Source organism: Oncorhynchus mykiss, chromosome 2 (genome assembly GCF_013265735.2).
Source record: "Oncorhynchus mykiss isolate Arlee chromosome 2, USDA_OmykA_1.1, whole genome shotgun sequence".
NCBI lineage: Eukaryota > Metazoa > Chordata > Actinopteri > Salmoniformes > Salmonidae > Oncorhynchus > Oncorhynchus mykiss.
The window spans coordinates 31160167-31397847 of record NC_048566.1 but is presented as its reverse complement, the minus strand read 5'-3'; the positions used below and the strand labels follow the sequence as shown (position 1 = coordinate 31397847).

General features: G+C 42.7%; 15 protein-coding genes across 32 annotated transcripts; 9 read left to right on the top strand and 6 right to left on the bottom strand.

Moving 5' to 3' along the window:
* The first annotated feature begins 9298 nt into the window (after positions 1-9298).
* On the top strand, positions 9299-31519 carry LOC110486958 (BMP-binding endothelial regulator protein). The gene is made up of 15 exons (XM_021558832.2): positions 9299-10610; positions 11918-12003; positions 18339-18438; positions 20756-20838; positions 23331-23421; positions 23520-23602; positions 24252-24351; positions 24531-24640; positions 24751-24885; positions 25102-25206; positions 28635-28680; positions 28929-29291; positions 29393-29729; positions 29994-30124; positions 30283-31519. The coding sequence occupies exons 1-15, from the start codon at positions 10496-10498 to the stop codon at positions 30462-30464; spliced, it is 2067 nt and encodes a 688-aa protein (XP_021414507.1). The 5' UTR covers positions 9299-10495; the 3' UTR covers positions 30465-31519.
* A 6-nt stretch (positions 31520-31525) lies between these two features.
* eaf1 (ELL associated factor 1) lies at positions 31526-37440 on the bottom strand. Of its 2 annotated transcripts, none has more exons than XM_036945728.1 (6): positions 37176-37440; positions 36483-36583; positions 36210-36346; positions 35917-36095; positions 35575-35820; positions 31526-35454 (listed from the first exon to the last, which is right to left on the bottom strand). In XM_036945728.1, exons 1-6 carry the CDS (start codon positions 37276-37278, stop codon positions 35405-35407), a joined length of 816 nt encoding a protein of 271 aa, XP_036801623.1. In that variant the 5' UTR covers positions 37279-37440; the 3' UTR covers positions 31526-35404. The 2 variants fall into 2 exon arrangements, with proteins under 2 accessions (XP_036801623.1, XP_021414532.1); XM_021558857.2 differs by having other exon boundaries at positions 36489-36583.
* Positions 37441-37628: 188 nt separating this feature from the next.
* LOC110486970 (tRNA N(3)-methylcytidine methyltransferase METTL6) lies at positions 37629-40014 on the top strand. The gene is made up of 5 exons (XM_021558844.2): positions 37629-38194; positions 38266-38400; positions 38491-38661; positions 38755-38896; positions 39696-40014. The coding sequence occupies exons 1-5, from the start codon at positions 37892-37894 to the stop codon at positions 39848-39850; spliced, it is 906 nt and encodes a 301-aa protein (XP_021414519.2). The 5' UTR covers positions 37629-37891; the 3' UTR covers positions 39851-40014.
* Positions 40015-45215: 5201 nt separating this feature from the next.
* Positions 45216-80243, top strand: LOC110486940 (SH3 domain-binding protein 5). The gene is made up of 9 exons (XM_021558814.2): positions 45216-46244; positions 46816-46878; positions 49956-50084; positions 72222-72386; positions 72605-72735; positions 73723-73765; positions 74035-74254; positions 77372-77656; positions 78086-80243. Exons 1-9 carry the CDS (start codon positions 46167-46169, stop codon positions 78301-78303), a joined length of 1332 nt encoding a protein of 443 aa, XP_021414489.2. The 5' UTR covers positions 45216-46166; the 3' UTR covers positions 78304-80243.
* Positions 80244-81934: 1691 nt separating this feature from the next.
* LOC110486933 (calpain-7) lies at positions 81935-97846 on the bottom strand. The gene is made up of 19 exons (XM_021558804.2): positions 97451-97846; positions 97006-97114; positions 95771-95928; positions 95336-95403; positions 93566-93793; positions 93201-93287; positions 92899-93025; positions 92424-92603; positions 92101-92247; positions 91774-91880; positions 91302-91422; positions 89942-90186; positions 88552-88687; positions 88366-88441; positions 88123-88268; positions 85481-85543; positions 85248-85378; positions 84505-84597; positions 81935-82396 (listed from the first exon to the last, which is right to left on the bottom strand). Exons 1-19 carry the CDS (start codon positions 97550-97552, stop codon positions 82252-82254), a joined length of 2469 nt encoding a protein of 822 aa, XP_021414479.2. The 5' UTR covers positions 97553-97846; the 3' UTR covers positions 81935-82251.
* Positions 97847-97871: 25 nt separating this feature from the next.
* pkdc (protein kinase-like domain containing) lies at positions 97872-99715 on the top strand. 2 transcript variants are annotated; one of them, XM_021558825.2, is made up of 2 exons: positions 97872-98016; positions 98316-99715. In XM_021558825.2, the coding sequence occupies exon 2, from the start codon at positions 98324-98326 to the stop codon at positions 99281-99283; it is 960 nt and encodes a 319-aa protein (XP_021414500.2). In that variant the 5' UTR covers positions 97872-98016; positions 98316-98323; the 3' UTR covers positions 99284-99715. The 2 variants fall into 2 exon arrangements, with proteins under 2 accessions (XP_021414500.2, XP_036801622.1); XM_036945727.1 differs by having other exon boundaries at positions 98001-98079.
* Positions 99716-103270: 3555 nt separating this feature from the next.
* LOC110534710 (ribosome biogenesis protein BMS1 homolog) lies at positions 103271-135794 on the bottom strand. Its single transcript, XM_036945726.1, is given in 23 exon segments — positions 103271-105466; positions 106215-106376; positions 107850-108025; positions 110320-110467; positions 112371-112493; positions 115340-115398; positions 115799-115979; positions 121896-122084; positions 125266-125528; positions 125851-125932; positions 126280-126434; positions 126680-126781; positions 127300-127937; positions 128285-128430; positions 128740-128811; positions 128813-128937; positions 129254-129375; positions 129750-129892; positions 131072-131260; positions 131585-131664; positions 132985-133175; positions 133521-133712; positions 135281-135794. Coding segments are annotated over 22 exon segments (3756 nt in total). The 5' UTR covers positions 133703-133712; positions 135281-135794; the 3' UTR covers positions 103271-105238.
* A 923-nt stretch (positions 135795-136717) lies between these two features.
* On the bottom strand, positions 136718-141331 carry mxtx2 (mix-type homeobox gene 2). 5 transcript variants are annotated; one of them, XM_036945724.1, is made up of 4 exons: positions 138750-138884; positions 138277-138315; positions 137934-138109; positions 136718-137853 (listed from the first exon to the last, which is right to left on the bottom strand). In XM_036945724.1, exons 3-4 carry the CDS (start codon positions 138087-138089, stop codon positions 137143-137145), a joined length of 867 nt encoding a protein of 288 aa, XP_036801619.1. In that variant the 5' UTR covers positions 138090-138109; positions 138277-138315; positions 138750-138884; the 3' UTR covers positions 136718-137142. The 5 variants fall into 5 exon arrangements, with proteins under 5 accessions (XP_036801619.1, XP_036801620.1, XP_021414467.2 ...); XM_036945725.1 differs by having other exon boundaries at positions 138197-138301; positions 138750-138868; XM_021558792.2 differs by having other exon boundaries at positions 138197-138315; positions 138750-138770.
* A 7643-nt stretch (positions 141332-148974) lies between these two features.
* Positions 148975-166495, top strand: herpud2 (HERPUD family member 2). 3 transcript variants are annotated; one of them, XM_021558762.2, is made up of 9 exons: positions 148975-149089; positions 149855-150240; positions 159021-159098; positions 159516-159632; positions 160312-160469; positions 160628-160753; positions 160893-161213; positions 165497-165608; positions 165833-166495. In XM_021558762.2, exons 2-9 carry the CDS (start codon positions 150094-150096, stop codon positions 166010-166012), a joined length of 1239 nt encoding a protein of 412 aa, XP_021414437.2. In that variant the 5' UTR covers positions 148975-149089; positions 149855-150093; the 3' UTR covers positions 166013-166495. The 3 variants fall into 3 exon arrangements, with proteins under 3 accessions (XP_021414437.2, XP_021414441.2, XP_036801604.1); XM_021558766.2 differs by lacking the exon at positions 159516-159632; XM_036945709.1 differs by lacking the exon at positions 148975-149089 and having other exon boundaries at positions 150103-150240; positions 158989-159098.
* Positions 166496-175768: 9273 nt separating this feature from the next.
* LOC110486889 lies at positions 175769-188863 on the bottom strand. 2 transcript variants are annotated; one of them, XM_021558742.2, is made up of 10 exons: positions 188342-188863; positions 187764-188129; positions 181551-181913; positions 181280-181297; positions 181028-181091; positions 180892-180935; positions 180516-180666; positions 178768-178881; positions 176791-176867; positions 175769-176248 (listed from the first exon to the last, which is right to left on the bottom strand). In XM_021558742.2, the coding sequence occupies exons 1-10, from the start codon at positions 188717-188719 to the stop codon at positions 176225-176227; spliced, it is 1599 nt and encodes a 532-aa protein (XP_021414417.2). In that variant the 5' UTR covers positions 188720-188863; the 3' UTR covers positions 175769-176224. The 2 variants fall into 2 exon arrangements, with proteins under 2 accessions (XP_021414417.2, XP_021414425.2); XM_021558750.2 differs by lacking the exons at positions 180516-180666; positions 180892-180935.
* A 6592-nt stretch (positions 188864-195455) lies between these two features.
* On the bottom strand, positions 195456-198513 carry sri (sorcin). Of its 3 annotated transcripts, XM_036933421.1 has the most exons (9): positions 198424-198513; positions 198156-198205; positions 197233-197343; positions 197028-197097; positions 196842-196885; positions 196370-196517; positions 196164-196277; positions 196011-196069; positions 195456-195880 (listed from the first exon to the last, which is right to left on the bottom strand). In XM_036933421.1, the coding sequence occupies exons 1-9, from the start codon at positions 198485-198487 to the stop codon at positions 195854-195856; spliced, it is 687 nt and encodes a 228-aa protein (XP_036789316.1). In that variant the 5' UTR covers positions 198488-198513; the 3' UTR covers positions 195456-195853.
* Positions 198514-198606: 93 nt separating this feature from the next.
* On the top strand, positions 198607-200931 carry LOC110486868. 6 transcript variants are annotated; one of them, XM_036945646.1, is made up of 6 exons: positions 198607-198721; positions 199005-199383; positions 199497-199550; positions 200031-200363; positions 200462-200543; positions 200650-200931. In XM_036945646.1, the coding sequence occupies exons 2-6, from the start codon at positions 199206-199208 to the stop codon at positions 200717-200719; spliced, it is 717 nt and encodes a 238-aa protein (XP_036801541.1). In that variant the 5' UTR covers positions 198607-198721; positions 199005-199205; the 3' UTR covers positions 200720-200931. The 6 variants fall into 6 exon arrangements, 5 of the variants coding, with proteins under 5 accessions (XP_036801541.1, XP_036801546.1, XP_036801532.1 ...); XM_036945651.1 differs by having other exon boundaries at positions 198628-198721; positions 198916-199383; positions 200031-200357; XM_036945637.1 differs by having other exon boundaries at positions 198628-198721; positions 198916-199383.
* Positions 200932-201672: 741 nt separating this feature from the next.
* LOC110486852 (U11/U12 small nuclear ribonucleoprotein 48 kDa protein) lies at positions 201673-205385 on the top strand. The gene is given in 10 exon segments (XM_021558683.2): positions 201673-201816; positions 202958-202975; positions 202978-203020; positions 203154-203234; positions 203891-204076; positions 204190-204311; positions 204427-204467; positions 204469-204522; positions 204647-204826; positions 204996-205385. Coding segments are annotated over 10 exon segments (942 nt in total). The 3' UTR covers positions 205069-205385.
* A 990-nt stretch (positions 205386-206375) lies between these two features.
* On the top strand, positions 206376-217839 carry LOC110486838 (collagen alpha-2(IX) chain). Of its 2 annotated transcripts, none has more exons than XM_021558664.2 (26): positions 206376-206660; positions 209129-209213; positions 209533-209598; positions 209703-209836; positions 209944-210081; positions 210305-210358; positions 210458-210511; positions 210723-210776; positions 211069-211122; positions 211856-211909; positions 212193-212246; positions 212526-212579; positions 212666-212719; positions 212861-212905; positions 213239-213292; positions 213393-213446; positions 213637-213690; positions 214142-214213; positions 214313-214348; positions 214606-214650; positions 214773-214805; positions 215118-215264; positions 215424-215600; positions 215694-215784; positions 215940-216017; positions 216224-217839. In XM_021558664.2, exons 1-26 carry the CDS (start codon positions 206640-206642, stop codon positions 216433-216435), a joined length of 1974 nt encoding a protein of 657 aa, XP_021414339.2. In that variant the 5' UTR covers positions 206376-206639; the 3' UTR covers positions 216436-217839. The 2 variants fall into 2 exon arrangements, with proteins under 2 accessions (XP_021414339.2, XP_021414347.2); XM_021558672.2 differs by lacking the exon at positions 206376-206660 and adding an exon at positions 208886-209021.
* A 4478-nt stretch (positions 217840-222317) lies between these two features.
* On the top strand, positions 222318-224881 carry LOC110486829 (CD83 antigen). The gene is made up of 5 exons (XM_021558653.2): positions 222318-222480; positions 222571-222707; positions 222857-223094; positions 223259-223359; positions 223496-224881. The coding sequence occupies exons 1-5, from the start codon at positions 222453-222455 to the stop codon at positions 223646-223648; spliced, it is 657 nt and encodes a 218-aa protein (XP_021414328.1). The 5' UTR covers positions 222318-222452; the 3' UTR covers positions 223649-224881.
* Positions 224882-237681: the final 12800 nt, after the last annotated feature.

Genomic DNA, 237681 nt, shown 5'->3' with positions numbered 1-237681 from the left:
GGAGATGACCTTGACTCTCTGATGCTTTAACCCCAGCTTTTTTACGGTGGAAATGTTTATCAAGTCCCGTTAAAGTGGCCCTGTGAACCCAAAAGGGTTCTGGTTGTCTGGATGGAAAATGTCTGACAGCTCTTTTACTGCTATGTGATCGCCCATGTATTTTTGTCTGGGGAGTAGCAGCAGGCTCTGAACTGGTGATGTGGTTTAGACTTGGGGCTGTCACAATGGGACTGATTGTAGAAGGAAACCTGACTGTCATTCAATGCTTGATTCTGACGAAGGGGGTGGGGTTTGTAAGGCATCCCTGTATATGTTTTACTTTGGCTAGTTCTCTCTCTCCTTTCTCTCTCTCTCTCTCTTTCTCTCTCTTTCTCTCACGTACACACAATTCTCTCCCTTTCTAACACACTCCCATACTTTCCCATTCTTTCAAGCATGAGCACACACATGCACTTTGTAACTCTTATCAACACACACACACACACAGATCTGATGTGCCAGTCCCCCTGGTGTCTCTACTTGTTCCCGTGCCTGTTCAGCTGCTGAGGAGTGAAGTGTAGACAGAGTGGATTCTCTCTCTCTCTGATACCCGAGTCTCCCAATCAGAGTAGTGACAGACTGACAGTGTCCAGCCTGGATTAGCCCTGTCGCTACCGCACAGTACAGGATTAACCACAGAGACCCACACACACACACACACACTCCATCTATAGAGACATAGACAAACTTTTATGAATGTACTCAAACACACACACACACACACACACTCCATCTATTGAGACATAGACAAACTTTTATTAATGTACTCAAACACACACACACACACACACACACACACACAATATTTACATACACACACATACAATGCATATCAACCTAAACTCTAGCCTATATTCAGCTGTGCCTGCATACATTTGTGTTTATATATGAATGAGAGAGTTCAGCTTTTCCTCTGGGCAGGTTACTATAGCCATCCTTTTTTATGTGTGATTGGAAAAGATCTGAGGGTGTTGGTTGGGTGTGTGTGTGTGCGTGTGTGCATGTGTGTGTGTGTGTGTGTGTGTGTGTGCATGTGCGCGCGTGCCTGCCTGGCCCGGTTCTCCTCTGTGTTACCCAAATGGAAACCCAACAGCAGCCAGCTCTCAGTCAGGACAATAAGACACTTCTCCCTGTTTAACTGGCCCACGTTTACTGGTCTCTACTGGCACGGTGCTGCTGCTTCACACAGGCTTTTCTGTTGAGTCTTTCAACCAGTTCTTTCTTTTTTTGGTGGTTGATTTTGGTTTATTTGGTTATTTTTACACTGGCTTGCCTGTGGGGATCATTTAGGAAGGCTAGACAAAAGAGCCAGGCTGGAGGCGGGAAAAACAGGTCAGTTTATAAGGCCCCTCAACTAACACACACAGCCTTGATACACACTCAGCCTTGATACACTGTGCCCTAGCAACAATGACGCTCTACACACTGAATCGTGTAGGTCACACACTGCACCTGACCGTGCACAGCACCCTGGCCTACACACTGGAACTCACCTCCCACACGATACACACTGAACCTTTCAGACGGAGCCATGCACACAACAAGCCAACACACACACACTTCAGCCAGGACTTTGTAAGCCCTAGACGATTACCCAGCTGATTGGAGTCCCTCTCCGGAGTCTCTAAACACAGTACTCACCACAGCCCCTCTTACACACACAGCCCTCTCCTTTCTCATGGAGATAAGGATGTCTCATTGTTTGCGAGACAACGGTCCGCTATTATCTTATCAAAGAGCCAATCCAATGTGGAGGAGGGTGGAGAAAGGGGAGGGGGGTTTCTTTGTGATGCGACAGGTGCTGTTGTAATTCAATTTGTCAACGGGAGGGTTTGGAAGCTGTCTGAACTTAATTGTACCGAGGGTCACAGTCCTCTCTGCTGTACTGGACATAACAGCATTGTGTAACAGTATGCTAACCACAGCATCGGCACAATGCAAATCTAGGATAACCTTGACTCATATGTACATATTGCTAACTTTAGCGGACGGGCAACTCTGACCTTTGCTTGAGCACAGTGCAAATCAAATCCAATTTTATTGGTCACATACACATAAACTCAGCAAAAAACGAAACGTCCCTTTTTCAGGACCCTGTCTTTCAAAGATAATTCATAAAAATCCAATTAACTTCACAGATCTTCATTGTAAAGGGTTTAAACACTGTTTCCCATGGTTGTTCAATGAACCATAAACAATTCATGAACATGCACCTGTGGAACGGTCGTTAAGACACTAACAGCTTTCAGACGGTAGGCAATTAAGGTCACAGTTATGAAAACTTAGGATACTAAAGAGGCCTTTCTACTGACTCTGAAAAACACCAAAAGAAAGATGCCCAGGGTCCCTGCTCATCTGCATGAACGTGCCTTAGGCATGCTGCAAGGAGGCATGAGGACTGCAGATGTGGCCAGGGCAATAAATTGCAATGTCCGTACTGTGAGACGCCTAAGACAGTGCTACAGGGAGACAGGACGGACAGCTGATCGTCCTCGCAGTGGCAGACCACGTTTAACAACACCTGCACAGGATCGGTACATCCGAACATCACAGCTTTGGGACAGGTACAGGAGGGCAACAACAACTGCCCGAGTTACACCAGGAACGCACAATCCCTCCATCAGTGCTCAGACTTTCCGCAATAGGCTGAGAGAGGCTGGACTGAGGGCTTGTAGGCCAGTTGTAAGGCAGGTCCTCACCAGACGTCACCGGCAACAACGTCGCCTATGGGCACAAACCCACCGTCGCTGGACCAGACAGGACTGGCAAAAAGTGCTCTTTACTGACGAGTTGCAGTTTTGTCTCACCATGAGTGACGGTCGGATTCGCGTTTATCGTCGAAGGAATGAGCATTACATCGAGGCCTGTACTCTGGAGTGGGATCGATTTGGAGGTGGAGGGTCTGTCATGGTCTGGGCTTGTTGTCATTGCAGGCAATCTCAACGCTGTGCGTTACAGGGAAGACATCCTCCCCCCTGATGTGGGACCCTTCCTGCAGGCTCATCCTAACATGACCCTCCAGCATCACAATGCCACCAGCCATACTGCTCGTTCAGTGCGTGATTTCCTGCAAGACAGGAATGTCAATGTTCTGCCATGGCTAGCAAAGAGCCCGGATCTCAATCCCTTTGACCATGTCTGGGACCTGTTGGATCGGAGGGCTAGGGCCATTCCCCCAAGAAATGTCCGGGAACTTGCAGGTGCCTTGGTGGAAGAGTGGGGTAACATCTCACAGCAAGAACTGGCATATCTGGTGCAGTCCATGAGGAAGAGATGCACTGCAGTACTTAATGCAGCTGGTGGCCACACCAGATACTGACTGTTACTTTTGATTTTGACCCCCCCCCCCCCCCCCCCCCCCCCCCTTCGTTCAGGGTCACATTATTCAATTTCTGTTAGTCACATGTCTGTGGAAATTGTTCAGTTTGTGTCTCAGTTGTTGAATCTTCTGTTCATACAAATATTTACACATGTTAAGTTAGCTGAAAATTAAAGCAGTTGACAGGGAGAGGACGTTTCTTTTTTGGGTTTCTTTAGCAGATGATATTGCGGGTAGAGCGAAATGCTTGTGTACCTAGCTCCAACAGTGTAGTAGTGTCTAACAATTCAATCTTAACCTATATTATGAACAGTGTTATCCATAGCGAATTTGGCTCAGATTCCCCTCAGCCTATTGGTCACCACTAAATGACAGAACATCTCAAAACCACACATCAGAGATGAAGAGAAGGGACTGTCTATCCTACATCACAGATCAGGAATCCCAAGTTGATGACGTGTGGGAGTTCTGTTCATGTGAGTGTGTACCTGGTAATAACGTGTTAATCACTCCGATCTCTCTGTCTGGCCCGTTTCAGAGAAAGAGTCCAAGGACAAGAAAGTGTCTGCTGAGGGGCCAGTCAAGGAGGCAGTGGAAGAGACTGCAGAAGAGCCTGTGAAAGAAGTGAAGAAAGAAAAGAAGGAGTCCTCTAAGGAAAAGAAGGAGTCGACCAAGGAGCCCAAGGACCCTGGGAAAGAGTCCAAAAAGGAGTCTTCAAAAGAGTCCAAGGAAAAGGAGTCCTCCAAGGAAAAGGAGTCCTCCAAGGAAAAGGAGTCCTCCAAGGAAAAGAAGGAATCCTCCAAGGAATCTAGAAAGGAGTCAAATAAGGAGACCAGCAAAGAGTCATTGAAGGAGCCTGGAAAGGAGAAAGTTTAGAGAAAGTCATCTGTGAAGGTCAAGGGGAAAAAGAAAGAGCCAGATGCTGCTGCTGGAGAGGACTGATAATGTCATGCAATAAAAACATTCAGTCACACACACACACACACACGCACGTTACGCACACACACACACACACAGTCCCTCATATACACTCATATTCATTGACAAACACACTTCTATCAGGGCTGATGCTGGTCTATAGTCAGGACTTCTGGTGTCTGTGTTAGATGAAGGTGTGGTGCAGAAGATGAGGCCCTGTCAGAAACTCCAGTAGAACAGTCTAGGAGTTGGACGTGCGACATCAAAGCCCTTCCCCTCCCTTCCTTCCAGTGGCAGCGTCTCGCAGTGGAACCCACAGCCCTGTGCGTCGGTAAGCCCTAACCACCCCGCCTACACGCGGGCACTCTGACATCTACCCCGCCCTCTCGCCCCCTCGTGTGGCACCATGCCTTGCCAGAGCCACCCCCGCCTCAGGCTAAGAATAACCCCCGCTTTCCGTCCCCTCGGGTAAAACGAGGCCACTTTCGCCCCCCATCAGCAGCTTTCAACGCACAGAAGCAGGAAAACCATCAAACTGAGACAAAAGGGGAGGGATTTCAAGCAGCCCTCGTGATCGTTTGCAGGAACATACTCAATCACGCACACCACAAACACAAGAATACAAACATGCACAACTATACATGTAAAAACACTAGCTAGCACCTGCACGTATTCTGCAACACACAGCCCTGCAAGTTTAGCCGTGTTTCCAGCCTCTGAGACCACCTTCTGTTAGAGGACCGCTGTGCCAGCCTGACCAATGGCAATCCAAACAGCTCTTTATGTTGTCTGTACCTGTACGTCCTGTATGTGTGTGTTGTCTGTACGTCCTGAATGTGTGTGTTGTCTGTACGTTCTGTATGTGTGTGTTGTCTGTACGTCCTGTATGTGTGTGTTGTCTGTACGTTGTCTGTACCTGTACGTCCTGTATGTGTGTGTTGTCTGTATGTCCTGTATGTGTGTGTTGTCTGTACCTGTACGTCCTGTATGTGTGTGTTGTCTGTACGTTGTCTGTACCTGTACGTCCTGTATGTGTGTGTTGTCTGTACGTTGTCTGTACCTGTACGTCCTGTATGTGTGTGTTGTCTGTACGTTGTCTGTACCTGTACGTCCTGTATGTGTGTGTTGTCTGTACGTTGTCTGTACCTGTATGTCCTATATGTGTGTGTTGTCTGTACGTTGTCTGTACCTGTATGTGTGTGTTGTCTGTACGTTGTCTGTACCTGTATGTGTGTGTTGTCTGTACGTTGTCTGTACCTGTATGTCCTGTATGTGTGTGTTGTCTGTATGTTGTCTGTACCTGTATGTCCTGTATGTGTGTGTTGTCTGTACGTTGTCTGTACCTGTACGTCCTGTATGTGTGTGTTGTCTGTATGTTGTCTGTACCTGTATGTCCTGTATGTGTGTGTTGTCTGTACGTTGTCTGTACCTGTACGTCCTGTATGTGTGTGTTGTCTGTACGTTGTCTGTATCTGTACGTCCTGTATGTGTGTGTTGTCTGTGCGTTGTCTGTACCTGTACGTACTGTATGTGTGTGTTGTCTGTACGTTGTCTGTACCTGTACGTCCTGTATGTGTGTGTTGTCTGTACGTTGTCTGTACCTGTACGTCCTGTATGTGTGTGTTGTCTGTACGTTGTCTGTACCTGTACGTCCTGTATGTGTGTGTTGTCTGTGCGTTGTCTGTACATTGTCTGTACGTTGTCTGGAGGAATTTAGACGTGTACCGTTTCCTAACTCAGCTTAATGAACATATTACAGCAAAGTTTTGTACCATAATCAGCTAGTTTGATGCACCAGGCACCTGTTCTCTGCCTGTTTTTATAGACAAAGCAGGGTGATTCAAGTTAGTGCTATGAAACCATTGTTTAAATGTACTGTATCTCCTTAATCTCCCTCCGTATGTATGTCTTTCTCTATCCCTTTAGGTCTGTCTCTTTTCACTCCTTGCTTACTGAGTATGAGGGACAGTGTATATGTTAGAGTATATAGGAATAGTCACTGTTAAAATGACTTTGTCCTTGGCCAGTGGCTTTAGGTTTGTTTTTTCCCTTACTGTTGTGTAAACGGTCTGTGCAAATTTTCCTGAGCTCGGCACAAGGTCAATTTAAGATTGAGTAACTGTGAGACTCACTGTTTAATTTGGCACGGGTGGTTTGTAGATGTTGCGTTAAAGTCACGTTGTGGAAGAAGATGGGAATGGACTCTGGCGGACTCTCCTCTCAGGTCTGTGTTATGTTATGTCTGTTTGACATCCGTGGGTTCTCTTTTTTTGTATTATTCTCCTCAATAACTTGTGTCTTTGACTAAGCACTTTGTGGCACTCTGTGTTTCACAACATGAATGTTGTACAGGACAGGTTCAAGTGCAGAAAAATGATTGACATAGGACCAAACATTGTTACAAGCCCCACTGTGAAAAATGAACAGTGCCACACAGGTTTGAGAAAATGTCATAAAAAGCCCTTTGCATTAGCCTTTTACAAACAAATGGGTTGGTGTCATTTTATTGGAGAAGCTGCTTTGTGAGAGGCGTAGGAGAGAATGTATATCTGATGTATGTGCATGCTCTTGTCCAGAACAGTACGTAACGCAAATGTGTATCTGAGAGGAGATGAACTGCTATCCCTACTTCCCTGTGAAAAGCTTGTAAAAAGATGGAAAGTATTGAGTGTGATAGGTCCCAGCCCCAGACTAAATCTACAGCTCTCACAATGCTCTTTGATAAATGCCTCTCTTTTTCCTCTCCCCTGTCTTAAAGAGACAAACTCGCTTTCTCTATGGATGTTTTTGTGCATGATAGTGTTTTCTGTGTCTGCAGTTCTATTCGAGTGTTCTGGTGTGTTTGTAGATGATGTGTGTCATTGTGTGTGTGTTTCTGTGAGCGAGTGTGTCATCTCTGATCGGGGCCCAAATGAAGTTGCCTGTGAGTCGCCCGCTCGCACAGCTGAAGCTTGCGGGTACCCGGCCTCTCACCCTGCAGGGGTCAGAGTTCAGGCTCGTTTTAAGTTTGGATTGGAGCGAAGGTATCCCTGGATCCACCGTGGTGCTGCTGGATGATCCAGGCTGGCGTGGGTCGGAGCCGGACGGAGGTCACGCTCCAGTCTTGACACGACAGCTGAGTCTAACCCCTTCCCCTCTGGACCCAGACCCACCGTCTGCCCGCAGTCTTAACCCTGGGCAGCTGACTCCCAGGGCTCTCTTAACGTCTGTGCAATGTCTACACAACATCTGCCCCATGTCAATGAGATGTAGTAGTAGACACAATGCTCAAAAATGTTCTTCATACTGATTCCATACATATTGATTGACTCAAGCAGGGACAGTGACATAAAAGCACAACACTATAATATCTGATATAATAATATTTAGCAGGTGCTTTTATCCAAATCGACTTGGTCATATTCACACAACAGCACAACACTATAACAAGGATGGACAACTCTTCCCCCTTTCTGTAGGCTCGCGGACCAATTTCACCCAAAAATAAATATTACTATGATATTTAAAAAATAATAATAATAGAGTACACAAGGTGCATCTTCGAAATTTGGTTGTGCATCAGCAGCCACTCAATTAGCCCTTGTCAGCGAAACATGAGTGGTAAACTAGTCTTGTGGCCAGCTATCTAAACATGTAGTAAGCATGGTTGATCATCAGTTATCATATTAAAAACTGCAAACATTTGCCTCCAGCTATGGCAAAATGTGTAGAATTGCATGAAATTAGCTGAAAAACTGCATTTTTTTCTCTGTCCCATGGCAAAATTAATAGAATTGCATGAAATGGGTTATAAAATTGCAAAATCTTATTTGTTCCCCATGTCAAAATGTGTAGAATTGCATGAAACTTGTTTTAAATCTGCAACATTTTCTCTACACCCCATGGCAGAATTGCAGGAAATGTACTTTAATAAAAAAATAAATATATTCACTGTCAGGGGGGAGGCGCTTAAATGTTTTGTTTGCAAGGTGGTGGTATGGATGTGGGTACGCAGACCCACGAGCTACTGTTGCCCCTCTAATGAGTTCCGTTTTTTGTGTTTCCCCGCCACCATCAAAGTTGCCCATCCTTCCATGCTCTATAATATAATAATACATACCATTTAGCAGACGCTTTTATCCAAAGCGGCTTACAGTCATGCGTGAATACAATTTACTTATGAGTCGTCCCGTGATTCAAACCCACTACCCTAGCATTACAAGCACCATGCGCTACCAACTGCGCTACAAAGAACCATACAACGGAATCTGAATTACGACAGCGCAATAGGGCTCTTTCGTTTTAGAGTGGAAGAGGGTCATTTAATGTCACAGTTAAATAAATAACTGTTCAAACTCGGCATCTGTAATAATCTTGCGGCGAATTTGGGAATAGACACCTCTACTTCAAAAGGGTGCTCTTTGGCGCCATCAAGCGTTGAATATTAACACAATGTTCATCTGTACTGCTGAATGCACACACGCCGTCGACACAAAGAAAGTGACACACACTCCCTTTCTAACACAAACACATTCACTAAGTTTACTCGTCACTCGTGGCATGTTTACAATGCGAAGTAACAAGAGCAATACAATTAGATAAAATAAAACATTGTTCCTTGACAGTTAAATGCTGTAAATACAGGGTTTGGTCATAATTGGTTCTTTGAAGAAATGCTTTTCCTTCCCATTTGAGGTTCTTCAGAAGTACAATTTTAAGAGTGACAAACTGTTTTAAAAGTTGTAGATTTCTAAATCTGTCTCAAACAACAGTAACAGACACTTCATGTCATGCAAGCTGGTTAATGTAGCCTAAACTAGATAGGTGCCCTTATTATAGGCTATTGAAATGTCATAGATTATATATTCTGAATTGACATCGTGCCTTTGAAGTGGGGTCAAGCAAAGAAAATGCCTAATTTATGAAATAAATGTTGCATTGAGGATATGACTGGAAAATGTAAAATATATGATACTGAACAGACAGACATTGTGGTGCGCCCCATCAATGCGGGTGGAGGGGGAGAGATCAACAATTGTGGGATGACGCTTGGTCCCCCAGCAGCTCGAGGGGCGCAGAAAACCTACCTTGATACAAAGTGGCCTGAATTAGGGATTTTTTTGTTGTTTCATCCTGTTTTGCAGCGTGACAGTGTTGAGAGAGCGCAGCAGAGATTATCAGTAAAGACAGGTGGTACGCATGTTGTGTTCCAGGCTTGTTTGTAGTGAAACGAGATCCAGCCTCGAGATCCGATAGCAGTAGGTGGGTCTCTCCCGGCGCGGTATTATACGGAGTGTTTCATTACCACAGCGGCAGCCAGCCGGGAGCAGCGGGCAAGATTGTACGTCAAATCACTCGGATTATTAAAACCCCCGGCAACTATTTAAATATTGAGGGGCCGTTCTCGTTTTGTTTGGAGGAGGTTCCTGCACACTGCGGGGATGTTTAACTGGAGTAGTAGGGTTTCTATTACGCTGGCATCGCCGTGCGCCTCAGTAGGAGCAGTTTACTGTAACTTTGGGCTGGAGGTGGTTCGCTTCTCGCGGAGCTCCGAGTGAAAGACCAGTGCCGGCTCGTGTAGCCTAACCTAAAACCCGCTACTAATCCTGAGACAGTTGGACAGCATCTCGGCGCAAAACGGACCTAAAATTCCGAACGCAACCGGTTTCTTTTAGCGCTTGACAATATCTGTATATTTTTGGTATTGCCAAACATGAGGATTTTTGAAGACATTTAATTACGAGTATATCTTTAAGCTAAAAAATAAATATATATATATATCTTTAAGCTATTTGTGGAATTTATTTCCCAATAGTTTTATTTGTCATTTTTACTATACGCATCTGTTTTATTTTAATCTCTTATGAAATTTGTTTTTCACTTTTTTGGAAACATTGTCTTATCCTTGCACTTGTTTTGGGAACACAAGAGCGCTCCTGGACGCGACATGAGGACTGTCGCCTGGCTGTCCGCACGGCATTGTCATTGTAATTTTCTTGTGTCATGTCGATTGTCGGATGCCGGAGGACACGCGATGTCGTTTAGCATTTTGACAAACTGAAGGTTATGGGCTGGAACAAAACTAACTGAGGGGGGCAATTATGCTGGAGTCCCATATATTCTAGTGTTTTCAGTCGGACACCAACCCATGGGCATATAAATATATATATATATATATTCTAGCATATCATTTTCTTTTTTTCGTTTTCCTTCTTTTTTTTTTACTGGACCAATTTTAGGATGATGTTGTATTGCTGCTCGAGCGCCTTGGTACTTACTAATAAGTTCACCTGCAGCTTTTTATTCGTGTTTTTACTGTTCCAAATGCCACAGTCCTCCTCGCCTTTAATTACAGGTAAGATACATTGACTTGGCCTATTTAGCTTCAAAACATGTCCAGCAATTGTCAAAAACAAGAATATAGCCCAAAAGCTAGTCTATAGGCCTACATGTAGGCTATTCACTTTTCCCGTTATTTGCCACGGGGCACAGACGTCAGCTCAATGTCTAGTTTTGATTTACATTTGGTTGAACATAAATCAACAACAAATGCCACCATGCCATTGGATAGATCTTAAAAGTTGGGTGAAAAAAAATATGTTCTGTCGGGTAACTGGTACCCCCGGGCTCGTTTGAAACCTCATGACAGGCGCATTGGATCACCAGTATAATTTCCCCATCTACTGTTGTTTTGGAAACTCGAGTTGGGTCGTGCTGTCGAGGTCAGTATCCAAGTCACCTGGCGCGTTATCATTGTGCAAACATGATCATTTCTTTCAGGGGAAGACAAACCTGCGTATCGGTATCAGCTGAGTAGGCTACCATTATAGTATAATCCCACCGGATCAAATTCCCATGGAGTGTCGCTACCTGGTATTCGAAATATGCGGTATATCATCTGTCTATTGTTTTCCCTGCAGGGCCGGGAGTTGAACACACCGTTTTCGTGGGAGAGGAAAGTTGTCTGATTGTCTAAAGACAAATGCGCCCTGTCACTGTGCTCGGCTGCAAGAGGTGGATGAAGAGTAAACAACATTTATAGGGCTATTCATTCATCTCTGCTTTATAAAATAAGAAAAGTCTCATTGGATTGAGGCTAAAGTGTTGGGTTTCTCCACAATCACTTAAAGCTGTGCTGGTTTAATTACACGCGAAGGTTGTAGGGTACGCTACGGTCGGGGTAATTGCCCTGCTCCTGTAATTCTCACAGAAACCACTTTGTCACCAAATCCCCCCCCCCCCCCCCCCCCCCAAACAAAAACAACTTTTCCTGACTGCCACTGCTCTGCTCAACTAAAAATGTTATGTCTCATCTAAATTTAAATCACTCTGACAAAAATATTCTGATAAACTGATCTAATATTTCGTCATTTAGAAAAAGTTATAGGCTATAGCCTATATCAACAAAATACATTTGAAATATAACCTTATCGATAAAACTCAAGACTATTAGGCCTGCTCATTTTAACGTCTACGCAATATATCTCACAGTTATGGCATAGCCGGTGCAATTCCTGGTAGGCCTTAAGAAAAAGCACAATTGGAATATGTCGAGTCTGTCCATGACGTAATTTATCTGAGGCGTGTTGTTTCGCTGTTTTATCACGTCAATGAAGATGAAAAGGCGCGAATTTATTGCCTCTCTCCTCGCGCCCTTCACAGGTACAGAAGCCATCTGCGAGAACGAAGGAGAGGTGCTCCACATACCCAACATAACGGACAACCCGTGCATCACCTGCGTCTGTCTGGTGAGAACACATCCCAATTCTTGCTAAATGACTTTCATATGGTGTTAGGGAAGATAATTGCTAGTTGACATTGAGATTCCCTATTTGTTGTTGGCACGTACAGTGGGGAGAACATGTATTTGATACACTGCCGATTTTGAAGGTTTTCCTACTTACAAAGCATGTAGAGGTCTGTCATTTTTAATCTAAAACAAAAATCCAGAAAATCACATTGTATGATTTTTAAGTAATTCATTAGCATTTTATTGCATTACATAAGTATTTGATCACCTACCAACCAGTAACAATTCCGGCTCTCACAGACCTGTTAGTTTTTCTTTAAGAAACCCTCCTGTTCTCCACTCATTACCTGTTTGAACTCGTTACCTGTATAAAAGACACCTGTCCACACACTCAATCAAACAGACTCCAACCTCTCCACAATGGCCAAGACCAGAGGAGCTGTGTAAGGACATCAGGGATAAAATTGTAGTCCTGCACAAGGCTGGGATGGGCTACAGGACAATAGGCAAGCAGCTTGGTGAGAAGGCAACAACTGTTGGCGCAATTATTAGAAAATGGAAGAAGTTCAAGATGACGGTCAATCACCCTCGGTCTGGGGCTCCATGCAAGATCTCACCTCGTGGGGCCTCAATGATCATGAGGAAGGTGAGGGATCAGCCCAGAACTACACGGCAGGACCTGGTCAATGACCTGAAGAGAGCTGGGACCACAGTCTCAAAGAAAACCATTAGTAACACACTACGCCGTCATGGATTAAAATCCTGCAGCGCAAGCAAGGTCCCCCTGCTCAAGCCAGCGCATGCCCAGGCCCGTCTGAAGTTTGCCAATGACCATCTGGATGATCCAGAGGAGGAATGGGAGAAGGTCATGTGGTCTGATGAGACAAAAATAGAGATTTTTGGTCTAAACTCCACTCGCCGTGTTTGGAGGAAGAAGAATGATGAGTACAACCCCAAGAACACCATCCCAACCGTGAAGCATGGAGGTGGAAACATTATTCTTTGGGGATGCTTTTCTGAAAAGGGGACAGGATGACTGCACCGTATTGAGGGGAGGATGGATGGGGCCATGTATCGCGAGATTTTGGCCGACAACCTCCGTCCCTCAGTAAGAGCATTGAAGATGGGTCGTGGCTGGGTCTTCCAGCATGACAACGACCCGAAACACACAGCAATGGCAACTAAGGGGTGGCTCCGTAAGAAGCATCTCAAGGTCCTGGAGTGTCCTAGCCTGTCTCCAGACCTGAACCCAATAGATAATCTTTGGGGGGGGAGCTGAAAGTCCGTATTGCCCAGCGACAGCCCAGAAACCTGAAGGATCTAGAGAAGGTCTGTATGGAGGAGTGGGCCAAAATCCCTGCTGCAGTGTGTGCAAACCTGGTCAAGAACTACAGGAAACGTATGATCTCTGCAATTGCAAACAAAGATTTCTGTACCAAATATTAAGTTCTGCTTTTCTGATGTATCAAATACTTATGTCATGCAATAAAATGCAAATTAATTACTTAAAAATCATACAATGTGATTTTCTGGATTTTTGTTTTAGATTCCATCTCTCACAGTTGTAGTGTACCTATGATAAAATGACAGACCTCTACATGCTTTGTAAGTAGGAAAACCTGCAAAATCAGCAGTGTATCAAATACTTGTTCTCCCCACTGTAGGTTCCATAGAGGAGGAACAAAACACAATTGTTGTGTGTAATTATTGCCTCTGCGCTTGACTGAATATTCTTAATATTCATATTGTGGCCTAAATATGTATAGTCTATAGCGAGTTGTAGGTCTAACTGGGCAAATAGGCCTGTACTGTAATTATCACAAAGAATTATGAATACTGTTGCTACCGTTTCAATAAGAGCAGAAGGCTAGCTATGTCATTATTTCCCTTCTAAGCCCACACTGGCTTTTAAACAAAATGGCATTGTTTGTTTAAAGACACCCTTGTCTTCCTGCTGTCTTTGCCCGACTGCCTGTTAAATCCAGGCTACAAATGTAAAAGGTGTCTTTCCTGGAACATTTGCTCTTTGACCTTGTTTTAGGGGTTGAGAATGCAAGTGAGAGGCTTTTCTGTCACCAGAAGCCAGGTTCAATAATGCTCTCCCTCGCCTGTCTTTTTAGTCCATATTTAAAAGTGTCATGTGGTGAGGAAGCATCTACAAATGTTTTGTTTGACTTGCAGGGTATTTGCCCTATGTGAAACAGAGAAACAGTGTGCGTGTGCAAGGTTATATATTTCTGTGTGCACTGTGCACACTACTGTGGCCGTCCTCGGCTGTCTCCAGCGGCTCTGATAGTCTCTTTGATATGTCTCCCTCTGCTAACCACCTCCTTATCAGGCTTCCATCACTAGGAGCCCTGCTGAATGCTATCAGTCATCAGAGGGCCACAGCTAGCCTTTCATCTTGGCCCGTCCGTCATGTCACTGGCCCCACAGTGCCTCGCAGGGAAGGGGGGCCAGCGATGCTGTCTTTTAGGGGGGGTTAGCAGATTTTAAAGGGTGGGGGGGAGCTGTCAGGGCTCTAGTGTCACTCACAGGCTCCCAGTTGCGGCGGAGTACCTGTTAATGGCCCTTCACTGGCGGAAACTGAGGCACACAGAGAAGCCATTCTTTTCGCCAGCCGTCTCACAAGACGCAGGAATCTGCCTCCCGCTCGCTAAACATAATATACAGACAGCCAGGAGGCAGCTCTCATTAATCTACTATCTACTACTCTCCCTCTCTTTTTGCCCCCTCTCCTCTTTCTCGGTAGCAATGATTGATGAGCTCAGTAGGCTGACCAGTGATCTGCAAACATTTGGGAAGCCAAAGGTCCTTTCCTGTTCCAACCGCTCCACAAACATGGAGATCAATACTCACCGTGTACCTTTACAATCTTTACCTCTGCCACTGGCGTTGTCAGCAAACCACTAAACCAGCCAGCATGTCTGTCCAGGTACAGAGATGTAATAACATTGGATTTATGTGTGGAATTGGCATGTGAACGTCATTTTATGAAAAGGAGCAATAACTTGTACACCATTCTGTCTAAAGGGACAACCAAACTCCAAAAAGGAAAAGCATAAATGCTAGGATGAAATGAGAAACTTGATATCTCTACACTCTTAGAAGAAAATATGCTATCTAGAACCTTAATGGGTTCTTCAGCTGTCCCCATAGGATAACTTTTGAAGAAACCTTTTTGGTTCCAGGTAGAATCCTTTTGTGTTCCATGTAGAACTCTTTTTTACAGAGGATTCTACATGGAACCCAAAAGTGTTTTTACCTGGAACCAGAAAGGGTTCTCCTATGGGGACAGCAGAAGAACCATTTTGGAACCCTTTTTTCTAAGAGTGTAGTCTAGAAGACTTAAAGAAGGCAAAATCCTCCTTTATTTTCGGCTCTCTTTCTCCATCCCCCTCTTCCCCCCTTTCTGTCAGTGCACTGTGAGGCTAGTGGTACAGTTCTCCCAGTGGTCTATAGAGCAAAGATGGTGTTAGAGAACCTTCAGGGCAGCATTGCTACTGGACCTCCCAGGATACTTCTAATGGAGGGGTAGAAACAAATATATATATGGCCTCCCGAGTGGCGCAGCGGTCTAAGGCACTGTATCTCAGTGCTAGAGGTGTCACTACAGACCCTGGTTCGATCCCGGGCTGTATCGTAAACAGCTGTGATTGGGAGTCCCTTCGGGAGGCACACAATTGGCCCAACGTTGTCCGGGTTAGGGGAGGGTTTGGCCGGGGTAGGCCGTCATTGTAAAATAAGAATTTGATCTTAACTGACTTGCCTAGTTAAATAAAATAAATAACAAATATACAGTACCAGTCAAAAGTTTGGACACACCTGTTAATTGAAATGCATTCCAGGTGACCTCCTCATGAAGCTGGATGAGAGAATGTCAACAGTGCGCAAAGCTGTCATCAAGGCAAAAGGTGGCTACTTTGAAGAATCTAAAATATATTTTGATTTGTTTAACACTTTTTTTGGTCACTACATGATTCCATTTGTGTTATTTCATAGTTTTTACGTCGTCACTATTATTCTACAATGTAGAAAATTGTAAAAAAAAAAATAAAGAAAAACCCTAGGTGTGTCCAAACTTTTGACTGGTACTGTATATATGTTTTATTGTCACACACCAGATAGGTGCAGTGAAATGTGTTGTTTTACAGGGACAGCCATAGTAGTACGGCACAGGAGGTTGGTGGTACCTTAATTGGGGAGGATGGGCTCATGTTAATGTCTGGAGCGGAATCAGTGGAATGGTATACAAATACATCAAACACATGGTATCTGTCCTCCCCTCAGCAGCCTCCACTGTAGGACAGAGCCCCTGGATTAAGTTAGGGTTAAGTGCCTTGCTCAAGGGCACATCGACAGATTTTCACCTTATCGGATCATGTATTCCAACCGCTAGGCTACCTGCCAGGACATGAAGAAGGATAGGACAACAACCATCTTAATTCAGAGAAAAGTCATGGAGCTAGTCTACCTACACATCGGAGCCAAAAGTTACATTCAGTTCATTCAGCACCATTCACTTTCTACTACTGGTGCAGGAATAGGCCTACTTCTTGGATAGGCTTGTGACTTCTCAGTGAAATGTATATATTGTTGCCCTTATCTTTTTTCATCCAGTTTTAAGCCACAACTGCTGCTCCTGTGGGGTAGCGACATGTTTGCTTTGGAGGGAGGTGAAGGGTCACGAGGGCAAGGAGTCCAGGTTTAAATAGGCCTTTGATTTGAGTGCTCCTCTGAAGAGCCTTTTAGTGATCTCTCCATCCTCCCATGAAAGACTGGCGGCACGGCGGCTGGCGGGTCTGTCAGCTTGTTTTGGCATGCCCTCTGGGGTCAGGCTGAGAGATAGATGGAGGAGAGAGAGTGATAGTGGAAAAGATTGGGAGAGAGATTAGGAGGGAGGGAGGGAGAGAGAAATTATTCATAGACCATGGTTTGACTGAACACATTTTGATTCTCTGAATTTGGCAAATGGAGATGGTGAAACTGACTGTGCTGTTGCCATCTAGTGGTCATCTTTCCACAGCACATGACCATCACGTCAGGGATCAATGCATCTTACATACTCTACATATATTTTTAGATGGTCACATTAACCTATCAACATGTTATTACCCTTCAAATATTTCTCTAGTTATTACACCAGAGACTAGCAGTAGTCCAATAACAATCCCCAGACCACCCGTTGGCCTATTAGAAGCCACGACATACCACCAGTAGACCAGTAAGAAGCCTCAGAAAGTGCACGGTATGTTGAGTGTTAATGAGGCGTGGTGACCTGATTTGACCCCTGACCTTTGCTGAGAGAGGTCAAACCTCTTCACACCACTTAGTGTTAATGGCTGCCGAGTGGAATGGCTCCAAAGCCCAACTAAGAAAGCACAGGTGTGGAGAGACATAAAGATTCAAGGACAAATACGGGACCTCTATGACACTACTGTAGATAACTGTGGTCGTCAGAAGACTAGACTCACAACTTATCACCACTCTTTCTATTTCTCTCGCTCACTCTGTCATCCTCTCTCTGTCTACCTCTCTGTCTCTCTATTGCTCTTTCTATCGCTCTCTCTCTCTCTCTCTCTCTCTCTCTCTCTCTCCACCTGTCAGACTTTCCAGTCATCATGTCTGATGGTATCTGTCTGCCCTTCTCTCATTCCCTCTATCTCTTTTTCTCTCACTTTCAATAAATCCCTTTATCTATCTGGCATCATATATCTCACTCTCAGACATATTTGTCTCAAACTAGCTGTTGAAAGTGCTCTGAAAATCTCTACGATTTAGGCCAGTGGTTTGGGGAGCGCTTTACAGAGACTATGTATGGATTCCATGTGCCTTCGCCTCTCGCCGCCCTTCTCTCGCCTTCACTGATGACATCACCCAAACCAGCCTGGTTAGGGAACCAGTGAAGGCTCTCCGTACATAAAACCGCCCAGTTATATTTTAGTTATGTGGGCCACAGTCCGGCTTTGATGTTGACTCATTATACAGTCCAGTTAGGTTGCACTGAGTAAATGGGCACTATATAAAGAGAGTGTATAAAGCTAGTGGCAAAGTGATAATGTTAAGCTAGTATATGAAGTGAGGTTGTATATAAATTGAGAAGAGAGAAAGAGAATGTCTGCGTAAAGTACATGTGTAACCCGAGTTCATTTTAGCCTGTAGAAAGGGAGTGTCGACAAAGAATGTGCCGGAGACTTTATAATGTGAATACACTGATGGCAGTCAAAAAGCATCTTCTCTTTCTCTCCGTCCATCCCTCCGTCTCCCTCTTCCCCTCTCTCTCCCCCTCTCTTTCTCTCTCCTCCCCCCTCTCTCTTTTGCTCTGTCTCTCAGGAGGGGAAGGCAGACTGTAAACAGGAGAGGTGTCCCCTGGTGTCTGAGGACTGTGCTCTGGTGGTCAAACAGACGGGAGCCTGCTGTGAGAGATGCAAAGGTGAGCAGCACACACACTCTACTACTCTCATCACCATGAAAACATGAGGTCAAAGGTTAGGGGATGCATGTAATGTTCTGTAGTCTCAGCGAGACCAATAAACTTGGAATTTTGTCGCGTGGGGGGAGTTGGGTCTATCTTTGGATCTCTTTAGTGTTGATGTATAGACCTTGCTGCAGCATTGCAGTGATGTTGTTTGACGGTCATTGATGCTACCTGTAGGAGTGAGGGTGACGCGACAGCTTGAGTCCCACAGTAGAAGACAGTCAGTCCAGCTGCACTGGTCAACCTACTTATTTAACCACTACTGCCTCCTTGTGGGGGAATGAATAATAGTTTTTCTTCTAACAGCACAATAGTTACTGTGCGTGTGTATGTGTACTGTATCAGACCAATTGAAGATTCTGCTTGAGGGTAAATTGCTACATACACAAACACATATAGCTATTATTTCCCAGCTTCTACTCACATACACCCACAAACATGTGACAGGCCTACAGCGGTTCGTATTTGTCTTAAGAACTATTCTTTCTCACACTGTTTGCCAGCATCTCTCTCTTTCTCTCTCTCTCTCACACACACACACACACACACACACACACACACACACACACACACACACACACATACACATACACATACACACACACACACACACACACACACACACACACACACACACACACACACACACACACACACACAGCTGCAGTGGTGGACTTCTCCTCTCTGGGACGGGTTAGGACCCGTTGGTGTTTGGGTTCAGCGTTCGGTTTACAGGGCACAGAAATAACCCTTGTTTACGAGCCACTGCGCCGCTCTGCCTCCCAGACTAGGCCCGCACGCATTCGCCTCCCGGCCGGAACACACAGGGGTCGGGTAGTGTTGGGGTCACCATGGATACGGTCCACAGCATTGACCACCTCATGGTCAGGAACGCGGTCCTTTGTTTGCTGTCAAGATTATACGAGACTAGAGTTAATTCAAATGAGAAGAGGTGGAGCTCGCTTAAGTCGACCATGGAAAGCCCCATGTTGTCATGGTGAACGGTATTAGTGCCTATTGTTCCTCCATTGTGGTTGACTTTGGGTTTTATTCATGACCATGTCTACATTTAGAACAGGAACTTGCTCGTGTCAGCACGAAAACCTCCCACTGTTCAAGTACTTAATGCAGTGGTTTTATCATAGGAATGGTTTTGCTGTGTTTCCATAACCAGACAACCCTATATCTGTTGAAATTGAAGATCGTATTAATTTAGTCCCTTATTGACTGTGGGTGGTGTATCTGGAGCGTTGTGATTGCTCATAGTGGATCTCAGGCCCATTTCACATGGTGTTTTTATCATGCCCTTGGAATGGACCTGGACACTTCACAACAACATGTTCTGTTATCTTGATACATCTATATTATGGATTGGGTTTGTCAGAGAGTTTGTGCATGCCTGCCTGCCTGCCTGTCTGTCTGTCTGTCTGTCTGGCTGGCTGTCTCGAGTGTCTGAATTGCACATACACTATCTTTCAAAAGTTTAGAGTCACTTAGAAATGTCCTTGTTTTTGAAAGAAAAGCAATTTTTTGGGCCATTAAAATAACATAAAATTGATCAGAATTACAGTGTAGACATTGTTAGTGTTGTAAATGGCTATTGTAGCTTGAAACGGCTGATTTTTAATGGAATATCTACATAGGCCCATTATCAGCAACCATCACTCCTGTGTTCCAGTGGCACGTTGTGTTAGCTAATCCAAGTTTATAATTTTAAAAGGCTAGTTGATCATTAGAAAACCCTTTCGCAATTATGTTAGCACAGCTGAAAACTGTTGTTCTGATTAAAGAAGCAATAAAAATGTGCTTTTCTTCCAAAAACAAGGACATTTCTAAGTGACCCCAAACTTTTGAATGGTAGTGTATGTATGTGGCAGTGTCGAGACTACTAAACTTTACCATCGCTATGCCAAATCAAGACAATCAAAGAAAGGCCTTCCCTAGCCATAGGGGACACTATAGCCAGCTGGCTCTGACGGTGGTGGCACACAGACTCCCTCCAGGCATCGCTTACAATGGATTTGTAACTCTGTGTTCAATCTGTCTCAACACGTATGGTCTGGAGAGGCAAACAGCTCTATGTTCACACATGTAGTCCATTTAGTGCTCCCTGTAGACTTTTAGTTTCCACAAACTAGTAAACATTCACATCCAGGTTTGGAGTGCCAACTCTCTCTCTCGCTCTCCCTCTCTCTCTATGTCTCTCTCTCTACCCCACCCTCTCTCTCTATCCTCCCCTGTCTCTCTCTCATTCCCTCTCTCTCTCCTCTAGGTTGTCAGCTGGATGGAGAGTCCTATAATAGTTCTGTCTCCTGGACCAGCTCCATCAAGCCCTGCATCTCTCGCCGCTGTCAGGTGAGTGTCACACAGAGAAACGAAAGAGAGAAAGGGAGGGTAACAGAGAGAGAGAGAGAGATGATGATGAGAAAAGTAAGGAGAGGGAATGTAAAGTAAATGAAGTAGAGAAGGAGAGAGGGAGTACTAAGAGAGTAGCAGACAGAGAGAGGGAGTACTAAGAGAGAGACAGACAGAGAGAGGGAGTACTAAGAGAGAGACAGACAGAGAGAGGGAGTACTAAGAGAGAAGCAGACAGAGAGAGGGAGTACTAAGAGAGAGACAGACAGAGAGAGGGAGTACTAAGAGAGAGACAGACAGAGAGAGGGAGTACTAAGAGAGAGGCAGACAGAGAGAGGGAATGATAGTGGGGAGTGAGTGGAAAAGAGGCAAACCGACAGAGTGAGTGAAAGAGAGACGGGTGGAGAGGGAGATTAATGAGGAAAGAGAGAAAGATAAATGAGGATCTAGGGAAAGATAGACATACTTTTAGAGTGGGAGGCTGAATGACGCAGACAGAGACTCAGAGTTGGGGAGGGAACGAAAGATGTGAGGGAGAGAAAGAATGAGACAGTGGACAGATAGCCAAGGGGTTGGAGGAAGAAGAGACATAACGAGAAAGAAAAGCAGATGAAGTTGGAGGGATGAGAGAGAGAGATAGAAAGATGAAGAGGGAGGATATATGTCTCAATGTCTTTGAGAGAGGAGCAAGGTGAACTTGGCAGTACAGTCCACCCTTCTGGTTCCAAGCCTCCCCAACCCAGTGTCTACCTCACAAGACTAACCCCACACGTCTCCTCAAAACACATGTATACCCAACCTCACTTACTGTATACACACCACACACTCACATACATGGTCCCACAATACTACTTAAAATACAAAACACATGCACAGATCTGAACACTATAAGTCAATGGCAGTGGACACAGCTGTGTGAGGGAGTGTCAGCTCCAGCATTGGGGAGGTCCAGTCAAACTAGACTGTGTTAGTCTGCGTGTTGAAGGGTGGCGTGTGAAAAAAGCAGAGCTCTACACACCACTCATTTACTCCATCCCCAAGATACCCACGCGGTGGGAATGGGGTGGGGGGGGTCTGACCAATATCCAGACCTCACACACAAACAACGTGTTGTGGTCCCTAGTTCTAGTTTTAACACTCCTAGTTCTAACACTACTAGTTCTAACACTCCTAGTTCTAACACTCCTAGTTCTAACACTCCTAGTTCTAACACTCCTAGTTCTAACACTCCGAGTTCTAATACTCCTAGTTCTAATACTCCTAGTTTTAACACTCCTAGTTTTAACACTCCTAGTTCTAACACTTCTAGTTCTAACACTCCTAATTCTAACACTCCTAGTTTTAACACTCCTAGTTTTAACACTCCTAGTTCTAACACTACTAGTTCTAACACTTCTAGTTCTAACACTTCTAGTTTTAACACTTCTAGTTTTAACACTCCTAGTTCTAACACTCCTAGTTTTAACACTCCTAGTTTTAACACTTCTAGTTCTAACACTCCTAGTTTTAACACTCCTAGTTCTAACACTTCTAGTTTTAACACTCCTAGTTCTAACACTCCTAGTTTTAACACTCCTAGTTCTAACACTTCTAGTTCTAACACTCCTAGTTTTAACACTCCTAGTTCTAACACTTTTAGTTCTAACACTTTTAGTTCTAACACTTCTAGTTCTAACACTCCTAGTTTTAACACTCCTACTTTTAACACTCCTACTTTTAACACTCCCTAGTTCTAACAGTCCTAGTTTTAACACTTCTAGTTCTAACACTCCTAGTTTTAATACTCCTACTTTTAACACTCCTACTTTTAACACTCCTAGTTCTAACACTCCTACTTTTAACACTCATAGTTCTAACACTCATAGTTCTAACACTCATAGTTCTAACACTCCTAGTTCTAACACTCATAGTTCTAACACTCATAGTTCTAACACTCATAGTTCTAACACTCCTAGTTCTAACACTAATAGTTCTATCACTCCTAGTTCTAACACTCCTAGTTTTAACACTCCTAGTTCTAACACTCCTAGTTCTACCACTCCTAGTTCTAACACTCCTAGTTCTAACACTAATAGTTATATCACTCCTAGTTCTAACACTAGGGACCACATATTTTTTTCAGGTACATTTTCGGTGAGTGATCAGGGGTGTCCCAGTATGTAGAATAGATGCATGCATGTGTGAGATGCAGAATGGAATGTTCCTATCTAATGGTATGTCCCTATCCAATGGTATGTCCCTATCTAATGGTACGTCCCTATCTAATATTCTGCTCACGTAGTACATGCCTTACATAACTGAAACGGGATTCAAATCTCTAAGCAACCGAGAGACGAGTTTGTCTAATACAGGAATGAGAGGAATGCAGAAGAATATTCACTGATGTACGTAGCCTAGGACTGGACAGGGATGCTGCTGAGAATAAGTCCTAGGAAATTTGTTTGAACAATGATAAATAAATCACTGTTTTAATTGCTTCCTGGTTTTGACAGGAAGGGGTCGTAACTGAAGCGGAAGTGCAATGTGTCGTCCACTGCAGGAACCCCAAGATTCACCCCAAGAAGTGCTGTCCAACGTGCCCGAGTGAGTGATTGTGTGTGTGCGTGTGTGCGTGTGTGTGTGTGTGTGAGAAAAGGAATACATGGATAATAAAGCTAACCTGTGTGTCTCTTCTGTTCCAGGCTGTATCTTGGAGGGCCGTCTGTACAAAGAGAGGGAAGAGTTTCACCCTGAGGGAAAACCCTGTATTAAATGCACCTGCACTGTGAGTATACACTGTATAGACATGCATGTCTCCAGTCCCCACAGTACAGTGACTGGCCCTCTGTGGTCCAAATGAGTTTGTCTTGGCTCTCAGGGGACTCACAGTGGTAACACCCCCCTTCCCCTCCTCCTCCTCCCCTTAGTAAACAAGCAGGGGAGGTGAGTGAGTAAACACATTAATGTGAGTTGAGTCTGTCAACACATTAATGCCTCAGTGTACACTGTGTCCTGTACCAGCCGTTAATGAGGGCACACTGCTACAAGGCCAGGGGGAACTGTGACAACCATCTGGCATCTAGAGTAGTTGTGTTTGTGAGCTGTTAAAGGTGGCAATCCGGGTTTTACAGGTGCAGACAAAGGTGCAAATGGTATTGTGAATGGAAACGGTCAATAAGTGGAGATAAGTTGAGTAATGCATAAGAGAATATGAATGCAGAATTGTTCCAACGTCTATGTATATAGCTTCCTTATTCTTATTTTATTGTGGTATTTTGTTTAACTTTGGTTTATTTAGTAAATATTATCTGAACTCTATTTTCTTAAAACTGCATTCTTGGTTAATGGCTTGTAAAGTAAGCATTACACCTGTTGTATTCGGCACGTGTGAGAAATAACATTTGGATTTGATATGATATGCTGTGTTCTTTCAGGGAGGGCGGACCCTATGCGTCAGGGATGTGTGTCCTGTCCTCTCATGCCCCGCCCACCTGAGCCACACTCAGCCCGGACAGTGCTGTCCCAAGTGCCTCGGTAACACCCCACTCTCATCAAATACCTCATAGGACTCTCTGATAGAAGTCTGGAGAACATATTCATATTTCATGAATTATTATTATTAAAACATCACACATCATTAAAACATCATAACAGTCAAAATAATTATCATCAAGCTGATCTCTTTTTTCTTTCTTACTCTCTCCCTCCGTCAGGTCAGAGGAAAGTGTTTGACCTGTCGATGGGGAGTTGTCTGTTCCACAGTGAGGTCTATGAGAACGGCACCTCCTTCAAGCACGACAACTGCACCACCTGTACCTGCAAGGCAAGAACTGACAAGGGAACCAGACCCCAGAACTCTATTCAACTTATATCACCAAGTTACCGTCAATAACTGACCCCTTCTCCTTCCCTCGTATCCCTCCACCTTCCCAGAATTCCACTGTGGTGTGCAGGAAGCGCTGCTCTCGGCCGGGCAGTTGCCATGGTGACCAGTGCTGTGGGGAGTGTCTATCCTTCGTGGAGGTAGCGGAAGTGAAGTACTGCCGGGTCAGGAACAAGATCTACCGGGTGAGACAGTCTGGGACAACAAGTCCTAATGATGCATCCTTGATATCAACTGGGAGAATAGAACCTTACCATTTCCTCAACATTCAACACTGATACCTATCCACCGCAGTTGTCCTTATTATTATATGCATATTTATACAGACATTAATACTGGTTTGATAAGCTGATTGAAGTTGTGGTTGATTGGTTCCCTCTCTGCTTCTTCCTCTGCTCTAGGAGGGAGACATGTGGTCGTCTGTGAACTGCACCCTGTGTGCCTGTGTCAAGGGGGCCATCGAGTGCCAGCCAAAGCAGTGTGTGCCAATCACCAGCTGCCCCTCGGTGAGTGACAGGCTCAAGGCCCAATCACAAACTGTCTTGTGTTGCGCCTTTTCATTCCCGTAATCTTTCAATGAAGTGATGTGAATGACAACATCGATTAGAATAGACTTTAAAAAAGATGCTCACTCACTTTACCTTTCACCTTAAAGCTGGAATCCGTACTTGGTGAAACTGCCACATCCGTTTGTGATGTTACAACAACAAAGAAGTTACCTCAAACCCAGTTTTGTTCTTCATTGGACCCGTGATAGAACAGCAGAGTCCTGCAAATCATTTTTTACCACGATGCTGAATGCTCCTCTATTCCGTTTCATCAACAAAATAAAAACTAGAACAAATGCTCTGGGGCGGACAGTGGCGCTGTTTCACCGTATGCAGATTTCAGCTTTAAGCAATTTCCCATCTGCAACTTAAATGCACTTATGTTATGAACACTGCCTATATCTATAGGACATAGCCCTGGGGTCCCTCTGTTCTCCCTGAATCAGCAACATGAGACAGTCCCTTTCACACCTCACCACATCCCCATCCATCTGGTCCCCCTCCCGCTGAGACAGACAGAGGCTGTCTACTGTCCAGAGTTACTGTCTGTGACTAACCGCCACATGTTGGTGTCACAGCAGGCAGCTGGCTAGAAGCTGATTTAGCGGTGGAGGTGTAAGGAGGAGTCAAAAACGATTCACCTGGGCCAGAACAGTGTGAGTGGGCCAAGGCACAACCCTGCTATCTTACCACAGTAACCATACCTTCAGCTGTCCAGTTTTTTGGGGCTGAGTAACAGTCCCAGTTCACACGGAGGTCACCTGTCTTGGGGTGATGTAGTAGATTCTTTGCATTCCAGCGACCAAATGATCAGTTACTTATTCATGCTGCCAGTGACCAGCGTTCACAGGGTTACAATGGTTACCTAGCGTCACCTGTTATGGTCACATAGCGGTTGCTTGTTGCGCGGTAATGTAGTGGTCATCTGTTCTCAGATGCGTTCATATAGTCGACATTAAAGGCCCGTTGTCATTCTTTTTTAAGCTAGCATCCCACCACCATCACATATACACCGCGCCTGTCTGGTTATGGAGCAGATCATGGTCACATAGGTGTATAATGAACTGTCATACGGTCATTAGTCAGACAGTACAATTACAGTCACATATGGCTGCCTTAGTCATGGATTCCTAGTTGTCACACAGCGTTCACCTGTTATACAGTCATGTAGTATATCCCCTAACGGCCATCTGTGTTTGTGTCTTGGTCACTGAGTCATGGTCATCTGTCGTAATAGTCACATAACAGCCAACTGAGACACGGTCACATAGCGGTCAATTGCAATATAGATACGGTCACATAGCGGTCACCTGTCATACAGTATCACAACATCCACTCATCATACCTTCCTGGTGGTCATGTAGCATTCACCTGTCACGCGGTCACAGTGCGGTCACCCATGTGTCTGCCCCTCCGTCCCATAGGAGACACACAGTCTCCAGTCAGGTCTTTGTCTGGGTGATGTTTGAGTGACAGTAAAGAAGAGCTTCCCTATATTTAGACCCTGAAAGCCAATCTCTCCATCTCTCAAAGAGCTTCAAAGAGGGAGAGCCCTTTGTGCACTGTGATGGGGGTCAGGTGGTGTGTGTGTGTGTGTGTGTGTGTGTGTGTGTGTGTGTGTGTGTGTGTGTGTGTGTGTGTGTGTGTGTGTGTGTGTGTGTGTGTGTGTGTGTGTGTGTGTGTGTGTGTGTGTGTGTGTGTGTGTGTGTGTGTGTGTGTGTGTGTGTGTGTGTGTGTGTGTGTGTGTGTGAGAGGGAGTGTGCCTAGAGCACACACAAAACTATACATACCTTGGCCTAAACATCAGCACCACAGGTAACTTCCACCACAAAGCTGTTAATGATCTGAGAGACAAGGCAAGAAGGGCATTCTATGCCATTAAACAGAACATAAATTCCACAAACCAATTAGGATCTGGCTAAAAATACTTGAATCAGTTATAGAACCCATTGCCCTTTATAGTTGTGAGGTCTGGGGTCCGCTCACCAACCAAGAATTAACAAAATGGGACAAATACCAAATTGAGACTCTGCATGCAGAATTCTGCAAAAATATCCTCTGTGTACAACGAAAAACACCAAATAATGCATACAGAGCAGAATTAGGCCGATACTCGCTAGTTATCAAAATCCAGAAAAGAGCCGTTAAATTCTACAACCACCTAAAGAAAGAGATTCCCAAACCTTCCATAACAAAGCCATCACCTACAGAGAGATGAACCTGGAGAAGAGTCCCCTAAGCAAGCTGGTCCTGGGGCTCTGTTCACAAACACAAACAGACCCCACAGTACCCCAGGTCAGCAACACAATTAGACCCAACCAAATCATGAGAAAACAAAAAGGTAATTACTTGACACATTGGAAAGAATTAACAAAAAAACAGAGCAAACTAGAATGCTATTTGGCCCTAAACAGAGAGTACACAGTGGCAGAATACCTGACCACTGTGACTGACCCAAACTTAAGGAAAGCTTTGACCATGTACAGACTCAGTGAGCATAGCCTTGCTATTGAGAAAGGCCACCGCAGGCAGACATGGCTCTCAAGAGAAGACAGGCTATGTGCACACCTCCCACAAAATGAGGTGGAAACTAAGCTGCACTTCCTAACCTCCTGCCAAATGTATGACCATATTAGAGACACATATTTCCCTCAGATTACACAGAATTAGAAAACAAACCCGATTTTGATAAACTCCCATATCTACTGGGTGAAATACCACAGTGTGCCATCACAGCAGCAAGATTTGTGACCTGTTGCTACAAGAAAAGGGCAACCAGTGAAGAACAAACACCATTGTAAATACATTTATTTAGTTTCCCTTTTGTACTTTAACTATTTCCACATCGTTACAACACTGTATGTAGACATAATATGACATTTGTAATGTCTTTAATATTTTGGAACTTCTGTGTGTGTAACGTTTACTGTTCATTTGTATTGTTTATTTCACTTCTGTATATTATCTACTTCACTTGCTTTGGCAATGTTAACACACGTTTCCCATGCCAATAAAGCCCCTTGAATTGAAAGGAATTGAAATTGAGAGAGAGAGTAAGGGGTGAGGGCCCTGGGGCAAAGGTAAGTGGGGTTGAGAGGGATTGAGTTCTCAAATGTGCACCTCTGAAAGAAGTTGAAACGTACCCCCCCCCCCCCCCCCCCCCCCCCCCCCCCACCACCACACACCAGGCAGAGAGTAACAGTTGTCTGTATCAATGTCTGTCCGTCCACGTTTGACTGGTTGTATCTGTCTGTGTCTGTGTGTGTGGGTATTAATGTGTAATGTGTCCAACTGTCCAGTTGACTGTCTGTCTCTTGCACTCTGACTGGCTGCCTGCTGATCTCTCTCTATGTCTGTGTATCTAACGGTCTGTCTGTCTCTTCTAGAATAAGATCCTGAACAGGACAGGCTGCTGCCCGGTTTGCACTGAAAGTGAGTAAGTTACTCCCCTCTTCCTCAGCTGGGTCCTCACACACCTTTGTGGGTTGCATTTTCCAGTTTTGTGGCGGTTGTTTCGTTCTTGGTCTTCTCTCAAATAGACATTTAGTCATGTTGTATTAAGCACAGATTTCTCATGCAAAATACAGGGGGGACAAATTGATCAAATTGATGCCCATAATTAAACACACTCCCTCTTTCTCCTCCTTCCCTGCCTCTCTCTCTCCTATCACTCCTTCCAGAGCCAGGTGTGTGCACCGTATTCGGCGACCCTCACTACAACACCTTTGACGGGCGCACGTTTAACTTCCAAGGAACCTGCCAGTATGTTCTGACTCGAGACTGTGGCGGCGCCCTCTCTGGTGGGGGTGGAAACAGCGCCGGCTCTGACTCTGGCTTCACGGTTGTGGTGAGGAACGATGCGAGGCGAACCCGCTCCTACTCCTGGACCCAGTCAGTGGAGCTGAGGATAGGAGGGCTGAGTCTCAGCCTGCACCAGCACCTGACGGTGAGGAGGAACGGCACGCGCATCGCCCTGCCCTACCATGGCCCTGGGGTCCACATCGACCTGGATGGATACCTGCTCAAACTCACCACCATCGCAGGTTAGACTGGCTTCATGTTAACTTAATTGGAACCTAAAGAACACTGCTAAAGTGCATTTTAGCTCCTTTTTGAAGCATAACTCTGTCTCTTTCTCCCTTAGGTCTGGAGATCACGTGGGACGGGGACAGCTTCGTGGAGGTGGTGGCTGCTCCTCACCTGCGCGGTCGTCTCTGTGGCCTCTGTGGGAACTACAATGGACACAAGCGGGATGACACCATGGGCAGCGACGGCCTCTTCAAGTTCGTGGTCGATGAGTTTGCAGAGTCGTGGCGCGTGGAAGGGAACGAGGTTTGTGCCCAGCCCCTCAGGAGGCCCACCTCGTACCTCTGTCCCGGGAGTGTAAAGGTCAAGTTCCGCGCTCACAGGGAGTGTCAGAAGCTCAAGTCCTGGGAGTTCCAGAAGTGTCACCGGGTGGTGGACTTTGCCTCCTTCTATAGGTCAGTGGTTCTTGGGGTGTCTCCGGAACTTTGGGGAGCTTCATTTGTAATGAGATTTGTCCTAGAATCTACAACATTTCCAACGCTCTTGTGATATTTTCTTCATATATCAAATGTGATATTTGATTGTCTCCGATGTGCATAGAATGTCCAATGTTGTTTTGGATATGGAACCCACTTAGTATGGAGATACATTTAATCCAGTCCATTCAATTTAATTCAACATTATTTGTCTTATCTCTTTCTCCCTCTGTCTCTCTTAAGGTCCTGTGTAACAGACATGTGTGAGTGTCCGGTGCATAAGAACTGTTACTGTGAGTCCTTCATCGCCTACAGCCGGGCCTGTGAGAGGGAGGGAGCCCCCGTCTACTGGAAGCCAGAGGCTGCCTGCATGGGTGAGTGACAGCACACACAGCCTATCACTAAACTTCATGGAACAGGGGACTCCCCCCCCCCTACATTTAATTTGCTCAACAGAATTGATCAATGTATCTCTGAAATCCATTCATGTTAGGCGATTTGCAGTTCTGTCTAACCAACCCAATCTTCTCAGCGACCCAGTGTAAACACGGAGCGGTGTACGACACCTGTGGCCCGGGCTGCACCAAGACCTGTGACAACTGGAATGAGATCGGGCCCTGCCACAAGCCCTGCGTTGCCGGCTGCCACTGCCCAGCCAACCTGGTGCTGTTCCAGGGCCGCTGCATCAAGCCCATAGCCTGCCCTGGCCGGTGACCCTGGTGCCCCAGGGGAAGGGGGCTGAGAGAGGGCCAAACAACCAACACTGCCTAGCACTCAGGGTCCATACCTGGGGGAGTGAGGAGTGGGGGGGGACATGGGGGTGGGTGTGGGGGGATGAATAGATGTGCAGACAGGCAACGATGGACTGAAGGGGTTCTCAGAAGACAGGTAGGTCAGGTAGAGGCCTTGTCCACTCTGAGGGAGATAGATACCGGCCATCACAGACTGGGGTTTGGAACTCCGCTGTCGGTTGATCTTACTCGTCCAGCACTACCTTGTGTTTCCACAGGATGGCGCCCATGTTGTCATTGAAATGGGATAGGAATCTGGAGGGAAACATCACCCTTGTAGTTAAAAGAGGAAGAGACCCTTTGGGAAAGCCTTTGTGGCTATGCTTCTTTAGTTACTGGACCCTCAAGGAACATTCATCCAGACTGCCATGGACCTTCAGGAAAAGGGTGGGGCTGGCTCTGTGTTGAGCCAATATGGCCTCAGTGTTTCACTCTGTTGCAGCACACAGACATTCAAAACCAGGAAACCAACCAATGCATCTTGAACAAGCATGTTCACCCTGCCAGCATAAGGGATAAACTGTACAATGAACATATTGAACCCCCAGGTCTCACTTGCATAGGATTATTTTATACTGTAAACTAACAAGATTTGTATAAAAACAGATAGCTTTTTGTATTATTATTATTGTTATGTTTGTTGTTGATATTGTTAATTTATATATCGATCAATTGATATGTTGTAACAAGAGCCAGAATCACAAATCTAATTTCGTTATAAATGATTTAAAGGGAAAAAAAAGCTATTTATGTATTTGTTGTTTAGTTTGTGTAATTGTGTCTTGTGTGAAGAGAAATGCCCATATGTGACTCGGTTGTTGCACCATCGCAGGGAAGAAACGTACTGTATTTTTAAATGCTCAGTGTACAGGTTGCTGTGTGTTGATTCTCAAACTGAAGGTGTTCCTCGAGACGTACATTTCACTTGACCTTGTAAGTTATTATTTAAGACCAGCAATATATAATTTCCATGAAACTAATCTCTGACTGTTTTCTTCCTTTATTTTGGTTGACTGATGTGAGGTCAACACATAAAAAGTTAATTCAATTTAAATACATGTGCACACTTTAATACACCTCAAAGCACAAAACCTAGAGAAAAACGCAATAAGTCAACCACCTCGATAAATGTGGCAAGAGAGGTTGTACTGGGACAGTAACAGTATGGGTCAGAAATAACACTGGAGGCCAGAGAGACACAAATTGGAAATAGCATCCAACTACATGGATCCAAACTGCTCTGAAAACAAAACGTTATATTAAATTTGTATACACATCACTTGCTTGATTTCCCAGACACAAAACAGCACCAGTTAAATACCATGTAAGCACCTTATGAACACACATCCCACTGGGCATAAACCGGTTGAATCAACGTTGGTTCAACGTAAATTTGTCAATGTTTTGTGACATGGAATCTATGTGGAAAATATATTGGATTTAAAAAAAGTTATCAATGTCAATTTATTTTGAGGGTGGAATTTCAACCACGGGATTATGTCATCGTTGTAACCAATTTTCAACATAGACAAACCTTGTATAAAATATGTTGAATTTGTACCTTTGAAACAACATTAGATCTTCAACGACATATCCACTATCAGAAAAATAACAATAGGTTCAGCAGCACCTTCTGTTGGAGAGTTGATCTATATTCAGCTATTAATTTGGTTTCCCATCCAGGGTTTTAACCAAGCCCAGCCCTGCTTAGCTTTGATATTTGTCACTGACCAGACTAGGACTAAGTGAATGAATAGGACTACATCAAAGTTTATGTAAATTGCATTTAAAGTTTGACTAGATTTAGTACTATTCTTTAACTTAGATTTTTGGTAGAGATGGAGACGCAAATCCAACATTTCAATTATAAAATTTGTAGACAAACTGGATATTGAATAGTATTTAGTTGTCAATGCAACCAAATATCAACATTTGAAGGAGATTTATCTTCTGATTGGATAGTTCCATCTGTGCCACTGACTTAGTCTGGCTTTAATTCCAGTTTGTCTACAAATGAATTATTGATATGTTGGATTCATGTCTCCATCTCAACCAACAATCTAAGTTAAAGAATAGGACTAAATCACATCTGACTTTAAATGCACTTAAACTTTGATTTGATTTAGTCACATTCTTTCATTTTGATTCTTGGTTGAGATGGCGACAATAATTCAACATATAAATTGTTAATTTGTAGACAAATTGGAATTAAAGCTATACTAAATCAGGGCAAAAAAGATACAACCAAATATCAACATTTGAAGGAGGTGTGTTGACAACCAAACACAATTCAATATCACTTTTGCAATACAGTAAATAGCATATTAACTTGACGACAAGTTAACAAATGATATGTTGGATTCACGTCTCCAATTTAACCAAAAATAAAAGTTAAAAAATAGGATGAAACCATCCAAGCATTAGATATCCTTTAAAATGTTGATATTTGGCTGACTTTTGGAATACAGTAAATAGCCTAAAGTTAAGGCTATTTTACAAACTAATGTAACAGTATTTATTCCATCTTAAAATTAGTAACACACATCCATGGTCACATTTTCAGGTTAGCCTACAGTAACTATAAATGTCTTCTGTAATAATTGAAAGCGTGCATGTTCAAACACCGCAGGTCTGTGGAGATCTTTACAATACCTATAATAATCTGCGCAGAATCTCGAACCTTATTGATCACTTTGTACAGCTGCAATCCAGGTCATTTGGTCGTGCTATTAAATTGTTGTATAAATACAAATTATCTGACGTTTTATTCCCATTTGAACCTTGCGGTTTAAAATGGTTGAAAGCGCAGTGATAACATTTAGATTATAACTACACTAGAAATCACCGTTTTTCAAATTGGAATTTGATTGTGCATTTGGATGGTTGAATGCATAGTGATAACACACCGGAAATTCAACAAACTTCTGGCTAACTTTTTGAGTGGGTGAATAAAGGTTGAAATTTCATTGATCAACGTCTCAACCAAATATTACCTACATTTCCACGTTTAAATTACGTGGAGTGCCCACTGGGATACAGCCACAACGTCACATCTCTATGGGGGATACATCAAGATATTTTGGATTAGGGATTGTTTTGTTACAGGGCACATGATATAGAGTATCAAATGATATTCTCTGTCACAACAGTTGCTAAATTAAAATATGTGATCCAACGTGACTGCTATCACTCCAAATCAGTTGAATCTTTGGAACTGATGAAAAAAACAAGTGGTCATTTTATATCAGCGTTTACATGTTATGAATAACTCAACATCTAGTGAAAATAGACGCATTTCTAAGTAAAAATAGAAGTTCGGTGTCTGTATTCTAAAAACTACTTGTTTTGCTTCTTTGGCTTCAATGTCTACACTGGTCTGAAACTAGGCCAGTGATATACGGTTGGGAATTTGGGACAGTGCTATACGGTTGGGAATTTGGGACAGTGATATATGGTTGGGCCAGTAACCAGGTTTCCATCCAACCTTTTCACGCGAGTAAAGTACATGTCGGATAAAACAATGCCACGACAGGACTGGTGGAAAAAACACATTTTTATCGGTAAACTTTCCAAATTTCGACAAAACACAGTAGACAGTGTGTCTGTAGAATTACTAATGCGAGAAATGGCAGTGGAAACGCCTTCATGTGCAAATATTGATATAAATATCATATCGAAATCAATTTGGAGTCATGTGATGATATTGTGTGGTCCTCCCACTACGACAAGCATGCAGTTTATTAGGCGATATGAAATAAATTATGATAAACTTTACATGGTGGTGAAAGTGCACGGTGATGAGCCTTTCCAATAAATATCGAGGGTCTTATTCTGGTGACATGATGATCGATGCTAGGCTGCCGCTTGACAAATAAAAGATAATCACGCTTTATCCATAATAATCTCATCATGTAGACTAGCCTACCTGCGAGCTGTTGGCTAGAGCGCACGTGCAGACCAGAGATTCGCAATATAACGCAACATTAGTAGTTTAAAATGCGATGGAAACCCATTAAACTTGTATTTATGTGCACTACGTCATCACACACATACTGTTATCCGCAACAAATCGATTTGATGGAAACATATCTGGTGGGAATATGCACATATTGTTTTAATGCAGATTTTAGAATGTTCGCATGAAAATCTGTCACCAATTGGATGGTAATCTAGCTATTGAGTGAGACAGAATAAGAAAGTCAAATAATAGATGTGGAAATAGTAGAATATTAACTATAAAGGGTATGATGAAATGTTCACCAGAACAGGTCAATATTCCAGCTAAACACTTTAGTAAGTGGTCAATTGAAACTGATTTTACAAGAAAAATATGAGTATGTCCTTTAGTATCCTCTATAGCTTAAGATTGATGTGAGCTGCATCCTGGCCTCTTAAAAGACTGATTTTGAAAGTGTCATGATACTGATAAAAACATGGAATGGGTGAAATGCTTTCAGTGCCTTCTTTTGATTTCCAGATAAATAGGGAAGATGGGGGTGATATAGTCCAAATAAGCCCCTCCCCTTGTGATGAAACAAGAAAACAACAAAGACTTGTGATACAAGTTGATACAACTAGGAGCTCTAACTACAGAAAAAATATATATATGCATTCTAATATATATTCTTTAGCATGTTTTCATATGTAAAAGGATTTAAAAATACAAAACAAAATATACAGCTAATCAAAAAATACACTATTAAATCTTAAGGTTGGCCAGTTTCTCAAGAGATATAAAAAAAAAACAATAAAACTAGACTTTACAGTTGGGTCGGTTGCCACAGCAGCAAAACAACGGAACCAGGCAAAGAGAAGAAAGAGGAGAGCAAGATGGTGTGATAATGAGAGGTAGATGGGGGCAGTTCAGTCGTCGTCACTGTCGCTGCCTGACTCACTCAACTGGAGGTCGTTCCCTGTGGAAACACCAACACACACATTGCTACCACCACCTACAGACTTCAATTGAGAGATAAATTATTAGTAGTCCCCCCAACGTAGAGTGCTACACTGGCCCTACCAGCCCTGGTACTCACTGAGCGTGTTCATCAGCTGGTTGCTGCCCTGTTGCCTGTCTGCTCCTCCGTTGGCCATGGGATTACGGTTGGGGGAGGGCTGGATGTGGGGGAGAGGGAGTGGGATAGGTTGGGGGTGAGGGGCGTCATGCTCCCCATCACTGCTGGAGCTGTCGTCCCCACTACCAGAGCCACTGGCAGAGTCAGATGAGCTGCTGCCGCTACTGCTGCTCATTTGTTCAATAACCTCCACCTCCGCTCGCAGCTCTGTGCCAGGACAGGAGGGGGTGACAGAGGCAAACTCAATAGAGAAACAAGAATGATCACTTGGTAAAAGTGGTGGCAACACATGAAGAGGCTCACCTCTCTTGATGTCATCTAGTTGGGGCTCAGGGGAGGGGTTGTCCTTGGAAGGGGAGGGGGAGGTCTTGGCGCCTGCACCAGGCTTAGTGGGGGCACGGAACTGCGCTGGAGGCTGGGTGGCAGTGGCACGCACCGACTGCTGCTCAATCCTGGCCTGGATCTTACTGCTGCCCTCCGCTCTGAAAAACAAAGTCAACAGCTGCACATCTACTGTCACAAATGATCTGCAAAACACATTTATCCTAAAGGTTCATTGTTACTATGCATTTTTGAGACAGTGTTTTGATTAACACCTGGTTTTCTTGACCTGGATACTGCTGCTCAACTTCTCCAGCATGTACTCCCCAGTGTCATGATTGATGATAAGAACACAGTCTTTCTGATATGGCCGCTTATTCCCTTTGAATACTGTCATGGGTGGTGTAGAGCCCTACGCACAACACAATAACAAGTATCATGATCAAGTACACTGTTTGCTTTAATCTTTCTGCAGTGAAATTATCAGAAAAAACTTTTGTCATTGTACAGCACAGGCAAAAGACCACAGTTGACTAAAAAACACCCACTCTTACTGGAATGTGAGGTAATGTGATGGTGACTTCCTCTCCTTTACCGACTTGCAACTCTCCTTCGCAGCTTGTGTCAATTGAAGCTGGTTTGAAATCATCTACAAGTGTGAAAGAGTGGGAAATATAATTATAAGGTCAGAAATACTAGTTACCTGTCCAAAATTGTAATCAGTAACATAACTTAAAAATTTCCCAAACGTAATAACGTAATCTGATTACTTTCCCCTTAAGAGGCATTAGAAGAAGTAAAAATAATACAAAAGGGCCCATCAAATAAATTTGGTGTGTCATCATAGTGGTCTCTGATTTGTGGTCAGACTAGTTCAGGTGGAACAACCTTAAACTTGCGCCTTTCTTCAGTACTGAATTGAATGTCAGTGAGAAAACAGAATGTATTTTTTTGCAAACATCCTTCCTGAATTTAAAAGTAATCACCTAGCCAATTTACGCTACCTACGTTTTCAAAAGTATTTGTAATCTGATTACAATATTTTTGCTGGTAACGTACCGTACCGGAGTACCGTTCGTTTTTTGTACTCAAGCTAGCTAACAGTAACAAGCTACATTGTTAGGTAACGTTAGCTAGCTGACCAACTTGTCAAAAGGCGTGACTAAAGTTGGGTATAGTAAAATAAACTTCACATATTTACACATTTATATTTAATCACTAAAAATAGTCTGGCTACTAACATCTGATGGTGTGAAATGACGATTTTGGCCTCTTCTCAAAGCTCTCTCCGAGCTTCAAAACATGTTCTTCTTTGTCCAAGAGCGGATTTGTACTCCCATTCATGACTCTGCTGGAAGTTTAATATTCACATTTATGTAAATTATGCTGCGTTAAAAAATGTAATGATGATTAGATACTTTAGCTAGCTGTGCAGCTAGCTAAGATTTTTCGCGAAACAATCCATACGTCACATGACCACTCCTTTTCCTGTTTTGTTCCAGTGCTGAAATGTCACCGATAGGATCTGAACACCATAATTGGGTTGACCCCAAAATAAACACCCACAAATCAGCATATCTAGTACATTAGAATTAGTAACAATGTATTATTATCTATTAGCATAATAATACGAATTTCCCTCATACGAATAAGTACAACGTTTTTACTGACTGATATAAACAGGCCGGAATCATCGTAACCAAACACTGTTCCCACACGGACGAAGAAGACTACATGCCACACGAGAAATCTTAGAACATTTCTGGAACATTTGCGTTCATAAACAATGTATGTGGAAATATTCCCTGCATTTTCATTAAGTCTATCACTATAATGTGTTAGTACCATCCATTAACATTAGCTGGATAATTTAATGTGGATTGGTGAAATAATATATTTGAGGGTGTCAAGGAAGTGCTGCTATAAGCTACTATCGTAAACTACAGTAGTGCAAGTTATGGCACTATCAAAGCAAGACGACACCTCCAATGTTGTACTTCCTGGAGAGGAACCCAAAGACGTGTTGCCATGTCTTATCCCACCTGTCCAAAGAAAAACATGCACTGGCAGGAATTTGAATGAGAAAGAGATGGAGAAACTGACAGGTGACCAGACTTTGGTGTCTGACTTCAAGCAGATGAAGTTGGAAAAGGAGGCACAGAAAAACTGGGACTTGTTTTACAAAAGGAACACAACAAACTTTTTCAAGGATAGGCATTGGACCACCAGAGAGTTTGAAGAACTAAAAGTGTGCCTTGAGGTAAGAAGATGGCGTAGGAAGTTGTTAGGTTCCCTACTAGGGGTGCATCCCAATACATTTTTTTCTCTCAGTTTGAAGTCCAGAAGCTGGTCCTGCTTGAAGCTGGCTGTGGGGTTGGGAACTTCATCTTCCCACTACTGGAGGAAGACCTCAACATCTTTGTCTATGCCTGTGACTTCTCACCACGAGCTGTGGAGTTTGTGAAGGTAAGAAGATGTACCACTGATGATCCAGAGCCAGTGGGACTTTTAACAAAACAACATTGATATCCAGTGTCATTTTCATTTTGTCCTCAGGAACACTCCCTGTACTGCACTGAGCACTGCAGTGTGTTCCAGTGTGACCTGACAAAGGATGACCTGAGGGGTAATGTCCCAGTGGGCAGTGTGGATGTAGCCACGCTCATATTTGTCCTCTCAGCTATCCACCCAAACAAGATGCAGCAGGCTCTGGACAACATTTACAGGGTGAGACAGGGCTGAGGAAAAGGATGAAACTGCAGTAAACACTTTAAACACCCTCAAAATAACTTGTGACTGAATTGACGTTCTCCGTGTCAGGTCCTGAAGCCAGGGGGCATCATACTGTTCAGGGACTATGGCCTGTATGACCACGCCATGATGAGGTTTAAGGCGGGAAACAAACTGGGAGAGAACTTCTACGTCAGACAGGATGGCACCAGGTCTTATTTCTTTTCCAAAGGTCAGTCCATTCCTCTTTCTCTTTCCTCTCCTACATTTTCCCTCATAGTAGTTATTTTAGTTTTTTTTTGTCTTTCTTTATTGTCTTTTCGAATTACGCACAAGCAGTCTCTTCTATGGGACTCATTCTCTGTTTATACATTTTTAATCTTGATTATTGTCTAATCTTGATTATTGCCCAGTGCTGCAAGGAAAGACCTAGTTAAACAGCAGCTGGCCCAGAACAGAGAGGCACATCTTGCTCTTCATTTTAATCAGAGGGATGATATAAATCCTATACATGCCAGTCTCTCTTGGCTAAGAGTTGAGGAGAGACTGACTGCATCACTTCTTCTTTTTATAAGAAATATGAATGTATTGAAAATTCCAAATGATTTGCATAGTCAACTTACACACAGCTCTGACACACACATTTACCCCACCAGACATGCGACCAGGGTTCTTTTCACAGTCCCCAAATACAGAACAAATTCAAGAAAGCGTACAGTATTATATAGAGCCATTATTGCATGGAACTCCGTTTCTTCTCATATTACTCAAATAAACAGCAAATCTGGTTTCAAAAAACAGATAATGCAACCTTTCCCCTATTTGACTGAGTTTGTGTGTATGTATTGATATGTAGGCTATGTGTGCCTTTATTCTTATTTTAATGTAGTTCTGCCCTTGAGCTGTTGTTGTCTATTAATGTTCTGTATTATGTTGTGTTTTGTGTGGACCCCAGGAAGAGTAGCTGCTGCTTTTGCAACAGCTAATGGGGATCCTAATAAAATACCAAATCTGAACTGTCTGTGTTTCAGAGCTCCTAGCAGACCTGTTCAGAGGGGCGGGGTTCGAGAGTGTAACCAATGAGTACGTGCTACGAGAAACGGTCAATAAGAAGGAGGGGCTTTGTGTGCCCAGGGTGTTCCTTCAAAGCAAGTTCCGAAGGCCAGACCAATTACAGGGCTCCTGAAGTCCCTTTCCTCAAAACCTTCAAAGAAACCTTCAAAGGCACAAATGGACTGAGACCTTCATATATAAATGGATCATTGGACAAAAGCCTACACTGCCGTATTGCTGATTAAGTGCCGTTTGTTTGAATATGCTTTTTTATTAATAAAACTGGTGGAAAAAGTACCCAATTGTCGTACTTGAGTAAAAGTAAAGATGCCTTAATAGAAAATGACTCCGGTAAAAGTCACCCACTAAATTACTACTTGAGTAAAAGTAAAGATGCCTTAATAGAAAATGACTCCGGTAAAAGTCACCCACTAAATTACTACTTGAGTAAAAGTAAAGATGCCTTAATAGAAAATGACTCCGGTAAAAGTCACCCACTAAATTACTACTTGAGTAAAAGTAAAGATGCCTTAATAGAAAATGACTCCGGTAAAAGTCACCCACTAAATTACTACTTGAGTAAAAGTAAAGATGCCTTAATAGAAAATGACTCCGGTAAAAGTCACCCACTAAATTACTACTTGAGTAAAAGTAAAGATGCCTTAATAGAAAATGACTCCGGTAAAAGTCACCCACTAAATTACTACTTGAGTAAAAGTAAAGATGCCTTAATAGAAAATGACTCCGGTAAAAGTCACCCACTAAATTACTACTTGAGTAAAAGTCAAAAATGGTGTGGTTTTAAATAGTAAATCAAAAGTAAATGTAATTGCTATTCATCATTTCAAATACCTTATATTAAGCAAACCAGAAAGCACAATTGATGTTTTATTTACTGATAGCCAGGGGCACACTCCAATACAGACATCATTTACAAACAAAGCATTTGTGTTTAGTGAGTCTGCCAGATCAGAGGCAGTAGAGATGACTGTGTGTTCTCTTGATAAGTATGTCAATTTGACCATTTTCCTGCTTTTCATGCTAAGCATTTGAAATGTAACGAGTACTTTTGTGTTTCAGGGAAAATGTATAGGAGTAAAAAGTACATATTTTCTTAAGGAATGTAAAAGTTGTAAAACAAAATTGAAGTTGGAAAGTACAAATACCCCAAAAAACGACTTAAGTAGTACTTCAAAGTATTTGTACTTAGTTACTTTACACCAGTGATACAACTATATGTGTATATGATGGAGAATTTCTTAGAGAGAATGGTTTGGTTGTGTAGTTTCAGAGTTGTTAAAGTTCCAATACTATTCTTTGCTGCCAACTTTTCCAATCATGTAATACATTTTTTTTTACCACAAGGGGGCAACAAAACCTGTAAAAAAAAGATGTAACATCAAATTCTCCTTGGTTAGTCGAAATACATATTGTCTCATTTTCTATCCTGCTCAATTTGTTTTATATTTCCAGGTGATCATGTTTACCTAGCATTCATACACAATGTGCATAGTTGGCAAACCCATGTTGACTTCTAAAAATGTAAAAGTGATGTTTTAATGTAGATATCTTGCACCTAACAATCTCTGGTGGACAGATGCATGCAACATATCTGACACAATTATGCAAGATTTGAGTTCTTGGTGTCTGAGAATATGCACCTAATGATTCTGAGTGGGCAGGATTTGTTTTAGTGCAACAGTAACAGATCCTGAGATGTTTAAGTTACCACTACGAGAATACCTCTGCTTTTATGTCTTTAGGCACTGAACAACGAGCATCTGGATTAGATTTTGAGACCACCTCTTTTTTTTCTGTCCCCCCTCCAAATCCACCCTTCTGTGACACCACAAAGTGACCCCTGACCCTGTAGTAGGATGAGTCAGCAGCAAGCAACTGAATTTTTAATCACATGTAACCTTTTCAAAAACCTCTACAGGTGCTTATCCTGTCTGGGCGTGTGTGTGTGTGTATGTGCAGGTGCACGTGCAGGTTTTTTGTGTGTATTTTTTCATGTGGAACTGACCGCACCACGCGTTTGCCCTTTCCAGCAGTAGACTGGGTCAGTGTGGGTTTGTGTCATGTCACCTTTGGGAGATGAGACAAGGGAACACCTTTCACTCCTCTCACATCATCAGGAACGTGAGGGAAGCTGGATCCGCAGTACATGAGGAGTCTGACATTCAGTGAAATGCCACAACCCCACCAGACACTGTCTGCTGACACTTGGGGCTCAAAGGCTAGCTCCCTTCTGGCTTTTTATAGCCTGTTCTGGGTTTACTGATTCAGTAGATGATGGCGAAGCACTGCCGTTTTAAAAGGGTTCTTTATATCACCAGGTAGGTTCACGTGGGTTTGGGCATCCTTTCGGCAACCCAGAACCAAAGTGTTTACAATGACGGCCTAACCCGGCTAAACCTGGGCCAATTGTGCGCCACACTATGGGGCTCCCAATCACAGCCGGATGTGATTCAGCCTGGAATCAAACCAGGGACTGTAGTGACAACCTTTAGCACTGAGGTGCAGTGCCATAGACCGCTGCGCCACTCGGGAGCCCATGTTAATATCTGTCCACAAGAGATTAGTCTGAGAAAGGCTTTGCACAGTTTCACTGACATTCATCTCTGACAGAGATCTATCATTTGTTTAGAAATGGGGTTGATTTATAGATCAGATAATCAGTGCAGTGCTCAGGTCAGACCGACCCTACCCACTGGGTGCAGAACTCAATTCAACGTCTATTCCAGGTTCAATGAAATGACGTGGAAACAACATGGGTTCAACCAGTGTGTTCCCAAGTGGATAGTGAATAAGCACAGTACCCGCCATTTCCATATCCTGTCCATAGGAAGTCTATAGCAACACAATGAGTCGTTGAGGGAGTACACAGGTGCTCCCAGTCCTATTCAAGGTCCCCATCATCACTCATTACTAATCACCTGTCACCATTATAACATTCGTGACACAGGTACACACCCTGATCCGTCCTGTACACACACACATAAACAAGTGGCGCCCGTCTTTCTATTGCGTGACGAGGGGTCTTACTGATGGTCTTGGGGAATCATTATTGAGACATTGACAACAATGTTCTCTTAATGTAATCCAGTCCACATTCACTCTCTACTCTCTATAACACTTAGCATTTTTTTCTCTAAACATTTACAGCACTCTGTTCCTTATCAGCCCTTGGGATCCTTTGTATATGAAGATGCTATAGGCACCTGGAATGTTTTGTGAAGGGGAGCCCCCATGAGTGTGATGATATTGCATAAGAGGAATGTGATAGGAGGGATTGTAGCGTATGATTACATATTTCTCGCCCCCTCTCTTTTTCACTCTCTTCTTATTCAATTGGGCAGAATGTTCAGTGTGTCTCAGAGATCAAATATAGTACATATCTATCAGCGTTGTCCGTTCTACACAATCCATCTCTCTCCTCAATGTTGTGAACGTTCCGCCCTACTAAACAGGACCATGCCAAGATCCGCCTCTCTTATTTTGCTGTGTCTTTTCCTTTATAGAGAGGGCACTTCCTGTAGAAAAGACTCTCGCACAGGCACAGGCTCCGGCTGAGGTCAGCTCTGCTCCACAAGAGCTCATAGCCTTCTAGTACTCTATATCTGGAGGGGTTTGACATATCCTGTTATTCAGACTAATTCCATTGGGTGGACAACATGCTGACTGCTGTAGATGACCTTGTGCTTTTGATAGTAGTTACAGTGATGTAATGTGGGAAGCTATAGGCTTGGGAGATAAGGTTAGTACACCGTTTCCTGTATAATTACCTAGGAAGGGATCTTAATGATATTGACTTATTTTGATTTCAGTAAAATAAAGAAATACATGTGTTCACAGTCCTAGATGTGACTTTTTGGGGCTTATGGTTTTAAAAAAGTATTGGAGAAACACTGTTGTCTATGTAGTTATGAATGCCTATTGAAATACTAATCTTGATTTCACATTGGTTCTTGATATACTGCATACTCCCACTCCCCGCCTGATCACTGCCATCCTACTGGGCTGTATACAATATATGTGATCCTCCTAAATGAGGCATGTTATTCTCTGTCGGTGAATGGGTAGCGGATGTATTCCAAGACGGTTTTCCAAACGGGACACGACCCAATCAGATTGGAGTGCTGTGGGAAAAGTCATTGAGGTTTTCCTGACTGGTTGATCTGCTTCCTCCCGTCGCCGTGTCTCGTTGTTAACACTGTCAGTGAACTGGAGTTCTGACAGGCCCGCTCTAGCTGGTCTGTCCGCTGGTTTTAAGGTGAGCAGCCAGACAGTCTGAGTTACATAACTGTCAAAACAATCACCCCCCTCAATCTGCCTGTCTGCTTGCCAGCCATCCTCTGCTTCTCTCTTTTCCCCTCTGATGGGAATGAAAACAAGGGTGTCTGGATGTGGGTATGAGAGAGGGAGAGAAAAAGAGAGCGATAGAAGGAGTAAGTAGGCACCTGTGTTTGTGTTGACTGTACCTGTGTGAATACAGGTCCAAGAGGTGTGTGTTTGTGTTGACTGTACCTGTGTTAATACAGGTCCAAGAGGTGTGTGTTTGTGTTGACTGTACCTGTGTGAATACAGGTCCAAGAGGTGTGTGTTTGTGTTGACACTACCTGTGTGAATACAGGTCCAAGTGGTGTGTGTTTGTATGTGTGGGAGAAAAAGAGGGTGTAATACCTGGATGTAGTCCCACACTGCAGAGATGCTATCCTCCTGTCCTAGCTATGGGAACAGCCCTAAAGGCAGCACCATGTCTGAGTACCCTGTACTTACGTACTGTAGGTCACCTTACTATCCACGGCTGTCTAATCACGCACTGCAGCACCGATAAGGACCTCTTATATGCTGAGGTTAACAAACAAAATGGTCTGTTGAGCAGAACTGTGTCAGGATAAGGGTCCTTCACTGATGATGTGAATGGGTGCTATTTGCCTATCTAATCATATTTACTATATCTGGGTCACATGGTGTCTGAATCAGGATGGGACAAACACAGCTAACAAGAAGTGAACCTGATTAGATTGTATGGGCTCAATAGCTTTGATAGGTCTGTCTTGTCATCATAGTGCACTGCAGTAAAATATCTGGAAATCAAACATTCTAATGGTAGTTGAATGACAACCAAGCCTTATGTTCTAATGTCAAGCAATAGCACTGATATGTGTCATTCAAAGCCTCTGTCGCTTCACAAACTCTTTATAACATTACCACCTACACATTACATTTACATATCGGGCATTCCATTACCTTAGATTGAGAGAAAGTGAGATTTAAAAAGATTTAGATAAAAAAATGTCCATGAAAAAAGGGGACAGTTCCACTCAGATGTAAAAAATCCCAAATGATTCCTGTCTAACATGATTGGTGTGGGTTTTTACACAACAGCATCTCAACTTCTGAAACACAGATCGTGTTGCTTTAAATAATGCATTTTAATATGATTTTAGAACATAAATGTGCCTTATTATGGGTATAATTTCAACTTGAAGGAATTGTTATAAAACGCTAAATCAATATAACATAAGGTTTTGATTATATAGGCCATTTCCCATATTGATATGACTTGGGGTGAGTATTTATCTACAACGGACGTGCATGATACCATATGAATATAATTCTAGATCTATGAATGCTACATCATCAGATTGTTCTTGAACTCTTATTTCTTTGAATCCAGACCTAACAGACCAACATAGCATGTTTAATCTATAAGACATCCCCCCCATTCATTTACTGTATCATGCATTGCTTATGGTGTTACGCTGCTCAGCACTGGGCTACTTATGTTATGAGTACACAGTATATGGTATCTGAGAATTGGAAAAGGTGAATCTAGAATAGAGAGTATGTGGTATTTTGGAGATGACTAATACAAAGAGGGTATCTGGTCGGGTATGGCTAACTGGCATTTGTGGAATGCAGGGGAACTGAATATCTGAGGGTATTCATTAAATACCAATACCATTCATTATTATCTGAAATCTGGAACATTTTATTGTGGGAATAAATATATTATTATTGGCATTTATAAAAAAGGTATTGAGCTTCCCAAATGGTATATTCAGCTTGTTATAACTGTTTTACCACATAGTAAGTAGTCTGATGGTACATACATCTATAAATGCATCGGTTTGGACAGCAGAAGGGGCGTAACGTTACGCTGTAGATACTCGTACACAAGTCATTTCATCATCACTTGCTCAGTGTATTGGACGCAGACAGAGCGCTGCTCAGTCAATTGACATACATGACGATTATCACTCTTTTGTCTTTCAATTACCTGTATATCGCCTTGATTATACATATTTCAAAAATCGTTTTTATCATTGCCAACGTTGCAGTGTGATTGAAAGTGTTCTGGAAATTCCTGTGTCGCTGTTAGAGCGTTTCTTGGAAATTGGCTTTGTTCGCTCCGACAGCACACAGCTTTATCATCCAGAATGGACCATTTGGAGAAGGAAAATAGGTCTGACGAAGATTCGGAATACGAAGAAGAGGAGGTGGACCCTAGAATTCAGGTACGTTATAATAACAATTGCTCTTTGTTTCAATTGAGGCTAACCAATCAATTCATTTAACTGCATTTGATACGTTCACTATCCAATGGACATTTTAAGAGTATGTATTATCACTGGCAGAAAGTCTGCCTGATTTGCGGTCAAATTGTTTAAAAAAAATGTTATTTATTGATTTATCAAGAGTGTCTGTCTACCTTGAACAAAATGTCTGTATTGCACCTGACTTAGTTGCGATGTAGGCCTACTGGTTATGTTTATGATGGGCTATGTTTTAGCCAACCTGACACTCAAATAGCATGTTCATCTGAATATACTTTCTGCTGTGTATTAGGCTATTCATTGGTTGAAAAATAACACTGTTTAACCTTAAAAGCTATGTGCATTTAATATATCCATAAATCAAGATAGTAGCTGATTCTTGTGTTTGTTCAAACCATCACTCCGGCCAACTTCTATTGTTCAGTCTAGTATTTCATAGACGTGTAACACATTACAGATGTTGCAGACCTCCCAGATACTGTTCCTTTCTCTTGGTGTTGCTCAATATTGTCCTTTGCTCTCTTTCTTACAGGGAGAACTGGAGAAACTCAACCAGTCTACAGACGACATCAATAGATGTGAGACACAACTGGAGGTAAAACAGTACACACACACGCACACACACACACACACACACACACACACACACACACACACACACACACACACACACACACACACACACACACACACACACACACACTTTCAAGTTTGACATACATTTTCCCTCCAAAGTGCACCACATGGCTGACACTGATTGACAATTACAAGGTGACCCACTATCAAATAATTCCTTTCAACCATTAGACATTGACCTCTGCATATGAAAGATGATCTGTTCAGGTCATTGAGGTGGTTTATGTTGCAGAATGTTGATCTTTGCATGCTGTTGAATGTCAGTAAAGTAGTAGCACACGACGCTGTCAGTCATATACCGTTTTGGAACTGTATTAAGGTAAAAGTGTCTTTAGGAAATCCGTTTGGGTCAAAGGCATTCAGTCTATAAAATACCTGTAATTTCTAATGTTACTGGATCCTCACTGACTTGATCAGCATAAATAACTTAAAGTACAATCTTTCCATTGATCTTGAGGTTCAATGAGTGCTTGTGGAATATTTACTCGTTTTTTGAGTTCCGATTATACCCCCTCTGTGTTGTTGTTGAGTCAGAGGATCATGGTCGAATCTGTTTATTTGTAGACCCAGTTTGATGTGGTCTCTCAGTGCACAGCTGTCTGCCGTTGGATTCAACGGTGCGCCAATCGGGGAAGCGTGTCTATTTGACATGGACGTGAGTCCTTACCGGTGGCTCCACCAATCTGTAAACAAAATGAATGTCTCAAAGTGTTGATGGAGTGAGGCGGATCGCCAGCAGCAGAGCCCAGTGGATGTAGGCCTGTCATCATGCCCTGGTAATGGACCATTGGCTGTAGGGTTTGTATTGATAACGTCAAGGAGCACGTGTGACTGCTTTTGTGACAAGGGGAAAAGCAGAACAATGGCTGTATTTCCGTAACATCTGTGAGCATTTTGTTTATTGCATTCAGAGACCTTTCATTAATATCAATATCAACATCCAAGTTGAATAAGCTGTAGCTGGGTGAAGGGCAATACAGTTACCCACATGGATTGGATTGAATTTGAGTATTTTTAGGTTTACCACTGTGTGTTTTAGATGGTGTTCAGTGTATGAGGAGGCTGTGACAGAGGAGATGAAATGCGTCACAAAAGCAACGCTCTGCTCGACCCTGATGTGTGAGGGACGGAGAGGCTGCACTGTACTGTAACCTCTGAGGTGTGAGGGACAGAGAGACTGCACTGTACTGTAACCTCTGAGGTGTGAGGGACAGAGAGACTGTACTGTAACCTCTGCTGTATCAGCTAGAGGAGAACAAGAGGGAGATGGTGGAAACGAGAACAGAAAAAAAAGGGGATAGAGTAGAGGGAGAGAGTGGGGGAGGAAATGCATTACGAGGAGAGATGGAGCAAGGGAGGACCCCATCCTCTGAATTTTCTCTATTGAGAAATAGATGGTTTACATGGCCTGTTCACACACGTTGTACATTTTTCATACCCAACAACTCCCCCTTGTTGTTCTGAGACTGAAATAATGCATGGTGCCTCCCCGGCAGTGGCCTCTTGCTATGCAGGAGGTTGGGTGGCTGTTTTTCTCTCCAGGATGGCAGGTATCTGATAACCGCGGCAGAATTCCAGTCTGACAGAGTACAGTAAACAAACATGTTGGGCCAGCTGAACAGCAAGTACCAAGGTGTAGCAAATGGCAAACAGTGGTGGTGGAGCCATCACTGTATTTGGTTCCTTGATCTGCATACACACTGAATGGGAAGGAGCTAGGGTTCAGGAGCTAGGGTTCAGGAGCTAGGGTTCAAGAGCTAGGGTTCAGGGGCTAGGGTTCAGGAGCTAGGGTTCAGGAGCTAGGGTTCAAGAGCTAGGGTTCAGGGGCTAGGGTTCAGGGGCTAGGGTTCAGGGGCTAGGGTTCAGGGGCTAGGGTTCAGGGGCTAGGGTTCAGGAGCTAGGGTTCAGGAGCTAGGGTTCAGGAGCTAGGGTTCAGGAGCTAGGGTTCAGGAGCTAGTGTTCAAGAGCTAGGGTTCAGGGGCTAGGGTTCAGGGGCTAGGATTCAGGGGCTAGGGTTCAGGGGCTAGGGTTCAGGGGCTAGGGTTCAGGGCCTAGGGTTCAGGGCCTAGGGTTCAGGGGCTAGGGGTTGTTTTCGGACATGGTATTTGTCCTCAGATGCCAGCTTGTTGCAAGATGAGTGATGATGTCACAGGAAGTGTGTCCCTGCCCTGTTCTCACAATTGGCCTTCTATCCCTCAGATTTCAAATGGTAATAGGAAGGATATCTTAGTCCAGAACACTGGTGCAGATTCATATAAAGTCTCTTTACATATTTAACCTTTCAAAGAATTGAAAAAAGTCCAATAAACTTATTGCATAAGTGCAATATATTTTTTCCACACTGACATCTCCAGGAATCTGTTTTCATGCTTGTTTTTGTTTTCTGTCCACCATGATGTCTCCTTCTGGACGTCACACTGCTTTATCTAAAACGGTTTCAAGGCGAATTCATGTTTTGGACTAGATTAGATTAGGTTTTGATATGATTGAATGGAGGCCTGTTATTGGCTTTATCAGCCTGCTTTGCTGGGGGCTTTTACATCTGACCACCATGACGGATGAATAAACATTAACAGTAGCTGATGGTGTGTCGCATAAAAGGCTATTTCCTATGATCATTTCCATATAGCCATTTATTTGTTAATTGCCTGTTTGCTTCTGTCTGAAGGTTACATCGACATAGCTGCCCCTGTTAACTTGATAACAGACTAATGCAATTTTAGGACACTGGCCTTTTCAATTCTTATCATCGAAAGAGGGGGAGCCCCGACCCGTACATCAAAATGTATTTAATTACCTTAAGAGTCTGACTGAATACTCTGGTTTTGTGAAATCCTGTTGCGTCTAACTTAATATTTGCTGTGAATTGTTAACTGTGGTTGGTTAAATGGTTAAGAACAATGACGTAAGGATGTCATCACCTTAACATCGAGATGAGTGTTGAGTCTTCTATGACCTTTGTGAACATTCATAGCAAACAAAGTGCTGGAAGTTCACTAGAGTCCTAGTTAACCCTTTCTCCCTGTTTCTCTCCAGGATGCCAGGCAGAAGTTCCGCACAGTGCTGGTTGAGGCCACGGTGAAGCTGGATGAGCTGGTCAAGAAGATTGGGAAGGCGGTGGAGGAGTCCAAACCCTACTGGGAGGCCCGGAGAGTGGCCAGACAGGTGAGACACCACTGGGTGGACAGGGGGACTACGGGCTGGGGGTCTCTGCTCATATTGATCTAAGAAACAGTCCAACATCTTTTATTTATTGGAAACGCTTTATTTGCCTAGTTCACATTCTATTTGCCTAGTTCACATTCTATTTGCCTAGTTCACATTCTATTTGCCTAGTTCACATTCTATTTGCCTAGTTCACATTCTATTTGCCTAGTTCACATTCTATTTGCCTAGTTCACATTCTATTTGCCTAGTTCACATTCTATTTGCCTAGTTCACATTCTATTTGCCTAGTTTAATTGAGATTCATTACAACCAGCACCATTGAATACTCTTTGATACCAGGTTGACTACCACATAATTTCTAAATACTGGGGAGGGGGGAAGTGGCTCTGTGTGAAGCTGTGATCTTGGTTCCCTTTTCTGCAAAGCCGTAGTTATTGTTAGAGGAGAGCTGCTTCCACCTGCTCATCTAGATAAGAGCCCTGCAGCTGTAAACAGTCAGAGAGGAATTGCTGGGACCAAACCAGACGTGAAAAGGTTTTTAAAGACCAACCGTTCTTCACTTCTTCTTTTATTTTGTTCCCTGTGGTGTTCTTGGCTCTGCTTTGTTCCTCTCATTCAGGCAACCTCTATATGGCTTCTTAATGAGAATGCAGCTTTGTGAGGTTGTGATTTACAGTGGGGCAAAAAAGTATTTAGTCAGCCACCAATTGTGCAAGTTCTCCCACTTAAAAAGATGAGAGAGGCCTGTCATTTTCATCATAGGTACACTTCAACTATGACAGACAAAATGAGAAAAAAAATGATTTTTTTTAATGAATTTATTTGCAAATGATAGTGGAAAATAAGTATTTGGTCACCTACAAACAAGCAAGATTTCTGGCTCTCACAGACCTGTAACTTCTTTAAGAGGCTACTCTGTCCTCCACTCGTTACCTGTATTAATGGCACCTGTTTGAACTTGTTATCAGTATAAAAGACACCTGTCCACAACCTCAAACAGTCCCACTCCAAACTCCACTATGGCCAAGACCAAAGAGCTGTCAAAGGACACCAGAAACAAAATTGTAGACCTGCACCAGGCTGGAAAGACTGAATCTGCAATAGGTAAGCAGCTTGGTTTGAAGAAATCAACTGTGGGAGCAATTATTGGGAAATGGAAGACATACAAGACCACTGATAATCTCCCTCGATCTGGGGCTCCACACAAGATCTCACCCCGTGGGGTCAAAATGATCACAAGAACGGTGAGCAAAAATCCCAGAACCACATGGGGGGACCTAGTGAATGACCTGCAGAGAGCTGGGACCAAAGTAACAAAGCCTACCATCAGTAACACACTACGCCGCCAGGGACTCAAATCCTGCAGTGCCAGACGTACTGGCTTAAGCAGGGGGACACATGTCCAGGCCCGTCTGAAGTTTGCTAGAGGGCATTTGGAGGATCCAGAAGAAGATTGGGAGAATGTCATATGGTCAGATGAAACCAAAATATAACTTTTTGGTAAAAACTCAACTCGTCGTATTTGGAGGACAAAGAATGCTGAGTTGCATCCAAAGAACACTATACCTACTGTGAAGCATGGGGGTGGAAACATCATGCTTTGGGGCTGTTTTTCTGCAAAGGGACCAGGACGACTGATCCGTGTCAAGGAAAGAATGAATGGGGCCATGTATTGTGAGATTTTGAGTGAAAACCTCCTTACATCAGCAAGGGCATTGAAGATGAAACGTGGCTGGGTCTTTCAGCATGACAATGATCCCAAACACACCGCCCGGGCAACGAAGGAGTGGCTTTGTAAGAAGCATTTCAAGGTCCTGGAGTTTTGCCCAGCAACAGCCCCAAAACATCACTGCTCTAGAGGAGATCTGCATGGAGGAATGGGCCAAAATACCAGCAACAGTGTGTGAAAACCTTGTGAAGACTTACAGAAAACATTTGACCTCTGTCATTGCCAACAAAGGGTATATGACAAAGTATTGAGATAAACTTTTGTTATTGACCAAATACTTATTTTCCACCATCATTTACAAATAAATTAATTAAAAATCCTACAATGTGATATTCTGGATTTCTTTTCTCATTTTGTCTGTCATAGTTGAAGTGTATCTATGATGACAATTACAGGCCTCTCTCATCATTCTAAGTGGGAGAACTTGCACAATTGGTGGCTGACTAAATACTTTTTTGCCCCACTGTATGTTAATGCCCCTGACAACACAAATGAAGTTCCCTTATGGAAAAAGGAAGTTATTCTAAGTTTGAGGATATTGGATTGTATGAGTTCCTCTGTCTACGTTTCGCACATCTACTCAGCGGCGCAACTTTCACTGGGGACGGGGGGACATAACACCATTTTTATCTAATCTTTCCAAGATAATGTCACGGGCACTATCTGACATGTGGAGACATTTCACTGCAGCTAATGTAGAAGGAAAAGCTGCAAATATTTGCATATTTGCATTTGCAAATATTGCGGCAAATCATATGTGAAGAATGCAAAAAAGATACAGAATCATCTGGCCATGTGCATAAAGTTTCATCAGCACTCACAACAAGCAACCTCTGACAAAAGTTCCTCTACTTCTATTTGAGGTGAAAATTATGAATCAGACACCTTATCGATAGCAACAGCTCATAGTCCTCCTCAAATTAGAAGTTTTTTTGACTCAAAAACCGGAGACCAAGAGCGCTGAGTTGGCACAATCCGCCCCCTGGCTGGATGCCCATTCTTGCGTGGCACTTGCGGAGAGCTGGCTCCGAGCGCACCGGGCTGTGCATGCGCACCGGAGACACCGTGCGCTTTCCCGCATAACAAGGTGCCTGCCCGGTCACTCGCTCACCACGGTAAGCACGGGGAGTTGGCTCAGGTCTATAACCCGACTACCAATCTCCCCGTGTGCAAAATTTTTGGGGGGGCTGCCTCTTGTGCCTGCTTCGATGGTTTGCCTCCTCATATCGCCACCGCTCCTCCTTCGCTGCCTTTACTTCCTCCTTTGGACGGCGATACTCCCCAGCCTGCCTCCAGGATCCCTTACCGTCCAGGATCTCCTCCTATGTCCAGGAGTCCCTTTCTCCATGCTGCTTGGTCCTTTGTTGGTGGGACGTTCTGTCACGGCCGTCGTTAAAGGAAGACCAAAGCGCAGCGTTGTGAGCGTACATTTATTTTTATTTAAGATAAATGTCGCCAACAACACAACAAATAACAAAAACGACCGTGACGCTTAACAGGGATATAGTGCCCCTAACAAAGTCAACTTCCCACAAACACAAAAGGGAAAAAGGCTGCCTAAGTATGATTCCCAATCAGAGACAACGATAGACAGCTGTCCCTGATTGAGAACCATACCCGGCCAAAACAAAGAAATACAAAAACATAGAAAATAGAACATAGAATGCCCACCCAAATCACACCCTGACCAAACCAAAATAGAGACATGAAAGCTTTCTAATGTCAGGGCTTGACATTATGTCTACTTATGATAATGTTAAAGGTTTATGTTTCTGTCTCCATATGATATGGTAAATATATCCAATGCAAAAAAACATTACATTTAAATGGTATTAATAGTAATTTGCATATATTACCGTAAATTCCCATATATTACCGTAAATTCCCATATATTCCCGTTAATTCCCACGGAAAGTTTCCACCCCTGAATATTCCCCAAAATGTGCAACTATTATTTGAAGGTTGGTTATCGTCCCAGAATGTCACAATGGATGGCAGAAATGTCAAGTTATGCATCACTAGATTTGATTTATTACAAGATTAAGGGTATACTGTGCAACTTTCATAAGGTTTGGGTGCCTTATATGGGATACTTTATGACAAAATGGGTCTGTATTGAAAACCCAAGATATTTTTTTAGTCGAGCAGTTGCAAATAGACTATGTTTTTCATTGGCACACGAGACACCGGTCTGATTTACGCCGGTCTTAGTGGACTAATCCATTGAGGAGGCCGCTGGGATGGCACGGTCCAAGAATATGGGGATTGTGGCTCAGATGCACAAGGCACGTCACTTTCCAGAATGCTCTCTCTCCAGCCATTTCATGGTTATTCATTGTTTCAGAACTTCATTGTGTGCATTGTTTGCTGTGTCTGTCAATTCCCCATTACATATATCGCCAGTAGTAGTCTACATTTACCGTTAATTCATATAATTTCTAATCTGCAATGTTTGTTTGCGGTAATTTCTGTTAATGCATTGAATATATTTTAATTACAGTCATTTATTGTTCTGATTTTCGGAGTGGATGTGTGAACTCACAAACTATGCTACACTTGTGAGAAACAAGTTTTTATTTCATTCCATTTACGAGTTTTGTCAATGTATTAATCGTCTTTTGTTTGAAACGCTCCTGTCAACTAAGGATGCACACCTGGTTACGCATATTGATAGAAGTAGGACTAATCTACCTGGCCTGCACACAAATATAGGCTCATAACTGTTCCTATAATGAGCTGTGGAGCTTCTCCCAGTAATTATTCTTCACCTCAAACAGCAAGTAAACAAAGTCTATTTTTAGAATCAATTGAGAATGACAAAAGTTCCTCAATGTATTTGAACAATATTTCCAGCTCTTTCCCTTTCGATAAACACTTGACATGAAAGTGAAAAATGTAAAGCTCTGATCCAGTGGAAATGTCATAAAATACTTGATTACTTCATATCCCTTGCACAAAGGGCCTACAGCTGTGTCTGTCCTGAGCTCACTGATGCAGGAAACTCTAAGGGCCCAGAATATTTTATACAATGTTTCAAGTTTGCTAGCATGAGTTCTGGGTGACCCAGTTGATAGTTGATACAATGTTTCAAGTTTGTTGCAGACAGGGCATGAGTAGCCAATGTGATTTATAGGATATTTATTTTTATCAGGATATTTTCTACCTGCAGGCTGCAATGTTTTTATGTGTTGGCTTTATGTATGCTATTTTTACATAGTTGGCAATGGCAATAAAAGTAACTTTTAGATTTTTATCATTTTCATTTAGATTTAGATAGAATGTAGATTAACCACAGACAATGATTATGAGATTCAAAGACTTATAAATGAAATTAAACTGTTCCATGAAAATGTGCATTTGAAAATCATGACTAGCACGCAGATTGGTAGAAAGGGTAAGATAAATTGGCCCTCCAAATGGAAAAGGTTGCCGAGTGCTGGTGTAGCCTATTACCGGCAACTTCAGGAGCTTCTGCGAAGCGGGCGCAGCAAGGAAAATAAATTGTTTCGTTTTTTCTGGCTAGGCAATCAAGTCTGCTTAAAGCATCAAACAAGTTCAGTACATATACAAGTACAAGTCAGAAGTGTACATACACGTAGTTGGAGTCATTAAAACTCGCTTTTCAACCACTCCACAAATTTCTTGTTAACAAACTATAGTTTTGGCATGTCAGTTAGGACATCTACTTTGTGGATGACACAAGTAATTTTTCCAACAATTGTTTACAGAAAGATTATTTCACTTATAATTCACTGTATCACAATTCCAGTGGGTCAGAAATGTACATACACTAAATTGACTGTGCCTTTAAACAGCTTGGAAAATTCCAGAAAATGATGTCATGGTTTAGAAGCATCTGTTAGGCTAATTGACATCATTTGAGTCAATTGGAGGTGTACCTGTGGATGTATTTCAAGGCCTATCTTCAAACTCAGTGCCTCTTTGCTTGACCATCATGGGGAAATCTAATGAAATCAGCCAAGACCTTAGAAAAAAAATTGTAGACCTCCACAAGTCTGGTTCATCCTTGGGAGCAATTTCCAAATGCCTGAAGGTACCATTTTCATCTGTACAAACAATAGTGCGCAAGTATAAACACCATGGGACCACGCAGCCGTCACACCGCTCAGGAAGGAGACGCGTTGTGTTGCCTAGAGATGAATGTACTTTGGTGCGAAAAGTGCAAATAAATCTCAGAACAACAGCAAAGGACCTTGTGAAGATGCTGGAGGAAACAGGTACAAAAGTATCTGTATCCACAATAAAACAAGTCCTATATCAACATAACCTGAAAGGCCACTCAGCAAGGACATACCCACTGCTCCAAAACTGCCATAAAAAAAGCCAGACTACGGTTTGCAACTGCACATGGGGACAAAGGTCGTACTTTTTGGAGAAATGCGAAATGCCCTCTGGTCTGATGAAACAAAAATAGAACTGTGACCATCGTTATGTTAGGAGGAAAAGGGGGAGGCTTGCAAGCCGAAGAACACCATCCCAACTGTGAAGCACGGGGGTGGCAGCATCATCAGGGTTGTATTGCTGCAGGAGGGACTGGTGCACTTCACAGAATAGATGGCATCATGTGGAAGGAAACGTATGTGTATATATTGAAGCAACATCTCAAGACATCAGCTTGGTCGCAAATGGGTCTTCCAAATGGACAATGGCCCCAAGCATACTTCCAAAGTTGTGACAATATAGCTTAAGGACAACTAAGTCAAAGTATTGGAGTGGCTATCACAATGCCCTGACCTCAATCCCATAGAGAATTTGTGGACAGAACTGAAAAAGCGTGTGCGAGCAAGAAGGCCTACAAACCTGACTCCGTTACACCAGCTCTGTCAGGAGCAATGGGCCAAATTTCACCCAACTTATTGTGGGAAGCTTGTGAAAGGCTTCTCGAAACTTTTTACCTAAATTACACAATTTAAAGGCAATTCTACCAAATACTAATTGAGTGTATGTTAACTTCTGACCCACTGGGAATGTGATGAAATAAATAAAAGCTGAAATAAATCATTCTCTCTACTAATATTCTGACATTTCACATTCTTAAAATAAAGTGGTGATCCTAACTGACCTAAGACAGGGAATTTTTACTAGGATTACATGTCAGGAATTGTGAAAACTGAGTTTAAATGTATTTGGCTAAGGTGTATGTAAACTTAAGACTTCAACTGTAGTTGATTTTATTAAAACACATAGGGTGTGTGTATATATAGAAAAATGCACGTTTTTAAAATTTAATCCAATCAATTGGTCGAAAGAAAAGACAAATCTTCGTTGACCAAGATTTTTTGTTGGTGACAGCCCTAGTAGAAATGCATAAAACTAGCTTCAGATGCCCAGGTTGTCCCCCTCACTTCTAAAACCAAAGTTGCGCCCCTGCATCTACTGGCCCAGTTATTTTACTGAAAGCAATGGTATGAAGCCATGATGCGTTCAGGGGTTCAATAAGAGTTTGGCACATACTTGAGGGGTTGAGACTTAACTCTGTGGCTCTTATTTCCAGACTGGGTTGGCAGGTATCTTAATTATGAACAACTGCATGGCTCACTTGTCTGTCATACTATGCTGAGCTCTGCAACAAGAAGTCAGTGGGACCTGACTGCATAGGGCGATTCTAGGGCACTGGTCTCACATACAAACACACACACACACACACACACACACACATATCACACACACACATCACAGGTCTCATCAATCTATGGAGTGGTTGGGAGCGGGTGAGGTTGAAATTGGTCAGTGGTGTGGTAAATGGCTGCCTCTCTAACATGGTTGAGTTAATCAACCTCACAGTGGTGACTGGAGCAGAGCCCTTCTTAACACAACAGTACTGAATCAATTATGCAACATAAACACTCTTCCCCTCTTTCCCTATCTTCCGATTCCTCTATACTCTATCTTCCTTTGTCTTCCTCCTCTTCTATTGAAATGTATCTCGCAATATCCGATTAATTAGGGCCGATTTCAAGTTTTCATAACAATCGGAAATCAGGATTTTTGGACAAAGATTTGGCTGTTTCTTTTTACACCTTTATTTAACTAGGCAAGTCAGTTAAGAACACATTCTTACTTTCAATGACGGCCTAGGAACAGTGGGTTAACTGCCTCGTTCAGGGGCAGAACGACAGATTTTTACCTTGTCAGCTCGGGGCATTCAATCTTGCAACCTTACAGTTATTAACTAGTCCAACGCACTAACCACCTGATTACATTGCACTCAACGAGGAGACTGCCTGTTACGCGAATGCGGTAAGCCAAGGTAAGTTGCTAGCTAGCATTGAACTTATCTTATAAAAAACAAACAATCAATCAATCATAATCACTAGTTAACTACACATGGTTGATGATATTACTAGTTTATCTAGCGTGTCCTGCGTTGCATATAATCGATACGGTGCGTATCGTTGCTCCAATGTGTACCTAACCATAAACATCAATGCCGTTCTTAAAATCAATACACAGAAGTATATCTTTTTAAACCTGCATATTTAGCTAAAAGAAATCCAGGTTAGCAGGCAATATTAACCAGGTGAAATTGTGTCACTTCTCTTGCGTTCATTGCACGCAGAGTCAGTGTATATGCAACAGTTTGGGCCGCCTAATTTGCCAGAATTTTACGTAATTATGACATAACATTGAAGGTTGTGCAATGTAACAGGAATATTTAGACTTAAGGATGCCACCCGTTAGATAAAATATGGAACGGTTCCGTATTTCACTGAAAAAATAAACGTCTTATTTTTGAGATGATAGTTTCCGGATTCGACCATATTAATGACCTAAGGCTCGTAATTCTGTGTGTTATCATGTTATAACTAAGTCTATGATTTGATAGAGCAGTCTGACTGAGCGGTGGTAGGCACCAGCAGGCTCGTAAGCATTCATTCAAACAGCACTTTTGTGCGTTTGCCAGCAGCTGTTTATGACTTCAAGCCTATCAACTCCCGAGATTAGGCTGGTGTAACCGATGTGAAATGGCTAGCTAGTTAACGGGGTGCGCGCTAATAGCGTTTCAAACGTCACTCGCTCTGAGACTTGGAGTGGTTGTTCCCGTTGTTCAGCCTGGGTAACGCTGCTTCGAGGGTGGCTGTTGTCGTTGTGTTTCTGGTTCGAGCCCAGGTAGGAGCGAGGAGAGGGACGGAAGCTATACTGTTACACTGGCAATACTAAAGTGCCTATAAGAACATCCAATAGTCAAAGGTTAATGAAATACAAATGGTATAGAGAGAAATAGTCCTATAATTCCTATAATAACTACAACCGAAAACTTCTTACCTAGGAATATTGAAGACTCATGTTAAAAGGAACCACCAGCTTTCATATGTTCTCATGTTCTGAGCAAGGAACTTAAACATTAGCGTTCTTACATGGCAAATATTGCACTTTTACTTTCTTCTCCAACACTTTGTTTTTGCATTATTTAAACCAAATTGAACATGTTTCATTATTTATTTGAGGCTAAATAGATTTTATTGATGTATTATATTAAGTTAAAATAAGTGTTCATTCAGTATTGTATTGTAATTGTCATTATTACAAATAAAATAAAAAAATTGGCCGATTAATCGGTATCGGCTTTTATTGGTCCTCCAATAATCGGTATTGGTGTTGAAAAATCATAATCGGTCGACCTCTAGTCACAAGTTAATGGTTGACTGCGCTTGTAAGTGGATCAGAGACAGCTTGACTCGGCCAGAAAGCTTGGGTACCCTGCACTTTCTTTGACAGCTCCCATTTTTAAAGTGCCGAATCAGAGTGCCTCGATTGCTGCAGTCACTGGTAGTGTAAAATGATGAAAAGTGCTTTTCTTATACCTCATGAAATATGTATCGTTTCCTTCTCGTTAACCTCAGCTTTTAAGAGTGTGAATTGACAAAAAGTAGACCAGTCAAAATTTAGAATTGGTATTGGAATTTGGTTTACTTTCTGATCTAACTGGAACTGAAACGGAATTGACCCCAACCCTGGTTAGCATTAAACATTGAAGTCCTATTGCCCTTCCCCCTCGGCTGCCCCATTTTGTCTGGAGAGTAGGTGCAGCTAGTGGGAAGAAAGGTGGAACAATAGAGAGGAGGAGAATGGTGATGGTGATGTGTTGTGGCTGGTGCAAGGTTTGGGCACAGTTTACCTCCCCCCTCTATCTCGCCCCCCTCCCTCTCTCTCTCTCCTGCACGGCCCGTTACCGACAGTGATTATTACCACACAGTGCACAGTTGAGATCGTCTCAGCCCCTGGCTGCCTCAGTTATCTAACCGCAGTGTGTCTAGAGTTGGGAAGAACAAAGGTGAGACGGATAATGAGAGAGAGGAGGGGAGATGCCTGAGGTCCAGAACAGAGGAGACCGACTGTGGATATGTCTGTGAGATTAGTTATGAACTGACCTCCGTGATGGCCGTAGATTGAACAGATGTGGGACTTAGTGGTTTATGGCTGGGGGAGGAAAGCAATGAAAATCCTTCAGGCCTGGAGGAGATCATCCAGTAGATTGGTTAGATTTGAAACAGCTGGAATAGATTCAGACTGGGGGAGAGAGCTGTCTCTAGCTGATGTATGGGATTGTTCTCTGGCTCTGAATCAAGGGCAGATGGATCACAGCTACAAAGGAGACTCTATAGGTCCCTGCACATCTTTGTCAGAGGCTGGGGGCTCTAATACATCAACCTGCCACCGTAGTGTCTGGGATAAAGAAAAAGGACTGGGAGAGAGTTTGTAGGAATTGATATGGTCTTGAGTGTTTGTCATACTGTAATCATTGCATTTTATTACAATCCCAACATGCATTCTTGCAGTGCAAGAAGAATGTTGTCATATCTTGCCCTGGAAAGATACTGGCTCTGGTAGAATAGAGAACCTTGTCCCAGACAGTCTCCTTCACCACCACAGTAACTCAGTTCCATGTATTACAGAACAGCCAGTATATCCCTGAGGGTATGGAGATTGGGTTAAGACGGTTAGTGTCATTTTGTAATCCTGAAAAGTCAAGACCATCTGTGGCCTGTCTCTTTCTCTGTCTTTTTCTCTCCTGTGGAGAGAGGTTTTGGCAGGCTTATAGCACAGAGGGGATGAGGGTCATGGGTAGAGGTCGACCGATTATGATTTTTCAACGCTGATACCGATACAGATTTTTGGAGGACCATAAAAAGCCAATACCGATTAATCGGCCGATTTTTATATACACTGCTCAAAAAAATAAAGGGAACACTAAAATAACACATCCTAGATCTGAATGAATGAAATATTCGTATGAAATAGTTTTTTCTTTACATAGTTGAATGTGCTGACAACAAAATCACACAAAAATTATCAATGGAAATTAAATTTATCAACCCATGGAGGTCTGGATTTGGAGTCACACTCAAAATTAAAGTGGAAAACCACACTACAGGCTGATCCAACTTTGATGTAATGTCCTTAAAACAAGTCAAAATGAGGCTCAGTAGTGTGTGTGGCCTCCATGTGCCTGTATGACCTCCCTACAATGCCTGGGCATGCTCCTGATGAGGTGGCGGATGGTCTCCTGAGGGATCTCCTCACAGACCTGGACTAAAGAATCCGCCTGGACAGTCTGTGGTGCAACGTGGCTTTGGTGGATGGAGCGAGACATGATGTCCCAGATGTGCTCAATTGGATTCAGGTCTGGGGAACGGGCGGACCAGTCCATAGCATCAATGCCTTCCTCTTGCAGGAACTGCTGACACACTCCAGCCACATGAGGTCTAGCATTGTCTTGCATTAGGAGGAACCCAGGGCCAACCGCACCAGCATATGGTCTCACAAGGGGTCTGATGATCTCCTCTCAGTACCTAATGGCAGTCAGGCTACCTTTGGCGAGCACATGGAGGGCTGTGCGGCCCCCCAAAGAAATGCCACCCCACACCATGACTGACCCACCGCCAAACCAGTCATGCTGGAGGATGTTGCAGGCAGCAGAACGTTCTCCACGTGCTCAGTGTGAACCTGCTTTCATCTGTGAAGAGCACAGGGCGCCAGTGGCGAATTTGCCAATCTTGGTGTTCTCTGGCAAATGCCAAACGTCCTGCACGGTGTTGGGCTGTAAGCACAACCCCCACCTGTGGACGTCGGGCCCTCATACCACCCTCATGGAGTCTGTTTCTGACCGTTTGAGCAGACACATGCACATTTGTGGCCTGCTGGAGGTCATTTTGCAGGGCTCTGGCAGTGCTCCTCCTTGCACAAAGGCGGAGGTAGCAGTCCTGCTGCTGGGTTGTTGCCCTCCTACGGCCTCCTCCACGTCTCCTGATGTACTGGCCTGTCTCCTGGTAGCGCCTCCATGCTCTGGACACTACGCTGACAGACACAGCAAACCTTCTTGCCACAGCTCGCATTAATGTGCCATCCTGGAAGAGCTGCACTACCTGAGCCACTTGTGTGGGTTGTAGACTCCGTCTCATGCTACCACTAGAGTGAAAGCACCGCCAGCATTCAAAAGTGACCAAAACATCAGCCAGGAAGCATAGGAACTGAGAAGTGGTCTGTGGTCACCACCTGCAGAACCACTCCTTTATTGGGGGTGTCTTGCTAATTGCCTATAATTCCCACCTGTTGTCTATTCCATTTGCACAACAGCATGTGAAATTTATTGTCAATCAGTGTTGCTTCCTAAGTGGACAGTTTGATTTCACAGAAGTGTGATTGACTTGGAGTTACATTGTGTTGTTTAAGTGTTCCCTTTATTTTTTTGAGCAGTGTATCTATTTGTAATAATCACAATTACAACAATACTGAATGAACACTTTTGTTTTAACTTAATATAATACATAAATACAAATCAATTTAGTATCAAATCAATAATGAAACATGTTCAATTTGGTTTAAATAACGCAAAAACACAGTGTGGGAGAAAGAAGTAAAATATGTGCCATGTAAAAAAGCTAACGTTTCAGTTCCTTGCTCAGAACATGAGAACATATGAAAGCTGGTGATTCCTTTTAACATGAGTCTTCAATATTCCCAGGTAAGACGTTTTAGGTTGTAGTTATTAAAGGAATTAAAGGATTATTTCTCTCTATACCATTTGTATTTCATGTACCTTTGACTATTGGATGTTCTTATAGGCACTATAGTATTGCCAGTCTAATCTCGGGAGTTGATAGGCTTGAAGTCATAAACAGTGCGGTGCTTCAAGCATTGGGAAGAGCTGCTGGCAAACGCAGGAAAGTGCTGTTTGAATGAATGCTTAAAAGCCTGCTGCTGCCTACCACTGCTCAGTCAGACTGCTCTATCAAATATCAAATCATTGACTTAATTATAATATAATAAACACACAGGAATATGAGCCTTAGGTCATTAATATGGTCAAATCTGGAAACTATAATTTCTAAAACAAAACGTTTATTCTTTCAGTGAAATACAGAACCGTTCCATATTTTATTGAACGGGTCTCATCCATAAGTCTAAATATTGCTGTTACATTGCACAACCTTCAATGTTGTCATAATTACGGAAAATTCTGGAAAATTCATTACGGTCTTTGTTAGGAAGAAATGGTCTTCACACAGTTCGCAACGAGCCAGGCGGCCCAAACTGCTGCATATACCCTGACTCTGTTGCACAGAACGTAAGAGAAGTGACACAATTTCCCTAGTTAATATTGCCTGCTAACATTAATTTATTTTAAGTAAATATGCAAGTTTAAAAAAATATACTTGTGTATTAATTTTAAGAAAGGCATTGATGTTTATGGTTAGGTACATTTGTGCAACAACAGTGCTTTTTTCGTGAATGTGCTTGTTAAATCAATCATCACCCGTTTGGTGAAGAAGGCTGTGATTCGATGATAAATTAACAGGCACCTCATTGATTATTTGCAACGCAGGACAAACTAGTTAAACTAGTAATATCATCAACCATGCGTAGTTAACTAGTGATTATGTTAATTAAGATTGATTGTTTTTTATAAGATACGTTTATTGCTAGCTAGCAACTTACCTTGGCTCCTTGCTGCACTCGCGTAACAGGTGGTCAGCCTGCCACGCAGTCTCCTCATGGAATGCAATGTAATCGGCCATAATCGGTGTCCAAAAATGCAGATTACCGATTGTTATGAAAACTTGAAATCGGCCCTAATTAATCGGCCATGCCGAGGCCATGCCATCGCTACTCTGGACGGTTAGAATATGTGGACAACTACAAATACCTAGGTGTCTGGCTAGACTGTAAACTCTCCTTCCAGACTCACATTAAGCATCTCCAATCCAAAATTAAATCTAGAATCGGCTTCCTATTTCGCAACGAAGCATTCTTCACTCATGCTGCTAAACATACCTTTGTAAAATGTTGCATCCTACCGATCCTCGACTTAGGCGATGTCATCTATAAAATAGCCTCCAACACTCTACTCAACAAATTGGATGCAGTCTATCACAGTGCCATCCGTTTTGTCACCAAAGCCCCATATTCTACCCACCACTGCGACCTGTATGCTCTCGTTTGCTGGCTCTCGCTTCATACTTGTCACCAAACCCATTGGCTCCAGGTCATCTACAAGTCTGTGCTAGGTAAAGCCCCGCCTTATCTCAGCTCACTGGTCACCATAGCAGCACCCACCCGTAGCACGCGCTCCAGCAGGTATATCTCACTGGTCACCCCCAAAGCCAACACCCCCTTTGGCCGCCTTTCCTTCCAGTTCTCTGCTGCCAATGACTGGAACAAACTGCAAAAATCACTGAAGCTGGAGACTCATATCTCCCTCACTAGCTTTAAGCACCAGCTGTCAGAGCAGCTCACAGATCACTGCACCTGTACATAGCCCATCTGTAAACAGCCCATCCAACTACCTCATCCCCATACTGTATTTATTTATTTATCTTGCTCCTTTGCACCCCAGTATCTCTACTTGCACATTCATCTTCTGCACATCTACCATTCCAGTGTTTAATTTTTATATTGTAATTACTTCGCCACCATGGCCTATTTATTGCCTTAACTCCCTTATCTTACCTCATTTGCACTCACTGTATATAGGCGTTTCTTTGTTCCACTGTATTATTGACTGTATGTTTGTTTATTCCATGTGTAACTCTGTGTTGTTGTATGTGTCGAACTGCTGTGCTTTATCTTGGCCAGGTTGCAGTTGTAAATGAGAACTTGTTCTCAACTAGCCTACCTGGTTAAATAAAGGTGAAATAAAATAAAAAATAATCGTTCGACCTCTAGACATGGGGGCTAGAATGGGATGGAGGGAAGGATGGCGAGGGGGAGCAGAGACAAGGTTGTGGCCATGTGCTGGAGCCATGCTCTGTCCTCCTGGGAAGTGTGCGGCCAGCCTGTCCTGTAGTGTCCAGCCTGTGGTGCATGTTGATGCTGGTCAGCCCTGGTTACATCACTGCTTCAGTAAGCAGGACTGGAGTTGCTTTAATGATGGCATCTCAGCTTGACAATGACTCAATACAGCTGCGTGTGTGTGTGTGCGTGTGTGTGTGTCTCTCTCAGAAGGGGCAGGCTGGAACCTGAAATTGGAACATCGTATGAGTGTGCTGAGGAACCCAAGAGGCAGCTGTTCATTACACGTGGTGCACAGACGTGGACTGGAACACTGAAGTTAAGCAATGGTTAGGCAACCACTTGGAACAAGTGGCTTGCATCTCCATGTCTGTGTCTGAACACTGTTGCTCCTTCACTTTGCCTCAGAGGTAACATTCAGACTGGCCTGATCGATGTACAGCTTCTAGGTTGTTGTAGCATCAGACCGTGAAGCATGATGAAGACGAGCTCTCCCTGAGTCATGTGCAGTATAACGACTTCTCCAGGATTAACTCTGTGGGTCTCTGACATATCTAGGCCAGTCACAATTTGTTTGTGTCTCACAGCAAAATGAACCGTCTCAATTGGGACACAATTAAGGCCAAGGCCAGCGAAGCGTGACTGACTGCAGAGATGCATGTTTACTATCTGACTGTAAATCATTGACCTCCAATTGAAAAGGCCCTTTTCACTCAATTTCACTCCCTTTACACCAAGATGAATTGCCCTGCTTAATAACTGGGGAGATCGATTAAATCAGTTACTTCCCGTGGAACATAGCCGTGGCTGTGTTCTCTTTGACGGCTGATACTTTTCCAGTGTTGATAGTCTGCGGAGAAATGTTTAGCTGAAACTCTCTGGTCTTTGAAGTCTTGGCACGTCTTGTCAAACGTATGCCATGAAGATTATAGGAGTGCTTTATATTTCAAAGCTTCTCTTACATGCATGCAGCCATGGAGGCAAGCGTGAATATGTAGCAACGAGATGTTTATCTGAACATGTGCCGGTTAACCAAATGAATACTCTGTTAGGGCGCCGAAGAGCGCCAGCTCTGAATGATTTAAAGGCTGTGTAGAGCGGGATCCAATTTTCTTATGCACAAAGAGAAAGTGTGGTCTTATTATGAAGTTCTACTTTACTTACAGTTGAGTGTGCACGCGTTGGTGCTTGTTTAATTTAAAATACGAGTAGGGCTGTAATGGGAAATGATTTGATGAATTATTTTAGGGTATTTGAGTTACTGTGTGGTATGGATATGGATTGATATGTAATAACATGATTGTATGTGGAGGATGAGGGCTGCAGTAGATTGTATGTGGAGGATGAGGGCTGCAGTAGATTGAATGTGGAGGATGAGGGCTGCAGTAGATTGTATGTGGAGGATGAGGGCTACAGTAGATTGTATGTGGAGGATGAGGGCTGCAGTAGATTGAATGTGGAGGATGAGGGCTGCAGTAGATTGTATGTGGAGGATGAGGGCTGCAGTAGATTGTATGTGGAGGATGAGGGCTGCAGTAGATTGTATGTGGAGGATGAGGGCTGCAGTAGATTGTATCTGTGGGGAGATGCAGACCAAAGCATTCCCTTGGGGAAGGGAAAAGGAGTTTGCCATGAATGTCTAAGTACCATATTTAATGAAGCCGTTTGGCACCTGTTACTCTATCATTATCTGATGTAACTATGTACTGATGATCTTACCTTTGACCTGTATCAAATGTCTGCCAAGTGTTGAATGTTGTGTAAAGTCCAGACAGGATTCGAGCACACACTGATAATGGATCTGTGACACTGTGTGATTCTGTAGCATCCGATGTTGAGACTTCCTACAAGCCCCCTGGTGTTTACAGAGCATTGGGTGCTGTGTGATTCATATAGTTAGACATTTTCTCTGCTCCTATTCCGGAGGCGTCTCCCTGATGCAACTTGTAATAAACCGGATTGATTTGTAATTGATTTGATCAATGTCCGCTCTCCTTTTTGATCACCTGGAAATCCCTGTTACAAGGACCTATGAAGTATCTGTGTGATGGAGAGAAGTAGTAGACCTTATGATCTATTTATATAGACAGAAACCGCAGCGGAAATGCAGAGCTGATGTGGTATTACCATCCTTATAGAGGCCAAATATACACCGGTGGAAAGTTTGAAACCACAGTCCTTTACAGTCCTTGGAGAGGACAGTGAATAACAACACAACAATTCAATGGAATGTGCTGAATAAATAGACTAATGCCTCCTCTCCCCATCCTCCCTAATAAACCATCTATCTCTCCCTCTTCCCTCCAGTTATCAGTTTCCTGAGAGGCCCAGCTTTGAAAGGTGTCTTGAGAAATTATGCTCTAGTCTTGATGTTGGCTGGACAGTTCTTTTTTTAAAACATTTTTTTTACACCATCACTGTGCAGCTGAACATGAAGGGTAAAGATGGGATGAGTAAACTGAAAAGAATAGAATGATGGATAACGGTGGCAGCAGGACTGAACTGGTGATGGGGGAGAGGAGTAGGCAGAGGAGAGATGGATTAAGGAGAAGGGCTGGGTTGCCAATCATTTATAGTGGAGCAGGTGTACAGCAGTAGGCCTGCTGTGAGAAGTCTCTCTGTTGGAATTCTGTTCATCTGCAGTATACAGTAGGAACAGAACACTATTAAATACTAATACATGTACTTATATATTTATTGTCATGCCGTGTGTGTAGGTGGCAGGGAAGTCAGGCGCAGGAGAATCAAACTTGGTATAATGGAGTAGTTTAATAGCGTAAAAATAAACGTGGGTACAAGAACCTGTCGCGCACCAATCCATAAACCAAGAGCATAACAAAAACAATCTCTGACAAGGACATGAGGGGAAACAGAGGGTTAAATACACAACAAGACAAAACCAATGGAAAATGAAACGTGGATCAATGATGGCTGGAAGACCGGTGACGTCGACCACCGAGCACCGTCCGAACAAGGAGAGGCATCGACTTTATACAGTGCATTCAGAAAGTATTCAGATCCCTTGACTTTTTCCACATTTTGTTACGTTAAAGCCTTATTCTAATATGGATTAAACCCCCCCCCCCCATCCATCTATACACAATACCCCAAAATGACAAAGCAAAAACAGATTTTTTGAACATTTTGCAAATGTATTAAAAATAAAAAACTGATATTACATTTACATAAGTATTCAGACCCTTTACTCAGTACTTTGTTGAAGCACCTTTGGGGATATATTTGGGGAGTTTCTCCCATTCTTCTCTGCAGATCTTCTCCAGCTCTGTCAGGTTGGATGGGGAGCGTTGCTGCACAGCCCTTTTCAGGTCTCTCCAGATATGTTCTATCAGGTTCATGTCCGGGCTGTGGCTGGGCCACTCAAGGACATTTGTTCTGAAACCACTCCTGTGCTGTCTTGGCTGTGTGCTTAGGGTCATTGTCCTGTTGGAAGGTGAACCTTCGCCCCAGTCTGAGGTCCTGAGCACTCTGGAGCAGGTTTTCATCAAGGATCACTCTGTACTTTGCTCCATTCGTCTTTCCCTCGATCCTGACTGGTCTTCCAGTCCCTGTCGCTGAAAAACATCCCCACAGCATAATGCTGCCACTACCATGCTTCACCGTAGGGATGGTGCCAGGTTTCCTCCAGATGTGACGCTTGGCATTCAGTCCAAAGAGTTGGTTTCATCAGACCAGAGAATCTTGTTTCTCATGGTCTGAGAGTCTTTAGGTGCCTTTTAGCAAACTCCAAGCGGGCTGTCATGTGCCTTTTACTGAGGAGTGGCTTCCGTCTGGCCACTGTACCATAAAGGCCTGATTGGTAGAGTGCTGCAGAGATGGTTGTCCTTCTGGAAGGTTCTCCAATCTCCACAGAGGAACTCTAGAGCTCTGTCAGAGTGACCATCAAGTTCTTGGTCACCTCCCTGACCAAGGCCCTTCTCCTCCGAATGCTCAGTTTGGCCGTGCGGCCACTCTAAGAGTTCCATTTAAGAATGATGGCGGCCACTGTGTTCTTGGGGACCTTCAATGCTACAGACATGTTTTGGTACCCTTCCCCAGATCAGTGCCTCGACACAATCCTGTCTCGGAGCTCTACGGACAATTTGTTCTGACATGCAATTTGGTTTTTGCTCTGACATGCACTGTCAACTGTGGGACCTTATATAGATAGGTGTGTGCCTTTCCAAATCATGTCCAATCAATGGAATTTACCACAGGTGGACTCCAATCAAGTTGTAGAAATATCTTAAGGATGATCAATGGAAACAGGATGCACCTGAGCTCAATTTTAAAGCTCTCACAGCAAAGGGACTGAATACTTATGCAAATAAGGTATTTCTGTTTTTATTTTAAATACATTTGAAAACATCCCTAAAAACCTTTTTTTTTGCTTTAACATGGGTTATTGTGTATAGATTGATGAGGGAAAAATGTATTTAATCCATTTTAGAATAAGGCAGTAACGTAACATTTTTGGGAAAAAGGGAAGGGGTCTGAATACTTTACGAATGCACTGTTAGTGTGCCACTAAATAGCCTCTGTATCTGCCAGTCTGCAGACTAGTCCTGTTGCCTTCCTTATGAATAGCCTGCTATCTCGGAGGGATTCCTGCTGAAGTCAATTAAAGACAGCGATAGATGCACAAAGAACATTGTGCTGTACAGTATTATGCTTCACTGCAGTATTACTTCTATGAACTGAGTCAGCCGTTGGACGTTATCGTCTGGTGAAAAGTCCTTTCTCCAGAGGTGATTCCTTCTGCATCAGACTGGATGCACACAGGGTGTTCCTGGGAGTGGGGCATGTTTTCTCAGCATGGAGTCTGCTTGTTGGGGTTAGTGGGGAAACAATGATGCAGAGTGATTTTAAAGGAGATCACTGAATGTGCTTACGGAGCGAGGGAGAAAGAGGAAGAGAGTTGTCTGAATGAGAGCATGCGTCGGTTGTAAGTCTTGTGAACAACATGCCAAATCATTTTGTGAAAGAGAGGCCCCGGTTTAATTCCCAGGCATTCAAACTCATGACTCGTCCATACAGTGAAGTGATAGACATAGGTTAGCATGTGGTTGGACCCAACACTCTATGTGCATGACCTGCCCATCCATGTCATGAGAAGGTCTGTGAATGGGTTGTGTGATCACCACAAGGCAGAGGTTGTTTAGTTGGTGCTGAGTTGGCATTTGGAAGGCTAATCAAATTACCATAGAAGGTAATGAGATGTTGTTGTCTAAAAAAATGGAATATCTTGGCTTGCAGATCTTTGTGTAGTAGGGTCTTGAGGTATACCACATACTGCTCCATAGGTCATGATCACTTCATTAAAGTTTGTTTTCTTTGGGGTGACTCAATGTGTTCCTCACTTAAATTAGGTCAGAGGAATCTCTAGTCACATGAGATCCTGTTTGAATTTTTCTCTGCTGTGACTTATTCATAAGTTGCTTGCAGCCAAGGAGTCAGTGTATATCCACCTTCACTTCCTCCCAAACTAGTCAGACTACTTTAACTGAACAATAGTTCAGTTGGTATTTTGTTTTTGGCAGATCAGTAATGTTTTATCCACCTTACTGTAAAACGTTGGAATGATATTTAACCTCTACAGGAAATGCACACTCGTGCACACACACACACGTTCACACACACACACACACACACACGTGCACACACACTCGTGCACACACACTCGTGCACACACACTCGTGCACACACACTCGTGCACACACAGATACAGTAAATCACCTTCCCTAGACACGCTATTGGTGGGTTTGGGGCAAAGTCTTGAGTTTATGCTTTACTAGTACCCACAGAGCAGAGAGGGGCTTAGGGTATTAGCGCTAGCTACAGGGGGTTTCTGTCAATTGCTATGACTGACAGATTAGAGAGGAAAAGTGGATAAATAAGAAAAGGATTAGCTTTGCAGCTATGGCAACACAAACAAGAAGTCTAAGCTTCCGATTTGTACTGTCCCTTATCGTAACAGAGGCCGGATGAGGGAACTGTTTTGGAGTCTATCTGTTACTAAGTGACCCGTTTGGGCTAAAATATGCACAGAGAGTAAAGGGGTAATACTTGTATGTTCTCTCTGGCAGCAGTCTACGATGTTTTGGTTGACCTCAGAACAGAACATTCAGAATGGGATGTTCAGAGGGATGTTTTAAAACAAAGGTGGATGTTACTGAGAGAACCAATAGATACCAATAGGAAAACAAGAGGTTCAGCCTTGTTACCCACCCACTCACAGACGGACCCACACACACAGACAGACCCACACACACAGACAGACCCACACACTCACAGACGGACCCACACACACAGACAGACCCACACACTCACAGACAGACCCACACACACAGACAGACCCACACACACAGACAGACCCACACACTCACAGACAGACCCACACACACAGACAGACCCACACACACACAGACAGACCCACACACACAGACAGACCCACACACACACAGACACAACCATACGTCATGACCTTTCTGTGTTTTCGCCGAAATTAGTCATTTTGATGTTAGGAACATCTTATCCACAAGACAGTTTGGCGAGTTTCCATAGTCAGTCACAAGGACCTTTGGTGGCCTTGTTTGTTATTACGCCTAGTTGCTATTTTCCATGCTGACTCAACAGCTGATTTGGTTTATTCCTGTCAATGTTTGAGCTGAAGGTTTTGTGTGTCTCTTGTTTTTAAAAACAGCATTTTATGAGGAGAAGTGCTTACATTGTAGTTATATAGAGACACTGGATATAGTCATTTCTTGACTGAAGAGCCCATCGTTAATTTCCTGCAAGAGGAAAGAGTTCTCTTGAGGTGTACAGATCAAGGATTTGGCCTATTATGGGCATTGGCCAGCTGCCAGTAGGGGCAGGGGTTCAACCCCTATGGCCAGACATGGCCCACATAATATTTTATGGTGACAGAGAACTTGGCTGGCGGCAGAGTGTCATGGCCTCTTCAGGTGCCCGTCTGGCAGGCTGTCACTCTACTCGTTGCCCAGGCTCTGCTAGAGACCCAGTCATGAAGTATGTCTGGTAGGGTCTCATCCCATCTGTTGTGCAGATGATTCTGGAGGAGACCCAGTGAAGGTCTGGTTCTGTGGCTGATCTCAGTGCATATCTGACATGTTGTCTCTCTACCCATTGCCCAGGCTCAGCTGGAGGCCCAGAGAGCCACCCAGGACTTCCAGAGGGCCACGGAGGTTCTGCGTGCGGCCAAGGAGACCATCGCCCTGGCAGAGCAGAGGCTCCTGGAGGAGGACACCAGGCAGTTTGACTCAGCCTGGCAGGAGATGCTCAACCATGCCACCCAGAGGGTGAGTACCGTACTGCATGGAGGGGGAGGAGGTAATGGGGTGCTGCGAATTGCATTAGTGCAACATGACTGTCTGTCAAACCTACATTTGACACCTGAATGTTACTATTCAAAGGTTAAAGGCATAATGTGGATGGAAATTGATGCTTCGCAAGTTAGGAAGTCACGTTGTCACATTTCTGTGTAGCTGCCAGACTGAGTTCTGATTGGCTGTTGCAGGTGATGGAGGCGGAGCATACAAAGACGCGGAGTGAGCTGGTGCACAAGGAGACGGCAGCCAAGTACACGGCAGCCATGGGCCGCATGAAACAGCTGGAGAAGAAACTCAAACGCACCATCAACAAGTCCAAGTGAGTCCCATATGACTGCGTTGCGACCCAAACTCCACCGCACCACAGTTAAAAGACCGAGAAGTCAAAGTGAACCTGATACGACCACTGCGTCAATTACCGAATGGTCTGCGACTCACACATTCACACACCCATGTTTATTTGTCAACAGTGACCTTTTCCAAGACATTGATCTTTAACGACGTAGATGTTTCAGTAGCTTGAAAAAGGTCAATGAACAAAACAAATGAATATAAATGTGCAAAAGGTAAATGTGCGCGCAACAGTGGAGGCTGTTGAGGGGAGGACGGCTCGAAATAATGTCTGGAGAGAAACTAATGGAATGGCACCATGCTTTTAATGTATTTTATACCATTCCACTGATTCTGATCCAGACATTAACACGAGCCTGTCCTCCCCAATTAAGGTGCCACCAACCTCCTGTGGGTTGAGGGAGTCGTTTCCGACCTTTGATGATGAACTAGTGGCTGTTTTTATTCCGAGCACCACAAAGAGAGACAATGCGGCGGTGTGCTGGTTAGTACATGCTGTCAGGCTTTTACAAAACTCTATAGACTGGAGGCCTGTTTTGGGGAGGGAGTGTAAGGTGTAGAGTAGGGGGGCTCTAATGTTTCCCCGCCTTAACTTGAGAGACTGAGGCTGTTGTGAATCCATACAGCCTTAAAAAGCTCCCTCGTCTCCTTTCCGTCATGACCACAGATCATGTACTTGATATGTGTAATCAGTATGGTTGAAACCTAGCCGGTCCTCTTACCTATTAAGTGTCATGGAGATGAGATGAGAAAATAGTCCGTTTTAGAGTGTTGGGACTGAGCCTGTCAGTGTTGCCTCAGCTCTGTCTAATCCTTTCTCCACAGTCAGCTCATCTAATGTGATAGCTCTATATCGCACCCCGTTGCCTTGGTGATATGCACAGAGCTATTCCGAGTTGTTGTCATTGCCTCTAATCTTTCTCCTTCCCTCTTTTTCCCCTCCTTCCTCCCACAGACCTTACTTTGAGTTGAAGGCAAAGTACTACCTACAGCTTGAGGTATGTGTGCACTACACTGTAATTTGCCTGCCTTTATCAGCCTTTTTAAAGGTACAGTATTTTAGATTGAAGAAGTCTTACTGTCTTATTATTGTGGACTCTGCTCTGTGGTTAGATCTTTACTAATGTGACTTAGGTCAATAAACTTTGACCTTGAACATATTGCCATGTCATCTCAGGTCTGAACCATTTATGGCAATGATGGTTTCATCTTCTGCCTTTGCGTGTGTGTGTGTGTGTGTGTACTTTCCCTTTCTGTCCGTCTGTAGCACCTAAAGAAGAATGTGGATGAGTTGCAGGCCAAGCTGAGCCAGGCCAAAGAAGGGTACAAGACAGCTCTGAGAAACCTCGAGATGATCTCAGACGAGATCCACGAACGCCGACGCAACTCAGCCATGGGCCCCCGGGGGCGGGGCGTGGGCGCCGATGGCGACAGTGTCGCCGTGGATGACATTGCCAGCTTCAAGATGGAGTCGGATGGCATCTCCAGTGAGTACACTTACAGTGATGTTACATGATGTTCTGGTCATTTCATTTCTGCGCTTGAAAACTGCAGAAACTGTTCTTGGATCAGCTGTCCTACATAGTGAGGCTAAACAGCCAGCCGCGCCTACTTTTCACTAGTAGTTGGGTACGGCACATAAACACCCTGTTGACTCTCCTTCTGACTTGTTCTTCAAAACCTTCGTAGGAATTCCTAGAAAACGCTGTTATTGGCATTGTGCAGGGAGGTCTTGATGTTTTCTAAGAAAAGTCATGAAGATGGTGTCCGGCTCCTAAGAGGGTTGCCTGTTTTCTTGGAATGTTTTCCTAGAATTTTTTCCTAGACTTGGAACCTTAAAGGCGCAGACTGTTTGGAGTTGACTTTATTGCCCTGCGCTGGTGTCTAAATACTGTACAATACATTCTAAATGTGTTCTTTCAAAGAAGTCTGTTCATTCAATTTTCTTTAATAAGAAATTCCAGATTTTTTAAATGCCTGTATTTACTTTGCAGAAGATCCCATGATATGACAACTTAACAACGGTCATTGGACACACAGTGCTTAATTTGCTTCATCCCGAATCAGTTAAGTGCTGAAGATACACACTGTGATGAGATTGAGGCTCAACTGTAGTCAGATGAAAAAGAGTAGATGTTCAGAGCAGTGCGTGTCACTCACTGATCCACTTTCTAATGTCCTGCATTATGGGCTGCGGGATGATGTTTCCATGGCAACCTCAGAGCCCTACTGCTGTCTGACCCACTCCGCCGCTATTTGCTAAGGTTATTGCTGTTGCGCGTTAACCCACATAAACAGCAATATGCTACAGTTGATGATTTGTCTTTTAGTAGACTTATTTTTTTATTTCACCTTTATTTAACCAGGTAGGCTAGTTGAGAACAAGTTCTCATTTGCAACTGCGACCTGGCCAAGATAAAGCAAAGCAGTGTGACACAGACAACAACACAGAGTTACACATGGAGTAAACAATAAACAAGCCAATAACACAATAAACAAATCAATGACACAGTAGAAAAAAAAGTCTATATACAGTGCCTTGCGAAAGTATTCGGCCCCCTTGAACTTTGCGACCTTTTGCCACATTTCAGGCTTCAAACATAAAGATATAAAACTGTATTTTTTTGTGAAGAATCAACAACAAGTGGGACACAATCATGAAGTGGAACGACATTTATTGGATATTTCAAATGTTTTTAACAAATCAAAAACTGAAAAATTGGGCGTGCAAAATTATTCAGCCCCTTTACTTTCAGTGCAGCAAACTCACTCCAGAAGTTCAGTGAGGATCTCTGAATGATCCAGTGTTGACCTAAATGACTAATGAGGATAAATACAATCCACCTGTGTGTAATCAAGTCTCCGTATAAATGCACCTGCACTGTGATAGTCTCAGAGGTCCGTTAAAAGCGCAGAGAGCATCACGAAGAACAAGGAACACACCAGGCAGGTCCGAGATACTGTTGTGAAGAAGTTTAAAGCCGGATTTGGATACAAAAAGATTTCCCAAGCTTTAAACATCCCAAGGAGCACTGTGCAAGCGATAATATTGAAATGGAAGGAGTATCAGACCACTGCAAATCTACCAAGAGCTGGCCGTCCCTCTAAACTTTCAGCTCATACAAGGAGAAGACTGATCAGAGATGCAGCCAAGAGGCCCATGATCACTCTGGATGAACTGCAGAGATCTACAGCTGAGGTGGGAGACTCTGTCCATAGGACAACAATCAGTCGTATATTGCACAAATCTGGCCTTTATGGAAGAGTGGCAAGAAGAAAGCCATTTCTTAAAGATATCCAAAAAAAGTGTTGTTTAAAGTTTGCCACAAGCCACCTGGGAGACACACCAAACATGTGAAAGAAGGTGCTCTGGTCAGATGAAACCAAAATTGAACTTTTTGGCAACAATGCCAAACGTTATGTTTGGCGTAAAAGCAACACAGCTGAACACACCATCCCCACTGTCAAACATGGTGGTGGCAGCATCATGGTTTGGGCCTGCTTTTCTTCAGCAGGGACAGGGAAGATGGTTAAAATTGATGGGAAGATGGATGGAGCCAAATACAGGACCATTCTGGAAGAACAAGACAATGATCCAAAACATAAAGCAAAATCTACAATGGAATGGTTCAAAAATAAACATATCCAGGTGTTAGAATGGCCAAGTCAAAGTCCAGACCTGAATCCAATCGAGAATCTGTGGAAAGAACTGAAAACTGCTGTTCACAAATGCTCTCCATCCAACCTCACTGAGCTCGAGCTGTTTTGCAAGGAGGAATGGGAAAAAATGTCAGTCTCTCGATGTGAAAAACTGATAGAGACATACCCCAAGCGACAAACAGCTGTAATCGCAGCAAAAGGTGGCGCTACAAAGTATTAACTTAAGGGGGCTGAATAATTTTGCACGCCCAATTTTTCAGTTTTTGATTTGTTAAAAAAGTTTGAAATATCCAATAAATGTCGTTCCACTTCATGATTGTGTCCCACTTGTTGTTGATTCTTCACAAAAAAATACAGTTTTATATCTTTATGTTTGAAGCCTGAAATGTGGCAAAAGGTCGCAAAGTTCAAGGGGGCCGAATACTTTCGCAAGGCACTGTACATTGTGTGCAAAAGGCATGAGGAGGTAAGGCAATAAATAGGCCATCGCAGCGAATAGTTACAATTTAGCAGATTAACACTAGAGTGATAAATGAGCAGTGTGTCTGTACTACCTACATATAAAGTGTCTGTTTCAAACTGTCCGATGGCAGTAAACATAGTTCAAGGTCATTAAAACATTCCTTCATTCGCCATCCATGTTGGAATTTGAGGACTTTGACCCCAACACAGAAAATGGATCTCATATTAGTCTTGAAGTACTGTGTATTTACACTCTCTCTTTCAGTGTAAAGTATGGCTGCAGTATTTCAAGAAGTCTCTCTCCCCCTTCTGCCCACCGTCTGTCTCCCTCGTTTGCTTTTTCTTCCTACTCCCTTTCTCTATACTCACTGTGTGTATTTGTTTATTTAGTGGATGCCACATTGATGCTCTGCATGTGCACTCCTCAGTTGTACAGTAAAGGCTTGTTACATCTCAACCACTCTTCCCCTCGGTCTCTGCAGTGACGTCCAAGTCGTTTGAGGATGAGACCTGCAGCAGTGCCATGTCAGAGGAGGACTCAGAGACCCGCTCCACCTGCAGCCTGGTCTCCTCCTCCCACTCCCCAAACAGCCCCCAGGACCTGCCCTCGCCCTGCCCCTCCTCTTCCCCTGCTCCCTCCTCACGCCCCTGCAGTCTGGACCTTCCCAGCCCAGTCTCGCTGTCTGACTTTGGCCTTATCTCGCCGGTCCTGGGACCACGCAGCGAGTGTAGCGGGGCGTCATCACCTGAGTGTGACCTGGAGAGAGGTGTGTGTGTGCGCGCGGCCAAAAAAGTAAAAAAGGAGAGCTGGGTTTAGAGAGTGTGTGTGCATACTGTATGAGGTAGTGTGTACATATGCAGACAGGTGAAAAAGAAGAGAGATTGATGGTGTGTGTTTATTTTCAGTAAGACATATCGTCTTCTGTTTCCTGTCTGACTTGCACCTGAGCCAGAGGAGAGACCTATTAGTCATAGTGACAGCTTGCCTAGTGCTTAGACCAGAGCAGGTGCAGAGGCACAGGTTAGCAGTACTGCTGGGGGATAAATCCTAATCTCCACTGGGTCCCTAAGAGCCTGCGGAAAGTTTTGGACCAGTGAGAAAGGGTAACACAGTGGGGGGTGGGGGGCGGACTCCCAATATACTTTATCTATCTCGATCACCAGGCTCACACAGCATACCTCTCTGTGTGTTTCAGGTGACCGAGCAGAGGGAGCGGAGGGTGAGCTGGACAATACTGTAAACAACAACAGCACCACCGTCCCAAACACCAACAAGACCACGGGCCTGGAGGTCCGCCTCAGCTTCCTGTCTCTTCGATGCTCGCGCAACGTCAGCTCCAAGAACACTAAGCGCGAACGTCAAAGCCGTTCCCAGACCCCCACCCAAACTGTGGTCCTGATCAACGGGGTGTGAAGAGGAAAGCTAATCCACAAGCTAACCCCATCACTGGCTTTGTGTGCCAACATGCTGTATTACCAGTAACCACACACACACACATTCCATACTACCCCATGAACTAATGAACTAATACTGGCTAAGTGAATAAAAAGTGGCTCAATATGAGACACTATGAACTAAATGGTCAGTGTATATACAGTTCCTATGGATCATGATGATGAAGAGACTTAAGACCAAACCCAGGGTTGGTGATGTCATGAAACCACCACTTCCTATAGAAAGGACCTTTCAACTTTTGACATCCCACCCATAGCTTCCTCAGTCAGATTGGCTTCCCATAATTCCCTACTGAACTCCACACACATTAAGGACCGTGCTGGCTAACGCCCTATGGATGGGGGCCCATGGTATATGAGGGGAAATGGGATAAACAGTGTTATTTTTACTGTGATATTCTCCCTGAGAGGGAGCTGCACTTCCAGACAAGATGTGATTCTGTTGTTCGTAAATGAAAGAATGCACTCCTAGCTTCGACTATTAGAAATGGGGATTATTTATAAAACTTGATGCCACCTGTTTTACCAATACAGAAAATAGTAAAATACACAACATTGACAGCAATCTGTGTTATGCTTTTGTAAACGAAGAGCATGCATCAGGCCAGGATTTAAAGTCAGGATTTATAAAAAGAAACAAGTACATTTACGGAGTTCAAGTTTTGTGAATAACCCTCATGACTTGTAATATTACTCTGCTATATCGTCTCACAGATAGTTGATTTTTGAATACTCTCACCATTATGTAATCCTGTGTACGGCATAGAGCCTATGGCAACTGCTTCATGTTACCATGGAGACCAAACACACACTACCAGCCCCTGGCTGGCATCTCTTCGGACAGCCCGTGCATTTGTTCAATAGGGGTCTTCAGAATTGGACTTAAAAGAACTGTATTCTATTGCTCAACTCACTTCCCAGTGATCTGCGAATCCATCTCGCCGACAGTACACATAAAACTGGACTTGGAATCGATTCCAAGAGTAGAATAATTGTGTGGGGTGAGGCTACAGTAGATATACCCTCCCCTCCTCTCTTCCTCCTGGCTCCCTCCATCCTGTGGTTCATCGGCACCACACTGATGTGGTGCCAGGGAAATGGGCCCCCAGACACTGTCAACCATCTAGTTCTCCTTCCATCCATCTCCCTGTCATGGCATCCCCAATGGCCGCGTACTGAGGGACAACGTCCACCCACGGACGGTAACACTAAAGAACTGAGCAATAGCGCAAGGACAGAACTTTAGATAACAACATCTGCCCATGGACACTATCACATAGAGTTCCCTGTAACGGAATGAAAATGGCCAGCCAGGTAATTCTCAGAATCTGAGGATGGTTTTTGTCTTGGACCAATATTGAGGAGAAAGTGAAACTGGATGACAATGAAACTGATGATGGTGAAGAATGACGAGGTCTTTTGTGGAAACTGACAGAATAGTTGATAGTGTTGGTTTCTGGTGGACAGTATCAGCTCCTGTAAGTTGTAGATCCATATTGGCTAAAGTGGCACACAGTAGACTGTCAGATGTTAGAGGTCTCGTCGTCTGTCTCAAATAGTGTTCAATTGGCTTCCTCTCCTGGTCTCCTTATGCTCCATGGCCACATGGGAAAGGTATTTGGTCACTGAGTTATGAGAAAAGCAAGCTATTGCACAAGCGTATGCAGTCTATTTGTTATTGTGAACGCTCCAGTCTATGTATGTAGTGTACGTGTACAAATGTAATGTAATGTATCGATGTTTCTGTCACCCTCCGCTGTGGAATATAAGGATATGACCATGAACAGTCCCTGTCATAGCCGTTTTCTTCCATTATGTTAGAGTAACTTTCCATTGTGTCTTCACAGTTTAATGTGCCTGTTTTCTGAAAATAATCCATTAAAAGGGTTGTTCACTGCAGTAAGCCTTTGTTCATTTCTTAAGATCTAACTGCAATGTAGATCAACTAACGTTGTGTCTCCCCCCCCCCCTCACTAACCTGAAATTCTTTGGTCAACCAAACTCAAGATCTTATTTGGTAAATGACCAAATCCCAGGCAGAGATTTTAAAAAGTTATTGTATAAAAACATGTCAAATGATTGTAGATGTCTGTCAGAACCCTATACAGTAATTGACTAGCCTGTAGCCATTCTGACTAACTGGGCTTTACTGACATTTTCTTGGTCTAATCGCTGCAGATAAGTCTATTGCAACAACAACAAAAACAATCAGATCATTGTTTTCTTGCGGGGTTGTTTACATCACCCTGGCTCCTCATTGGCAAACCTTAACATGCTTAACCACATTAGAAAAGTACCACTTATCTGTGCTGGGATTCCCCATTGACGTATAAGCCGTGTGCTGCAGATTGTAGGGCGACAGGATTCAGAATGTTAGCAGGTTTGACATTAGCCACGGCTAAGCCAAGTGAAGATCTTTGGTGGCAAGGCAGCACAGAACTAGATTATAGGATCTTGTTCACAATAACAAAAGTTGAACTGGTTTTCAGATTTCTCGTCATATTTGTTTTCCTCTTGTTTGTCAGACACTTGACTTAGCAGTATTTGTCAGTTGTCAAATATGCCTCTGGGGTTAAATTCCTGCCTTTCACCTAAACAATTGTTTTGTTCTCTCCCTCTCTGTACTGCACTTCTCTGTTTCTCCTCTACCTCTAAAGATCCCTCCCTCAGGCCTGGTAGTTTGTCTCTCTGCCCTGTGATTCTTCTTAGAGGTTGTGACCAGCTACTGCAAATGCAACACGCTCTGTTTTCAAATGCTCTCAGACAGGAGAGAGGCCAGATCTTCACCAACACAGACAAAACATTTTCTGATTTCCATCAATGCTATGTTTGAATACATCATTCCACATTTAGTGCAAGTTGAGCAAAATCATACCAGACTATTGCATTTGACATAAAGGGCAACTATTGCTGCTGTTTCCACTTAACAGTCACTGGAAGAAAACATAAATGTAATTCTATGTAAAGAATGAAATGACAGAGCAGCCATTTTGCTAATGCAAAATAAGTCTACATGGTACGGGTGACTCCGCTCTTTCAGTAAGTCTACACTTTCCTTAGTAAAATTATGTTTGAGGAGTGGGTCTTGTCCACAAGAGTGTATGGCATTGACAAACTGTTAACAGAGAAGGAGAAACCGCTGTGAAGCGGTCAAGTCCTTGCTGAAGCGTAAACAAGAGACTGAAGATTGCAGATATGTTTCAAATGTTGTTTTCCACGTGAGAACCCACACAGTTGCAAAATTCCAGGAACTTATAATAAATTCCTTGGTTTTCCCTAAATCCTGGTCGGAGGATTCCAGGAATCTGGAAAACCAGGGAATTTATTGAAAGTTCCTAGAATTTTGCAACCACACAGACACAGGTCCTGCATGCCTGTCACACATCCTTATAAATGCCAGAGATTAGTCTTCATTCCTGTGCAACAGAGAAATCCCTGTTGTGGTGCAGTCTCCTGAGAAAGACAGTTGCAGTTGAGAACGCCACCCTTCGTTCTTGGTAAATACCAGCACTGCCTCTTGAGTACCTAGACTGGCGGTCAACAAGCGCCAAGTAATTGAACATTGAAAATCATAAGGGCCATAGTTGTTGTGACATCATTTACTGTATCTGTCATTATGGCAAAGGAGGATGAAAGCACCTTCAACATTAGCTCTGATAGTTACTACTCAGTCAGTTAACATTTTTTGGAACATGTTCTTGCACACCTCAGCACATAGAGGGCTATGTTCCATACCAAAAACATGTCCCTTTCCAAATACCCTTGATAATAATCAATAAAGTAATCAGTCTCTTTGGGGTCGTCCTGCAATCATAACAAGTTCCACCCAGAGTCTAGGGAACAGTGAGTGTGTCCATGTTCTGAGCAAGTTATTCCTGGTGTCACCCCTGAATCCTCCCCCCTCTCCTTACTGGAGCTGGGAGACCTTTAGGGGCGTGGCGCTGCTGAAGTCCAGGAAGAAGGGTCCTTCCTGTTTGGGCAGGAAGGTGGTGGGGATGACATTGTAGATTCCAGCAGGGACATGGTCTGCCTCCATGTAGCAGAAACCACACCTACAGAGAGGGGGGGATGGGTCACTATGGCTGTGTCTCAATAGTCTCAAATAGCACCCTTTCTAATCTCCATTCCTTCATAACATGTTACAATGCAGTCCACCACCATTTCTGGACATTTTCTGTTTCATAACCCACTAAAAATGCATGCAATGTGTTCAATAGCAGAGCAGATTATCTGAATCATTTATAGAGATTATCTGATATTAAATACAAATTTAACCTGCTTTAACCTCATCCACAGGATAATCTAAAATCATGGTCTAAATGTGAGGAAAATGTTATGAATATCTTTACTTACAATTATTCCTGAAAAATAATTTCAGACGCACACAGCTGTTGTCATAAGATCTAACTCAAAAGGCATTCCTTTACGCAAGTGTGCAGTAAGGCTAATTTCAGTACACCCTCAATCTTTGAACCAGGCTAACTCAATCAGCATAGACATCCCAGAGGTCAGATACGAGGTTCTCAGATGTGACCTGTGGAGAATGTATAGAATGTTCCCTCAGTGTTGTGACTGTAGCCACCACATTTAGGCACCATGTCATCATGTCATCGGCTTTGGAGAATCATGTGTCCCCAATATATGTTCCAACACTGAACTTTAACCTGTGCATAACATTTTATGATGGATGCATTCAAGTGGTCACCCCGCCTGTTTAAGTAAAAAGCTGAGGGACGGGCCTGGAGAAATGTAACCACTTTCAAATTCATAGACGGAAAGGGGATACCTAGTCAGTTGAGCCATGAATGCAAGGACTGACCATAGATATCAAAATGTTTGTTTCAACCATGTTGAGGCTATATAGTGTTTGTATACATTTATGTTTACCAACATTGGAGTTAAACAAGCTCAGAGTTTCACAGTAGGAAAATGACACTCATACCCGGGTTGAAAATGGCCGATTTGGACACTGATAAGCGCCTACATTGGAACGCAGTAGCTGTACAGTAACATGCTATACATGAGGTCTCAGGGTCTCCGCTTCACAGCTCTGTATGGGTTTTGACTGAGCCGTTTGGAACTTGAGCCCCCGCGCGCAACAAGATATTTGCCCCCATTCTATCCGCTAATTGGGCAAACCATTTTGTTGTCGGAGTGAGGAAAATGCTGTAAATTAAGAGGACTTGATGTATTTTGAAAGATGAAATGTTGAGGATTATAATAAATACCGCTGATGTCATACAAGCCAAACACCCTTGAGCCCAAATGTGCACTTCTCACACATGTAATATACAGTGTCAACGTTTATGATCACTATGTTTAATGTACAAGATGACATGGCGTTACACCTTGGGATGTCCTGAACAGAATGAGCCTGTTTGTTGTATTGGGATTTTTTGGGCGGGCTGCAGACCCGGGCTGAATTGGCTTGTGAAAGCCTATTGTAAAATCATATTTTATAATTTAATAATGCCCACCTGACCCAGATTGGGATTTATAATGGATCGTTTCTGGATTGCGTATACAGTTATTTTGTGATGGCGGGGATGCAGGGCTGTGTTCCAAACAAAACACCTACCAGTGCGCTTGCTCGGCACAGCTTGGAGAGCTCAAAAAAAGCACCTTGTAGTTGAAGACTCGTCTTTTAGTCATAAAAGTGTATTGAAGTTACTTAGGAGAGGTGCGTAGACACTTGGAGACACCAGTTTGACCTCTCACTCAAACCCTTCATTTTTTTGTCTTATGTTGGACCTACCCCAAATCCATTAATATTGTTATGTTAATGAATGAGTATTTTCAGATTTCATTATCAACAAATGCGGTAAAATTACAGTAAATGTAAAATGAACATCAAATCGACAGTATAATGTTTGAATTCAGTCGTGTCAGGTGAACTATTAGATCCTCACCTTTAGTCTAATAATTTCCCCATAATCTCCAAACTGTTCCATTTTAATTGCTACCATTGCTATGCATATGCTTTCCTGTAATAAATATTCCTATTTAGCCCCATCTATATAGGCGAATTCCCACGAGTGTAAAGGGTTAATATTCAGATTGATTCTGAACTCATCTGGAACTCAACACTATGTACTGTCCCTGAATACCTCTATATGCTGATAGACAAACACACTATCTCCTGTGAATCCTGGGTGTGTACCTGTAGTCTCCACTGTTCTTCTTCGGGTGGCCTGCAGGTCCTGGCTCTACTACAGTGGACACGGTCACCATCTCAAAGCCCACACTGTACTGCCTAGAGGGTGAGACATGATAACAATAACACAAGCAACCAGAACCTGCGCTGCCTACGGAGGGAGAGAGGCAGAACCACATAACAACTACGCAGCACGTCAGATTCTTGGTAGGCCAGTACAATACAGCACCAACGCATTAAAAGAGAGAGAGAAGAGAAAGAGAGAGAGTATTTAGTTAGCAGTGCTAATGACTGCAGACTGGAGGGAGAGAGCGAGTCATCTCGTTTTAATTAGGAGCACCAGATGAACTATTAAAGATGACCCCTACAGGATGTCGTAAGGGAGTGTATTAACACTGGAAACTGACTGTTAGTCTGTCTGGTCACATTTACACCTGGCAATCGTATTCTGTGACGGCTCAAATTTTCTGGACGTGTCATGACAAAGTCTCATTGGAGTCAGACTGTCAGACACAATGCAGACCATGCATATTATTTACATTTTACATTTTGCAGTCACCTCGGATTAGAGAAGGTTTGACGGACAGGATGAACACTCAAGTATTAAAAGTGCTGTGTTACAAGAGGACATTCATTTCAATGGAACCCATTTTATAGCCATCAATTGTGATTGGGCCGTAAAGTGTCCCCCACTGGGTGTAGTGCCCCCAGTGGTGTGGAGGGCCCCCGCAGGCCTCAGTGAGTCTTACCTGGAGCCTCGTAGCTCTATGAGCATGGGTCCTGGGCGCTCCAGGTTAAACTGGTAGATTGGGTTGTGCTTGTACGAGTCCTTGTAGTTCCCACAGCCCCCCGCACTCGGCCCCTTCCAATGGCCATTGATCTGCACAGGGAGAGAGAGGGGGCTTTCACAATGTAAGATGGTGATTTTGTTATCATGCCAATAGAGAATGTGAACAAAGAGACAAGTGGAAGTAAATGTTACCCGTTTGGTATGAGTGAAGGGCGTTGGGATCTTGGAGAAGGAGAACTTGCATCCAGAGTAGACCTGTTGGAGTGAAACGTCTATTACTCTGGTGGAACTGAATGAGCAGGGATGTGATCAGCACAACATAGAAACATCAGGAAGAAACTCCAGGAAGAATACTGGCAAGCTCTTATTCAGATGGAAGAAATCATGTTCAATCCGTACCGCACGAGAACTCTTCTGAGGATGAGACTGAACGTCAATTCACTAATTCTCCAGATGATTTTTAAGGGAGTGAGAGTGCAGTAATTGATTCACAGCCAGTTTGCTGCTTGCTAAGTCAAGGCTAGAGATATTCCTCTGGCGATTGGCTTTTCTCTTTCATTCTCAGAAAGACACACATTCAACTACTCTCAGGGTTTCTTCTCTTCTACGGAGGCCAAACATGTTGTTTTTGTGAGACTTCAGATAACAGCTCCTCAAAGACTTCATCTCAGTTGGTAAGGGGAGTTTATGAAATATAAATTACCAAAAAAAGGTTTGGGTCACATACTCACACACAAAGCCTTTTACTCATTCATATACAAACCAACAAAGTCTCACTCTCTCCATCTCTCTTTCACACACAGCCATTCATTGCAGAAAACTCACAAGCTCTCGTTCAACTGATTTCCCAGTTCTGCAAGTGGGTTCTGATACAGAACTGTTTCTAATGAAATAATTAGCACACCTCATTTAAGACTCAATCTGCATGGATATGAACACACACACTCAGACTGCAGGACAAAGGAGGCTGATTCATGTATAATTCTACATTCTGAAACAACTCAGATCTAGTTTAATATTCCTTGTGTGTACAGTATATATATATATATATATATATACACACTACCGTTCAGAAGTTTGGGGTCACTTAGAAATGTCCTTGTTTTTGAAAGAAAAGCTACATTTTTTTGTCCATTAAAATAACATCAAATTGATCAGAAATACAGTGTAGACACTGTTAATGTTGTAAATGATTATTGTAGCTGGAAACGGCAGATTTATGGAATATCTACATAGGCCCATTATCAGCAACCATCACTCCTGTGTTCCAGTGGCACGTTGTGTTAGCTAATCCAAGTTTATCACTTTAAAAAGCTAATTGATCATTAGATAACCCTTTCGCAATTATGTTAGCACAGCTGAAAACTGTTGTGCTCATTAAAGAAGCATTAAACTGGCCTTCTTTAGACTAGTTGAGTATCAGCATTTGTGGGTTCGATTACAGGCTAAAAATGGCCAGAAACAAATAACTTCTTCTGAAACTCATCAGTCTATTCTTGTTCTGAGAAATGAAGGCTATTCCATGCAAGAAATTGCCAAGAAACTGAAGATCTCGTGTCGTGGAAATTTCCTGTATTACTAAGTGAAAGGAGAGTTTACAAACCACACACCAGTCAGAGTTATACATAAACTTCATATTTTAATTAAATGAGCTTCACCAAAGCCCTGTGACTCTCAGATCAATTCAGTGTCTATAAATGAATTCTGAGTGTCAACATAATGGCAACTGAGATCTTTTATAGCAAAGATCCACCCCTCTCAACTCACAATGATGAACCACAGATAATAGGAACTTCACAAAGGGCCTTTTACTTGAAAGAGGAGTATCCCATAACCAGATAGCATTAGCTATACATTATTGTTCAGGTTGTAATCTTGTTCCTGGTACTTCTTAGTACCAAAACATTACCTCATCCAATGGCATAAATCAATTGTCAATTCTAGACACCCCCATCTCAAATACACGCAAATCCTGGATAAACTCACAGAGGGGAGTGACTGGCACACAGACATTGTGGAGCCCTTCACATGGTTTAACAGATTCATTGGAAGACACTGTTCAATTCTGACTTCTCCCTTTCTGATATTCTGCATATTACCAGACAGATAAAAGACAAGCCTGACCTCTCCCCTCTCTGGGCCCCAAGTGACTTTTCCCTGGAGAAGAAAGAGGAAAATGCAACTACCATCTACATTATCCAAAATAAGTCATTCTAATGACAAATATCTCACATAAGCATTATTATGTAAATAAAACATCTTATTTATCAATGTTACCTAACTAATTCTGATTCTGCTACGACACTCGTACAACGCTGTGTACTACTCCCTTCACAGAACAGCGCAAACTGGCTCTAACCAGAATAGAAAGAGGAGTGGGAGGCCCCGGTGCACAACTGAGCAAGAGCACAAGTAAATTAGAGTGTCTAGCTTGGGAAACAGACGCCTCACAAGTCCTCAACTGGCAGCTTCATTAAATAATACCCGCAAAACACCAGTCTCAATGTCAACAGTGAGGAGACGACTCTGGGATGCTGGCCTTTTGAACTGTAGTGTATGTACACTTGACACTCATTAAGTGGAACAAGACTCTTCTCTCTCTCTTCTCCTCTTTCCTTCATCTCATGTGCCCTCACTCCATCTTCCCCCACTCCCTCTTGTTCTTCACCCCCACCATCCCACTCTTTTCTCACGCTCTATTGTGAGATGCTTGAGGCATGCTATATGGTCACTTCTGCACCGCAGTACAACAGGATCGCAGTGTTTACCTGACAGCGACAGATCTGACACTCAGGAGATGTATCTGACACAATATGTGTGTGTGTGTGTCTCACCCTCAGGGTGTAGTTGATGGTGTTCTGCTTCTCGTACTGTGACACCACCAGTGTGAATGTGTGTGTTCCAGTGCTGGTTAGTCTCATCTTGGTCAGGTAGTGGGGGCTGTTGATCCTGATCCCATCTATGTAGGGGGGAGGGTCCGCTGTGGAGGAACATACGAGACAGTCAGAGGAAACACACACACACACACACACACACACACACACACACACACACACACAATTCCATGAGAAACTCACCAGGGTAGTAAACTTTCTTTCCCTCCGTCTTGTAAACCACCAAGGTGATGAACTCCTTGTTTTGTGCAAAGTCATCCTGTACATCAAAAGGACAAAAACAGAGCGATTATTGTTTCTATGGGAAAAAAATGAGACGACATTGTCTGATACTGTGTGGTGGTGAACAGCCAGACAGACGGTGTGCACCTTGTCAGTGATGTGTCTGGTCAGCAGCACCCAGACAGCAGTGCCCCCTGCAGGACAGGTCACCTCCAGCCGGTACTGAGGGTTGTTGGCCAGGCTGTAGGCATCCTTCACAGGGCCCTGCCTCCCATCCCAGCTACTGCAGGGACACACACACACACACACACAACCAGAAATATACTTCACATATCAAAACACGTGTATTTTTTTTTTATACACACACAGTGCATTTGGAAAGTATTCAGACCCCTTTACTTTTTCACATTTTGTTAAGTTATTATTATTCTAAAATGTAATAAATAAAGACATCCTCAGTCTACACACAATAGCCCATAATGACAAAGCAAAAACAGGTTTTTGGAACGCTTGGCAAAAAAAATGAAATACCTTGTTTACATAAGTGTTTAGACCCTTTGCTGTGAGACTCGAAATTGAGCTCAGGTGCATCCGGTTTCCATTGATCATCCTTGAGTGGCCTCCATCACTCTTAAATGGAAGGAGTTTGGAAACACCAAGACTCTTCCTAGGACCCGCCGCCCGATCAAACGGAGCAATCGGGGGAGAAGGGCCTTGGTCAGGGAGGTGACCAAGAAGCTCCAGAGTTCATTCTGTGGAGATGTGAGAACCTTCCAGAAGGACAACCATCTCTGCAGCACTCCACCAATCAGGCCTTTATGGTACAGTGGCCAGACGGAAGCCACTTCTCAGTAACAGGCACATTGACATCCCGCTTGGAGTTTGCCAAAAGGAACCTTAAGTATTCTCAGTCCATGAGAAACAAGATTCTCTGGTCTGATGAAACCAAGACTGAACTCTTTGGCCTGAATGCCAAGCGTCACGCCTAGAGGAAACCTGACACCATCCTTACGGTGAAGCATGGTGGCTTCGGGACTGGTCTATGAATGTCCTTGAGTGGCCCAGCCAGAGCCCGAACCTGATCGAACATCTCTGAAGAGACCTGAAAATAGCTGTGCAGCAACACTCCCCATCCAACCTGACGGAGCTTGAGAGGATCTGCAGAGAAGAATGGGAGAAACTCCCCAGATACAGGTGTGCCAACCTTGTAGCGTCAAACCCAAGAAGACTCGAGGCTGTGATCGCTGCCAAAGGTGCTTTAACAAAGTACTGAGTAAAGGGTCTGAATTACTTAATGCAAATGTGATTTCTGGTTTTTATTTGTATTAAATTTGCAAAAAATTCTAAAAACTTGTTTATGCTTTGTCTTTATGGGGTATTGTGTGTAGATTGATGAGGGGGAAAAAATGATTTAATCACGTAACAAAACGTAAAAAAGTTAAGTTTGTCTGAATACTTTCCGAACGCACTGTATCGTACTTGGTTATAGGTATAGCAGACCCTTGTGGGAGATATGAGAGGGCTGTTGTTGACTGACCTGTGGATACAGGAAGACTCTCTAAACAGGGCGGGGCTCCAGCTCAGGTAGATGACATCATAGTACTGGCACAGGTCCTCAAACGTGATCCAGAACACGCCGTTATCAAACTTCTGTGCGGTCTTGGGGTCAAAGTTGAGGTATTTGAGAAGTTCTGGGGTCCAATTTTTCTCATCCCGTTCACTGAAGCGGCCTTTCCACCTCAGGTGGCTCCACGGGTTCTTCAGCTGTAGGAATCGCTTCCCCTGAGAGCCAGATCAAATGGCACAGAAGCTTAGCATGCAGGCAGAACACCATTAACGATGCGCAAAGTTACAAAGTTATAGTTTTGTCTTATCTTGATTATTGTCCAGTCGTGTGGTCGAGTGCTGCAAGGAAAGACCGAGTTAAACTGTAGCTGGCCCAGAACAGAGCAGTCTTGCTCTTCCTTATATTCAGAGGGCTGATATAAATACTATGCATGCCAGTCTCTCACGGCACAATGCCTCTCCCCTATTTGACCTAGATAGTTTGTGTGTATGTATTGATATGTAGGCTACGTGTGCCTTTAAAAAAATATATGTAGTTCTGTCCTTGAGCTGATCTTGTCTATTAATGTTCTGTATTATGTTGTTTCATGTTTTGTGTGGAACCCAGGAAGAGTAGCTGCTGCTTTTGCAACAGCTAATGGGGATCCTAATAAAATACCAAAGACATAAATGGAATTGACCAGATACAAATAAAACACAGCATGCTATACTATGAGTGGTTATGCTAACCAAGCTACTGTAACAACTGAGTGGTTATGCTAACCAAGCTACTGTAACAACTGAGTGGTTATGCTAACCAAGCTACTGTAACAACCATGAGTGGTTATGCTAACAAGCTACTGTAACAACCATGAGTGGTTATGCTAACAAGCTACTGTAACAACCATGAGTGGTTATGCTAACAAGCTACTGTAACAACCATGAGTGGTTATGCTAACAAGCTACTGTAACAACTGAGTGGTTATGCTAACCAAGCTACTGTAACAACCATGAGTGGTTATGCTAACAAGCTACTGTAACAACCATGAGTGGTTATACTAACAAGCTACTGTAACAACTGAGTGGTTATGCTAACCAAGCTACTGTAACAACTGAGTGGTTATGCTAACAAGCTACTGTAACAACCATGAGTGGTTATGCTAACAAGCTACTGTAACAACCATGAGTGGTTATGCTAACAAGCTACTGTAACAACCATGAGTGGTTATGCTAACAAGCTACTGTAACAACCATGAGTGGTTATGCTAACAAGCTACTGTAACAACCATGAGTGGTTATGCTAACAAGCTACTGTAACAACCATGAGTGGTTATGCTAACACCAACACTTACTTTGTGCTCCCGGATATCCAGGACAGCATAGGCATGCGTTGGCACAAGGCCCCACCTTTCGCCTTCCTCCTCTGTCATCACCCCTGTTGCTGTGGTGATTAGGACGTCGCCCCGGTGAAACCTGTCATCAGAGGAGGGGATGTGAGAGTAGTAGGTCAGCTATCTTGGCTAGGAGACAAAACTTTGTGGTATTGATAACCATGTCTATTACCATCTGGCAGCAAAGGTAATCATGAAAAATCAATACCTGACTGGAGGATGGAATAGTGGCATTACTCAGTGTGTGTGTGTGTGTGTGTATCTTTTTGCAAATGTAATATGATTTGTGGATTCAAATAAAGTATTTCAACTGTGTAAGACTCTTAGTTCTATAGCTCTTAGTGTGAATTCTACAGAGCATATGGACTATGTAGGCCCTTAAGTGTGTGCATGGGTGAATTAATGAGTGTGTGTTTGTGTCTGCTTGTCTCACCTCTGGTAGAGCATGCGGAAGGTGTCGTCCTTGATGAATGACTGATTGTCTGAATGCATGGCGATACGCTCTGGGATCCAGCCAGTGAGTGCGTGCAGATCGATGTTCTACAATATAATAAGACAGAAAGAATTGAGATCACACTTTAGAGAATAGCAATAACAAGGTGGGGAACAGAACCAACTGTCCAATCACGTACGGTGGATGAAATGTGGAATTTAACACACGGTGTGAATGAGGGAACTCGTTAGCTCTGAAACATTCGCTATTGGACAGAGCAAAGTACAAGGGATAGTACTAGTACTTTCACAGGGGGAACTCCCTCACCGAGTTGGAGCCGGGGAAGTCGTAACCTCCCATGACCTTCATGTAGGCCTTCTCTATGAGGGAGACCCACAGCTCGTTCCTGTTGCTGGAGTAGGAACACAGCAGCTCTCCATTCTGACCACATGGCAGGAAGTCGTCTATAATGACCTGCAGGGAACAGGAAGGGGAACACTTACAACAATACAACCCATTGGTAGACACTGTCAGCGACATGGCAGCTTTACAGTGACAGTCTAGTCATTTAGAGAGGGAGGTTTTCTAGCTTATCTCACAATGACATTGAGCACCAGTGGACCCAGTTCCCAGGTTTTGCAGTGTGTTACCTTCCTGGGCACACCGTTGATGTGAAGCTTCACCATGTACTTCCCACAGGGGTTATACTCTGGCTCCCCGCGCCGGTTCTGGGGGTAGATGATGCTGGTGATGAGCTTCTTGTTGTAGCGTCGCTCATAGGCAGCGCTGATGGCTAACGACGCCACGAACGAGCAGTCAGACACCACTGTCTAACGGGAGAGAGTAGGTGATCAACAATAAGAGTATGAGACTAACATCCGACCACCAGGATGTCGGGTAAATCTGTCAGTTTTATCCGTCACATTGAGAGGTATTCAGTTTAGAGCAGATTGTCCATAAAGTAGGTAGCTTTTATCAGTCAAAACATACGTACAAGTGGCGCCATCTGATGATGAGTCAATTCCAATACACCTTAAATAATTCTGTATTTTACAGGGAGCATTTGAGAACATTTTGGTCTTGGTTATTGATAGTGAATATTGACGGCTGTGTGTGTGGCCGGACCTGTTTGATGCTGAAGCTGGATACAGATAAGATCATGGTGGGGTTATTGCAGATCTCGTCAGGGCGAACCCAGCGGGAGAAGATGGTTTTCTGCTTGGGAGACAGGGCCAGCTTGCCTAGTTTGTCCCTGGAAAGCATCCACAGAGAATAAAAAGTCTGATGTTTATCACAAATTAAAAATGAATGCAATCAAGTGGCACTCCAGATAGTATCTGCTTTCTGGTTGCAGGTAGAAATGTATTACGTGTGTATTCTACAATCCGCACACCCACTTACTAAGGAACAAGAATATCCTGACTTACGAGAATGGAACAGGAAAGGCAAATCTCTCCTTCAGGTCCACACTCATGAAGGGGACGAAGGGTATGCCGTTGATCTTGGACGTGCTCCTATGTGGAAAAAGTGGAGAGGAGAATCAGGAGAAATGTAACGTGTATACCTTAGCCAGCAGATGAAAATGTAGATGCGAGTCAAACCTGAACCTTTACCAAACAAAGGTGTGTTACTGCCTAACCTTTAGAAAAACAAGTCACACACTGGCATTATGCTCCTAGGGAAATGGGGATGATTATGGAACCACAGATCATTGCTTCTTGGGAGCCTAAACTCAATGTGTTGACCATGTTCTTTAATTCTCCAGAGTCCAGATATATCCCAGCCTGCTCACCTGAGCACCTCGATCTCTTCTGAGGTGTAGCGCTGACCCTGAGGCTCGCTGGACTGGACCGGCCTGACTGGCTGGGGGCGGTCCTGGAGAGAGAAGTCAGGCCCCAGGGGGAAGAACTGTCTGACGGGACAAGGCCCCCCACTGGGTTTGGCCCCTGAGGGCCCCGGCCTGTCCTGTGGCGACTGGGCTAAGGGACTGGCGGACTGGGACTCCTTCAGCCCCTCCGCCCTGGAGAGAAACAAAGGGGTTGGTTGGTTGGTCGGTCGGGTTGGTGTTCCTTGATCAACAGTGCATTCGGAAAGTATACAGACCCCTTGACTTTTTCCAGATTTTGTTACAGCCTTATTCTCAGAATAAAATAAAAAAAATCCTCATCTACTCACAATACCCCATAATGACAAAGCAAAAACAGGTTCAGAAATTTTGCACAAAAAAATAAAAAACTGAAATATGACATTTACATAAGTATTCAGACCCTTTACTCAGTACTTTGTTAAAGCACCTTTGGCAGCGATCACAGCCTCGAGTCTTCTTGGGTATGACGCTACAAGCATGGCACATCTGTATTTGGGGAGTTTCTCCCATTCTTCTCTGTAGATCCTCTCAAGCTCTGTCAGGTTGGATGGGGGGTGTCCCTGCACAGCTATTTTCAGGTCTCTCCAGAGATGTTTGATCAAGGTTCAAGTCCAGTCTCTGGCTGGGCCAGTCAAGGACATTCAAAGATTTGTCCTGAATCCACTCCTGTGTTGTCTTGGCTGTGTGCTTAGGGTCATTGTCTTGTTGGAAGGTGAACCGTTGGCCCAGTCTGAAGTCATGAGCGCTCTGGAGCAGGTTTTCATCAAGGATCTCTCTGTACTTTGATCCGTTAATCTTTCCCTCAATCCTGACTTGTCTCCCAGTCCCTGCCACTGAAAAACATCCCCACGGCATGATGCTGCCACCACCATGCTTCCCCGTAGGTGCCTTTTAGCAAATTCCAAGCTGGCTGTCATGTGCCATTTACTGAGGAGTGGCTTCTGTCTGGCCATTCTACCATAAAGGCATGGTTGGTGGAGTGCTACAGAGATGGATGTTCTTCTGGAAGGTTCTCCCATCTGTCAGAGTGACCATCGGGTTCTCGTTCACCTCCTTGACCAAAGCCCTTCTCCCCCGATTTCTCAGTTTGGCCAGGCGGCGAGCTCTAGGAAGAGTCTTGGGGGTTCCAAACATCTTCCATTTAAGAACGATGGAGGCCAATGTGTTCTTGGGGACCTTCAATGCTGCATAAATGTTTTGTTACTCTTCCCCAGATCTGTGCCTCGACACAATCCTGTCTCGGAGCTCTATGGAGAATTCCTTCGATCTCATGGCTTGGTTTTTGCTCTGACATGCACTTGCAACTGCGGGACCTTATATGGACAGGTGTGTGCCTTTCCAAATCATGTCCAATCAATTTAATTTACCACAGGTGGACTCCAATCAAGTTGTAGAAACATCTCAAGGATGCACCTGAGTTCAATTTCAAGTCTCACAGCAAAGGGACTGAATAGTTATGTAAATAAGGTATTTCTGGTTTTTATTTATAATACATTTTGAAAAATCGCTTTGTCATTATGGGGTATTGTGTGTAGATTGATGACAATTTGTATTTATTTAATCCATTTAAAAATAAGGCTGTAACAAAATGTGGAAAAAGTAAAGGGGTCTGAATACTTTCCGAATGCACTGTATACAACACTCGAAATGTAGAAATATTACACTATAGAGAGGAGGGGAGAGTGACCTCCTTACCTATCGAGGGCCTGACGAGCCAGCTGCTTCAATTTGCCCTGCAGCCCCTGGTCTGTCGTATCATGAGACTGTGAGAAAAGAAAGTGGGAGAAAAGGAGTGAGGGGAGAGTTACACTTGACACCTGCCACACATTATGTACCTTAGAGTCTAGGTCAAGGGGGATGTCAGTACATACAATGAAGACTAGTAGGTTCATGGCCTAATCCAAATAAACTGTTCTTATACTCATTCCTGACTATACCTCCATTGGACCTGGTGATGACCCAGGAATTAACATCCTGTATAATGTTTGATACAGTGGTCTGAATAGCAGAGTACAGCTCATTTTGTTGTTGTTGATTTGCTCAATTACAAGAGCATCGGTGGTGAAAGTTGCCCCTGTAGTCACACAGCTGGCCTAAAAGAAGCATGGGCCTTTCCTGAGCAGTCCCTACCGTCTGGATGCAGAGTTCCACGGCCTGTGTGTAGAGCTCGATGGCCTCGCCCCCATTGCCCTTCTCATCCTCCTCAAAGGCCTGGGTGACCAGGAAGTGGGCCCGCTCCAGATCCACCTGCTGCTTGCTCTTCAGAGGGTCGCTACTTTGAGCTTGAACTGCATGGGGTAGGACACAATGGAACATTAAAAATATATATTTTCAAATACACTGGATAGGTGCAGTGAAATGTTGTTTTACAGCCATAGTAGTACTGTGCCCCTGGAGCAAATAAGGATTGTGGTGCATTGCTCAAGGGCACAGACCAATTTTTCACCTTGCCAGATGCGAGTCAAACCTCAACCTTTCGGTTGCTGGAAATTTACATAAGTATTCAGACCCTTTACTCAATACATTGTCTTAGCACCGCGATTACAGCCTCAAGTCTTCTTGAGACACCTGTATTTGGGGAGTTTCTCCCATTCTTCTCTGCAGATCCTCTCAAGCTCTTGTCAGGTTGGATGGGGAGCGTCGCTGCACAGCTATTCCCAGGTCTCTCCAGAGATGGCTCCACCTGGGCCACTCAAGGACATTCAGAGACTTGCCCCGAAGCCACTCCTGCGTCCAGCTCTAGGAAGAGTGTTGATGGCTACAAATTTCTTCCATTTAAGAATGATGGAGGCCACTGTGTTCTTGGGGACCTTCAATGCTGCAGAAATGTTTTAGTACCCTTCCCCAGATCTGTGCTTTGACACAATCCTGTCTGGTTTTTGCTCTGACATGCACTGTCAACTGTGGGACCTTATACAGGTGCCTTTCCAAATCATGTCCAATCATTGTAATTTATCACAGGTGGACTCCAAGCTATAGAAACATCTCAAGGACACACCTGAGCTCAATTTAAAGTCTCATTGCAAAGGGACTGAATACTTTGGTAAATAAGCTGTTTCTGTTGTTTTTTCAAATAAATTTGCAAACATTTCTAAAAACCTGTTTTTGCTTTGTCACTATGGGGTAGTGTGTGTAGATTGCTGATCACAATTTTAATGTAATTAATTTTAGAAGGCTGTACGGTAACAAAATGTGGAAAAAGACAAGGGATCTGAATACTTTCCGAATGCACTGTAGGCTACTCACTGCTATGCTTTATGAATATGGGTCCACTCATTCTGGATGGAGTATGAGAGTGAATGAAGTTGGATCAGAAGTGGTTATTGAGGATCACCACTTTCCCTAAACTGTTGAGTTGGACTCACCAGCATTGTGCAGGGCCTGAACCCGGTCCAGGTACTCATTGACTTTATCCTGGATGCCCTCCAGTTTAGACCCTGCCATGCCGGCGTAGATCAGGGCTTGTGCCGCCTCCTAATATCACATACAACACCAACATTATTGCTTTCAAAATTACAAATGTATTTTTATGTAGCAAAATACAAGCGTGTCTTAACCATGGGTCAAGTACCTCTAAGATAGTAACTAACCCTATATTATTTGAGTTTCTGGATATCCCTTAAAGGCTGAATACATACCGTTTGTTACACAGGTGTAAACACTGGAATGCCACTTCTAAAGGCTAAAAGTGCATCAGTGATCAAGTTGTCTATTCCACAATGGTGACGATAAGATGCAGGTGAAAGTAAAAGCCAATGTGGAGTGCGGCAAATTATTCCACAACATCCATTTCAGAGTCCTTATCGTTACCTTATAATAGAAGACCGCTTCGTTGTATTTTCCATTCTGGTCGCAGATGACAGCAGTTTTAGCAAATTTAACTGCATCGTGCTCCAGTGCCGTGCAATCCATTTTGTTCTAACGTTTTTTCATACGCCTTCATACAGCCTGGAAAATATGACTGTCCCTGTCATTCGTAACCAACTTTAACTAGCTAGCGGCGTTAGCTAGCAAGCCGAACTTGATAGAACGTCAGACAGCTAAATCAAAGCAATGAGTTACAGTTCCAAAATTTGGGTTTTTAAAATAAGATTATCAAATTAATGAAATAGAAACAACCGCCTTGACAATATCCGTAAAACATTATGATATACAGCTAGCAAGTAGACGAGCTACTTTCTGCTCGATAACAACAACATAAGTAATTTCCATGATTTAGCTTCCGGGTAGCTCCAACGATGACGAGAGCTTTTACCCTCCAATCCAGTTGGTGGCAATATTGAGCCATTGATTGATGTAAATCTCCAGTCCACATTGAAGAGTATTCATGATCGAAACATAACACAGTACAACTCGACGTGCAACACATGTTCATCGTGAGTTTTACGCACATTTGCGTTGTTAACTAATGTTTTGTCTGTGTCCCTCGTGAGATGGCGGTGTGTGGATTTGAAATATGACACTTAATTAAATAGTTTCAGTCGAAGTTCAATTTCCTCCATGTGTGTGAAACGCATAGACTTGCATTTCCTACTCAATCAAACCGTGTGCATGCTTACTTTGTTGTTCCTTCAGTCAACACTTTAATGCCCTAATTTATCAGTCTTTTGTGAAAAGATGTCGTTTTGACAGATTTTGACACAACCTAATCTGTTATTTTTCGGTCTGGTGAAAGACTTCAGGATGAAACAAGAATATCAGGACCTTATTCTGCAGGAGTGTGGTGCAAAGGCTCTGCGTGTTGGTGACACAATCCAGACGCTGTGGAGCGGCTATGGCCAGATTGTGAGGGTCCATTTAGATGGCTGTGACCGCCCCTCTGTCGTTGTCAAACATGTCATGTTCCCAAAGGAAGCCGAGCACCCTGGAGGCTGGAACACAGACCTGTCTCACATGCGCAAGGTGAGGTCCTACCAAGTGGAGACACACTGGTACCAGAACTACTCCACCAATGATGGCTGTCGAATGCCAGCCTGCCTGGCTGCTTGTTCATACGGGGACGAAAAGCTGATCGTTCTGGAGGACCTGGATGTGGTGGGCTTCGACCAGAGAAGAACCAGCGTTAGGGATGCAGAGATGAGGGCCTGCCTCAGCTGGCTGGCCCACTTCCATGGCCTCTTCCTGGGGGTGGTGCCAGAGGGGCTGTGGCCCGTAGGTACCTATTGGCACCTGGAAACACGCCCTGACGAGCTGAATACCATGGATGACGCCCAGCTCAAAGCAGCTGCCGGGGAGATTGACAGGATCCTCAATGAATGCAGCTTCAAGACAATCGTTCACGGAGATGCCAAACTAGCCAACTTCTGCTTCTCTGAGAGTGGGCAGGGTGTGGCGGCAGTGGACTTTCAGTACGTGGGCGGAGGCTGTGGGATGAAGGATGTTGTCTACCTCCTGGAGGAAATAGAGGAGAAACAGCTTGAAAAGAGGGTTCCTGGCCTGCTGGACTACTACTTCACAGAACTGAGGGCATCGGTGACCAAACAGGTGGACTTTGCTGCCCTGGAGAAAGAGTGGAGGGAGATGTTTGCCTTTGCCTGGACAGACTTCCATCGCTTTCTCCTGGGATGGATGCCAGGACACCGGAAGATCAACAGATACACTAAGCAGCTGACTAAAGAGGTGCTGAGGAAACTGAAACGGTGACTTAAGCCTCTGCCATTTAGGCTCAATCACCTGCTGATTGGACTGGATTGTATTGAGGGATGTAGATCAGAAAAACTGATTTGACTGACATTGACTGACAGAAACTGACATTTCTATCATCCATATGCACAAAACCATGTAAACACCCGTTAGTATGCATCACGTGTATGTACTTTAATCGGTTTAATAATACTTTACTGTGGATATGTACAACAACAAGAAATGGCCAGTTCAAATCAGGAGTTCAAATATAATTTTATTCAACATTTGACAGACAAGGGACATTTAGTTCTCTATGTAAGTGTGTATGGCATTGCCTACACAATTTAAGGAATTGCCACGTTTCGTGACTAAGCTGCAATTTGATATCTGCAGATAAACTTAATAAAGCACTTTTAATTCCCACCTTGCAGTGTTTTGGTTCTGCATAGCTTGTAAGAATTTGAGAACTTTTAACCATCATTTACCACAAAGAATGACACATTCCCTATGCTTTCTCTATGGGGACAAGTTAACGAAAACAGACAACCAAAATGTAGTACCAGAGTGCATCAAGTGTGAAGTGTATTTCTCTTTCCTTTATCTGCACGGATGTAAAATAGGTGCTGGATAGTTGAAAGCACCTCCCTGATAGCGACCCACAATAGTACTTTCACCTATTTGGAATTTTCATATCAGTGCAGATGAGATGGAGTCAGATCCAGCCAAAATAACTGTAGTTAGCGACATATTGTAATCAGCTGTTGCACACGAGATCCCCTAAAAACACCCCACTTCGATACAGCTATGACCAAAAGTGATTTTCCCAAACCCTTTTCCTAACCTTAACCTAATTCTCCTAACCTAGTAATTTTAGAAAAAAGGGTTAGTATTCGTGAAAATGCTTTCCTAACCTGCATCGAAGTGGCATGTATCCCACTGCAGAAGAGTTTTGACATACAGTGCCTTGCGAAAGTATTCTGCCCCCTTGAACTTTTCGACCTTTTGCCACATTTCAGGCTTCAAACATAAAAGATATAAAACTGTATTTTTTTGTGAAGAATCAACAACAAGTGGGACACAATCATGAAGTGGAACGACATTTATTGGATATTTCAAACTTTTTTAACAAATCAAAAACTGAAAAATTGGGCGTGCAAAATTATTCAACCCCTTTACTTTCAGTGCAGCAAATTCTCTCCAGAAATTCAGTGCGGATCTCTGAATGATCCAATGTTGACCTAAATGACTAATGATGATAAATACAGTCCACCTGTGTGTAATCAAGTCTCTGTATAAATGCACCTGCACTGTGATAGTCTCAGAGGTCCGTTAAAAGCGCAGAGAGCATCATGAAGAACAAGGAACACACCAGGCAGGTCCGAGATACTGTTGTGAAGAAGTTTAAAGCCAGATTTGGATACAAAAAGATTTCCAAAGCTTTAAACATCCCAAGGAGCACTGTGCAAGCGATAATATTGAAATGGAAGGAGTATCAGACCACTGCAAATCTACCAAGACCTGGCCGTCCCTCTAAACTTTCAGCTCATACAAGGAGAAGACTGATCAGAGATGCAGCCAAGAGGCCCATGATCACTCTGGATGAACTGCAGAGATCTACAGCTGAGGTGGGAGACTATGTCCATAGGACAACAATCAGTCGTATATTGCACAAATCTGGCCTTTATGGAAGAGTGGCAAGAAGAAAGCCATTTCTTAAAGATATCCATAAAAAGTGTTGTTTAAAGTTTGCCACAAGCCACCTGGGAGACACACCAAACATGTGGAAGAAGGTGCTCTGGTCAGATGAAACCAAAATTGAACTTTTTGGCAACAATGCAAAACGTTATGTTTGGCGTAAAAGCAACACAGCTCATCACCCTGAACACACCATCCCCACTGTCAAACATGGTGGTGGCGGCATCATGGTTTGGGCCTGCTTTTCTTCAGCAGGGACAGGGAAGATGGTTAAAATTGATGGGAAGATGGATGGAGCCAAATACAGGACCATTCTGGAAGAAAACCTGATGGAGTCTGCAAAAGACCTGAGACTGGGACGGAGATTTGTCTTCCAACAAGACAATGATCCAAAACATAAAGCAAAATCTACAATGGAATGGTTCAAAAATAAACATATCCAGGTGTTAGAATGGCCAAGTCAAAGTCCAGACCTGAATCCAATCGAGAATCTGTGGAAAGAACTGAAAACTGCTGTTCACAAATGCTCTCCATCCAACCTCACTGAGCTCGAGCTGTTTTGCAAGGAGGAATGGGAAAAAATGTCAGTCTCTCGATGTGCAAAACTGATAGAGACATACCCCAAGCGACTTACAGCTGTAATCGCAGCAAAAGGTGGCGCTACAAAGTATTAACTTAAGGGGGCTGAATAATTTTGCACGCCCAATTTTTCAGTTTTTGATTTGTTAAAACAGTTTGAAATATCCAATAAATGTCGTTCCACTTCATGATTGTGTCCCACTTGTTGTTGATTCTTCACAAAAAAATACAGTTTTATATCTTTATGTTTGAAGCCTGAAATGTGGCAAAAGGTCGCAAAGTTCAAGGGGGCCGAATACTTTCGCAAGGCACTGTATGTCACACCCCCTTTGGATCAGCTGTTGTATAGAGCATAATAGTAATGGCGTCTTTTTATAGGCACTAACTCCGGCATGGCTCGTTGGCCAAAGCCTATGGGGAAATTAGATATACACTGCTCAAAAAAATAAAGGGAACACTTAAACAACACAATGTAACTCCAAGTCAATCACACTTCTGTGAAATCAAACTGTCCACTTAGTAAGCAACACTGATTGACAATACATTTCACATGCTGTTCTCCAAATGGAATAGACAACAGGTGGGAATTATAGGCAATTAGCAAGACACCCTAAATAAAGGAGTGGTTCTGCAGGTGGTGACCACAGACCACTTCTCAGTTCCTATGCTTCCTGGCTGATGTGGAGGAGGCCGTAGGAGGGCAACAACCCAGCAACAGGACCGCTACCTCCGCCTTTGTGCAAGGAGGAGCAGGAGGAGCACTGCCAGAGCCCTGCAAAATGACCTCCAGCAGGCCACAAATGTGCATGTGTCTGCTCAAACGGTCAGAAACAGACTCCATGAGGGTGGTAGGAGGGCCCGACGTCCACAGGTGGGGGTTGTGCTTTTGCCAGAGAACACCAAGATTGGCAAATTCGCCACTGGTGCCCTGAGCTCTTCACAGATGAAAGCAGGTTCACACTGAGCACATGTGACAGACGTGACAGAGTCTGGAGACGCTGTGGAAAACGTTCTGCTGCCTGCAACATCCTCCAGCATGACCGGTTTGGCGGTGGGTCAGTCATGGTGTGGGGTGGCATTTCTTTGGGGGGCCGCACAGCCCTCCATGTGCTCGCCAGAGGTAGCCTGACTGCCATTAGGTACCTAGATCCTCAGACCCCTTGTGAGACCATATGCTGGTGCAGTTGGCCCTAGGTTCCTCCTAATGCAAGACAATGCTAGACCTCATGTGGCTGGAGTGTGTCAGCAGTTCCTGCATGAGGAAGGTATTGATGCTATGGACTGGCCCGCCCGTTCCCCAGACCTGAATCCAATTGAGCACATCTGGGACATCATGTCTCGCTCCATCCACCAATGCCACGTTGCACCACAGACTGTCCAGGAGTTGGCGGATGCGTTAGTCCAGGTCTGGTAGGAGATCCCTCAGGAGACCATCCGCCACCTCATCAGGAGCATGCCCAGGCGTTGTAGGGAGGTCATACAGGCACGTGGAGGCCACACACACTACCAAGCCTCATTTTTACTTGTTTTAAGGACATTACATCAAAGTTGGATCAGCCTGTAGTGTGGTTTTCCACTTTAATTTTGAGTGCGACTCCAAACCCAGACCTCCATGGGTTGATAAATTTGATTTCCATTGATCATTTGTGTGTGATTTTGTTGTCAGCACATTCAACTATGTAAAGAAAAAAATATTTAATAAGAATATTTCATTCATTCAGATCTAGGATGTGTTATTTTAGTGTTCCCTTTATTTTTTTGAGCAGCGTATATATATATATATATATTTTTAGATAAACAGTGAAAAAGTCTGCCGTAAACACAGGCTTCGATTTTACACGTTTTATTCTATGAGATCATGTTCATTAGCTAACATCACTTTTTGAACTTTGAAGCATTCAATGTAATCACAACAAGCACAAAAGGCATTCATTATGGTCATGTTAACTGACTATCTCAGAACAAAAACATATAAGATCTCCTTAGCCTGTTTTAATCTATATTCGAGTGACCACTAACAATGATAATACATGTTCTCAAAGATGGAAGGCAGGTGGGAGGAAGCGAGATCAGGTGGGACGATTGTAGCCAATGAGAGGGCAGATGTGTGACAACAGGCCATAGAGACAGAGGACTCTTTTGTATCTGACTTTAAAGTACCCCAGGTTGAGTCTTCATACCCATAAAACCTAGCGGTCAAACAAGGAAATGGTTCCAATCGCTTTTCGACCATTCATTTTCCCCCATAGGGGTTTTAGAAAATAATAACGGCCGTGTTTCATGTAGGTTTATCCTGGAGTGACATTTTGATAATCATGTAAATCTCTCAAGTCTAGGACAAGGTGGCTTTTATTAATATATTAGAATTTAAACACTAATGTGGCCATCATAAAGAACTAAATGCCACGATGATCTGAACGAGACTGCCGAACAGTGGCAAAAGTAAGAATCTCTGGATTAACTATCTAATGTTAGCTACATTTAGTAATGAATACATGTCTTCACAATTGACACTTCTGTGAGCTGTCTTGTGCAAGTTTTAAATTGACACAATACCTGTTAGCAAAGATGTCAGCTAGAGATGACGTGCAGCCTCTTGCAGGGATTTTTAGTCTTGCATGATGTCTAATTAGCATTTTAGAATGAGTAAATAGAGCCGAATATATTGATAAATCACCTTGCATGATATCAAAACGTCCGACCAGGTTAAGCCTACACAAGTGTTTCTAAAATTCCTTATGGGAAAAATGAATGGTGGAAAAACAATTACCATTACCCTGTTAGACCACTAGGGTATTATGACACCTCAAATGTGGGGCCGTATAGCGTCTGACTGCATGGGCAGCGCCATTGTGACCATCTCCATTTTAAAGTAGTACATTTTTATTCATTTGTGGATGAATCCCACCCAGTTGACTACTTGGTAAAATGGTGGTAGTCCTCAATGAAAATGTCCATGCTAAAATGGGTTATATCCATGATGAGTTCGCTCTGACAGGCACAACTTCAAAGTTGCTGAAATGCCATGTGCTTCCACTTATCAGTGCATTTGAAACAACCTAGCCATTATGAAACTTCTACTCGATCAAAATAGATTATAGAATTACACTTACTTTACTTCTATGCTCTTTTAGAGTTAAGGTACTCACAGTTTTGTAATATCTTTGTTATTTTTATTAAATCACCACACAAGATTGAAGCTAGACGAGTGGTAGAGATATGACTAATATACAGTTCTTTCTGGTTCCTCTATGGAACCACTTGAAATGAGGTGTCAATAACTGGGGTTGAAAAACCACATTACACAACCAGGCTACAGAAGCTGAAGGATGTTCATCCATTCCTTGCATTTACACTCCTACCCCAGTACTGAAGACGCTCTGGGTGAAGACTCGCCTAGGTACCGATCTAGGATCAGCTTCCCCTCCCCAATCCTTCCTTCATACTGTATGCAGAGACATAGAAATGGTATCCATGAATGAGTTTCTCTGACTAGGGAAGTAAACAATAGGCTTAATTGCCAAAATATCACTAACCATTAGCGGGGAAAATGCTAAACTGACCCGAGATCAGCATCTAGGGGCAATTTCTCCCTACTCCACTGCAGCCCAACAGATTATGCTTAAACAGGGTTATTCCAATCCATTGGTAGGCCGAAAAGTTATTACACTGGTCTTTAAGAGTCATATTGATTTAAAATCAGTCATCCTGCGGCGCCCCTTTCAGACTGGACCTCTGACTCTTCTTCTCCTTCTGGCCCATCATACGGTAAAGCTTCTTCTTCGCCTCTTTCTGCCTCTTGAGCTTGTCCTCCTCTGCCTTGCTCCGCTGCCGCAGGAAGTCCTTGTGCTTAGTGTGCTGCGCCATGTGCGCTTTCTTGCTCTTGTAGTTGTGCACCGTGCTCAGCGCGTTGAGCAGCGCCGCCACCTGGTGGACAAGAGAGGGCACATGCTCAGATTTCAAATGCAGTGTCATTCGTGTGTGTGTGCGTCAGGGGCAGTCATTGAAGCCACAAATGTTGTCGAGGCTGATCGTGGTACTGCAGGCATTGTTGGCTGAAAAAAATGGTAGTCTTCATGGTCCATCCTACTGTAAAAAAACAAATTCTAAGACAATCATGGTACCAATAATTACTTTAATACACCAGTTGTATGTCCTTGAAACTATTTTAAAATCTCACACAGAAGAAATTAGTAGCTAATGGCAGCATGCAGTACCTGGGTCGTCCTTCAACTGGAGTTACTCAATGAGGGAGCAGCACTGTAACTCAACCAACTTAAATTTGGCTTCAATGTGCTATGGAGTCTTCACATAGGAATGAATGGCATCCCGTGATCAATGGCTTTGTCCATTCATATATACCGTTATTGGTGTGTGTGCGTGCCAACCACATATTATGAAGTGGCGACAGTGTGTAGGTTTTTGTTACAGCCCAGCTTTTACACAGATTTAGATCATCTAGAATACCATTTGTTGAATCAAATGTGTTAGTGCTGGGCTAGAACAAAAGTCTGCACCTCGGCCAGTCCGGTTTCTGATAAAATAAGGTGGTGATTTATGTTTTTCGCTTTCACAGCATATTAGTACATCAGAGATAAAGAGAATGAGTAAATCTGACAAACATCCCAGAATCCAATGGGAATTTTCATTATCGTTTCCATAAGGAGACCCTTACCTTCCTCTCGTGGGGCTCCCGTATGACAGCAGGCCTCTGGAGGTCTTTAGGCATTTTACCCTTGGGCTGGTCCTGTTTGGGCTTGCTCTTGAAGGGCAATGCCTTCTGCAGCTCCCGGGGGATGTGCAGCTTCTTGAAGTGGCGCTGCGCTCGCACCACCGGCTGCCAAGAGGGGAGAAAGGGTCAAGGGTTAGGTCAGAGGTTCAGAATCCAATCAGACCAATAGTCTGGCTTCAGCAGATACCTTTTCATACTACAGACGCTGTGAGACATTGGAGCTAAGGACGGATGTCAAATGGTGCCAGAGAAGATGGAGCGTAAACGCCACCAACAGCACAGGTGGTGAAATTAGATTTAGACAAACTTTACTGTCCACGCAGTGTGGAAAGTTGCCTTCGGTTTCACATATGTCAAACAGACATTAAATCCTGGGCGCTAGTTAAAGAGATATGTTTATTCTAATGGGCGAGCGAGAAATAAACTTGTAATATTGGTCACCATGGATGTCACAGTGACATGCCTTGGGATGCACGACAACAAGCCTGTGCCGAATGACCAGTGCACCGGTGTTGTATCGAGGTGTCTCCCACTGGGCAGCTGTATCACAGTGTTGCTGATGTTAGCGAACGTAGCCAAATGTTTTGCTACAAGTTTTTTTAATTCCAAGTAGGATAGCAGCCTTTATGAGAAATAACTATATTGGTAACCACCTGGATGTCACCGCGTGATAGTGGGGAGAGCACACATGGCAAGCAGGTGTTTCACAACACCGGGACAGTGTCCTTCGCCCCCGCCAGTTGAGCACAGCTTTCCCACAGATCCTTTAACCCTATGGCGAGGGAAGTAGTCAGCTAGCTAGCGTAGCCAATATATCAAGGTGGAAGCTAAAGCACAAGCAACAGTGGTTGCTTGGTTGTACATTTTCGGTGAAAAATCACTACAAGTAGGAAATTAACATTGTATCCAAAAGGTGTTACAAAACTAAATTAATCCTGAACACTTTCTCAATGTCGGCCACTACGATACGTAGTGGCTCAGATGATATGCGTGCAGCGCACTAACGTCCTGGACCAGAGCTAATGTGCAGACTGATATGTGTGCAGTGCACTAACGCCCTGGACCAGAGCTAGTGATATAGTATAGCTCTGGTCCCGGCTGTTAATGCACTGCACACATTCCATCTGAGACGCACGCACATGACTTTTGAGATTTGCAGACCCGGCGCCCTCAGTGCCCAGCTGGATGCTTCTCGGATTGGCAGGAAGTAGGAAATGTACCCATAAATAAATTTGTGTGGTGTTATGTTTTTGCTATGCGCCATTTTTACTTACCAAATGTCTTACGTTATTCACCCCAAATATCTAATAAAAACACCCCTTTTGTGAACAAACGGTTGATAGTCTCACTGCCTCCATATTTAATAAATTGAGCTCCATCAAAAGATCAGGTTACACTATTTGGATAGTCCCCTATCGTTCATCTACAGATGGTCAAACTATCTGTTGATATGCAACTGTTGGCTAGGGTTACGGTTAGGTTTAGAATTAGGGTCATGTTTGGGAGCAGCAAAACAGTGAGCGGACATTCCTTTTTTCTCTATGTATTCTGGCTGCCACCTCGTCGGTCTGGCCTTACCTTGTACAGTGAGTCTGTGTTGGGCTTGTTGCGGACCCCCAGGTCGTGTTTCAGCTGGCCCACCGTCCTCATGCCCGACCAACTGTCCTTCTGGCCCGCTGGCATCAGCAGGGAGGTCACGGGGTTGTAGAGCTGAGGGACTGACACCGGGTACCAGGAGCGCAGGAACACAATGTCTACACACATGAACAAGAGTAATTATTAACATTATGGCTGACCCCAATTATTCGACTGGTCGATTGTTTGGCCGATAGGCGGTTGATCGACAGATTTGTTTTAGTCGAAGAGTAGCAAATATAGATATATTTCTCAGTGAACTAATCCATTGCGGAGGCCGAGACTAATCATTGTCAGAGTGAACACTGTTTGCAGAGTGCACAACCTTTGCTACACTTGAGAAACAAGTTTTGGTTTATTTCATTCCATTTATGAGTTTTGTCAATTTAGTCATTGTCTTTTGTTTGGAGCGCTCCTGTCAATGTTGATTAAGGATGCGTACCTGATTATACATAGATGTAGGCGTATTGGCTTGTTGACATAAATGTACCCATTTGGGGATCTGTTAGTATTTCTGATTGGCTTAACGCACCACCACTAATGAGCTGTGGAGCGTCTCAAAGTAATGTTTTGTTCACCTCAAACAAAGTCTGTTTTTACATCCATTGAGAATGACAATTCCTGTGCTGAGCTCACTGGCGAGGGAAACTCTGGTCGTGTCTACACTTGACACGTACATTTGACTTCTGCTATCAGAATACAAAAGACCACATTGAAAAGACTGGTCTAGATGCACAAAAGTTGCTTTTTGGTCCGATTGTGTTTAGATCAAACTGACCACTTCAGAAGGAGGTCAGGCTGCATTGTGTGCAGATTTATCCTCAGTCTGGATGCAATCAGGCTACAGAAAGCTCATACAGTGGGTACAGTCTCAAGAATACTTATGTTCTGGGACCGAGGCACCTTTTCATTATAACGTTGGAGTAAATACGTTCCTAGTGTGTGAGTAACGTGTTTGCTGGCCTCAAATACTAGCCAGCTAGCTAATATTTGGAACAAAAAATGTTTTGGCTAGAGTTATGCTAACCTGTTTGCAATCCCTTTTAGCGTTGCTTGTTAGCTACAATAGTTATCTACTGCCATCAGTTGTTGTGCTACCATATTTTGCCGATTTCACCGTTTTTAGAACGCATACTGGCATTTGAATATAGCGCGGGAATAGGGAATCCGGACACGTCTAAATGTAGGCGTAGATGCACGCGTACGGAATTCCGTGAACAGAACTCTATGTTCAGAATACTAAAGCTGCATGAACTGTCAAGTCTAGACACGGCCTCTGTGCTTAGAATATTTTATACAAAATGTATACAAAAGGCGCTTCAGGCCGGACCTAAGTTAATTCAATGTTTCAAGTTCGTTGCAGAAAGGCCACGCGTAGCCAATGTGATTTATAGGATATTTATTTTTAATCAGGATTCTTTTCTACCTGCAGGCAGCAAGGTTTTTATTTGTTGGCTTTATAGGCTATTTTTACATAATTGTCAATGGCAGAAGTTACTTTTTAGGTTCATCGTTTTCATTTGGATAGAATTTTGATTAACCACATGACAATGATTTAGAGATACGAAGACATTATTATAAATAAAATGAAACTGTTCCACGAAAATGTACATATGAAAACCATAGCTGGCATGCAGATCAGTAGAAATGGTAAAATAAATTTGTATTCCACATGAGAAAGTTCGCTAACTCCTCGTACAGCCCATTACCGGCAACTTCAGGAAAATAATGGCAGAATCTGTAAAAGCCAGTAGGGGCGGGAGGAGGATGGTCTGGTCAGGTTAAGGTTCTTTCTTCTGGTTATCTTGATCTCTGGCTCCCTCGAGTCATGTGTCTTATTTCATCAAACAGTGAGTTTAAAGCATCAGACAAGCTCAATGCATATATAGTTGATTTTATTAAAAGCATATAGGGTGTGTCTATATATGGAAAAATACACAGTTTCAAATTTTGACCAATCGATTGGTGAAAAGAACAGACGACTTTCGGTCTACCAATATTTTTTTTAGTTGGGGACAGCCCTAAATAACATATACTAGGAGCACAGGTAACCAATACCTACAAACATCTACACACAAGAGTAATGAACAACATGAAACAGGATCACAGGGATGCAATATGTAAACACACCCAGAAGTACTAGCTAGGAATATAAAGGCAGTATTCCGTGCAAATTACTGTAACGTCCATAGAAGTTTCCATTAAATGTGCAACCAAAACAGTAGGAGCAACCTGCTGCAGGCAATTCATACATTTGTCAAATTGAGTAAATCCTACTACTACTGGAATTTTCACCATATTACTTTCACCTATCCAAGCCTTCAGATCTCCACAAGCGCATAGAGGGTAGGGTGAGGGGGCTACGGGTTGTTTTTGGGACTATGAAATACTCTAGACTGAGCCAGTTGCTCACCACTCATCAGCAGCCTGTCTTCGAACGTGGCTCTGTAGGCTCCCGCCGGCGTTGACAGGGCCTTCTTAATTTGACCTCTGACCCCACTGACAGTTCGGATGGAAGCCCCTTCGAATTTCGCCACCTCCAGCACGGTGTTGAACATCCCCTGGGAACAAAACAGAAGTGTAAAGCTCACGGTTTTCTGAATTTTTTGGGGTGGACCTTAGTCTCATTCATACTCAGAGTAGTAGGGCTGAACTGACTTTATATTCACACAACTTATAAGGACATAAACATAAGGTTCACATACCAAATTTCATAGCCCCATGATCATCGGTTCCGTTCTTATCACACCAGGGCTATAAGGGCCATGTAGTGTGGTCGACTTTGAGTGCAGCAACTAATCATTCTCAAATTCATTAGATGGGTTAGCTGACAAAGTCACAAACTATGTGCACACATCAATGGGGCAGAAGCTTGAGTTGTGATTCTGGATGGCCAGATAGCAGTTTCTTGACATTGTTGGTAGCTATGTGGAGAATCGTAAGTGACTCGTTTCAGCTAGTTTAATCTGGTTCTTGATACCATGTATTGTTTTGAGGTGTTTAGACTGACTTCAAGTCAATACTAAAATGGCTAAAATTGACTGGCTAGCTAACCAACAACTGTAACAATGTTTTTGAGAGACTAAACATTGGAGAATAAATATAGTTTACATGTTGTCGACAATCTAAACCAGCCCAGTCTGTTTTGCCCCATAGCAGCGCATGTGTCAGTTTTGTTGCTAAACAACCAACACGTCTATATACCAAATCTGGAGTCAATCTGATTTCTGGTTCATAAGAAGATTTGTGAAGTATTTTTAGCATTAGCATATGTGCTAACGTGCGTCTATTGGTACAGTACAGCCATATGAATGCAGCAACAAAAATTCTAACCCATTGAAGACTGATGTAATGAGTCGAAATACAAAATCTGGAGTGAATCTGATGCATGGTTCATGAGGAGAAGATGATTGCAGAGGATTAAGTATTAGCGTTACATATGCAAATAATAAGTCAATAGTTTCCTTGTTTTTTGAGATACCAATACCAAATACAGTGCGTTTCATCTTAGGGAAGTCCGTGATAGCGATTACAAGTTTCAAGTTGATAGGCCACTGCGGAGTGGATTTACAGTGGCTAAAATGGACACGTAAAATCTGGTTCATGAAATTTTAAAAACTAAGTATTTTTTTTAGCATATTAGTGCTATTATGCATCTACTGGTATAGTGTGGCCATCTTTGAATGCATCAACGTTATTTTCTCATTCTTTAGGGACTATTGTGATCGGTCCAAAGACCACATTTGGAGTAAAATCTGACTTAGTCCATTAACTTTTTTAACTATGCTTAATCATAAAAAATCTGAATTGTTAAATGAGGAAACTAAATTCCAAATTGAACATGGTTCATCATGGTAATGACCATACACAGTTTAAAGTATTTCCTAATTGATCAATAACCCAGCCATTTCTTAACCAATCCCTTAGCTTTTCTCAAACTAAGTTAAGAGATACCATGGGCATACATGGGCATACATACATCATTTGGTGTTATTTGGATTTATGGTTATTGAGAATACGTTTGTCCAAGATGGAGGGATATCTATCCCGACAGACCTTATGGGTCCTTGAGGAAAATTCGTTCAACAAGAGGAAAGACAACAACCGTTTCAAGTCTCGAGGTCAAACAGTGTGATGGAGGTCAATCGTGCCATTTTTTTTGACCAAGTTACTCATGGCCTCTAGTTTCTGTGTGCCAAATTAGATGAAAAAAATCTAGTTATTTGACCATGTCATGGAAAAAAATATAATAAGAATTCATAGAACAATAGGTTTCACAGCTTTGCTGTGAACCAATAATTAGATATTAATACATTCATAAACCATTACTTACACACAGTTGGTCCATAGTGTTAGATTATTTCTGTTATCCTGTTCTACAACAGAATAACAAATGTCTACCACAAAGTAAATATATTGTAGCTGAACTATGGTACGTCAGTAGTGCTATGAGGTGCATCCTACCTTGATGAAGGATGTGTTCTTGTAGATCTTGTATGGGTAGCCAATCAGCTTGAGCTTTTTGACTATGGTCACAGAGTTGTCCAAGTCAAGGACAACTCCTGTAGCTGCGATGCGGAAACTGGTCTGTAAGAGAACAGAAAACTTAAAAGATCCTACTATCCTCTCACCCATACTGTGTACGGTAGGTTACTCTGGACAAATGCAAATGAGCCATCTTTGGTGTAATACGTGTACGTACGTATTGAGCTAATAATGACAAATAAATGAATATGGAAAACAGACTGAACAAGGTTTTCTTGTAGGATTTTGCCTGTGCTTAGCTCTAAGTTAATTGTTTTATCTGGAAATAAAACAAAATCTGGCCTCAGTTCTCATATCCCAACCATTACTCTGTTTCAAAATCACCATTGGGCTCATGATGAAATCCCTGAGCAGTTTCCTTCCTCTCCTGCAACTGAGTTAGGAGTACACCCGTATATTTGTAGTGACTGGGTGTATTGATACACCATCCAAATGATAATTAATAACTTCACCAGGCTCAAAGGGATATTTAGCATCTGCTTTTTTTTATACACACATCTACCAAATCGCCATCCTTCATTCCGAGGCATTGAAAAACCTCCATTCTTTGTGGTTCAATCTGTGCTTGAAATTCACTACTTGATTAAGGTACTTTAAAGATAATTGTATGTGTAGGGTATAGAGATTGGGTAGTCATTCAAAAATCATGTTAACCCATGCAATTTATGAGATTTGTTGTTACGCACGTTTTTACTCCTGAACTTATTTAGGCTTGTCATAAAATGATTTGAATACTTATTGACTCAAAAACATTTCAGCTACAAAGATTCCACTTTGACATATGAGGTATTGTGTGTAGATCAATGACAAATCTAAATTTGATCAATTTTAAATTCAGGCTGTAACAACAAAATGTGGAAAAAGTAAAAGTGTGAATACTTTGAAGGCACTGTACATGTAAACAGGGCTGAAAAGTGACTGGTAGCAAGAATATATAAATTCTTATGGTAATATACATGTAAACAAGAGTAATAGTAACCGGTAGCAGGATAAAATAGATAGATAAAAGGTAGTGGCAATCAATGAACAGCAGGGCGAAGCAGTTTAGCCATTTAACAGTCTTATGGCCAGGATATAGAAGCTGTTTAAGAAGTCTGTTGGTCTGAGCCTTGATTCACCGATACTGTCTGCCGGACGTGAGCACGGAGAACAGTCCATGTCTCGGGTGATTGGAGTCTTTGGCAATTTTTCAGGCCTTTCTCAGACACTGCCAGGCATGCATGTTTTCCTTGTGATGCGCTGGGCCTTTCGCACCACCCACTGTAGGGCCTTCCGGTCAAGGGCAGTGCAGTTGCTATACCAGAGTGAGCAGCTGTAAAAGTTAAGCATCTGAGGGGCCCTGCAAAATCATTTCAGCCTCCTGAGGGAGAAGAGGCAATGCCGTTCATTCTCTATGACTGTGCTGGTGTGAGAGGTCCAAGTTAAGTCCTCAGTGATGTGAATACCGAGCTCTTGACCCTTTACTCGCCAATGTAGATCTGCACTCACCCCTCCTTCCTGAAGTCCACGATCAGATCCTTGGTCTTGCTGACGTTGACGGAGAGGTTTATGTCCTGGTCTCACACGGACAAGTCTCTGACCACCTCCCTGTAGGCTGTCTCATCGCCTCGTTGCAGAGGGGGGTGTTTAGTTCCAAGGTCCTGAGCTTGGAGGGCACTATGGTGTTGAACGCTGAGCTGTAGTCAATGAACAATGTCCTCACATAGAGTGCATTCCTTTTAGGTGGGAAAGAGCAAATTGGAGTGCAATTGACACTGCGTTGTCAGTGGATCTGTTGGGGCACTATGCAAATTGTAATGGGTCCAGGGTGTCTGGGATGATTGAGTTAATATGTGCCATGACCAGCCTTTCAAAGTACTTCATTATTACAGATGTGAGTGCTACAGGGCGGTAGTCATTGTGGCAGGATGAGGGTCTGAATACTTAAGTAAATGTGTCATTTCATGTATTTTTTTAAATGTCTAAGAAAGCTTTTTCTTTTGTCATTATGGGGTATTGTGTGTAGATTGATGGGCATTTTACATAATAATATGTGGAAAAAAGTCAAAGGGTCTGAATACTTTTCGAATGCACTGTATGTGGCTGATAAGAATAGTCATGGTAAATATGGGTTATTATGTTACTGAATGTATGCAGTATTTTCAGATTTCATTATCAACAAATGCTGCAAAAAGTACAGTACATGTAAAATGCAGATAGTATTGATGGGTTCTGACTTCTAAACTTGAAAATATGAAATATCCTTAACCGTATCACAAGGAGAGAGGGGAATGTAGAACGTTTACATTCTGTCAGGATATGTTATTGTTAGTCATCAGGGATCCTACGGGAGGAGAAGAACCACGGTCTGGTACGAGTCAACATGTTAGCTGTGAGTTGGGGAGGAGTGAGGAATTTGGGCGGAGGTCAGGTTAGATGAAGTGAGGAAGAACCTATCAGCAATCTTCTGGATGGCAACAGAGGTGTATTGGCTGTTCATGTGTGTAAGGAGGGGCTCAGCATAGCAGAAAGGGTTATATACCAGTGAGATGTGAATGTTTTTTGTCTTATGCAGCTGTATGACCCAGCGGGTGAATAAACTTGGTTTGAGCTTTACTAAGCGTCTGTTAATTGTTTTACTCTGTTTATTTAGAACCTAACAGTATCAACAATGTAATGTTTGGATTCAGTCTTGTGTCAGGTAACTGTTGTCCTCACCTTTGGTCTAATAAATTCCACAATCTCCAACCTGTTCCCTTTCAATTTCTACCATGGTTATGCAATATGCATATTATATTTCTGCTTTAAGAAACACTTCAATGTAGCCCTATACATATAGCCCAATTCCCACAAGTGTAAAAGGATTACATGTAATTATTTCCTTTGTGGCCTGCCTCTGTGATTCTTACCTTAGTTCCTGCGACTGACTGCACAGCCAGGAAGCCAGTGCCCTGAGGTGTGATGGGACCTGGGAACACAGCAGAGAAGGACACGGTTCATATTTCATTCATTATTTGACCTATATTCTAACAGGTAAGTTAATTTAGGATCCATGTAATTCTGACCAGGGGGGCATGTCATTTAGTAAGTTTACTGAAATAACTTAATATTTCTGACTTCATAGAGATAAGTAGTTCTATAGGCATGGTATAACCAGATCGACACCGTCAACATTTTACAACTTGTCTTCTTTAAGGAACCAGATAATCAAGAGCTATATCTGAATGTGGATCAAATTTAGCTGGTTAATGTAGTGATCCTGCTATGTGATACAGCCCTCTGATGAATAGTTGCAATGGAGGAAAAAGATGCCACCTGAATCAAATAACTAACAAATACTAAAACTATATCCGTATTACTGCTCTCACCCCAGATAGTGGCACCACAGTGCATGTGCTGTGGTGTGTACTTGAGCAGGCGGTGGCGCCCGTTGTGGTCCTCGAAGTGGTACAGGGGGATGGTCTGGAAGCGCCGCCAGCCCAGGGACAGGATGAGAGGGTCGCGTGTTTTCAGGATACGGTTGTGCCACCGATGTTTCTTTAACCGCATCTGGGACAAGAGAAAGACCACCTTGAGGCACTTGGAAAAGTTCTATACAAATGACTCATTATCAATTAGTCTCAATATCACTTTCGGTGTTTTGAGGAATTGTTTAATGCCATTTGTTTTGATCTTAATTTATATCGGACAGATGCAAATAAAACTTTTTTTTTGATCAATCATATAAAGCAACAATGGGATGGATGTGTTGCATCATATTGCTTTCTGAGAAATTATGAACATAGGCAAGTTCAGTATGCATGACGAAGCATGGTTCTTGGCCCATTACTTAGACCTAGTCTGTTAAGCAGTTTAGCTGACCCCCAAAAATCTGAGGGGATTTACATTACTATACATCAAACAACCTTCCATTACATTTAGTGCTCTCAAAAGGACTGTATCACCCATTGCAGGGTTGGGGTCAATTCCATTTAAATTCAGAAGATAAAATAAAAAAATAAAAGAGTTGGAAACGAGGGATGCGCCCAAAATGCACCCTATTCTAGGGATGAGAATTTTTTATATTTTTTATCTTGATTCGAATATCATGACATTTCTTCAGATATCCGAATGGTCAAAATACATGTACACTTAGAAAAGAAAAATTAAACATTGTTTCAACTTGGGAACTGGCTTGCTGCACGACTTAGGTGCCGCTTGATTGCAGCAGTATGATGGGCAGGGGCCGGTGAGTTTTACATGGGAGGGAGAAAGTGGCTATACAGACTGGCGCTAGTTAGATAAACTTGTAGATTGTCATCTATCATACCACCTGGTAGTGCCTGTCTTGACTGAATCAAATCGATGTAAAGAAGCTAAGCTAAGATATTCACTGTGGTTTCAGAAAATATTCATACCCCTTGACTTATCCCCCCAAACAAATTCTGCCTGAATTTAGCCCAGGTGCACCCTTTGATCATACTTGAGATATCACTACAACTTGGAGTCCACCTGTGGCCAATTGAATTGGTTGGACATGATTTAGAAAGAACCACACCTGTCTATATAAGGTCCCACAGTTGACAGTGCATGTCAGAGCAGAAGCTATACCATGACGTCCAAGGAACTCTCCGTATAGCTCCGTGATAAACTCAGCAAAAAAAAGAAACGTCCTCTGTCAACTGCATTTATTTTCAGCAAACTTAACATGCGTAAATATTTGCATGAACATAACAAGATTCATAAACTGAACAAGTTCCACAGACATGTGACTAACAGAAATGGAATGTGTTCCTGAACAGAGGGGGTCAAAATCAGAATTAACACTCAGTATCTGGTGTGGCGACCAGCTGCATTAAGTACTGCAGTGCATCTCCTCCTCATGGACTGCATCAGATTTGCCAGTTCTTGCTGTGATGATACCCTACTCTTCCAACAAGGCACCTGCAAGTTCCCGGACATTTCTTGGGGGAATGGCCCTAGCCCTCCGATTCAACAGGTCCCAGACATGGTCAATGGGATTGAGATCCGGGCTCTTCGCTGGCCATGGCAGAACATTGACATTCCTGTCTTGCAGGAAATCACGCACTGAACGAGCAGTATGGCTGGTGGCATTGTGATGCTGGAGAGTCATGTTAGGATGAGCCTGCAGGAAGGGTACCTCATGAGGGAGGAGGATGTCTTCCCTGTAACGCACAGTGTTGAGATTGCTGGCAATGACAACAAGCTCAGTCTGATGATGCTGTGACACACCGCCCGAGACCATGACGGACCCTCCACCTCCAAATCGATCCCGCTCCAGAGTACAGGCCTCGGTGTAATGCTCATTCCTTTGACGATAAACGCGAATCCGATCATCACCCCTGGTGAGACAACCACGACTTGTCAGCGAAGAGCACTTTTTGCCAGTCCTGTCTGGTCCAGCAACGGTGGGTTTGTGCCCATAGGCGACGTTGTTGCCGGTGATGTCTGGTGAGGACATGCCTTACAACAGGCTTACAAGCCCTCAGTCCAGCCTCTCTCAGCCTATTGCGAACAGTCTGAGCACTGATGGAGTGATTGTGCGTTCCTGGTGTAACTCGGGCAGTTGTTGTTGCCATCCTGTACCTGTCCCGCAGGTGTGATGTTCGGATATACCGATCCTGTGCAGGTGTTGTTACACGTGGTCTGCCACTGCGAGGACGATCAGCTGTCCGTCCTGTCTCCCTGTAGCGCTGTCTTCGGGGTCTCACCGTATGGACATTGCAATTTATTGCCCTGGCCACATCTGCATCTGCAGTCCTCATTCCTCCTTCCAGCATGTTCACACAGATGAGCATGGACCCCTGGCATTCTTTTGGTGTTTTTCAGAGTCAGTAGAAAGGCCTCTTTAGTGGCCTAAGTTTTCATAACTGTGACCTTAATTGCCTACCGTCTGTACGCGGTCAGTGTCTTAACGACCGTTCCACAGGTGCATGTTTATTTATTGTTTATGGTTCATTGAACAGGCATGGGAAACAGTGTTTAAACCCTTTACAATGAAGATCTGGGATTTTTACAAATTATCTTTGAAAGACAAGTGTCCTGAAAATGGGACGTTTCTTTTTTTGCTGAGTTTAGAATTGTGATGAGGCATATACAGTGCCCACGGAAAGTATTCAGACCCTTTACAGCCTTATTCTAAATTCCAAAAGGCACTCGCACATCTGAGCAATCTTCTTTGCAGGTGCATGGCAACAGTTGAACAAGATGAAGGAAAAAGGAAACTGCACACTGCTCTTGATAGTATCACTGATCTTTAATAAGCTTACGTATCGGCCTCACGGCCTTCGTCAGAGCTTTTGTGAATTTTTTTAAATTAGCGCCCTTATGTAGACCTAGCCCCACCCACATCCGTTCCACGCATCGAAAGGGGTTGGAGGTGAAGGAAAAACAAATAAGTTACCAAATATAACAATATGCATTTCATAAATATTCAAATAAAGTGTGTAAATAAGACGTATTAAACACGTCTGTAGAACCACAATTAGGACATAGCAAGTTTTCATTAATCATTGGGTACATCATACGAAAAACAGAGTAATTCACAACATAACATACATAGGCATTTCATCATTAAGTCCTTTAGGAAATAATGTCTGGAGGGTGAAAATCCAAAAACATTCTCTTTAACTCAGAGTATTATTAATATCCCCTCCCCTGTCTGATATCTTAACTTTCTCTATGCCACAAAATCTAAAAAAGGTAGAAATGTCATGCTTTAGGTCATTAAAATGTACTGCGACTGGATAATCCCTGTCGTTTCTCCTGATTAAACTTTTATGTTCACTAATTCTCTGTTTGAGGGAGCGGGAGGTTTTACCGACATAGCAGAGCCCACATGGACATTTCATAATGTAAATAACATGGGTGATAGAACACGTAATGATGTCATTTGTTTAGAACCGTTTTAATGTGTGTGGGTGGCAGAAATATTCACACTTCATCATATTGTTGCACTGTGCGCATCCTCTGCATTTATAGCTACCATTTGGAAGAGAGCGTAAAAGCTCTTTAAGTAACAATGTGGTAAAAAGTAAAAGGGTCTGAATGCTTTCTGAAGGCACTATATCTGGAGAAGGGTATAAAACTTAAATGTGTTTAATGTTTCCAGGAGCACAGCGGCCTCCATCATTGGGAAATTGAAAAATATATGGAAATACTCTGCTTAGAGTTGGCAGTTCGACCAAACTGAACAACCAGGCAAGAAAGACCTTTGTCAGGGTGGTGACCAAGAACCTAATATAAAACTATAATTATTACAATTTATTTTTCATTTTAGTCAACAAAAATGTGATGAGACGAGAATTCCATGCGAGACTAAAGGACATTTAATTTGACGTGAAGCTCCTTTTCATCTTTTTTGTCCAATCAGAAGGATGCTTGCAGAATATTTTATGCCATCTTCTCATCAGCAGAATTTACATATTTCAGTTGCGCAATTTGACTGAGCTGATCTGTGCGGCTCTCCCACACAGCTCGTAGGTGGTCTCTTCAGCCACTCCTCAATCTTTTGAACTGATGCGAAGCCAGGACACTTAATTTGTCACTAACCTCAACTAGAAACAATTATGTTTAATCTTACTCTTACTTCCATGTAGCTAGCTAGCTTCTTTACATCGGTGTGATGCAGTACAGAGGCACTATCAGAAGAGATAAGAAATTTAGAAGGGGAGATCTAAAGATGCAACAACTATCAGGGGTTGCTAATATGACTAGGATAATGCTTTTGGCTGCTAAACAATGAAAGAAAGTTGATTTTAAAACCAATACCACAGGAGAGCGAAGTCTTTAAAATAATTACCTCCACATTTCTATAGTGGGTTTGGGGCTCCGGAGTGACGCAGCGGTTTAAGGCACTGCATCTCAGTGCTAGAGGCATTACTACAGACACCCTGGTTCGAATCCAGGCTGTATCACAACCGGCCGTGATTGGTAGTCCCATGGGGCGGTGCACAATTGGCCCAGCTTGTCCGGGTTTGGCTGTTGTAGGCCATCATTGTAAATAAGAATTTATTCTTAACTGACTTGCCTAGTTAATTAAAGGATAAATATTTTTTCTCAATGTTTTGGCTATATGCGACTTTGAAGCAAAGTACTTAATAAAACAAGGTTTCAAACAATTAAGGAGCAGAAAAAATTTGGTGACGCTAATGATGGGCCTAACCATCTTCTGGTAGATGGAAAGGTTTTCCCAAAAACCTTCAATTAAATGTTAACTAGCTACAAAGTAGCCTATGCCTACCTGGCAGAATGATATCAATCCAGTGACCATTTGTTTTGCAAACTCCATCTCATGTGCAATATAGAAACACAGCTAACCGAACAGTGCTAGATGCCTGCAGTTGAATTAAAGGGTAACTACACTCAAAATGTAAAATTTCTTAGATTTTTCCCCAGACCTCAAAAGTGGTCTCCTGATATGGTATAAGCATTGTTGTGGACTTAAAACATTCTGTTTAAAATAAAGTGTGAGAGTGAGTTTAGGCCTATGTAGCCACTTCTCCAGGCACCACTACATCACTGATTTATGGCAAATACTATTCCCACTGTACATAAACGATATTGGTTCCTTAGTCAAAAACTGTAAGCTACACTTATGCTGATGACATTGTGCTGTACTCTGCCTCCTCTTTGAACCAGGCTATAGCTGATCTGCAGACTGCTTTAAAATGTCGAACTGGTACTGAATGCAGATAAAACAAAGTATATTCTGTTCTCCGGAGCTCAGACATATCTGCACGCTGAATGGAGCACGTCCACTCATAAATACCTTGGCATTTGGATCGATGACAAGTAGTAATTTAAAACATGTAGATGAGCTAACGAAGAAACAGAATTAAGATGGGCTTCTTCTACAGAAACAGATTGTGCCTTTCGCGTGATAGAATAAATAATTCAGTTGACTTTCCGTCACTGTGATCTGTATCAGGAAGTAGACTGGCCATCATTGGCAACGCAGAGAACATGGCCTTCTCTTAATTTATAAAGCGCTCGTGCAGAAACTACCATACTACATCGCTCCTGACCTACAGAAGTACAAATACCTTACTCGCGCACAGTAATTCTTGAAATCCCTGTTCTCATTACTGATTTAGGTAAAACAGCCTTTAGTTTTTACGTGCCACATACATGGAACACATTTCAGAATACCCTACAATTGGACGCACCATTGCCTTTCAGACATTTCAGGGAATTGGTAAATTACCTTTTTACAGAGGAATGCATGCGTTTTTCAAAATAGATTTTTGTATATTTCATGCTCCCGTCTTGGATTGTTATAATTGTGTCAGGCATTTGTGTGACTCAGGGCTCCCTTGTAAAATAAACATCGGTCTCAATGGTACGTCCCTGTATGTAGGGTGATATTTCAGACACAGTCAAGGAGTTTGTTCTTGAACTGGAAGTCCAATGCACTCTATTTCAATTTAAATTAAATAGAGCCTGACTCGTTAACCCTTCACTTACCTGCAGGTAGCCTACATTCCCCTCGCTGGCACCTAGAGCCCCGAAGATGATGGGATAGTGGGGGTCAAAGTTGGTGACAAACTCGCAGGGCAGGGAGGGGATCTCCAGACGGACATACATGCCAGGCCGGAAGCCCTCGTACTGGACCCGTGTCTCGTCATCCACGTCCTCAAACTCAGCCCGGTTCAGAAAGGAAGAGGAAATGTTTAGAGATTGTGGTGAAATGAAAGGTTCAGTGGGTTAGAACATGGTGCTGTCAACATCAGGGTTGTTGGTTTGAATCCCACACGGGCCACATACTGAATATACTTTGTGTGAGTGCCAAGGTTGACAGTCCTGTAAGTGGATTTTTTTTTAAAGAAAAAAAAAAGCATGCACAATTTTGTTTTGCGTTTTAAGACCGATTTTCCCCCATTGTGCCTCATGAACATGACCCAATGTCTGATCGGAATACCACAGACAACTTTGGTTTCCTTTTGGGCATACTAAGATGTTACCTTGACCCCGCTTCAATAATTTCCAAATGTATCCTTCCTTGTTTCTTAGACGTAAGCACAGATCTGGTGGTTGGGTAGGTGCAAGTAAGTTTACCACCCTGTTCACTCCCCAATCCAATCAATTCAGATCTGTGATTACGCGCAGTGGTAACACTCCAGCCATGTCACATATGCGAAGCTCCCCACTGGAGACAATGCCTTGCATCCAATGTTCCCTCTAAGCTGTGTGTAGAAGAAATATGAGAGCGCGCACAGAAGCTTGAGGTTGAACGTCACTCAACTTTCTACAGTTTTCCCCTTTAATTAGCACTACAACGTTTCGCTCTACTGTGGCAATTGTGAATGCATCAACGCAATACTAGCCACTTTCAATGTAATGTACCGAAAACAGAACTAACTGCAAGATTCCGTATGCAAAACTAAATATTCAAGAGATTTTCTTGGAGTAGGATTCTATTGCATTGTCAGGCATGACTCCGCAGTATTCTACACAGACCGGTGCGCCATAACCAATCAGAGCTGCAGTAGGCCTATATGCAAATAGCCATTGCCATATGGATCTGTGTCATTCACTTTCAACTGTACTGTGTTTAGGCTACAGTATGAGCGGTCTTGAGTAGATGCGCTTGTTTTGAGATCAAAGTGAGAGCTGCATGTTGCCACGTGTTCACAGTTGTTCATATTCTTGGCTACTTAGTGAGTTATTAGCCCTGGTATAGCTCATTTATAGTCAACAATGGGGGAGTGGTTGCTTCCAACAAGAGCACAAAATGTGTACATTTCTAGCCATCTTTGAAAAGCAAGTCAGGTACTGAGCTTTTTAATCTCTTAAAGGGGAAGTGTTGGATTTTGAGACGGTCTTGAATAAGTAGCCAATAAGCAGAGGGTAGCATAATTTGTCTGATTCTCTGTAATAATGGTATGGGAATAATAATGAATTTGTGGTTTCTTGCATAAAATAACATTTTTCAGTTACCTCCTTGGATAAACAGATTAACTTCAAGCCTGCATGTAAAAAAAATATACATACACAGTTGAAGTCGGAAGTTTACATACACTTAGGTTGGAGTCATTTAAACTTGTTTTTCAACCACTCCACAAATTTCTTGTTAACAAACTATAGTTTTGGCAAGTCGGTTAGGACATCTACTTTGTGCATGACACAAGTCATTTTTCCGACAATTGTTTACAGACAGATTATTTCACTTATAATTCACTGTATCACAATTCCAGTGGGTCAGAAGTTTACATACACTAAGTTGACTGTGCCTTTAAACAGCTTGGAAAATTCCAGGAAATGATGTCATTGCTTTAGAAGCTTCTGATAGGCTAATTGACATAATTTGAGTCAATTGGTAGTGAGACCACGCAGCCATCATACCGCTCAGGAAGGAGACGTGTTCTGTCTCCTAGAGATTAATGTACTTTGGTGTGCGAAAAGTGCAAATCAATTCCAGAACAGCAGCAAAGAACCTTGTGAAGATGCTGGAGGAAACCGGTACAAAAGTATCTATATCCACAGTAAAACGAGTCCTATATCGACAAGGAAACAAGGAAGTGGCCACTGCTCCAAAACCACCATAAAAAAGCCAGACTACGGTTTGCAACGCACATGGGGACAAATCGTACTTTTTAGAGAAATGTCCTCTGTTCTGATGAAACAAAAATAGAACTGTTTGGCCATAATGACCATCGTTATGTTTGGAGGATAAAGGGGGAGGCTTGCAAGCCGAAGAACACCATCCCAACAGTGAAGCACGTGCGTGGCAGCATCATATTCTGGGGGTGCTTTGCTGCAATAGGGACTGGTGCACTTCATCATGAGGAAGGACAATTATGTGGATATATTGAAGCAACATCTCAAGACATCAGTCAGGAAGTTAAAGCTTGGTCGCAAATGGGTCTTCCAAATGGACAATGACCACAAGCATACTTCCAGTTGTGACAATATGGCTTAAGGACAACAAAGTCAAGGTATTGGAGAAGCCATCACAAAGACCTGACCTCAATACTATAGAAACTATTATTTGTGGGCAGAACTGAAAAAACGTGTGCGAGCAAGGAGGCCTACAACCTGACAGTTACACCAGCTCTGTCAGGAGGAATAGGCCAAAATTCACCCAACTTATTGTGGGAAGCTTGTGGAAGGCTACACATTTGACCCAAGTTAAACAGGCATAATTGAGTATGTAAACTTCTGACCCACTGGGAATGTGATGAAAGAAGTACAAGCTGAAATAAATCATTCTCTACTATTATTCTGACATTTCACATTCTTAAAATAAAGTGGTGACCCTAACTGACCTAAGACCGTGAATTTTTACTAGGATTAAATGTCAGGAATTGTGAAAAACTGAGTTTACATGTATTTGGCTAAGGGATATGTAAACTTCCCACTTTAACTGTATTTGTATTTTTTTAAGTCTAATGAAATGTAGGCATTGAACACCACATATTGGCTGCTACTGCAGGCTGAATGATAGAACAGCTATTTCCATGCAAAAATGTTCTCCATTGTTTTTGTATGGCCTACATTATGATCAAATAGCCACAGTAGGCTACTTGGCCACTGTTAAAACGAACTTAAAGCAGGTACAGCCTGAGTGTGCACAGTAAACGTGCACCAGAAGTTCACAAATTAAAGTTCGCGCTCAGCAGACCTGAAATTTGCTCAGTGACAAAAACATTTAGGGAACATTGCCTGCATCCACCCTTCCCACTGTTTCTCCCACCTGACTGTAACCCCCACTCATTTTTTTTTATCTGTGATTACATCAAGGACAAAGGAGGCATTTCTGAAGTACTCAAACAGGGCAAGAGACTTCTGCCTCCTGTCATATCAAACGTTTACCTATGACCCCATAACCCCTCACCTCTGCCTGTTTTTGCATCTCCTCCTTGAGGTCGTCAAAGTAGGTGGCGTCTCCGTCGTCGTACTCCGTGTCGAAACGCTCCTTCAGCCGCCGTTTCTTCTCCAGACGCTTGTTCTTCTGGGTCTCGTTGTCCACCATCATCAGCTTCTCCTCCTCTTCATCATCATCATCACTTTCTTCCTTGGCTTGGTCCTTCTGCTTGCCAGCTTTCCCCTTGTGCACTGCCCCTGTCTCCAAGTCCTCAAAGTCGCCATACAGCTCCTCTAAAAGAGAAAAGAAGAGCGAGTTAGCAAGGGGGTGATAATGAACAGTGGACTTCTGCTATACAGTACATAGCCCTGATGGATTGGGACTACTCTGTTGGGAATATGAGCCCATATCCGGAGCACATGAAAATAATTTGAATTGGGGAAGATGAATTTCAACTGCTCTCTGCTTACCCTATTTGATGTGAACACAGGAGTCGACCTTTGCAATTTGTCCCATTTTAAATGCAATCTGTAGTTATAACGCACTTAAGGATAAGACAAAGAAAGTAATGAAAACAATCCCAACATTATTGAGAAACGAGCAGCAACTCCTTACCATCCTCTTTCAGCAATGTAGCATCATCTTGATCGTCTTCCCATTTCCCCGTCACAAAACAGCCCCGTATCGAGTCCAGCATCTGAGGAAACAATATTTATATCAATTAGAAAAAAATATTCTCATATAAATTTAATTCATCTCTTGAATTGATGGAAACTAAATTATATTGACCCCAACCCAGGTAAGAATAGGAAATGTATGGATGCCTCCATCCATAGCTCCTTCTAACGTCTTACTTAATGCATTTCTTCCAACTGTTGGTCTTTCCACACTTTAAAATGTCCAGTGCCAAATAAGGTGTGCTAGTGCTGGGTTAAAACAAAAATGTGCAACCCTTGGGGTCCCAGAGGAAGATAAAACCCTGTAGTAAAAGAGATGGGACAAAGGAAAGGGGTGCTACAATATGGTTTTGTAGATTTCTTTTACCTCTTCCAGGTCCCAATTGCGAGCGGCATCGGGGTCAAAACGGGAGCAGTCCACACCATCCGCACGATGCTTCTTGCCCTTCTCGGGGCGGCTGACTCGAAACAGCCCTCCCAGCTCCTCTTCATCCTCCTCCCCATCACGATCATCCTCTGCCACTGAAGGAGACAAGCGTAGTCAGTCAGAAATCAAGGCTAGGCACAAACAGAAGCAAATGGGGCAAAATAGTCCAATAACAAATGCTCATTCTCATTGCTAAACGTTTTGCTATAGTGTGCATTAATGAATAGACTAGTGCCCAACAAACAAGACCGCCATGACATTAGGATGAAAGGGAAAATGGCAGTAAAATTAACAGCAAAAAATTATAATATTGTTACTGAAACCGGGGAGGAGACGTTACCTGTGCCGTACACCAGTTTACGCAGGTTGGGGGCGGCGCGCTGTTGCCGTAGAAACGCCTCTGACGCTTTCTGTTGCAGACCCTCCTTCCACCGCAGTGCCCCTGAGAAACATGAGGTGGGTTAGGGTCAAAGGTCAAATTAATTATTGATTCCAACTTCAGTTCTTGTTCCATTTGGCCACTTCCCCTCCCCATCAGTATTCACAAGGCGAAAGCAATATGGCAGACCGAAGCACGCATTCTGAATGCTAAATCGACCCTTAGCTCCTAGGCAGTCCTGTAAATTTAATATGATTGGATAGGTCATTAGATTATCCTATCACAAGGCAAGAAACCTATCCAGTCCAGTCAGATCTACAGGAGTGCCTAGAGAGTAAGGGCTAGGTTGGTTTTGAATTCAACAGACAACTGTTGGAGTAAGGTGCATCCATCACAATATTGCTTACACCAGTGTGTGCAGGTTTTTGTTCCAGCCTGCCACTAACACACCTGATTCAAGTACTCAACTTGGTATTAAACTCAGACCAGCATTATTGAACAAAATCTGTGGACCCTGAAGAGGTAGTATAGACAAGGGGGAGGGGTCACAATGGAAATACGCTGAATAGACTGAATATTACCTGCACTTTCATACCACAGCTCTCCTCCCTCCATCTCCTCATCTTCCTCTTCCATTTTGGAGGTGGCATTTGACTTCTTGCTTTCTTTGCCCGAGACATTGGTTTCACAGTCATCTTCTATTGAATCACTCGCATCTTCCTCCGAGCAATGACCCGAGTCTATTGGTTTGAGATCACCCTTTTCCACTGCACCGTCTTCTTCATCGTCTTCCCCCTCCGAATCACTTTCCTCTCCTTCACTCTCCCGCTCTCCCTTCCCCCCTTCTCCTTCCTCCTCCTCACTCATTTCCAGCTCATCCTCACTGTCTGCAAAGGCAGGTACCTCCACCACTGGCTCTTTCTCCACTTTCCTTTCCTCCATCTTCTGTCTCTTCACCGAAGGGATGGTCTTTATTCCTTGCTTCTCTTTTGGTTCAATTCTGTCCTTTGCCTCTTTCTTCATAACAGGTTCTTCTTCTTCCCCTTTGTTTTCCCCCTCATCCTCTTCTTCAGACTCTCCTTCCTCATCCCCCTCTTCGTCACTGCTACCCTCGCTGTCATCATCGTCATCATCTTCCTCTTCAGTGAAGACAGCCTTCCTCCTCTCTCGCTGTGTCTCAGGGTCCCAGACTCGGCTCTCCTGGGGTCCTGACGTCAGCCTGTAAGACAAGATGGAGACCAACACAAGTCAGAGGCAAAAATGTATATCATTTTCTTTATTCCTTTATTTAAGGGTCCACTTTTTATTTCATAAAAGAACAAAACGGCAGCCACTTGGTTTGCTATAAAGCTGAGGATTAGGACTAGAGAAATGTAGCGACTCTCAAAATTGCAAGGACTGACAGATTTTAGGGCTGCGACTCTTGACAATTAGTCTAACTAATTTCAACAATGAGGCTGTGTCTCAAATTATTCCTTAGTGGCTTTCAAAAGTAGCGCACAATCAATATATGGAATAGGGTATCATTTGAGATTTCCAAGATGTTGTTGCGCGAGCGTCACTCACCCGTTCTCCTCCTCCTCCACTTCCCCGGGGGTCAGGGCAGCCGCCCCTGTGAATAGTGAGACTTTGCTGGCGGCCATCTTGGCATCCAGGGTGGTGTGTGTACCGATGAGGGATTGGCCCAACTCTGTGGTGGGACGGACCTCCTCCTAGTGGACACGGGACAGAAATGACTGATTAAAGGAGCGTGTTACCAAAATTACATTACAAAAATTCTCTGGACATTATCTAGGTTCAGGGGAGAGGGAATTTTCAATGGCCCATGACACTTTTGGTTTAGTACACTCATTACAACAGTCTCAAGCCATTGTATATAACAGGAGTCAATTATATTCAGGAGGACTTCCATATCACATCTATCAACTATCTGACTTTGACCAATAAAAATACATTGTTTTTTTATTTTTTGTTAAATGTTTCAGTGTTTTACTGAACATGGCCCAGGGGTTGGAACTGACCTGTTCTTGATTGACGTGGCCGCCGGGCAGGTCGATGTACACTGCGTCCTTATTGTACACGACCCCCCCCCCCGACCCCTGCCATGGGAGCGTAGAGCAGCCGCTCCTTCTCGTTCAGCGCCCTCTTCTTCTGAGCTTCAGGCAGAGCGCAGGGGTCTGGCAGGAAGCTGATGTCTGCCACCGCATAGTCCCCCACACCTGCAGAGGGTGCCATCATGTGTTAGGCTTCAAACCAAATTGCCCAATGTTAAGACAATATAGCTTTCAGAATCGATGTTTTCAAAACCCCACTTTTGTACAACTGTGTAGGAGTGAAACATTTCCCGAACACACCACCGCAGTAACCACATGCTGTTTATTTGCTAAATACATAGGTGAATGTGAATAGTGCATCTCAATATGTGCTAGGTGTGAGAGTATTGATGCAGTATTAAATTAATCTCTTCTCTACAAGTTAGTGTTCCTCAAAAGGGCTCAGATTCTTATTTGCTCTTAACCCAATGAGCATACATACCAGGGATATGGACCTGGCCTTTATTCTTCAAGTATGTCCCTCTCAGGTAGCCATAGAGAGATACAGTACGATCACACTTGGGGTCCACCCTCACCATCTCAGGGTCCGTCAAATCCTCCATGCTGTGTAGATGGCGAGTGTGATCGAGGAACAGTGAAGGGGTACAGTTCAACAAGAACATTTGAAAACGGAAGCAGGGTGCTAGGATCCATCGCTCACAGGCACGCAAGTGTGCACAACACACACACAAACCATAAACATTACTTCTATTAGAAAACAGCTCTGTTACACACAACCATACATGGCACCATTCAACAGCAGCATAGCATTTACAAAACAATAATAGCAACATACAGTACACACCACTTGCCCAAAGCTCGGGTACTGCTTCTCCCTGGTAGTTAGTTGATTTGATCCATGTCACTTTCCCTACTCTGAATGAGTTCTGGCTACGTTCCATTACAAGCACATTGCTCTAAAAGGTCTGGACACTCACCGGTCGGCCACGACGTAGGGATGAGATTGCTGCCACACCAGCGGGCGGAACTTCATGACGGAGATGAAGCGGCCCAGGTTCTTGACCTCCTGGGTCTGGTACTCCCCGTACACCATACCGGAGAGGTAGAAGAGTTTGGCACCCTGTGGGAACAAAGAGGGGACGTGGAACACTGTTCAGGAAAGGGACTTGTGTTGGATTAGGTTCCGTACGTCTTGTTTATGAGATTGTTAGCCTTTAACACATAACACATTTACAAGCTCTGACAGAGAGTGTGCACTTTTTTAAACGTCTTATCAAGACAAGCCTAAGAAAATCACAAGTCAACTTGTCACTTCGATAGCACAAGAGAAAAAAGCTGAGTCGCAGGATGTATGATGGGGACGTGCAGGGTTGGCACAGACTGGCCAACGCCGCTAATTTAACTCCTAGGTTTATCTAGCACATCAGAAATATCTCAGCTCTTGCCAAGAAATTAAATATGAAATGTGCTAGCTATAGATTGTGTATATATATAGATTGTATATATTTAGTTACAGTATGGTGTTCAGTTGTTGTTTCTTTTGGTATTATCCATGCTCAGTACCGTTTGAATAGATTTGTGAAAACCAATAAAAAAAATACTTCACAAAAAAACCTGGTCAAACCAACTCCATCATCAAGTTTGCTGATGACACGACGGTGATAGGGCTGATCACCGACAATGACGAGAAAGCCTACAGATAGGTGGTTAGAGCCCTGGCAGAGTTGTGCCAGGACAATAACCTCTCAACCTCAGGAAAACCAAGGAGGTGATCGTAGACTACAGGACGGCTGTAGAGGTTTGGCTTGGCCCCTCAGATCCTCAGGGACCTTTACAGGTGCACCATTGAGAGCATTCTGTCTGGCTGCATCGCCGCCTGGTACGGCAACTACCCGGCCTGAACCACAAGGCTCTACAGAGGGTGGTGAAGACTGCCCAGTCATGCAGGCAGCAGGACATCTACACCAGGCGGTCACTGAGAAAGTTTGGAAGATCGCCAAGGATTCCAGCCACGGACTGCTCTCTCAGCTACCTTCCGGCAGGCAGTACCTGAGCATCAGGTCTCGGACGAACAGGTTCCGAGACAGCTTCTACCTCCAGTCCATAAGACTGTTGAGCAGCTAACCCTAAGCTGTCTACCTGCAGAGACCCATCTACCTGTACAGACCAGTCTACCTGTACTCACCTGCATTTTAAGAGACTATTTGCATGGACTCACTCACACTTACACACAATTGCTAATACAATTTATGGTGTGAAACCAAAGATAAAAAGTTTCTCATTCTAATTCGGGGCTGACCTGGTAGACCTCAGTCCAGAAGCGATGCTTGAGCCGCTTCTTGGTCTTGCGAAGGGCCTTGTTATTGCGGAACGAGTCCAGGTGGGTGAGCACGCCCATGATGCGCGGGAAGCCGTGCACCTGGCAGATGTTGAGGAACTCAAAGGTCTCCATCTCAAAGCCGAAGCTGGCGTTAATGAGCATCAGCACCTGGTGGACCACAGGGATGTCAGTCTTTAGCTCACTGATAGCCCCACGTCAAGTCTATTTTTATTGTCTGGTAAGGAAGCCTGGGTTCAATTCAATTGTCTCATATGTCCATCTCAAATGGCAACCTACTTGCTATATAATGACCTACTTTTGACCAGAGCCATATGGGTCCTGTGTACTATATAGTGAATAGGATGTCATTTGGGACTCACAAATAGTCACTGTACGTACTCCAATATCATAAGAAGTACAATTCGATCTAGTTATCGATCCCTTTGAAATTCTGACATTTTGGCTTCAACTACCATACACAAATTAACTTACCACGTCAGCAACCTTTGCCTAGTCAATCATTGTATTGATGTCATTGCTACACTCGATGAAGTTAAGACGCCTCTTCTTTCCTGAAAGGAAAATTAAGATAGGAGTGCGGCGGCATTAGCACACAAGGTAAACACAACACATTAAATGACAGCTCTGTGGTCACACAAGGTAAACACAACACATTAAATGACAGCTCTGTGGTCACACAAGGTAAACACAACACATTAAATGACAGCTCTGTGGTCACACAAGGTAAACACAACACATTAAATGACAGCTCTGTGGTCACACAAGGTAAACACAACACATTAAATGACAGCTCTGTGGTCACACAAGGTAAACACAACACATTAAATGACAGCTCTGTGGTCACACAAGGTAAACACAACACATTAAATGACAGCTCTGTGGTCACACAAGGTAAACACAACACAATAAATGACAGCTCTGTGGTCACACAAGGTAAACACAACACATTAAATGACAGCTCTGTGGTCACACAAGGTAAACACAACACATTAAATGACAGCTCTGTGGTCACACAAGGTAAACACAACACATTAAATGACAGCTCTGTGGTCACACAAGGTAAACACAACACATTAAATGACAGCTCTGTGGTCACACAAGGTAAACACAACACATTAAATGACAGCTCTGTGGTCACACAAGGTAACAACACAACACATTAAATGACAGCTTTGTGGTCACACAAGGTAAACACAACACATTAAATGACAGCTCTGTGGTCACACAAGGTAAACACAACACATTAAATGACAGCTCTGTGGTCACACAAGGTAACAACACAACACATTAAATGACAGCTCTGTGGTCACACAAGGTAAACACAACACAATAAATGACAGCTCTGTGGTCACACAAGGTAAACACAACACAATAAATGACAGCTCTGTGGTCACACAAGGTAAACACAACACATTAAATGACAGCTCTGTGGTCACACAAGGTAAACACAACACATTAAATTACAGCTCTGTGGTCACACAAGGTAAACACAACACATTAAATGACAGCTCTGTGGTCACACAAGGTAAACACAACACATTAAATGACAGCTCTGTGGTCACACAAGGTAAACACAACACATTAAATGACATCTCTGTGGTCACACAAGGTAAACACAACACATTAAATGACAGCTCTGTGGTCACACAAGGTAAACACAACACATTAAATGACAGCTCTGTGGTCACACAGGGTTGTATTCACTAGGAACTAAACGGAAGCAAATGTGACAAAACAGGGAGGGACTACCTTAACTTTTCCAAGAAGTGCTTGTTTCCATTTTCGGTTGCAAATTGCATTGCTATGGTGTGCACTAATGAATATGACTTAACTGATCGTAATACTGTAAGAAACATCCAAACTCAGCTCACCAGAGACGATGGTCACAGGCCCGCAGATGTCCCCTAGTTTCTGCCGTGTGAAGTTTTTGATCAGGCAGCGGATGAGGGTGCTCTTGCCCACCTTGGGGGGTCCTACCACCACCACCACTATCGGGAGAGGCTCTAAAGGGGTGCGGTCCACCAAGGGTATGTGATGCTTCTTGGCCTTTAGGTCCTGGGCTCTGGGAGAGGGGGAAAGAACAGTGTTTATAGTTTCCTACAATGTTTAACTGTGTCTGTCTGCACTTTTTGTGCTGCCTCCTCTACAATGCTTTCCTAAATCTCAATGTCTGTCCTTCTGTCTGAACCACTCAAGATACATGTTAACAGCATTCACTCCTATGGTTATTTCTATGAACTTGTAAACCACAGATTAGTGTTACAGTAACTAAAATGACAACAATATACTATGTAAACCTTGTGAAACAAAACAAAATAAATGCTAAAAACATAAACATGAAAGCTGATGGTGGGATGATTTTTTATGTAGTGTAGTATAGTGGGGCATGTATATGAATGCTGCTGACCTGTGGAAGGTTTTGGCCATGCGCATTGCTGACTGGACCACAAACGCTTTGGGGTTCCTCTTGCGCTCGTCATCTCCGGCAGGAGTTCCCAGCTGCTTCCTGCTCTTCTTCCTCTCCGCCTTGGGCCCGCTGTGCTTCTGCTGGTGCCGCTTCTGTTCCTTCTTTGGCTCCTTCCCCTCCATCTTCTCCTTTCTGAGAATCACACACAGGTCAGAAACTGAAGCTTGGAGAATCAAATGTAGCTTTGGCTTATGCACATCCCACTTAATTAGGTGCTTCATGTAACAATAATTTAGATAGTTCCAACTACCTCCCTGTATGTGAGTGAAATACCTACAGTATGTCAAGAAACTTGCCCATAATGGTTGTAGTGCATTTGCTAGTAACAACAGGGTCACTCAACTCATGGAAATCTGAAATAAGTATGAGTAAGAGGTGATGGCTTTGTCTGACAATGTAAAAGTAACTGCAGCAACTTGGTCTATGCTACACATTGTACAAGCATTTTACACAGCTCACAACATAGCTAGTAGGACCGGGACGATACCAATATAGCGATGCTCAGTATCATAGCAAGGAAACAAAAGGCAGATTTAACATATTTCAGAAAACAGTCCTAATGTGGGAAACAAACATGTTGTCATCCAGAGTCATGTTTATGTATTTTCCAAGCTATAGCACACTATTTTACATACAGCAAATGTTTAAAGGAACAAAGAGTTACCAGCTTCGAGTTTCATTTTTGCCATGGAAAAAATATTGAGATACTGGTATCGTCCTGGCCCTAATAGCTAGTGGGTGTTTTGGGAGCACCACTACCTACAATCAACTACATGTAACAACATGATCATAAATTGTTTGCCTCATTTAACGACCATTAAGTCAGTCGTCTTCGTGTTACGACATTTACTCAAGTGTTGAGTCTCTTTTTGTACTTCCTAAAGATAACCTGACTGTTAATACACTAACTGCATGTCCAGCTAGCTACCATGCAAACAGATTTAGCTTGGAACTCATTTCAACCTAAGCTACAGTTTGCACGCCAGATAACGTGATATAACTTAACAATGCGTTTCCATTACTGGGCATAACATGCTGACCAACCGTGCGTCCGTCTTCCATTGCGGGCAAGTTGATTTTGTTCATCCACGCCAGACGCAATCAGGACACACAGGTTGAAATATCAAAACACATTGAACCAATTATATTATATAATTTGGGGACAGATCAAAAAACATTAAACAATTATGTCAATTTAGCTAGCTAGCTTACTGTTGCAAGCTACCTTGTCTTGGGATATCAACATTGGGTTGTTATTTTAACTGAAATGAACAATGTCCTCTACTCCGACAATTAATCCACAGATAAAACGGTGAGCCAAATTAGTTTCTCGTCATCTCTCCTCCTTTCTTCATGATTATTTTTCTTCTTTGGACTTGAGGTTGGCAAACAACTTTACAGAGCATTACCACAAAGATGAACCGAGTGTGGACCACACCAGTTCATCTTTCAATCACCCACGTGGGTATATGCTCCTAAAAACCAATGAAGAGACGGGAGAGGCAAGACTTGGAGCGCGTTAGGCATCACAAATAGAACCAAGTTCAATTTTAGCGCCTTGCCACGCAGACACCCGAGCAGTGTGGGTGCAATGATTGAATAACATTTATGTTATTTATGTACATTTATTTTGAAACGCACGGGAGCGGTGGTCAGCATGTTACTCCAGACAAAACGTCGCCATAGATTTTTCAACTTACCTGTCCTTGACAATACTTTCTTTGTTCTCGTTTCAGTGAAAAAAGTATCTTAAAAATGTCTGTGTCTGGTTACAGATGGTTCTCCAAAAAAACAGAATATTCAGAAAGATATTACATCCATGTTTTATATCAAGTGAGAAATGCATCTTGCATGTGTGTACATCTTTGTTTTGGCCGCAATGTGTGATGCGCTGCCAACTACCTCTACAAGTGGCCAAGGCGAATAGAAATAACTAGCTCCTGCAAAGATGTTGGGAAATGCAAGATGTCTGGCAGCTAAAATGGCGAAGGAACACCTCACTCGGTGCAAAATGTTTAAATTAACCTATGCATTCTTTGTTGTTGCGTGCCTTTGCTTGCTGAAATCCATACATTTTAATAAAACGTTAATCAAATACAACCACGGACTGTGAAATACTAAGAAAGGCACGCAACTTAGGTACACAGGATTAAGAATGTAAATTTGTTTTAAGTATTGACGCATAGCGACTCAAATGAGTTGGAGGTTCATTTCAAAAACTCCTGCCTGCTGTAAACTCTAGCCCAACTGGCTGGCAGATGGCGCTATTGTTCCTTTTACGTTGTTTTTGTCAACTGCGTCCAACTGGAATCTATGCAACTGGCTTAGCCAGCAGATTTCGACTATTACACTTGTTTACACTGAGTTGCACTGGAGTCGGAAACCCATCTGTTAGATTTAGACACTGCAGAGCCGGCGAGAGATGGGTTGGAAAACATACCTCAAAGGGATGGGAAATGCCACTACCCAGGCTTCCATCCAACCTTTTATGCACGTAAAGTACTTTTTTTTTTAAAGTCACGATATGCCTGATGGAAACAGCAAATTTGTCAGTAAACTTAGCAAATGTCAACAAAACACTACACTTTTCCAAATCAGGAAGTAGCATTAGTGACTAGCATGGTGGTGTATTTTTTTATACAGTACGCCAATTTTACCTATTTTTTTACGGCTCGCCATTAAAGCTACGTAAGAAGGAAATCGACGCCCTTGCAGCCTGAATGGAGGATGTTTTATGTACGAGCCGGTCACCGGGGGACATGACAAGTGTAAAGCCTACTGCATAGATTACAGTTGGATGCAATTGAAAAACAACCTAAAGGGAATATTAGCGCCATCTGCCGGCAGGTGGGCTACTCTCTACTCTGAAGGAGTTGAGGCAAAGCTGGTGAATAAATGATGTTTTACTCAGGTAGTTCACCATTGAAAAAAATGGGCACAGTTCCAGTCTACTTAAGGGATGGCTCACCCATGGATACCTATCTCATCATGGATAATGACAAAGGAAGAGTGATTTAAAAGCATTCTCCTAAATTAGATGGGAGTCACATGCTACTTACCGGACACGTGACTCAAATTACTGCGGGTATGGTAGTCCTATTTCATTGTCAATTATGAGAGAATAAAATATCAAGCAGTTCACAAAGTAGGTGTTTATTTGGAATAAATAGTGATACATTGACAATTTATTTTACATAATGTATTATTCTACTCATATTATACACCCTTTATAGCCAGTAAATATGTGTTTTTCTTAACTGACTCACCTGGTAAAATACATGTTTTAAAAATAAATAAATTAACCCTATATTATAGTAGTAACGTACCTCCCTACATAACGCAGCAGCTATGTTCATTCATGCAACAGTCCTATTGTACATGGCTAATACATTCAGGTATGCCTTAATGTTGCCGAACTCATTCTGGGATTGATTATAAATCCATCGACATAATTAAAATGTTCATTATTTGTTTCATTGAGACCATCCCGGAACAGCACTACTTCTCACAAGAGCTAGACCTATTCAAACCTGGAGTGTTGGCAACCCTTGCCATTGAAGATCTAGAATATGGTAGGGGTGTTTACTGGTCCTGCCACTGGGAAAGACAGTTCATGTAGTGGGGCTTCTTGCATAGCATCAAAGTACCCAGAAGGACTTGAGTACTCATCGGAGACTTCCCTGTACAGGAAACCCTGGTCTATGGGATAGGGGTTCTCAAGTCCTATGTCCCAGCAGGCTGAGTCCGGTGTGGCAGGGCAACTGGAGAACGGGTCGAAGGTGCTGCTGGCACGAACGGACTGGAGTCCGCCGTGGGCGTACTGGGGATGAAGAAGTCCAGACGGAGGTGAGTAGTGGAAGTCCTGGCCCTCCCCCTGGGAGCAGAACGGGAACTCTTGGGCAACGTTGCACCATTGAGCTTCTGGCAAAGCACCTGGAGAGATAGTGTCCAGGAACCTGTCATGTCTCACTCCCACACTGAATGAGGGACTGCTGTATCCAGCATCCCCTGGAGAGAGCGGGAAGGTGGGGGGACAAGATGAGGGACCGTAGAAGCAGTCCTCCTCGTGCATCTGGCTGTGGCTCAGCGGCTGGTAATAAGAGACTTCCTCTATGTCGACCTGGTGGGTCACATCTTTGATCCCATGGAGGAGTTTTGAGAAAGACTGTGTAGGTAGAAAAGGACTGGGGATAGGGTGAGCTGACTCTGGCTGAGGGGAGACTTTGTGGTCCCTGTGCTTCATTGTTCTGGCTCTCCTGTTCTGAAACCACACCTGCAACAGATAGGGATAGCTAGATGAGAATGTGCTTTTTACAACGTAATTGAATGGGAAAGGTGTGTGCAACCGCTTACCTGAATGCGGGATTCTGTTAGGCCAGTGGCTTGGGATAGGCACTCCCTCACGGCAATGCTTGGGTAGGGATCAACATCAAAATCCACCCGCAGAAGCTTCAGGTGTTCTTTGGTGAAGATAGTTCTCTTCCTGCGCCCCATGGTCCTAGCACCCATCTGTGCGGCATTGTCTTGACCTGCAGAACAGTACCAATGTTACTCACATTGATTTAGATATTGTATTTTGAATAATAGAACAAAACGGCCACTACAGCTCTAAATACCTCTGGCATCCCAATGATTACATCAAGGTGGGAGCCAATGGAAATGGGACAAAGAGAAGTGTATCAGGGAGGGAAATTACCTCTTCCTCACTGCCCAATCTCCTACTGGTATAGACACACTTCAAATCAAACATGTCAAGACAGTTAATACAGTAAATACATACAATTCACTGAGGACAGTTCACATGTTAAGTCTGTAATACTACGAATAAACACTTGGATAGTCTGAATACTATGTCATACTATCATCAAATTATCTGTTGATAAGCAACTGCTTGCTAAGGTTACGATTAATATAGGATAAGGGTTAAGGTTAGTGCTAGAGTTAGTAGAAATGTTACTGATAGGCTGTAGATGGATTGTAGAGCATCTACAGATGGACTAGTCAAATAAAGTCTTCCCAAGGACATAAATGCACGCAACAAGGCAAACCTGATTGTAACTAGACTATAAAAACTATATTAAAGAATGTAAGTAAAAACAGCACAACTGTGATCTTAAAATTATAAAGGCTAAATCCAGAAGCCCAAAATCCATAGATTTTTATCCTCACCAAAGCTGCAGTCCATCGAAATTTCTCTGTTGTTTAGCTCTGTGTCAGTTGTTCTCTAGTCTTGGTCTAGTCCTCAGTCTCTGTGACTGAATAACTTGTGGCTCTAAGATATGTTTCTTGCTATAGATCTCTGACACTGGAGATCAGCAGTGCCGTTTTTATACCAAACTCTAAAGAGAAAGTTGGAATAGTGGGGTGTGGTGTTCCCTTGGAAGACAAGACATTTTCATCTCAAGGAGGTCATTTGCAACACACTTCCCCCCTCCCCTGTCCTAATCACCTTAACCATGTGACACACATACAAAATTAACACTTACCCCACCCTCTCCTCAACACAATCATTACATCATTAATGTTTGTTTTTTATTTCAGGTACTGCCCATACGTTTACAGCTCATTGACTTTATGAAAGAGACAATAAAACAGATTAAAACAGCTAACAGGTGTGAATGGTGCCTTCTTGTTTCAAGGCAATGTAATCTTGATTTGATCATTTTGTGTGTAGCGCATGTACAGTATGCAAAGTATGGTTTGAAATATATTTGATTGAAAACAAATTAAAATAAATTGTGTAAAATAAAATAACCTCACCCACCGGGTGAAACAGTCATCAACGCCCAATCATGTCTGACATCGCTCTACCACCACCACCTGGTGAGGACGAACACCCTTGGCTGTATCTACAATAAATGTTGTTTTATTTTCTCAAAATAAAGGATTTATCCTACCGGATAAAATGTCTGTTATGTTTAACAAAAGTTCAGGAAATACTAGCGTTCAAGAACTCGCCGTCGAACCTAAAAAACACATTGAGGTAAGCTAGAATAACGTTAGCATGCTAATTAGCATGATAGCTAACCCACATTTGCCAATACAACAAGCAGTGTTAGTTGATGCTAACTAATCCTATGCCTAAATAGATCACTAGCTAGATCACTAACTACCTACTTTAGCTGGCTAAAATGTGACCAGATTCGAAAGCTTTCTAGCTAAAGCAATCTAACTAAACTGACGAGCTAACGTGTTAGCAAGCTAGTTAACTCTTACGGGGTCAAGTTGATAGGTATTCGACTAGCCGGACTGTTCTCCGGACTCCACGTGTAAGGATTTGTACAATGCACAAACAAGGCTATTGAACTTGACATTTGTGTCCGTCTTTATTCCTTTATCCAACATATCATACAGAAACATGGTATCAGAAGTGGCTCGGAAAACACACGTTTGTTATTTTTGTAACTAAGTACAGTATAGGCGCAGTTACGTTCCATTTGCGAACACACGCCGTTTCCTACTCACAACACTGATCAACTCGTTGTTAGCTGGCTTGCTAGCATCACTACCTACCTCGATGACTGAAGGAAAAGTGTGAGGTTCTGTGTTATACACTATAGCCCTTACCATATCATATGTGATGGAATATTATTTGCTGTTGGCTTGTGTGGGTATATGTGTTATGCAACATAGCTGACTTGAGACATTGTTAACAGTTTCAGGGCCACGGGCCTTTCTCGTGATGGAAAAATACAGAATAACATGAAGACAGGAACTGTGCAATGAGTTGTGGGGGCACATTCAGAACGTAGTGTTGCGAGAACAAACGGTATTTTGTTAGATAACAGGAGCCAGGTGTGAGAACTGTATTGAGTGTGTGAGCTCATAGATATTCTACACAACTACAAGGGCTGGGACCAGCTCTTGCACCAACAATCAACGATGGGCTGGGTGAGTTTAAACCACGCCCAGTCTCTACTCTGACAGGCCGGCTCGGAAGCAGGAACTACTTCTGTCATCAGAAGAGTATATTATAATATCTTTGTCAAGAACAAGTCAGTTCTCTGTTTGCCCTGCGAGGTGGGACAGAGAGCCCGTATATACGAAAATTGCATTTACCACTTATTGCCTAGCTAATAAAAAGTACATAGTATACAATCAGTGACTCATTGTCATATTTATCCTGATACCAGATTCGATTGACGCAACCCTTAACAAAATAAATCTCCTATTCCATTGCTATGGCAGCGAACATTCCACCACCAAATCCCATGGTTCTTACAGGGGACTGGAATACTAATTGGAACAACTTCAGGGATGAATTCGAGGACTATGCGCTGGCGACCAGTCTACATGAGAAACCCAACGAGGTACAAGCTGCAACTATACATCAAGGACCACCTGGAAGAACCCTTTCTGCAGCTGGGTTATGGCACCAGTTCATCAGATGAGGATGACTTCTCTGCCATGCAAACATCTCAAGCATAAGAAAGCTCCAAACAGCTGGACAAATACCTGGCCTGTTCAGCTGATCATATGGAGTTGCTCATGTCCTTCCCGGCAGTCTGTAAGCTGTCTCTGAGGTTAAACGCATCCTTACCTGTATCAGCTGCCTGTGAAAGGCTGTTCAGCATTGCAGGACTTGTTTTCAGCCCCAGGAGAGCAAGGCTGGATTCTAGAAAACAATATTTTATTGAAGATGAACTGTAAATTCTTCAACTTAATGTAATGACAGCTTAACACTAGCAAGCCCGAGGACACGGATGCTGTTACGGATACCATTATCCTGTGTGTGTGTGTATCCTGTGTGTTTCTTTTCTCTCTGTCTTCCCTCACAGGTGAACATCATCACTCCCCAATCAGTCAACAATCAACCCATCAATCAGAAGACACACCTCCTCCTGTTTCCTACCCTATCACAGTTCCTTCCCCATGGTTTAAAAACCCCATCATTTGTTTGCTCAGTAGCTCAATCTCTTTGTAATGCCATGTTGATAGATCTCTGTTCTTCATAGATTTCAGTAGCTCAATCTCTTTGTTAAATGCCATGTTTGTAGATCTCTGTTCTTCGCTCGCTCTCTGTGTATTAATTAACCTTTCCTTTTGTTGGAGCACCTCCAAATCACTTTGTCATCTCCTGTGAGTATTGTTTTGGTTATGGTGTTTGTTGCTGGTGGGAAAAGGGGGAAACCAAGACAAGTCGCCCATGGGCATACACTACCCGTAGGTAAACTTTGTTAAACACACTAGTTAGAACTGGGCGGACCACCCACTGTATTTTTGGTTAGTTAGTTAGCTGTTATTAAAGTAGGCTAGTCTAACTTAGGGGTGTTTTTGTATATTTATTGTTTCTTTCCTTGGGTCCAGCTCAGCCCCTTTTTCCTGCTCCCCCCATTACCGTGTGTTTATAAATAAACCCTGAGTTTGACGGTATTATTTCGGTTGTCGTGGTTATTTCGTTCACATTCACTTTGTTACAATTATAATTTACATGAGTTATGTTACGGGTCTCACTACCATCCCCCCTAGACTGTCGGGCCAAAAGGGATTCGTAACAGATGCCTTATATGTGTTTTGTTAAATTGTTTAAAATTCACAAGTTATAGGTGTCCTTGTTACAAAGGCATGACCTGACACACTGATTTCTAATACAGTTCCATCAGTGGTGATGTCCTCATATCCCCACAGTGAGGTTGTATGTACTTTGAATGAGCTAAACATTTTATTTTTATGTATAAGGTTCTATTATATGATGTTTTTTTCTAAAGCAAAGTGTCAGTGATTGTAAGTTCTTACATGCACTGGCTATATTCCTTCATTATTAAGGCATAATTCTATTTTGTCTGTAAGAGATGTATTTTGAAGTGTTTCCTATTTGAGAATCCACTTTTATTTATTTATCTGAGCTCTTCTTGCATCCGTAAGTAAGACTGTTACCTTTAGAAAAGCTCAAACTGAGTAAAATGTCTGTCTTTTTTGCTTTTTGTGTTTACGGCTCTAACGTTTCATACTTTTGATACTTAAGTACATCCACTGCTTAATATAAGGAATTTGTATAACATTTTTACTTTTACAAACGTATGATGACTGAGTACGTTTTACTCCACTGTACTTAATTAAGTACATTTAATGTAGCAAAATTTGAAATTGTGTTTTTTAAATTATTTTTTACAACATTGGTTAAAAGTAGCGCTACAAAATGGTATATCATACACTACATTTGAGGAACAATGGGTAAGTGATTCTGCTTTGAAAGTTGATCAACTTGCAAACTCACTTTTGAGAAATTGGCCTTTGAATATTTTGGTATCTAGTGAAGAGCTCTTCTTTGTCTACACCCATTCAGCATCGTTCACACCCATCTAGTTTCGCTGTCGGAGCACACACTTGACGCTCTGGCGATGATTTGTTTACCTATGGATAACATGAAAACAGCCTTACCGGCTCTGCTCACCTCACTTGTATATAGAATTCATTAGATTAAAGTTGAACAAGATTCCAAAATGATATGAACTTGTAAACCTTTTTGATATATTTCCAGTAGCCAGATGACATCAATTGAAGATAGTTACCACCTCACAAGAGTTGCAATGCGAGCTGGATTTCAACCATATTGATGAGAGACCCTATCAATCACATTTGAATGGCCGCTATTATCGATCACATGTTGCATTGTGTGTGTGCCAGAAACGGGGCCATTTGAGGTGTTATATAGCCTAGTAGTGTATTCTTTATGTTTTGGAAGTGCCCTTAATACTTAAACCATTAAACACACCTATAATATCACTAGGTATTACTAGGTACTTATCGCAGTGGTAGGTTCTTCCTTCTCCTGCTACAACAAAAGCGGTACCTGCTGCGAATCGCCCCTGTAGGTAGCGACAAACCTACCAAATCTATCTACCAACAACATGACTTTGAGCCAATCAATGGATGAGCCAGTCACATTTCATATGCAATGTAGGCTGTGGGATGGTAGCTTTTTGCCAGTTGTGTAAAGTATTTAAGTAAAAATATTTGAAAATACTACTTAAGTATTTTTTTTGCTATGTGTACTATACTATTTATATTTTTGACAACTTTTACTTCACTACATTCCTAAAGACAATGTACTTTCTACTCCATACATTTTCCCTGACATCCAAAAGAACTCCTTATATTTTAAATCCTTAACAGGACACCTGTCCTGAGAGAACATTCCTGATCATCCCTACTGCCTCTGAATAGGTGGACTCACTCAACACATGCATTGCTTGTAAATGATGTCTGAGTGTTGGAGCGTGCCCCATAGCGATCCGTAAATGTAAACAAAAAAGAAATGGTGCTGTTTGTTTTGCTGAATGTAAGGAATTTTAAATTATTTTTTACTTTTGATACTTAATTATATTTTAGCAATCACATTTGCGTTTGATACTTAAGTATATTTAAAACCAAATACTTTTAGACATTTACTCAAGTATTTTACTGGGTGAATTTCACTTTTACTTGAGTCATTTTCTATTAAGGTATCTTTGCTTTTACTCAAGTATGACAATTGAGTACTTTTACCACCACTGCTTTTTGCCTCATGACCTTTACATTGTTTGGTATTCTATTAAAAAAAGGACATGTTTGGCTCTCAGAAAAAGCCATAGCTCTGTGAATGGGCAAGATTGAGCTAGCATAATGGTGAACACTTAAACATAATTTTAACTTCTCTATCAAACATATTTTAACATTTTTAAATGTTAATTTTATCTATACTTTAGCCAAGCATGGTGGAAATGTATAAGTGGGACATACAAACAACATGAAACATGGACAAATAGATAAAACTGAGTGTTTGTATTTATTTAGCTTTGCACCATTGTTTTCACACCAAATAAATGATGACACTTCCTGAATGTGGTGTCATTTTAGGAAGGGGTTGTTTTCTTAAATGGAGAACAACAAACTAACAGGGTGGGAAGTGATATCAGGGACACAGAATCATAAATCAAATAAGAATAATAAATACAATAATGAAAAAACTTTATTGAAATTTAACTAGGATTGTAAATATTTCATAATTCTATGTATTATATTTCTTGTGGAAGTTGACACAGACACAATACACATAACACTCCCACTATGGACATTCCTACCCACCCCCTCAACAATCTGTACTCTGCCTCCATCCCAAAGGACATTTATTCATTCACCACTGCCACAGTTGTTATGTATATATATAGTGTTATTTCTATTGCTGTTTTTTTATTACAATTTTCATTATTTTAGTCCACATAGAGATCGAAACCTAAGATTGTCACTGTACCCTACAATCACACCTGCAACCATGTGACTATTAAACACTCTGAAACTGAATCTGAACTAAATACTTCCTCCAAGCTAGCAAACCACTATGGCTAGTATTGACATTATAATTACATCACTATTACTTAGCTGGTTTCCATGAAACAGCTGCCTGTGTTAGATGCCGAGTTAGTGGTGTCCTTTATGTTGTGATAGCTAGCGAATATGCTAACGTTAGCTAGCTAGCTAGCTAAACATTCAGCTATGGACTGGCAGTATGGGATTATGGAGATTTAATTAAATTATTTCTTCATCATCTTGCTAGGTAGTTATCTAGCTGTGGCCATCTGGCTAGTATAAACAAGGCTTTCTACAAAATAGCAACATTAGCTCAATCTAAACCATAAGCAACACACACAGACATGCATTGCCATACAATGCTACTGCCACCTTCTGGTTTGGAGTATTTTAACAAGGTGGCTGACGAATTCAAGGTCGTTGCTGTGTGAACACAGAAGCTATTGACTGCTGACACTGTTCAGAGGTGCTAAGAACTGTTGGCAGGCAAACGTTTGACAATCCTACCAGTGTGTCTGAGCTATAAGTGTCACATTATCACAGAGTCACGTGGACTATTTCACAAGCTTAGAAGATTAGTGCATTTAATTTAAGTGATGTTTTGTCAGTCATTCGCACGACATTAGCATGACAAGCAGGTTGATTCACCTCATCGGTAGGTCACATGACTTTTGTTTTTATTCATTTTGATCTTATTACAAAACTCGTTCAAGTTATAAACATGTTAAATTAAACCCCCAAAGAGGCATAATAGTGTTCACAAGATAAGACAAGATACAACACCGGTAAGGAATATGTAAAAGAGGGCCAAGATACATTACATAAGACATGGGTAAAAAGGAATAATTAAATACATAAACCTAATTTAGTTGAACTTAATTGCTTATTTTGAAGGACATTTTTATTAAGTTGAGCCAACTCTTGAATTTTTAAATTTATTTCAGAAAAAGGTGGGTTTGGAAAAGTTTGCATTAATATTATATAATATAAAATGTTACACTTACAGTAATAAATATTGACCAAGCAGTATAAACAACTTTGCAATTAAATGCTTGTAACGTAGATGCAGGGAGTCAGAAAGCAAGTGCAGTTAGGGAGTTTAATGACTAAGACCATGGCACAGTACAAAACAAGAGATGCGTCTAACATCGAAAAATAAACAATATTGCCTGGTGGGTGATAACAATGGAATACAAGATAAATAGGAAATAATCAAGGAAGTGATGAAGTCCAGGTGTGCCTAATGATGAGGCGCAGCTGTGCGTAATGAAGGTTGACAGGTGTGCATATAGATGGGTTACCAGGACCAGTGAAGACGTGACAATTCTAAACAAAATGAATGATGTCTTAATCAAAACAAATGGATTATCTCCTGTGATTGGTGTATGATGATTCCACATGGTTTTCCTTCTGCATTTATTACATCACAACAATGCAGCACAATATTGCCATTCACCTATGAACCAACATCTCCCAGCTTCCTCCCTCTGTCTTGGTTCGACGTCATTATGACATCATTTCAACCAGTTTTGCCCACTGGGTAAGGAGTCATGGGTCTATTCAGTGAGGTGAAATCTTTTGAACGTTTCAGGTAGAACGGTAATGGATAGAGCTAACATGATTCCCTATTCTACCTGAAAGATAATCATGTATCTCCACACAAAATATTTGAATCTGACAATCTGTAACATTGCTCTCTCCTGAATACACCCCTTAGTTCTCAACAATATGAGCCCTACTCTTCTGCCATCACTAGACATCAGACAAATGTATATATGTGCATGTATGTCTGTGTACGTTTTTGCATACGTGTAGTGTAGGCCTACTAGTTCTTAATTAGCCTATATAGGACCACTTTGAAAGGCACTGATACCCACCCTTGACAGTACACTCCCAAGAAGATAAACATGGAAATTACTGTAATCTGGCCCTATAACTACAGATATAAGGTCATAGCTGGCTGTCTCTTTCTCTCTGTAGGCATCATCTCTTGCCAGGAGTCTGAGTCTTTGCTGATGAATGCTTTAGAGAGATGCTTCCTGGTTCGAACCAGGGAGCAGATCTGGGGTTACACCATAGAGCTAGATAGAAGACTCATCTTTGCATACCTGCTATTATAGCGTATGCAACAGCATGGGCAGCGCCATTGACATCTCAATTTTAAAGTAATCAATTTTCTTCTTATTTGTGTTTAAATAAAGTGTAAAGCTAATATTGCTGATTTAGTCCTGAAACCAAATATTGTGTGTCATTAATTTATTGTGGCCACTAGAGGGTGGTTTTATAGTTTAAAGCCATTTACAGACCATAGCACCCAATTTAAATTGGAAGTCATTGGCTGATTGCTCCCAACCCGAAGGAACCCCCAGCCAGTTGACTACTTTAAAATGGTGGACGCCCTCAATGGCAATGTACATGCGAAAACAAGCTATAAGTGAGGGCTCCCAAGTGGCGCAGTGGTCTAAGGCACTGCATCTCAGTGCAAGAGGCATCACTACATCACTCCCTGATTCAAATCCAGGCTGTATCACATCTGGCTGTGATTGGGAGTCCCATAGGGCACCACATAATTGTCCCAGTGTCATCCAGCTTTGGCTGTGGTAGGCTGTCATTGTAAATAATAATTTGTTCTTAATTGACTTGCCTGGTTAAATAAAACGCTAAATAAATATCTATGTTGAGTCCTCTATCAATCTCTATGGGTTACACCCTGAGCAACTGCACCACCTGTGGCTTCAAACACTTCCTGGTGGATGTCTCTGGAGAAAGCTTGATCAGAACATGTTTTTTTCACTCTGGCCAACCTCATTTAAATCCACAAGGTCTTTATTTTTAGTCTGTCTTTCTTTTCTTGTCGTTTTCTTGGTCTCTGTCTATCGGTCTGTCATGTCTGCCTGTCTGGGCTTGATTTAGCTCTCACTTGTCTATGCGCATTTGCTGTGTCTGCGCTAAATTAATCTGTGTAAATCGTATTTCTGTCTCAATATCCAATATCTATTCTTCACTGCTGTGTTATTTTCCCTAGGATGAGGTCATCACTACATCGGGAGGAGAGCTCCTGCAGGAGTCACGTTGACCAACAAACTGTTCCACTAACTACAGGGGTCTATTTCAGTAATACCCCCTCCACCCCTCCTGATAAACATACCTATCCATACCTATCCACCCAGTGAAAGCAAATTTAAATTCTAGTTCCAAAATGGAAAACTTTCTCATTGAAAAGGAATGACACTTTTCATTCTTACATTTCAATTTATCTCCTGACTTGATGGAATTGAAATTTAATTTCAGACCCTGGAAATAGAGCACTGTCACACAAAAACAATGGAGTGAATTTATGGCCCTATTCAGCTATTCAGTCAAAACATTGACATGGTAAAAAAAATCTGTAAATTACAAACAACATTGCTGTGTGGCCAGACTGTAGAATTCTATAAGATATTTCATTTATGCTGAGGATAATAGCGCCGAGACAGGATTGTGTCAAGTCACAGATCTGGGGAAGGTTACCAAAAAAAATGTCTGCCACCATCCGTTCAATAGGAGAAACTCCCCAAATACAGGTGTGCCAAGATTGTAGCGTCATACCCAAGAAGACTCAAGATTGTAATCACTTCCAAAGGTGCTTCAACAAAGTACTGAGTAAAGGATCTGAATAATGTAAATGTATATTTCATTTTTTTATTTTTATTCTACATTTGCAAAAATTTCTAAAAACCTGTTTCTGCTTTGCCATTATGGGGTATTGTGTGTAGGTTGATGGGGGGGGGGGGGGGGGCAATTTAATACATTTAAGAAGAATTAGTAAGAATTATAATGAAATTCATCACATACTTGTCGTTAGTTGAGAATCTTGCACTATCAAAAACAAAAAGAACAGCACAAGCTTGCAGATGGATGTCCCTACCAAATCAGAAGATCCACCCAGAACATGTTTTATACACACATTGGAAAAACAAATGCTCAATTTATTATTTCCCAGATTGACAAAATTTACATTTCTCATCAATATTTCAAATATATTTACAAATACTTTCGTTGGACGACTAACACCCGTGAGTTATTATAGTGTCCTCTATCTATCTCTATGACTGGTACCCACTAGCTGTCAATGGAATATTATGACGTAGTTTCCGGTATCACGCCCGACTCACCAAAAAAAAACTGTCGAACTGGGAAGGAGCAGTCAAAAGGGGTCGAAAATACTCAAATAATCTAAAGTAAGTTAACGTTGTGTATGAATAAACCTCCTGTCCCCGATACTGTCACGTCGTTCGTATTATCAAGAGAAGTAGCAAACCAGCATTTCACGATATGCTAGCGTAATGTTAGCTTGGCTAATAGGTAGCTAGCTAACTAGCAACACTAATCTCTGGAGCTTTGATAGCACAGCACTCGTAAAACGAACGTCTATTTGTCAGATATGCTAAAGTAGTTAACATCATACAATTACTTTCTACATAGACTAGTTTTGGTGGTTAGTGTAAACAATAAACAAGTAGGTCGCTAACTAGTCTCTGGCTGGGTGGCTCGTTTTGACGGCTGTATGACGCAACGCGACAGGTGTTCTGAAGACTGGAATGTCTCCCCCTGAATTGTTGCTAGCTAGGTCAGGGGTGTCAGAGATCTAGTGTCTGTGTTTATGTTTATCCGCGACTTGTCTGTTGAATATAGTCATGCTGACTAAGCTCTTGAGCAATAATATTTTCTTCAACTGGCCATACATGGGATGAAATAGTAATCATCAGGACTGGCTGTGTCTCACTCATTAATTACATTATGAAAGCATTTAAAAGTATTAGCTAGCTAGCCGATATCCCTTTTTTTGTCATGATAAATTAACATAAACAATTCCAGAGACTGTCAATCTGTGCATGTCAATACATTTGAGTAGCCTAGTTAGTACCACAAGTAAGGACATTCAAAACGTTCAGATTCATAACTGTTTGAGAAGCATTGTCTTAATGACTTTCTCTATTTGACAGAACCCCAAGAAACATAGCTGCTTCACTCTCCACCAGGATTACATCGTGATTGGACACAGAACCATCTCCCCGCCAATGACAGCTCTTTAGAGGGGAAAATACCCTGTCCACCACAGTCATTGGCTGAGCTGGACTTGAGATCACAATGATGAAGAGGATCTGAGGGAGTCTTCCTCCTCAGGTGTAGGAGGCGAGCCCTGTCCTTTCCCATCCCCTTGACACACCCATTAATATGAACCATGGACCCAGGAGCAGTTGACAGTCCTGTCACCTTAGTCATCAAGGCCCCCAACCAGAAGTATGACGACCAGACAATAAACTGTTTTCTCAACTGGACGGTAGAGAAACTGAAGAGTCACATCTCGAATGTGTACCCAAGCAAGCCGGTGAGTTGGTACTGCCATTTTTTGGTTTCCTCATCTCCACCATTCCATTAACTAAGGGGAGTGGATAGGACGGGGGAACCGTCCGCCTGGAGAGCTACTGGGTGTGCAGGCTTTTGCTCCAGCTCAGCTCTAGGTCTAACTCTCAGAGGAATAACCACAGTAAAAGTATCTGCAAAGTATACTGAACAAAACTATAAACGCAACAATTTCAAATATTTTACTGAGTTGCAGTTCATATAATCAGCCAATTGAAATAAATAAATTAGACCCTAATCTATGGATTTTACATGACTGTAATACAGATAACTTAAAAGAAAAGTAGGGGTGTGGATCAGAAAACTAGTCAGTATCTGGTGTTACCACCATTTTCCTCATGCAGGACGACACATCTCCTTTGCATAGAGTTGATCAGGCTGTTGATTATGGCCTGTGGAATGTTGTCCAACTCCTCTTCAATGGCTGTGCAAAGTTGCTGGATATTGGTGGGGACTGGAACATGCAATAATACATATCGATCCAGAGCATCTCAAACACTATTACTGACTACAAAGGGAAACCCAGATGCGAGCTGCCCAGTGACGTGTGCCTACCAGACAAGCGAAATGCCTTTTATGCTCGCTTCGAGGTAAGCAACACTGAAGCATGCATGAGAGCACCAGCTGTTTTGGATGACTGTGTGATAACGCTCTCGGTAGCCGATGTGAACAAAACCTTTAAACAGGTCAACCGCTTATAGAGGTCGACCGGTTATGATTTTTCAGCGCCGATACCGATTATTGGAGGACCAAAAAAGCCGATACCGATTATTGGAGGACCAAAAAAGCCGATACCGATTAATCTGCCGATTTTTATTTTATTTGTAATAATGACAATTCCAACAATACTGAATGAACACTTATTTTAACTTAATATAATATATCAATAAAATCAATTTAGCCTCAAATAAATAATGAAACATGTTCAATTTGGTTTAAATAATGCAAAAACAAAGTGTTGGAGAAGAAAGTAAAAGTGCATATAATATTTGCCATGTAAGAAAGCTAACGTTTAAGTTCCTTGCTCAGTACATGAGAACATATGAAAGCTGGTGGTTCCTTTTAACATGAGTCTTCAATATTCCCAGGTAGGAAGTTTTAGGTTGTAGTTATTATAGGACTATTTTCCTCTATACCATTTGTATTTCATTAACCTTTGACTATTGGATGTTCTTATAGGCACTTTAGTATTGCCAGTGTAACAGTATAGCTTCCGTCCCTCTCCTCGCCCCTACCTGGGCTCGAACCAGGAACACATCGACAACAGCCACACTCGAAGCAGCGTTACCCATGCAGAGCAAGGGAAACGACCACAGGATCAGAGCGAGTGACGTTTGAAACGCTATTAGCGCACGCTAACTAGCTAGCCATTTCACTTCGGTTACACCAGCCTCATCTCGGGAGTTGATAGGCTTGAAGTCATAAACAGCGCAATGCTTGACGCACAACGAAGAGCTGCTGTCAAAATGCTTGTATGCTCAGTCAGATTATATGCAACGCAGGACATGCTAGATGATATCTAGTAATATCATCAACCATGTGTAGTTAACTAGTGATTATGATTGATTGGTTGTTTTTATAAGATGCGTTTAATGCTAGCTAGCAACTTACCTTGGCTTACTGCATTCGCGTAACAGGCAGTCTCCTTGTGGAGTGCACAAGGACAAGTTAACTTTAAGGTTGCAAGATTAGATCCCCCGAGCTGACACGGTGAAAATCTGTCGTTCTGCCCCTGAACAAGGCAGTTAACCCACCGTTCCTAGGCCATAATTGAAAATCAGAATATGTTCTTAACGGACTTGCCTAGTTAAATAAAGATTAAATAAAGGTGTTAAAAAAACGTTAACTTGAAATCGGCCCTAATTAATCGGCCATTCCGATTAATCGGTCAACCTCTAGTCTTCACTCACATTTTCAACACCTCCCTGACTGAGTCTGTAATACCTACATGTTTCAAGCAGACCACCATAGTCCCTGTGCCCAAGGAAACGAAGGTAACCTGCCTAAATGATTACCGCCCCCTGGCACTCACGCCGGTAGCCATGAGGTGCTTTGAAAGGTTTTTCATGGCTCACATCAACATCAAGCATCAAGCATACCGCCCAAACAGATCCACAGATGACGCAATCGCACTCCACACCGCTCTTTCTCACCTGGACAAAAGGAACACCTATGTGAGAATGCTGTTCATCGACTACAAGTCAGCGTTCAACAGCATAGTGCCCACGAAGCTCATCACTAAGCTAAGGATCCTGGGACTAAACACCTCCATCTGCTACTGGTTCTTGGACTTCCTGACGGGCTGACCCCAGGTGGTAAGAGTAGGCAACAACGCGTCTGCCACGCTGATCCTTAACACTGGGGCCCATCAGGAGTGTGGACTTAGTCCCGTCCTGTATTCCCTGTTCACCCATGACTGCGTGGCCAAACACGATCCAACACCACCATTAAGTTTGCTGACGACACAACAGTGGTAGGCCTGATCACCGACAACAATGAGACAGCCTATAGGGAGGAGGTCAGAGAACTGGCAGTGTGGTGCCAGGACAACAACTTCTCCCTCAACGTGAGCAAGACAAAGGAGCTGATTGTGGACTACAGGAAAAGGCGGGCCGAACTGGCCCCCATTAGTGGAGCGGGTCGAGAGTTTCAAGTTCCTTGATGTCCACATCACCAATGAACTATCATGGTCCAAACATACCAAGACAGTTGTGAAGAGGGCACGACAAAACCTTTTCCCCCTCAGGAGACTGAAAAGATTTGGCATGGGCACGCAGATCCTCAAAAGGTTCGACAGCTGCACCATCGAGAGCATCCTGGTTGCATCACCGCCTGGTATGGCAACTGCTCGGCATCTGACCGTGAGGAGTTACAGAGGGTTGTGCGAACGGCCCAGTACATCACTGGGGCTAAACTTCCTGCCATCCAGGACCTATAAATAGGCAGTGTCAGAGGAAAGCCCATAAAATTGTCAGACTCCAGTCACCCAAGTTGTAGACTGTTTTCTCTGCTGCTGCACGGCAAGCGGTACCGGAGCGCCAAGTCTAGGACCAAAAGGCTCCTCAAAATCTTCTACGCTCAAGCCATTAGACTGTTGAACAATTCATAAAAATCGGCAAAGGATAATTTACATTGACCCCCCCCCCACCCCTTGTACACTGCTGCTACTCGCTGCTTGTTTGTTACCTATGCATAGTCACTAAGCCCCCACCTACAGTTGAAGTCGGAAGTTACTTACACTTAGGTTGGAGTCATTAAAACTCATTTTTCAACCACTCCACAAATGTCTTGTTAACGAACTATAGTTTTGGCAAGTACAGTGGGGCAAAAAAGTATTTAGTCAGCCACCAATTGTGCAAGTTCTCCCACTTAAAAAGATGAGAGAGGCCTGTAATTTTCATCATATGTACACTTCAACTATGACAGACAAAATTAGAAAATAAAATCCTGAAAATCACATTGTAGGATTTTTTATGAATTTATTTGCAAATGATGGTGGAAAATAAGTATTTGGTCAATAACAAAAGTTTATCTCAATACTTTGTTATATACCCTTTGTTGGCAATGACAGAGGTCAAACATTTTCAAGTCTTCACAAGGTTTTCACACACTGTTGCTGGTATTTTGGCCATTCCTCCATGCAGATCTCCTCTAGAGCAGTGATGTTTTGGGGCTGTTGCTGGGCAACACGGACTTTCAACTCCCTCCAAAGATTTTCTATGGGGTTGAGATCTGGAGACTGGCTAGGCCACTCCGGGACCTTGAAATGCTTCTTACGAAGCCACTCCTTCGTTGCCCAGGCGGTGTGTTTGGGATCATTGTCATGCTGAAAGACCCAGCCACGTTTCATCTTCAATGCCCTTGCTAATGGAAGGAGGTTTTCACTCAAAATCTCACGATACATGGCCCCATTCATTCTTTCCTTTACACGGATCAGTCGTCCTGGTCCCTTTGCAGAAAAACAGCCCCCAAGCATGATGTTTCCACCCCCATGCTTCACAGTAGGTATGGTGTTCTTTGGATGCAACTCAGCATTCTTTGTCCTCCAAACACGACACGTCTGGCACTGCAGGATTTGAGTCCCTGGCGGCGTAGTGTGTTACTGATGGTAGGCTTTGTTACTTTGGCCCCAGCTCTCTGCAGGTCATTCACTAGGTCCCCCTGTGTGGTTCTGGGATTTTTGCTCACCGTTCTTGTGATCATTTTGACCCCACGGGGTGAGTTGCGTGGAGCCCCAGATCGAGGGAGAATATCAGTGGTCTTGTATGTCTTCCATTTCCTAATAATTGCTCCCACAGTTGATTTTTTTCAAACCAAACCGCTTACCTATTGCAGATTCAGTCTTCCCAGCCTGGTGCAGGTCTACAATTTTGTTTCTGGTGTCCTTTGACAGCTCTTTGGTCTTGGCCATAGTGGAGTTTGGAGTGTGACTGTTTGAGGTTGTGGACAGGTGTCTTTTATACTGATAACAAGTTCAAACAGGTGCCATTAATACAGGTAACGAGTGGAGGACAGAGGAGCCTCTTAAAGAAGTTGTTACAGGTCTATGAGAGCCAGAAATCTTGTTTATTTGTAGGTGACCAAATACTTATTTTCCACCATAATTTGCAAATAAATTCAATAAAAATCCTACAATGTGATTTTCTGGATTTTATTTCCTAATTTTGTCTGTCATAGTTGAAGTGTACCTATGATAAAAATTACAGGCCTCATCTTTTTAGGTGGGAGAACTTGCACAATTGGTGGCTGACTAAATACTTTTTTGCCCCACTGTAGGTTAGGACATCTACTTTGTGCATGACACGAGTACATTTTCCAACAATTGTTTACAGACAGATTATTTCACTTATAATTTACTGTATCACAATTACAGTGGGTAAGAAGTTTACATACACTAAGTTGGCTGTGCCTTTAAACAGCTTGGAAAATTCCAGAAAATTATGTCATGGCTTTAGAAGCTTCTGATAGGCGAATTGACATCATTTGAGTCAATTGGAGGTGTACCTGTGGATGTATTTCAAGGCCTCTTTGCTTGACATCATGGGAAAATCAAAAGAAATCAGCCAAGACGTCAGAGAATAAATTGTAGACCTCCACAAGTCTGGTTCATCCTTGGGAGCAATTTCCTAACGCCTGAAGGTACCACGTTCATATGTACAAACAACAGCACGCAAGTATAAACACCATGGGACCATTCAGCCATCATACCACTCAGGAAAGAGACGCATTCTGTCTCCTTTTGATAAACGTACTTTGGTGCGAAAAGTGCAAATCAATCCCAGAACAACAGCAAAGGACATTGTGAAGATGCTGGAGGAAACGGGTAGAAAAGTATCTATCCACAGTAAAACGAGTCCTATATCGACATAACCTGAAAGGCCGCTCAGCAAGGAAGAAGCTACTGCTCCAAACCCGCCATAAAAGAAGCCAGACTATGGTTTGCAACTGCACATGAGGACAAAGCTCGTAATTTTTTGAGAAATGTCCTCTGATCTGATGAAACAAAAATGGAACTCTTTGGCCATAATGACCATCGTTATGCTTGGAGGGAAAAGGGGGAGGCTTGTAAGCCAAAGAACACCATCCCAACCGTGAAACACGGGGGTGGCAGCATCATGTTGTTAGGGTGCTTTGCTGCAGGATAGATGGCATCATGAGGCGGGAAAATGATGTGGGTATATTGAAGCAACATCTCAAGACATCAGTCAGGAAGTTAAAGCTTGCACTGGCAACGGCTCTGCTGGACATTCCTGCAGTCAGCATTCCAATTGCAAGCTCCTTCATAACTTAAGGCATCTGTGGCATTGTGTTGTGTGACAACTGCACATTTTAGAGTGGCCTTATGAAACATTTCTGCAACCTTTTATTTCCGCTCCTGAAACATGGGTCAAACATTTTACATGTTGCGTTTTTTATTTTTGTTCAATATAGTTTTGAAGTAGACTTCTCCAGAATTTGAGTAAGAAACAAGCCCTGATTTTTCATGTTATACACTTGTGAGGTAATTGCAATTGCGTTGTTCGTCTTAGCATTTTCAATAACCAGAGGAAGCTGTAGACAGTCTAATTGTTTCCTAGCTGAGCTCCATAAACTGAAAGATGTGACAGCTGTTGAGTAAATCTCAAAACTGGACATCCACCTGGGAAAGCAGAACAGAACTGTGTAACCACAGCAACCAACCAAGCATCCTAAATGAAGGGATTAGTTAAGGGATCTTATCTTAATAGTTCATTTGTCAGGTTTTCCAAAATGAATGACACATTGGGTTCTCTGCCACGTTGTTTATCTGTGAGCACTATCTTGCTGCGTCTTGACCACCAAAACAAAACCCAACTATTCCTTCTGAGCATAGACTATGTTTTGGGGATTTGAAATGCTTGCTTTTACATGTGCGTAGGTCTACATTTACATATAGTACCAGTCAAAGGTTTGGACACCTACTCATTCAAGGGTTTTTATTTATTTTAACTATTTTCTACATTGTAGAATAATAGTGAAGACATCAAAACTATGAAATAATACATATGGAAACATGTATTAACCAAAAGGGTGTTAAGCAAATCAAAATATACTTGAGATTCTTCAAAGTAGCCAACTTTTGCCTTGATGACAGCTTTGCATGCTCTTGGCATTGTCTCAACCAGCTTCATGAGGTCTGGAATGTATTTCAATTAACAGGTGTGCCTTGTTTTAAAGTGAATATGTGGAATTTCTTTCCTTAATGCATTTGAGCCAATCAGTTGTATTGACACAGTAGGGGTGGTATACAGAAGAGAGCCCTATTTGGTAGAAGGCCAAGTCCATATTATGGCGAGAACAGCTCAAATAAGCAAAGAGAAACAACAGTCCATCATTCCTTTAAGACATGGATGCCAGTCAATACAGAACATTTCAAGGACTTTTAAAGTTTCTTCAAGTGCAGTCGCAAAAACCATCAAGCGCTATGATGAAACTGGCTCTCATAAGAACCGCCACAGGAAAGGAAGACCCAGAGTTACCTCTGCTGCAGAGGATACATTCATTGGAGTTAACTGCACCTCAGATTGCAGCCCAAATAAATGCTTCACAGAGTTCAAGTAACAGACACGTCTCAAAATCAACTGTTCAGAGGAGACTGCGTGAATCAGGCCTTCGTGGTCAAATTGCTGCAAAGAAACCACTACTAAAGGACCCCAATAAGAAGATTTGCTTGAGCCAAGAAACACGAGCAATGGACATTAAACCGGTCTAATGAGTCCAAATTTGAGATTTTTGCTTCCAACCGCTGTGTCTTTGTGAGATGCAGAGTAGGTGAACGGATGATCTCCGCATGTGTGGTTCCCACCGTGAAGCGAGGAGGAGGTGTGATGGTGTGGGGGTGCTTTGCTGTTGACACTGTTGGTGATTTATTTAGAAATCAAGGCACACTAACCAGCATGGCTACCACAGCATTCTGCAGTGATTCGCCATCCCATCTGGTTTGCGCCTAGTCCCCCTATCATTTGTTTTTCAACAGGACAATGACCCAAAACACACCTCCAGGCTGTGTAAGGACTATTTGACCAAGAAGGAGAGTGATGATGCTGCATCAGATGACCTGGCCTCCACAATCACCAGACCTCAACCCAATTGTGGTGGTTTGGGATGAGTTGGACCGCAGAGTGAAGGAAAAGCAGCCAACAAGTGCTCAGCATATGTGGGAACTCCTTCAAATTTTACTAGTCACATGCGCCGAATACAACAGGTTTAGACCTTACAGTGAAATGCTTACTTACGAGCCCCTAACTGACAGTGCAGTTTCAAAAAAATATGGATAAGAATAAGAGATAAAAGTAACAGGTAATTAGAGGAGCAGTAAAAAATAACAATATATACAGGGGGGTGCCGGTACAGAGTCAATGTGCAGGGACACCGGTTAGTTGAGGTAGTATGTACATGTAGGTAGAGTTATTAAAGTGACTATGCATAGATGACACCAGAAAGTGTCAGTGGAGGGGAGGGGGGCAATGTGAATAGAATAGTCTGTAGTATTCCCAGGTGGATGTCCAATAGTATTCCTCATGAAGCTGGTTGAGAGAATGCCAATAGTATGCAAAGCTGTCATTAAAGCAAAGGGTGGCTACTTTGAAGGATCTCAAATATAAAATGTATTTTGATTTGTTTAACCCTTTTTTGGTTACTATATGATTCCATATGTGTTATTGCATAGTTATGTGAATAAGTGCATTATTCTACAATGTAGAAAATAGTAAAAAATAAAAACCCTTGAATGATTTGGTGTCCCAACTTTTGACTGGTACTGTACATCATGTGAAATAATTCTGTAAGGCGTTGTCTTGTGACGCTGCAGGTATGTGTTCAAGTGTGTAATCTACCCTAATGTAATCTAATCTGAAAATGCTTAGTCTCTCTGGAACACAAGCTAGGTTTCCATCCAATTGGTGCCAGATTTTCATGCAAATATTCTAAAATCTACATAAAAACAATGCACATGTTTTCCAACCAGAGAATTACTAATGGCATGTTCTGTCACTGTATCGGATCAATCAAACATTTAGGTCTATGGTTGCAATAGTACTTCTGTATTAATAAATGTAATATTGCCCTACCACCTTGTTGATATACTTTCAGCACCATTGTTCTTGCATGTAACATTTCCATAATTTTTGCATTTAGGGCTTATCAACCCAAACTATGTGATTTTTAAATGATCTAGTAGCATATTCTGCAACAGGCTTTCTCAGAATGACTGTTGTGTTGTTTTAGTCATCCAAGGATCAGCGGCTGGTATACTCAGGCCATCTCCTCCAGGACCACCTGCAACTGAGGGATGTCCTCAGGAAGGTAAAGATCACTCTCAACCTTGTCTCTGTTTTTCTGATGTGGCATATGGTCGAGAGGTTTGGAGTATGGTGGACTAACACTGTATCTGAAATGTTAGAATTGGTATGCAATATCACAGAAACCTCACTCAACATAACAGACAACTGACTGCTGAGCCGTTATTGAATAGGGCCCACCCCCTTGTGTGTCTGAGAGAGAGGGTGAACGTGAGGCAGAGACTGTGATGGTATAACAATAGCTGATCCGATGTAGTAAGCAACATTGTTGAGGTTGGCTTTGTCCCTGAATTCTAGCCTGTTCCCTTAAATTCCTCCCTCGCTCTCACTCTCACGTCCTCCAATCACCAAAACAGAATCAAATGATTAATTATGCCCTTCTCCTTTTCCCCCACATCCAACCCTCTATTTCTGCCTACAGCAGGAGGGTTATCACATGATGCACCTGGTGTGTGCCTCCCGTAGCCCGCCAACCTCGCCCACGCCCCACTGCTCCACCCCCAGCTCGGTGACCTCTGACCCCAGCTCCAGCTCTGGGGTACGTCTAATGGTGTGGAGTCATTCTGTGGAGCTCAACAATTCAATCAGATAGAAATGAAATGCCTAGAACATATAACAGAATGCTCTGTCATTTGTAATGGAGAGTGGGGTGTGGTCTATACGTTACATTTCTACTCGGTGACTTGGAACGTATCCGTTTGGTGTCTTTGCGGTAGGGCTGGGCGACATGACCCAAATATATCACAATATTTTTCACATTTCTTGCGGTATTTGAGTTTTTTTTAACATTACACGTTCTAAATATGCTTTGTTTGTAGTGCATGACCCTGGGGTGGCAACACATACATTCTAAGGGTTTTTAATAGGGCTTTGGACATTCAAGAAACTTCAACCAAAAGTTTGAATATAGTGGGCACTTTGAATCCAGTGATTGACACAATGAATGAAAAAGCGAGGGAGAGGTTATTGTGCAGGGTAGGAACCAACTGACATTACACACAGTGGCATAACACATTTAACAAACCAAACATTGAAATACAAGGTAAAGTAAAAACCCAAGCTTGTCTGTGCATCAGTACCGGTGTGTGTATATAGTAAAATACTCTATACAGCCCAGCCCTACTTTGCAGCTGTCCTTATTCCCATAGGTGCATTGTTTTTTTTAAACCTATATGTTCCTTTGCTGGTTTATGATTGGTGTATGTCTTGTCACTCAGAGTTCAGACAGTGCTGGCTCCACCCCCCAAGCCACAACACCAAATCAGGACGGTCAGTCCGCTGCCTCAGTAGCAGGAAGTTATGATGGACTAAGGCATCGTGGAGGCTTCCCCCAATTTAACCCTCAAAATCCTACCTCTACTGGTATAATGCAATGGTAAGCACTGTTCTCGTGTATTGGGATCAATTCTAGTTCAGTTTCTACCTAGTCAGGAAAATAATTGAAATTCAATTTCAAAAAATGGTGGGAATAATGCAGAAAATATTGTGTGCGCATGAGTTTTGATTGCATGTGTTACTGTTTTTCCTCCATAGGCCAGATGGAACGCAGGTCCCAGTACAGGGGGGTATGGCTGCAGGTGTGCCCCCCCACCCCATGTACATGCCCATGCAGGTCCTCTGGTGGCAGCAAATGTATGCACGCCACTACTACATGCAATAGTAAGTCAGTCGTCTGCATTTAGAGTCCAATCCTAACAACCCATAAGGACCACAGACTTTTCTATGTTGGAATGAGTTATATTCACTGGCTTCTATCCGCTAATTCTTATTTATGTCTTTCTTTCTCTCCCTCTTCCAGTCAAGCAGCAGTGGCAGCCTCACAGCCCCCCTCCACCCCTCCCTCCTCCCCCAGTCCCACCCACTCCCCCCAACCCGCACAGCCCAATGAAGCTCCACCTCCCCTGGGACCTAACCCCATTCAAGAGGACAGGCCGGCCAATCCCAATATCCAGATGAATGCCCAGGGCGGGGCCGTGCTAAATGAGGATGAACTGAACCGGGATTGGCTGGACTGGATGTACGCGGTCTCCCGCGCTGCCATCTTGCTCAGCATTGTGTATTTCTACTCCTCCTTTGGCCGCTTCGTCATGGTGATAGGCGCCATGCTGCTCGTCTTTTTGTGAGTTCTCGTCTGTACACTATCAGTTTGACATTAGAGTGGATACTTTTGAAGGACCCTGTTTACTTTGTACAGTGGGCTCCAAAATGACTGGCAACGCACAAACAATACTTGAAAAAATATAAACAATATAATTATAGAGAAACTCAAAACACCAACATGTGAGAAATACTCTACTTTATTAATATTTCAATGGAACCCACCAAAGTAATTTGTTGATTTAATAAATGAGGTAATGCAATATCCCTTTGTCATCCAACACTATGAAAAAAACAAAAGAACTGGCAGTTCAAAAGAGACAGATGGTCATAGACCTTCATAAAGCAAACCAATGTTTATTTGTCACGTGCACTGAATACAACCTTACAGTGAAATGCTTACTTACAGGCCCTAACCAACAGTACAATTTTTAAGTAAAAAAATTGGTATTAGGTGAACAATAGATAAGTAAAGAAATAAAAAACCACAGTAAAAAGGTCAGTTGCTATATACAGTAGCGAGGCTATAACAGTAGCGAGGCTATATACAGGCACCGGTTAGTCAGGCTAATTGAAGTAATACAGTGGGGCAAAAAAGTATTTAGTCAGCCACCAATTGTGCAAGTTCTCCCACTTAAAAAGATGAGAGAGGCCTGTAATTTTCATCATAGGTACACTTCAACTATGACAGACAAAATGAGAAAAGAAAATCCAGAAAATCACATTGTAGGATTTTTAATAAATGTATTTGCAAATTATGGTGGAAAATAAGTATTTGGTCAATAACAAAAGTTTATCTCAATACTTTGTTATATACCCTTTGTTGGCAATGACAGAGGTCAAACGTTTTCTGTAAGTCTTCACAAGGTTTTCACACACTGTTGCTGGTATTTTGGGCCATTCCTCCATGCAGTGATGTATTGGGGCTGTTGCTGGGCAACACGGACTTTCAACTCCCTCCAAAGATTTTCTATGGGGTTGAGATCTGGAGACTGGCTAGGCCACTCCGGGACCTTGAAATGCTTCTTACGAAGCCACTCCGTCGTTGCCCGGGCGGTGTGTTTGGGATCATTGTCATGCTGAAAGACCCAGCCACGTTTCATCTTCAATGCCCTTGCTGATGGAAGGAGGTTTTCACTCAAAATCTCACAATACATGGCCCCATTCATTCTTTCCTTTACACGGATCAGTCGTCCTGGTCCCTTTGCAGAAAAACAGCCCCAAAGCATGATGTTTCCACCCCCATGCTTCACAGTAGGTATGGTGTTCTTTGGATGCAACTCAGCATTCTTTGTCCTCCAAACACGACGAGTTGAGTTTTTACCAAAAAGTTATATTTTGGTTTCATCTGACCATATGACATTATCCCAATCTTCTTCTGGATCATCCAAATGCTCTCTAGCAAACTTCAGACGGGCCTGGACATGTACTGGCTTAAGCAGGGGAACACGTCTGGCACTGCAGGATTTGAGTCCCTGGCGTAGTGTGTTACTGATGGTAGGCTTTGTTACTTTGGCCCCAGCTCTCTGCAGGTCATTCACTAGGTCCCCCCTGTGTGGTTCTGGGATTTTTGCTCACTGTTCTTGTGATCATTTTGACCCCACGAGGTGAGATCTTGCGTGGAGCCCCAGATCAAGGGAGATTATCAATGGTCTTGTATATCTTCCATTTCCTAATAATTGCTCCCACAGTTGATTTCTTCAAACCAAACCGCTTACCTATTGCAGATTCAGTCTTCCCAGCCTGGTGCAGGTCTACAATTTTGTTTCTGGTGTCCTTTGACAGCTCTTTGGTCTTGGCCATAGTGGAGTTTGGAGTGTGACTGTTTGAGGTTGTGGACAGGTGTCTTTTATACTGATAACAAGTTCAAACAGGTGCCATTAATACAGGTAACGAGTGGAGGACAGAGGAGCCTCTTAAAGAAGTTGTTACAGGTCTGTGAGAGCCAGAAATCTTGTTTCTTTGTAGGTGACCAAATACTTATTTTCCACCATAATTTGCAAACAAATTCATAAAAAATCCTACAATGTGATTTTCTGGATTTTTTTTCCTCATTTTGTCTGTCATAGTTGAAGTGTATCTATGATGAAAAGTACAGGCCTCTCATCTTTTTAAGTGGGAGAACTTGCACAATTGGTGGCTGACTAAATACTTTTTTGCCCCACTGTATGTACATGTAGGTTTAGTTAAAGTGACTATGCATGGATAATAAACAGAGTAGCAGCAGCGTAAAAGAGGGGGTGGCGGGACACAATCGAAATAGTCCGGGTAGCCATTTTATTACCTGTTCAGGAGTCTTATGGCTTGGGGGTAGAAGCTGTTGAGAAGCCTTTTGATCCTAGACTTGGCGGTCCGGTACCGCTTGCCATGCGGTAGTAGAGAGAACAGTCTATGATTAGGATGGCTGGGGTTTTTGTCAATTTTTAGGGCCTTCCTCTGACACCGCCTGTTGTAGAGGTCCTGGATGGCAGAAAGCTTGGCCCCAGTGATGTACTGGGCACTGCGCATTACCCTCTGTAGTGCCTTGCGGTCGTAGGCCGAGCAGTTGCGTACCAGGCAGTGACACAACCAGTCAGGATGCTCTCGATGTTGCACCTGTAGAACCTTTTGAGGATCTGAGGACCCATGCCAAATCTTTTTCGTTTTCTGAGGGGGAATAGGCTTTGTCGTGCCCTCTTCACGACGGTCTTGGTCTGTTTGGACCATTCTAGTTTGTTGGTAATGTGGACACCAAGGAACATGAAGCTCTCAATCTGCTCCACTACAGCCCCGTCAATGAGAATGATGGTGTGCTCAATCATCCTTTTCTTGTAGTCCACAATCATCTCCTTTGTCTTGATTACGTTGAGGGATAGGTTGTTATTCTGGCACCACCCGGCCAGGTCTCCGACCTTCTCCCTATAGGCTGTCTTGTCGTTGTGTCGTCTGCAAAGTTATTGATGGTGTTGGAGTCATGCTTGGCCACGCAGTCGTGTGTGAACAGGGAGTACAGGAGGGGACTGAGCACGCACCCCTGAGGGGCCTCTGTGTTGAGGATCAACGTGGCGGATGTTGTTACCTACCCTTACCACCTGGGGGCGGCCCGCCAGGGAGTCCAGGATCCAGTTGCAGAGGAAGGTGATTAGTCCCAGGATCCTTAGCTTAGTGATGAGCTTTGAATCTGTTAATGGCTACAAGAAGATCCACAAACAATTGAATATACCACTGAGCACTGTCAGGGCAATTATTAAACAATTCAAAAGATATGGAACAGTTGAAAACCTCATGGGTAGAGGACGCAAATGCATTTTGCCCCCCAAGATAGGGAGGAGGATGGTGAGAGAAGCAACAAAATCCCCAAGAATTACTGTGAAAGATTTGCAGGCCTTGGTGGCGTCTTGGGGTCACCAGTTTTCAAAAAGCACCATCACAACCACAGCCTCTTTGGAAGGGTTGCCATAAGAAAGCCCTTTCTGACCCCAAGACACAGACGCAAGTGCTTGGAGCCAAACGTCATTTAAATTATGACTGGAAGAAGGTGCTCTGGTCAGATGAGACCAAAATTTAAGGTTTTGGTGTCAACAGAGATGCATACAAGGAAAGGCACCTCGTACGTTGAAATATGGTGGTGGGTCAGTGATGTTTTGGGGCTGTTTTAATTCCAGAGGTTAAGATTGATGGCATAATGAATTCCACCAAGAATCAGGCAATTTTGGCTGACATTCTGGTTGCCTCTGCCAGAAGGCTTGGACTTGGCCGTAGGTGGACTTTCCAACAAGACAATGACCCAAAACATACCTCAAGATCCACACAGAAATGCTTCTGTGACAGCAAAATCAATGTTCTGCTATGGCCATCTCAGTCGCCGGACCTCAATCCAATCGAAAACCTGTGGGCTGAGTGGAAGAGGGAAGTTGATGAGAGCAAACCCAAGAATGTGAAGGATCTTGAAAGGATATGCATAGAGGAATGGTCCAAAATCCCTCCAAATGTGTTCCTTAACCTTGTCAAACATTACAGGAAAAGACCATGCTGTTATCCTTGCCAGAGGTGGATGCACTAAGTACTAAATGAGGAGTGCCAGTAATTATGAAACCTTGATTTTGATTAAATGTATTTGTGTTAAATAATTGTATGATTTTGGTGGGTTCCATTAAAACATTAATAAAGTACAGTATTTCTCACATGTTGGTATTTTGAGTATCTCTATAATTATATTGTTTATATTTGTTCAAGTGTTGTTTGTGCATTGTCAGTCAGGGGTGACAGTAATTTTGGAGCCCACTGTGTCTGTGTGTGAGATACTAATTTTGTGGTGTTAACTAGGCACAGGGCTGGTTGGTTCCCCTTTAGGCCAGAGCTGCAGAACCCCGGAGTAGGAGGAGCGGGGTTAGCTCATCAGGACGAGGCAGAGAGACACCAGGACATCCAGGAGATGGTAGATGCTCCTTGTTTAAGATGGACACCATCTCTGTCTGTGTGGTTATGTTTTTCTGTCTGATCGATCTGTCTGTGTGGTTGTTTTTCTGTGTGGTTGTTTTTCTGTCTGTGTCCAAGCTGCTCCTTTCTCTCTGCCACATTCTCTCTCCGTCTCTGCTTTTTAAACCGATGGTCCTTCTCTTATTCTCTCTCATTTTCTTGTCCTGTTTCTCTCCATCTCAGGAGCGGATGATGGATGAAGGGCTGGAGGATGAGGAGGGCGACAGTGGAGAGGAAGGCCCAGAGGACCCGGCAGCTCCCGCTGCCCCCCGCCACCACGGCTTCCTGGCCTCCGCCTGGTCCTTCATCAGCACCTTCTTCACCTCCCTCATCCCAGAGGGACCCCCCCACCCCGCCAACTAAATCAGGGAGGGAGACCCCACCCCCCAGTAACAACCTCCCATGCTGCCAACTACCAGACTGTAAAAAGTGCTGCAGTGTGGGGGAAGTCTAGAATAAATCAGTGAGCATCGAACAAACTAACATGTTATGCCATGTTAAACAAGCTAACAATGCTTTATATTACAGAGGCTCTGATTTCGTCATACAAACCGGTACACACACACACTTTATTACCTTTGATCATGTCTGCTGATTTTGATTTTGGTGGCATTGAAAGGCCTCGAAAGGTCATCCATTGTAAGCAGTGATACAGCCATTGCATTTATCGTTTTGGTTTTGGAGAATAGATGAAAGGACATATACACCTAAATGTGTATGAATATTGCAATGACTCTAGCACATTGATTATCTCTGTGTATATGAGCATGATCTATTTACATATAAATATATACATCTTAATTCCTGACAAAATGCGTTTTTGAATAAAAGCCTTGTGGTTTCGTGTGTGTGTGTGTGTGAACTGTGTGAACTATGATTGGTTCAATTGAAGGGCAAGTGAGATGTTCTCTATTTGACCTACTTTATTTGGGAGTCACTAAGTGGAAGTTCATGCTCTTTTTCATCTGGTGCAGCCCCCTCTATAATGAGTATTCTATGCATGATACAGCTTAGATAACTCAGGAATTCTACTTCATCATCCAAGATGGCTGCTTGATGACTACTCAAATCAAGTTTATTGGTCGAGTACACAGGTTTGCAGATGTTATCGCAGGTGCAGAGAAATGCTTGTATTTCTTGCTCCAACAGTGCAGTAATACCTAGTAATAAACTTCATACCCAATGGGCACTATGATGTTAAAGTAGAGCAGCAGCAGGAGGAACGTGAGAACCTATGGCATGATGGTGGTTACTTCAACCTAGAATCGCTAACAGATTCTGAGGCCTTTTTTGAGACCACCACCTGGGTCTCTGGAAGCTGAAGAAACCCCTAGCCACCTTAACCTCTATGACGGGTAGGCAACCCTGTTCCTGGAGTACTGCAGGATTTTGTTCCAACTAGGCACCACAACTGAGCTAATTGATCAGTTCAGAGATTAGGGGCTGGAATTTTTTTTTTGCCCTCATTACAGAAGGCTTTATCGGTCTGCTAATACAGGACTAGCAAAGGCCCAGTGCACTACTTTTGTGAATATAAACGATCATTCAATTCTACTTTTTCAGGGGGTGCAGCAGCAGCACCCCTACTTCCCGTGACTATGCTTGTGACATGTTTTCTAAATTCTGAGGGTGATGGTTGATAATCTTTCCAGACGACAAATGATACTGTTTCGGAGTTATTGCATTTTGTGACCGGTAGGCTTTTTAAAGTTTTGATTGTGTTAGCGCATTTTGCAAGAGAAATGTGTTGTTTCTCTCTCAACTAATATGAGACGGATACATTTCTATAGGCAATGTTGGTAATCTCCAAATAAAACAACTTCGATCCACACTCCCGTCTGTAGCCATGAACTGCTTTGAAAGGCTAGTCATGGCTCACATCAACGCCGTCATCCCAGAAACCCTAGACCCACTCCAATTTGCATACCGCCCCAACAGATCCACAGATGATGCAGTCACTATTGCACTCCACACTGCCCTTTCCCACCTGGACAAAAGGAACACCTATGTGAGAATGCTGTTCATTGACTACAGCTCAGCTTTCAACACCATAGTGCCCTCAAAGCTCATCAATAAGCTAAGGACCCTGGGACTAAACACCTCCCTCTGCAACTGGATCCTGGACTTCCTGACGGGCCGTTCCCAGGTGGTAAGGGTAGGTAACAACACATCCGCCACGCTGATCCTCAACACAGGGGCCCCTCAGGGGTGCATGCTCAGCCCCCTCCTGTACTCCCTGTTCACTCATGACTGCACGGCCAGGCACGACTCTAACACCGTCATTAAATTTGCCGATGACACAACAGTGGTAGGCCTGATCACCGACAACAACGAGACAGCCTATAGGGAGGTCAGAGACCTGACCGTGTGGTGCAAGGACAACAACCTCTCCCTCAACGTGATCAAGACAAAGGAGATGATTGTGGACTACAGGAAAAGGAGGACCGAGCCCGCCCCCATTCTCATCGAAGGGGCTGCAATGGAGCAGGTTGAGAGCTTCAAGTTCCTTGGTGTCCACATCACCAACAAACTAACATGGTCCAAGCACACCATGACAGTCGTGAAGCAGACACAACAAAAACTATTCCCCCTCAGGAAACTGAAAATATTTGCATGGGTCCTCAGATCCTCAAAAAGTTATATAGCTGCACCATTGAGAGTATCCTGGGGTCATGATTTAATGGTCATTTTGTGTGTGGATCTGTCTTGAAATCTCGGGATTTCTGTTGGAAATCAACCCAGAGAAGATGTTGTGCATCAGTTACAATTTTACATTAGGCTTCAATCAGGCTTATATATTGTGGTTGCATCACTGCCTGGTATGGCAACTGCTCGGCCTCCGACTGCAAGGCACTACAGGGATAGTGCGAACGGCCTAGTGCATCACTGGAGCCAAGCTTCCTGCCATCCAGGACCTCTATGCCAGGCGGTGTCAAAGGATGGCCCTGAAAATTGTCGAAGACTCCAGCCTCCTTAGACTGTTCTCTCTTCTACCACACAACAAGCGGTATCGGAGTGCCAGGTCTAAGTCCAAGTGGCTTCTAAACAGCTTCTACCCCCAAGCCATAAGACTCCTGAACATCTAGTCAAATGGCTACCCAGACTATTCACATTGCCCCTCCCCTCTTCACACCACTGCCACTCTCTGGTGTCATCTATGCATAGTCACTTTAATAACTCTACCTACATGTACATACTACCTCAACTAACCGGTGTCCCTGCACATTCACTCTGTACCGGCACCCCCCTGTATATATTGTTATTTTTTACTGCTCCTCTAATTACCTGTTACTTTTATCTCTTATTCTTATCCATATTTTTTTGAAACTGCACTGTCAGTTAGGGGCTCGTAAGTAAGCATTTCACTGTAAGGTCTAAACCTGTTGTATTTGACGCATGTGGCAAATAAAATTTGATTTGGTTCGATTTGATTTGATTGGTTCAATTGAATGACACTTGAGAGAGGTTCTCTAATTGCCCTGCAGGTAGTACAATTGTAAACAAAATATAAAAAGCTTGTGATTTTAGAACGGTACTGTTTAGCTGTCTGTGGGTGATCAGTGAATGCTGGGCTTTGTCGGTGTCCTCTGAGCCTGAGTGGTTCTCAGTAGACCTACAGGCTGGATCGGTGCTTTTAAAAAGTTCAACAAGGCACACATGGCCTGTCAGACTTTTCCTATTTTTCATGCGGTCAATGTCAGGTGCAGTAGAAACGTGACTCGTGGCACTGCTCAGTGGACAAAAGCATACGTAGATTTTGGTAGTAACCGAGTGCATTCACTTCAGTGCTCTTTTTCATCTGGTGCAGGTACAGGTGACATAGCAACAGTGGGAAATGTTGCCAAACAGAGCCCTGTTTACAGCATAGAGATCATTTTCAAATGGAATGTAATCATATCCCTGTAACAGCATGTGTTATGATGTCACAAAACCATCATCATGGAATCCATCAGTTACTTAATCATTGGCAACAATGATAGAAGTCACTCCAATGACAGATTGATGACAACACTACCTTCATTGAGATATCCACCTTCAGAGAGGACTGTTGAGATCCATTGAGATATTTAGTATTTTATTTAACCAGGCAAGTCAGTTAAGAACAAATTCTTATCTACAATGACGGCCTACCCCGGCGGCGCTGGGCCAATTGTACGCCACCCTATGGGACTCCCAATCACGGCTGGATGTGATACAGCCTGGATTTGAACCAGGGACTGTAGTGACACTTCTTGCATTGAGATGCAATGCCTTGGACCGCTGCACCACTCAGGAGCCCAATAGCTTACATTTGGTTTTGAATACAGCGACCGTGTCCATCGATAATATGATTCCTCCGCGTTATAAACCTCGGCTTAGGTTGAACCGTCCTGGGGACTGTTATTTTGATGTACTCTATGTTGACAATTATATCATGGATATACTTAGGTGTAAACAATACAGAACAATACCTGTCTTGTATACCTACCTATACACCATTCTTGTGTGTGTTTAATAAAAAATATTTGAAACAAACAATACAGAACTGATAAAAGTGGTTTTGTGGACTGTCATAATCTCAGTTAACCCAGAACCAACCATTTTATGTAATTTGGTCAGACTTTATGTTTACATAGTCTGTTCACCAGGGATTATGACTGTCATGTGATTTTTTGTCTAATTTGTATTCCTCAGGTCTTAAGACAAATTATCATCATTGATGACAGCAGTGATGAGGAAGAGGAAGTCGTTATCAGGGTGGGGGGTAGGATATTTGTGCATCTGTAACTTTCTCACTCATCATTATTCACAATTCATTCAGAATTATCCGTAATCATGGTACCAGATTCCAAGAACACAGGATGAGATGTTACTATCCTTTGTGCAAGCACTTCCAAGAGTTAATAAACAGTGAGCCTGGTGAAATTTGGGGAGTGCATCGTCAGTAGTGTACCTTTGGTTCCTAGGGTGTTTCGGCCTTTCACACTATACACCCTCCCCAAAGGCGGCCAGCGACAGGGTGATCAATCCTACGCTTGCGTCCCATTCCCTATTAGTCATAGGAGTTGCCTTGTTGATGATAGCCAACATCCCATGGGACTATGCATGGCAGGGGCATCCTCCTCCCTGAGTCAAGCATTGTTGACCGCATACCTCCTGGCCCTCTCACTTCGGGGCCCAGCTGGTGTCTTTCCTCTTCATCCAGAGCCACTGACTGCTGCCTTCTGCCGCCTCCGATACAGCTTTGATTGCCGAACGCTGGCTCTGGCCCTTAATTCCAAGGTCTCTAAGCAGTCTGGTTGTAGATGTTGCCACAAAACCTCTGCAGCCCACCTCCACTGGTCGGACTTCTGTGTTCCAGCCATGATGCCGTGCTTCGGCAGCTAGATCGGCATAGCGCAGATGCTTTCGCTCATAAGCCTCATCTACTGAGTCCTCCCAGGGTACTGTGAGCTCAATGATGAAGACCTTCTTGAGCGAACGGGACCAGAGCACCATGTCAGGTCTTAGGGTGGTGGTTGCGATCTCTGGAGGAAACACAAGTTGCTGGCCAATGTCAGCTAGCATTTTCCAGTCGCGGGCCAAGCGCAGCTGGTCTCGCTCTAATGGTGTCGAGCTGCGCTTTGGTGGTTTAGACCCTTCGCGGACAAAGTTTGTCCGTAAGGGGTGTGATGCTGCTGGGGGTGGTAGGGAGTTGGTGGCAGCTCGCTTGTCCTCCAGGGCGGACGCAAGGTTTGTAAGGACTTGGTTGTGACGCCAAGTGTAGCGTCCTTGGGTGAGGCTTGTTTTACACCCTGTGAGAATGTGCCTGAGGTTGGCTGGCATGGAACAGAGGGCACAGTCCGGATCTTCACCATACCATTGGTGAAGATTAACTGGAGTTGGAAGGACGTCATATGTTGCTCTGATGGAAAAGCTCAACCGCCTTACTTCCATGGCCCACAGATCCTTCCAGCTGATCTTCCTCTTCTCCACACTGTCCCATCGAGTCCACTGTCCCTGTTTGGAAAGAGAGACTGCCTTGGCCCACCTTGCAGCCTCCTCCTGATGGCGTACTTCCTGCACTACCATCTTCCGCCGCTCTGGTGCAGTTGTTGCTCACCACTGGGTCTCGAGATTCATTCAGTGTCATCTGGAGCCTGGTTTTTGAACACTTGAATTCCTCTGTTAGACTGGTGAGGGGCAGCTTGAGGACACAATCTCCATAGAGGCCTATGGTGGTAAGGCATCGTGGAACTCCGAGCCACTTCTTTAAGTAGCCTGTGACTCCTCTTTCCATCTTCTCCACTGTTGAGATTGGAACCTCATACACTGCTAAGGGCCACAACACCCGGGGTAGGAGACCAAACTGCAGACACCAGGCCTTTAACCTTCCAGGTAGCTGGGTGTTGTCGATGGACTATAGGCTACTACTGATGTCTTTGCGCAGCTGTTGCACCTGGTCTTTGTCCTTCAGGCTTGCATCATACCACCTTCCAAGGCTTTTTACCGGCTGCTCAGACACTGTTGGGATTTGGTCATCTCCGATGAAGAATTTCAGGTCAGAGAGTACTCCCTTCACAATCGAGATGCTGCGTGACTTGGATGGTTTAATCTTCATACGGGCCCAGCTGATGTTCTCCTCAAGTTTTCTGAGCAGTCTCCTGGTGCATGGGACAGTGGTGGTCAATGTTGTAATGTCGTCCATGTAGGCTCTGAGTGGAGGGAGGCGGAAACCAGAGTCGACTCGCTGTCCACCAGCAACCCATTTTGAGGATCTGATGATAACCTCCATTGCCATTATGAATGCCAACGGAGAAATGGTACATCCCGCCATTATACCTACATTCAGGCACTGCCATGAGGTGGTGAACTCTGAGGTGGTGAAGCAGAACTGCAGATCCTGGAAGTACGACTTCACCAGGGTTGTGATGGTGTCCGGTATGTGGAAAAATCTGAAGGCAGACCACAGGAGTTCATGGGGCACAGAACCAAATGCATTGGCGAGGTCGAGAAAGACTACATGGAGGTCCCTTTTTTCCACCTTGGCCATTTGGATCTGGTGCCAGATCAAGCTGGAATGTTCCAAGCAGCCAGAGAACCCTGATATTCCTGCCTTCTGTACAGATGTATCGACGTACCCATTCCTTTGCAGGTACTCGGCCATCCTCTGGGCAATGACCCTAAAGAAGATTTTACCCTCGACATTCAGTAAGGAGATTGGGCGGAATTGGCTGATGTTCACTGCATCCTTCTCCTTAGGGATCAGGACCCCGCCTGCCCTACGCCACACTTTGGGTATTATCTTATTTTTCCAAGCTGTTCTCATAAGCCTCCAGAGGAACCTCAGGACGTCTGGTGCGTTCTTATACACTTTGTACGGGACTCCATTTGGCCCCGGGGCTGATGCTGTTCTTGCCCGTTGAACTGTGTTTTCCACCTCTTTCCATGTCGGAGGGCTGGTCTCAATATGATGTTCCGGGTGGGTGGGATATCTGATGGGATGGCCAGATGTTCATGTCACTTTGAGTCAAAGTTTGTTGTTCTCAGGTGCTCCTCTAGGTCTTTCTTTGTTGTTTTTAGAGCTCCACTTTTTTCCTTCGTGAAGAGACTTTTAAGGAACTTGAAGGGATCTTTATAGAATCGAGTTCTAGTTTGTTCTTTCTTCCTTCTGCGTTTCCGTAGGTTCTCTGCTCTGCGGAGGGATGCTAACCGGGTTTTGATATCAGCCTGAAGTGCCTCTATGCCCTCCTTTTCCACTTCCGAGGCCTTCTTCCACTGTTTCTTAAGCTGTCGCCTTTCTTGAACGAGGCGCTTGATTTCTTGTTGCCTCCTGGAAACTGGTGGGGTTGGAACCTTTCTCCCGCCTTTTGCCTCTTCCACTCCAAATCTTTCTTTCCCGTACTCATAGATAATGTCCCCCATCCTCTCCAACTTCTTCTCCACTGTGCCTCGAAGTTTCTCGAGGGTCAGGGTAAGGTCAGTATTCACTGTTTCCCACAACTTCTTGTCACTGGCGCCAGGCCACTTCACATACGGCCTGTGCCCTGGCAGTCTCCTCTCGACTGCAGGTCTGGGAGGCTCGGTGAGTTCCACTCCTGTTGTTGGTTCCACCTCAGTTGTTACTTCGGTGCTTGAGTTTACGTCCTCCATGACAGTGATACTGATGCACTGCAAACTATGGTTTGCGTCCAGTTGCTGTGCTTCATTCGACTGATTTGATCGCTTTCGCAGAAAGTAATCAATGCGAGGCCTCTGTCTCTCTTTACCCAAACACCCCTTCTTCCCCTGGTGGATCCTCAACCCATGGTGTGATGTAACTTTCCTCCAACCACAGACACATACCTGCATCTGTTTGTGGCCCGCTGTTGCAGCAGAACTTGTGACAGTTGCTGTGGTGTTCTCTTGTGCTGTGCTCTCATTACTCGTAGTCGTTTCCGGTCCAGTCGTTACCATGTTGTCAGCCGATGAGTCATCTTCCGCCCCCGCTCTCGCAGACTCTACCTGCGAGACCAGCCACATTAATGTAGAAGTGTTTAGAAACATATTCTACTCTTATTTACAGTGGTGTAAAGTACTTAAGTAAAAATACTTCAAAGTACTACTTAAGTAGTTTTTTGGGGTATCTGTACTTTACTATTTATATTTTTGACAACTTTTATTTTTACTTCACTACATTCCTAAAGAAAATAATGTACTTTTTACTCCATACATTTTCCCTGACACCCAAAAGTGTTTGTTACATGTTGAATGCTTAGCAGGACAGGAATATGGTCTAATTCCCACACTTATCAAGAGACTATCCCTGGTCATCGCTACTGCCTCTGATCTGGCGGACTCACTAAACACATGCTTCGTTTGTAAATGATGTCTGAGTGTTGGAGTGTGCCCCTGGCTATCTGTAAATAACTAGAAAATGTGTCTGTCTGCTTTGCTTAATATAAGGAATTTGAAATTATTCATACTTGTACTTTTACTTTTGATAATTAAGTATATTTAAAACCAAAAACGTTTAGACTTTTACTCAAGTAGTATTTTTCTGGGTGATTTTCACGTTTACTCAAGTAATTTCTATTAAGGTATCTTTACCTTCACTCAAGTATGACAATTGGTTACTTTTTCCACCACTGCTTATTTACAATAAAAGTGACAAAAAAATGACACAATACATTATTTACAATTAATTTCTATTGGACACAAAATAATCTGAAACACAACCAAAACAAACAGCAAATGCATCCAACAAATGTGTAGAGTCACAAGCTTCATGTAGACGTTGTGTGCTATGAATATGGGACCAAAGTGAATTTGTCCCAATACTTTTGCCACAATAAAATGGGAGGACTATGTACAAAAAGTGCCGTTATTTCTAAACGGTTCACCAGATATGGATCAAAATACCCTCAAATACAAGCTGACAGTCTGCACAACAAAACATGTGTCACTGTCCCAATACTTTTGGAGCTTACTGTACTTATCTACCATTGGTTATAGCTCTTCACAATGTTGTGGCCCATTATCACCCCAAATGTGTTGCGTTGTTATCAGAAGTCTTATGTCATGATCGTGTAGGCCATGAGAGATGTTGGTGGATGAGGATTTTGAAAGAAAGTTGAAACACAGGGATGCACTTCCAGAGGGAGGATAATGCAATGAATTTGGTCCAAAAGTTGAACTTTCAATATTGTTGCCACATTATCACTACTCTCACTGTTATTCGGGAAGTGAGTCCTGTGCCTGTGACTTTCTTTCAAATCCCTCCCTTGAAATGGAAAGTCCATTGGCTATCAGCCAGTCTGCTTTTAACAGATGACACCACTCGAATCCTCAAGAACACGACGCTGATTCCAATAGTACTTAATCACTATCTAGCTTCTCGTTTACATTTAAATGTATGGGTCTTTGAGTGAATTAATGGCTATTCATGAACGTAATAAACATAATTACTTAAGAAAAGGGTATATTGTGAAGTCTATTGAGGGAGGTGGTCTGAATGATAAATAACATGCTACTCTATCAACAGGAAATCAACTGGATACATTATACTGGTGAAGTAGTATGATGGAGGATAGTAGCTACTGTTTACTGAAAAGATGAGAGGATAGGCTGGCAAAATCGTCTTATAATTCAGAATTTTACACACACACACACACACACGTATGAATATCCGCCAGGGCATATATTTTATTAGTTAGGCTGTCTTGTACAACTCTGCAGCTAAAGGCTGAATGACAGTATACAGACAAAAGAAAGAAAAAGAAACATGGGATAAAAGTTTAAGAAAAAATGACGATATGGAGAAGAAAGTCTCTAGTCTTGTTGTTTAACTGACAAGCAAGATAGAATACTGAGTCCAACAAAATATGTGTGTAAATGTGTTATAAACAATGTAGCAAGAAAATGTACAGAAAGAGATTCAAACAGACCAGGAGGAAACAGCCATCATATTCAGGTGGACATCAGTCACAAATTATACAGCACTATGACAATCATTTTTGACAGGTATGTACTAAAAGGCAGTAGAATGTTGTTTTTTTGGTCCAAAACAGGTTACTGCATTGCTTTGCATTCCAGGTCAATTGAACTCCTGCTGGTGACTGGACAGCTGCCGCTGGCCTACATAATGGTAACTTGGATTAACTGGAACAGGGGGAGAAAAATTTGACATGAGTATCATCTTCCAGTGGTGATTACTTCTTCATATTCTGTTCTTCTTTAGGTAGAGATAGACGTAGTCACTGTGGCTAAAGACAAAGCTTCAAAGCTTGATATGTTACGGTGCGTGAATGAGGACCCAAAAGCGAATTAACTTAAACAGAGCTTCTTTAATTACCAAACATAGGTAGGCTCAGACGGACCGGCAGATTCCGACAGGACAAGACAAGGTTACAGCAAACATGACGACAGTCTGGTTCAGGCATGAAACACAACAAACAAGAATCCGACAAAGACAGGAGCAGAAACAGAGAGAGATATAGGGACCTAATCAGAGGGAAAAAGGGAACAGGTGGGAAAAGGGGTGACGAGGTGGTTAGGAGGAGACAAGGCACAGCTGGGGGAAAGAGGGGGAGAAAAGGTAACCTAACAACGACCAGCAGAGGGAGACAGGGTGAAGGGAAAGGACAGAGACAAGACACAACATGACAATACATGACATGATAACTCTGCCAGAGCAAACTCACCTGACTGAAGGAGAAACTGGCGACCTCACAGTCTGTTGCAGCATCACAGGGTGAAATGAGTCGGGATTTAAAGCGAGCTGGAGCAGGAGAACAAAAAAAGATATACAAATCTCACTGTGTTCTATTTGTTTATAGATCATTGCAACACTGATCATAATAATAATACATTGTATTCATAGAGCACTTGTTCTCAAGGCACTATGCAACATTGTAGATTGTAAAACAGTGTAACATATACAGTGGGGAGAAAAAGTATTTGATACACTGCAGATTTTGCAGGTTTTCCTACTTACAAATAATTTTTTTATCATAGGTACACTTCAACTGTGAGAGATGGAATCTAAAACAAAAATCCAGACAATCATATGATATGATTTTTAAGTAATGAATTTGCATTTTATTGTATGACATAAGTATTTGATACATCAGAAAATCAGAACTTAATATTTGGTACATAAACCTTTGTTTGCAATTACAGAGATCATACGTTTCCTGTAGTTCATGACCAGGTTTGCACACACTGCAGCAGGGATTTTGGCCCACTCCTCCATACAGACCTTCTCCAGATCCTTCAGGTTTCGGGGCTGTCGCTGGGCAATACGGACTTTCAACTCCCTCCAAAGATTTTCTATTGGGTTCAGGTCTGGAAACTGGCTAGGCCACTCCAGGACCTTGAGATGCTTCTTACGGAGCCACTCCTTAGTTGCCCTGGCTGTGTGTTTCGGGTCGTTGTCATGCTGGAAGACCCAGCCACGACCCATCTTCAATGCTCTTACTGAGGGAAGGAGGTTGTTGGCCAAGATCTCGCGATACATGGCCCCATCCATCCTCCCCTCAATACGGTGCAGTCGTCCTGTCCCCTTTGCAGAAAAGCATCCCCAAAGAATGATGTTTCCACCTCCATGCTTCACGGTTGGGATGGTGTTCTTGGGGTTGTACTCATCCTTTTTCTTCCTCCAAACACGGCGAGTGGAGTTTAGACCAAAAAGCTCTATTTTTGTCTCATCAGACCACATGACCTTCTCCCGTTCCTCCTCTGGATCATCCAGATGGTCATTGGCAAACTTCAGACAGGCCTGGACATGCGCTGGCTTGAGCAGGGGGATCTTGCGTGCCCTGCAGTATTTTAATCCATGACGGCGTAGTGTGTTACTAATGGTTTTCTTTGAGACTGTGGTCCCAGCTCTCTTCAGGTCATTGACCAGGTCCTGCCGTGTAGTTCTGGGCTGATCCCTCACCTTCCTCATGATCATTGATGCCACACGAGGTGAGATCTTGCATGGAGCCCCAGACCGAGGGTGATTAACCGTCATCTTGAACTTCTTCCATTTTCTAATAATTGCACCAACAGTTGTTGCGTTCTCACCAAGCTGCTTGCCTATTGTCCTGTAGCCCATCCCAGCCTTGTGCAGGTCTACAATTGAACCCTGATGACCTTACACAGCTCGCTGGTCTTGGCCATTTTGGAGAGGTTGGAGTCTGTTTGATTGAGTGTGTGGACAGGTGTCTTTTATACAGGTAAAGAGTTCAAACAGGTGCAGTTAATACAGGTAATGAGTGGAGAACAGGAGGGCTTCTTAAAGAAAAACTAACAGGTCTGTGAGAGCCGGAATTCTTACTGGTTGGCAAGTGATCAAATATCATGCAATAAAATGCAAATTAATTACTTAAAAATCATACAATGTGATTTTCTGGATTTTTGTTTTAGATTCCGTCTCTCACAGTTGAAGTGTACCTAAGATAAAAAAAATTACAGACCTCTACATGCTTTGTAAGTAGGAAAACCTGCCAAATCGGCAGTGTATCAAATACTTGTTCTCCCCACTGTACATTGTAAACATTGTAAAACAATACATTTTCATGCACCTATTTGGTGTACAGTATGTGTACAGTATGTGACTATATATAGATATATATTTAGATGTAGTAGATTGATTGGAAAGTCAGAAATGTGTTATATAGTGAGTAAAGAGTTACCCTTCAGGATCTTGAGCCTTGTGAGAATGGCCATAAAGTCATCGTATTTGATCCCTCCACCAGAGCTGTACCGGTGCCATAGTGTTTGGAACGTTTCATCGTCCAAACTAAGATCTATATGACAGAGGATTTTTATCATTTACTTTTTTAAATCTGCAAATATACTCTACAAGGAGTTCAGTTTCACTATCAGGTCAGGATGTTCACAATCAAAACCAAATCCTTGTGTGGTAAATTAAGAGAAAATCAACAAAATATACAGTGTCAAGAAAATGTATGTGAACCCTTTGGAATTACCTGGATTTCTGCATAAATTGGTTGTCAAATTTGATCTGATCTTCGTCTAAGTCACAACAATAGACAATGAGACAAGATTGGAGATGTTGGTTAGAGCTACCTTGCAGCTATAAAAAAAACTCACAAAATTTGAGTTTGCTATTCACAAGAAGCATTGCCTGATGTGAACCATGCCTCAAACAAAATAGATCTCAGAAGACTTAAGATTAAGAATTGTTGACTTGCATTAAGCTGAAAAGGGCTACAAAAGTATTTCTAAAAGCCTTGATGTTCATCAGTCCACGGTAAGACAAATTGTCTATAAATTGAGAAATTTCAGCACTGTTGCTACTCTCCCTAGGAGTGGCCGTCCTGCAAAGATGACTGCAAGAGCACAGCGCAAAATGCTCAATGAGGTTAAGAAGAATCCTAGAGTGTCAGCTAAAGATGTACAGAAATCTCTGGAACATGCTAACATCTCTGTTGACGAGTCTATGATATGTAAAACACTAAACAAGAATGGTGTTCATGGGAGGACACCACGGAAGAAGCCACTGCTGTCCAAAAAAACATTGCTGCACGTCTGAAGTTTGCAAAAGTGCACAGGGATGTCCCACAGCGCTACTGGCAAAATATTCTGTGGACAGATGTAACTATAATTGAGTTGTTTGGAAGGAACACACAACACTGGAGAGAAAAAGGAACAGCACACCAACATCAAAACCACATCACAACTGTAAAGTATGGTGGAGGGAGCATCATGGTTTGGGGCTGCTTTGCTGCCTTAGGGCCTGGACAACTTGCTATCATCAACGGAAAAATGAATTCCCAAGTTTATCAAGACATTTTACAGGAGAATGTTAGGCTATCTGTCTGCCAATTGAAGCTCAACAGAAGTTGGGTGATGCAACAGGTCAACAACCCAAAACACAGAAGTAAATCAACAAAAGAATGGCTTCAACAGAAGAAAATAAGCCTTCTGGAGTGTCCCAGTCAGAGTCCTGACCTCAACCCGATTGAGATGCTGTAGCATGACCTCAAGAGAGCGGTACACACCAGACATCCCAAGAATATTGCTGAACTAAAACAGTTTTGTAAAGAGGAATGATTCAAAAATCTTCCTGACTGTTGTGCAGGTCTGATCTGCAACTACAGAAAACGTTTGGTTGAGGTTATTGCTGCCAAAGGAGGGTCAACCAATTAATAAATCCAAGGGTTCACATACTTTTCCCACCCTGCACTGTGAATGTTTTATATGGTGTGTTCAATAAAGACATGAAATAATAATAATAATTGTTTGTGTGTTATTAGTTTAAGCAGACTGTGTTTGTCTATTGTTGTGACCTAGACGAAGATCAGATAAAATTTGATGACCAATTTATGCAGAAATCCAGGTATTTCCAAAGGGTTCACATACTTTTTCTTGCCACTGTAAATACATCCTTTGATCGTAACTGTGATACATGACTAACCACGGACATCAAGGGCATTCTTCATCTGGTATTCTGTGACGAACCCTGGGTTCTGCCACTCATAGGACTCTGAGTACTCTCTCTTGGTAACAGACACATAGTGCTTTAGGTTGTGGAATTCTTTCACATCCAGTTTGCCTGATTTGTCTTTCTGAAAGGAGCTGGTTAAGGAGAAAGGATTGATGGTTGATACAGTATTGAAACCATTGTCAACCAGGGAGCCTAATGGGGCCTCAGTTGATCTACAATATAGCTCAGAAAGAAGTAAATAAATAAAAGAATTGGCAGGAAACACAAAAAAATGGTTTCGGGGAAGAAATATTAATTAATAAACTCATATAAAAGTGAACTAAAAACAGAAACAGGTGTAGGATACATCTTCTAGAACCAACAATATGTGGGCAGTTTGAAGACTTAGTGCTACAATTGAAGTAGACAATAACATATATGTATAAATTAAATACACACACACGTCATACATAATGCTTTAAATCTCAGAAACCACAACTAACATTGGTCCCGAACAGAGTGACCAAGTTCTTTCAGCTTGACCAGGAGTTCCTCAGCCGTGAGTTGCTGTGGAGACCAAAACACACAAGCATTTGATAGGATGACGGTAATATTCTCCAATTTTCACTTGCCACCTATCCACCTACTCCCACTTCACTTCATACATTCCTCATTAAACACATTATAGGTATCATTCACTTGCTACATATACATATTTACTCTTCAGTTGTCGGAGAAAAATATTTTAAACACACCTCGGGATTACTGTCCCCCTGTGAAAAGAAGTAGACAATATTTTAGAGTAAATTGTTTTGTACACATCTCAAACAAAGGTGACGATACCGCTAGCATGCACCCTGTTGGGTCTGTAGCAAAATAATGAAAGCCAAATCATTGTTGCAGCCACTACTGGCCCATGTACTTATTGCAAGGTATTACTGAATTAAACAACTTGGAGAAACTACTGATTTATTAAAAGTGGTGACTTAATAAGGGTTAAAAAATGACTAGAGTATCGGTACCTACTCTTACGCATGACTCCTCTGGAAAGGATTCACAGCTCAGATCATCAGGCCAGGACATCCCAAACTTATTCAACACACTGTCACACCCCAGTTTGGCTCTCTCACAAAGGGATCTGCAAGGGCGCTGCACCTCCCCTTCCACACACTGGGGAGCGTAGACAGAACACAGAAAGAAGCGGATATCCACAGAACAAGTCAATTTCAAAACATACTCCATTTGAGCCATCTTAACGGCCGCCTCCGCCTGTTTTTTGTGCCCCAGCAGATTTGGCATGGCCGTCAGGTTGTAGGAGATGCCCTGGCACAGTGGAATGGTGATTGGCTGGCAGGGGCCCTCAGGGGACGGAGCACTGGTCACCCCACACTGAAGAGGAAACAACAAAATACCTCATATTCACCAATCAGCAATAATTATTATTGAAGGATGTTTACCTTTACTTCACCAGGCAAAACTGATTGAGGTTTCCTTTCTTTCCTTTCCTCGCCAAACATTTTGATATTGACAATTTATGTTTAAAGGGGCACTTTACCCTTTTTAAACATGTAATTTATTATCTGGTGTGCATCATGTGACTTTGACCAACTATGAGCAGGCAAAGGAAACTGAAACTAATTTTCCTAACCTTTACCTGCCCTGATCATAGTTGTTTAAATAACGATGCAGTGTAGTGGTGTGCTGGTTGGAGCCTGGTATTGAATCTGTAAGTTGATACACTATGTATACAAAAGTATGTGGACACCCCTTCAAATTAGTGGATTTAGCTATTTCAGATACACCAATTGCTGACAATAAAATTGAGGACACAGCCATGCCATCTCCATAGACAAACATTGGCAGTAGAATGGCCTTACTGAAGAGCTCAGTGACCTTCAACGTGTCACCGTCATAGGACGCTATCTTTCCAACAAGTCAGTTTGTCAAATTTCTGCACTGCTAGAGCTGCCCCGGTCAACTGTAAGTGCTGTTATTGTGAAGTGGAAACTTCTAGAAGCAGCAACAAAGGCTCAGCCACAAAGTGGTAGTCCACACAAGCTCACAGAATGGCACTCCAAGTGCTGAAGCTTGAAGCACGTAAAAATCATCTGTCCTCAAAGAACGGGACTCTGAGTGCTGAAGTGCAACGTCAGCACAAGAACTGTTCATCGGGAGCTTCATGAAATGGGTTTGCATGGCCGCACATAGGCCTAAGATCAGCATGCGCAATGCCAAGCGTCGGCTGGAGTGGTGAAAAGCTTGCTGCCATTGGACTCTGGAGCAGTGGAAACTTGTCTGTGGAGTGATGAATCACACTTCACAATCTGGCAGTCCAACAGACGAATCTGGGTTTGGCGGATACCAGGAGAATGCTACCTGCTCCAATACATAGGGCCAACTCCTTATTTTGCAATCTGTTTTAAAAACTATATCTCTCTGTTCCAGGTCTCTTTCATGAGTTACAGACATTTGTTTTGAATCACCTCTTGTTTTGATGCTTTAAAAACATTTTTTATGTATATATATATAGATATATATATATATATATATATATATATATATATAATATCTTTATTCCATATTTCATATTGTTGATTACATGTTGCTAGTTGTTTCGGATCAAAAAGAGGTGATTAACAAACATACAATACATTACAACACATGTACAGTTCATAGTACAAAACGATAGAGAAGGATTAAAAGGAATTGAAAAGTCAAGAATCCTCCATCCAGGCTATTTCATTTTCCAATTCATATAAATTATATTTTTTCAAATGTAGCTGTATTTCTTTTAGAATTCAGATTAAGATATAGAGTGAACAAAAGTATAAATGCAACATGTAAAGTGTTCGTCCCATGTTTCATGAGCTGAAATAAAATATCCCTGAAATGTTCCATACACACAAAAAGCTTTTCTCTCAAATGTTGTGCACAAATGTGTTTAAATCCCTGTTAGTGAGCATTTCTCCTTTTCCGAGATAATCCATCCACCTGACAAGTGTAGCATATCAAGAAGCTGATTAAACAACATGATCATTACACAGGTGCACTTTGTGCTTGGGACAATAAAAGGCCACTGTGCAGTTTTGTCATGCAAAACAATGCCACAGATGTCTCAAGTTGAGGGAGCGTGCAATTGACATGCTGACTGCAGGAATGTCCACCAAAGCGGTTGCCAGAGACTTGAATGCTAATTTCTCTACCACCAGCCGCCTCCAACGTCTTCTTAGAGAATTTAGCAGTACATCCAACGTAGCTCACAACCGCAGACCACGTGTATGGCGTTGTGTGGGCGAGCATTTAGCTGATGTCAACGTTGTGAACAGAGTGCAGTGGGGTTATGGTATGGGCAGGTATAAGCAATGGACAATGAACACAATTGCATTTTATCAATGGCAATTTGAATGCACAGAGATACCGTGATGAGATCCTGAGGTCCATTGTCGTGCCATTCATCCACCACCATCACCTCATGTTTCAGCATAATGCACTACCCCCATGTTGCAAGGATTTGTACACAAGCTTAACACCTTCTTCGCCAGCTTTGAGGATAACACAGTGCCACCGACATGGTCCGCTCCCAAGGACTGTGGGCTCTCGTTCTCCGTGGCCGATTTGAGTAAGACATTTAAGCGTGTTGACCCTCACAAGGCTCAGGCAGTATCCTTAGCCACTTCTCAGAGCATGCGCAGACCATATGGCTGGAGTCGTTAGGACATGTTCAATCTCTCCCTATCCCAGTCTGCTGTCTCCACTTGCGTCAAGATGTCCACCATTGTTCCTGTACTCAAGAAAGCTAAGGTAACTGAATTAAATGACTATTGCCCCGTAGCACTCACTTCTGTCATCATGAAGTGCTTTGAGAGGCTAGTTAAGGATCATATCACCTCCATCTTACCTGACGCCCTAGACCCTCTGTAATTTGCATACTGACCCAATAGATCCACAGACGATGCAATTGCCATTGCACTACACACTGCCCTATCCCATCTGGACAAGAGGAATACCTATGTAAGAATGCTGTTCATTGACTATAACTCAGCCTTCAACATCATAGTACCCTCCAAGCTCATGGCCCAGGGTCTGAACCCCGCCCTGTGCAACTGGGTCCTGGAATTCCTGATGGGCCGCCTCCCAGGTGGTGAAGGTAGGAAACAACACCTCGACTACGCTGATCCTCAACACAGGGGCCCCACACGGGTGGGTGCTCAGCCCCCTCCTGTACTCCCTGTTCAACCATAACTCCGTGGCAACGCACGCCTCTAACTCAATCATCAAGTTTGCAGACGACACAACAGTATTAGGCCTGATTACAACAATGACGAGACAGCCTACAGGGAGGAGGTGAAGGTCCTAGCGGAGTGGTGGCAGGAAAATAACTCTCCCTCAACAAAATGAAGGAGCTGATCGTGGACTTCAGGAGACAACAGAGAGAGCATTCCCCTATTCACGTCGACGGGACGGCAGTGGAGAAGACAATGTGGTGAAGAAGGCGCAACAGCGCCTCTTCAACCTCAGGAGGCTGAAGAAATTTGGCTTGGCCCCTAAGACCCTCACAAACATTTATAGATGTACAATTGAGAGCATCCTGTCGGGCTGTATCACCGCCTTGTAAGACAACTGCACTGCTGCAACCACAGGGCTCTCCAGAGGATGGTACGGTCTTTCCAGTGGCGATTTTAGCATATAAATCTTGGTGGGGCAAAAAAATGTATAAATAAATGTATGCATGCCAGCAAAGGCACTACACAACACAACACTAAACAATACATTCATTGCACTATAATGGTGACAAACGGTGCCCACAAACTGTTAGGGCCTAAATAAAGCTGTCCCAACAGCAGACCCAACACCTTACCACTGCTACATCCTGGCTATCAGCTGAGCCTTGTCTGGCAGCGAAACAGTTCATTCAACCTCATTTACTGACTTTTTATAAACATAGCTGATATGGCTGACTTGCTAAAAAATTGTGGTTTCTACTGACAATTGAGAAGTACAAACTATGGCATAAGGGTACAATACATAGTGCCAACTGTAAAGTTTGGTGGAGGAGGAATAATGGTCTGGGGCTGTTTTTCATGGTTTGGGCTAGGCCTCTTAGTGAACGGAAATCTTAACGCTACAGAATACAATTAGTTGTAAATGAGAACATGTTCTCAACTAGCCTACCTGGTTAAATAAAGGTGAAATATACAGTGGGGCAAAAAAGTATTTAGTCAGCCACCAATTGTGCAAGTTCTCCTACTTAAAAAGATGAGAGAGGCCTGTAATTTTCATCATAGGTACACTTCAAATATGACAGTCAAAATGAGAAAAAAAATTCCAGAAAATCACATTGTAGGATTTCTAATGAATTTATTTGCAAATTATGGTGGAAAATAAGTATTTGGTCACCTACAAACAAGCTAGATTTCTGGCTCTCACAGACCTGTAACAACTTCTTTAAGAGGCTCCTCTGTCCTCCACTCGTTACCTGTATTAATGGCACCTGTTTGAACTTGTTATCAGTATAAAAGACACCTGTCCACAACCTCAAACTGTCACACTCCAAACTCCACTATGGCCAAGACCAAAGAGCTGTCAAAAGACACCAGAAACAAAATTGTAGACCTGCACCAGGCTGGGAAGACTGAATCTGCAATAGGTAAGCAGCTTGGTTTGAAGAAATCAACTGTGGGAGCAATTATTAGGAAATGGAAGACATACAAGACCACTGATAATCTCCCTCGATCTGGGGCTCCACGCAAGATCTCACCCCATGGGGTCAAAATGATCACAAGAACGGTGAGCAAAAATCCCAGAACCACACGGGGGGACCTAGTGAATGACCTGCAGAGAGCTGGGACCAAAGTAACAAAGCCTACCATTAGTAACACACTACGCCGCCAGGGACTCAAATCCTGCAGTGCCAGACGTGTTCCCCTGCTTAAGCCAGTACATGTCCAGGCCTGTCTGAAGTTTGCTAGAGAGCATTTGGATCATCCAGAAGAAGAATGTCATATGGTTAGATGAAACCAAAATATAACTTTTTGGTAAAAACTCAACTCGTCGTGTTTGGAGGACACAGAATGCTGAGTTGCATCCAAAGAACACCATACCTACTGTGAAGCATGGGGGTGGAAACATCATGCTTTGGGGCTGTTTTTCTGCAAAGGGACCAGGACGACTGATCCGTGTAAAGGAAAGAATGAATAGGGCCATGTATCGTGAGATTTTGAGTGAAATCCTCCTTCTATCAGCAGGGGCATTGAAGATGAAACGTGGCTGGGTCTTTCAGCATGACAATGATCCCAAACACACCACCCGGGCAACGAAGGAGTGGCTTCGTAAGAAGCATTTCAAGGTCCTGGAGTGGCCTAGCCAGTCTCCAGATCTCAACCCCATAGAAAATCTTTGGAGGGAGTTGAAAGTCCGTGTTGCCCAGCAACAGCCCCAAAACATCACTGCTCTAGAGGAGATCTGCATGGAGGAATGGGCCACAATACCAGCAACAGTGTGTGAAAACCTTGTGAAGACTTCTAGAAAACGTTTGACCTCTGTCATTGCCAACAAAGGGTATATAACAAAGTATTGAGATAAACTTTTGTTATTGACAAAATACTTATTTTCCACCATAATTTGCAAATAAATTCATAAAAAATCCTACAATGTGATTTTCAGGATTTTTTTTTCTCATTTTGTCTGTCATTGTTGAAGTGTACCTATGATGAAAATTACTGGCATCTCTCATCTTTTTAAGTGGGAGAACTTGCACAATTGGTGACTGACTAAATACTTTTTTGCCCCACTGTATATATATATATTTTTAAATCTAGACAATTCTGTGCTTCCAACTTTATGGCAACAACATGACAATGCCCCTGTGCAAAAGGTGAAGTCCATACATAAATGGTTTGTCGAGATTGGTGTGGAAGAACTTGACTGGCCTGCACAGAGCCCTGACCTCAACTCCATTGAACACCTTTGGGATGAATTGGAACGTCGACTGTGAGCAAGGCCTAATCGCCCAACGTCAGTGCCCGACCTCACTTATGCTCTTGTGGCTGAATGGAAGCAAGTCCCTGTAACAATGTTCCAACATCTAGTGGAAAACCTTCCCAGAAGAGTGGAGGCTGTTATAGCAGCAAAGGGGGGACCAACTCCATATTAATGCCCATGATTTTGGAATTAGATACTTAATGAGCAGGTGCCCACATACTTTTGGTCATGTAGTGTACATGCTGGAAAGTGACTTACATGTTCACAAGATTCCGTTGCGAAGGTGTCACACTCAAACTGACTGGGCCACTGAAAACCAAACTTGTTCATTAGCACCTCACAGTCCTTTCTGGCTAGCTCACACAGAGCTCTGTAGGGTGGGCGGGCTTTCCCTGAAACACACTCTGGAGTGTAGACGGAGCACAGGAAAGCCTGAAGGTGAGGAGAACACTGCACCTTTACCAGAGGGTAAAACTGATACAATTCTAAACCAGCGACCTCCTGTGTGGAGTGGTTTAATAGGTTGGGCATTATAGTGTCCTTGTAGGGCAGGTCCTTGCAGAGAGGGATGATGATTGGCTCACAGGTTCCTGCAGGGTTTGGTGCAGGGATACTCTCTTGGCCCTGAAAGCAATGAACATCATTTTGTCATATGCTATATGCATTATGGTGAGGAATGACACAACATCTGGGAAGGTTTTCAGTTATAGAACCAGAATTATACTTCAAAAATCCACTTCCTACTACTCTATGCAGGACAGCCTACAGGCATACAGCAGTCCTGAATCAGATATGTCCCTACAATGACAAGATGAACACATCCTAATGCTACTTACGTTGGCACAGGATTGTTTGGGGTAAGCCTCACATCTGATCTTCTCTGGCCAGTTTAGACCCTTCTCTCTTAGAACAGGCTCACATTCATTCTTCACCCTCTCACAGAGCCAACTGCAGGGTGGAATCTTGTCATCCAACACACACTCAGGTGAAACAACGCCACATAGGAAAACTGTGACCTCTGGAGAGCAGCCAGTCTTCACGATCTGACGAAGCTGCCTCAGGTCGTAGCCCCTGGTTTGGCGGGTTGGATTGATGGTCGTGTTGTAACCAACATCTTGACAAAAGTCCACGGTCACTGGATGGCAGGACTGCTTGCTGTGTGCAGCCTGCACAAAGAGCAACAATCTGAAGACCAACAGGACCCAAGTCTCCATGACCCTGTGCTGTAATAACAACTACAGTAGTAGCTAACCTCAAAGTTTCCTAAATGCTGATCAAATGAATCCAAAATGGTTTGGAGAGCCGACCTAATATGTATTTCTGGAGTGCACTGCTTTGCTGTAGAATATTCAAGTGGGTGTATTTTCACTGTTTTGAGTCCAGACCTTTATTTCTGTGAAACTCCACATCAGGAAGTGATTATGATTGTGTGTCCTAGGACATTGAGTGCCTGCTTTTTGGGGGTTTTGCAATATCTGGAGAAGAACTTGAATCAAGGAATCGAAACCACAAAAACAAACAAACAGTAACAAATGGATTACTTGCAATGTACTATTAACATAAGGCCAGCAATCATTATGTGCATTACACTGTGAGAACTGTGTTTGTGTTATGGATTCCTGTGAAAGTGAAGTTAATCACTTCATGCAGCTCACTCTACCCATCCCCCAATCTGCACCTCAAATCTCAGTGACCAGGCCACTGATAGGTTGCTAAGGGGCTTGACAACTGCCAGTCCTCATTATTTTGCAATCTGATTTAAAAACTATATCTCTCTGTTCCTGTTCTCTTTCATGAGTTACAGACATTTGTTTTGAATCATCTCTTGTTTTGTTGCTTTTTTTCTTTATTGTTTAAAAAATATAATATCTTTATTCCATATTTCATATTGTTGATTACATGTTGCTAGTTGTTTCGGACCAAAAAGAGGTGATTAACAAACATACAATACATTACATCACATTTACAGTTCATAATACAAAACGATAGAGAAGGATTAAAAGGAATTGAAAAGTCAAGAATCCTCCATCCAGCCTATTTCATTTTCCAATTCATATAAATTATATTTTTTCAAATGTAGCTGTATTTCTTTTACAATTCAGATTAAGATATATACTGAACAAAAGTATAAATGCAACATGTAAAGTGTTCATCCCATGTTTCATGAGCTGAAATAAAATATCCCTGAAATGTTCCATACACACAAAAAGCTTTTCTCTCAAATGTTATGCACAAATGTGTTTAAATCCCTGTTAGTGAGCATTTCTCATTTGCCGAGATAATCCATCCACCTGACAAGTGTGGCATATCAAGAAGCTGATTAAACGACATGATCATTGCACAGGTGCACCTTGTGCTTGGGACAATAAAAGGCCACTGTGCAGTTTTGTCACGCAAAACAATACCTCAGATGTCTCAAGTTGAGGGAGCGTGCAATTGACATGCTGACTGCAGGAATGTCCACCAAAGAGGTTGCCAGAGAATTGGATGCTAATTTCTCTACCATAAGCCGCCTCCAATGTCTTCTTAGAGAATTTGGCAGTACATCCAACGTGGCTCACAACCGCAGACCACGTGTATGCGTTGTGTGGGTGAGCGTTTTGCTGATGTCAACGTTGTGAACAGAGTGCAGTGAGGTTATGGTATGGGCAGGTATAAGCAATGGACAACGAACACAATTGCATTTTATCAATGGCAATTTGAATGCACAGAGATACCGTGATGAGATTCTAAGGTCCATTGTTGTGCCATTCATCCACCACCATCACCTCCTGTTTCAGCATAATGCACTACCCCCATGTCGCAAGGATTTGTACACAAGCTAAACGCCTTCTTCGCCAGCTTTGAGGATAACACAGTGCCACTGACGTGGTCCGCTCCCAAGGACTGTGGGCTCTCGTTCTCCGTGGCCGATTTGAGTAAGACATTTAAGCGTGTTGACCCTCGCAAGGCTACTGGCTCAGACTGTAACCTTTGCCACTTCTCAGAGCATGCGCAGACCAGATGGCTGGAGTCGTTACGGACATATTCAATCTCTCCCTATCCCAGTCTGCTGTCTCCACTTGCGTCAAGATGTTCACCATAGTTCCTGTACTCAAGAAAGCGAAGGTAACTGAACTAAATGACTATCGCTCTGTAGCACTCACTTCTGTCATTATGAAGTGCTTTGAGAAGCTAGTTAAGGATCATATCACCTCCATCTTACCTGACGCCCTAGACCCACTGTAATTTGCATACTGCCCCAATAGATCCACAGATGATGCAATTGCCATTGCCCTACACATTCCCTATCCCATCTGGATGAGGAATACCTATGCACGAATGCTGTTCATTGACTATAACTCAGCCTTCAACACCATAGTACCCTCCAAGCTCATCATTAAGCTCGGGGCCCAGGGTCTGAACCCCGCCCTGTGCAACTGGGTCCTGGAATTCCTGATGGGCCGCCCCCCAGGTGGTGAAGGTAAGAAACAACACCTCCACTACGCTGATCCTCAACACAGGGGCCCCACACGGGTGGGTGCTCAGCCCCCTCCTGTACTCCCTGTTCAACCATAACTCCGTGGCAACGCACGCCTCTAACTCAATCATCAAGTTTGCAGACGACACAACAGTATTAGGCCTGATTACAACAATGACGAGACAGCCTACAGGGAGGAGGTGAAGGTCCTAGCGGAGTGGTGCTAGGAAAATAACTCTCCATCAACAAAACAAAGGAGCTGAGAGAGAGCGAGCATTCCCCTATTCACATCAACGGGACGGCAGTGGAGAAGACAGTGTGGGGAAGAAGGTGCAACAGCGCCTCTTCAACCTCAGGAGGCTGAAGAAATTCGGCTTGGCCCCTAAGACCCTCACAAACTTTTATAGATGTACAATTGAGAGCATCCTGTCGGATTGTATCACCGCCTTGTACGACAACTGCACTGCTGCAACCACAGGGCTCTCCAGAGGGATGGTACGGTCTGCTCTGTGGCGATTTTAGCATATAAATCTTGGTGGGGCAAAAAAATGTATAAATAAATGTATGCATGCCAGCAAAGGCACTACACAACACAACACTAAACAATACATTCATTGTACTATAACGGTGACAAACGGTGCCCACAAACAGTTAGGACCTACATAAAGCTGTCCCAAAAGCAGTCCCAACACCTTACCACTGCTACACCTGGCTATCAGCGGAGCCTTGTCTGGTAGCGAATCAGTTAATTCAGCCTCATTTACTGCCTTTTTAAAAAACATAGCTGATATGGCTGACCTGTTAAAAATTGTGGTTTCTACTGACAATTGAGAAGTATAGACTATGACATAAGGGAAGGACAATCCGTAATTTCAATTGAGACATTAATGAGCGAGCTAGGATGGATGTTGTCAATATAACTATTTGTTCAGCACTTTTGAAATGTACAGCGATAGAATTCAGAACATGGGCTGTTCTTACCGTATTCTCCCTGTACACCAAGTCAGAACCGTAGGATAAATAACGGTGCCATATAAGCAGACAATGAAAGCTCTTACAATATTTGATGATTACATTTCTCTAAAACAGGCTATAGGCTACATGTGCACGTGCACCACCAAGTCAGAACAGTAGGGAAAAGAGGGGAAAGGGGACCAAATGATTAGCGCGAGGCACATGGGCTACTAACAGCTTACTACACAACATAGACAACATACACAACATTAGTATTACTTTCTTAGCTACAGTATGCATATCTCCCTGGCACATCATTTATGCAGCAACATACAATACATTTTTGGACTCATCTTGTTGTGCTCACTTCCTTCCAAACCACTCAATGTTGAATTTGCAATTTACATCTTGTTGTGTATATCCAATAAGCACCGATTCGTTTCATCTATAATTTCTCTTCATTATTTCTCTTCATATGACAAGGATTGAAAAGGATTTGCCAGTAGATTGTCGACTTGATTCATGATGATGACTTCTAGCTAAGATTTTGAAAGTATGATTTTGACATGATCAGTCCAATCAAAGCTACTATACATATAACGAGATTTGACGTCATTTTATCTGTGGCCAATGACCTTGAGCCTTCTTGGATGGGCAATTCTAATGTATCTCTATGTCAATACCCAAAAGGCTAACATTTTCGAGGTATCCCCTTAGACTATGCGGTGACGTAGTTTCCTCATGAGTGACAGAACACTGAGCCAATCACGGCGCAAAGCTCCGTACACTGAGCTGGGCTGAAACACCTGTATTTTGGAGCTGCCTTACTCAAGAAAACAAAAAAGAGACCGTGTTTGTATGTGGCTTTATTAACTCAAATATGTATATATATTTGTAATTGTTTGCAAACTGATATGTGACACATATTAATGCCAAAATAACATTTAAAACAGGCAAGCCCCAAAAAATCTAAATGAGTGGTCGCCGCTGGGTATGTCCAACGCATCACCGGGGATACTGCCTGCCCTGCAGGACACCTACAGCACGATGTAACAGGAAGACCAAAAAGATCATCAAGGATATCAACCACTCGAGCCACTACCTGTTCACCCCGTTATCATTCAGAAGGCGAGGTCAGTACAGGTGCATCAAAGCTGGGACCAAGAGACTGAAAAATAGCTTCTACAGTATCACACTGTTAAATAGCCATGACTACCGGCTACCACCTGGTTACTCAACCCTGCACCTTAGCACCTTAAGAGGCTGCTGCCCTATGTTCTACATAGACATGGAATCACTGGTCACTTTAAATTGAACACTAGTCACTTTAATGTTTACATACTGTTAAACTAATTTCATATACTGTATTCTACTGTATTTTAGTCAATGCCACTCAGACATTGCTCATCCTAATATTTATATATTTCTTAATTCCATTCTTTTACTTTTAGATTTGTGTGTATTATTATGAATTGTTGGATACTACTGCACTGTTGGAGCTAGTAACACAAGCATTTCGCTACACACGCAATAACGTCTGCTAAATATGTGTATGTGACCAACAAAATTTGATTTGATCATCCTTGGAAGCTGAAAATGTCAATTTTTTTCAATGGTCTGCATACTCACCAGACATGTTACCCATTGAACGTGTTTGGGATGTTCTGGATCTACGTGTACAACAGTGTGTTCCAGTTTCCGACGATATCCAGGAACTTCGCACAACCATCCAAGAAGAGCGGGACAACATTCCACAGGACACAATCAACAGACTGATCAACTGTATGCGAAGGAGATGTGTTGCGCTGCACAACAGAAACTGACAGGTTCTGGTCCCTGCCCTACCTTTTTTTTAAGGTATCTGTGACCAACAGATGCATATCTGTATTCCCAGTCATGTGAAATCCATAGATTAGGGTCTAATGATTTCCTTACATGAACTATAACTCAGTAAAATATTTTAAATTGTGGCGTTTATATTTTTGTTCCGTGTAATTTAAATATTTCCGTGTAGGCCTATCTAAATACTTACATTAGATTTTTTTAAATCCTGTTATTCTGGACTTCATAATGTCCGACAAGTCAATGTCAGTTTAATAAAATTTTCAGTTCACATATTTCTAACTTCAATTCATTTATCATATCTTTGTTTTCTAGACATTTCACAGACATTTCATATTAAGGGCCATCATTGGGAGGTAGTGATGGAGGAGAAGAGGGGCACGGTATTCACTTTCATTGGTGTCGTCTTCATCTCTCTCATGTTCCCTTTTGGCCTCACGCTCACTGCTGTCACTTTCTTCTTCACCGTCGCTCGGGATGGAGTTGGAAGACTGGTGGGTGACGTCTACTTCAGCGCTCGGGTGGACGACCTTACTAGTTCCATTTCTTTCTTCTTAGGCCGTCTCAACTCTCTCTCTCCCGGGCTCACTCTCTGTCACAGCTCCTGGAGAAGCAGCGGGTGACGGCACACAGTGCCACAGCGTGAGTTGTAGTCTTGCTGATGGTCTAGGGTGCTGGGTCTAATGCTGCGGGCTCACTTTCTCTTTATCCCGTTTCGTCAAGCCTTGGATTAGAGGCTGGACCTCTTCTTACCATGCCCGCATAGGACACTGGGCATTGGAAGGTGTGACCTTCACCTCCACATAGGCTGTACATCCCTTCTTCAGTAAAGTCTTTTGCATTGCGGCCCAGTCCAGCCCATAATGTTTTATGACAATCTCTGACCTGATGGTCCAGACTCTGACAGATGTAGCAGCGATGGGTCTGACCTTGATAACCGACTCTCCCAATGTTTTTTTATTTATTTTACCTTTATTTAACTAGGCAAGTCAGTTAAGAACAAATTCTTATTTTCAATGACGGCCTAGGAACAGTGGGTTAACTGCCTGTTCAGGGGCAGAACGACAGATTTGTACCTTGTCAGCTCTGGGGTTTGAACTTGCAACCTTCCGGTTACTAGTCCAACGCTCGAACCACTAGGGACCCATTGCGGTTGAGTTTAGGATCTGTACTGGAAATCTGTTGATTTTCCACAAATGTACTTTGTACCTTCTGACCCCATACCAGATCCCAAACTTGTCTAGTTGCTTGTAGACAGGCTGTATAATTTCGCAGGTTTAGGAAAAGCTCTACATCTTGGTCCACAATTTCTCCTGTAAAGAACTCAACAAAAATGGTCTTTATATCTAGCTCAATATGGGACCCAGTCTTTCCACTTTGGATGTGAGGAGTGGGCAGACTGGACCTCCAGGAAACGACAGAGTGGAAGTTCTGCCTGCTCAAGTCATAGCCTCCTCAGTCTCTCTCCAAGTGGACAAGAGTGATGGTCAGAAGTGAGTGATGTTGACATTTTAGAAACCATAAAATCACTCGTAAGTTAAATCAATTATTTTCTGGATTCATACCTTGTTCTATTATTCTTATTTTCCCATGGAGAGTGCATGTGGACCTACAGTGTGAAATGCTGATAATGCTCACTCGATTTAATTGAACTGTCACCAAGACCTAATAGGAAAACAGCAGATCATCAGAGGTGTATTCCACATATATGGTTGTGTTTATTACTCTCTTTCACATACAGACAAAATTACTCCCAGCTATATTTAGGGATATATTGATTATCATGATGAATAGTAAAGACTTTCAACAGTGACATAATATACAGAACATGCAGTGGTGACACGGGTTTATAGGCACACCTAGTGGTTAAAGTTGGCAAATATTCCAGTTTCCTAAGGTAATGTTACAATTTTATAGCAACTTCCTATTTCAAAACTTCCTATTTAGTCATGTTTGTATAAAAGCAATCAAAAAATGCAAGCGATTTGTGAGTATCAAAAATACATGTCAGAATTAATTTTTACACATGCTAAATTGTAAATATTATGGGAGTTAAGAGGTAGTCCCTCAGATGTTTTTCTGCTCTGTCTCTTCATGTGCTCATCGTGCACTGGATGAACTGAGAGAGAGAGAGAGAGAGAGAGAGAGAGATTATAATACTTAACATTTAAGAAGGGGCCATTTACAGTAAGTGCTTACAACAAGGAAGAGGATCTGAAAATAAAATGTAAGAGATTTGAAAGACTTACATCATCGTATGGAAATGTGGCCATTCCCTGTCCAGCTTGGTCCCGCTTTCGGAACAAATCTGTAGCAAACATACAGAGATAAACTATTACCAAACAACCACATATACAATAGTCATAGTGATAATGGACAAGTGATCAAAACAGTCCACTCACCAGTCAGGGTTCTGAGTTTCACACAACAAGCTACGTAGTCATCAAAGGTGATCTTCCCCTGAGAACTGAATCTCTTGATGATGCAGTTCATGGCTTGTGGGCTCAGTCTGTAGCCTGTAACACACAAACAAACATGTCAAATGAACATATCATCACTTATTGTGTATACACATATAAACGAATACACCCTTTGTGCTTGTACGTACCCATGGAAGTGACTGCCTGGTGCATCTCCTGGGGGTCCACGGTCCCACTCTGGTCACGATCAATGGACATGAAGTGCTGCTTCCAGCCATTGAGCACGGTCCACAGCTCCTTGAACTCGTTGAAGCCCATAGTACATGACATGTCTCTCTGAGGGGTCGCTTCAGTCAAGGAACAGGAACAGCAGTGACCTCACAACCTTACCTCAAACATGAATATAGACGGCTAAAGGTTTCCTGAATCATTTCAATATTTAGATGATGTTGTCCTGATATATCTAGTTGTTTTTTCCCCATTCAAGAAAAATCCATGGAACACAGTCATACAATGTGAGAGGACTTTCTGCAAACTCTGAATGCACAAAAAAACTGTCACTTACGCATATTCCATCTCATATTATTGTCCTGGTAGCTAGTAGGGACCATAGTATTTTAAAAATCTGTGTGTCTGTACTGACTGGTTAGTCAAGGATACATCCAGCATGTTGATCATCAGTCTGCAGGTCTCCAGGTTAAAAGCTGTCAGAGATAAGATAACAGTTCATCAAACCACAGGCAGCTCTCCATACAATGTAAAGAATAGAATAAAACAAAATACTGCATTGAAAAATGACTGGGAGTTTGCGGTTGCCGTCGGTCTTGTACATGGTGTCACTCTTACGTTTGTAGCCACCAGAGAAGTTAGCCTGTGTGAGGCATTGCTGGAGCTCTTCCGCTGATATGTGCCCATCCTTCCAATGTCAAAACATATAGGGGAAAAAATACTTACTGAGACCAAAACAATGCATTTTTAGATGACAGTAAGCTGTTTTGACTGTGTTGAGACTAGCAGATAGCTCAATATGTCAATCTGTAAGTCTTATTACCTGGCCTGCAACAGCAGCAAAATATCCATAGAGAGGGTCTTGCTGCTGACCAGGGTATCCTCCAAAGCCAGGTCCACCAGGGGGGTGGCCACCAGCAGGGGCACCTCCATACTGCGAGACAGACAGACAATGATTTATAGAGAAACAGACAGACAATGATTTAGAGAGAGAAAGAGAAACAGTAAACACGATAAGGTTACTATGAAACAGTTAGTGACAACATAGGTCAAGTGCCATGAAAGTGACCAAAGTTGAACATCCCAATGACTCACTCTGAACCACCTAACCAATAGTCAAAAGACAACAGACAATTGTGTCTCAAATCAGTGCAAGGTGCTGAGAATTATTTAATATAGATTATTTATTCCAATCAGCAAGAGTGCCAAACTGCACTTCGGCCAGCAACACCAGGACAGTGAGTCCCAGCTATTATGTGTGCCTGACCACTCCCAGGGTTGGGTGAACTGAGTTCATTCAAAACCAGTACTTCTATAGACCTATACGCTACTGAACTTGTTATACAAAGTATAGGCCCTATAATCAATCATAGTAGAGCTAACATTTGCACTTCATGTTATCTTTTGATCAGCTCAGATTGTTACATTGTAAGAGTGTCTCTGTTGTATCCAACAAGCCTCTTCACTCCGGGAACAACAGGCCTCCCTGGAGGCTAAAGCGCATAAAGCATAAAATATCTGCTACGGCTTGCCAATGGTAGAGATTCGTTGGCAGGCAGGCCTACAAATTGTATTAGATACAACAAATACTCTACTGTATTCGGAAAACACTGTGCAATATACGCTTGTTATATTATGTAGGATATTATGTCGATTTGCAGTTCTACTTCCGGACAACTAAACGGTCCTGCCGATACCCATTTATTTTCATATTTGTGTAGAAGACACTTGTCTGTAAGATCTTACCCCTCCTGGGTATCCGCCTGCGGGAGCACCATATCCAGGATAACTCATTTCTATGAATGAAAAGAATAAGACTGTGAAACCAACTGGCAATAAAGTATCCACTTCCACGACTTGCCCTTCTTGACACACAAGGGGAGTGTCGGCTGTCCTGCTTTACAATAAGCAATGGGAGGGATGAATTTGAGTTCTAAGCTGTTGTCTTTGGGAACCTTTATTTGGAGTAAAAGAGTGGATGTAGTTGAATAGAAGTCAAAGTATAAACTTTTACCAGAGTATGTTTTGCTAAAATGAAATGAACACTCGAGGAAGTAAATGGTATATTCCAGGCACATTCCAGTATTTTATGTTTCATTCACGCCCATCACCTCAACGCACTAGTCCCTGATTGGCCTTGCATTAACATGTGACCAGCTGCCTGCCAATCATGTAACAATAATACTTGTCAACGAAGATAAATGCAACGCTGACTAATAAAGTAATACTATAGATAGTAGTTGTGCTTATAGTAATAGATTTGCATACAGATTTTTCAAAAAAATGTAAACAAGTGAATATAATGCCAAATTGTGAGTTGTCTCAATTGTTACTGTGTCTTACTATTGTGCTAAACATTACTTTCACCAGGCCAGCCATTGCATTGGGTATTGTATTTTTTGTATATATTATGTGTGAGTGTGCATGTTCCTAATGCTACTGCACAGCATTAACTGTCCCACAGGCTAATAATGTTGTATTGTATTTGTGTTGTATTGTAATACAGTAAGACCACCAAGAGTCATCATTACATCATTACACAAGATCAGAAACACTCGTCTCAGAACCATTAGGGTGCGCTTTCTTTTTGGACAGGAAACGCTGAATCGTGCCTCCACTGAAAAGCTATTCTGCGGCTGACAGGATCAGAGGGCACTGCTGCGGAGCCCATGCAGCGCCAGTCCATGGACAAATCTGGCTCATCTCTAGCCTACAGACCTGCCTTTATCGACTAGGGAATCAAACACGCAAAGTGATTCTTCTTTGCCTTGGTATACAGTAGAAGCCCTGACTGAGATGTATGGACAGAACCCTAACTGGTTGTGGTCGAACGGAGCGCCTCTACGCCACCAAGGGCACCTGGGCAGACTTGGCTCAGCAACCCTGAGGCAATGGGAGGATGAGGAAGAAGGAAAAGAGGAAGAACATGCAATTTGGACCAGGGAGCACCCAGCAATCTGTTGCTATTCTACAAGTAAGAGTGAGGTGTATGAGGTAACTGTGAGAGAATATTGCTGGCTCATTGCAAAATAGTACAGGGGACTCTTTCATTGTTTGTCTGTTTCAACCCTGTTTTTCCTGTTTTAGGTTTGTTTTCAAGTGGCATGCCTTGTTGTCTTGGGGTAAACAGGGTTTATGCTGGTTTGTATCAATTAACATTATGTTTTCCCAATGGTGCTATTCTGGTTTTGCTTACCTACCACTCCCTCAGTGCTTGCCAGTGTGGCCAGATGACTTGTGACTAAGAGCCTTGCCCAAACTCAGCAGGCCCATTGGCAGGCCAAAGAGACAGCAGGACCAAACACGTGATACAACGACAGACTGCAACAGAACAGCATCCAACCTTCCATCATCCCTTCTCACCACACCTCACTGTTATCGCTCCTCCATCTCATCCCTTCCCCTCCTATCTCTTTATCCACGTTTCAGTCTTCATCTCCCCTATTCCCATTTTTTTGTATGCTCATTAAAGTGCCATCCAACATATAGACATAATGCCATTTGCTTGGTTTCTCCATTCACATGAATCCCTTTAGACATCATCAGTGGTATGAACAGAATAGCTTTTTGTCAAATGTTCTTAGGTTCTCTCCTTCTCTCCTCTGTCCCCTGTGTCTTCAGATGGCCATGGTCTCACCCAAGAGTGTGTTCAGAACCACTGGGGCTGGGCTGGTACCGAGAGTCCCTTTGGCCCTGTCCACACAGACCTAGTTAGCATCCAAAGCCAGAGTGACACAGGGCTAGATGCCCCTGAAATGTGGATGGATGTCCCCCCACACCAGCCCTCCTTGGGTGGTGCTGATGGAGAAGAATCATCCCAGCATTTTTTAGACAGTCAATGGGGGAGCCACAGGACAGAGGGCCATGGCTGTGCTTGTGTGCATGGACCAAGTGAACCAGGAAGATGTTGCCACAGTTGTGCTGGTTCCCCTCTCTTCAATTTCAGAAGTAAGAGTATGTGTCTGTTTATGTGAAAGAGGGTAATTCTCTATGGTGATCCAGTATGGCTGCAATGTAGTATTTTTCTCTAATCAAATAATTCTGTTTCCCAGTGAGGAAGACAATAATGGTAGGAGTCGAGGTGGAAATAGTGGAGGAAGTAGCCTATGAGGACACAGAGACACTTGAAGTAATGTAAGTAGTTAAATGATTCAAGGTCATGGTTTATTTACACATTGCTGAAGCACATAAACAAAGTAGGGCTATGCAGTAGATCATGTTTGTATGTCTTTGTTTTTAGATCAGGAGTCTATCCAAATTATTTGATGGAAACCATTTTGCTGCACGATGACCAGCTTTTCCCCACCTAAACCTGCATTCCTTCAAAAGTTGTTTGAAAAGGGAACTTTGTGTTTTTAAATGTCAGCTTTGTCGTTTGAATGCATTTTAAATGTATTTAAATGTAGTTTAAATATGACAATTTATTTTAAATACCATTTAAAGGCCTTTTATATGTCAGTGTTATGTAAGTGACGTTACTTTAATTAAAAAAAACATTTACCCAATAAAATAAGAAAACCTATGCTTGTTGTCTTGATTTGAACTTCTAATGAAGATATAGTGTATGTAACTTCCAAGACCTTCTGACAGTCTACACCTGCTTTGTCCGTCCAGTGCTCCAGTATAGCACCCAGGTCTCACAGCCCACCAACACAACCAACTTGAGAAGATCCAACGACATGAAACCAAAATCATCATGGGCACCACCTACACCTTCTGCATGCAATGACCTGGGCTTGCAGTCCTTGGAGTCCCACCACACCCACCACTGCAGATCCTTTGTCCAGAAGCTCGCAAAATCCCAGCAACAAATAACGTTAGCTGCCTCAGACGATAGGAAATGTCAGTGTCAGATCTACCCATCTAGTCCTTCCCCCTATTCGGACAGACAGATACTACAACAGCCCAATGCCTTACTTTGTGAAGTTGTTTAACTGTAATATTGTATACTACATCTCATATGTTTTATTTGATTTACTTACTTACGTAGGCCTGCGTATGCTGCAATTAAGCTTTTAGCGGCAAATGTGTACAATTCAAAACTAACCCTTAAATGTATTTTTATTCTTCAATTACCACCAATGCACCTCAGTCCGGCTTACGTCATCTACATGCGCCACACACCCTACGTTTTTAAAATGCGACAGTGGTGCTGAACAACGTTCGAAAATCTGCGTATCAAATATGGGTTGGACATTAACTAGTAAAATGTAAGGAACCCCCTTTTAATGTAAACACAATTTAGATTTTACCTGACTACGACATGTGCGACTCACCAGAAAATCACCAGGCTCGTCTGCGAAGTTTGGAAGAGTTGACGGAGTTCACCGAGAACTGCCAGAGACAACTGAATGAGCTGTTCGAGACGCTGGGATGGAGACAGAACCACGATAACGGCCCAGTTCAGGTAGGTCAGGAAGCTAGTTAGCTATATTCATTCAACTGCTCAGATACGATGGGTGGTTCTCCTAGCCCTGAAACTACGGCGTTCTTTATAGGACTAGTTCACCCCATAATCAATGTTTTCATAACGTTACCTGAGCTAATATCCATATCCATATTAAAAATGTGCACCATCTGTTGTGTATGTGTAGCTAGCTAGATAGGAGGCCTCCAAATAAATGGGAAAACCCTAGATGATGGGTGATTCATTAAGTCTCCGTATACATGACTGCATCTCTGATCAGTCTTCTCCTTGTATGAGCTGAAAGTTTAGAGGGACGGCCAGGTCTTGGTACATTTGCAGTGGTCTGATACTCCTTCCATTTCAATATTATCGCTTGCACAGTGCTCCTTGGGATGTTTAAAGCTTGGGAAATCTTTTTGTATCCAAATCCGGCTTTAAACTTCTTCACAACAGTATCTTGGACCTGCCTGGTGTGTTCCTTGCTCTTCATGATGCTCTCTGCCCTTTTAACGGACCTCTGAGACTATCACAGTGCAGGTGCATTTATACGGAGACTTGATTACACACAGGTGGATTGTATTTATCATCATTAGTCATTTAGGTCAACATTGGATCATTCAGAGATCCTCACTGAACTTCTGGAGAGAGTTTGCTGCGCTGAAAGTAAAGGGGCTGAATAATTTTGCACGCCCAATTTTTCAGTTTTTGATTTGTGAAAAAAGTTTGAAATATCCAATAAATGTCGTTCCACTTCATGATTGTGTCCCACTTGTTGTTGATTCTTCACAAAAAAATAGTTTTATATCTTTATGTTTGAAGCCTGAAATGTGGCAAAAGGTCGCAAAGTTCAAGGGGGCCGAATACTTTCGCAATGCACTGTATACTGTATCACATACACACACACACATACTCAACTGAAATATCAACTGAGCCATCAACACTTTTTGGTGTAGCTTGTCATTAGGGTAAGGAGTTTTTCCTGACCATGGGGCCAGACCTAGAAAAACTGGACCTCGATAACTAGAGCGGACCAAAGTGGTGAGGTCAAATGATCAGGAAAAACTCTCCACCCTAATTATACAACAACCTTATCTGTTATGTTCTTTAAAAGCTTTTATAAAAAGTAAACTCCTTTTCCAAGGCTGAGATGTATGACCCCTCTCTCTGTGTTATGAGAATGCCAGCATTACCAGCTTCACAATGGGTGAGTGTCACACTATTCCACTGCAAAGTGAATCTCAACTTAATGTAGTAGTCAAAATTCCATGGACTGACCCTGGGTTGGGGAAGCCCACTGCTTGTCTCACATCTTTCTTTGTGTTTTGCCTCACCTGTAGACAAACACACACAGCAACAAGTGATTTTTCAAGCAAGAGCAAGTGCACCGCCAATTAGGACAGAGGGACTGTACAGCCAAAGTAAGATCTTTACACCCTTACATTAGTGTTAGGTCACTGATAAAACCCTATGCTAGTATTCATGGCCATCAACATTAGTTCGCCTCTGTGGTAGACATGCCCCACAAAATATTTATGCTTTTATTCTGGAGAAGCAATTAACGGTCATTTCACCAAAGAGCAACCAATGTTTTGCTTTTTTTTTTACCAAGCTCGTAGGTCTTCAGTGCCTTGCCCATATCTAAAAAGGTCTCAATTAACATCCATTAATTCATTATAAACACTGCTAAATATGGTGGCTGTGGTTTTTTATTTCTTGATATAGTTTCTTTGAGTTTGTCATCTGTACGTGTTCTGTGTTTTGTTTTCAGTAACAGGGGTGAGTAATTACAGGAGGTTCTTCCCTCGTTCAGGCTTACTGATTACGTGCAGTATCCTTTAATGCCATATCCTTTCAAACATGCTGCCTCTGTTGGCGGCGCTTCACACACATGTTTTCCCTGTACGTGTTGGGGAAAGGCCTTAACTCTTTTTTTAACCCTTTCATACTGAAGGTGTGAGTGATCATCTCAATGTGTTCTGAAAAGCTTTTGAATGAATGACTGCTCATGACTCTACTCTGTGTGATACTGTTGTAGGGTGTGAGTGTGTGTAAAGCCCTTTTCATTGTGCTGCAGGTGAATACTCCACAGACCCTACAGAAGTTCCTCAGAACCAGAAGCGAGCTATCTGTGACCTTACTGTGGCAGACCGATTGGCTCTTTTTGATCACGTGACAAGGGAGGGCATCAAACAGAAGGATCAAGCTGTTGCAACCAACAACGAGGACCTTTATGTTGATTTGGTGGCCAAGCTCAAAAAGGGTAGGCCTATAAACATGAACTATTGAGATCAGTAGTGTGGTTTAAGCCACTTTTCTTATGAATTGCTCCTCTAAATCCATTCCAGTGAGTCTGTGTTAATTTCTGTTCTTTAGGTAACGATCAGAACGAGCACAAGTCTCACCTGGAGCTGATGGCTGAGATGAGGGACTACAAGAGACGGCGGCAGTCTTACAGAGCCAAGAGCGTCCATAACACCAAGAAGTCCTACACTGAGGTGTGTGGGGGTGTGACTGTTTCAATAGAATGTTAATGGATGTACTTGACTTTGATGTGTGTGTGTGTGTGTGTGTGTGTGTTATATCTGGATATGTTTTTCATCAATCCTGCAGGTGATTCGGGATGTGATTAATGTCCACTCTGTTGAACTGTCCAGTCAGTGAGGAGAGGAAGGAAGAGGTTAGAGAGTCCAAACACGGCCCTCACAGGTAATCCAACCAATGTCTTCGTACCTACATGATGGCTCATACAAAATCCAGTTAGTACTGTAATACTTATTTAAGGAGCATGTAAAAAATAAAAACAGACTCCCCTGAACCGTTTGTTTCTCAGGAGAAGTTCTGAGGACAGGCGGTCTGCCTCCATAGAGTCCCGCCAATCTCACGCCAGCTCCAGGGATGGACACGTCTCCCACCACAAACGCCACCGCAGTGAAGAGCGCAGAAAAGACCCCAGCCCAGAGCAGGGCCAGGGGCGCAGCCGAGAGAAGGAGCGCAAGAAGAAGAGAAAGAGGTGAGTCAGAGAGTAGTGGATTGACTGAATATCAATTGTCTCATACATTCAAATCTGACAGTGTTTAATTGTATGAAGTCCCCATCAAGGCTGGTTGTAGACATTTAGTGGTTGATGAATGCTTTGGCTGTAAACATGTTTGATCAATTGAATGTGTGGACATTCACAGGGATTCCTGCTCGCCGGATGAGAGACCTCATGATCGAAAGAAGAAAAATAAGAAGAAAAAGGAAGAGAAGTGATTTTCAAGTTTAGTACTTTGGCTTGGAAAACCAGAGATTAGGTCAAGGAGCCAACCAAAGCTACGATCCAATGTTCATAATAGCGTACCACTTAGAATGTACGCCTTCATACTAAGTGCCCAATTCATGGCTTCATACTAAGTGGTATGCGTGTGTAGAAATTGTAGTTTGACTCACAGACAAATCTTTCTTTGATGTAATCTAATGATGATATTTTAAAGCAACAGTGCAGCTTTAAACAACTGTCTTCAACTAGAGAGGTTATTAAATGCCTGTTGTATTAGATTACAGAATGTAAATAAACTGTTAGAACACGATTCTCAGAATTCTGTTGTACATTCATAATTACCCCTGTATTTGACTCACTTAAACTTGATGTTTAAAGTTAAAACAGCATTGTGTTTGAACTTTGAATAGAAGCTTCATATGTGTACTTTAATGATCATGGTCATAATCTGTGTAAAAGCTTTTGTGTGATGGCCCTTATTTAGAAGTATTCAGAGAAAAGTCTTACTTCAGTAAGGTTACCTTTCATTCTCACAAAAATGACTTCTGTTGTAAAGCCACAATTACTTTAGAATTCATGGATTACTTCCTTTTTTAACAAGAACTCTGCATAAACAATTGTCAGTGTCTTTCCATGTTGCGACTAGAAAGGGTCAGAAATATCTACACATTTCTATCAGATATGTATATTAATGTAATAATTTAGGTGTAAATGGCCCCTCCCAGGCCAACCCTATTGGTTGAGACCCCTCAGGGCAGTTTGTGCCTTTCTCAGTGTGTACTGTATTGAATGTTGGACAGGAGTGTCCGTAGTTGGCACACTTTTGCCAGCAGGTCAAAAGGACATAAAAGGTCAGGCCTGGGGTCAATGTGCATCTGCAGTGTTTTAATGATGGGATAAAAATACTTATCAACATCTGTCACAACACTATTCAATTGGTACTGAGGTTGATCACCTGTTAAACCGTTAATTTAAATGGGTATTCAATTCATAATCAGAATGTCAATAGATTATTTTTGACTGAATGACTATAGAATTGACCTTAACCTTAACTGTACTACTTGAACAGCTCTAAATGTCAACTTTTGAATGTTTTTAGTTATTGGGGTATTCACCACCTGCACAACTGTGTCAGTATACTGAAATGGTCACAACAAAATGGACCCTGCACTAGTCTCATCTGTTTTAAACCCTCCCTCTTTAATTCTGTATTTATCATTTTCTCCTTACTCTCTCATCCCTCTCTTCTGTCTGGGTCTCTGCCCCTGTTTGTATTTGGGGTTAGGGTTAGACCCCGGTATTTCTCACCCTGTCGAGGAGAAGAGAGAGTCGAGCCCGTGGCTGCCTGAGAACCTTATGGATCCCTGAGAGAGGGAGAGCAAGGGAGAGAGAGAGAGGAAGGGGACCAGTGCTGTGAGTGGGGAGCGAGAATGCTGTAAGGAGTACAGTTCAGGGAGGAAATAAACTGGACTTTTCTGTCTTTATTTAAAAAAAACCTGTGGACTATCTGATACGTTGAGTGAGGGTCTCAGTGGATTATACAGAACCAGACAGAACCAGCACCATGGGAGCCCCCAGGGTAAAGGTAAGCAAGCAGAGCAGGCATGGTCTAACAAGGTTTCTGAGATGTTGCTACGCCAGATTCTGGATGTGAATGCTGTATTTGGTCCAATAGTGTGGTTCTTGGGACTAGGTTCTCTGGTCCGCAGGTGGTGTACTCAGTGATGCTGGATTGAGGAACCTAATCTAACTAGTGGTTGTGTAATGATGCGGTAATGAGGGTTTATTTTTGGTACTGTGTGAGAGTGTATTTGACATGGACTGATTTAGCTGGTGGGTTGTGAGCATAAAGAAACCTAAATATACATTGGCGTTTAAATACTATGTGACCTATTTTCAGGATAATTAGCCTAGTGGTTCACATGCAGCCCATAACAGTGTTTGAGTTCCCTCTGAATTAAGGGTAATTACTTTAGTCTGTACGTTTCTCAGGAATGTGCCGATTTGACTTTATCTTACAGAGCACTCCACTACACACAACAGCAAGTCAACCAACAAGGCTTGAAACATTGCACTTTACAACTTTGAGAGGTGATTTTGTTGTTTGAAAATTTGGGTAAATGTATGTTTTTTCTTTGTTAACGGTAGCTAAATATAAATTAACAATATCACATTTGCATCAATCAAGAAGTCCAGGATCTCATTTTACACTCTGGGTACAGATGGAAGCAGTTACATTTCTTATTTCTTTGCAGCAATTATTTGTGGATAGTGTATTCAATGAATAGCTTTTTCATGACTACTAACTGTTCAAATGGAAGGATTAGGGTTAGTGGAGGTGAGCAGTCTATATCCCACACTGCACCTCAGTGTCCCAGGGGGCCTGGAGGTCGGTGGTGATCGCCGATTTACACCACCAGGCAGACGTATGGCGTCAACTCTACATTCTGGGTACTTGCCCAGGTAATGTATGGAGTACTCCAAATCAATTGGTTTATTTCAACAGATATACTCAATTATCTGCGTCATCATTGAGCACCATTTGTCATGTATGCTCTTATTCATCGCCTTTTAATAATTGATTTAAGTCCATTATAGACTACTGCACATGTGTTTTATTGATGTCCTCTGGAGTTTTGAATAACAAGCTGGAAATGGCATGGATGAAAAGTGGTTGACTCATGGTAGACAGACAGCTGCTTGACATCACAGCAAACAGAGAAAAGGCCTTTTACCTTCTCAGAGGAGTGGGATGAAGAGAGCCTTTAGAGTACAGAGAAAGTGCCCTGGAATGTGAGAAGGGCCTGAGAACTGCTGTGGCTCACCTTGTGGTTTTACCTTAACAAAGAGCGTTTTGAGCCTGTATTTCTCATCTCTATCTTGTTCAAGGCGCAGATGAGCTCTTGCCTAAATCTACAGAGCATAATACAACCCTATCACCTGGATGGCTGATACCTGCATAATTTCCTCCCACATGTCTCATGTCATGTGACATCCAATAGGCTGCTGTTAATCCAAGGAAGTGACTTCAGTTAATTGGCCCATTTTCTTTCTGGAAAATAAGAAGAAGCGACTCTATTTTTGGACATGATTTAGCCATATGCCTCAATACCAGAAATGATTGCTTCGTGACATGTCCAGCGTGTCTTTTAACAAATATTTACCAAATATTCCGGCAAACTACCCAACCACAGACCATCTTTGGTCATCTTCCCTAATAACATATAGCCTTTTCTAGTGATGGTCTAATATGCCACCTTGCAGCCCAATTTTTATTTCAACAACCCCAAGCAACAACTCCACAAATTGTTGCTTTTTGTGAATTCATTTTGAAGTAGGATATACACTCTTTCTGCTTGTCATACAATATATACAGTTTTATGAAAATAAAGTTAGCATTTTTCTTATTTAGCAGATTAATCATAGGCCTTATTGGCAGGCCTAAATGTAGTCATTTAGCCTACTCCAACTGTAGCCTAGGCTTACTGCAGGCCTATATTATATATAACTACAGACCTATAATCTTGCAGATGTCATATTATGATTGATATGAAATCTGATGTTTGTCAAGGAATTAGTCAAATATAGACCATATAAATGTTGAATATTATTCATAGCCTACAAGTGTTACATAGCCTACAAGTGGGCAATTAATACATGTCTGGAATGCCAAGACAAGAAAACAGGCTTGCGTTTAATGAGTTGTTATAATGTGCGTAACCACCACCAGAGGGAGATATATCTGACATTTTAAAAGGGCCATGATTATTGGGTATAAAATGTTCTTAGTGATCCATTAGCCTTCATTAGCCTAGACGTCTAAGGTCACCTAATTGTTCGTCCTCAAAACGGTTATTAATTTAAGAAGGAGTTAAAAGTGTAACGAAATAAGAGCGCCTGTAGGCTATTCATTTTGAGCTGAGAGGTCTTCCATCTTCCAACAAAGGTAGGTCTTCCAACCTTTACCTTCTGTTATCGTTATAGCGGCGAAGAAATAGGCTACAGCCTAAATGGTCGTTTTAACCTCGCTTTGTTTTCCCGCCTTTTCGACAGGTTTTGGTTATCTCTCCGCTGCTCGTGTTCCTATTGTGCATCCTCCCCTCCCACGCCCAGGACGAGTACTCTGGTTACCACTCAGGTGAGCTGCCTGACGTGCACTGTTAGCGCCATTAGCCTTGCACCAATAGCTACTGTTTGATGTTAGCTAATTATCCACATTTCTAGAGGTAAGCTAAAACAGTAGGCTATATCTTGATTTTATTTCAGTTGACCTAGATTGCAGTTAAAATGTATAGACCTATATTCTCATGTCACCACAATGAAACATTTTTGATATTTGCTTACAAACATTACATTGGTTTATCTATCTAATAACAGGCTATTTTGTTTTGTAAACAGACTATCATTTTACTGGGAAGGTTTCAGGCTTGTTCAATTATTGTTTTGTGTCATATTAGGTGATGAACACACCTATGAGGGCTCCTTGGTCGACAACTATGAGCGTTCAGGATACCCACAACCAGGTAATAACTACAACATAGCAAAGTCTCTCCTTCTAGTCAAAAGCCAGAATGCAAACGTTTCCCTCACTTAAACCCCTCCACCGCTCCCCATTCCTCGCTGGCAGAGGAATACCCACCGGAGCCCACTCACAGCTATGAGGAGCAGCAACCCTCATCTGGATATGACCCCTATGCACCAGCCCCCACCAGTGTGAGCATGATCACAGAGGACTCCTACCCCTACACCACCACCACACAGGTGAGGGGAAGTCAAGGGGGAAAGTATGTTATGTGTGATGTTTAGTAATGTCATGTCATGTAACATTGTGTTCTGTCATGTAAGATGATATCATGTTATAACTGCAGGTACCATACGAGCAGGAGCCCTACGAAGAGTCGCTCCAGGCCCCTGGTGGTGGGGAGGCTTCTCTGGGGGAGGAGGGGCCAACAGACTGTAACTGTGAGCCTGGAGAGCCAGGGTTCGCTGGGTTTGCAGGGCCCAAGGTAGGACAAAGGTGCAAATGTAATTTAGAACCTTATAAACAGCAAACATCCATTTACTTTGCTGATTAATACTTATTAAATGGCATTTATATAGCATTCACTGGGTCCTTAAGTGATTTGCGTTGTATGGGGGTAACTCACCCCATCTACCACCATCCTGTGGTATCATTTTGTTTTCTGGACTAAACAAAATATCTGTCTGTCTATCTGTCTGTCCACCTAGGGAGCCAGAGGACTGCAAGGTAAAGATGGCTTCCCTGGGGTTCAGGGACGGGAGGTGAGTGTTAATCACTGTATAGTCACTAAATCAAATTCATAGTGCTCATATCCTTATTAGAGTAATGCTGTTGATATTGTTCCTGTGTGTTGTGTTCAGGGGTACAAAGGATTCAAAGGAGTTCTAGGAAGAGGAGGAGACACAGGGCCTGAGGTGAGGAAGTGAAAAAAGTAAAATAAAAGACCTCACCCAAATCAGCCTTAGACACTATCCATCTCCCTAAGCGAGGCTTGAACCCAGGTTGCCCAACCCCACTGCAAACAGGCTTGCCACAACCTCAAAAGAGAAACAGTATCTCCCTGGGAAGAATGTTTGTAACTTAAAAAGTATGGCATCAACATTACCCTTGAACTTGACTCTACAGGGTGACTCCGGGCCTGATGGGGAGGGCGGTGCCTCTGGTTTCTCTGGAGCCCAGGTAATAATCGGCGTCCAAAGGATATCACAGATGTAATGTATCTCTCTTTCATTGTTTTGCTCTGGTCTAAATTCTGCGACATGGCACAAGCAATGTAACGTTTTTCTATATTGATTATGGCCAGTAGACGGCGATCTCTTTATTATTCAGAACTGGAGAGTGGCTATGTTGTGTCGTTGAGGTGAAAGGCTGAGCTTCAACAACTAGGATAGCTCTTTCTCATTCTCTCTCTTGGTCTATATTTTATTCCATTCTTTTGCACCTTGTCTCTTATTCTTTCTCTCTCCTACAGGGCTTGCCTGGTCTTCCTGGAGATCCAGGTGAGACAGGGGTGCTAGGACTGAAGGTAAAGACCCTTCCTCTAAACCAGTCTGGCATCCTACAAAATATGTATCACATCAAACAAAATCACTCTTTATTTAAAAAGCCATTATAACCCCATATCAAAAACAGTGTGACCCGTTACAAAATCTTATTTGAATGTTCACTAATAACAGCCCAAGCCACCATAATGTTCGTCTAAAGTTTAAACCTACAAGAAACAGCATGACATCACATAAAACCCCTGCTGTACCACTGAGAACCAATATGACATCACATAGGACCAGTATGACATCACAGGGAACCAGTGTGACATTACAGAAAACCCGTATTGCCACGGTCAAGACAACTCGGAACTCAGAAACTCTTAAAAAGGTATTGTAGAAAGATGGGGCCCGAGTTTTCCACTTGGAAAATATCAGAATTGACCAGCAGGAAGATCTACGTAAAAAACGTAGGTACATTTTAACTCAGAGGTTCTGAGTTTCCGAGTTGTACTGAAAGACACCACAGATATGGTCAATGGAACGGTCTGCGTTTCATTGACTCCTTTACCGCATCTATAAAGGTAGACCCCAAAACCAGCAAAAAGGTATGACATTATCAATCCCCACTATTCCACAGAGACATCACAGAGTATCAGCATGGCATCATAGAATACCATTATGCCATCACAAGTATTTGATAATTACACCAAAAAAATCTTCATTGACAATTTGAAGCTGTCTATGCCTGAGTGTGTTCCTTATCCTCAACAGGGTGACATCGGTATGGAGGGGCCACGCGGAGGAGTGGGGGTAACGGGTGAAACTGTGAGTATTGACACAATGTAGCTGTTATGTTTTGTAGGTAACCATATTTGGTTTGATAGCAGGGATTTTATTTCAATTAATCTCACAGAAACAAAGAAACAATCCATAGGTTATTATCGTGTAATTACCAATTACTGTTGGATTTTCTAAGGAAATCCACTACCTGGTCATTTCTGTAGCATAAAATAAAGTTATTCCTCAAATGAGTGTAAATGTGATGCTAAATCCCCAGCATGTTTCAGTCTGGCCCTACTCATGTGTTTAGTTCTTTGTCTTTTTCTAGGGTCGAATTGGTGAGGCAGGGCCTGGTGGGCCTGATGGAACTGGAGGTATCAAGGTAAATATGGTGGCTCCCACAACTCAGCACCGTCCACTCACAACAGTTGCCACCGCTCAGTGTTGCTACCACAACTCAGCACATTCTCAACATGCTCAAATCAATTCTTCACTCAGCTCCTTACACAGCTCTCACTAGAAGCAATACTAAGACTTTGTGACGTGAAAGCCTCAAACAGGCTATGTGATGTGATCATTTCCATTTAACATATGAACAACATACAAATTATTGTAATTTGTTCTGGCCATGTTGAGACATATTTTTTTCCGACCTTCTCAGGGATCAACTGGAGCAGAAGGGAAACAGGGTCCTGAGGGAACAGAAGGGGAAAAGGTAACGCCTTTCAACCTTGCTTTGTGACTATGGTTAATTAAACTGGGGTTTAAAATGTCTTCCATCTCATCCGTTCTCTTCCACAGGGTCAGATTGGAGCACCTGGATTCTCAGGAGACCATGGGGAGATGGGCTATAATGTAAGATGGATGTCTGTCTATCCGTCACACCATTCATCTCTCCATTTGGATCTCTTGTTTCTCCTTATCTACTAAGACTATGCTATTCCCTACATGGAGAGAGACCAATCCTAACTTGCTTTTTCTTTCTGTGTTTTATAGGGGTATCCTGGAGAGCCGGGAGGCAGAGGAGAGACCGGTCACAAGGTATGTTTAGGGGGACAGGAGTTATATTGTTTTCACAGAAAGTACTCTAGTTGCTCTCAAAAGTCATTGTCCCTTACTCTTCACAGAAACTACTCTGGTTCCCCCAAGATGTATGTATGTTCATGGGTGTTTTCCCTAAACTGCATACTGTTATTTTCACTGAAGGTTTTGCTATTGTTGATTTTGTGAGTCATGTGGCTGTTCAACACTTTTGGCCATAACGATAGCACCTTCTCCACGTGGGAGATTAGATTGATACTGTAGTATGTCTCCCTTGCTCTCTTCTCTTCTACTTTCTGTTTTCTCTGTATCTCTCTCTTTCCTCTCTCTCAGGGTGACCAAGGCCCAGGGGGCATGCCAGGCAGTGATGGGGAGCCTGGAGAGGATGTGAGTACCAGTATGATAACCACTAAATTAGTAATAAATAGATAAGGAATCTGTTGATGGGATTTCTCCTAACAAACTACATTTACTGTTTATTTTCCAGGGTCCTCTTGGAGTTCCTGGGGTGATCGGCTTTCCTGGAGAGTTTGGACAAAAGGTAAAGTGAAGGAGAATTGCATGCTGGGTATCAGGATGACATTATCACAATGGCCGTGAAATGCTTACTTACAAGCACTTAACGAACAATGCGGTTTTAAGAAAATATTTACTAAATAAACTAAAAGTGGACATGAACTTTTAATACTTAAATGAATACTTTGTGAATAATGGCCAGTCTTCCCTCCTAGGGCACAAGCGGGGATCGTGGTGTGAGGGGACCTCCTGGGAGAGTAGGAGCTGGGGTAAGACAGGCTTTATAACCACTCAATCACATGTGCACAGTAGACTACAGATCACAATACAGACACTGTCACTTCCACATTCCTCAGTAAAGTCCCCTCAGTGTTGTGTATCAGATGTAAATGCCATGTTGCTTAAAGGTTTCCTGTGGGTGGACAGACACCCACGTGATATTGTTGACAGTCCAAACAAGGAAGGTAACAGATATGTTAGTAAAGTCCCTGAAAACATCAGATCTGTTGGTAAAGTCCCTGAAAAGGTTTCAGTGCCAGTTAAAAACACAGATGGTTTTAGTTAAAAAAAACACTGTCAGAGATGTTGTGGCAAGAGTACCCTGTCTCTTGCTATAAGTTGAGACAATTAAAAATGATCTGTCATTGGAATTGAACTAAATTCCTATTTTTGAACAAGGGTTCTCATTCAATTTACCTATGTGTGTCTTTCATATTACAGGGGCCTCAAGGAGCGAGAGGAGATGCAGGAATTCCAGGGAAACCAGGACCTAAAGGCCTGCAGGCCCAGCCTGTGTGTATATGTCATTACTCCAACATTGTCATTACCACTACAATTATCATCATTGACTTTTGTGATTATACAATTGTTGATTTAATACGTTGTTTCTAGGGAGCCAAAGGGGAGACAGGACCTGATGGTGAGAAGGTAACCTTTTATTTACATTCCCCATCACACTGCTAAATTACCAGTCAATTTCTCACAGTTAATCAAGCACACACACACACACACACACACACACACACACACACACACACACACACCAGTAAGTGAAAGTGGATGTGTATTGGTCATCTACTGTTTATGTTTGGGTCTTTCCTTTGTGACTGAGCTGTAATAAGCAGTCCTATCATTGCCATGGCATCTTACTGACTTATCTAATGTGCTGATTGTTCCTTCCTCAGGGTGGGGTTGGAAGAACTGGTGTGAAGGGAGAAAAAGAGGACAAGGTAAATCATATGACAAGGCCGAGGCGACGTCACTCTCTCATCTATCTACTTCCTGTTTCCATTGATGTAGTGGGTCTGTTTTTCTTCTTACCAAAAATGTTTCTGTTCCTCTTTCCAAACAGGGAAGTTTTGGAGCACGTGGTGACAAAGGACAGGTTTGTATACTCCATTCTGTGAAAGTATGTGGGTTTTTTCACCCTAACCCATTCTATGTCACATTAAAACCATAGGTTGTTCCTAGATGACAGCAGACACAACAGCACATACTGTAGAGAGTTGAGTTCCTGTTATGTCATAAAATCCTAAAGGAACTGTTTTAATTAGGTAAAATTATTGAGAATTAAATGATTTGATTAGGGAGAAGTATTGAGATTGAGTTTAAATCGTGACCTTTTGTGTTCAGTGACTGAACAGTGTCCCCCCTCTGTCTGTCTCTCTCCTTCCTTCCCCTCATCTCTGAATGGCAGCAAGGGGAGAGAGGTACCATCGGCCCTGATGGCATTGTTGGACGAAATGGCCCCCCCGGCATCCCAGGCTCCAGAGGAGAGCCAGGTCCAGGTGGTGACCTGGGCGTCAAAGGTGGCTCTGGACCTAAAGGAGTGCCAGGTGCCCCTGTGCGTATCAGGAGCCAACTCCAGTCTGCCTGGAGGAAGGGTCTCCCCCTTATTTTACATTGACACATATCTAGCAAGAACGTTTGCTGACTGATTGATTGATCAATTATTTATTTGCTTGGTTGATTGATTGATTGATTTACAGCTTTTTGACCTCAGGGCCCTGGGCTGACAGATGAGCAGGTATTGCAGCTGTGTAAAGGAGTGGTGACAGCCCAGATCTCCCAGTATGCAGCTTCCATCCGGGTCAAGTGTTCCCAGGGCTGCCCCATCAACAACCGCACACTTATTGGGCCGCCCGGAACCAGGGGACCAACTGGAGAATCAGGCAAACCCGTGAGTCACACAGCCCCCAAACCAACCCCTATCTACTAAGGAAAGCCTTTATTCCAAACGATGATAAGTTCTGTTGACCTCTCTCTCTCTCAGGGTAAAGCGGGCAAAGCTGGAGTGAAAGGAGGCAGGGGCATCCAAGGGGACACAGGAGTGGATGGTCAGAAGGGGACAGTGGGTGAAAGAGGTATGTAATCCAAATGTCTTAGTTCAACCAAACTTGATTACAGGTAAACTAAACCCTAAACCCAGTAAGGTTCATTTCAAGTGAAAATTAGTGGAGCTCCTTTGTAGTGGCATAGCTTCAGAGTGCACCCCTAAGCTCACTGTTCTACTCCACAGGAACAAAAGGCCCGAAAGGAAAGGGCGGTGAGCCTGGTAAAGGTCTGCCAGGACACGATGGGCATCAAGGCCTCAGAGGTAGGACACTGTTTCCACTGGTGTGAAACTCTCAGGTCTACCTCAAAATTGCTTGTCTTAGAATTGTTGGAAAGTATCTGTAACTCACATCCAGATTCACTGGAATAGGCATTGTGTGGTTTTATTCAACATTGATGTTAGCAGGAAGTCTTTTCAAGTGAACTTTTAAGACGCCACCTCCAATTGTTAAAAACATTTCCCCACAGGGCTGCCAGGCCACCCAGCAGAGCCAAAGAATGGTATGGCAGGTCACAGAGGGCCCCGTGGTTTCACAGGCGCTTTGGGCCAGCCTGGCATGGCAGGCAACGCAGGAGTGCCCGGCTTCTGTGAGGCACGGGACTGCAGCATTCACGCGCCTGTGATGCGCAAGGAGCAGGGCCTAGTGAAGGGACCCCGCGATCTAAGCCCCAAGATTTAACCCCAACAAGGAGCTTCAGGAATAGGTGAAGGTCCACGACGAGGGGTCACTCTGGACGGTCGCTCCATGACAACATTGAAGTTAATTCAATTCACATCTCAGCCAAACCAGGAATTGACATTGAGTTTTGAACTGGGAAATTACCAATGTGTACAGCATTGATCTTTTTGAATTTCATGCCTAATTCAATTCCTGTATTGACTGGTATTGAAATGTAATTAATCCGAGCACTGTTCAATGGGGCTCACCAGTGATGGAAGGGTTTGGTGGGACACGCTGGACTCTGCACAGAGATGAAACCAGCCTTGACGCATTTCATCTGAGCCAAGCAAGGCTCCAAATGAACTCTGTTTAGGCATAATTGATAACTTTTTTGTTAGGCCAAAATAGATTTTTTTATGCAGAAACAAAAAATGAAATTGTCTTCCTCCAAGCAAACCATAAGTAAAGGGGCTTGAGAAACTGGCTAAAAGAAATTGGCAGAAAATGAAACTTCCAGGAGTCTCTGGCTACCAGTCAGGTTTTGTTTTTGATATGATCAACAATGATGGGTATACATTGAAAATAAAAAGTGATGTAAATAATTTTGTAAAGTATCGCAAGTACATGTACTGTGTGTTCTGAAATATCACTGTTTTAGATAAATTCTGTCTTACTTTTTCTTAAGATGAGTCCTCACTTTTTTAGTCGCCACAGTTTGAGCGTGTTTCTGAGAATGTGTGGTCTCTTTCAGTCATCTCATATTTGGGTTAATCTAAATAATTTATCCCTCCCCCCCAATTAACAGATGTTCACAGTCAAGATAACATTGATCAATATAAAATAAAAAATAACATACTATTTGATATTATTTCATATTAAAAATAATACATTGAAATGTGTTATACAGTATATTGTATTTGGAATTTCTATAGTTAAATAATCTGACAATGATTTGTAGGACAGCACAAAATGTCTGTCGATTAAATACATTTACTATATTCATTGGATGGCGATTTTGATTTTTAAATAGATTTTCATGTACATTATTTATTTTGCATAAATAACTTTCACGTGAACAGGATGTTAAACTCTTATCACCTCTTAATTGATATTTTTGTCATTGTCAATCTTCATTGAGAATCATTCCAACACATTACAAGGCAGAAACATAGCCCTGTAAACTCAAGTATATCACACACGTGTTCTTAACATTTGTACTTTTGTGTACATGTTGGCAATCAGAACCCTGATACAAAAGAGTCACAATGTTTGGAGACAATTCAGATTAGAAAATGAGCAGAGCATGAAAATGGGTGATTATCTCTCATCAAAAGCATGCTAAACATTATGGTATACAACTATGCTATGAAAGTACACATGAATAAACACAAGAAAATAAACCTTATTAAAATGTTTAACGCTGCTCATGTTCAAAAGGGCTCCTCTTAGTGTGTGTAAAATGATGGTTGTCAGTTCATATAAAAGTGTTTGGTTTTATGGACTGTCCACATTTACTAAAAAAAGCATAATTTACCATAATGAGCAATTTGAGCGTTTGCGGTGGCAGCGATAGCGTTTGTCTCTAAGTAGCAAAAAGAGTGATATGAGCAATGATGACAACAATGCTTTATATTTATATCAATGGTAGATATGTTGTGTAATACACCAATAACTTCAGGGGAAACCATACCTAAGAAGTGGATCCTGGTCTCTTTATGTAACCCATCCTGTTTCTAAAAAATGAAGGGGTGAATAAAAAGAAAGGTTTGTACTATGTTGGTACTTTGCAGACACTAACAGAGGAAAGGAAAGTGAATTGTATTCAGAAAGTTGACCTACCTTGGTGCATCCAATAGTTAATTGGCACATTTACTAAGGATGACTTTTCCAAAGAACACATCCTTGCATGGAGGAATGTATTCCTTTGTCCTTACGTTACCCCTGTCGTTTTTATAAATGGCAATGGGCTGCAGAAAGAAAAATATTTTATCACATGTCATGTCTCAATTGAAATGGCCCCTGCCCCTCTGCATACTGTTGATGATACTATCAATGGTGAGATGTGAAAAAATTATAATGCTAATAGAAAATGCCTGACTTCACATTGTATCTACTTGTCATAAGCATATATGCAATAGTTTACCTCTTTGCCAATGGTCCAGCTCTCCTCACATTGGGCATCCAATTCTTTAAAACGGTGCTTCTAGTGTGACATTACCCTCCTGACATATGTAGGCAATTTGATTATCCTCTACAGGGGCTGCGGACACTGAAACTGAAAAGTGAACAAAGAAAAGGATGAGTGGGATTGGGAATCCACTTAACATCAAGAAAGGATGATTTCAACCTAAATCCACTGTATTATGCAGCATACTAAACTGACTAGTGTCAGTTTAATGGATGTGGTCACAATAGTGCGATGACCTTTCCGGAGACCTAAAAACTTGCGTTAGATCCCCAAAGCTAAGCTTTAAAATCCCTTTTCCAGAATGGCTTAAATTATAAAAACAATGGTTTTGAAATTAGCTCTCACGAGCGAAAATAAGTTCCTGAAAAATGTGCACAACTTTAAAAGGTATTACTCACATCGGCTACGGAGAGCGTGATCACAGTCGTCCGGAACAGCTGATGATCTCATGCATGTTTCAGTGTTACTTGCCTCGAAGCGAGCATCGAAGTTATCAAGCTTGACTGGTAAGCTCGGGTCACTGAGCAGCTCGCGGCTGTGCTTCCCTTTGTAGTCTAATAGATTTGCAAGCCCTGCCACATCTGACCAGCGTCGGAGCCAGTGTAGTACAATTCGATCTTAGTCCGGTATTGACACTTTCCCTGTTTGACAGTTTGTCGGAGGGCATAGCGGGATTTCTTATAAGCTTCTGGGTTAGTCTTGCTCCTTGAAAGCAGTAGCTATACCCTTTAGCTCAGTGTGGATGTTTCCTGTAATCCATGGCTTCTAGTTGAGGTATGCCATCGGAGGAATCCCAGAACATATTCCAGTCTGTGCTAGCATAACAGTCCTGTAGCTTAGCATCTGCTTCATTTGACCACTCATTTATTGACCGATTCACTGGTGCTTTCCGCTTTAGTTTTAGCTTGTAAGCAGGAATCAGGAGGATAGAATTATGGTCAGATTTGACAAATGGAGGGCTAGGGAGAGTTTTGTATGCATCTCTGTGTGAGAAGGAAAGGTGGTCAAGAGTTTTTTTCTCTCTGGTTGCACATTTAACATGCTGGTAGAAATGAGCTAAAACGGATTTAAGTTTCCCTGCATTAAAGTCCCCGGCCAATAGGAGCACCGCCTTTGGATGAGCAATTTCCTATACGGCTTATGGCCATATACAGCTCATTGAGTGCTGTCTTAGTGCCAGCATCGGTTTGTGGTGGTAAATAGACAGCTACGAAGAATATAGATGAAAACTCTCTTGGTAAATAGTGTGGTCTACAGCATATCATGAGATACTCTCAGGCGAGCGAAACCTTGAGACTTCCTTAGATATCGTGCACTAGCAGTTGTTTACAAAAATACATAGACCGCCACCCCTTGTCTTACCAGAGGTTACTGTTCTATCCTGCCGATACAGTGTTTAACCCGCCAGCTGTATGTTATTCATGTCGTCGTTCAGCCACGACTCGGTGAAACTTAAGATATTACAGTTTCTAATGTCCTATTGGTAGGATATACGTGCTTGTCTATTTTATTATCCAATGATTACCATCGGTCCTATTAGCCGACGTACAAAGGCAAATTACCCACTCACCACCGGATCCTTACAAGGCTTCCCGATCTTCATTCTCAATATCTCTGTCTCCTGCAAATGACGGGGATGAGGGCCTTGTCGGGTGTCTGGAGTAAATCCCTCTCGTCCGACTCGTTAAAGAAAAAAGTCAGTTTGTCAAATTTCTGCCCTGCTAGAGCTGCCACGTTCAACTGTAAGTCCTAGAAACGTCTAGGAGCAACAATGGCTCAGCCGCAAAGTGGTAGGCCACAAAACCTCACAGAATGGGACAGCCAAGTGCTGAAGCAGTAGTGCATAAAAATCGTCTGTCCTCGGTTGCAACACTCACTACCGAGTTCAAACTGCCTTTGGAAGCAAAGTCAGCACAATAACTTTTCATCAGGTGCTTCATGAAATGGGTATCAATGGCAGAGCAGCCACACACAAGCCTAAGATCGCAATGCTAAGTGTCGGCTGCAGTGGTGTAAAGCTCGCCGCCATTGGACTCTGAAACAGTGGAAACATGTTCTCGTGAGGGATGAATCACACTTCACCATCTGGCAGTCTGACAGAAGAATCTGGGTTTGGCCAAAAGAATGCTACCTTCCCCAATGCATAGTGCCAACTGTAAAGTTTGGTGGAGGAGGAATAATGGTCTGGGGCTGTTTTTCATGGTTCGGGCTTGGCTCCTTAGTTCCAGTGAAGGGAAATCTTACCGCTACACAATACAATATCATTCTAGACAATTCTGGGCTTCCAAATTTGTGGCAACAGTTTGGGGAAGGCTCTTTCCTGTTTCAGCATGACAAGGCCCCTGTGCACAAAGCGAGGGCCATAAATAAATGGTTTGTTGAGATCGTTGTGGAAGAATTTAGCTGGCCTGCACAGAGCAGCTCAACCCCACCTAACACCTTAGGGATGAATTGGAACGCAGACTCCTAATCCCCAACATCAGTGCCTGACCTCACTAATGCTCTTGTGACTGAATGTAAGCATGTCCCCTCAGCAATGTTCCAACATCTTATGGAAAGCCTTCCCAGAAGAGCGGAGGCTGTTATAGCAGAAACAGGGGGACCTACTCCATATTAATGGCCATGATTTTGAAATGAGGTGTTCGATGAGCAGGTGCCCACATACTTGTCAATGAAGTGTGTATTTCCATGATTGTCTTTTAACTGAAATACCTAATACACTATAAGAGACGTTATTTAATCTGACACAGACAGCTATAATTACTTCAACGACCCACTCAACACGTTTCGAGTAAACCAAATCTAATTGAGGAAGTCTGATCGCGGAATTCATTGGGAATTCCCCCACCCCCAATTCACTTTCAGGTAGCAAAAACCAGTCCAAAGGTTAATATAGTGTAGACCTATCTTAATATTTTGCCTATATTGTAATGTTGTATTTCTATCTATTTTAACACCTTCTTCAACAGAAAGAAAATCATAGGCACGACACCAAAGTTACCGCCATACATTACAAGCACGTGCGTAAAATTGCCTTCTACAAATTAGGATATGATGCAATGATACAGGCTACAACTAACAAACTGCGAAATAAAGTATTGAGTTAAGGTTCTGAAATAACGACACCCAGTAACTAAAATTCCGGTTTCTCTTAAATTTAACTCCAGATTCATTGAAAATAAACATAACCAAACACATCTGGAGAATGAACCAACGCATCGCCATCATATCTCCACTGACTCATGATGACAGAACCCGCGCGCTCGTACATCCATGTGCGCATGTTAATTTTGTCCATCCACACCAGACTTGATCAGGACACGCACGTGGAAATATCAAAACGAACTCTGAACCAACTATATTAATTTGGAGACAGGTCAAAACGCCTGAAACATTCATGCCAATTTAGCTACCTAATTTGCCCTGGGATATAAACATTGGGTTGTTAATACATCTGAAATGCACACGATCCTCTACTCTGACAATTAATCTACAGATGAAAGGGTAAACCTAGTACATTTCTAAGAATCTCTTATTTTTGGACGTTATATGGCGGTTGGCAACCACCTTTAAGGTGCATTACCACCACCACCTGGCGGTGTGGACCTCAATTCATCTATCAATCACCCATGTGGGTATATTGTGTGTACATTTATTTTGCAAAGAGCGGTGGTGAGCATGTCTCATGTCTGCAGATTCGCAATCGGTCATGTGGGTGGAGGGAGTGCACGCGCACTTCAGAATGTGACGCAGTCGGGGAAATCCCAGTTTAACTTCTCTTTCTGAAGTATATAAACTGCTACCCTCCTGTTCTAAATCGTCATCTTCGTTGCTGTGTACTACAATTATGCTTTTTCAACTCGTCTGCATATTAGGTATGTTGTCATTTATTTTTAACAATGAATTTGATATTCCAATGAGGCAGGCTCACCTGAAATAATGATTTACCTTGTGTTTGTCTAAAGCTGCCTCTGTGCAAGGTGGCCTCACACAGGATAGGCCTACACAAGAGGTGAAGTCAGTTTGTGGAGAGGACTCCATTCTGAAATGTAAAGCAATATGTAAGCCTGGGGTCCAATACCGGGCGGTGAGGTGGTACAAGGTAAGCTTTCAATTATTGTGATAGCACAAACTGTGTTATGAACCATCTGACCAAATTCTGTACAAGTGCAATATATGCCAAAAACATACAGCACTGGTCCCAGACCAGCTGTTATGGGCATATAGTAACCTCAAACCCTCTTCTCTCAGCTGGGTGAGGAGCCCTCTAATAAGGAGTCTGGCCTATTGATGAAGAGGCTATCATCACCTAATAGCACCACCCAATGGTACGCCGGACTGGAGCGTGAAGTGGAACTTTTGGCTGATGACTCTTTCGATATCTTCCTGCCCAATGTAACGGCTGTTGATAGCGGGAGGTACAAGTGTCTCCTGGCAGCACCTGTAGGAGAGCAGAACCAGGAGGGGCAGGTTCACCTCAGAGTGACAGGTGAGTGTGTTCTATTTTCATTATGTGCTTGTTTTGGTATGTAGACCTACTGTATAATGTATGTGAGTGTTTTAAATTGGACAGAGAGAGACTTCATCTATGCTGCTAAATATAAAAAAATGTTTCCAGTGACGCTCAAAGACTTGTGGATCATTTTTTTGTAGATTGCCTTGAGTCCACAGACCAATCAGAAGAAAGGGATACCATTCTAGTTCTTTCCATTGTGGGGATTGTGGCGGCATTGCTGATATTCACCATCAGCTATGTGAGTTACAACACGGCCAGTTGTTCCTCTGACTTATTTGTTTTTTAAACAGATGAAAGAAACTAACATTTTATGGTGATGGTTTCCATGTATTTCATTTTCCTTATTTACTTAATAATCCTCATCTTTACCATAGGTCATCCTAAGGAATATGTTATTGCAAAGGAGTAAGAAGTATCCACAAGAACCACTTCTAGATGCACCCCTTGAGAAGAAAGATTTAATGTTGATTTACACTCTGGGGCCAAACTGGTCGAGACAGGGTTCCATAAAACATGTCTGTGTGTGAGAGCCTGTTCTGCTAGTTTGGGCTCATTGTATACTTGAATGTAAAGAGGAAATGCATAGAAATACTAGGGCACATTTGAAGCAGAGCAACGAGTCTATCATGCTGACCACACCGCTTGTGTTATGTGCGTGAGCGTGGCAAAATAAATGTACACATACCTGTTATTTAGCAATACCATCCAAACTGCTCGCGCGCATCAACGAGCGCCTGCGTAGCCAGGCGCTAAAATAGACGCTTTATGCGCTGCAAGTCCGGCTTCTCCCATCTCCTCATTGGTTTTTCAGAGCATATACCCACATGGGTGATTGAAAGATGCGATCCACACTCCAGCCCAGTTGGTGGTGGTAATGCACCTTAAAGTTGGTTGTCAAACGCCATATAAAGTCAGAAGAAGACTGATGGAGGAGAGATTACTAGAAACAAACTAAGTTTACCCTTTTATCTCTGGATTAATTGTCAGAGTAGAGGACCTTGTGCATTTCAGGTAAACTAACAACCCAATACTTATACCTTCCAGGAGAAGAGTTCACCTCTAGAGCAGATGGAGGCAGACAACCCTCTGGCCGGGACTATAGAACCAATATGTGTAGGCTTTTCAAAGAAATTAAACTGTAGCCTATACCCTTTCACTCAGGCAGCCAAACAGCAGTACAAAGTCAGGCTAGAACAGCAGTTCTCCAGCAATGATTGCTCGTCTGCAGCATCCACTCGCCTGTGATGCGCAAGCAGCAGGGCCTGCTGAAGGGACCCACGATCTAAGCCCCAAGATCTAACCTCAATAAGGAGCTTCAGGAAGGGGTGCGGGAATGGTCGACGATGAGGGGTCATTCTGGAGGGTTGCTCCATGGCAACGTGGGGGTTAATCCCATTTACATTTGAGTCAACCCAGGAATTGAGGTCGACATTGACTTTGAACTGGGAAATGACCAATGTGTACAGCATTGATCTTTTAGAATTGCACGCCTAATTCAATTCCTGTACTGACTGGTATTGAAATAAAATTGATTAATGTTCCTCTAAGCAAAATGAAAGTGGGCTTTGGTGAAAAGTAACTTGTATTGTTTTTTTAAATATGATCAGCAATTCTGTGGATACATTGAAAATAAAGCCTTGTAAATAATTTTGTAACTAACTGTATCTGATGTATGCTGTCTGAGGTGCTAAATGGCTTTTAACAAATCTCTACCTATTTCACAAGACAAATACATAAATACATAAATACCTCTTTGCTAATAATCTTTTGAGTGACAAACAATTGTGTGAAGTCTCTGTCATTGTCAAACACATTACAAAGTAACATCACACAGCATAAAATGGAAGCCAGGTTAAGCCATATGATCTAAACAACATTGAACACGTGAATCCTTTACAAACATGAAATTCCATGTAGCTAAAAAACATTTAATACTATAGAATAACTAAAAAATGTATTGTGTCACCATATCACAGGACAGATTTGACATGAGGAGTGCATGGATATGGGTCATATACAATAACAGTGACCTTTTTCATGACAATTGTCTGATCATAGCACTCAATACATTATTGCACAATAATAATAATAATAATATTAAGCTTGATATCAATATATTCATGTAATCACTTGTCTCTAAGCTTATTGTCTGATCTAGGGGTAAGTGTAGATTGTAACTTCAACAAGAAATGTATTTCTGTACCAATAACAAATTACAGAGTAGATAGTGGACACTATAAAAATGTGTTTAATTTTTTTTTGCCTTGTTCATTTTGACACTGGTCCCACAGGTTAAGTGAATACCTTCCTCATGGGCACAATATCATTAGGGTTTCAGACCAGTAATTCTCCAATTGCCAGTTCATTTCATAAATTCCAAGCCCAAGATGAACTGATGAACCTTGAGCGCTTTCTGTTAACCCAGACCCTTTTCTTTTGTGAAACAAGCTGTCGTATCTGTTCCGCCCGCTAGGGACGTTTTCCTTTATGATGTAATTTGTAATCAAGTTATGATTTAATTATGTGTAATTCTGTGTGATTAGTTAGGTATTTAGTAATTAAATCCAATTTTGTATTGCTGATTCAACTTGTTAGCCAGGGTTCGTGCAAATAACTAAGAATTTACCACTTTCAGATGAGACTGAATTAAGATGACGATTAATATTGACTGCTATTGATATAAAATATTACTGGGTTTTTAAAAGTTTATTCGGAAGATAACAGCTCTATAAATATTATTTTGTGGTGCCCGACTATCTAGTTAATTACATTTACATGATTAGCTCAATCAGGTAATATTAATGACAGAGAAATTATTTTATAGAATAGCATGTCATATCTCTTAATCCGGCATAGCCAAAGACACGACAACAGTGTAACAATTACTAAACTGAAATGTTGGAAAAAATACCTAAAAATACCGTACCTTTCTCATTTTACACTTATACATACAGTGCCTTGCGAAAGTATTCGGCCCCCTTGAACTTTGCGACCTTTTGCCACATTTCAGGCTTCAAACATAAAGATATAAAACTGTATTTTTTTGTGAAGAATCAACAACAAGTGGGACACAATCATGAAGTGGAACGACATTTATTGGATATTTCAAACTTTTTTAACAAATCAAAAACTGAAAAATTGGGCGTGCAAAATTATTCAGCCCCCTTAAGTTAATACTTTGTAGCGCCACCTTTTGCTGCGATTACAGCTGTAAGTCGCTTGGGGTATGTCTCTATCAGTTTTGCACATCGAGAGACTGAAATTGTTTCCCATTCCTCCTTGCAAAACAGCTCGAGCTCAGTGAGATTGGATGGAGAGCATTTGTGAACAGCAGTTTTCAGTTCTTTCCACAGATTCTCGATTGGATTCAGGTCTGGACTTTGACTTGGCCATTCTAACACCTGGATATGTTTATTATTGAACCATTCCATTGTAGATTTTGCTTTATGTTTTGGATCATTGTCTTGTTGGAAGACAAATCTCCGTCCCAGTCTCAGGTCTTTTGCAGACTCCATCAGGTTTTTTTCCAGAATGGTCCTGTATTTGGCGCCATCCATCTTCCCATCAATTTTAACCATCTTCCCTGTCCCTGCTGAAGAAAAGCAGGCCCAAACCATGATGCTGCCACCACCATGTTTGACAGTGGGGATGGTGTGTTCAGCTGTGTTGCTTTTACGCCAAACATAACATTTTGCATTGTTGCCAAAAGTTCAATTTTGGTTTCATCTGACCAGAGCACCTTCTTCCACTTGTTTGGTGTGTCTCCCAGGTGGCTTGTGGCAAACTTTAAACAACACTTTTTATGGATATCTTTAAGAAATGGCTTTCTTCTTGCCACTCTTCCATAAAGGCCAGATTTGTGCAATATACGACTGTGCAATATACGACTTGGGATGTTTAAAGCTTGGGAAATCTTTTTGTATCCAAATCCGGCTTTAAACTTCTTCACAACAGTATCTCGGACCTGCCTGGTGGGTTCCTTGTTCTTCATGATGCTCTCTGCGCTTTTAACGGACCTCTGAGACTATCACAGTGCAAGCCTACTTTGCAGTTAAAATGTGATTGAGAATGTTTTGGGGAAAGTATTTCTGTATCACATCCTCTGGCTACACACAGTGTGATAGACAAACTCTCGCATCACATAGACAGGGGCTAAATTGCTGGAAGAAAATAGGCAGATATTGTATTAGGTTAAGTGGTGATTTTAGCATGTACAGTTGAAGTCGGAAGTTTACATACACCTTAGCCAAATACATTTAAACTCCGTATTTTTTTCTCACAATTCCTGACATTTACTTATAGTAAAAAGTCCCTGTTTTAGGTCAGTTAGGATCACCACTTTATTTTGAGAGTGTGAAATGTCAGAATAATAGTAGGGAGAATGATTTATTTCAGCTTTTATTTCTTTCATCACATTCCCACTGAATCAGAAGTTTACATAAACTCAATTAGTATTTGGTAGCATTGCCTTTAAATTGTTTAACTTGGGTCAAATGTTTTGGGTAGCCTTCCAAAAGCTTCCCACAATACGTTGGGTGAATTTTGGCCCATTCCTCCTGACAGAGCTGGTGTAACTGAGTCAGGTTTGTTGGCCTCCTTGCTCGCACACGGTTTTTCAGTTCTGCCAACAAATTTTCTATGGGATTGAGGTCAGGACGTTGTGATGGCCACTCCAATACCTTTACATTGTTGTCCTTTTAAGCCATTTTGCCTCAACTTTGGAAGTATGCTTGAGGTCATTGTCCATTTGGAAGACCCATTTGCGACCAAGCTTTAACTTCCTGACTGATGTCTTGAGATGTTGCTTCAATATATCCACATAATTTTCCTACTTCATGATGCCATCTATTTTGTGAAGTGCACCAGTCCCTCCTGCAGCAAAACACCCCCACAACATGATGCTGCCACCCCCGTGCTTCACGGTTGGGATGGTGTTCTTTGGCTCTTTGGTGTTCTTTAGTCTCCCCATTTTCCCTCCAAATAATGATGGTCATTATGTCCACAGTTATATTTTTGTTTCTTCAGACCAGAGGACATTTCTCCAAAAAGTTGGATCTGTCCCCATGTGCAGTTGCAAACCGTAGTCTTACTTTATGGTGGTTTTGGAGCAGTGGCTTCTTCCTTGCTGAGCGACCTTTCAGGTTATGTCGATATAGGACTCGTTTTACTGTGGATATAGATACTTTTGTACCTGTTTCCGCCAGCATCTTCACAAGGGCCTTTGCTGTTGTTCTGGAATTGATTTGCACTTTTCGCACCAAAGTATATTAATCTCTAGGAGACAGAACGCATCTCCTTCCTGAGTGGTATGATGGCTGCGTGGTCCCATGGTGTTTATACATGCGTACTATTGTTTGTACAGATGAACGTGGTACCTTCAGGCATTTGGAAATTGCTCCCAAGGACGAACCAGACTTTTTCCCCCATGATGTCAAGCAATGTGGCACTGAGTTTGAAGGTAGGCCTTGAAATACATCCACAGGTACACCTCCAATTGACTCAAATGATGTCAATTAGCCTATTAGAAGCTTCTAAAGCTTTTTAAAGGCACAGTCAACTTAGTGTATGCAAACTTCTGACCCACTGGAATTGTGATACAGTAAATTTTAAGTGAAATAATCTGTCGGTAAACAATTGTTGGACAAATTACTTATCTACTTTGTCATGCAAAAAGTAGATGTCCTAACCGACTTGACAAAACTATAGTTTGTTAACAAGAAATTTGTGGAGTGGTTGAAAAACGAGTTTTAATGACTCCAACCTAAACTAACCTTACTTCAACTGTAAATTAGTACTTTGTAAATAATGGCCAGTCTTCTGTCCTAGGGCGCGAGAGGGAATCGTGGTGTGGGAGAGTAGGAGCTTGTCACGTTGTACAATGATAGGAGACAAGCGAAGGAATATGAAATTGTTTTTTAAAATTTCACTACCCAAAATAGAGTACGTCATGAACATTACGGAGACAAAGCTCAAAACAAACACGTATTATATAACACAGGGCTGTAACCCAAACCAAAGAACGAAATGTAAACCTCTAATAAATACACAGGATGAGATCCGTAATAACAAGTGCACACTCACACGTAAGCCGAGACAACAGAGCACAGATCCTCACAAGACCAACGGACATGGAACAATAATCAACAAGGACAATGGGGAACGGAGGGCACATATATACACTTACTAATCAGGGGGAATGGTAATGGTAATGTTGCTTGAGCGTTTCGTGTGGGTGGACAGACACCCATGTGACATTGTTGACATTTAAACAAGGAAGGTAACAGATATGTTAGTAAAGTCCCCAAAAAGGTTTCAGTGTCATGTAAAACCACAGATGGTCATGCTGGTTTTAGTATTCTTTTTTTTAAAGAGAAAAACTGTCAGAGATGTTATGGCATTCATTGAAATTTAACTAAATTACTCTTTTTGAACAAAGATTCTCATTATAAAGTGTGTGTGTGTGTATTTGCAGCAGTTTACCTATGTGTGTGTTTCTTATTACAGGGGCCTCAAGGAGCGAGAGGAGATGCAGGAGTTCCAGGGAAACCAGGACCTAAAGGCCTGCAGGCCCAACCTGTGTGTATATGTCATTACTCCAACATTGTCATTACCACTACAATTATCATCATTGACTTTTGTGATTATACAATTGCTGATTTAATGCGTTGTTTCTAGGGAGCCAAAGGGGAGACGGGACCTGATGGTGAGAAGGTAACCTTGTATTTACATTCCCCATCACACTGCTAAATTACCAGTCAATTTCTCACAGTTAATCAAGCACACACACACACACACACACACACACACACACACACACACACACACACACACACACACACACACACACACACACACATACACACACACACACACACACACACACACACACACACACACACACACACCAGTAAGTGAAAGTGGATGTGTATTGGTCATCTACTGTTTATGTTTGGGTCTTTCCTTTGTGACTGATAAGCTGTAAAAAGCAGTCCTATCATTGCCATGGCATCTTACTGACTTATCTAATGTGCTGATTGTTCCTTCCTCAGGGTGGGGTTGGAAGAACTGGTGTGAAGGGAGAGAAAGGAGACACGGTAATCATTTGACAATGCCGAGGCTACGTCACTCTCACATCTACTTCCTGTTTCCATTGATGTAGTGGGACTGTTTTTCTTCTTACCAAAAATGTTTCTGTTCCTCTTTCCAAACAGGGAAGTTTTGGAGCACGTGGTAACAAAGGACAGGTTTCTACAATCCATTTTGTAAAAGTATGAGTTTTTTCACCCCAACTAATTTTATGTCATGTAAAAACCACAATACTGACACTTTATGCTGTTCCTAGATGACAGCAGATACAACAGCACATACTGTAGTGTCGAGTTCCTGTTATATCATAATATCCTAAGAGAACTGTTTTAATCAAGTAGAAGTATTGATAATTCAATTATTTAATTAGGTAGAAGTATTGAGAATTAAATTATTTGATTAGGGAGAAGTATTGAGATTGAGTTTAAATCGTGACTTTTTGTGTTTAGTGACTGAACAATGTCCCCCCTTTGTCTGTCTCTCTCCTTCCCCTCATCTCTGAATGGCAGCAAGGGGAGAGAGGTACCATCGGCCCTGATGGCATTGTTGGACTAAATGGACCCCCTGGCATCCCAGGCTCCAGAGGAGAGCCAGGTCCAGGCGTTGACCTGGGCTTCAAAGGTGACTCTGGACCTAAAGGAGTGCCAGGTGCCCCTGTGCGTATCAGGAGCATTATTTTACATTGACACATATCTAGCAAGAACATTTACTGAATGATTGATCGATTGATTACTTGCTTGGTTGATTGATTGCCAGCTTTTTGACCTCAGGGCCCTGGGCTGACAGATGAGCAGGTATTGCAGCAGTGTAAAGGAGTGGTGACAGCCCAGATCTCCCAGTATGCAGCTTCCATCCGGGTCAAGTGTTCCCAGGGCTGCCCCATCAACAACCGCACACTTATTGGGCCGCCCGGAACCAGGGGATCAACTGGAGAATCAGGCAAACCCGTGAGTCACACAGCCCCCAAATTATTCCAAACGATGATAAGTTCTGTTGACCTCTCTCTCTCTCTCAGGGTAAAGCGGGCAAAGCTGGAGTCAAAGGAGGCAGGGGCATCCAAGGGGACACAGGAGTGGATGGTCAGAAGGGGACAGTGGGTGAAAGAGGTATGTAAAGCCAACCAATAGACATAGTTCTTCCAAACTTGATTCCAGGTAAACTAACCCTGATCACGAAGGCTAATTCAAGTGAAAATGAGTGGAGCACCTTTTTAGTGGCATAGCTTCAGAGTTGAATTAGGCATGATCTCTGTTCTACTCCACAGGAATAAAAGGTCCAAAGCAAAAGGAGGTGAGCCTGGTAAAAGACTGCCAGGACACGATGGGCATCAAGGCCTCAGAGGTAGGACACTGTTTCCACTGGTGTGAAACTCTCAGGTCTAACCACAAAATTGCTTGTCTTAAAATTGTTGGAAAGTATCTGTAACTCACTTCCAGATTCGCTTGACATTGCTCCATTCCCAGACCAAACCTCAATGTGTACAGCATTGATCTTTTTGAATTTCATTCCTAATTCAATTGCTGTATCGACTAGTATTGAAATGGAATTGATCCGAGCACTGTTCCATGGCGTTTTGGTGAAACATGCTGGACTCTGCACAGAGAGATGAAACCAACCTTGACTGCATTCCATCTGAGCAAGGCTCTCAATGAACTCTGTTTAGGCATGATTTATAACTTTTTTTTTGCTAGGCAAAAATACATTATGATTTTTTTATGCAGAAACAAGAAAGTAAATAAGTCTTCCTCCAAGCAAAACTATAAGGGGCTTGAGAAACTGGCAGGAGTCTCTGGCTACAACTCAGGTTTTGTTTTTGATATGATCAACAATGCTGAGTATACATTGAAAATAAAGTGAAGTAAATCATTTTGTAAAGTAAAAGTATCCCGGTTTTAGATCAAATGTTCACAGACAACATTGATCAATATAAAAGTTTTTTTTTTTTTTTACGTTTTCATATTCAAAATAACACATTGAAATCCAAATACTGTATAATAAATAATCTGGCAATGATTTGTAGGACAGCACAAAATGTCTGTCGATTAAATGAATGAACTACATTCATAAATAACTCACATGAACAGGACGTTCAACTCTTATCACCTCTTAATTGATATTTTTGTCATTGTCAATCTTCAGTGAGAATCATTCCAACACATTACAAGGCGGAAACATAGCCCTGTAAACTCAAGTATATCACACACGTGTTCTTAACATTTGTACTTTTGTGTACATGTTGGCAATCAGATCCCTGATACAAAAGAGTCACAATGTTTGGAGACAATTCTTTTTAATGCATCACCACCACATCACAGGACAGATTAGAAAATGAGCAGAGCATGAAAATGGGTGATTATCTCTCATCAAAAGCATGCTAAACATTATGGTATACAACTATGCTACGAAAGTACACATGAATAAACACAAGAAAATAAACCTTATTAAAATGTTTAACGCTGCTCATGTTCAAAAGGGCTCCTCTTAGTGTGTGTAAAATGATGGTTGTCAGTTCATATAAAAGTGTTTGGTTTTATGGACTGGAAGGAGGTAAGAAGAATTATTACCAAGTCTTAAACACTATTGTACAGTACATCTCTATGGTGAAATCAATCAAGTCACTTGTCTCTAAGCTTATTCTCTGATCTAGGGGTGAGTAGGTGTAGCTATATTTGTACCAATACAAAATGGTCCAAGGCAAAGTATTATTATTTTTTAAAAAGGACACTACTTTAAAATATATATTCTTAAAATCTTGCAAAATATATTCCTTCATTTGATGGGACATAAAAACACATACAATGTGACATTGGTCCCAAGGCATTGTGAAGTACTGCCATTTTGTGACAACAAATGGGCCATGGGAGAGATGATTGGCTTGTAACGGACAAGTTCACAGCTTGTTTTTCTAGCTAATTGTACATTCATACTTCGTCATTTGTGCTTTTTAGAATGAATAGGTAATAAATAGCTTAATAAATATATTTCATAAACAACACTGTCTACATGGCACAGCATGATGAGGCAGTGCAGATTATACTGTAGGTGGTCAGCAGCAACAAACATTTTCTGTTGAACTTTGTGTTCTGTCAACAAAAAAAAACTATGGCTTTCTTTCTTCCTCTCTTAGGTGAAACTACGTCACCCATCCTACAGGTACACTTGGTTTAGTTAGCAGAGTACTGAGACAAAAAGGTAGAAAAGTGCGTAGAAGGTAGCAATGAGACTAAAACATGCAATTAGAGTCTGGACATGGCGGAAGAAGTCATATTCTTCCTTTAAAAAGCAAGGTCCTGAGTAGATAGATGTCTATAATACTATTTGCTTAACTTTGACGGTAGATGGTGTAGTGTGTGTCCCACCAACTACAAATGCCCAACTGTTCTTCATTGGCAGGATAAAGGATGTCATCTGGGTTCTTTGTTGGTGCTAGATTGTTGGTCCCCAATGTGAGAGCCCCCTCAGACCACATCTACAGTACAAATTGTATGATCATAGGAACCCCAAGGATCAGGAATGTCCAAAGTCCTAAAATATAAACAGAAGACGGTTAAGTAATAAGTTATTTTGTTTATTTAAAAATCTCTCATTGTAGTTAGAACATCAGGCATTTTCCTGTAACAGCAAAAATGGTTTTTGATAGTAATAGAGCTCTGATCTATATTATAATAAGTTAATGATTCTAAGCTTCAAAAGAGGTACATCGTCCTCCCACATGATATTGTCCACTTTATATTCCGCTGTGTTTTGTATTGTTGTTAAGTAGTTCCAAACAGAATCTGGTCTCGAGACCACATACAGATGTAGGATCTTAATTTGAGCCAGTTTGCAACAGCAGTAAAATAATCCTGCAACAACAGGAAATGTGAATTATTATGTGGATTATAATTAATGGATCTTTTTTGTAAGGGTTGATAAATTCTTCATTAGGGCAAATCAAATCTGGAAATAACTAACTTTAGAATACTTTTTAAACCTTGAATCACAAGTTTGCATGTCCTGCTGTGCAGGTACATTCTCAGCAACAAAGGAGTGATCAAATTAAGATCCTACATCTGTATTGAGAGTCTTGGTCTTGTCTCTGTGTCACATACATTTTTACTTCGTCTTGATTCTGTCTCGGACAGTGAGGACTCGCTGGACTTGCTGAGACCAACCGAGACAGCAGAGTGAAAAATTATTGATAAATAATTATCAGCTCCCATTCGCCAGGCCAAATAACCACACTCCTTTCATGACACAATATCTTATTGCCTATTGAAACCTGGGCTTTCTACTTTACTCATAACACTAATGTCCTTTACATTCATAGAAATGTATCCTCAAATATTGTCGCGCTTGTCAGAAATTATTCGCTGGTAGGGAAGAGTATGGGACATTGTTTGAAAGTTGCATGCTCACTATTAGTAAGGGGAAACTGAGGGAAGTTGTAACATATTTTGTCTTTTCATCTATTATAGACCTGTTTGGTTTGTGATCATTTGTAAAGTGGCTCTATTTGCCGTCAGCCCACATTTTTTCACCATTCTGAATGCCTAAAGAATACATATCAACACAGAAATACTGGACATTGAGCTTTTATTATGGTGGAGATTTGACACAATTAATGGTGTTGAATTGGACTCGCATTTTTCTGGTCTTGGTATCAGACCCCTAACCCCCCTCCTGGTCTCGGTCTTGACTTAGTCTCACCTCACCTCTGGTCTTGACTCAGATTCGATTTGTCTTGGTTTTGAATTGGTCTCACTTTAGGTGGAATCAAACACAACACTGGTTTGGAATGGCACAGTTACTATTGCATCGTGTCCACTTGGCCGTGCTGCTGCTCCAGTTTCAACTGTTCTGCCTGCGGCTATGGAATCCTGACCTGTTCACCGGACGTGTTACCTGTCCCAGACCTGCTGTTTTCAACTCTCTAGAGACAGCAGGAGTGGTAGAGATACTCTTAATGATCGGCTATGAAAAGCCAACTGACATTTACTCCCGAGGTGCTGACTTGCTGCACCCTCGACAACTACTGTGATTATTATTATTTGACCATGCTGGTCATTTCTGAACGTTTGAACATCTTGGCCATGTTCTTTTATAATCTCCACACAGCACACCTGGCCACCCCTCATAGCCTGGCTCCTCTAGATTTCTTCCTAGGTTTTGGCCTTTCTAGAGAGTTTTTCCTAGCCACCGTGCTTCTACACCTGCATTGCTTGCTGTTTGGGGTTTTAGGCTGGGTTTCTGTACAGCACTTTGAGATATCAGCTGATGTACGAAGTGCTATATAAATAAATTTGATTTGTCAATGCAATTATGACATCATTTCACTTCCAAGGCAAAGCCTAGGCCTATAAAAGTGCAGGTCCAGCCACTCAGTGGGTATAACAATAAGAGGCCACTAAAGGGGCGCCCAAGAGAAGATGACAGTGATGAGGTGGTAAGTCGTAAGGTGCGTACTGCGCGCCAGGCTGCCACCACGGCCGTGTCCAAACAGAGTCTCACGCCTACGGACTGGACATTCCAAATTACCATGGCAATTATGCATCATAATACTAGTATTAATGCAACCAGCAATCTGCGGTATCCAAGGTACAGTATCCTATCAACTGCGCCGGAGCACTTATAGTCTATGGAAGGCCTGTGTGGAAAATCTTCAACAGCATATCTCATGACCCGTAGTCCTGTTTTTCCCAACTCTTAAACTAAGGCTCAAATCCTTTGAAATAATGGAGATCAAATAAAGCAAGGTACATCATTACGCATCACAAAATTAATTGTCTATTGTAGGCTAAACAGATATGGATAACATGGTTTAAGCCTGACGAAACATGTGCCAGGGAATATCGCACATCTCACTGACTTCTGTAACGGTCCAGAAAGCAAGTGCCTACAAAAACAGTAGCCTCCAACAAGTTGCTTCAGAGTTGAGAAGGTTGATAGGCTATTTGTTTTGCAGGAGGGGGGAATTGCATTAAATCAATATACTAATTTGCAATGATTTACCGCCCTTAAGGGCAGGGTGCCGCTAGTATTGTATTTTTTATTTGTGCACTTATTTGTGCAATCAAAATGTAATCCATTATATAAAAATGAAAAAACATACTTTACCATAATGTGCGATATGATTGTTTGCAGTGTTAGTGGTTGTCATAGAGACTGCTGGTCTGCTTATCACTGATGGAGCAAAGAGTGACATGAGCAATATGATGACAACAACGCTTTATATGAACATCAATGGTATGTTGTGTTATACACCAATAACATCAGGAGCAACCATACCTGAGAAGTGCAGCCTGGTCTCTTCATATACCCCATCCTGTGAAAGAGAAAGGTATAAATATTTAGAAATGTTTACTAGGTTGGCATTTGGTAGGCAGTAACAGAGAAGAGGAAGGTGAATTGTATGAGTTGACCTACCTTGGTGGTGCAACCAGTAGTTAATATGACATCGGCACAGTCACTGAGGAGGACTTTGCCAGAGAACACGTCCTTACATGGAAAACTGCATTCACCTTTGCCATTTTTGTAGTAGGCAATGGGCTGTAGCAAAGAAAAAAAATATTTCACGTCATGTCTCAATTGAAATGGCCCCTGCCCTTCTGCATACTGTTGATGATACTATCAATGGTGATATGTAAAAAATTAAATAAAAATAGTGCTAATAAAAATGTCTGACTTCACATTGTATCTACTTGTCATAACCACATTTACAGTACAAGTCAAAAGTTTGGACACACCTACTCATTCAAGGGTTTTTATTTCTACTATTTTCTACGTTGTAGAATAATAGTGAAGACATTAAAACTATGAAATAACACATATGGAACCATGTAGTAACCCAAAAAAAAAAGTGTTAAACACTTTATATTTGAGATTCTTCAAAGTGCCACCCTTTGCCTCGACAGCTTTACACAGTCGTGGCACTCTCAACAAGCTTCACGAGGTAGTCACCTGGAATGCATTTCAATTACCAGGTGTGGCTGGTTAAAAGTTCATTTGTGGAATTTCTTTCCTTCTTAATGCATTTAAGCCAATCAGCTGTGTTGTGACAAGGTAGGGGTGGTATACAGAAGATCGCCCTATTTGGTAAAATACCAAGTCCATATTATGGCAATAACAGCTTAAATAAGCAAAGAGAAAAAACAGTTCATCATTACTTTAAGACATGCTGGTCAGTCAATACGGAAAATTTCAAGTTTCTTCAAGTGTAGTCGCAAAAACCATGACTTATTTATCAAATAACTAATTAACTAGGAAGTCGGGGAATCTCTCTCTCATATATATATCAAAAGACTTGTTCTTATTCTGTCGGTATTGATAGTCTTAAGAGTTTAACCATGTGGGATGATTAAAAGATACAGCAGTCTGGTCTGCAACCTTTGTCCTCTTGTAATTGAGAGAAACATGGTCTGTTGAGAAATTCTCAAGGTGGGGGTTTTATTCAGAAGAGCATATAAAGGCTGTCTCATGACACCAGGTCCTAATT

Coding starts and splice junctions, on each gene's coding strand:
- mxtx2 (XM_036945721.1), bottom strand. CDS start 141,154: ATGCTGAACAGCCTTTCACAGGCAGCTGATACAG. Junction 138,110..141,120: donor TTCACAGGCAGCTGATACAG/GTAAGGATGCGT, acceptor ACTGTTCTGCAG/GTCAAGACAATGCCGCACAG. Junction 137,854..137,933: donor TAACAGAATCCCGCATTCAG/GTAAGCGGTTGC, acceptor TATCTGTTGCAG/GTGTGGTTTCAGAACAGGAG.
- LOC110486958 (XM_021558832.2), top strand. CDS start 10,496: ATGATGTTGTATTGCTGCTCGAGCGCCTTGGTACTTACTAATAAGTTC. Junction 18,439..20,755: donor CTGCTGTGAGAGATGCAAAG/GTGAGCAGCACA, acceptor TCTCTCCTCTAG/GTTGTCAGCTGGATGGAGAG. Junction 20,839..23,330: donor GCATCTCTCGCCGCTGTCAG/GTGAGTGTCACA, acceptor TGGTTTTGACAG/GAAGGGGTCGTAACTGAAGC.
- pkdc (XM_021558825.2), top strand. CDS start 98,324: ATGAAACAAGAATATCAGGACCTTATTCTGCAGGAGTGTGGTGCAAAG.
- LOC110486940 (XM_021558814.2), top strand. CDS start 46,167: ATGGACCATTTGGAGAAGGAAAATAGGTCTGACGAAGATTCGGAATAC. Junction 46,245..46,815: donor AGGTGGACCCTAGAATTCAG/GTACGTTATAAT, acceptor TCTTTCTTACAG/GGAGAACTGGAGAAACTCAA. Junction 73,766..74,034: donor AGTACTACCTACAGCTTGAG/GTATGTGTGCAC, acceptor GTCCGTCTGTAG/CACCTAAAGAAGAATGTGGA.
- sri (XM_036933421.1), bottom strand. CDS start 198,487: ATGTGCCTGGAATATACCATTTACTTCCTCGAGTGTTCATTTCATTTT. Junction 196,278..196,369: donor CCAGGCAGTCACTTCCATGG/GTACGTACAAGC, acceptor TGTGTGTTACAG/GCTACAGACTGAGCCCACAA. Junction 196,070..196,163: donor GAAACTCAGAACCCTGACTG/GTGAGTGGACTG, acceptor TGTTTGCTACAG/ATTTGTTCCGAAAGCGGGAC.
- LOC110486838 (XM_021558664.2), top strand. CDS start 206,640: ATGGGAGCCCCCAGGGTAAAG. Junction 212,720..212,860: donor ATGGGGAGATGGGCTATAAT/GTAAGATGGATG, acceptor TGTGTTTTATAG/GGGTATCCTGGAGAGCCGGG. Junction 213,447..213,636: donor CTGGAGAGTTTGGACAAAAG/GTAAAGTGAAGG, acceptor CTTCCCTCCTAG/GGCACAAGCGGGGATCGTGG.
- LOC110486970 (XM_021558844.2), top strand. CDS start 37,892: ATGGCACTATCAAAGCAAGACGACACCTCCAATGTTGTACTTCCTGGA. Junction 38,401..38,490: donor GAGCTGTGGAGTTTGTGAAG/GTAAGAAGATGT, acceptor TTTTGTCCTCAG/GAACACTCCCTGTACTGCAC. Junction 38,662..38,754: donor CTCTGGACAACATTTACAGG/GTGAGACAGGGC, acceptor TCTCCGTGTCAG/GTCCTGAAGCCAGGGGGCAT.
- LOC110486868 (XM_036945646.1), top strand. CDS start 199,206: ATGTATGGACAGAACCCTAACTGGTTGTGGTCGAACGGAGCGCCTCTA. Junction 199,551..200,030: donor GGTAAACAGGGTTTATGCTG/GTTTGTATCAAT, acceptor CTGTGTCTTCAG/ATGGCCATGGTCTCACCCAA. Junction 200,364..200,461: donor CTTCAATTTCAGAAGTAAGA/GTATGTGTCTGT, acceptor TCTGTTTCCCAG/TGAGGAAGACAATAATGGTA.
- LOC110486889 (XM_021558742.2), bottom strand. CDS start 188,719: ATGGAGACTTGGGTCCTGTTGGTCTTCAGATTGTTGCTCTTTGTGCAG. Junction 181,914..187,763: donor CAACGGAATCTTGTGAACAT/GTAAGTCACTTT, acceptor TTTCCTCTTCAG/TGTGGGGTGACCAGTGCTCC. Junction 178,882..180,515: donor GAATGCCCTTGATGTCCGTG/GTTAGTCATGTA, acceptor TCTGTCATATAG/ATCTTAGTTTGGACGATGAA.
- herpud2 (XM_021558762.2), top strand. CDS start 150,094: ATGGACCCAGGAGCAGTTGACAGTCCTGTCACCTTAGTCATCAAGGCC. Junction 160,470..160,627: donor TCTACTGGTATAATGCAATG/GTAAGCACTGTT, acceptor TTTCCTCCATAG/GCCAGATGGAACGCAGGTCC. Junction 161,214..165,496: donor GCCATGCTGCTCGTCTTTTT/GTGAGTTCTCGT, acceptor GGTGTTAACTAG/GCACAGGGCTGGTTGGTTCC.
- LOC110486829 (XM_021558653.2), top strand. CDS start 222,453: ATGCTTTTTCAACTCGTCTGCATATTAG. Junction 222,708..222,856: donor GGGCGGTGAGGTGGTACAAG/GTAAGCTTTCAA, acceptor CTCTTCTCTCAG/CTGGGTGAGGAGCCCTCTAA. Junction 223,095..223,258: donor GGTTCACCTCAGAGTGACAG/GTGAGTGTGTTC, acceptor ATTTTTTTGTAG/ATTGCCTTGAGTCCACAGAC.
- LOC110486933 (XM_021558804.2), bottom strand. CDS start 97,552: ATGGATTGCACGGCACTGGAGCACGATGCAGTTAAATTTGCTAAAACT. Junction 88,442..88,551: donor CCAGACACATCACTGACAAG/GTGCACACCGTC, acceptor TTTGATGTACAG/GATGACTTTGCACAAAACAA. Junction 85,544..88,122: donor CCATCAACTACACCCTGAGG/GTGAGACACACA, acceptor TCACTCCAACAG/GTCTACTCTGGATGCAAGTT.
- eaf1 (XM_036945728.1), bottom strand. CDS start 37,278: ATGAATGGGAGTACAAATCCGCTCTTGGACAAAGAAGAACATGTTTTG. Junction 35,821..35,916: donor ACTAGATGACATCAAGAGAG/GTGAGCCTCTTC, acceptor GTCCTGGCACAG/AGCTGCGAGCGGAGGTGGAG. Junction 35,455..35,574: donor CCAGCTGATGAACACGCTCA/GTGAGTACCAGG, acceptor GTGTTTCCACAG/GGAACGACCTCCAGTTGAGT.